This window comes from Dipodomys merriami, unplaced genomic scaffold (assembly GCF_024711535.1).
Source record: "Dipodomys merriami isolate MVZ:Mamm:240054 unplaced genomic scaffold, mDipMer1.0.p SCAF_35, whole genome shotgun sequence".
Taxonomy (NCBI): domain Eukaryota; kingdom Metazoa; phylum Chordata; class Mammalia; order Rodentia; family Heteromyidae; genus Dipodomys; species Dipodomys merriami.
Genome location: NW_027205048.1, coordinates 13,965,663 through 14,249,346, shown reverse-complemented (window position 1 = coordinate 14,249,346; position 283,684 = coordinate 13,965,663). Strand labels below are relative to the sequence as shown.

Sequence of the window (283,684 nt, the reverse complement as noted above, 5' to 3'; positions counted from 1 at the left end):
CCATGTAAAACAAAAAGTAAGCATGGGATTTTATCTGGGAATAAGAAAGTCAGGCTTCAGGAAAGTTAGCAGCCAATTATGCCATCTTTTTATTGACTCCAAAGCTGAGGAAGTTGAGTGTGGTGTGACAAGACTCAGGGAACCAGGAATGATTCCAGGACTCACTCGATGGGGATATATTTGAAATAATTCATGCAGGCTATGACCCACCATTTTTGAAGTCTTATTATACAAACACTACAAAAGAAAAAAGAAAAACCTATGAGATATGAGTAAAGTGAAAGGAAAAAAATTACCTCTATCATCATGACCCAGAGAGAACACAGTTAATGTTTCCCTCAATACTCTTCCACATTGCTATCAAAACAATCCTACATAACCTTGCCCCCGTAAGAATCATACCTCACACACCATTCGGATATCCGTGCCTCTCCACTTGACATCTAGAAAGTATCTCTCCATGTCAAGAAGCCTTTTATGGCTTCTACTTCAGTCTTTTTAATAACTGCAGAGACCATTTCTTCTGGGAAATGTACCAAAATGGGAATGACCACTTGACTATCATTAGCATCAATGTCATTCATTCCTTTTGCCATATCTTCATGAGTAATTCTGGCTACTCAGGAGGATCATGGTTCAAAGCCAGCCAGGTACTCAAGTTTATGAGACTCTTGTCTCCAATTAACCAGCAAATAGCCAGAAGTAGAGCTATGGTAGAGTGCTAGCCTTGAGTGACTACAGCTGAGAGACAGTGCAGCTCTGAGTTCAAGCCCCAGTACCAGCATACACAGAAAAATACTGTATACTACAGCCTGCACTCTGGGTAATGACTGGCACTCAAAAGACCATCTCCTGGTGGATGTTCCAAGGACTTGCTTCTAGGAGTGCCCTGCTCAACTGTCTGGGGACCAGATAGCACGAGTGAACAGCTGCGCTGTACTCCAAGTCCTGCTTTATTTAGAATATCACAAAAACCATAATAATCCTTCAGACTTCCTATCTGGCAGAATTCAGTTTTACTGTGGGAAAGGATGAATCTTGCAAAAGAGTAAGTATCTTTTAGTAACTAAAAGCTACAGTCTAGGAAAATCAGGTCTAGCCTTCTTATTTTTGTATTATTTAGTCACTAATTAGTACCAGGCACAGTGGCTCAAGCCTGCAATCATAACTACTTGGGAGGCTGAGATTGGCAGATCAGATGATTAGAGGCCAAACAGGGCAGAAACCGAAAAGTTCTTGCGATTCCATCACCATCAATGGTTGGGTATAGTAGTGCACCTTTGTCATCCCAGTGACAAAGGGAAACACAAATAAGAGGAGTAAAGTCCAGGGAGGCCCTGGCATAGAGTGACAGAAGTGGCTCAAATGGTAGAGTGCTTGCCTAGCAAGCATGAGGCTAAGATTAAAGTGTGCTAGTAGACAAACAGCAGCTAGTGTTACTGCCTGTGTCTGGAATTGTGAAATATGTATAATAAATATTTGGGAACAATACTTATTTTCACATTTTGATCCTACTCCAGAAAATCCAATTAAAATGTGTAACTGAACACATTAAGTGGCTCAGTTCACACGTATAATCTGAGCTACTTAGGAGGCTGAGATCTGAGGATTAAAGTTTAGAAGCCGCCTGAGTACAGGTGCATACACACAGAGAAGAGAGAGAGAGGGGAGAAAGAGCAGTCTCTCCAAATAACTGGAAAATTAAAATCCTGCTTACAGACACTTTGAATTTTGGAAGAAGCACATGACTCAACGGCAGTGGCTCTCCAGATATCATCACGGGGAGTAGGTCCTCTCTCTAAAGTGAGCCCACATATCCCAAGATGCTCTTGGGATAGCCAGCAGACATCCCAGTAGTCACAGGGCGACCCAGGCGAGGCACATTTCTTGTAGAACAGGTCCTCGTGGGGACCTTCCCGAGAGCCAGCTTCATACTTGAGGGATTATCTAGGTAACTTGCCACTCAATGTGCTCTCCTTGAAATCGGAAATACTTTACCAACTTCTCAGGAAACCAGTTGACACATAAAGACTGTAGGGATTCGATATGTTTTTTGGTGCCAGCCCCAGGACTTGAATTCAGGGCCTGAATACTACCCTTGAGCTTTTTTTTGCTCAAGGTTAGCACTCTACCAATTGAGCCACAAATCCATTTCCAACTTTTTGATGGTTAATTGGAGATCTGAGTCTTACAGACTTACTGCCTGGGCTGGCTTCAAACCACAATCCTCAGATCTCAGCCAGGATATTGTGTGACAAGGATTACAGGGGTGAGCTTGGATATGAGTTTTAACATTCTTTAAAACCCCTCATCTGTTATGAAATGCCAGAAGGAGTCCAATGAAGCAAGACTTTGTCAAACACTGAAACAGACATTAAAACAATGGTATCATGATTAAATAAGTTTTATTGTCACATTTAACTGCTTTGTCAGATATACACTGTAGATTTCAATATGGCATAAAAATAATATTTTCCTGAATGTCAAAATCTGAACAGAGGAGATGGCAATGGCACTTAAAACAAAATTAAGTTCACACTGGTGCTGAAGCTGCTAGTAGGTAGCGGATAAAAATTACGAATACATTTGCAGATACCATGATCTGCAACATTTCAAATCAAATGGCAGTGGTGTAAGGCAGACAGAACCTGATGGTTACCACACAGACCCACAGCGTGCACACCCGAGGAATAGCAGTCTCCATCACTGCTGATTCTGTTGAGAGCTGGCTTCACAAGTAAACATCCCTCCCAGAAGACGAAGCTACTTTTTGGAGCCAGATTTTAAGCCTCTCTAATGATTTCCTTCTTCTTACAGGCTTCGACTAGTCTAGAACAGTTAAGCCTCATGTATGAACTCCATGTGTGACCTTCTCATAATACATTGGATCTTGCCATATCCAAACCAGGAGCTCAACAGACTCATGAATGTCTTAGTGGTTTCACACATTCTGGGCCAAAGTAGAAAACAAGCAGTAATTAAGTAAAAATGTAAGTTCATCCCAACTGTCTCTATACATTCTGTAATAATCTCCCAAATGACAACGTAAAAAAAAAAAAGTATGGTTATTGAGATTTAAAACAACCTTTATTCATCAAGATTCCCAAAGTTTATTTAAATTCCTTTCCTCCACAAATAAAACTAACACTAGGGTTTGTCAGATGATCTAAGTGAGTTCTATCCCTCACGTGTGAGCTCAGCTAACGCCATCATGTCTGGAATCTGTTTGTCTGGCACACGCCCCTCTGGTTTCCACTCTGTGTCTCTCCTAAGTCTCCAGAGACCACAGTATGCTAGTGTAACAGGCCAGTTGCTGTCACCCACCGAAAGAAAATTAACTTATTTATGATATACTTATTTTGGTGATTACTTACTCGTAGTTAGTATTTCTATATGTCTTTTAAAAGGCAACCATTTTAAGTGACAATACATATCAGGCTAGTAGAAAAAAGTTGAAACAAAGCCCTCCCTTCTGATCTTACAATCATGCAGACAAGAGAAGGTATGTCTGATTTGTTCCAATCAGGCTTCTTGGAATTAATAAAATTTCTTTTCTGGCAAAGATTAATTTGGCTCATCATAGAAAGAAGTTCTTTGAAAGCTGCTGCTAAACTTGTTTCCCATTGAAAAAGTAAATTTCAAGGCATGATAGTGCAAGAGGTAAGTTTTTGATTTATAGAACATTTATAGACTAATTGTGCTTAGTCTCTAATTTCCGATTTAAAGAACAGAAACTATACTGATAAGTTTCACTTCACCTAAATTTACCAGTACATCCGTGAATTGCACCAGAATTAGGACAATTTGATTATCTTAATGATTCTGTCATGAAACCTGCACACTGCATCTGGAGCTGAGGACCAGGGACGGAGTCTCCTTCAAGTTCTGTGCACAAGGACTTTCCCTTTGGGAGCCATGATCTGAGAAAGCAGTTCTCCTCCCAGACTGAGTTCTCAACAGACTCTCTCCATAAGCCATTAAGAAACACATTACCTAGCAGTTTCTTTTGTTTAGTTAAATCTGGGAGGTCTGAACGTTCCTGGGGTCCTCATCAGGATGTGTCACGGGTCTTGAATCCTTCGGATGTGAGTATTCACTATTAGAGGGCTCTGTAGGGTCAATCAAATTTTCATAATCACTGTCATCTGTCTCATCACTGTCTCCAGCTGCTCTTTGGGAAGGAAGATCTGTTCCACTTCCAGGATACTTCAGTCTGGCACTGGTGGAAACATAATTGGAAGAACCCACAGCTTGAGGTCTTGGCATGAAGACACTCCTTTCCATTGGAGACTGGCTCAGAGTACTTTCTTGATTGTTTGGGTGAAAATCAGAGTAGGGGGGAGGAGGATCAGAGGGTTCTGCATCTGCAAGTGTACTTCTGCCTTCAGCTGTAAACCCAGAATAGGGCATCCGGGGACTGAACACTGGCTCCAAGCTTTCAGCAGGCATCTGTCTGCTTAACATTGCCTGCTGCAGTCCTGGGTGAAACAGGAAGAACACTGTAACAACTTCAATATTTTCATAGATTTGCATCTTAGTGCGTCACACAGTCAACCTGAACATTCTAGAAAAATGCAGCAAGGCTATAAAATTGTTACCATTATTTTAACTTCATAACACATTATAGTTTTTTCAAAGTATTACCTGATACATTAATTCTCAAGCACAATACAGCCTTCTGTAACCCTGGCCCTATCATTGCTGCATAATTTCCATTAAATATGCAGACATCACAGTTCAGAAAAGCTAAAATAATCTGACTAGAAGTAGGGCCCAGAGTATAGAACACACATCACTCCAGATCCTGAAATAAGCACTACCATGTCATGTGAACTTGGGCTTTTCCTGAGCCTCACATCAAGTAGTATTTTCCTTTAGAGCTCCCATTAAGCATGCACTTAGGAACTTTCTTTTCCTTGAAAGATCAAAAGCTGCCAGAAGCCAGTGGTTCACACCTGTAATCTTACTACTCAGGAGGCTGAAATCTAAGGATCAAAGCAAGCCAGGGCAGGAAAGTCTGTGAGAATCTTATCACCAATTAAACCGCAGAAAACCCTGGCACTGTGGCTCAAAGTGGACAGCACCCAGACCCTGAGTTCAAACCACCCAACCAAAACAAAACAAAAGCTCAAAAGCTCTGTGTTAGGTGGCACTGTGGCTCAAGTGGTACAGCACTTGCTTTGAGCTGAAGAAACAGCACCCAGGACCAGAGCTTAAGACCCACGACCAACCAAAAAAAAAAAAAAATTAGTAAATTCTGGTTGCATATATTAATGTACCACCATAACTTATTCTGAATACTATTCTATTATTGATTCAACTATTCTAAGTTCATCTAAAATTTGTCCTTTTTTGTGTGTGTTGTTTTTTGAGGCCATGTCTTACTATGTATCACAAGTTGATTTTGAGCTCACAGTCCACCTGACTCAGTCTCATGAGCACTAGTATGACATCATGCCCAGAACATTTCTAATTATTTCTATAAAAATCAACATTTTCCTGGAAACATAAATAACCTTTTAACTGGATTATATATGTCCTTGTTAAATTAGAAGTTAGTTCACAAAATTGTCTTTTACACTTGATATTATTTGACATACATTTTATAAATTGTATGTATAAATGTTAAATCTGTTACTATATTGGAATTATTAGATTCTCAGACCTAACTTTCATTTTAGCATCCCTAGGCTTAATGATATACGTTTATGCATAACAACCAAAAATCTGACAAAGAAGTCTACATCATGCTGGGCGCTGGTGGCTAAAACCTGTAATCGTAGATACACAGGAGGCTAAGATCTGAGGATCATGGTTCAAAGCCAGCCTGGGCAGAAAAGTCCATGAGACTCTTATCTCCAATTAACTACCAGAAAACCAGAAGTGGCACTGTGGCTCAAGTGGCAGAGCATTTGCCTTGAGCTGAAGAGCTCAGGGACAGTGCCCAGGCCCAGAGTTCAAGCCCCACGACCAACAAAAAAAAAGGGGGGTAGGGGGGAACTGGGAATGTGTTTAGTGGTAGAGTGCTTGTGTAGCATGCATGAAGCCCTGGGTTAGATTCCTCAGTATCATATACACAGAAAAAGCCAGAAGTAGTGTTGTGGCTCAAGTGGTAGAGAGCTAGCCTTAAGCAAAAAGAAACTCAGGGACAGTGCCCAGGCCCTGAATTCAAGCCCCAGGACAGGCAAAAAAAAAGAAAAGAAAAGAAAAGAAAGAAATATACTCACTACCTTATGTATGTAAATGTAACCCCTCTGTACATTATCTTGACAATAAAATTAAATTTAAAAAAAAGTCTGCATCACAACCCTGATGTAAATCTAATACAACTGTTAAGAAATTTTAGAAGCTTTTGCTTTGTTTCAGTGCCAGTACTAGGACTCGAACTCAGGCCCTCGTGCCTTTACTTGGCTTCTTCACATATGGCTGGTGCTTTACCCCTTCAGCCATACCTCTTAGTTCAGCTTTTTTGCTATTAGAGAAAGTCATAGAGACTTTTCTGCTGAGGCTAACTTTAAACTGTGATCCTCAGATCTCAGCCTCCTGAGGAACTATGATTATAGGAGTAAGCTACTACTGCCTGGCTTTTTCTGTAGCTAGAACATAAGGCACAGTTCATACAGGTAAGGCATGTCAGGGTTTGCTTAGTCATAATCATCAGACCTACTGGATTTATTTGAACGTGTGTGTGTGTGTGTGTGTGTGTGTGTGTGTGTGTGTGTGTGTGTGTGTGTGTGTGTGTGTGTGTGTGTGTGTGTGTGTGTGTGTGTGTGTGTGTGTGTGTGTGTGTGTGTGTGTGTGTGTGTGTGTGTGTGTGTGTGTGTGTGTGTGTGTGTGTGTGTGTGTGTGTGTGTGTGTGTGGCTTGAACACTGTCCTTCAGCTCAAGGCAAGTGCTCTGCCACTTGAGCCACAGCGCCACTACCTGTTCTAACTTCTGTGTCAACTTTTCTTTTTTTTTTTCTTTTTTTTTTTGGGGGGGGGTCCGGTTGTAGGGCCTGAACTCTGGGCTTGGGCGCTGTACCTCAGCTCTTCAGCTCAAGGCTAGCGCTCTACCACTTGAGCCACAGAGCCACTTCTGACTTTCTTTTTGCTTATGTGGTACTGGGGAATCGAACCCAGGGCCTCATGCATGCAAGACAAGTGCTCTACCACTGAGCCACCTTCCCAGCCCTGTGTCAGCTTTTCTATCCTCACTTTTTCTTCCAGTTTTTAAGAGACCTGAAGGCTACTGCAAAAATAGCCCTTCCCACACTAGGAAATGGAAAGACCTTCCATGCTCTTGGATAGGCAGACTTAATATAGTGAAAATGGCAATACTGCCAAAATTAATATACAAGTTCAATGCAATTCCTATTAAAATCCCAATGACGTACATCTCTGAAATACAGAATACAGTCCAAAAATTCATATGGAACAACGAAAGACCTAGAATAGCCAAAACAATTCTAGGAAAAACAACATGGGAGGGATCTCGATGCCGAACTTCAAACTCTACTATAGAGCCATAATAACAAAGACAGCATGGTACTGGCACAAAAACAGACTCGAAGGCCAATGGAATAGAAGATCCAGAAATAAAACCACATGCCTAAAAATCAGCTGATATTTGACAAAGGAGCCAAAGACATACAGTGGAAGAAACACAGCCTCTTCAACCACTGGTGCTGGGAAAACTGGGCGTCCACATGCAGAAAACTAAAAGTGGACCCCAAATGGCGCTGTGCCTCAAGTGGTAGAGTGCTAGCCTTGAACTGAAGAGCTGAGGGACAGCACCCAGGCCCAGAGTTCAAGCCCCACACTGGCAAAAAAAAAAAAAAAAAAAAAATCCACATGAACTTAAAAAAAAAAATCCAAACAAAAATGGGCTGGGATGCAGCTCAGTGGGTTCGATCCCCAGTACCAAAAAAGACAAAACAAATACAGTTAAAAAAAAAAAATAAAAGTGGACCCCAGCCTATCACCATGCACCAACATCAACTCAAAATGGATTAAAGACCTTAACATCAAACCTGAATCTCTGAAACTACTGCAGGACAGAGTAGGAGAGACACTTGAACTTATAGGTACAGAAAGAAACTTCCTGAACAGAGTCCCAGGGTCACAACAAATTGGAGAGAGACTTGACAAATGGGACTACCTTAAAATAAAAAGTTTCTGCACAGCTAAAGCTATACCAACCAAGCTAGAAAGACAACCAACTAATTGGGAAAAAGTATTTACCAGCAGTATATCAGACAAGGGGTTAATATCCAGTATATACAGGGAACTCAAGAAACTAATCCCTCCCAAATCCAACAAACCAATTACTAAATGGGCAAGGGCACTAAAGAGAGACTTCTCAGAAGAAGAGATAAAAATGGCAAAGAAGCACATGAGGAAATGTTCACCATTCCTGGTTGTGAAGGAAATGCAAATAAAGACAACCCTGAGATACCACCTTTCCCCAGTCAAAACGGCCCACATCCTCAAGTCAGCCAACGACAAATGCTGGAGGGGATGTGGAGAAAGAGGAACCCTATTATACTGCTGGTGGGAATGTACACTTGTACGACCACTTTGGAAAGCAGTCTGGAGGGTCCTCACAAAGTTAAATATTGACCTCCTTTATGACCCAGTCATACCACTTCTAGGCATCTATCCTGAACAACAGGAACCAGTATACAAGGACACATGCACCTCCATGTTTATTATAGCACTGTTCACAATAGCCACGATATGGAAACGACCCAGATGTCCCGCCACAGATGAATGGATCCAAAAATTGTGGTATCTATACACAATGGAATATTATGCAGCCATTAGAAAGGACAAAATAATGGCACTTGCAGGGAAATGGATGGAACTAGAAGAAATCATGTTGAGCAAGGTAAGCCAAGAGCAAAGAGACAAACGACACATGGTCTCCCTGATTAGTGGATGTTAAATCCAAAATGTTAGGTGATACAACAAAATTAACAGGACTTAATAAACAAAGGACTTCCACTCATCTGGTCAAATCACTACTAAATAACGCCATGCTGCTGATCACATGTATGGTATATATGTGCACACCGGAGGGGAACCAGGAGGACACAAAACTAGAGGAAACCAGGGAAAAACATACAACAGCGGGACCCATCAGCTGTACTGGACATTGACCAAAATGAACTAAGCAATTCAATGGCAGCGATGGGAGGGAGGGAACAAGTAGAAAGAGGGAACAGCTGATGCTATGCAAAACAAAAGAAATGTTCATATCACCCAATGTGGAAGAAATAACTGCATCGCAAAGCTCATAGAACTCATAAACGTTATAGACCGTGAGAGACAATTTGCTCCATGAAAGTTAGAATGTGTTTGTGACTTTAACTAAGCATCACTTCACAATACTGTGAAATTTGGGAAATTATGTAACTACTTAATCACAGTAAAAAATTTGAAGAAAAAAAAATAGCCCTTCTCCTTAGGAAGAGCTCAGTGACAAGGGAATGTCTTTCCTTAAACAAGTTAACTTGGGGGGCTGGGAAGGTGGCTCAGTGGTAGAGTGCTTGCCTTGCGTGCATGAGGCCCTGGGTTCGATTCCTCAGTACCACATAAGCAAAAAGAAAAAAAGCCGGATGTGGTGCTGTGGCTCAAGTGGTAGAGCGCTAGCCTTGAGCTGAAGAGCTCAGGGACAGCGCCCAGGCCCAGAGTTCAGGCCCCACGACCAGACCCAAAAAACAAAAACAAAAACAAACAAGTTAACTTGGTGCTTGCTGAATGGAACTCATGCCACTTAATGTCTAATTGGATACTTAAAATAAGACATTTCAGGGCTGTGATGTAGCTCAGTAGCAAAGCAGGTACAACACTCTGGGTTCCATCCCCAGTACCAAAAAAAAGTCATTTCCCTGATACTAATGATAAAATTACTAAGAAACATACTTCTTTCTTGTTCTTTTTCATTTTTCTTCTGAGTGACTTGTCTTCTTAATTTATTCACTTCTGCCTGGCAAGATTCAACAACTCGCTCACTCTTTTCAACATCTGCACACACTGCCTGAGGAGGGAAAACATAAAAAGAAAGGTTAGTTTCATTCAAGCCTAAGGCACTTTAGAAACTCATTCTTTTTTTGGGGGGGTGGGGGAGGGTCCGGTTGTGGGGCCTGAACTCTGGGCCTGGGCGCTGTCCCTTAGCTCTTCAGCTCAAAGCTAATGCTCTACCACTTGAGCCACAGCACCACTTCCAGCTTTTTTCTTTTTGCTTATGTGGTATTGAGGAATTGAACCAAGGGCCTCAGGTCTGCAAGGCAAGCGCTCTACCACTGAGCCACCTTTCCAGACCCATAAATTCATTCTTATTACAAACTTAGAAAAAGACCAGATGATTAAATCAAGTTCAAAACAGACACATGAGATAGAAAGGACCAAGGAACTAGGATTGTTTTCTTGAGACAGGGTCTTGATATGCTGCCAAGACTGGCCTTAAGCTTAAAATGCTCCTGCCTCAGCCTCTTGCGGGCAAGGATTATAGGCATGTGCCACTGGAGCCCAGTGGCACACCACCTTACCTGGGTCCAGATTGTTCCTATCCATTGATTTCCTTTCTTAATCCTTGTACAATTCAGCTTATAAATTCTTTTTTTTTTTTTTTGTTGGTCATGGGGCTTGAACTCTGGGGCCTGGGCACTGTCCCTGAGCTCTTCAGCGCAAGGCTAGCGCTCTACCACTTGAGCCACAGTGCCACTTCCAGCTTTTTTCTACTTATATGGTGCTGAGGAAAAGAACCCAGGGCTTCATGCATGTGAGACAAGCACTCTACCACTGAGCCGACTTCCCAGCTTACAAATTCTTAAGAATAAGAGATACAATCTTGGGCTGAGAAGTTGGCTCAGTGGTAGAGTGCTTGCCTAGCGTACATGAGGCCCTCGGTTCGATTCCTCAGCATCATATAAGCTGGAAGTGGTGCTGTGGCTCAAGTGGTAGGAGGCTAGCCTTGAGCTGAAGAGCTGAGAGACAGAGCCCGGGCCCAGAATTCAAGCCCCACGATCGACCAAAAAAAAAAAAAAAATACAATCTTTTCCCTTGATTCATCTTTTTTTTTTGGTATATGTACCAGTCCTGGGGCTTGAACTCAGGGCCTAGGCATGTCCCTGAACTTTTTTGCTCAAATCTAATACTCTACCACTTGAGCCACAGCTCTACTTCTGGCTTTTTTGGTACTTAATTGAGATAAGAATCTCCTGCCTCGGCTGGCTTCAAACCATAATCCTCAGATCTCAGCCTCTTGAGTTGCTAGGATTACAGGCATGAGCCACTGAAGCCCAGCTAATTCTTCTTTTTTTTTTTGCCAGTCCTGGGGCTTGAACTCAGGACCTGAGCACTGTCCCTGAGCTTCTTTTACTCAAGGCTAGTACTCTACCACTTGAGTCATGGCGCCACTTCTGACCTTTTCTGTTTTTGTTGTACTAGGCAAACACTATCATGAAGCCACATTCCCAGCTCTAATTCACCATTTTTATTGAAGTGAAAAGGAAATTTTTTGCTACTAATGTAGCTTACAAACGAAGAGTAAAAGACAGCAATGAGATGCTTTCAACATTTATTTATAACCAACAAAGTAAAAAAAAGAGATAAGACAGATTTATTTAACAGGAAAATAATAATGAGGGAAAGCTAGAAAAGAGAATAATACATTCCAAAGTCAAGGTTTAATAAAAGGTAACTATTTGAAGTTGCATCAATATAATTCAATCATTAATAATCACTATGAGATATCAGTATTTTCAGAGCTGGCCTTCTTTAATCAACAAGGAAATGTCTAATAGTCACTGTGAAGTTCTTTTGGCCTGTGCTGACAGTTTGAAAGGGCATGGACATGAATTCAGGACAAAAGCTGTTTTCTACTGCACATTCTTCCCATAGCAGAAATACCAGAAACTTTCAGAAAGTAAGCTCGCACCAGTGAGCATGTAGAGTTCCAGATACAGTGAGTGGTAAGGGAAAGCCTAATTTGGAGAGGCACTGGAAACTGCCACTGTATGCTCTCTCCTTGTGCCCCAGGACTGCACTCAATCTTCCCCCTCTTTCCAATGCTGCCTTCATTCCTTACTTTATTCTTTGGAGACTTCTTCTAACAAAAATGCTTTTTCTAGCCTTAGGAGAGATTCTAACAAGCCACTGTCCTTCTTGCCCTGAAAGGCAAGTTCAAAGACTGTTTTGTGCTTAGGGTTTACCAGCAAGAACACATGATGATGAAAAGAATGTGGGAAAGTACTGTTAGTATCTAGCTCAGCATCTGGATCACTGAGGATGATTCCATAAATATTTGTTGTGTGGATGACTAAGAATGAACAGGCTCCACTGCAATCCTTCCACTTGAAAGAGGCAGGCCAAAAGCAAAGTAAGTGGTCTCAAAAGGAGGCAGAACTGAATTGAGCTATGAGCGCTTTTTTTTTGGGTCCGGTCATGGGGCCTGAACTCTGGGCCTGGGCACTGTCCCTCAGCTCTTCAGCTCAAGGCTAGCACTCTACCACTTGAGCCACAGCGCCACTTCCGGCTTTTTTCTTTTTGCTTATGTGGTGCTGAGGAATCGAACCCAAGGCCTCAGGCATGCAAGGCAAGCGCTCTACCACTGAGCCACCTTCCCAGCCCCTACGAGCGGCTTTTGATACTGTCTCTTCTTAGAATATGACTGATATTGATAGTTGTGTTCTGAACAGCTTTCTTTAAACTCAACATACATTTTCCTAGAAAGAGTGCTATTGTAACTGGGGGCCTAACTGCTTTAATAAACAATATTAAAATGTAGTTCAGAGGCTTCTGTGGACTAGCCCACCTGCTCTATAGATCTGACATTACTTCAGGAAGCACATCTGATGGACCACAGTTCAGATGTCAATTGGGAAATGATAAAAAATTAAAGCAATATACATACAATGACAACTAATAAATCAGTTACCTGTACTTTTTCCTGAAGTGCATTATAAACCTGATAAATAGCCCTGATGTCTTTCATTACTCCATCCTTGTCAAAAAAGTCAGTACTAGAAGACAGAAAAACAGATGTCAAAATTATTAAAACTGTCATGAACCAGAGAGACATTTTTCCTACCACTTCTATCATTAATCTGCAAATTAAATTGTGATTCTAAAATGCTCTTCCTACTAGAATTACAGCAGAGGAATTTAAAAAAAAAACCACATTAGCAAGGCAGTTTTAAGTACTAATTAGAAAATATACATCTTAGCCAGGTGTCAGTTGCTCATGCCTGTAATCCTAAATGAGATCTGAGGATCACGGTTCAAAGCCAGACTGGGCAGAAAAATCCATGAGACTCTTATCTCTAATAAACCACTAGAAAACCAGAAGTGGCACTGTGGTTCAAGAGGTAAAGCACTAACCTTGAGCTGAAGAGCTCAGGGACAGTGCCCACGCCCCAGAGTTCAAGCCCCACAACCACAAAAGAAAAAACAAAACAAAAAACAAAAACATATATATATATATATATGTCTCCCCCCCCCACCCCCCCAGACCCCCTCCAGTCAGTTGTGGAGCTTGAACTCAGCATCTGGGCTCTGTCCCTGAACTCTTTTGTTCAAGGCTAGTGCTCTACCACTTTAAGCCAGTGTCAGTACCAGTTTTCTGGTGGTTAATTGGAGATAAAAGTCTCAAGAACTTTTCCGCCTAGGTTGTATTTGTACCTCGATCCTCAGATCTCAACCTCCTGGATAGTGAGGATTACAGGCATGAGCCACTGGTGCCTGGCTTACAACTAACTATACATCTTTTTTTTTTTTTTTGGTTCCAGTCGTGGGGCCTGAACTCTGGGCCTGGGCGCTGTCCCTGAGCTCTTCAGCTCAAGGCTAGCGCTCTACCACTTGAGCCACAGCGCCACTTCTGGCCTTTTTCTTTTTGCTTATGTGGGGCTGAGGAATCAAACCCAGGGCTTCAGGCATGCAAGGCAAGTGCTCTACCACTGAGCCATCTTCCCAGCCCCTAACTATACATCTTTTAATGACTATGTTTTTTTAACTCTTAGAACCTTAGAAATACACATAGTCTTTCCCAACCTTTGTTTTGCCACCAAAAATATTTGTGGCAAATGATAAAAATACAGTAAACTATTTTTTAGTAAGAATAAAATTTTGTTTATGGTAATGACAATAGTCTAGAAAATTACCTTACTGTATTTTTCAATTCCCATCTTAACAAATTTGATTTCATTTATTTCCATAAACTTATCAATGATTTATTAATAAAGGAAATACTAGACAGGTGTTGGTGGCTCATGCCTGTCTATAATCCTAGCTACTCAGGAGGCAGACATCTTAGGATCGTGGTTCAAAGCCAGCCCAGGAAAGAAAGTCCATGAGACTCTTATCTCCAATAAACGACCAGAAAACTGGAAGTGGCGCTGTGGCTCAAGTGCTAGAGCACTTGCTTTGAGCTGAAGTGCTTAGAGACAGCACCCAGGCCCAGAGTTCAAGCCCCACAACCCACAAAAATAAATAAATAAATAAATAAATAAAAATAAAAAAAATACTGTCTGCAAGAGAAAGAAAAAAGCTCTCATTTTACCTTTCAACTTACCCATGCTCTTTAATAACTTTGGCATAACTCTGAGAAGTATTTGGCACTGAAGACACTTTGTATTCTTGCTGGCTAGTATTGCCTAGATTGGGAATAGCAAGTGATATCCTTTGATTATACCTAAGAGGAAAGTAGAAAAAGAAATAATGAAAAAAGAATCACTTTTTTTTTCTCTTTTAAAAAAACATATGGGAGGTGGGCTCCTGTGGCTCATGCCCGTAATCCTACTCAGGAGGCTGAGATCTGAGGACTATGGTTCAAAGCCAGCCTGGGCAGGAACATCCATGAAACTTTTTTGTTTGTTTGTTTGTTTGTTTTTTTGGGTCAGGTCATGGGGCCTGAACTCTGGGCCTGGGCACTGTCCCTCAGCTCTTCAGCTCAAGGCTAGCGCTCTACCACTTGAGCCACAACGCCACTTCCGGCTTTTTTCTTTTTACTTATGTGGTGCTGAGGAATCAAACCCAGGGCCTCATGCATGCAAGGCAAGCGCTCTACCACTGAGTCACCTTCCCAGCCCCTCCCCCTTTTTTTTTTGCATCCATGAAACTCTTATCTCCAATTAACTACCAGAAAACCAGAAGTGGTGCTGTGACTCAAGTGGTAGAGTACTTGCCTTGAGCTTAAGAGCTCAGGGACAGCGCCTAGGCCCAGAGCTCAAGCCCCACGACCTACAAAAAATAAAAACAAAAAAACAAAAACAAAAAACAACCATATGGGTCTTGCTATGTTGTTATACTGAAGGTGACCCTGTGAGCTCAAATTATCCTCCTATCTTATCTTCCTAAGTGCTGGGATTATAGGTATATACTGCCATCACCTTCTCTAAAAGTTTTACTTTAAGAATGGGGCTTGGCATAGTGGAGTGCAGTTGCAGAGTGGCTAATAAAGACTCCTTGCCCTGTTTTTTTTTAAAAAAAGAATGGAGCGTGGCCCAGCCACTAGTGGCCCAGCCACTAGTGGCCCACACTTGTAATCCTACTCAGAAGGCTGAGATCTGAGGATCCAAGTTCAAAGCCAGCCTGGGCAGGAAAGTCTGTGAGAATCTCATCTCCAATCAAGTACCAAAAAAAGAAAGAAGAAAGCTTTCAGTGGAGGTTTGGCTCAAATGCAGATCAGTAGACTTGCGCAAAAAAGCCAAAAAGGTCCTGAGTTCAAGCGAGGCGAGGCTGGACTTGAACCACAATAAAATCAGGTTCCCAAGTTTAAAAATAGTTATTTATTAATGATTATTTTCACTGATACTGACTGATTTCATTAAACTGAGTTTCCAAAGACAATATGACCCACCTAATCATGTTTTTTCACTTTAACAAGTTCACAATGCAAAACCCTCATTAACCAGCAGGTGGAATCAATTTTACAGTTTTGTCTTTGAAACTGTTGTTCTAACATCCTGATCAGACCTCTAAAGCAATACATCTACATTGCTATAATAGATCAAGAAGAAGTAAATGGTGGTTCCTACCTGTTCACTCCCATATGAATTTATGCATAGTATCATGTCTTACTAATGCTTATTAATCTAAAAACAGTTTAATTTATATAAATACTTGACAAGGAAAATACCTTCTCTTAACTATTCAGAGAGCAACAAAAGCATTTCTTTATAGATACTATAAATACACGACAATGCACAAACATTTTCAAAGCTATAAATCTCAATTACTTGTGCAAACTTCTTTCTCTTTATGAGACAGATGGAAAGATTTTCTTTACCTGCGATTTGGTCTAAAGAGAACATACTCTAAAGCATGAGTGGAATTGTTGGCAGTGGAGATGAAGCTGAAGAGGAGGAAGACGAGGTCGGGCACACCGAGGATGCGAGTGAGCTGCTTGTGGATAACCTGTTCTCTGTATGACATCTGCTGTTGAGTATTTCGTCGGAATCTATACCATCCAATAACTTTCTGTAGCAAAACAGAAGAAAAGTATTAGAAGTTGCATGAAATCCTACAAATTTAATTCTGAATGTATCCACACAAACACTGTACACAAATACTCATAGTAGCTTTACATGAGATAGCCTCAAACGGAAAGCAAGCAACTGTCCATCAGCAAGTGAACAGGTAAACAAATTGTGATGTACCTATATACTGGAGTACTACTCAATAATAAAAAGGAACAAATGACTGGTATATACAATATGGATGAATCTCGAATTATGAATGAAATTAATTCCGAATGAAAGAAGCCAGACACAAGGGTCTATCTACGTAAAACTCTGGAAAATGAAAATTCATCTACATTGAGATGGAGCAATTCCATGGCTGCGAGGGCCAGGTGAGGAAGTGGAATGAGAAAAATACATAGGAAACTTCTGCCACTGAATGGTATGTTCATTATTGCCTTACAGTGATGGTTTCATGGATGTGTACACATACCAAACTGATCACTGTATACACTAAATATGTGTATTTTATCATATGACAACTATATTCCATAGCCTATTTTTAATAGCCATTTTGACAAACTATAACATATCTAAACCGGCTAAGTGAATTAACATATAGAAAGTATACTTCTCATAATGTGACTTGCTGAACATCTTGAAAACAGATGACATGAGGCATCTGGAAGTCTTGCCAGAATGCCTTCCTGGGTCTCTCTCATATCTGTAGAGCCAGGAATCTGAATTTAAGATAAATTCTTTGAGTTTTCTTTTGCGTTTGAAAATTTGAAAGCCTGTTGTAGAAACAGCTTAATTTTTAAATTAGAAACACCATCTCCATAAACCTTGCTTCTTTGAAATAAATACTAAGTAAAAATCTTGAGTTTTTGTTTTTGTGCCAAGACTGGGGCTTGAACTAAGTTTTGCATTCACACAATTGTGTTCCATCACTTGAGCCATGCCTCCCAGTCAAAAAAATCCTGTTTTTAAGGTAAAAGTGAGCCAGGCATGATGGTGTATGCCTATAACCCCAGCCCTGGATTGACTGAGGACGGAGGAGGATTGCAAGGTCAGGTCAGTCTACACTAGCAAATTCATGGCCAGTCTCAACAAACCTGTTACAAACAAACACACACAGGAAGGGAGTTTAAAACTGTCAACATTATTTTAAAATAGTAAATTTAAAATATATTCTGGCACCTTCAAGTAGAAAGGAAGTAAATTAACAGTCACTGAATACTTGTGCCAAACTTTCCATTCTTTCTTTCTTTCTTTCTTTTTTCTTTTAGCACTTTTTTTTTTTTTTGGTCAGTTGTGGGGCTTGAACTCTGGGCTTGGGCACTGTCCCTGCACTCTTCAGCTCAAGGCCAGTGCTCTACTGCTTGAGCCACAGCACCACTTCATCTTTCTTTTTTCTTTTTGCCAGTCCTGGGGCTTGAACTCAGGGCCTGGGCACTGACCCTCAGCTTTTTTTGCTCACAGCTGGCACTCTACCACTTGAACCACAGCGCTACTTCTGGCTTTTTTTGTTATGTAGTACTAAGGAATCAAACCCAGGGCACCATGCATACTAGGCAAGCACTCTACCACTAAGCCAATCAGTGTACAATCTTATGAGACCTGTCCTTTTACTTTTCAATTTTATTATTAAGTAGTTGTACAAAAAGATTACAAGTCCAAGCCGGGCGCTGGTGGCTCACGCCTTTAATCCTAGCTACTCAGGAGGCTGAGATCTGAGGATCGCGGCTCAAAGCCAGCCCGGGCAAGAAAGACCGTGAGACTCCTATCTCCAATAAAACCACCAGAAAACCGGAAGTGGCGCTGTAGCTCAAGTGGTAGAGCGCTCGCCTTGAGCTGAAGAGCTAAGGGACAACGCCCAGGCCCCAGAGTTCAAGCCCCACGACCGACAAAAAAAAAAAAAGATTACAAGTCCATAAGCCATGAATCTTGATCAATATAAGACCTGTATTGTCCAAAGTCAGGTGACTGAACAACAGCCACAGTGTAGAACTTGGCTACCTGTCTCTTTCCATGGTACGACACTAACTTCAAAATTCCATGTTTCATGAAGAACAGTGAAAAGTAGTCTTTCTTTATCATGGGGCTTGAACTCTAGGCCTGGGTGCTGTCCTGAGCTCTTCAGCTCAAGGCAAGCACTCTACTACTTGAGTCACAGCGCCACTTCCGGTTTTCTAGTGGTTTGTTGGAGATAAAGAGTCTCATGGATTTTCTTGCCTGGGCTGGCTTTGAACCACGATCCTCAGATATCAGCCTCCTGAGTAGCTAGGATTTTGGGCATGAGCCACTGGCGCCCAGCTGAAATGTAGTTTTTATTTTGGGTTAAAAAAATTTTGTGAGTCAAGCAGAAAAGGTCAGATAAGTTGATGTTAGGGAAATGAACCCTAAGATATGTATTCAAATGTTTTTTTCTTTCATGCGATTATTTCTAACACATTTATAATATTATTTCTTTGTTCCATTGTATGTCCCTCCCCACCCCATAACCCCTGCTTTCACTGTATTTGATGTTTGTGGAGGGGAAGGGAAAAAACAAATCGTTTAAATAGGGAGACAGGTGGACCCATTGCAACAATGAGACCTACAAGTCGTTATGTTGAAAATGAACTTTACAAATTTGGTGGTGGTGGGGGGGGGAGGGTTAGGTGGGGGGGGGGAGGGGAGGATGGGATGGGAAAGGGAAACAAAGGAGGAGGCTACAATGTTTGATAAGAAATGTACTCATTATCTTGCCCATGTAAAAATTTGTGCCATTTCTGGAGCTTGAACTCGGTGCCTTTTGCTCTCACTTGTAATTTTTGTTCATAAGTCTGGCGCTCTATCACTTGGGTCACACCTCTACTTTGTTAATTGAAGGTAAGAGTTTCTCAGATTTGTTTGCATAGGCTGGCTTTCAACTGAGATCCTTAGATCTCAGCCTCCTGAGTAGCTAGGATTACAAGTGTAAACTATTGGTACCTAGTTTAAAAGTAGTTCCGTATCCAGCAAAAAATAGAGGGCTGGGAAGGTGGCTCAGTGGTAGAATGTTTGCTTTGCATGCATGAGGCCCTGGGTTCAATTCCTCAGTACCACATAAGCAGAAAAAGTCAGGAGTAGTGCTGTGGCTCAAGTGGTAGAGTGTTAGCCTTGAGCTGAAGAGCTGAGGGACAGTGCCCAGGCCCAGAGTTCAGGCCCCATGACCAACAAAAAAAAAAAAAAAAGATAAAGAAACTATCCATTAGTGAGAGCTCTCAGTGTATGTGAACATGACATCTTTATTCTAAGATTGGATCCTTTGTGCTAAATACTGGAACTACCCCTGCAGGCCTGGGTCACACCTCACACTCTATCTCCAAAAGACTTGAATAGCACTTGGCAGATAACTTGTTTTCACAAAATATTCATTGACTAGCAGAATCTTACAAATGGTGACAGGCTAAGTAACAGTGCTTTTCAGTTATGCCAAGTCCAACTGTTTTCAATCATTTGTCTTTTCTACTTTATGTCAACTATCAACTGATAATGATTTGACATTTGTCTATATTTATAAACAGATTCTCCCTTCAATCTGAAAACTGAAGGGTGAGATGCCAAGTCAATTCATATTGGTGGTGTCTACAATTCTACCTTTTAGAACTAAAAGAGAAGCTAGTCACAAATTACTGGGGAACTAGCTCACTGGTGTTGAAAAGCATATTTCAGATAGCTATGTCTGGAGCACCATGAGGCATTCTAAGTAAGGTGGCCTCTTTTTTTTTTTTTGGTCCGGTTGTGAGGCCTGAACTCTGGGCCTGGGCGCTGTCCCTCAGCTTTCAGCTCAAGGCTAGCGCTCTACCACTTGAGCCACAGCGCCACTTCCGGCTTTTTTCTTTTTGCTTATGTGGTGCTGAGGAATCGAACCCAGGGCCTCATGCATGCAAGGCAAGCGCTCTACCACTGAGCCACCTTCCCAGACCCAGGTGGCCTCTTTTTTGTGGCACCTCCTGTACAGGCAGCTGCGTGAAAATGAAGCTGAGTATCTCCTTCCTGTCCTCTGGCTGTTAGGAACTCACTGAAGTGAATAGTGAGCGTGAATTTCCTACTCTTTATAAGAAGCATATGGTCACAGAAGTTGCTGTTGACACTCTAAAGTAGGAATGACAAACAAGGCTTTCCTATGAAGCAGAGTATCTTGACTTGTTTACTTGTTGCTGAGAAAAGGGCATGTTAAAGACCAAAGAGAACTGGAGAGAAAATGTACATCTGAGGTTGCACTGAAAATGTCTATCTGAGACAATTTGCTCCAGGAAAGTTAGAATGAACTTGTGACTTTAAATGAGCATCATTATTCCACAATACTGTGAAATTCCGGAAATTATGTAATCAATCACAATCAAAAAAAAAAAAAAAAAGAACCTCAGGGAAGGTAGGGAGGGAAGGGATGGTAGGGGGAAAACAATGGAGGGGGTAACAATGTTCAAGAGGAAGTGTACTCATTACCTCACTCATGTAACTGTAACCCTCTGTATAGTATCTTTACAATAAAAAAAAAAAAGAAAATGTCTACCTGAGCATTCTCAACTAGAAATTAGTTAACAAAAAAGAGGGAGATAGGGATATTCCTGGACCAATAAGATACTATGCCTCTTTGTCTGGAGTACAAAAGAGCTAGCACAATATGCAAACCTTTCAATCTCTCTAAAGAAGATGTCAGCCAATTTGTTGCCAAAAAGCCAATGAACAAAGAAGGCAAGAAACCCAGGCCCATGCTCCCAAGACCCAGCATCTTGTTACTCCATGTGTCCTGAAGTATAAACACTGGCATGTTGCTCTGAACAAACAACATGCTGAGACCACAGAATATGCTCAACTTTTGGCCAAGAGGATGAAGAGAAAGCCAAAGAAAATCTCAAGAAACAGATTGCCAAGAGATGAAGGCTCCTCTCTGAGCTTCGCTTCTAAGTCTGAGTTCAATCAAAACTAAGAATCTCTGCAGTCTTCACTCCCATTTCCTGTGTGGGAAGCAGGAAATGCTAATCCATTCTTCCATTTCTCCCTACTTAATCCTGTTATACTAGAATAAACCATTAGCAAAATTTAATAAAGAATACTTTGCTGGGCACTGGTGGCTCACACCACTGTAATCCTAGCTACTTAGGAAGCTGAGATAAGAGGATCACGGTTCATAGCCAGCCCAGGCAGGAAAGTCTGTTAGACTCTTATCTTCAATAAACCACCAGAAAACCAGAAGTGGCGTTGAGGATCAAGTGGTAAAGCACTTGCCTCGAGCTGAAGAGCTGAGGGACAGTGCCCAGGCCCAGAGTTCAAGCCCCACACTGACCAAAAAAAAAAAAAGAATACTTTAAGAGTAACAAATAAATGATCACACCTAAAAAAAGAATCATGGACAACCTCCTCTAAACTGTATCCTCCATAAACTGCTTGTTTACGCTTCATTACCAATTTCTCCCATAGACTTTCTTCTCTATTCTTAACATTCATTTACATTTCCTGGAGCCAAAATAATCATGCTAATCCTGGGATCTTTTGGGCCTTATGAAGATACTAAGAGGAGTACTAAATTTATTTTCTGTTGAAAAGTAGATACTTTCAGAAAACAGAAATCTTGCTGGGCGCTGGTGGCTCACGCCTGTAATCCTAGCTACTCAGGAGGCTGAGATCTGAGGATCACGGTTCAAAGCCAGCTCGGGCAGGAAAGACCGTGAGACTCCTATCTCCAATAAACCACCAGAAAACCGGAAGTGGCACTATAGCTCAAGTGGTCTAGAGCGCTTGCCTTGAGCTGAAGAGCTGAGGGACAGTGCCCAGGCCCAGAGTTCAAGCCCCACGACCGACAAAAAAAAAAAACAAAAAAAACAAAAAACAGAAATCTTCCTTTGGCCTTGGGTGGTCTTAGCCTAAAATTTGAGGCCTGGAGAAACTATAAATACAACATGAATTCTGCTAGAGTAGTAATTCTCTGACCACTCTGTACCTAAGCTTTTCCTAACAAAAACATAGCCTCTATCTCAACTTTTATTTTTCCAGACTAGGATATGAACTCAAGGCCTCATACTTGGTTAGCAGTGCTCTTGAGTCACTTGAGGCAGGCCTCCACCCTGGCTTTTTCCTTGTTATTTTGGGGATGGAGTCTCACAGACTCTTCTGCCCAGGTTAGCCTTGACCCACAATCTTCCAGTGTCATATTGCTGAACAGCTAAGATTACAGGTATGAGCCACTGGGGCCTGACTCAATCCTAACATCTTAAGTATATCTTTGTAGGTAGTACAGCTTTTGAGGAAAAAGTATAATTTTGTGCCTTTCTTGAGGGGGGAGGGGATCCAAACTAGAATAAACTAGAGCTGGGATTACAGGCATGTACCACCATGCCTAGCTTACTTATTTTTATTTATTTTTTTAAAATTTATTTATTTTTTCTTTTGGTCAGTGGTGGGGCTTGAACTATGGGCCTGGGCACTGTCCCTCAGCTCTTCAGCTCATGGCTAGCACTCTACCACTTGAGCTACAGCGCCACTTCCCATTTTCTGATGGTTTATTGGAGATAGGAGTCTCACAGTCTTTCCTGCCCGGGCTGGCTTTGAACTGTGATCCTCAGATCTCAGCCTCCTGAGTAGCTAGGATTACAGGTGTGAGCCACCAGTGCCCGGCTCTTATTTATTTTTAGTGTCTACAGTTTTGAAACCTATTAAAAAAATACACACAACTTTCTGGTCCTTTCAATATGTACTTTAATATGTAATGAGTACTCTAGAAAACTGTGCTATACTAAGAGGCTCAATGGAACAAAGTTCAGTTTTATAAAGCCATTTGGAATGAAGTTCAGTTTTATAAAGCCGTTATCATTAAAAGCTCACAATCTAAACTGAAAACAAATGAGGAAGTAAGTTGTTACTTGAGAGATGAGGGATGGACTGCTGAGAGATACCAGAATGTTTGCTCCCATGCAAATCACTGAAAATGAGAGCAGAGCTCACAATGCCCTTTCCCATTTGAGCACATACCCTGGATGGATCAGCAGACAGAGCTTCCTAAGCTTGCTGCCACACATGAAGCCACTCTGCCTTTTTTCCACCCCATCCTTACAGACTTCCTATTCTTTCTTTTATGTTGCTTTCTTCCTTTACATGAGCCTACTCTACTCAGCAGTGGTACTAAGAAAGACACTAGGAAGGCTGTAATTACACTTGGCTTGACAAGTTGAGAATTTTTTTTTAAGTGATGCCTCAAGAGTCAATCTATTGTCTTAAGGCAAAAAAAGAGAAAAAACCCTGTTCATGATATAATAGAGTTTTTGTTTTGTTTTGTCTTGTTACAGGTACCAGGGTTGAACCTGCTTGGGTTACTTGCTCATAGCTGACACTCTACCACTTGGGCCATGCCTCTAGACTGGATTTTTGTTGGTTATTTAGAGACAGAGTCTTGAAGACTTTTCTACTTTGGCTGGCTTTGAAGTCTAATCCTCCAGATCTCAGCCTCCTGAATAGCTAGAATTATAGGCCTGAGCCATTGGTGCCCAACAGTAAATTGAAGCTTTCAGACAATAAATAACAAAACTTGGATCATTTCAATTTTATTCAGATTTGTTTACCATATGTAATAGAAAATCATATGCATGTGTTGATAAGAATAGGAGTAACAGGGGCTAGGAATGTGGCTTAGTGGTAGAGTGCTTGCCTAGTATGCATGAAACCCTGGGTTTGATTCCTCAGTACCACATAAACAGAAAAAGTCGGAAGCAGCGCTGTAGCTCAAGTGACAGAGAACTAACTAGCAAAAGAAGCTCAGGCACAGTGCCCAGGCCCTGAGTTCAAGCCCCAAGGGAAAAAAAAAGAATAGGAATAACATATCTAATGATGTTTGATTGAAATTGACATTTTTGAGAAATATTTTTCCTGATTATAAATTAATGAACATTAAACATTTACAAAATTATTTTAAATTACAAGTAGAAAAAAAACATACCATCCACAGTTCACTGAACTGCCGTTATCTTTCCAGATTATAGTTCACTTTTTATTTCCTATTTTAACATAATGGGATAATTCTATAAATATCTAATTTTTTTTTCTGGTAAAAGAGTATCAACAGGGCTGGGAAAGTGGCTCAGTGGTACAGTGCTTGCCTTGCATACATGAGGCCTTGGATTCGATTCCTCGGCACCACATAAGCAGAAAAAAAAAGGCCGGAAGTGGCACTGTGGCTCAAGTGGTAGAGCACTCGCCTTGAGCTGAAGAGCTGAGGGACAGTGCCCAGGCCCAGAGTTCAGGCCCCACGACCGAACCCCAAAAAAAAAGAGTATCAACATTATCTCATATCTGTAACTTACCTTTAAAATCTAAGTAATAGAAGTCTTACATATTAGCATAAAGTATCATTATTCCATTTTATAATTGTTCCATTTTACATTCCTTTCTGTTTTTGAGTGCTTAGATGAAGAACTATTTTTTTTATTGTGAAAATACAGTTACAATTACATGGGCAAGATAATGAGTACATTTCTTATCAAGCATTGTAGCCTCCTCCTTTGTTTCTCCTTCCCATCCCTTCCCATCCTCCCCCAACCCCCCCCCCCCAAGAACTATTTTCAAATTAGATGGAGTAATAAATAAAACATACCTTTCTCCGATCTTTCAGAATCCTGTCCAAACTCTCTTCATTAACTTTGTTTGCATAGTCATAAAAACTGTTTTTTTAGAGAAGAAAAAAATTCTTGTCAAAATTCCATAGTACAGTGACCTGTACCTGCTTAGCTATATGTACCCATGGGGTATTTAACCCTAATAAAGATGTAATGGCTTGTCTTCAAAGGCATATAAAGAGAAATCAGTCTTAATGCTTTCTTGGTATGAAGTTCTCTTTTGTATCAAACAGTTGAGATCACTATAATCAAATGGTGTTACTTCCTCAGGAGGGAGGTTCTGACAGCAAGTGATTACACATGTGTAGTTTCTAATGGCTGCTACATCTTTGTTTCTAAGCATCAAAAATAACATCATTTTCTGAGAAATGAAGGGAGATGAATATCTGCTGAATGTTTAATGAGACACTCAGCTGCATGCTTTCTCATGCAATCACATCCTTCTTGCATCAGTGATGAGAGGTATGAGTTTAGCCCAACAATCAGGAAGTTTTATTCCATTTTTTACAGATAAAGATAGCAATGTTAACTGACTTGCCCCAAGCTGAAGAGCTAGCACAAAAGGGCTGGGATTTGAAGCCAGGTCTGGTTAGCTTCAAACAATGCATTCACTTCCCAAACAGACCAATGCAATGAGCTCAGATATACTTTCCTGTCTCTGGTGACTGTCCTAGGAATGCCATCCTCCTCTTACTACCGTAAGTGCAGGCCCTAAAGGCAGGAAAGAGTTCAAAAAATCACTGACTCAGGCACCAAGAGATACTAGGTCCAGCCCAAATTCTGCTTTTTCCTGTAAAATGTGGGGCAAGTCACTTTATCTGTTCTCCATTTCCTTTTTTGCAAAATAAGGAGTTTGGAGTAGACACCTGATCTCTAAGGTTTTTTTTGTTGTTGTTTTTTTAACTCTAGGAATTATGAATATCTGAATTAAACTCAATCAAATCCTGTCCTTGCTCTGGTACTGACAGTTTTATGGAATTCCTTAGCAGGGGGAGGCCAAGCACATCCAGTGGAGCTACACCAGGCCTAGAGCAGATTCTTTCAGGGGTGAGACAGAGGCAGTGTGTAGAATAAAACTCCGCCCATTTCATGGCTCTGACATCTGACATTCTTTTCAAATGACCAATAGTTGCTCCTCTGCTATTGGTCTTATTATAGCTTCCCCATTCCACTTTCAGTTATGTGTAAATCTAAACTAGGTGGGGTTCTTGGCTACTTTCAGGCTTTGTTTACTGGTAGCCAGCTGGCATGATGACAGTCCTCTATAATAGTCTAAGAGTAGAGGTGTATGTGAAGAGTAGACATGGTAAGAGTCAGGGGTGCTGGGGTATCAGAGCCTGGGTGTTTAGAGTGAGAGCTTCAGGGTTCAAACAGCAAAAAGAGGTAGGCCAAAGGGGTTGGTGGGGTGAAGGAATGATCAAGAACACTGAATGGTGTTTATGTGGGCATACTGGAAGCACACTGGCATGCCTTCTGGGGAGGCAGAAGTAGGGCCTAGGGGAGTTTTATGCAGCACACAGGGGAAAGCATTCCAGCCATCAGATGGTAGGGTTTGAGGCTTAGAAAGATGACAGAGCCTAGGTGGTGGTTTTGGAGAAGTGTGGGGACTGGGAGATACTGGACTCCTCTGTCCTATCTTTTCCCTCCAGATCTATTTCTATTGTTTGCTTTCTCCCTCTGAATGTTGTCTTCTCATTTCTTTCTGTCTGTTGTTTAGTTGGTCATATAATGAAACTGGTGTATATTAGCTTAAACAGTAAGCACAAAGGTAAGTCATATGTACCCCTTCCTTACTTAAAAAAATTCTTTGAAGGGCTGGGAAGGTGGCTCAGTGGTAGAGTGCTTGCTTTGCATGCATGAGGCCCTGGGTTCGATTCCTCAGCACCACATAAGCAGAAAAAGCCAGAAGTGGCACTGTGGCTCAAGCAGTAGAGTGCTAACCTTGAGCGGAAGAGCTGAGGGACAGCGTCCAGGCCCAGAGTTCAGGCCCCACACCGACAAAAAAAAAAAAAAAGTTGAAGAGATGTTTTTTCTTCTTCTTTTCAGCCAATCCTGGGGCTAAAACTCTGGGCCTGAGCTTTTGTAATAAAGGCTAGCACTCTATCACTTGAACACAGCTCTACTTGGCTTTCTGTGGTTAACTGGAGATGAGTCTCTTGGACTCTCTTGCCCAGAATGCTTTGAATCATCATCCTCAGATCTCAGCCTCCTGAGTAGTTTAGTATTATATGCATAAACCACTGGTTTCTGGATGAAATAGTTTGGCTAGGATGCCCTGGCTAGTCTCAAACTCTTGGGCTTAAGTGGTTCTCCTGCTTCAGCCTTCTGAGTAGCCACAACTACCACAGGCATAAGCCACTGTAGCTGTCTCCTTTACTTACATGTGAGAGTTGACTACTGACCTCTTTTTTTTTTTCTTTTTCTTTTTTTTTTTTTTTTGTCGGTCGTGGGGCTTGAACTCTGGGCCTGGGCGCTGTCCCTCAGCTCTTCACCTCAAGGCGAGCGCTCTACCACTTGAGCTACTGGTGGTTTATTGGAGATAGGAGTCTCAACGGTGGTTTTCTGGTGGTTTATTGGAGATAGGAGTCTCACGGTCTTTCCTGCCCGGGCTGGCTTTGAGCCGCGATCCTCAGATCTCAGCCTCCTGAGTAGCTAGGATTACAGGCATGAGCCACCAGCGCCTGGCTTTTTTTTTTCTTTTTTTCTGATGCTGGTCCAGGGGCTTGAACTTAAGAGCCTAGGCACTGATCCTGGGCTTTTTGCTTTTTGCTCAAGGCTAGAGTTCTAACACTTGGGTCACAGCTCCACTTCTGGGTTTTCTTTTTGGCAGTTAATTGGAGATAAGTGTGTCACAGACTTTCCTGCCCAGGCTGGCTCTGCAATTCTCAAATCTCAGCCTAGAGTGGGTATGATTATAGGCATGAGCCACCATTGCCTGGCTCCACTGAACATTTTTAATTTCTCACTTCTTATGTAATATGTCAAAAAGTCACAAAAAAATAACACTTCTTAAAGTATTTTTATCTGTATGTCATCTTAACTTTGTTCTATATGTACAAAGCTTTTGATAGGAGGTGAAGAAGTCTCCCATTCTAAATCACTGAAGCCATGATTTATACATTTCCCATCCCCTTTCCTAATCTAACATAGTACTTCACACATAGCTAGAGTTAAATGAATAAGAATTTTGGGTTCCTTCAATTATTACTGTAATTTTATAGTCATAATCTGCTACAGGCCTAAATTCACTAGCTTTGCTTTTTTTTTTTTTTTTTTTAATTTTGTTTCTTGCCAGTCCTGGGGCTTGAACTCAAGGCCTGGGCACTGTCCCTGAGCTCTTTTTGCTCAAGATTAGTACTCTACTAATTGAGCCACAGCACCACTTCTGGCTTTTTCTGTTTATGTGTTACTGAGGAATCGAACTCAGGGCTTCATGCATGCTAGGCAAGCACTCTACCACTAAGCCACATTCCCAGCCCCCAATTCACTAGTTTTTAATCAATCCTTTTAATAAGAACTGAAAGCATGTAGCTTACCTAAAAAGTTTTGAACAAGGCTGATGGTTATGGATTTCTGTAAAAAGAAAGGAAAACACTTCAGTTAATCATGTGAGACACAGACAACCATAAAATAGCTTAGGATTATTTTTTTTTTTGGTCAGTCTTGGGGCTTGAACTCTGGGCCTGGGCGCTGTCCCTAAGCTCTCTTCAGCTCAAGGCTAACACTCTACCACTTGAGCCACAGTGCCACTTCTGGCTTTTTCTGTTTATGTTGTGCTGAGGAATCAAACCTAGGGCCTCATGCATTTGAGGCAAGCACTACACCACTGAGCTACCTGCCCAGCCCAGATTTTTTTTTTTTTTTTGATTGGTCATGGGTCTTGAACTCTGGGCCTGGGCACTGTCCCTCAGCTCTTCAGCTCCAGGCTAGCACACTCTACCACTTGAGCCACAGCACCACTTCCGGCTTTTTTCTTTTTTCTTATGTGGTGCTGAGGAATTGAACCCAGGGCCTCTGGCATGCAAGGCAAGTGCTCTACCACTGAGTTACCTTTCCACTCCCAGATTTTTTGTTTTTAAACAAAATCTTTGATAATGAAGACAGTCTTCCATCAAACCAGAAGCAAAGGCAGTATGGTGTGCCTGCTCAACAGTTACACCAGGGACACAAGATAGAACAAGCAGACTGGAGAACAAGAGTTCTGCTCTGTTTGCCCATGTGTGATGGGCACACAGTTGAAGGTCTTTCAGGAACATGCAGCTATTGTGTGTCTTATTCAATCTTACCAATTTCAGCAACTCATCACAGGAAAAAGTAAACACTGATTGGAAGTATTTAATCAAGTGGCATAAAAGCTATAAGGGTGCTGGTGGCTCATGCCTGTAATCCTAGCTACACAGGAGGTTGTGATCTGAGGATGGTGGTTCAAAGCCAACGCAGGCAGGAAAGTACATGAGACTCTTATCCCCAATTAACCACCAGAAAATTGGAAGTGGGGCTGTGGCTCAAAGTGGTAAGCACTAACGTTGAGCAAAAGACCTCAGGGTCAGTGCTTGGTACCCAGGCTCTGAGTTCAGGCCCCATGTCTGAAAAAAATACCCAAAAAGTTGTAAATACAACTTAGGGAGAAAAGGGTCGGGCTGGGATGTAGCTCAGTGGCAAAGCGCTTGCCTAGCAAGTGCAACGTCCTGGGTTCGATCCCCAGTACCAAAAAAAAAAAAAAAAAAGAAAAGACAAAAAAATACATTTAAAATAAAACCCAAACAAACAAACAAACAAAAAAAAAAAAAGCCGGGCGCTGGTGGCTCACGCCTGTAATCCTAGCTACTCAGGAGGCTGAGATCTGAGGATCGCAGTTCAAAGCCAGCCTGGGCAGGAGAGACCGTGAGACTCCTATCTCCAATAAACCACCAGAAAACCGGAAGTGGCGCTGTAGCTCAAGTTGTAAAGTGCTCGCCTTGAGCTGAAGAGCTGAGGGACAGCGCCCAGGCCTAGAGTTCAAGTCCCACGACCGACAAAAAAAAAAAAAAAAGGGTCTTTTTTTTTTTTTTTTTTTTTTTTGTCAGTCATGGGGCCTGAGCTCTGGGCCTGGGCGCTGCTCCTCAGCTCTTCAGCTCAAGGCTAGCATTCTACCACTTGAACCACAGCGCCACTTCTGGCTTTTTCTGCTTATGTGGTGCTGAGGAATCAAACCCAGGGCCTCATGCACACAAGGCAAGCACTCTACCACTGAGCCACCTTCCCAGCCAGAGAAAAGGGTCTTAAGCACCTACCATTCATAACTAGCTGACAAGTTGGGCCAGATGATTTGAAGGAGAAGGAATTCTTTTTTTTTGTTTGTTTTTTGTTTTTGTCGGTCGTGGGGCTTGAACTCTGGGCCTGGGCGCTGTCCCTCAGCTCTTCAGCTCAAGGCGAGCGCTCTACCACTTGAGCTACAGCGCCACTTCCGGTTTTCTGGTGGTTTTATTGGAGATAGGAGTCTCACGGTCTCTCCTGCCAGGGCTGGCTTTGAACCGCGATCCTCAGATCTCAGCCTCCTGAGTAGCTAGGATTACAGGCGTGAGCCACCAGCGCCCGGCTGAGAAGGAATTCTTTAAGTCTATTAACCCTTGCAAAGATGGTGAATACTGAAGGAGACAGTCATTTATAAGGCAGATCCTAAGAACTTCTGAAATGAACAATTCCTTCAAGTTCATTAGAGGATCTAGGGTTTGAACTGTTTTTATAAAGAAGAGATAAGTTGACCATTCAATTCTATTTATCACATTCTCCTAGGGAGCAACTTATCACCTGCTGTTTAAAAATCCATAGCCTCTGGGCTGGGAATGTGGCTTGGTGGTAGAGTGTTTGCCTACCATGCATGAAACCTTAGGTTCAATTCTTTAGTACCACATAAACAGAAAATCACATAAACATAAACCAGAAGTGGTGGGGTGGCTCAAGAAGTAGAATGCTAGCCTTGAGCAAAAGAAGTTCAGGGACAGTGCCCAGACCTTGAGTTCAAGCCCCAGGACTGGCAAAAAAAAAAAAAAAAAAAAAAAAAAAAAATCCATAGCCTCAGAGTTCCAGGGTGTAGTTTTACGTTAATTAAAACAAAACTACTACAAACTCGGGTACCAGTGATTTACATTATATCACCAACACATACATACATACATAACTTCTATAGGAAAGAAGAATTCATTTGCCTAGCTATAGAGCTGATATAGTGATGAAAGTGAAGACAACTCCAGAAGTATTTCCTTCTTTCGGGGCTAAAAATGACAGGGTACATCATTTTTTTTTTTTTTTTGCCGGTCATGGGGCCTGAACTCTGGGTCTGGGCGCTGTCCCTCAGCTCTTCAGCTCAAGGCTAGTGCTCTACCATTGGAGCCACAGCGCCACTTCCGGCTTTTTCTGTTTATGTGGTGCTGAGGAATCGAACCCAGGGCCTCATGCTTGCAAGGCATGCACTCTACCACTGAGCTACCTTCCCAGCCCAGAGTACATCATTATACGTTACTTCAGAGACAGTCATTAGAATGTGGAAGGTCAGTAGTAAAAATATTACTTATAGCCGGGTGCTGTTGGCTCAGTCCTATAATCCTAGCTACTCAGGAAGCCGAGATCTAAGATGGCAGTTCAAAGCCAGCCCAGACTTCACTGCTCGTGAGACTCATCTCCAATTAACCACCAAAACACTGAAAGTGGGAAAAAATAATTTTTAAAGTGGGAAAAAATAATTTTTAAAAATGTATTCATAAAGAGACAAGGGTGGGCTGCTGTCTCTTTGCATCAGGTGAAAAAAAAGTATACATATTACTTGTACTAAAAAGATTATCCAAACTGGGCACTGGTGTCTCACGCCTGTAATCATAGCTACTCAGGAAGCTGAGATCTGAGGATTATGGTTCAAAGGCAGCCTGGGCAGAAAAGTCCGTGAGACTCTGGTGGCCAATAAACCACTAGAAAACCGGAAGTGGCGCTGTGGCTCAAGAAGTAGAGCACTTGCCTTGAGCTGAAGAGGGCAGGGACATTGCCCAGGCCCAGAGTTCAAGGCCCAATGACTAACAAAAGAAAAAAAAAGATTATCCAGTTCAGGGAAAAGAAAAAACTAATCTCTTTTAAGATTATTTTGTTAGCTGGGTGCTGGTAGCTCACATCCATAATCCTAGCTACTCAGGAGGCTGAGATTTGAGGATTGTAGTTCAAAGCCAGCCTAGGGGAGAAAAAAAAAATTGATGAGATTCTTCCCCCCTCTCCCCACCCGGGTCAGTCGTGGGGTCTGAACTCTGGTTCTGGGCACTGTCCCTCAGCTCTTCAGCTCAAGGCAAGCACTCTACCACTTGAGCCACAGCACCACTTCCAGTTTTCTGGTGGTTAATTGGAGATAAGAGTCTCATGGACTTTCCTTGCCCAGGCTGACTTTGAACCATGATCCTCCTGGGAGAGCTGAGTATTGCCTCTCTTTCCCTCCCTTCATTCTTTCTAGTAATTGTTACTGTTGTCACCTCATTACCTGAGGATACTATTCTCTCCCTACCTACCACGCTTAGAACTAAAAGTGGACAGCTCTAATTTAAATGAGTAGGCACAGATTTTTAAATTAACTTATATTTTAAAAAGAAAAGATGTCTGGCTGGATTCTGGTGGCTCATTCCTGTAATCCTAGCTACTAAGGAGGCTGAGATCTGAGGATCATGGCTCAAAGCCAGCCCCGGCAGGAAAGTCCATGAGACTCTTATCTCCAATAGGTTTATTCCAGAAAACTGGACGTGGCGCTGTGGCTCAAGTGGTAGAGTGTTCGCCTTGAGCTGAAGAGCTCAGGGACAGTGCCCAGGCCTAGAGTTCAAGACCCATGACCAACAACAACAACAACAACAACAACAACAAAAGACATAAATAAATATGGCTGGGGGTGTGGTTCAGTTGTAGAGTACTTACCTCTCACATGTATAAGGCCTTGGGGTTTGATCCCTAGCTCTGCAAAGATAGCTAGATAGCCAACCAGAATAGTCATAAGAAAGAAATACAATTTTGAAAATCAAGATGTAAATAGTAAGTAACTACCCAGATATCCTGTGAAATGAAATTCTCTGATTTAGGATTTTAAAGAGTTATGTAAATCAAAACCACTTCAATATGACCTGAATTAAAGGTGAATTATACTCTATACACAAAACAAATCCTTACTCAGCAGGGCAGAACTGTGTGAGGTCAAAGTTTGGTCTTGACTTTTTTTTTTTGGTCAGTCATGGGGCTTGAACTCTGGGCCTGGGTGCTGTCCCTGTGCTCTTCAGCTTAAAGCAAGTGTTCACCACTTTAAGCCACAGCACCACTTCTGGTTTTCTGGTGGTTAATTGGAGATAAGAGTCTCACAGACTTTCCTGCCCAGGCTAGCTTTGAACACGGAGCCTCAGATCTCAGCCTCCTGAGTAGATAGGATTACAGGTGTGAGCCACTGGCACCCAGCAGGTCTTGACTCTTTTGGAGAACCTTCAGTCATTTATCCCTCAATTCTTTATCCTTGTCCTCCAGTTTATTTACCTGAAGGGTATCAAAACTGATGACTTGGTCACAGTGTGATCTAACCTGCCAGCAGTATTTCAAACCACACACCATTCACTTTCACACATCTTGAGCCTTAGTCACACAGAAATAGGCCAGGTATCATCTATGTTTTATGCCTGATTTGCTCTGCACTTCCCTGAATGTGCAGCCCTCTGGCCCTGCCAAGTCCTTTGCAGTTTCTCCACTAGGTTTTTCTCGCAGCATCAGATATTTAATAAGACTTGTTTCTCTTTTTTTTTTTTTTTTTTGCCGGTTGTGGGGCCTGAACTCTGGGCCTTTGACTGTCCTCAGCATTTCAGCTCAAGGCTAGTGCTCTACCACTTGAGCCACAGCACTACTTCTGGCTTTTTCTGCTTATGTGGAGCTGAGGAATTGAACCCAGAGCCTCATGCACACAAGGCAAGCGCTCTACCATTGAGCCACCTTCCCAGCCCCGAGACTTGTTTCTCTTACAGCACTCATCTTGCACTGTCTGGTGGTATTTCTGTACAGTTGCTTTATTTTTCCCATAGTTTCAAAATGCAGGGATAGATCTGGATACTCCTTTGTTGGCCATGCCTCAGTCATGGAAGTTCTGCAATAGATGTTTGCTACATAAATAAATAAAACACCCTTTGCTTAGTCCTGCATATCAAGATGTGCTATTTGGTATTTTGCTCAAAATGTACCTAAAAGCATCTACATCAATAAACACCCTTTCCTCCTCCCCAGTCACATGCTCCAAAATGACTGACTTTTAGACTCAGAAGGCTGTGTAGATTCAGCAAGCATCTTTGGTATGACCATCTTTGTCAGATCCCTCTAGGAAGAATCGGCACAAGGCATCCATTCATTATAATATAGAGTGATACTAGCAATGATGAGAGCCTAAACTACAAACTTCAGGTTCACTGTGGTTTTGAAGAGACTACCGAATGGTCACATAGTGATTCAGTAAAAATCAGATCAATTACTGGATAGGGACAGCTGCACAGAAGAACCACACATACAGCTATGCACTGACACAAAACATATCACTTATCAGCACAAATAAACTTGTTAGCATCCATTTAATATTTTAGTTAAAATTAATTATGAGCCAAAGAGCAAAATAAATGACAAGTATATATACAAGAAGTATATTTCGGGCTGGGAAGGTGGCTCAGTGGTAGAGCGCTTGCCTTGCATGCTTGAGGCCCTGGGTTCGATTCCTCAGCACCCATAAGCAAAAAAAAAAAAAAAAAAAAAGCCGGAAGTGGTGCTGTGGTTCAAGTGGTAGAGTGCTAGCCTTGAGCTGAAGAGCTGAGGGGCAGCGCCCAGGCCCAGAGTTCAGGCCCACAACTGGACCCAAATTTAAAAAAAAAAAAAAGTATATTTCTATTATCATGGGAGAAGACAAACTGTAAAGTAGATATACGTAATCCTTTTTTTTTTTTTTTTTTTTTTTGGGTCCAGTCGTGGGGCCTGAACTCTGGACCTGGGCGCTGTCCCTCAGCTCTTCAGCTCAAGGCTAGCGCTCTACCACTTGAGCCACAGCACCACGTCCGGCTTTTTTTCTTTTTGCTTATGTGGTGCTGGGGAATCGAAGCCAGGGCCTCATGCATGCAAGGCAAGTACTCTACCACTGAGCCACCTTCCCAGCCCCGATATACGTAATTTTTTACCACTTTGGGGGTGCTTTTTTCCCCCAGAATTCATCATAACTTTGATTTTTTTTTAATGGGCTGTTTTTAATGCAGGGGCTTTTCTTCTCTAGAAATGCAATTCTTAGCAGGAAAAAAATCCACATAAAAACAGAAAACCCTACAAAAAATTTTTAAAAAAGGGCAGCAAAGGGTAGTTTTCACCTGGTGTCTTATTTAAGTTTTTTAAGTTAAGAAAAAGCTGGTGACATATGTGGTTTTGTGCAAAAATAAATGAATGGCAATAGATTTTTAAAAATCTTATTATGGGGCTGGGAAGGTGGCTCAGAGGTAGAGTGCTTGCCTTGCATGCATGAGGCCCTGCGTTAGATTCCTCAGCACCACATAAGCAAAAAGAAAAAAAAAAGCCGGAAGTGGTGCTGTGGCTCAAGTGATAGAGCACTAGCCTTAAGCTGTAGAGCTGAGGGACAGCGCCCAGGCCCAGAGTTCAGGCCCCATAACCGGACCCCCCCCAAAAAAAAAAAATCTAATTATGTACTTCTGTGTAAAAAAAAAAGTCTGTATAACATTTCCCTTAACTATGTATTATTTTACTTGTGAGTTTTTTACTGAATTAATCTGGAATGTATGAGCCCTGGATTTGCTACAGAGTGAGAAGTTATTTTATTATTTTTATTTTCAATTTTGGAAATTCTGCAGAAGCATGCTTGTATGTATATTTCAGAACCTTTTTAAAATGTAAAAGCTGTACATTTCTGGGAAGTTCTGAATTACTTTTGTTTCCTTTTTCCTTCCAGCATTTTGCAGTGAGCATCTTTTATATACAGCAAACAATTTGAAAGAATACAAAAACATGTGAAGTTCATTAAAACTAAAACACTACAGTACAGAGCTGGTACAGTACATTAAGACTTTGATAAAAGAAACAATAATAAAAGGCCTCCATTTAAAATGTCATTCATATATACCTTGTGGATGAGAGCTACATACTTCTACACTTTTTTAGAGGAATAAATTATTGAATTATGAAAAAAAAAAAGAAGTGTATTTCTAAGGTCAATGAGAAATTTACTCACCAATTACTTGCAGAAATTCTGTGTTGCTGATTTGTGAGTCACTGATGCTAAAAGTTTCCTCTTGCCTTACCTCGCCCAGCAAAAAGCCTTCCTAAAAGTAAAAGAAAACAATTGCAGGCTAAATATAAAGATATTTTTACTAAAATTAAGAGGGATTAAGGACATTATTTTATAATAATTTTAAAAACAGCCCAAATAAGCTTAGCATATAAATACTATTTTTAAACCAATAAATAAAGCAATGAGGTATCTCTACTAATTAGAATGTTTGGAGAAAAAAGGATTTCATAAGAAAACAAATATTATTTTAATCCTGTCAAGGCCTTCCTGTTTTGAGTGAATTCATTTCTTAAATCTTATTAAGCTTCATAAGCAATGTCAAAAAAAGCTCAGGAAGCAGAATATCCCAAGGTTGTTTCTTAAAACAGCATGTAATTTATTTCATTCTATTAAAAACCCTACTAAAGGCTGGGAAGGTGGCTCAGTGGTAGAGTGCTTGTATGCATGAGGCTATAGCTCAAGTGGTAGAGCGCTAGCCTTGAGCTGAAGAGCTGAGGGACAGTGCCCAGGCACAGAGTTCAGGCCTCACAACCCACCAAAAAAAAAAAAAAAAACTTACTAATCATGAAAGGATAAAAAAGTCAACACAAGCCGGGCGCTGGTGGCTCACGCCTGTAATCCTAGCTACTCAGGAGGCTGAGATCTGAGGATCGCGGTTCAAAGCCAGCCCGGGCAAGAAAGACCGTGAGACTCCTATCTCCAATAAACCACCAGAAAACCAGAAGTGGCGCTGTAGCTCAAGTGGTAGAGCGCTCGCCTTGAGCTGAAGAGCTGAGGGACAACGCCCAGGCCCAGAGTTCAAGCCCCACGACCGACAAAAAAAAAAAAAAAAAAAGTCAACACAATACAAGTACTCTTAGGCTGGCATAGGGAATGATTTCAGCAAGTCATTCATTCCTCTTTGTAGAAGTCAGGCAGATGTCAGTGGTTCAAGGCTCGAAGCAACCTGTACAGGCAAATCCACTAGATTCTTATCTCCATTTAACCAACAAAAAGCCAGAAGTGAAGGCGTGGTTCAGGTAGCAGAGTACTAGCCATGAGTGAAAAAGCTAAGCCGGAACAATCTCTGATTATAAGCCCTAGAACCAACACACACACACACACACACACACACACACACACACACACACACACACACACACACACACACACACACACACACACACACACACACACACACACACACACACACACACACACACACACACACACACACACACACACACACACACACACACACTTAGACATACAAATGAAGAAGCTGATTTATTACTTGTAACTCTGGAGAATCGCTATCATTAAATCAGTCTGCATTGGCCATTAGAAATGACAAAATAATGACATCTGCAGGGAACTGGATGGAGCTAGAAGAAATCATGTTGAGCAAGGTAAGCCAAGAGCAAAGAGACAAACGGTACATGGTCTCCCTGATAAGTGGATGTTAAATCCAAAATGTTAGGTGATATGACAAAATTAACAGGACTTAAGAAACAAAGAACTTCCACTCATCTGGTCAAACCACTACTAAATAACCCCATGCTGCTGATCACATGTATGGTATATATGTGTACACCGTTATATGTTATAGACCGTGATAAACAATTTGCTCCAGGAAAGTTAGAATGTGTTTATGACTTTAACTGAGCATCACTATCCCACAATACTGTGAAATTTGGGAAATTATGTAATCACTTAAACACAATTAAAAAAAAAAAAACACCAGAAAACTGGAAGCGGCGCTATGGCTCAAGTGGTAGAGCATGAGCCTTAAGCTGAATTGCTCAGGGACAGCTCCCAGGCCTAGAGTTCAAGCTCCATGACTGACAAAAAAAAAGAGAGAAAGATCTTTCATGCAATTGTTTCTAACATATTTATAAGATAATGTCTTTGTTGCTTTGTATGTCCCTCCACCACGGTATAACCCCTGCTTTCACTATATATGATGTTGGTATATGTGGAGGGGAAGGGAAAAAACAAATCGTTAAAACAGGGATATAGGAGGACCCACTGCAACACTGAGATGTACAAGTCATTATGTCGAAAAACGAACTTTACAACTTTGGTTGGGGGTGTGGGGGGAGGATGGGAAGGGATGGGAAGGGGAAACAAAGGAGGAGGCTACAATGCTTGATAAGAAATGTACTCATTAGGGCTGGGAAGGTGGCTCAGTGGTAGAGTGCTTGCCTTGCATGCATGAGGCCCTGGGTTCGATTCCTCAGCACCACATAAGCAGGAAAAAAAAAAAGCCAGAAGTGGCACTGTGGCTCAAGTGGTAGAGTGCTAGCCTTGAGCTGAAGGGCTGAGGGACAGTGCCCAGGCCCAGAGTTCAGGCCTCACGATCAGACCAAAAAAAAAAAGAAATGTACTCATTATCTTGCCCATGTAATTGTAACCCCTCTGTACAGTATTTTCATAATAAAAAAATACGTTTATAAAAAAAATCAGTCTGGCTGTAATGCTGGGACTCCTGAGGAAGAGGAGGAGATCCAGAGCTTCTGGCCCGCCCGAGCGAAGATTAATGAATGTGAAAAGAAAGAAGGAAGACTATGAAAGCCAAAGCAATCTTGTTTTTAGAAGATACGTTCAGTGAAAATTTTAACTGAAGCTAGAAATCTTGGACTTTGAGAGATGGAGAAACCTCTGAAGGAGCAGGAGACCTGAGAGAACATGGAGGTACAGTGGTGCCTATGGAAGGACCAGGCCTCGGTGGACTTTGTCTGAGGATGGACCCTGCCTGGGATGACTGCTTCTGGACATGAGTGGAAATTCATGACAATGGAAGCCAAGTATCAAAGTTAAGCAGAATCCATGGAAGAATCTGTATTCCTGCATCAAGAGGAGAGCTGCCTGACTATCATGAATACCTAATTTGGATTTAGGAGAGAATAAACAAACTTCTGTCAAGCCACTGATTTTTTATTTTTGTTCTGCAAATCACCGTTATTATCATTATTATCTTTTTATTAATTTTGTTTTAGTAGTCAAAACAATATAGCTTTCTAAAATAAAATTCAGTATATCATGAAAAACAAAATCAGTCTGGGGCTGGAAAGGTGGCTCAGTGGTAGAGCGCTTGCCTTGCATGCCTGAGGCCCTGGGTTCGATTCCCCAGCACCACATAAGCAAAAAGAAAAAAGCCGGAAGTGGCACTGTGTCTCAAGTGGTACAGCACTAGCCTTGAGCTGAAGAGCTGAGGGGCAGCACTCAGGCCCGAGTTCAGGCCCCACGACCTGACCCCCCCCAAAAAAATCAGTCTGCATTGTTCAGCAAATTACCTGTTGGAATACTTGCTGCTACTCAGCACAAGCTCGGCTGGATAGGGCACACCCTAATGCCAAAATAATATTCCTGTAGAGAACATACTAGTACTAATCCATCCTGGAATCTCTCCCCCTAGATACTTGCATGGTTGCTAATTGGAGATGGAGATGGAATCTCCAATCTGCCTGGGTTGGCTTAGAACTTCAACCCTCCAGATCTTAGCCTCTTAGGTAACTAGGACTACATATGTGAAGCAACAATACTTGGCTTTCCTTCCCTTATTTATGTCTTTATTCAAATGGTACATCAGAGAGGCTTTGGAAGGCCAACATATGGCAAAGTACATCTTCCGGGTTCTGTCCCCTTCATCTTGCCTTTCTTCTTAGGCTTCTCACTACCATATTACAGAATTATAGAAATAGATAGATGTCTACACCAGCTAAAATGTATGCTCAGAAAAGGTACTTTGTGCTTGTTTATTGCTGTATCTCTGTACCTAGCCCAGTACCACACACCCAACCAGATACTCAACAAACACTGGCTGAATAAATTTGCTGAAATAATGTTTTTCTATAAGATATTTCTCATTTCTAGGTTGATCCATCAAACCAGTTATAGAAACTTCCTAGTTTAAAAGATTTTCAGGGGGCTGGAAGGTGGCTCAGTGGTAGAGCGCTTGCCTTGCATGCATGAGGCCCTGGGTTCGATTCCTCAGCACCACATAAGCAAAAAGAAAAAAGCCGGAAGTGGCACTGTGGCTCAAGTGGTAGAGCGCTAGCCTTGAGCTGAAGAGCTGAGGGACAGCGCCCAGGCCCAGAGTTCAGGCCCCCATGACCGGACCCAAAAAAAGGAAAAGATTTTCAGTTAGAAGTATCAATCTATGAGGGGTGAGTGAAGACAGATGTTTTAAAACTTCACTCTTCTAAATTTGATTTGGGAAGGGGGAATGTCCTAAAACCCCCAATTATCACATTCAAAGCATGTCCCAAAATTGAGTAATATAGATTTCCTTTACAATAAAATTCTCTCAGACGCCAAAAAGTGTCTATGACAATCAGTTTGAGAAGCACCAATAAACTTGTCTTTTAAAAAAAGCTTTGTGGGCTGGGAAGGTGGCTCAGTGGTAGAGTGCTTGCGTTGCATGCCTAAGGCCCTGGGTTCGATTTCTCAGCACCACATAAACAAAAAGAAAAAAGCCAGAAGTGGCACTGTGGCTCAAGTGGTAGAGCGCTTGCCTTGAGCTGAGGAGCTGAGGGACATCGGCCAGGCCCAGAGTTCAGGCCTCATGACCGGACCCAAAAAAAAAAAAAAAGATTATGTTGTTTATTTGAAATTAAAATTTAATTCATCATTCACTATTTTCCTAGTAACCATAACAGACTTAAGTATGAGGTGAGATATCTCATCAGTGCAAATAATAATAAAAATAATAATAAAACCACTCTGAAGTATGTTTATCTACTGGTCTGAATTACCAAAGTCTGTTATTTTATAGGAGTAGGCAACCTACAGTGTGAGGCTAAATCCTGTCCAATGCCACTAATGTACAGCTTGCAAGATAAGTAAAATTTCTACATTTTTAAATGGCTGGAAAAAATAAAAATAGGAATAATACCTCATGAACTGTTAAAATTTGCATAAAGTTCAAATTTCAGAGTCTATAAGTAAACAATAGAACTCAGTCACCTTCATTCATATATTGTCTACCATACAGCTGTTTGCTCCATACAATAGCAGGGTTGAGTAGTTCCAACAGGGACCACAAGGCTTCCAAACCTTACACATTGTTACTATCTTTTACTACTTAGCCCTTTGCAGAAAGTTTGCTAGCCTTGTCTACAGACTGTGTAGTTTTATATTAATCTCTTGCCTAGTATAAACATGTATGTATTATAAAAATTAATTCTTGGTTTTTCAACTTTAAAAGAGAAATTAAGCCAGGTTGTGGTGGCTCACACTTATATTCCTAGCTACTCAGAAGGCTGAGATCTGAGGATCATGATTCAAAGCTAGTCCAGGCAGACAAATCCTAAAGACTCTTATATCCAATTAACTAACAAAAAGCCAGAAGTGGAGGTGTGGCTAAATGGTAGAGCACCAGAATTGAACAGAGAAGTGGGCGGAGTTCAAGCCCCAGTACCAGCACAAAAATAAACAAAGAAACAAATCAAGAATTATGTATCCAACATCCATAATTGTTACAAGGTTAATATAAACAGGCATGGTTATATAAAACACAATTGCAAGCTATAGGGATTGGGGGAAATTTCCATGAATTTAGCATTATGCCTAGAACATGAGACATTAAAGGCATAGCTCTTAAGTTAATAATAATCTAAACAAACCAGGCACCGATGGCTCACACCTGTAATCCTAGCTATTCAGGAGGCTGAGATCTGAGGATAGCAATTCAAAGGCCAGCCTGGCCAGGAAAGACATCTCCAATTAACCACCAGAAAACTGGAAATGGAGCTGTGCCTCTAAGTGTCTGTAGAGGGCTAGCTTTGAGCAAAAAGAGCTCAGGGATGACGCTAGGATCTGAGTCCAAGCCCTAGGGCAGACAAATAATAATATTAACAATAATATCATCAGCCAAATAATATGGCTATCATCATCATCGCTCGATGATGATGATAAATAATATGGTCATCTTACCACAGTTTGTAAGAAAACAATTCACTTTTCAACAGGTAGGTTCTTATTCTTACCATAGTCCTGCCCTAAACATAAACTATGATACGAAGGTTTTGCACCTAATACAAAGTGAAAAAGTATCACTGAACCCATATTCAGTAGTCTATGGACAGGAGGAGTATCACAAACCATCTACATTAATAAATGGCTGGCTACAATACCGAAGCCCAGAGTTGCCTTTGGGAAAAAACCTACACTGTATACATTCCTAGCAATTTCTACCATCAACACTGAAGGGATGAAAAGCATTACAACCATTAAATTTGCTAATGAAATCACTCGTGAAATCAGTTATCAATTAATGGAAGCTAAGACTGCTGACATCAAACTCAATTCAGTTCTCCCTTCTGCAGCCTAATTTTGCTTTGTAATGACAATCACACACACGTGCACACGCACACTTATTTAATGAACACGAATCATTCCCTATTAGCATCACTTAAAATAATCTTGCAATTTGAAAGCACCCTGTAGCGATGCCCACCAAATTCAGGACCGCCTTCTCCACTTCCATAAGGAATTTCCAACCAAACGCCAGTGACATGAAAAGGCAATTCGTAAAATGAAAGATCCTGAAACAGCTTTTCTTCTTCCCCTGGGAGTTCCAAAGCCTAAGCGTTTCTCCTTGGTACGCAGAGCTGTCACTTCCCTATTTCACCTAGACCTTAGAACATTCTCTGAGGAACTAAATATGCAACTTCCTCAAGGAAACGCAAACGGACCCTGCACCTCACACACCTATTTACATTCTCATTTTCCATCAGGGCGAAGAACACACTAGTATGCACAGTGACAGCCTGGTTTCCCCCACCGCACGCCAGGACAACGGGCGAGGCCGGCGGGCGGGGCTGGTGCTTCCACTACACTCAAAGCCCGGCCCCTCGGCCCCGTCCGGACCCCGGGCGGGCGCCCCTCGAAGGTCCGGAAGCCTGACTCTCAGGGAGGGGCCGGCGCTGTTTCCGCCGGGCGACCACTGACACTGCCGGGGGCCGGGCGGGGCAGGCTGGCTGCTCCCGGAGCAGCGAGCCCGGGACAGCCGGCGGCGGAAGACGCCGAGAGGCCCACCGGGGACCCGGGAGCCGGCCGGGGGCGGGAGCCGCCGGGGTCACCGGCTCGTCGGGCCCGCCCCGAGCCCGGGGGCAGAGCAGCGAGCTGTCCCGGGCTGGCCGCGGACGCTGGTCCAAAGTGGAGGCTGAAGGCCTCTACGGCCGCGGCAGGGGGCCCGGCACCTACGTGGTCTGCGTTGCTGTTGGCGCTGTGGAAACACACAGCGCTGAAGGTGTAGCCCGAAATGGAAGCCGCCATGATGGAAAGCTCCAATTCCCCCATCATGCCCCGCGCGGGACGCACGGCCTTCCGGCCGCCCCGCCGCCGGGCATTGTGGGAAATGGAGTCCGCGGACGGAAGGAGGCGGGGCTGTGTCCAGAGCCCCGGGCGGGCTGGGGCCTGGGTCCGCTCCGCGGCGCTCCCCCCTCCTCCCTCTCCCTCCCATCCCGGGCCCGCACAGCCTTGGGCTTCCTACCGCCTAGTCCCTCCCCGCACAGTCTGAGACCACAACTTCTTTCTACATGTTTTGATCCTCCCCAGCTTGTCCCTTTGGGGAACGGAACGGTTAGAGTTAAAGGCCGCACACTTAGGAGGTTTTGAGTCCCAGGTCTTGTGTGGAGGCGGGGAGGATAGGAAATGCCGCTCCTTTATCCATTTCTCCCTACTACTTCATCATGTAATTCTAAAGTAAGTCATTGCTAAAACTTAAAAAAAAAAAAAAAAAAAAGCAAGCTAGCGTTTGCCAAGGACCATGGAGAGGAGGTTGGCTGGAGCTCTGGTGGTGGAATTGCAGTCAGCTGCTTCCTCCACGGTGTGGCTGTTCCTTGCCTTCCCCAGCAGACGTCCACCTGAGTGCACTCCCTAATCAGCGTCCTCCAAGCTCAGTCTCAGACTCAGCCTCTGCTTGTCTGGCACACAATTTTTGACGACCTCAGATTTTTATTTAGTGCCACCTTTGGTCACTCAAACCAAAATCACCACCCTCCTCCACACTCTTAATATTACTTCCTTGCTTTACTTTCCCTCCGTCACCATCTGCATCATCTCTGTTTTATTCATTTATCCTGTCTATTGGCTTTTTTTCCGGAATTTTTGCAAGTCTGATTTGCTTACCAATGTATCTCCATCATCTGGAAAAATGCCAGGCATGTAGACATTGCCCAATACATAGTTGGGGAGAAAATGTTGTATGAAAAGGTAGGAGAGTCCCAGGAAAGATGGCATTGTCCATCAACAGGTTGCTGTAGGGGAATGGAGACAGAAGAAACTGATAAAACATGTAAGCTTGGAGCCAAGCGCCAGTGGCTCACGCCTGTAATCCTAGCTACTCAGGAGGCTGATATCTGAGGATCACGGTTCAAAGCCAGCTCAAGCAGAAAAGTCCGTGAGACTCTGATCTCCAATAAAGCACTAGAAAACTGGAAGTGGTGCTGTGGCTCAAGAGGTAGAGGGCTCACCTTGAGCTGAAGAGCACAGGGACAGCGCCCAAGCCCAGAGTTCAAGCCCCACGACTGACAAAAAAAACAAACATGTAAGCTTGGTAATAAGGAAATATCTTGGCTATCCAGTCAAAAAACAGTTGGAGACACAGAAGATAAAGAAGAAAAAGTGAGCAGATGTTTTGGCAACCTTGGAGGAAGGGAGTAAGAGGATGGGGAGAGAGCAATAGCTGTAGTGAGATTATAAACTTCAGGTAAAGAGAACCAGGATGAATTTTTTAGGATTTAGTAGTGTGTGTTTCATGCCCTCATAATTGCTCTTAACTGACTTCCCCATGCAAACCTTCAGCAACACATTGTAATGATAGATCATGTCTGGGCTGGGATGTAGCTCAGTGGCAAAGCGCTTGCCTAGCAAGTGCAACGTCCTGGGTTCGATTCCCAGTACCAAAAAAGAAAAGACAAAAAAAAAAAAAAAAGAATAAGAATGATAGAATCACATCTTACATGTAGTGGTTACTTGAAGGTCTTAAAGATTTCTTGATTTCCATTCTCAGCTCCAGCACTTACGATGTGATCTTGGACAACCTTTCAGTGCTGTGGTTTGGGTATCTGAAATATCCTGTGGCTGTCTTTAGGAGTAACTGAGAAAATAGGTTGGAAGTGTTCAAAACAGTTCCTAATGTGTTAAGCACATCAGATGATGGCCTGCTGATAATTAGCTGTCCTTTCAATTGTTATGAAGTATTTTGAAAGATGAGGAATGCATAGGCATTGATAAGAAAAGATTTCCAAATATATCAGTACTGTATTGTTAAATAAAGATGCTAAAAGCCAAGTATGTTAGTGCAAACCTGTAATCACAGATATTTGAGAGGTAAAAGTTGTAGGAGCACTAGTTTGAGGGTTTTGGAGCATTTTGGATTTGCAATTTTTGGATTAGGGATGGTCAATCTGTAATAAAAATGGTAGCTAAGGGCTGGGAAGTTGGCTCAATGGTAGAGCGCTTGCCTTGCATGCCTGAGGCCCTGGGTTCAATTCCTCAGCACCACATAAGAAAAAAGAAAAAAGCTGGAAGTGGTGCTGGGCTCAAGTGGTAGAGCGCTAGCCTTGAGCTGAAGAGCTGAGGGACAGCACCAAGGCCCAGAGTTCAGGTCTCATGACTGGACCCCCCCCCAAAAAAATGGTAGCTAACATTTCCTGAACCCTTTCATTCTCCATTCTAAGCTCTCTATACGTACAATAAATGAACTTAGGAAAGTTGTCAATGACAACTGACAGTAGATTAATTTAGAACCCACAAGCTGGATACTGATGGCTCATGACTGTAATCCTAGCCACTTAGGAGACTGAGATCTGAGGATTGTGGTTCAAAGCTAGATTAGGTGGTAAGGTCCATGAGACTATTATTTTCTATTAACCACCCAAAAGCTGGAAGTGGAGCTGTGGCTCAAGTGGTAGAGCATTAGCTTTGAGTGAAAAAGCCAAGGGATGGGCTGGGAAGATGGCCCAGTGGTAGAGCACTTGCCTTGCATGCCTGAGGCCCTGGGTTCAATTCCTCAGCACCACATAAGCAAAAAGAAAAAGCCGGAAGTGGCGCTGTGGCTCAAGTGGTAGAGAGCTAGCCTTGAGCTGAAGAGCTGAGGGACAGCGCCCAGGCCCAGAGTTCAGGCCCCACGACCAGACCCCCCAAAAAAAAAGAAGAAAAAGAAAAAGCCAAGGGACAACCCCCAGCCCAACAGTGATGCTAACTACTGCAAAGTCAAGAAAAGGAAAACCATGTATTTGACCCTGGAATTTGACAGTTGAGAAGTGCTTGAGAACTCTTGAAATTATACTTTCAGAACAGTTGTGGATCAACATGATGCCAATCAACAGGGATCGGAAAACAAAGGTGACAGGCAAGCTCCAGTGCAGTAAGTTTCCCTCCTGCCTCATTGTAAATGAATTGGTTAGGAGGAACTGTGTTCTGGGGCATACACTGCTTTTCTCTGCAATTTGCTTCAAAGAGCTTCTCCTTTCCTTACCAAGAATCTGTTGCCCTGGGTGATCTGAGGTGGTGGGCCACAGCCTTCAGAACTAAGCAGAGTAATCATGCCTGGAGCCAGGCAAGGAACTCTGTATAAACCATGGTTTTTTCCAAGGCTCCATACCAATAACTGTTTATAGCTTTCATCACACACAGCAAAAACCTCTTAAGTGCTGGCACAACACCAGGCAAAGATGGGCGTACCTTTCATGGGTGCTTCTTAATTAGAACCTAAAAGTTTTTTAAGACCCACTCAGTCACATTCAAGCTTTCTTTCTCTACCATCTAGAGAAGATCAAAACAACCATTCATCGAGGGCAGCACTAATTGGCTGTGGTATCCGGTAGTTTTATTGCTCTGTAATAAAGTTACTTACGCTCTTTCTTGAGTTCTTTAATCACTATGCACATGGATTTCCATCTGCCTTTTACTTTATTCTATCACCAGTGGTTTCCTGACGGTCTTGGAACACCATGTATAGGAGGAGATGTACATTCGGTTCTAATCAGGATTTCTGTGAGCTGGAAGGCAACTGTTGGTGCTGATGTCCTCTAGAGACTTGTAATTGGGCTTCTGTGTGGAGTCAACAGAAATGAAGCCTAGGAAACAGCTGTTGATTGGAAGGCAGCCATACTAGGTACATGTAAGATCCTTGCCTAGGACATTGGATCACAAATACTTCATTGCTACTATAGAAAATACCCTAAAGCTGGGTGTGGGTGGATCATACCTGTAATCTTAGCTACTCAAGAAGCTGAGATCTGAAGAATAGTGTTTGAAGCCAGCCAGGAAAAAAAGTCAGTGAGACCTACCTCCAATTCATCACAGAAAAAGCCAGAGGGGGAGGGGGGAGGCGGGGAAGGGAAGTGAAGGGTAAACAAAGGAGGAGGCTGCAATGCTTGGTAAGAAATGTATGCATTATCCTGCCCATGTAATTGTTGCCCCTCTGTACAGTATGTTCTCAAATAAAATAAAATACAATTAAAAAAAAAAAAAAAAAAAAAAAAGAAAAAGCCAGAAGTGGCACTGTGGTTCAAGTGATAGAGTGTTAGACTTGAGTAAAAAGGAGCTCAGACAGTCTCCAAGTCCAGAGTTTGAACTCCAGGACTGCCAAAAAAAAAAAAAAAAGAAAGAATGAAAAAAAGAAAAAGAAAAAAGAAAAGGAAAAGCCAGAAGTGGTGCTTTGGCTTAAAAGGTAGGGTACTAGCCTTGAGCAAAAGAAACTCAGGCCCTGAGTTCAAGCCCCATGACTGGCACCCTCACCACCCCCCCCCCCCAAAAAAAAAAAGTACCTCAGACTCTTGGCTCCTAAGATGTCTTGCATCATGCTATAGAACTACCAAAGTCAGACCAAGGGGCAAATGTCAGCTGCAGACACTACCCAGCTATCCTGTCACTGTGTCAGTCTTTCTGTCACAACATACTGATTTCTATGGCTAAGGTACGCTGTGTGTGCGTGTACACGTGTGTTGACAGGGTTTCATTTTCCTGAACATAGATAGGCTCCTCCGTCCGTGGTGCTATGTCAAATCAGAAGTGCTCAGATGCGTTTTTCTAGGTCGGTCCTGCCACGGGCTGTCAATCTAAGCTGATCTGCCCGCCAGGTAGAGCGGACAGGTGAGGACCTCCGCGTTGTGTGCCGGCGGCCTTGGCTTAGGCCATCTGTTTTCCGACATGCAATACTGTGGACTGTCACTTAACAACCGCAGTCCCCAAACAGGATCGTGCGGAGAGGAGTCAGAGACCTTGACGTTGGCGCGGGGCGGGAGGCCGACCCCGCACCGCACCGGAGGACATCCCCACCGCGGGTTCCAGCCCGCAGCCGGCCTGGTCTCGATCTCAGCCTGGAGCAGTGGAGAGGGGCCTCCCGACGCCTAGAGGAGCCCGGCCTGCAGTCCGCTCTAGCCCCGCCCCGTCTCTATGGCGGCCCCCGCGGTCCCTCAGAGCGCCGAGCGAGATGAGCGCGGACGCGGACGGCGGCGGCGTTGTGGCCGCCGCGAGGTCCCGACGGGACAGTCCCGTCGAGGGTGGCTTCGTCCCATCGGCGCTGGGGACCCGGGAGCAGTGAGTGTGGCGCGGGGGAGCGCCGGGGAGCGCACCGGGAGGGCGGCCCGGGCCTGGGCCCGAGACTGGGGGCGTGGCGGGAGGAAGGCCGGGGGCCGCTGCGGGGTCAGTGCGGGGTGTGCGCGGGAGGAACCGCTGGAGCCACCCGGTAACCGGCTTCCCCGGGGAGAGGGGGGAGGGCCGGGCTCCTAAGCTCGTGGGAGGCCTTGCGTGTGAGTCTTGAACCTGACCCGGCTGGGGAATGGGAGAGCGGCCGAGCTCGCGGATACGAGTCGGGGCTACGGTGGGAGGCCGAGGGAGAGCTTTGGGGTCCGGGAACTGGGAAAGCTGCGGCCTGGGGGCGACCTGCGGCGGACGATGGGGGCGTATGGGAGTGAAAAAAAAGTGATCTGACCCGAAACATGCATTACTCTCGGAAATAAATTAGACTTGGATACATGAGTGGGGAGAAGGACCAGGATGTTTTGGAGGGGTGATAGGAAGAGGGTTCTAGAAAGAGGAACTAGGAAAGCAGATGACGGCGGGGAGACTAACATCATCAGGAGGAAACTGAAGCAGAGGGCTAGAATACTGGGGGAGACAGAGAGACAGCATTGTGTTTGGCACTCAAGTCTGTTTTTACCTCCTCATCCCTCCCTCCCCCCAGATACTGGGGATTGGACCCCGGGGCCTTTTGCTTGCTAGGCAAACACTCCTTTTACTTGAGATATTCCCCTCACCCCCTAGAACTTTCGTTTATTTGTTAGCTGTAAAGGGGATTGAACAGGGCTTTGTGCTAGGTAAGGGCTTTTACTGTTGGTTTTTGAGATACTGTCTCATTAACTTTGCCAGGCTGACTCCAACTAGCTGGCTGTCCTCTTTGCCTTCTGCCCCTGAGTATCTGGATTATAGCTGTGTACCATCAGAGTTTATGCTTCAAGTCAGTTTTATCTTTGGTGGTCTTGTGAGCAATACTTTGTCTTCACATAAGATCCAATAAAGACTAAACTACTTTGTGCTTGTACAGTCAAGTTTGTTACTCATTTATTTACCTATTTTTGTGCTGGTGCTGAGGCTTCAACTCACTTTTTTTTTTTTTAATCGGTCATGGGGCTTGAACTCTGGGCCTGTGTGCTGTCCCTCAGCTCTTCATCTCAAGACTAGCGTTCTACCACTTGAGCTACAGCACCACTTCTCAACTCACATTTTAATTAGACCAATGTACAGCTTAAATATCTCCATTCCTTTTTCTTTGTAATTTTTTTTCCCCTTGGTCATGGGGCTTGAACTCAGGGCCTGAGCTCTGTCCCTGAGCTCTTTCACTCAAGGCTAGCCCTCTATCACTTTGAGGCATGACTCCATTTCTGGTTTTCTGGTGGTTTATTGAAGATAAGAGTCTCATGGACTTTCCTACCAGGGGCTGGCTTCCAACTGTGATCCTCAGATCTCAGCTTCCTGAGTAGCTAGCTAGGATTACAGGTGTGAGCTACTGGCACCTGGCTCTTTGTAATATTTTAAGAACAGAAATGCTTTAGGAGTATAGTATAAATTGAAATTGACGTCTAGAGATCATTGAAGTTTTTTTTTTTTTTTTTTTTTTTGTGCTCGTCTTGGTTACTAGACTACCATTTGAGCATTAGCTCCACTTCTGGCTTTTTAATGGTTATAATTGAAGATGAGTGTTAAGGACTTTTCCTGCCTGGGCTGGCTTCGAACCATGATTCTCAGATCTCAGACTCCTGAATAGATAGGATTACAATGTAAGCCACTGACACCTGGTTTACAAACAGGTTTTGAACTGGGCTTTGGGACTTAGACATCCTTGGACAGTTGTCTCTTTTGTGTTCTTTTAAAGCTAACATTTATGTAGCTTTTTTGGGGGGGAGGTCTGGTCATGGGGCCTGAACTCTGGGTCTGGGCACTGTCCCTCAGCTCTTCAGCTTAAGGCTAGCGCTCTACCACTTGAGCCACAGCACCACTTCCAGTTTTTTTCTTTTTGCTTATGTGGTGCTGAGGAATCGAACCCAGAGCCTCAGGCATGCAAGGCAAGCGCTCTACCACTGAGCCATCTTCCCAGCCCCTATGTAGCATTTTTTTTAATGTATCATATAATCTAGGTATTTTGCATGCAAAAACTTACTCTTTATTCTTTTAACCTAAGGATATTAAGAGATTGACCTTTATGTACTTATTGGTAACATTAAGAATGTTTTAAATAGCTCTGTAATGTATTGGAAACATCCCTTAGATTCAGTTAAATTCTAGAATCTTGCTTTGCTTTTCCATTTTTTACATAGTTGGGATGCTGTCTATGAGAAAGAACTTCAAATGTTCCAAGAATATGGAGATACAGGAGAAATCTGGTAAGTTAGAGATATGTATGTATGCATATATATGAGGTGGGGAGGGAGGAAAGGGAGAGTATGTGAGCAAGAAGTATTTGCATTTATACCAAAGTAAGCCTACCTAAGACTTGGGAACTCTGTGCTGAGTGTAGCTTAACTGGGTAGATTAGATTTAAAGTCTCTCTCTCCCTCCCTCTCCACACCCCCCCTTTCCCTTTCTCTCTTTCTTGGAGATAATATTCTCATGGGCTTTCCTGTCTGGGCTGGCTTCAACCCTTGATCCTCAGATCTAAGCCTCCGAGTAGCTAGGATTATAATCATGAGCCACCAGTTCCCAGCTTTTTAATGACCCAGATTTCATTTGATCAGAATTTTAGGAAATTACCTTTTTTTTTTTTTCTTTTTGCTGGTCACGGGACCTGAACTCAGGGCCTGGGTGCTGTCCTTCAGCTCTTCAGCTCAAGGCTAGCACTCTACCATTTGAGCCACAGTGCCACTTAACGGCTTTTTCTGCTTATGTGGTGCTGAGGAATCGAACCCAGGGCCTCATGCATGCAAGGCAAGCGCTCTACCACTGAGCTACCTTCCCAGCCCCCAAAATTACCTTTTTCTATTACCATTTTTCAGTAGGCAATAACATTTTTTTTCCCCTGGTCGTAGGGCTTGAACTTTGGGCCTGGGCTCTTCAGCTCAAGGAGAGTGCTCTACCACTTGAGCCACAGTGCCACTTCTGGTGATTTATTGGAGATGAGAGTCTCATGGACTTTCCTGCCCTGGCTGGCTTTGAAATGTGATCCTCAGTTCTCAGCCTCCTGAGTAGCTAGGATTGCAGGTGTGAGCCCCCAGCGCCTGGCATGGAAGTAAAATTTTGAATCATCAGGATGTACTAATGTTCAGGACAACATGAACGTTTCAAAAATTAATGCTGAAATTTTCAAAAGTTAATGGTGATATTCAGAAATATTGGCAAATAACACACTTATCTGTTTTGTTCTATATTTGGAGGTGCTTTTGCCTAAATGATAATAGAGGCAAAACTTAAACAGTCACAGATACTATTACTTTCAAGAAAGACTTAATTGGGCATATGTTATAAACAGCTAAAGTGGAATGTAGTTATAACTTTTGCTCTATATCTGTCATTTGTATATCTGTCATTTGTAACTAATTCTGTTTCTGACAGGTTTGGGGAAGAGAGTATAAATCGACTAATAAGGTGGATACAGAAGCACAAGATCCCATTGGATGCTTCAGTACTTGATATCGGAACTGGAAATGGTGTTTTCCTGGTTGAACTTGTTGGTACTTTTAGTATTCACACGTTTGAGCCAAGTTTTAGAGTGAAAGTTTTAAAAGTTTTGCAATGCAGGGTACTAAACATCTAATTCTAAAGTAGTAAAGCAGTTATATCACTTACTTTGAGTAGTCGTGATACAAAAGTGAGGCTGAATGAATTGTAAGGAATGCATGCTGCCATTCATAATCTTGAAGGGTAAAAATCCTGACTATTGAGATCCTAGAAGTGAAAAATCCTTAGTTGTAAAATCCCTAAAAACAAATACTCAATTTAAAAAAATCTTTGAACTCCAAATCCTGAAAACTGCAATTTTTTTTTTTTTGTCAGTCGTGGGGCTTGAACTCTGGGCCTGGGCGCTGTCCCTCAGCTCTTCAGCTCAAGGGGAGCACTCTACCACTTGAGCTACAGTGCACTTCCGGTTTTCTGGTGGTTTATTGGAGATAGGAGTCTCACAGTCTCTCCTGCCTGGGCTGGCTTTGAACCGCGATCCTCAGATCTCAGCCTCCTGAGTAGCTAGGATTACAGGTGTGAGCCACCAGCGCCCGGCAAAACTGCAATTTTTGTAGGTAAAAAAAACTAAATATATGGAGTTGAAAACTAAATTCTGGGGATTAGTATGTATGTTTTCTGTTGTAGTTGCATCATGTTCAGTGGAATGAAGACAGACTGGTGATTTAGCATTACTTTGAGTGTCTGTGAGGTTGTTTCCAGAGGAGATTAATGTCGAGTCTAGAATAGGTGGGAAAAAAATCCACCTCAGTATGGGCGGGCACCATTTAGCAGGATGGGAGCTTACAGAAAACAAATTGCAAAGGGAAATTGATCTCTTTCTGAAGTCTGGGTCAGAGCTTTCTTTCTTTCCCCTCTTCCCTTTCCCCTTCCCTTTCCTCCATTACTTTCTTTTTTTTTTGGGTCCAGTCGTGGGGCCTGAACTCTGGGCCTGGGCGCTGTCCCTCAGCTCTTCAGCTCAAGGCTAGCACTCTACCACTTGAGCCACAGCGCCATTTTTTGTTTTTGCTTATGTGGTGCTGAGGAATCGAACCCAGGGCCTCAGGCATGCAAGACAAGCACTCTACCACTGAGCCACCCACCTTCCCAGCCCCATCCTCCATTACTTTCATAGATAGGGTCTTGCTGTGTGGCCTAGGCTGGCCTGGAACTTAGTATATGGCCCCGGTTGGCTTTAAACTCAATCCTCTTGTCCTTTTCCCAAGTGCTGGAATCATAGGTGTACGCCACTATGCTTGGTCTAAGGCAGTTTTCTTCTGAGTAGACATCTGAATTCTGGTAGTTGGACTCCAGTCTTACACTTCTGGCCCATAGGTCCTCAGACTTTCAGCCTTGGATTGAGAATCATGCTAATAGTTCACTGGTTCTGAGGTCTGTGGGTTTGGTCTGAGCTAGTATACTAGCATACTGAGGTCTCCAGTGTGTAGACAACTTGTTGTCCAGCTTCTTAGTTACCATGGATATGTGACCCAATTTCCTCAACTAGTCTTTTATATCTATCTCTATATATATCTCCTTGGTTTTGTTTCTGGAAGATAGACTAACACAAGTTTCATATATACAGAAATTGTTGTTGGTCTTGGGGCTTAAAACTCTGGCCTGGGTGCCATCCCTTGAGCTCTTGAGCTCTTTAAAAGCTCAAGGCTAGGGCTGGGAAGGTGGCTCAGTGGTAGAGCACTTGCCTTGAATGCCTGAGGCCCAGGGTTCAATTCCTCAGCACCACATAAGCAAAGAGAAAAAAGCCGGAAGTGGCGCTGTGGCTTAAGTGGTAGAGCGTGAGCCTTGAGCTGAAGAGCTGAGGGACAGCGCCCAGGCCCAGAGTTCAGGCCCCACGACCGGACCAAAAAAGAAAACAAAACAAAACAAAAAAAAGCTCAAGGCTAGCATTGTACCACTTGAGCCACAGTGCCACTTCCGGCTTTTTCTGTTTATATGGTGCTGACGGATCTAACCCAGGGCCTCATGCATGCTAGGCAGGTACTCTACCACTAAACCACCTTTCCAGCCCCAGAATATTCCTTTATGTATGTATTCCTTATATGGCCATGGAAGAAATATGTGAAATTGTTCCCTTGCACAAAGGCTGAGTACTCTGCTCATAATTGTTTTTTTTTTTTTGGTCCTGGGGCTTGAACTCTGGGCCTGGGCACTGTCCCTCAGCTCTTCAGCTTAAGATGAGCGCTCTACCGCTTGAGCCACAGCGCCACTTTTGGTTTTCTAGTGGTTTATTGGAGATAAGAGTCCTCACAGACTATTCCTGCCCGGGTTGGCAGGAATACACAATCCTCAGATCTCAGCCTCCTGAGTGAGTAGCTAGGATTACAGGTGTGAGTCACTGGCGCCCAGCTAAATTATTTCTAAAAATTACTTTTTGAGATTTTGTTCTCTCAAGATTTTATTCTTTAGAGATTTTGATCTTTTTGAGTTTCAGCATTCAAGAGTATTGTGTTCGGATTACATCTTTGGAGATTATGGTTCAAACTCTAAATGAGAAGCCAAGGGAATCTGAGTCTTATTGTTTTTTCTGGCTTTGGTCTTAACCTTGAGTAAGCCACTTATTTATTTTTTTTCTGGGCTTCACTTTTTCCCAAGGGTTCTGGCTAGTAATTTCTATTGGTTTCTTCTATCTGAAAACTCTAGAAATGTGTATGGGATGTGTGTGTGTGTAATTTTTATTGGTTTCTTCTATCTGAAAACTCTAGACATGTATATATGTGTGTGTGTGTGTGTGTGTGTGTGTGTATATGTATGTATGCGTACGTGTGCGCACATATATATGTATATATAAATGTATTATATATATAATGTATGTAAACAGTTGTAAGTGGGGCTCATGTACCTTATCTCAGGTGAATATATAGTATGAAAAGAGCATTTTGCCTGGGCACTGGTGGCTCACGTCTGTAATCCAAGCTACTCAGGAAACAGATCTGAGGATAGCAGTTCAAAGCCACCCTGGGCAGGAAAGTCCATGAGACTCTTTTTTTTTTTTTTTTTTTTTTGTGGGTCATGGGGCTTGAACTCTGGGGCTGAGCGCTGTCCCTCAGCTCTTCAGTTAAAGGCTAGTGCTCTACCACTTGAGCTACAGTGCCACTGCTGGTTTTCTGGTGTTTTATTGGCGATAAGAGTTTCACGGACTTTCTTGCCCAGACTGGCTTTGAACCTGACTTGCCCAGACTGGCTTTGAACCATGATCCTCAGATCTCAGCCTTCTGAGTAGCTAGGATTACAGGCATGAGCCAAAGTGCCCAGCTCCATGGGATTTTTTTTTTTTTTTTGGGGTCCAGTTGTGGGGCCTGAACTCTGGGCCTGGGCGCTGTCCCTCAGCTCTTCAGCTCAAGGCTAGTGCTCTACCACTTGAGCCACAGCTCCACTTCCGGCTTTTTTCTTTTTTCTTATGTGGTACTGAGGAATCAAACCCAGGGCCTCATGCATTGCAAGGCAAGCGCTCTTCCACTGAGCCACCTTGCCAGCCCCTCCATGGGACTCTTTATCTTCAATTAATCCCCAGAAAACCAGAAGTAGCTCTGAGGCTCAAGTGGTAGAGTGCTTGTCTTGAACTGAAGAGCTCAAGGACAGCGCCCATACCCAGAGTTCAAGCCCCACAACCAACAAAAAAAAAGAAAAAAAGAAAAAAGATATTTTGTCCATAGATCTGTCCTTTAGTGTGCTCATTTCTATGGAGATATATAATATAGACTCATTCTAGATGAAATATACAATATAAGTTTCATCCTAGATGGTTTGACTAACATACACATAAGAGTGAAATGTATTGAGTGACTATCATATGCTAAATAAGTCTTGTGCTGGTCACTGGAAACATGAAAGTTTAGGTATCGCTTGAATTATTCACAGTGTAATGGAAGATGGGTTGACATGTAGACAGTTTCACTGCAGCTTGATGAATATAATGGATATACAGAGTAAGTGTGTGTGTGTGTGTGTGTGTGTGTGTGTGTGTGTGTGTGTGAGTGTGTGAGAGAGATACATATGCATATGTGTATATGTGCTCGTACTAGGGTTTGGTACACAGCTGGTGCTCTACCACTTGAGCCATGCCTTTACTTCAGCTTTTTTTTTTGCCAGTCCTGGGGCTTGAACTCAGGGACTGGGCACTGTTCCTGAGCTGGTTTTGCTCAAGGCTAGCACTCTACCACTTTGAGCCACAGCACCACTTCTGGCCTTTCTGTGTATGTGGTACTGAGTAATTGAACCTACCCCTAAGCCACATTCCCAGTCCACTGCCAGCTTTTTTCTGGTGAATTGGATATAAGAGTCTTAGATTTGTCTGCATTGGCTGGTATCAAACCATGATCCTTAAATCGCAGTGTTGTATGTAGCTAGGATTACAGGTGTGAGTTACTGGTGCCTGATGGAAGGATCAGATGTGAAAAAGAGGGAGGGAAGGGACTTTGAGGAGTTAATATCCATGTTGGGTGGATAAGTGTGTGGTAAGTGTGGGTGGGGTATAAAGAGGGAGTGTCTCAGGTAATGGAAACTGTCTAAATATGTGCAGACAGAAGCACCATATGCTGTCCTGGATCTGTAAACAATTAGGCAAACTGGAAGCTAAAGCATGTGTGGGGCATGGACAGAGTTGAGAATTAAAGGTAGCTGTGAAGATTCTTCTGGGTTTTATTTTTTTATGGTGTTGGGATTAGAACTCAGGGTCTTAAAACATCCCAAGCAAGCACTTTACCATTCAGCTCTACCTTCAGTCTTCTTTTGAGCTTTCGTAGCTTATTTGTAGAAGCTAATAGTTCATCTTTTGAGACTAAAAGTTTACGGATTCTTTTAGCTTTGTGCATCTGTGTTGTGTGTTCTATGGTTGATGGTAGTTTTAATTCTTTTTCAATCTTTTATAACTTTTTTAAAGTTTTTATTATGAAAATACCATACAGAGGAGTTACAATTACATGGGCAAGATAATGAGTACATTTTTTTTTTTCTGCTTATGTGGTGCTGAGGAATCGAACCTAGGGCCTCATGCATGCAAGGCAAGCGCTCTACCACTGAGCCACCTTTCAAGCTCCAATGAGTACATTTCTTAACAAGCATTGTTGCCTCCTCCTTTGTTTCCTCTTTCTATCCCTTCCCATATTATAACTTTTTTACTCTTTTGTCCTTATTACCCTGACTGGGACTGTCAGTGTAATGTCAAAAAGAGGTGATGGGAGCTGGGAAGGTGGCTCAGTGGTAGTGCTTGTCTTGGGTTTGATTCCTCAGCATAAGGTCTTGGGTTTGATTCCTCAGCACCACATAAGTAGAAAAAGCTGGAAGTGGCCCTGTGGCTCAAATGGTAAAGTGCTGGGACAGCGCCCAGGCCCAGACTGGCAAAAAAAAAAAAAAAAAGTGATGATAGAAGGCATCCTTGTCTGTTTTCCCTTTTTTCAGAGAACACTTTATTTCACTTTTTTGGGGGTGGGGTGGGGGGGGACTGTGGGGTTGGTGGGATGCGGGGTGGGGTGGGGGAAGAGCAGTTGTTCTGGGGTTGAACTCTGCCTCAGAGTGCCTTTCGATTACTCAACTGTCAGCATGCCACCTGAGTCACACCTCCAGTCCAGCTATTTTCTGGTTATTTTGAAGATGGAGTCTTGTGGACTTTTCTGCCTGGGCTGGCCTGGAACTTCCATCTCGCAGCCTTTCGAGTAGCTAGGCTTACAGGAGTAAGCCACTGGTGCCTGGTATTGAGTGTATTCTTGAAACAGATCTACTAGATTCAGTTTAGCTGTGAGTTTTTCTTTCTTGTACTTGTCAGATTTTGGTGTCAGGTTATGCTGGTGTTGTTACATAGACTTCTATGTTTTGAAAATGTTTTAAGATTCATGCTATTTATTATTAAAAAAATCTTTTTTGGTTGGTCATGGAGCTTGAACTCAGCCTGGGCACTGTTGCTCAGCTCTTCAGCTCAAGGCTCCCATTCTACCACTTGAACCACAGCTCCATTTCCGGCTTTTTCTGCTGAGGAATCAAATCCAGGACCTTATGAGTGCAAGGCAAGCACTCTACCACTGAGCCACCTTCCCAGCTCCTACATTGGTGACTTTCTAGATTCACTTTTATAGTATAATTTAATGTTTTAATATGTTTTCTGACTCTTAGATTGTAAGTAGGAAGTTAGAACTAGAATGTAGTTCAGCAAACTATGATATATGACTCAAATCTGGACTCCAGTAAATATTTATGGAACATAGCCATGTCCGGTCGTTTACATAATGTCTATGGTTGCTTAAGTGCTGCTATGGTGGAGCTAAGTAGTTGTAATACAGACCATATGGCTGGCAAAATCTTAAGTATTCATTGTTTCTTTATGGGAACAGTTTGCTGCTTCTTGATTTAGAGATTTTTAAGTTCACTTTTTTGGGGGCTAGACAAACTTGGTGGTAGTGTTCATTTTCATATATAACGTAGTGTTTGGCTGTCTCCCTTTCTGTTATGTAAATAATCCTCAATCTTTGCTTATATTTAGTACATTTTCGTTATATTAACTTGGTGTGGTGTGTGTGTGTGTGTGTGTGTGTGTGTGTGTGTGTGTGTGTGTGTGTGTGTGTGTGTGTGTGTGTGTGTGTGTGTGTGTGTGTGTGTGTGTGTGTGTGTGTGTGTGTGTGTGTGTGTGTGTGTGTGTGTGTGTGTGTGTGTGTGTGTGTGTGTGTGTGTGTGTGTTGGGGTTTGAACTTCGGACCTTAATGTTATTTGGTTTTCTTGCTTATAGTTGGCTTCTAGAACTTAAGCCATGTCCCCAGCCTGGCATTTTGCTGGTTAATTGGAGTCTTATAGCCTTTTCTCTCCAGGCTAGCTTTAAATTTTGATCCTTCAAGTGTCAACTTCCTGAGTAGATAGTATTCCAATCCTGAGCTACCAGCACCTGACTTTTACTTTTTATTTTTTTTTTGGTTCTTGTTTGTTTTTGAGGCAGTCTCATCTTTTCCCCCCAAAGTGACCTCAAATTCAAAATCCTCTGGCCTCTGCTGCCCCAGGTTCTAGAATATCAGATATATAGCACCATACTTGGCCTCTGACTTTTATTAAAAAAAATAGTTTTGTCTAATTTATCTAGCTTTGCCTTGAGTTTTTAATTAATTGGTTATTTGTGTGATAATACTTGTGTTTGAATTCACACTCTCATACTATCATATTCTGGCTTGACTTTTTTGTTGTTTTTGTGGTGGTTGGTTATAGGGATTGAACTCAGGGCCTCGGCACTTTCCATTGAGCTCTTTTGCTCAAGGCTAGTGCTCTACCACTTTGAGCCACAGCTCTACTTCTAGTTTTCTGTTGGTTAATTGGAGGTCAGAGGTCTTTACTGCCTGGGCTGGCTTGGAACTGTACAGATCCTCAGATCACAGCCTCCTGAGTAGGTAGGATTACAGGCATGAACCACCAGTGCCCATCTTGCTTGGCTTTTTTGTTCAAGGCTGGTGCTCTGCCACTTGAGCCACATCTCCACTTCTAGCTTCTTACTGGCTAATTGGAGATAAGAATCTCATGGACTTGGGCTGGGAAGGTGGCTCAGTGGTAGAGTGCTTACCTTGCATGCACAAGACCCTGGGTTTGATTCCTTAGTACTACATAAGCAAAAAAAGCCAGAAGTGGCGTTGTGGCTCAGATGGTCAAGCGCTAACCTTGAGCTGAAGAGCTGAGGGACAGTGCCCAGGCCCAGAGTTCATGCCCCATGACTGACAAAATTAAAAAAAAAAAAAAAAAAAAGAATCTCATGGACTTTTCTGCCTAGCTAGTTTTGAACCTCAATTCTCAAATTTCAGCTTCCGAGTAGCTGGATTATAAGGCATGAGCCAGCAGTGCCCAGCCAACCTTTTAAATTTTATTATTGCATTTTCCAGTTCTATTATTGTTTGCTTCATTGTTAAAGTTTACAACTGAGCCAGATTCCTGCAATTGGTCATAATTTCAGTTGTTTTAAATCTGTTTCTAATCATTCTTTTTGGGGATCTGTTTCTAATGTCAGTTTCTTCTCTTGGTTTTTGATCATTTTTTTCCCTCCTCTTGAATACCTAGTTTTCATGTTTGGCCAGAGATTGAATAGAAAAAACTTTGAATATAATTTGAGGCTAAGGTAGGGAGGTTTTTGGTTCCAGACCAACCTGGACATGAAAGTCTGTGCAACTGCATCTCTACTAAGAGAAGCTGTAAATGGTAGTGAGTACCTGTGATCCTAATAAGGATGGGAAGTACAAATGAGAAGTTAGACCCTATCTTAATAATAACCAGTGAGAAACAAGAATGGAGGCAAAGCTTTAAATGATAGAGTGCTCACTAGCCAAACACAGCATGAAGCTCTTAGTTCAAACCCAAGTACTGTCTTTAAAAAAGAAAATCTCACAGGGTACCTGTAATCCTAACTGCTCAGGTGGCTGAGATCTGACTATCACAGTTCAGAGCTAGCCTGGGCAGGAAAGTCTATGAGAAAGTCTATGAGACTCTTATCTCCAATAAACCACCAGAAAACTGGAAATGGCTCTGTGACTTAAGTGTAGAGTGAGTGCTATTCTTTTTGTTGTTGTTGTTGTTTATAACCTTTTTTGTCTGTGAATAGTATATAAGGATGTAGGGTTTTTTTATTTTTATTTTTATTTATTTTTTTATTTTTTTGGGTCCAGTCATAGGGCCAGAACTCTGGGCCTGGGCGCTGTCCCTCAGCTCTTCAGCTCAAGGCTAGCACTCTACCACTTGAGCCACAGTGCCACTTCCGGCTTTTTTTTTTCTGCTTATGTGGTGCTGAGGAATCGAACCCAGGGCCTCATGCATGCAAGGCAAGCGCTCTACCACTGAGCCACCTTCTCAACCCTGAGTGAGTGCTATTCTTGAGGTGAAGAGCTCAGGGACAGTGCCCAGACCCAGAGTTCAAGCCCCATGACTGACAAAAAAAAAAACCAAATCTCAGAGTAGAAGACATGGAGAGCTAAAAGGATAGGAAATTTGTGTTAGAAAAGGAGAATATTAGCCTCTAGATAAAAATAAAAATGAAGCTAGGCATGGTAGTGCATACTTATAATTCTACCGTTCAGTAGGCTGAGGTCTTCTAAGGCTGAAGATTGTGAGTTCGAGGCCAGCCTGGGCTGGATAGTCAGACCTTCTCTCAAAAACCAGACTGAAGCTGGGCGCTGGTGGCTCACACCTGTAATCCTAGCTACTCAGGAGGCTGAGATCTGAGGATCTCGATTCAAAGCTAGCCCGGGCAGGAAAGACCATGAGACTCCTATCTCCAATAAACCATTAGAAAAAACCGCAAGTGGCACTGTAGCTCAAGTGGTAGAGTGCTTGCCTTGAGCTGAAGAGTTGAGGGATAGCGCCCAGGCCCAGAGTTCAAGCCCCACAACCGACAAAAAAAAAAAAAAAAACAAAAAAAACAAAAAAAACAAAAAACAACAAAAAAACAGACTGAAATCAGCAAGTGCCCTTTGGGGAAAATAACTTGTATTTATGTTCCTAAAGTTTAACTTAGGATTCCATTACTTAGGGTTGAAACTCCCTGAGGATCTTAGAACCTCACAGTGTGGCCAAACCTATGGGATGTATGAGATATAATTACAACTGAAGGAAAAGTTTAAAATTAAGCACTTAGCGCATATGCATTTAATGCATTCCATTTATTTGTATATCTTAATTAGATAAAATTTATGTTAAATTTATGTGTGAATTGAGGTATATTAGCATCAGAAATTAGCATTCAGTTTTTGCCTTAGGGCTGCTTCATACATATTATAATCTTTGGGAAAGTGAATTTCCTTTTGAAAAAGAAATCAAATATTATGGAAGCAATTGAATTGTCATATAAAGTTAAACTTTTGGCTCTTATTTAATATTTTTAATAAAATTTAAACATTGTACATAACTGGATATTATGTCATTTGATCCTTGACAAAATTAAAAAAAAACTTGTAGTAATGGAATATTGTACTAATGTAAACATTATATTAAAACTTTCAAACTAAAATATAAAATTATTTCTCTTTCTAGGCAAAACTTGGTTTCTGTAATATTACTGGAATTGATTACTCTCCTTCTGCAATTCAGCTTTCTAGAAGTATTATAGAGAAAGAAGGGTTACCTAACATTAAATTGAAGGTAACTATATATTACTTTTATTTATTTATTTATTTATTTAATTTTATTTTTTTGGGGGTCCCGTAGTGGGGCCTGAACTCTGGGCCTGGGCACTGTCCCTCAGCTCTTCAGCTCAAGGCTAGTACTCTACCATTTGAGCCACAGTGCCACTTCCGGCTTTTTTCTTTTTGCTTATGTGGTGCTGAGGAATCGAACCCAGGGCCTCAGGCATGCAAGGCAAGCGCTCTACCACTGAGCCACCTTCCCAGCCCTATATATTACTTTTAATTATTTATTTGCTCATTCATTTGCTTAGTGCTGTTCCTGGCATTTGAACTCAGGGATTGGGCATTATTCCTGAGCTTTTTTGCTCAAGGTTAGTGCTCTCCCACTTGCACCACAGCTCCATTTCTGGCTTTTTTTGGTGCTTAGTTGGAGATAGTCTCGTGGGCTTTCCTGCCCCAACTGGCTTCAAACTGTGATCTTCGGATCTCAGCCTTATGAGTAGCTAGGAATATAGGCATGAGCTACTGGCACCTGGAGATAATTTTATTTATAATGAAAGTTATAAAGTTTTATTTTTTTCGAAAGTATATTAAATGCTGATGTCTTTTTTTTTTCTTTTTTGCCTGTCTTGGGGCTTGAACTCAGGGCCTGGGCACTGTCCCTCAGCTTCTTTTGCTCATGGATAGCACTATGTCACTTGAGCCATAGTTCCAATTCTAGCTTTTTGGTAACTAGTTGGAGATAAGAGTGTCACAGACTTTTCTGCCCAGCTGGTTTTGAACTGTGATTCTGAGATCTCAGTCTCCTGAGAAGCTAGGATTAACGGTGTGAGCTACTGGTGACTGGCAGTATTTTTTATGCCTTAGTTTTCTTTTGCTGTGAATGAGTGATACAGATCAAGTAACTTGCACATATTTTATAAAATTGAAGCAGGGACTGGAAATGTGGCTTAGTGGTAGAGTGCTTGCTTAGCATGCATGTAGCCCTAAGCTCAGGGACAGTGCCCAGACCCTGAGTTCAAGCCCCGGGATTGGCAATAAATAAATAAATAAATAAACAAACTGAGGCAGCACACTGTTTGACATACTTAAATTGTATCAGGTTACTGAAAATAGGATGAAGTTATATGAATAGAAACCTCTAAAGTACATGATTTTTACCAGGCTGAGTGATCACACGTAAGTATTCATTTGATTTTCTAAGCTTCATTCTGTTCATTAGTGGCTTTGTAAGTGTCCAGTCAAAACAGAAAAGCTTTGTGATGGTCTATGGTTTCTTTAGGTTATATAAGTAAGAATATGAGCTTAAAGTCTTAATTTCATTGATCTGAGTTCCAGATAATTTTTGTCATGTTGGTAAATATGTCAAATATTTTACTTTTTGGGAGAAACACTTGTGCCATAATGTGTTGGCATTTTTGGGTAGTATTCCTTGCAGTGGTTTGTTTCCAAATATGTTGAGATTTATAATGTCCAGGAAACACTTGTCAACCCCTCTTACTAATCTTGGTTTTAATGATCTTGGAATGAAGCTCATAAAAGTTAGCTATAAAGTTGAAAATATGTTTATTATATGTAAAATGCCATCATAATCAGTAGTCCTCATGCCCCTTTATAAAGTGCTTGTAATGGGGCTTAAACTCAGTGTTTGGCGCTGTCCTTTAGCTTTTTCCCTCAAGGCTAGTGCTCTACCATTTGAACCACATCTCCTCTTCCTACTTTTTGATATAATTGGAAATATGTGTCTCAAGGACTTTCCTGCCCAGGCTCACTTTGTACCTCAAGTTCTCCGAGCTCAGCTTCCTGAGTAGCTGGGATTTCAGGCATGAGCCACCAGTGACCAGCTATAGGTCACTATCCATATAGCCTTTTATCCCTTGTAACTTAAGTTCTATTGTGTTAATTGATCTAACATAGATATGGTTTTTTTAATATAGGTAGAAGACTTTTTGAATCTTTCCACAAAGCTATCTGGATTTCATATTTGTATTGACAAAGGGACTTTTGATGCCATAAGCCTTAATCCTGACAGTGCAGCTGAGAAGAGGAAGCAGTATGTGAAATCTCTCTCTGGGGTGTTGAAAGTAAAAGGCTTCTTTCTAATAACCTCTTGTAATTGGACCAAGGAAGAATTGCTGGATGAATTCTGCGAAGGTAAGTGGCTACATGGTGTTTAAATATATACTTACCTTAAGTTTCTTACTTTTAAATAGGAGTTTTCCCCTGTGTTTTATATTGCTATTTGTGGGAATTGCCTGCTTTTCTTTCGTTAATGATCTAGGTAATAACTTTTAACTATATATGCAAAGCACAGAGAAATAACTTTGGTTGAGATCCAGAGGCCTTTAAACATTTTTTTTCCAGAAATTTTGGCAGTTAAGTACTAAAATTTATGGGCCTATAAAATCAAGTTCTTTAAGCAATACAATATTTTATTTAAGCTGTACAATCTATTTAGAGAGTCAAAAAGCATATGTATTGTGCTTTTGACTTCACTGTATTGATTTTCTGGCAAATCTGTAATAATGCAAATGGAATTAAAAAAATCTTACATGAGATGGCTTTTTCTTTGCTTTTGCAATGCTGGAGTTTGATGTGATGAGAGTTTTAATTTTCTAGATAATTCATATGTCTTGTTCTAGTGGTCATTAAGATGTTAGAATTTGTTTATTGCTTCTTTTCTTTCCTTCCTTCCTTTCTTTCTTTCTTTCTTTCTTTCTTTCTTTCTTTCTTTCTTTCTTTCTTTCTTTCTTTCTTTCTTTCTTTCTTCTCTCTTTCTTTTTTCTCTTTCTTTTTTTTTTTTTTTTTGTTTTTTTTGGGTCTGGTCGTGGGGCCTGAACTCTGGGCCTGGGCACTGTCCCTCAGCTCTTCAGCTCAAGGCTAGTGCTCTATCACTTGAGCCACAGCGCCACTTCCGGCTTTTTTCTTTTTGCTTATGTGGTGCTGAGGAATCGAACCCAGGGCTTCATGCATGCAAGGCAAGCACTCTACCACTGAGCCACCTTCCCAGCCCTCTTTTTTCTCTTTCTTTTTCTCTTTCTTTCTCTCTTTTTTCTCTCTTTCTTTCTCTTTCTTTCTTTCTTTTTTTCTTTCTGTCTGTCTGTCTGTCTGTCTGTCTGTCTGTCATGCGGCTTGAACTCTGGGCCTGGGTACTCTCCCTCAGCTCTTCAGCTCAAGGTGAGCACTCTGTGACTTGAACCACAGCACCACTTGTGGTTTCTGAGTGGTTTACTGGAGATAAGAGTCTCATGGACTTTCCTGCCTGGGCTGGCTTTGAACCTTGATCCTCAGATCTCAGCCTCCTGAGTAGCTAGGATTACAGGCGAGAGCCACCAGCGCCTGGTTGAGTTTGTTATGTCATTAGTGTATCTGGTATAATTATTTCTAAGATTGAATAGAAACAAAATGTGGGGAATTGGTAGAAATTCTTTGTACTAATGCTTTTAAAAAAAAATATATTTTGATGCTGGTACTGAGGCTTGAACTCAGGACTTTGGACCTTTTGAACCACAATTCTAGATCACAGCTTCCTGAGAAGCTGTGAGGCATGAGCCAGCAGCTCCCTGCAATTTACTAATTCTTGAGGAAATATTTTCTTTTTTTTTTCACAGTTTTGATGACATGGCAAATGAAACTATTGCTAGATCTACTAGTTGGGATCTTATAAAGAATGTAAATCTATAATCTATACATAGACCACTTTGAGTTCCTTTTTTTTTTTTTTTTTTTTGGCCAGTCATGGTGCCTGAACTCTGTCTAGGCCTGGGCACTGTCCCTCACCTCTTCAGCTCAAGGCTAGTACTCTACCACTCCAGCCATAGCATCACTTCTGGCTTTTTCTGCTTATGTGGTGCTGAGGAATCGAACCCAAGGCCTCATGCATGCAAAGCAAGCATTCTACCACTGAGCCACCTTCCCAGCCCCCACTTTGAATTCTATTGCAGACTGTTTCTTGTCGAGGTGTGTGCGTGCGCGTGCGCGTGTGTGTGCGTGTGTGTGTGTGTGTGTGTGTGTGCCCGTGCACGTGCACACATGTGCACTCCTGTTGTGCTGGTACTGGGGCTTGAACTCGTCCAGGGTAGTCTCAGCTTTTTTGCTTAACGTTGGTGCTCTTACCCCTTGAGCCACATTTCCACTTGCGACTTTTCATTGGTGATAGGACTGGCTTTGAATCACAGTTCTTAAATCTCAGCCTCTTGAGTAGCTAGGATTACAGGTGTGAGCCAGTAGTACTCAGGCAAGTTGTTTTAAGAAATATTTTATCCGTTTATTTATACAGTGCACAGGCATTTCTGGGGAAATATTTTGAGAACTTTTATGTATTCCTTTTGAGGTTAGCATTTTTTTTTTTTTTTTTTTTTGTCGGTCGTGGGTCTTGAGCTCTGGGCCTGGGCGCTGTCCCTCAGCTCTTCAGCTCAAGGCGAGCGCTCTACCACTTGAGCTACAGCGCCACTTCCGGTTTTCTGGTGATTTATTGGAGATAGGAGTCTCACGGTCTTTCCTGCCCGGGCTGGCTTTGAACCTCGATCCTCAGATCTCAGCCTCCTGAGTAGCTAGGATTACGGGCGTGAGCCACCAGCGCCCGGCTAGAGGTTAGCATTTTTTAAAAATAGCAATGGGAATAATTTTCAGGATACAGTAAATGATATGGTACTAAATATTTGATTAAATTTTGAACCTCACTTGTCATAAGCTAATGGGAAATCAATTACCTCAAGAGAGTAGTTTACTACTAACTTTTATTTATGACCATAGTGCATACACTTTATCACAAGTTTTGTTTTCTTCTTGGTATTAAGGGACTAGGCAGGAAGAACACTTAAACACATTTCCTTTTATGTGCATTCAATGGCTTGCTAAGGTTTTATAATGTAGAACATGACGTGTTTGATGCTGGGAATGTGAGCTTGTAATTCATTACCATTCTCCCTGGAAAACAAGAATTTTACGTGATTTATTGTGTTTTATGCCATTAGTTTTATTATCTTCCATGTTTGTTTAGTTTGTTTCCTTCAGAACTGTTGAGGCTCCATATCAATAATCTTTCCCTCTTCCTGGATCTTAGCAGTTTTAATAAATGCTCAGAGCCACACTGTGTTGGGCAAATTTCTTTCTTGGTTTTTAAATACAGGTGTTCTCTTTTACTCCTGGAACTAGCAGACAAAAACATATTTGTCTGTCCTTGATAATGAGGAACAGACTTTAGCCTAGTATAATGTGGTTAAAATATGTTGTGTCTGAGAACTATTGAGTAAACTCTCTATATGCTGTTTTAGAACTAGAGATTTAAACAAGCAAAATGTTATAGCAGGAAATCTTCAGGAATAATTACACCATTGGAGACATTTTTCAAGCATAAGTCTCCTAGAAAATGGTGTTTGTAGTTGTAGGACAGTTAGCAGAGTACCTTGTAGGCAGGGCCCAAGGGCTTCATTACCAGCTACTTAGATGTTGGCCTGGAGTGAGGCTTCTCTCACTGGTCCTTTAAGGGTTTCTGCTTTTCCTTAATTGACTTAGTTGAAATGTAAATATTTATAGAACTATAGAAATGAATCTTTACTGGAGAGGCATGGCTTAGGTGGTATAGTGCCTGCCTAGCAAACACAAAGCTTTGAGTTCAAAACCCAATACTCAAAGAAGAAAGGTACCTTGTATTCCTTTTGATCTTTGGATAGCCCTGTCCATGCAGTGTAAACATATTGTGTTGTTAGTTCCTTCAGTGAAACTAATGTGGATCAGTTGTCACATATTAGGGTATTTGAATCTGATGTTGAGGGACTTGATTCTATTATAACTACTGAATTAAAACTAAATTTTTTGGGTCCAGTCGTGGGGCCTGAACTCTGGGCCTGGGCGCTATCCCTCAGCTCTTCAGCTCAAGGCTAGCTCTCTACCACTTGAGCCACAGCGCCACGTCTGGCTTTTTTTTTTTCTCTGCTTATGTGCTGCTGAGGAATCGAACCCAGGGCCTCATGCATGCAAGGCAAGTGCCCTACCACAGAGCCACCTTCCCAGCCCTGAATTAAAACTATTGTACTGCAAAAGACACCCTGATACTCATCACTTCAGTATACCTTCCAGTTCAGATTTTCTTGTGTTATATTCTGAAACATACTATAATTTCTGTAGGGCTAGGTTTGGGGAGTTAAAGAAGGCCCTGAAAAATTAATACGGCTCTATTTTTCCTTGGAAATTTTAATTAAAAGGATATATATTAATTGTACAAGTTGTTTTGTGTGTGTGTGTGTGTGTGTGTACGTGTCTTTTTGCCGGTCATGGGGCCTGAACTCTGGGCCTGGGCCCTGTCCCTCAGCTCTTCAGCTCAAGGCTAGTGCTCTACCACTCGAGCCGGAATGACACTTCTGGCTTTTTCTGCTTATGTGGTGACGAGGAATCGAACCCAGGGATACAAGCGAGCACTCTACCACTGAGCCACCTTCCCAGCCCCATGTACGAGGGGTTTAATTGTGACATTTCCATACATGCAATGTCTAGCACATTCACTTTCATCTCTTATTGTTCCTTCCTTAAAACAATTTCAACAAATGTCATTGTTCTAGAAAACATTTTTACTTTAAGCATATGTAATATTTTGCAAACCAAATATGAGTCTGTACCTCATGTACTCAACACATAGCAGAGCTGCATTTTCCCACATTAAAATATATCACGCTGGACTGCAGGTGTGACTCAAATGGTAGAGCACTAGCCATGAGCAAAGAAGATGAGTCAGAATTTGAGGTCCTGAGTTCAAGCCCTGGCAAAAAAAAACTGTAAATATTTTTAGACTGGAGGTGTGGCTCAAGGGATGGAGCACCAGCTGTGAGTGAAAATACGTCATGCCATTTAGACTGAGTGTGGTGGCACAAGTTTGTACAAGTTTGTTGTTGCAGCAGTCACGGGGCTGTGGCAGGGAAGTACATGTGAGTTTCAAGGCTAGTGTGACCTACCTAGTGAGACCCTTTCTCAAAAAAAAGTATGTGTGGGGCTAGGAAGTGGCTCAGTGGTAGAGCGCTTGTCTTTCATGCATGAGGCCCTGGGTTTGATTCCTCTGCACCACATAAGCAAAAAGAAAAAAGCTGGAAGTAGCGCTGTGGCTCAAGTGGTAGAGCGCTAGCCTTCCCCTGAAGAGCTGAGGGACAGTGCCCAGGCCCAGAGTTCAGGCCCCACGACTGGACCAAAAAAAAAAAAGTATGTATGTATGGTTATATATATGTATATAGTACCCAATATGTCATATAAAATATATCTCATATTAAAAATACTATAGCATGCTATTTAAAGACTTCTACTTTGGAAAAGTTTTCCTTTGATATTATGTAACCTAGACTGGCCTCAAACTAACAGTCCTGCTCAGAGGCCTCCTGAGTGTTAGTATTACAGGATTCTCTTTTTTTTTTTTTTTGGCCTGAGTGTTGTTCCTGAGCTCTTTGGGTCAAGGCTAGTACTCTACCACTTTGAGCCATGGCTCCACTTCTAGTTTTCTGGTGGGTAACTGAAGAGTTTCATGGAGCCGAGTGCTGGTGGCTCACACTACTCAGAAGGCTGAGATCTGAGGATCATAGTTTGAAGCCAGCTCAGGCAGAAAGTTTGTGAGACTTATCTCCAATAAACTACTCAGAAAAGACCAGAAGTGGTTTGTTTTCATGGACTTCCATGCCCAGGCTGGCTTTGAACCATGATTCTCACATCTCAGTCTCCTAAGAAGCTAGGATTACAAGTGTGAGCCACCATTGCTTGGCTGGCTTATCAGTTCTTAAAAAGAATTTTAACATTTAGTTATTAAAATTTGGTTAAGTTTGATAATGTGAATTAGAATGTATGATGAAACAAAGTATAAAAGTCCAATTGAGCCGGGCGCTGGTGGCTCACGCCTGTAATCCTAGCTATGCAGGAGACCCAATTTTGAGGATTGGGGTTTGAAACCAGCTCAGGCAGGAAAGTCTGTGAGATTCCAAATAAGCACACCCCCCCCCCCAAAAAAAAAGCTGCAACTGGAGCTGTGGCTCAAGTGATAAAGTATTATTACCTTGAACAAACAAGCCCAAGGACAAGGACAGCACCCAAGCCCCAGGACTGGCACGAAAACCACACTATACTGCTTTGAAAGTTACTTCTTTTTTTCCCAAGATATTTGGTAGTTGAGTTTGTATCTAGATCATTGTTATGCATTTTTTTCTAAAACAGTGTTATATAACCCTAAGATTTTACTGTTGAACTGGGCACCAGTGGCTCACGCCTGTCATCCTAGCTACTTAGGAGACTGAGATCTGAGAATCGCAGTTCAAAGCCAGCCCAGGCAGGAAAGTCTGTGAGACTCTATAATCTCCACTTAACTACCAGAAAACAGGAAGTGGTGCTGTGGCTCAAGTGGTAGAGTGCTCCCCTTGAGCTGAAGAGCTGAGGGACAGCACCCAGGCCCAGAGTTCAAGCCCCACGACAGACCAAAAAAAAAAGAAAAGAAAAGATTTTACTGTTAACCACTTTAATCTGTACTTTCACAATGCTGGGTAACCATGCATACCATTCATCTGAAGAACTTTTTACTCTTCTGTAAGTTCATGGTGTGGTACATCATAAGAACAGCACACATTGTAGCTCTTCCTTGTATACTGATAGAGGAAAAACCTCTTTCTGCAATTTGTTTTTGGTACTGTAGACCTTTGTTCATTTCAGTGTATTTTGGGTGAGTTGGAAAATTCCAACATGAAGTTCAATCATCATTTAGAGTTTGAAAACACATAGTTTTCAGAGTACAGAGTTAATAAGACTTACCATTACTGGGATTCAATCCCTAATAAGCATATTTTAATTTTTTTCCTGACAGGATTTGAACTTTTTGAAGAGCTGCCAACACCCACTTTCAGCTTTGGAGGTAGATCTGGAAACAGTGTAACATCATTAGTTTTACAAAAAACTTGAGACTTCCTTGGACAAATTCAGAAATCTTTTTAAAAGAAGCGACACAACAAAACATCCTGTCACAGAAAATACAAGTTGAAATAAATGCTTAGTAAGTATGCAGGATATACATGTTGGAATACCTATAATGGAAAAAGAAATGACGTAAAAAAAAATCATGAGCATGTGAGTGACTTGGCATTTAAAGACTGACCAAGATTAATTATGTATATTCTTTTGTATTTGAGATGCAGATATTTTTATTTTTAGCTTAGTATAATGTCCTGTAATTGCTGACCAGTTAAAAGCTTTAAAGTAGTAAACAAATTTACAAAAAGCATGTATTCTTAATTTTCGTGCCTTGATTAAAATTGAATAGTATGTGGCTGTTTATGAAGATTTGATCAAACTATTCCTGGGCCAGAATAATCAAAACAACTTTCTTAGTATTTTGCTGGACTGTGAAATGTAATAAGAAATAGTATTTTGAGTTGAGAGGTGGTTACTTTTAACATGATTATTTGTGCATCAGAGGCTCAAAGGCTAGTATCTGAGAGTTGCAGTTTGGAGCCAGTCAAGGCAGACAAATCTGAGAAATGCTTGCCTACAATTAACTAGCTAAAAGTCAAAAGTGGAGGTGTGGTAGAACAATAGTCGTGAGCAAAAAAGCTGAAGCTCTGGGTTTAAGCCAAACAAAAAACCCCACCTGGACAAAGTTCCCTAGTCTTCATGTGTATAATTAAATAAAATTAGGGAAATCGATCAATTGATCAAGAAATATTGACTGTATTTTGCAGTTGATGGTCTTCTACCCATAGGGTTAAATGGGCAGAAGGCGAAAAGACAACTAAGGGATATTGTTATATGCTCGTTTGCCTTATGAGCTGTGTTAGTTTATTAAGTCATTCAATCCTTCTCATTGAGTACTTTTGTTTCTACATTTAAGAAAACTGAAACCAAGAGAAGCAAACTTATTTCTACAAGGTCAAAATATCCAGTGCTGTTTTTTCTAGCCTTGTCTGCCTCCCAGGTGCCAAATCTGTACTTTTATAGGACACTGGGGCAACTGAATCTACTATATAGTTAGTGGTCTTCAATTAGTGAAGTTAGGCACTTACTTCAGGGGCTCTCCAAGCTCTTGTTAGTGTTGATCACTAATGGCTTACAGTGCTAATCTGTATTAGTCAGGCAGCCGAGTCTAATGCTATCCTTCAGTATTTTTTCCCATTTCCCTGCCTATCTTCTACCAAGAACTGAAAGAGGGTGTCAGTTATATAAGCCCTCAATGATACAAAGATGGATATTCTGGTTAGGGGCTCATGTAGCTGGAGAGAATATTTATATATTGCTTTGAAATATAAACTATATTTATACTTAGTGCTACTTTGTACTTGAAGTATTGTTTTGAGAGTATTTGTATTTTGATCATTATTCAAGTTTTTAAAAAGTTATGTAACTATTGATGGTTTTCAGCTTTGTGGGCTTACTAGATTACAAAACAAAATTTTGTTTATTTAGTGAGTGTCCTCCAGTACTGAATAAGTCTAGCATTACATTCCTTTTTTCTTTTCTGAGGGTGGTGTGGGTTGATTCTTTTAGATCAATCCTAACTGTTAAGGCTACCACTTGCCTTGTACAAGGCAGCTAAAGACATTTCTGTGCATTTTGAACAAAAATAACAAGTTTAGAAAATCTTTTTATTTTTTGCCGGGGCTTGAACTCAGGCTTCAGTGCTATTCTGAGCTTCTTTTGCTCAAGGCTAGCACTCTACCACCTGAGGCACAGTGTGACATTTCTGGCTTTTTCCATTATGTAGTACTGTGGAGTCGAACCCAGGGCTTCATGCATGCTAGGCGATCATTCTACTAAGCCACATTCCCAGCCAAGGAAACCTTTTTTTTGTTGTTGTTGTTGGTCATGGGCCTGGGTGCTGTCTCTCAGCTCTTCAGCTCAAGGCCATCACTCTACCACTTGAGCCACAGTGCCACTTCCAACTTTTTCTGCTTATATGGTGCTGAGGAATTGAACCCAGGGCCTCATGCATGCAAGGCAAGCGCTCTTACCACTGAGCCACCTTCCCAGCCTGAGAAAATCTTGTAATGTATAAAAAGTGAGGAATTGGGCTGGGAAGGTGGTTCAGGTGGTAGAGTGCTAGCCTTGAGCAAAAGAAGCTCAGGGACAGTGCCCAGGCTCTGAGTTCATTCAAGCCCAGGACTGGCCAAAAAAAAGGGGAGGGGAGGAATTGCTTTAAAATGTAGGCAGTTTAAATGTCAAAAATTGTTAGTTTTATGAGACATAGGACTTATTTCTATTCTTTATTTACATAGTTTGTTTAGATTTTTTTAAAATTTTTTTGTCTTTTCTTTTTTAGTAGTGGAGATCAAACCCAGGACATTGCACTTGTTAGGCAAATGCTTTGCCACTGAGTTACATCCCAGCCCTATTTACATAATTTAAACTCAGGGTCTCATATTTGAGACATGGTATCTTAAACTATAGAATCATATAATTTTATAATTTATTAAGGTAATCTGGTCTTTGCTGAATTTTTTCACATTTGGTATCAAATATAATAGTAGATAAATACTCTTGGAATTTTGAGTGAGCTGGGTGCCGGTGGCTCACTCCTGTAATCCTAGCTACTCAGGAGGCTGAGATCTGAGGATCACGGTTCAAAGCCAGCCCGGGCAAGAAAGTCTATGAGACTCTTATCTCCAATAAACCACTAGAAAACCAGAAGTGGCACTGTGACTCAAGCGGTAGAGTGCTCACCTTGAGCTGATGAGCGCAGGGACAGCACCCAGGCCGAGTTCAAGCCCCATGACCAACTAAAAAAAAAAGAATCATATAATTTTATAATTTATTAAGGCAATCTGGTCTTTGCTGAATTTTTTCACAGTTGGTATCAAATATAATAGTAGATAAATACTCCTGGAATTTTGAGTGAGCTGGGTGCTGGTGCCTCATGCCTGTAATCCTAGCTACTTAGAAGGCTGATATCTGAGGATCACAGTTTGAAGCTAGTGTGGGCAGGAAAGTCTATGAGATTCTCATCTCCAATAAAGGACTCAGAAAAGGCCAGAAATGGTGCTGTGGCTCAAGTGGTAGTAGAGTGTTAGCTTTGAGCAGAAGTAGCTCAGGCACAATACTCAGACCCTGAGTGCAAGCCCTAGGACTGGCAAAAAAAAATTTTTTTTTGAGTAGTTAGATATATATTATTTGATTTTCAAGTTTTTAAATTTATTTAGTCACAATGGGAATGGAACCCAGGGGCTCAACCACATCCCTAGTCCAATATGTTACCTTAAAGCATCAGTATAATAAAATATGCTTTTTGTATGAGTATATTGGGGCATTGAGTTTGACAGAAAATTGGAGTGAGTTTTTGTTGAAAGAACACTACATGGGATGTGTTTCTTTTATTTTTATTTATTCTTTTTCTCTTTTGAAATATGGAGCTAGTAAAAGGGAATTGTCATTCTTCTTATAATTTTAATACTACTATGTTAGCTTCTTAAGGATTGAATTAACAACCAATGGAAGATCCAAAAATTCTAACAAACTAATATTTTCAAAGAATAGCAGGCTGACAGAAACAAAAACAGGTAATTAAATGTCTCTAAGTTAATGAAGTAAGCTATAAGTCCATCATTTCTGTTTAGTATTTTAAAAATCGTGCAAATATGTAACAGCATAATTACACAGTTACAAAAAGGAGCAGTGAGTTATGTAGTAACTGATGTTTTCTGTGGATAAGTAGTTGGAATTGTCATTTTATTTAATCAAAAGACATTTATTTTGAGGAAACTTGTTTGAAATGCAAACGAGATTTCTCTGTGGAGCCAGTACAGAATTGTTCCTTTTCACCATGATGTTATTGCTGCATAACAGGCCACTTCTGTGTGTAGGAAGTGCGTCTGCAAGTCCAAAGGGAGTTGAGGCCTGATTGGGCGGGCTCTACCAATTAATAAATAGAAAGTGTTCAGAACATTTTGTTTTAAGCCAGGTGCACAGTTAAGAGTTACTTTTCGGGACTACAATTTATGTATATGAGAGTCAAACCTGACACTGCTCTTGGCAGCTTGACTGAAGCCATTTTTAAAATATGTACAAACTGTCTTGCATTCTCCACCCCCAATTACAGCAGCAAAGAACTTGCCTTTCTTCATTTGTGATGGGCATGCAGTCTTGTTTATTCTGAGCGAATAATATGCTTTGACTTACTATTTTTTATATTCCTGTTACACTGTAATGGAGTACTGCGTGTTGACCTCAATTCCTATTCATCTAGGGTATAGTAGAAACCTTATTTTTTTTTTTAAGGATCCTACATTAGTAATTGAGTTTTTGTATAGCCTTGAAATAATTTTTCTTAAGCAAGTATACAAAGAAATTGAATATGCCTGCTTAATGTTACGACTGTGTTTTTTTTAAAGTAATTTTATTTTACAGATTGTTATTTATATATGTGTGTGTCTGTCTCTCTGGGGCCTGCCTACATTAAAAAACTGTACAAATGGAACAATCAGTTTGTCTCCAAGAGAGGGAACTGGGATTTGATTTCCTGGTTTTGCCTCTCTGAGCTAGAGTCTCTATGCTGCAGAGAAAACCCTCTGCTTTGAAAGCAAGGGACCAAGTGTCTTGTGTTCCACAGTAGTAACCTCTTCAGCTAATTGTAGGCGGGCGTGGATGGGCTCTGAAAGCAGTCTTGTCCGGTATGTTTTACTGGAAAAGCTCTGCTGTGATCTAGAGTGTGATTGTGGCAAGTGAGGTGCATACTAAGTTTAAAGACAATTGCACAGTGGACAAAAATGAGAAAATTCTTTATCATTTCTTTTGGCTAGGCAGGAAACAGAGATGTCCTTAGATGGAGGGGGTGTGCAAGAGCATGTTTTATTAACACATTTAATGGAAGAAAATTAATGCTAATTTATTCTTCATACACACCATGCAATTTGTTAGAAAAGTGGAAGAATAGTTTGAAATTCTTTGGTCAATTGATGAATTCCTATGTTAGGAGCATAGAAATGAAACTCAACATTAAGCAGACAAATACCCAAGCCCACAGGCTACATAAATGCTGAATAAAACCAGCTCTACAATGGAACTCTGAAAAGCAACGGGTAAGAAGCCTAATGAATGATTGAATATGACCTTAGCAAAATCCCTGGAGTGTTGTTGAAAGATCATTCATTTCCAGCTTAGATGTCAAGATGGGCTCCACTAACCAGAATAAAAAGAGCTTGAGTTGGTACTGAGTTTTAAAAACCTTTATAACACAGTGCATTAGACTGAGCATAAAAAGGGCTTCTCTAGCTGAATTTTGAGCTGTTAATATGTGGACCTATAGTTTAGGCTCAGGGAAACCAAATGAAAAAGAGGAATAATTTCTCAGACACGAATGTGTCAATATGCTGCTTTTATGGAAGGGAACTTCATATACTGGGATGTATAGGCTGGCAGAATGTACGTTTCTCACCATTGTGAGAAAACTTATATCCAAGCCATCAATTGTACCTTAACCTATTTGCAAATTACTTGGCCTAGCATATTAGACGAAGCTATAAAAAAAATCCAAATGTACATTTTTGTAATTTTGTGAAGAAACACTTTTCTCATTTTCCTAAAGAGATGTTAAACTCTTTCATGTTATATTTTTCCTTTTTTTTTTTTTTTTTTTGGTTGGTTGCTTAGCTTGAACTCAGCCTGGGCGCTGTCCCTCAGTTCTTCGGCTCAATGTGAGCACTCTATCACTTGAGCCACAGTGCCACTTCCTCATGTTATATTTTTATTAACAAATGATGAGTGGTCTTTATTTTTTTATGCATGCCTGCTGGAAGCTTTCTAAGAAAAGAGAGTCTTGTCTCCATTTTCCCAATGACAAACATTTACACATGAGCCAGCAGTTAACATAATCCGGATAATATCAGTGTAATTTAGAAGGAAATAATAGAAATACTGTGGTTGACCAGCAGGATTATGAACTGTATTGCTCGCCATTGATGTAGATAAAGCATAGTGTCAGGGATGGTAGCAGAATACAACCATCACTGTCTTTCCTAAGCTGTTGCCTGCTGACTGCTTCACAGAGGAAGGACTGGGGAGGAAGAGGCTAAATATGGAGGAGTGTGGGTACTGCTGTTCACATTTGCCTCCTCACCCCTCTGCTAATATGAAAATGTCAGGCCTTTTGTTCCCATCTAATTTTAGTACATCCTGGTGAAAAAAAAATGATAAGATGATTTCCAGCCATGGGACTTTGACGGGCGGGGTACAGAGAGGAAGAGTAGAGGAAAGAGCAGTTTATACCCCATATCCGTCTGCCTTTCTCTGACAGCATCTAGCTCCTGCTGTTGATTTTGGTAATGAAATAAATTCAGATGCACTGAAGCAGTGATAATTAGGTTTTCCTTCCACGTCCTCAATTGAAGCCTAGTTGGAGACTTAAGTGGGGAGAATCATAATATGGTATTTAATAAAACATACAAGTCTGAATTGAAGAGCTGTGTGCAGGTTTGGAAGAAAAGCCTGAAGTTGTGAGTGGAAAACTTAAATGTTGTGTTATTTCTAACTAGAATGTTTGAGATCTATTTATGTTTCAGTGAAACAGTTTTTATATGTTGTTTTGAATGAGTAAATATTGGTTGATTTTCTTTTTTCTTTCAGTTGTGGAGCTTGAACTCTGGGCCTGGGCGCTGTCCCTGAGCTCTTCAGCTCAAAGCTAGTGCTCTTCCCCTGGAGCCACAAGCACCACTTCCTTTTTTTTTTTTTAGAAGAGTGAAACAGTCAAGTTGGAGCTGCTTATCCTCAGCAGGCCTAGAAGAAAAACTGGTCTGTAAGGAGAGCCAGTGGGGTCAAATAGTTGATAATTTAGTCTGTTTAAGAGATAGGGTAGAGGGCTGGGAAAGTAGCTCAGTGGTAGAGCGCTTGCCTTGCATGCGTGGAGCCCTGGGTTTGATTCCTCAGCACCACATAAGCAAAAAGAAAAAAGCCGGAAGTGGCGCTGTGGCTCAAGTGATAGAGCGCTAGCCTTGAGTTGAAGAGCTGAGGGACAGCGCCCAGGCCCAGAGTTTAGGCCCCACAACCAGACCCTCCCCCCCCAAAAAAAACAAAAAAGAGATAGGGTAGAATTCCATTCAGTGCAAATTGTTTTGTTCTTACTTAATCAAGGAGTAATTAATTAGATTAAGCTAAAAGGGCAGCTCCAAGTACTTGATCTCACTTTGAGGTAACCTGTTTCCCAGAGATTTGTTCACTCAGGAAACTAGGTTTTCTATTTAAATTTCTGTATGATGAAGATGAAGATGCTATATGTAAACAGATGAGATGTGTGTGTGTGTGTGTGTGTGTGTGTGTGCATGTACGTGTACGTGTACGTGTACGTGTGTGTGCCAATATTGAGGCTTGAACTCATGGCTTGGTAGCTGTACCTGAGCTATTGTGCTCGAGGGTAGTTAGAGCACTACCACTTGAGCCACAGCTCTACTTCAGGCTTTTGGAGATAAGAGTTTCTTGGAGGGCTGGGAAGGTGGCTCAGTGGTAGAGCGCTTGCCTTGCATGCATGAGGCCCTGGGTTCGATTCCTCAGCACCACATGAGGAGAAAAGGCCGGAAGTGGCACTGTGGCTCAAGTGGTAGAGTGCTAGCCTTGAGCTGAATTGCTGAGGGACAGTGCCCAGGTCCAGAGTTCAGGCACCATGACCTGAAATTCCCTGCCCAGGTTGGCTTTGAACCATGAGCCTTAGATCTCAGCCCTCCGGAGTAGCTAGGATAAAGAGAGATTATTTTAAAGTCCATTTGACTAATGATTTATAACGAGTGAAATAGATTATTTTCTTCATTCCCTTCACTTTATAATTACAGATAATATGTAGTTTTTTATTTTTTATTATTTTTATTTTGTTATTTGCCAGTTCTGGGGCTTGAACTCAGGGCCTGGGTACTGTCCCAGCCTCGTTGTGCTCAATGCTAGCTCTCTGCCACTTCCAGCCTTTTCTGTGTCTGTGGTATTGAGGAATTGAACCCAGGGCTTTATGTATGCGAGGCAAGCACACTACCACTGAGCCACCTTCCCAGCCCCTAACATGTAGTTTTAAAAGAACCATCAAGTGATCTGGGAGTGTAGTTTAGAGGTTGATTACTTGCCTGGTATGCATGAGGCACAGAATTTGATCCGCAGGCCTAGAAAAACAAAAGAGAAGGCAAAAACTGGAGTTTAAGGACAAATACCAAAGACATGGTGTGTGTGTGTGTGTGTGTGTGTGTGTGTGTGTGTACGCACGTGTGTTAGTATACCAGTACTGGGACTTGAACTCAGTTTCAGCCACAGCCCCACTTCTGGCTTTTTGGTAATTTTAGATCTAGACTTTTCTTGTGTGTGCTGGTTTCAAACCAGAATCCTCAGATTTTAGCTTTCTTTTTTTCTTTTTTTTTGGGGGTCCTGTTGTGGGGACTGAACTCTGGGCCTGGGTGCTGTCCCTCAGCTCTTGAGCTCAAGGCTAGCACTCTACCACTTGAGCCACAGCGCCACTTCCGGCTTTTTTCTTTTTGCTTCTGTGGTGCTGAGGAATTGAACCCAGGGCCTCATGCATGCAAGGCAAGTGCTCTACCACTGAGCCACCTTCTCAGCCCCAGATTTTAGCTTTCTGAGTAACTAGGATTCCACACTTGCATTTAAATTTTTTTTGGGGGGGGAGTCAGTCGTGGGGCCTTTATTTTGGGCCTGAGTGTTGTTACTCAGCTCTTCAGCTCAAGGCTAATGCTCTACCATTTAAGCCACAGCTCCACTTCTGGCTTTTTCTGCTTCTGTGATGCTGAGGAATCGAACACAGGGCCTCATGCATTCAAGGCAAGCATCTACCACTGAGCCACCTTCCCAGACCCAATATATATATATATTTTTTTAGATGAAGCCGGGCTCTGGTGGCTCAAGCCTATTATCCTAGCTACTCAGGAGGCTGAGATCTGAGGATTGTAGTTCATAGCCAGCCTGGGCAGGAAAATCCATGAGACTCTTTTTTTTTTTGGTTCCGGTTGTGGGGCCTGAACTCTGGGCCTGAGCGCTGTCCCTCAGCTCTTCAGCTCAAGGCTAGGGCTCTACCACTTGAGCCTCAGCACAACTTCCGACTTTTTGCTTTTTGCTTATGTGGTGCTGAGGAATCGAACCCAGGACCTCAGGCATGCAAGGCAAGCGCTCTACCACTGAGCCAACTTCCCAGCCCATCCATGAGACTCTTATCTCCAATTAACCACCAGAAAACTGGAAGTGGCGCTGTGGCTCAAGTGGTAATGTGCTTGCCTTCAGATGAAGAGCTCAGGGCCAACGCCCAGGCCCAGAGTTCAAGCCCCACGTCAATAAATAAATAAATAAATAAATAAATAAAATTATAGTTTGGCTAGGTGCTGGTAGCTCATGCCTGAAATTCTAGTTACTAAAGAGGCTGAGAGGTTTGAAGCCAGCCTAGGTAAGAAAGTCAGTGCTCTTACCTTTATTTAACCACCAAAAAAAGCTAGAAGTGGAGTTGTAACTCAAGTGGTAGAGCACTAGCCTTGAACAAAAAAAGCTCAGTGACATTGTCCAGGCCCTGAGTTCAAGTGCCAGGTCTGGCACAAAACAAAAGAGTCCCAAACTTTGCAGGGCACCAGTGGCTCACGCCTATAATCCTAGCTACTCAGGAGGCTGAGATCTGAGGATCGAGGTTCAAAGCCAGCCCAGGCAGGAAAGTCTGTGAGACTCTTATCTCCAATAAACCACTAGAAAACTGGAAGTGGCGCTGTGGCTCAAGTGGTAGAGCACTCACCTTGAGCTGAAGAGTGCAGGGACAGTCCCCAGGCCCAGAGTTCAAACCCCATGATCTACCAAAAAACAAACAAAAAACAAACTTAGTTTTTTTTGGGAAAAAGTCATTTTCCTTTTTTGGATTTTAGTTTTCCTGTATAAATTAAGGGCATTGAATAGGTGATTTTCTTTTTCTTTTCTTTTCTTTATTTTTTTGGGTCTGGTCGTTGGGCCTGAACTCTGGGCCTAGGCGCTGTCCCTCAGCTCTCAGCTCAAGGCTAGCATTCTACCACTTGAGCCACAGCACCACTTCCGGCTTTTTTCTTTTTGCTTATGTGGTGCTGAGGAATCGAACCCAGGGCCTCAGGCATGCAAGGCAAGCGCTTTACCACTGAGCCACCTTCCCAGCCCTGAATAGGTGATTTTATTTAAAATATTTTTTTTTTTCTTTTGCAGCTTAGGTTGTCATAATATATTTATTTAGATTAGGTGGGTAAAACTATATTTTTAACAGTTCTGGGGGCTAAAGTTCCAAAATGGTTCTAGCAAGTTATGCTTCATCCAGAAACTTTCTCCCTTAGCTTGTAGGTGGCTGCTCTTTCCCTGTGTGTTCACATGATCTCTTTGTGCTTGGTAGGGGAAGAAGATCAGGACAGAGGAGGAAGGAAGGGAGTGGGAGAAGATAGGGGAGAGAGTGGAGAGAAGGGGAGGGACAAGAGTGTACAAACTCTCTTGGGGCCTCCTTTTATATAAGGGCACTAATTCCATATGGAAGACCTTTTTTTTTTTTTTTTAAATAAAATTTATTGGGTCCGGTTGTGGGGCCTGAACTCTGGGCCTAGGTGCTGTCCCTCAGCTCTTTAGCTCAAGGCTACCACTTGAGCCACAGCGCCACTTCCGGCTTTTTTTCTTTTGCTGAAGAATTGAACCCAGGGCCTCATGCATGTAAAGCAAGCGCTCTACCACTGAGCCACCTTCCCAGCACGAAAGACCTTTTGTAAGCTCATCTGAGCTAATTACTTCACAAAGGCTCTCCTAAATACCATCACATTGAGAGCTATAGCTTAGATATATAATTTTGGGAGGAAATCAACATTGAGTTCATAATCCCTGAAATCAATTTGAAATTTAATGAAAAAACCCTACAAAGTAGATTTCTAGTATAAATGGGGACATCACATACTCTATTTGCTAAACATCAGTTGTAACTTGATGTCTCCTCAACTAAGGTATGTGTATATGAAAAAAGTGTGTACATGTAATACAATATTAAAGGCAATCAGATGAGCGTCTTTCAATCTAAAGGAAACATTGTGAATGCTTTTTTAAACTTTAGATTTGAATGATTAGCAATAATTAGTTCTCATATACATTGGATAATCCAATTTGTATTTATTTGACCATGAAGATGAGTTCTCCAATAAACTCAGAAATTTGTACCTTCTTGTTTATACATAAAAAGATTTAAGATTAAGACAGGTAAGGAAAATGGTGGTAACTGAAGCATCTCCCTGATGTGGTGGTGGTTCTTTGCCCAAACCCAAACATGTACAGCTGCCACTCCTAATTGACCCAGTCTTACTCTAAAGCTGGGCAAGAGAACATGAAAGGACCTTGAAGTCATATGCTACCTGAGGTTGGCCTGCTTGTAGATTATTTTGTATGGCTCATAATGATGTTACAAATATTCAAATGGCCCTTAGCAGCAAAAGGTTCTCTACCCCTGCTCTGAAGTCTAGAAATTGCTCGAATGTCATTTGTGGGTCTGCCTTTTTGTACCCTCTTCCTTGGTGGGCTATTACTGATTGTCTTGTAACTGCTTATCCTCCAATAAGACCCAAATAGGTGCAGGTTGCTTGCAAAGTACCCAAGTATTACAGATACTTGGTTCAGCTGTTTCCCTTGCATGCATTTCTTAGAAGCACCTTGCTAGTAGTGGAGAGAGAATCTGTGGTACAGACTCTACTTAATGGGGTTATGAATATTAAGTGAGAAAATAAATGTCTTAAAGCAGTTTAACATGATTTCTAATGCCAAATATTCTTTCCTCCAAAAACCCTTTTTCCCCTTGGAGCTAATAGGTTGGCTTGTTCAGGATTTTACCCACAGTGCCACTAAATTAATGCATTCAATTCCATTGGAGAGTATTTAACAGATATACTGCTCAGGAGGTGAAGAAATTCTCAGGCCAATATACAGGGCAAATATATATGTTCTTTTCATATTGCTCCTACGAGTGGCTCTATATATTGGAATCAGAGACTTAATTTTTTCCCGATTTTTTTTTTTTTTTTGCCTTGCTGGAACTTGAACTCAGGGTTTGGGTGCTGTTCTTGAGCTTTTATGTACAACGTTAGCACTTTATCACTTGAGCCACAGCTCCACTTCCAGCTTTTTGATGGTTGATTGGAAATAAGAATCTCATGGACTTTATTACTCAGACTGGCTTCCAACCTCTGTCCTCAGGTCTCAGTCTAGGATTAAAGTGTGTGAGGAGCTAGGATTCAAGGTGTGAGCTTGAGCCACCAGTGCTCAGCTTCCTGCTGTTATTTTAAATCCAAAAGATTCAGTCTTCAGATTGAGCATTTAAGTTCTGTGAAGTCACAAACCATACCTCGTTTTCTTCTTACCTACTGAAAGTGAAATTTTCAGTTTTAGTGGAATAGGTAGGATAGAATAGTTGTAAGCATATCATTGGAGATGAATTAAAAATAGCTTTTTTTTTTTCTTGAGGTAATGACTTATATGGCAGAAACTCAACAGAAAATTAAAGTCTGTGCTTGAAATTAAGTAATATGTGAATTCTTCTAAAGCATAACTCACTTAAAAAGCAGTTGAAATGGCTTTCATTTGAAGATGACAACAGACACATTTAATTTAGTTTGGGTGTACAACTGGAATCTTTTCTAGATTTAATGAAACATACAGCAATGTGAAAATGTTGGCACTTCGTTTTAGCTGTAGTTTTTGTGGAGGAGGCTTTAACTCCAAACTGTGTTATAGGTGACTACTGTGTTTGTGATAATGGAGTTCACTTCCCTAGAGATAGCACATCAGGCATGATGCTTTTGAACCTCAGTGTTAGAGTAATAAAATCGGTTTGATGAGTCTTCAAATGTTATTAACTGAATGTAGATAGTGAAAAGACTTTATTGCGTGTTATTCTTTTGACCGTGCCTAAATCTTTCAAGATTTTCATGTATTTTGTGCAACAAGAGTAGCCGCTACTAACTTTGAAAAAAAACAACAAACAAGGTGATATCCAACTGAAAGAAGTTTTCACTGTCACACTGTCCTTTTTAGCTCACTTTGCCCAGAGCTGACTTGCAAGTGTGACATTTGTTGTTCTCGGCACCTGCCAACTTGGAAGCCAGGGTTTTTGCTCAGGACGCAAGCTTACAACCCACACTCTGATGCACAATGCCATCCCAGCTGGCATGCTTTCCTACCTCAGTGGTGCTAGACATTCAGTTACAAAGCTGTGTGGCTTCACATGCGCTGATTTCAATAGTCATTCCTCTCAAGCTGCTTCCAGCTTTTAAGTTAAGGGAGTGAGATTGGTATCATTAAATTCACTACTTGCTGTGGTTATTTTTCAGTGGAAAAAATTGTCTTATTCTCTGATCAAAAGTAATTTTTCTTCAAGAACCAAGTACTTCTTTAAAAAGATTAAAATGCCATCTATGTGTCCTTATATATTCATAATTCTTGCCAAAGCTACAACTCATTTTCATCAGTGGATAAAAAGAATAGACAGGAAAAAACAGAATTAGTGTTTCTAAGCATGTTAGTTGTTATTTGACATAAATGTGGGAAACATTTACAGAACTTACTTTTCCTGCATATGAAAATTGCCCCCATGTTAGCTTCAGCTTTTTGGTGTCTAGCTCTAGCCAGAAGCCTTCCATATTTTTCCAAAGAAGTATATTCTGCCTACTTGCTTTCTGTAGCCAATCTCTTTGAAACACTTCAGGTGGATTTGGTGATGTCTGTCTTCTCATACTCTATTATGAGCAATTTTAAAAGGTTTTGCTGGAAAAAAAAGGTCTTTTCAGATGTAGAGAGAACAGTGTGAAATGTGAATGACTGGCTTTTTAATACCACAGTTGTGACAAAGAGGCAATGGCTTTTAGAAGCTGAATAAAGGGGTTAATACACATGCATCTGCATACTGCTGTTGGGCCCAGTGTATTAACACATTTGACATTTGTTTAGTTCACTTCGTTGGCCTGAAAAAAGTAGCACGTCATTCTCTCAACCCAGTTTATAATTCGTAAGTGGTGCACTCTTAACAGCCATAGGTACAGAGAGCATTGGATGGAAGAAAGTGAACTACATTTACTGGCTTTGCTCAAACTTCCAGAGTAGCTCTTTGTTATTCACATTTAATCTGTCTCCAAAGGCATAAAAAATAGGCACTGTCTCAGACACTCCTTGGTACATATCAAAACCCAACCTTTACCCTTCTCTGCATAAATGTGCTTAGGTGAATACTTTTATTAGCTTGTTGATACAAGTTATAGTTGGTTACACCCTTTCTTAAAAAAATACACCCTTATTGTCTCCTGTTGTTTAAGAGATTCATGCTTGGCATGGGGAGGTCTAACAGTGGATACTGTTTAAACCTCCCAGGCAGTGTTGAATGGATCCATGAAGCATACCATGCACACAAGCAGTCGTTGGGATGGGGGTGGGGGGGTGGGGGAGAGGCCAAGAGAGCCCGGATTGCTATGCTTTCTCCTAGGCCTCATGTTGGTCTTGCAGTAGGAGTATGTAAGTAATCCTTATATTTCTGGGCTGTCCCATGGCCTAATCAGGTTAGTGTTTGTCAAAGATAATGAAAAAGTTACAAGTGATCATTTCTAGATTTGTTGATTTATTCTAAAATTGGCCTAGGAATTTGAGTTTAGGTGTCTGGTTGTGCTCTAAATCTGGTTCTGATTTGGTTGATTGCTTAGGATTGAACAAAGGTAGACAGTTTAGTTTCCCTTCCCTTCCCCCAGTTGTTGCTTTTACCTAGTTTAAATTCAGAATGACTGGGTTTATATCTACTTTTCTAAATTGAGCAAAACTTTAATAAAACCACCTTTTGGGGAGTTTTTTTTTTTTTTTTTTTTTTTTAAATAAAAAGCCAGTCTTGCATCATGTAGGAAGGGCCTCCAGTGTGGAAGACTTGGTGGCCCAGGCCTTACGGTATGGATTTTTAGCCTTCAAAGGTTCAAAAGTAGAAAATGAGGATCTGAATTTAAAAAAAAAAAAAGAAAGAAAATGAGGATCTGTTCAGTGGCTAGCACAGCTCCTTAAGTAGGAATTTTAGTTCTAGACACTGTCAAGAAAGCCTCAAAACCAGAAAAACAGGCTGCTTTCGATTGGAAAGGAGGTGTTACAGCTAAGGAGCTGCCCATAACCCCCATCTTTGGAATTTGGTGAGACTAAAATCGTCCTGGAAGCAACAAGAATAATGGTTGCAGTAATTGTTTCCAGGCTTAGGACCCCTGCATCTTGTTTTTTAAGTTGACCTGTAAGTTGACCCGATGAACTAGTAATTGCAGAAATAAACTGAGTGTTTGCCAGCAGGAGTCACTCTAGGCCTCCTAATAAAAAGTTAGTAAATTAAACTATATCCTTGAAGCTCTCAAGAGGCTGAGGTTATAGATGCTGTGATATGATGGCTTTAGGGAAATGCTGGGACTTTTTTGTTAAATGTAATGGCTTTCTCAGGTTTCCCCCTGCGCCTTCCCCTTTTGTTCTTTCTTCTAAAATTGGCCCCTAATAGTGTGCATGTATATGAAACAGGGTCTCCATATGCAGCCCAGCTGGCCTCATGATCCTCCTGCCTCAGCCTCAAGACAGCTGGGATTATAGGCATGCCCGAACACACTGGCTTCCTTAATGTGTTTTTTAAATGTAATGTATATGAATGGAAGGATATCAGTATCTTAGTATTCTGGATATTAGCCCATTTTGGCTTCCTTAGAATGAACTGATTATATCTACATCATTTTTTTTAATGAATAGACTCACGGTGTTTCTACTGATTGATGTCCAATCCTGATCTTGCAGCAGAAATCTCTAGAGTGAGCAGGAGTTAGTGTGAAATGAGATGTTAGCCGTGCTTTTCTGAAAAGAATGGCTCTAGTGTGATGACAAACTGAAATATTTCAGCACTAGCCATGAAATATAATAGTTTCCCAAGCACACACAAACTGAACAAGTTAATTGTTCATTGATGTTTGATACAGGGATTGAAACATTGGATTAAAACCAATTAAATGTTCCTAGAAGCAACAGAAAAAAGTTTCCTGATTTATGAATAGGACCATTCAAATGGTGCAGACACAATCCATGTCAAGTAATGAGGTGTTTTGTTTTTTAGGCAAAGCAGAACACAAAACAGGCATGGAGCGTTCTTTTTTAAAACCTTTGAAAACAAAAAAAGTCTCCTTTGGATAGAAGATCAATAAAGCCGGGTGCATCAGCGGGGGGGGGGGGGGGCCGGCCCTGCGGGGAAGGCGGTCCCCTCCCCCAGGTGAGCCGCCCGCCGCTGCGTCCGCGCCTCCACCGGGCCGCATTCCTGAACTTGGGTCAACATCCTCGGCCACCGCGGGAAGCGCGCTCGGCCCCTGCTTAGCAACGCGAGCCGCCCTCCGCCGGGTCCGCGGGTCGGGACGTGGCGTCGGCGGCGCACATTCCTTTATTCCGAGGTCGCCCCGCGTTAGGAAACTGGCGCCCCCTTCTCCCCGAGTGACCCCGCGGCCGCCAGGTCCTCGCCGCGACGCCCCGCACGCCGGGAACGCGGGTTTCGGTGAAACCTCCGCCCGGCAACCCGGAAGCGGGGCTGTGCACCCACGCGGCCCGGGCGGGGGGCGGGGGCGGCCCGGGGGGTCTTGGCCTGGGGGTCGGGGCGAGGAGCGGGGCGGGGGTGGGAGCCTGCAGCCGCGGCGGCTCAGGCCCGGGGCCCCTTCCCGCATGCAGGGGCCCCGCCGGCGCGAGCTCGGAGCGGCGCGCGGCTCGGCCGCAGGACGCCCTGGGCCCCGCCGGCGGCGCGCCGCGCCCCCTCCCCGCCCCTCGGCGGCTGCGCGCTCCGCTCCCTCCGCCGCCGCCGCGTCCGCCGCCGCCGCCGCTGCCGCCGCGCGGCTCCTGCACGCCGCCGCCGAGCGCCCGGGCCCCGACGCCGCGCAGCCGGCTGACTTCACGCAGTCGCGGTCGGGCGGCCCCGCGGCGGCGGCGGACGCGGGCGGCCCGGCGGGGCCGGTTAAAGGGACGAGTTGCGAACAGTTCAGGAAGTGACAAGTCGATTTCCTCCTCGCCCGAGCCGCTCGGTACAAAGCGCTCGGCGCCGGCCGGAGAGCGCGCGCGCGGCGGACGACTCGGCGAGCGCCGGCGGTGACGGCGCGGGGCCCGCGCCCGGAGCGCCCCGCCGCGCACAGTAAGCGACCCGGGGCCCCGCCGAGGTCTCCGCGAGGGCGCCGGGCGCCAGCTGCGGGGAGCCGGGCTCGCCTCCCACCCCGATCGCTGGTTCCCCCCTTCTTCCCCCTCCTCGTTTCGCGTTCGCGTGGGGTCGGGTGCTTTCGGCCGGCCGGAGTCGCCCGAAGCCGGCGTGAGACTTGTCAGTGCGCGCCGGGGCGGGGGACCCTCCCCGCCCTCCGCTGCGGGGAGTCTGCCCCAGCACCCCCCCCCCCCGGGCCAGGCCGACCGGAGACCGCTGCGTCCCGGAGTCCCCGCGCAGCGTCCCAACTTGAGCTGTTCGTGGCAGCGGCGGAGGCGCCGAGCCCCGGGAGCCGGCCGGCCCCGCGAGCCCCTAAGTTCCGCACCGTTTGCAGACAACTCTTTTGTTCGAGGAAGTTTGAACCCACTACCCCCGGGATGCGGGCGCGCCGCGGCGACCCCCACGGGCGCGGGAGGGGGTGAGGGGCGCCCGGGCCCGGGAGGGGGCGGCCGCGGGCCGGGCCTGCGGGAGGGGGCCGCCGCGCCGGCGCGGCTCCTGCACATGGCGAGGCGGCCAGGAGGGCCGTCCGGCACTGGCACCCCGGCCCGCTCGCGTTTTTTTACCGGTCCTGGACTCGCAACCCCCTGGGGGTCGGATTCCCGCCCGCGGGGGTGGGGGGTGTCTCTCGGTAGGGCGGGGGCGAGCGGGGCGAGGACACCCCGAATCCAGGGAGAGTCTGCGGTTTGCGTTCCCATGCCCTCCACGCCCCCGCCCCGCATTCGCCTCTTCTCTCGGACTTGGGAAACAATGCTGGAGATGCGGGTGGGCGCCGGAGCCGCGGCGCGCGGCGCGGGCTGGCACGCCGGGGCCCCTCGCCACCCGACCCCCGGTGCCAGACGCCCTCCCTCTGACCGCCGGGGTTCATTAACACGTACTGTACTTAGTACCGCGGCGAACAAAGAAAGGCTCTTCGCAGCCTTTGATGAATGGGATTCTGCCTCCTATAGGCCACACTCCGAGTCTTCGCACGGTGCAATCAGGACTCGGAGGTGTTGGGCCAAGGGGCCCCCCGTGGCCGGTGGCATTCGGGTCCTGGCTCCTACGCTCGCCCTTGCACGGGCTGGTTGCAAAGGGAGCCAGGCTGACGGTTGGTTCCACGGGAACGAATGTTTGTTGAGTTGTTGGATGGTGGAGGGGGGAAAGGGACTGTTTTCTGTTGACTATGCTACGCGAGTTGGAATGGCATTGTTTATTGGCCCGGGAAGCCAGGCGAAGCGTCTTGTGCCGCTTCAACATATTAGCAGACTTCCAAATGACATGTGAGCATATGCACTCCCAGCAGCCCCCACCGGCTGCAGGGGGGATCCTTCCTCGCTCCAGATCCTGGGCGCCAGATTTAGAAGAGGCCACCTGGTTCGAGGGCTTGGGAAAGGACTGGAGGCAGCCCACCCATGAAACTTACTCTGCCTGCCCTGGGGCCAGGTTTTAGTTTCATTTTAATTGATCCACTTAAACAGAAATTGATCTCAGTTACGGTTTGGGGACTGAATTGCAGGTCTCGAAGTTTCTCTTTTCCTCCTTAGCTGTGGACTGGATAGGTAGAAAGGGCTCCCGGCTATGGGTGATAGGACCCTGTTATTGGGAGAAGGATGGGTCCGGCCTTCTGGAGGGGTGGCTGTGCCTGCCTGGGCTGGCACAGGCTCTGTGGACTGTCACCTGTGCTGGGGCATGGTGAGGGAATGGTGGTGGGTCTTGCTCTCAGGTTCCTGTTGCAGGCTAGACCATGTAGAGGAACACCTGTGTTTTTCTCTCAACTGTTTATTCAGAGAGCAAGGTAATTTTAAGATCAGGTCAAACAATTTTTGCCCCACGACTTCCTGTCTCCCCCACACACCCCAAGGTGTGTGATTTCGATGTGTGACCATTTTAACATCAGGATGAGGTATTACATAAAAGCTTGCAGAAGTGGACCAACACGTTCCAGCCCTGGCAGATGTAGTAGGACCTTTCACTGTTCTGATTAATCATGTTTCGAATCACTCTATCCTTTCTGTGTTCACACTAGGGCAGCTGGCTCATTGTATCATTTTAGAAGTTTTGAAACTCCTTTGGAAGAGTTCTAAGATTTTTGCTGTCCTCATGGTGACTGCACTTAACTGTTGGTGTACAGGGAATCCTGGTGTTATTTCCTGGGCTCTTGGTCTTTCTCTTGGCTACCCCAGCTATCCTCTGGACTTCCCCTTTTCATCGTGCTGTGGAAGCCTCGTGGGCTGGATGTCCTTTAAGTGGGTCTGGTGAGCAGGCGCCTGACCCATGAAGGAAGCACAGGAAAGGCCAGCCTGCTCTCCTCCCTTTCAGGCGGCTGGAGAGGGTGAGCCTTGCCTAAATACGGGAGCTGGCAGCAGGGAGCGCTGCAGAGCTCTTTAAAAAAAAAAAAAAAAGCATGTTCTTGTCACTTCCCTCCTCCCCCCACTTCATCCTTGCACACTGCCCAGTGGGCTCACCTTCCCATTGTTCAGGTGAAGTTTTATCCTGGCATTGACTTTCTGGAGTTAAATCAAGCACTGAATGGAAACTTTCTTGTTCTTTCCAGTAGGAAAAAAAAAAAAGACTGAAATAAGGAAATACTCAGGTCAGCACAGCCCCCATCATTACCACCAGCATGCCCACCTTGTGATGTGTAATAAACCTGCAGGCATAATTTGTTATGGAATATGCCGATAATACAAGCTTCAGTTTTAGATGGAAACCAGATGTAGAGGGACTTTCTAATTGATCCAGCAACTTGGGGGGTGCAGGGTGGGGGGAGGGAGAACTTTAAGAGATGAGCAAACCTCAAAGGTGGTTTGCTTTGGTTTTAAGTTATGAGGAGAACCCCAGTCTCCACTGTTCCTGAGCTTTTGGCCTCTGAGCTTCTGCTTTGCCGCAGCTGTCCTTTCTGTCAGACTCCTCCTCTCTTGAAAGAACAGGTTTGTTGCCAGTGTAGAGCACATGGCTGGGTCCGGCTGGGCTCAGTGCAGCTTGGCTCTGTGGGCTCACTCCTCCTCGCCTTGTCCAGCTGCTGCCCTGGCCTCCACCCCAAGGCAGGGCCTGGTGGAGAGGAGCTGCTTACAGTTGCTTAATAAATACACTTTTTCAAAAACCATTGATTCCCCTCCTCTGATTCATCTTTCTTTCCTGCTTCCCTCGTGACATCAAGAAACTTCTTTCTCTACCACAGTGACACCCTTGTCGCTTTCCAGGTTGTGGACAGCACTAGAATGGCGGACCCTTTAACAGCAGTTAATTTGCATGCTGGGATGCTGGGATATGAGCTTTGGAAACAAACCTAGAGGCTTAGATATGCTGATGTGCTCTGAGACTTGCTTAGAAAATTTCTGTTGGTTAATGACCATACTACTGAAAAGTATGTTCAAAGGCAATTTACCATTTCCTAGGGTTCTTCTGATGGTAAAGTTAATTTTTCCTGCATAACAACATTGTTTTAAGGTAACTTCTTTGATGCTTAATCCAGATCTCTTGTGTATCTGGTTTTGGGGTCAGGATTTGGGCTTTTGTGCGGTTTGGGTTGTGGTTTTGGTGATGTCTGTCTTCACTTTAAGGAACCTGGGTCATCAGGGGCCTGGAGTCTTGTCTAAGAAAGTTCTCTGAAGTTCTAAGCCATGGTTGCTGTGGTGGCTTGGGATGTGAGGGTTCTTTGGGGTGGGGTGGGGGTGGGGCTTGGCTGCCTGGTTGGAGGGGGTAAGGGGGTGTGTCTGAGAGCTGAGAGCAAGAATATGTTATGGGTTTTCTTCCCCCCCCCCCAGAAGGGAATGGAGATGCTTGAGCTTTTCTGAAAAATTGATATGTCCTTGGCTTTTTTGGGGGGGAGGGGTGTTGGTAAATGCAGGTTGACTAAGAGGGGAAATACTGATGGGTGGATCTGAAAGCAGCCTCCGAATGAGAAAATAAAAACACGTTTGAAGGGCTCTGGAAGATTTTGCATTTCAAAGGGTCTACCGCGTAGACTTTCACATCACGTCAGGGGTTACAGAGAAGTGTGACAGGCACCCCGCTTCTTTAACCCTTCTCCCTCTGCCTGCGGTGGCGCTGCTGGGGAAGCGTGTCTGTCTGCCTTTGGCATGGCGGATGGGGGCGGTTTGTCCAGAGCCTCCGGGAGGGAACATGGAAACCAGAATACCTCAGAGGCATCTTCTAGCCTTGGGAGGAAAGGACTTTTTCCACGGTACCCTCTCAGGAGGGCAAAAGCAAATCAATTCAGTAAACAGCCCATTTGACCCCAGAAGGCAGCCAGTGGCAGGCTAACTCCTGACTCCTCCACTTGTACACAAAGAAACACACTGTGTCCGCCCCCCTTCCCCCCACTGGTGTGGTGTGGTTCCCAAGGGTGCAGCCCAGTGTGTGCAGGCTGTTCCAAACTGATTAGCAGCACCCCGACTTTGCATGCACTTGAATTCTCCACGCTAGCTGAAGTAACAGTGGGAGACTCTGAGACTCAGAGAGGCCAGGTATCTGGTCCAAGGTTGCACAGCTGGAAGGCAGAGGGGAGAGTAGCACTTTCTGGGTCTGTCTGGCCCTAGAGCCTGCCTGCTTTCCATACACTAGCCTCTTGATCTGTTCGAGTGTGGGAAGATAGAGGCACTAGGTTCTGTTTTATCTCAAAGCATAAATTTTGTTTAGTCTTGTTAACACTGCAGGGAAACTTAGAAATTTTTAACGGCCTTTTCTCCCTGCCTCTCCCTTCCCTGTGGGGTTTTTTTTTTTTTTTTTTTGAGTGATTCAATTCTGCGTCTTCTGCAGGACCAAATGGAGTCTCTTAACTGAGGAGACTGAGATGTTTTGCTTCATCCTTACAAAAGACAGATTCACAAGAAAATATAATTATTCCCAGTGACCTTCTGGGGAGAAACAGGAAGTAAACCTGGCAGCTTGCTAGAAGCATCCCCATTTACTCAGATTCTGTTTTTCATTCACGAGATTGTTGAGAGGGTTTCCAGCATTGTGTGTGTGTGTGTGTGTGTGTGTGTGTGTGTGTGTGTGTGTGTATACATTTGTAATCTTGTTGTCTGAAAGTAAATTATGTTGGGTGCTTGCCACCTCAGGTTTGTGCAATATCACATTCTGTTTACATGCTCAGAGTGATCAAATAGCTAAACACAATTGTACAGCTTTTAGTGGGGGAAAACTTGGTGCCCCTCAGCCAGGGCTGGGCAGAGGCCCTATATTCTGTCTCAGAAAGGTAGTGGTTTGCAGGGTTTTCCTGTAGCAGGAGCCAGGCTGCCCATCGAGGCCTGCCTGCCCCTCTCTTCTTTCTTTTCTATCCCTAAAGAGTTTCTGGGGGAGAACTGGCTTTCTGGAAGATAGATAAGTGGATCTTAATCCTGGCTACAGTTAACATTACCTGGAGAGGTTTAACGATAATTCTGTCGCCCAGGGTTATCTAAGACCATTATTACATCACAAGCTCAGAACGGGGAGGGCCAGCACTGGTACTTTCAGTGTTCCTGAGTTGATTCTTTTATCCATACAGGACTGAGGGCTGAGGGCCGAACAGCCCCCACAGTACCTCGCTTTCCTTGGCAGGGGATTAGGGCCTTTCTATGTAGGAGTGGAATTTTCCATTGTTGCCATCTTGACTGAAGAAGGACCTGAAAGGTACCCGGTCCTGGGCGGGATGCCTGCTGTGACGTCATCTAGACCGTCCTGTGTTTTTCTGCTGGGCTAGAGCATGGGCACCCGCACTGCCCGTCTGCTCAGCATGGCCTTGAGCCACCTTCTCTGCCATTGGAGAGGGCAGGTGCTGCCCAGGCTGTGTTTTTAGGGGCATGGGGGGTACTCATGCAGGTACCTCCTCTGCACCAGCTTGTCTGTTCCCTTCTCCCCATGGCTCTCCTGGTGAGAGGAGGGGGAGGAGGAAGGTGCGGTTTGGGTTCAGGACCCATCTTGGTGAGTCTTCCCACATGACCAGACTTTTTCATTGGGGTTTGCAAATGAGCATCAAACTCCGGCCACCTGGCTGAACTCGCCGCTCAGAACTGTCCTCCCACAAACATGCTTGAGATTACGTTTCACAGAGTTGGCCAGGGCCCTGCTGATATTAAAGCCCCAGAGCAGAGATCCGACTCCCAAGGGATGATAGGACTCAATCAAGGCTACGTGCCAGTGCTCAGAGGTGTGGCCTGCATCTCCTGAGTCCCTGCATACCGCATTCTCTACTTGGTCCTGGTTCTGTCTGCAGGTCAGTCTGCTCCCCTAGCAGGGGAACTGATTCATCTTGTAGTCTTTTAGCCGAGGGACACACGCTCAGTCATTCTTGACCTTCCTGCCCTGCCCTGCCCCTACCCCTCCCCTCCCCTCTTCTCCCCTCCTCTCCCCTCCTCTCCCCCCCTCTGTCTGTCAGTCTTTTTGTAGTGCTGGGATTTGAACAAAAACCCTTGTGCTTGCCCTGGGTCTTTTTTGCCCTGGTTCTGCCCTGTACTGTAATTCTGCATGATGAAAAGGATGTGCCACTACACTCAGTTTTTGTGTTTAGATGGGGTCTCTAACTTTTTGCCTGGGTTGGCCTCAAGCCATATAGACCTATTTTGTTGCTGAAGGCATTGCTACTCGAGGAATCAACTGTCCTACCTAGGGAGAGTGTTGTTGGTACTCGACCTCGCCCCATATCCTTCCCACCACACTCTGCGCAAAGGCCGCAGGCTTTCTGCTGCAAGTGATAAATGCCATCCCATGGTTGCTGTCTGATGACAGCTGCCTGGGGGCCATGCTGCCACCTCCAGAGGGGCTTGGGTAGCCGTGTGGCAGGACTGCTGGGTAGGACTTTGATCTCCTTGAGTCCTGGAGCCCTGCACGAAAGAGGGGGCTTGTGTGGGTTCTCGGTGCTGCATTTTCCCTGTCCAACTCCTTGCATAGAGGCCACCCTCCTAGGCTGCCCCCTGACCGAAGCCTCAGGTGCTCTGCCTGACAAAGCCCAGCCCCAGAGGCCTGGCTGCGGCTGGAATTCCCCCTTGCTCTGGCATTCAAGTTGGCCAGGGGCCTGGGAGTGGAGGGTGTTTCATCTACTGCCCTGGAGCAGTTTCTCTGCATGTTTGGAGGTGGAAAGATGATGTCCTCTGCAGCCAGCTACCTCTGTGCCCAGGCGAGGAGAAGGGGCCTGTCTCCTGGGAAGTAGAGGCAGCAGATTCTGTGGTTTGAAGTCTAGAGAGGGCAGAATGTGGGGGAGATCCCCTCTGCTGTGGCACCTGGGGCTGGGTCCTGGGAATCACCCTCCCGCAAGATCTGTCTTGTGGTCTGGTGATGACTGGGGTGGAGGAGGGATCACACTGCCTACTTGTACCTTGCTGGGCTGTTTCCAGTGTCCTCAGGACAATCAGGTGAGAGAGCCTGTGTAAAAAGCCCCCCTCCCCCAAGACAAGGTACCATGTGTGTGTGGGGGAATATGAGAAAATAGATGCCCAGCAGGCAGAGGTCTTTGCCATGAAGTCCAGGGCAGGCTGCATGCTAGCAGCCTTCTCACAAGTGCCTGGAGAACTGATTGTGTCATGGAAGAATTTGGACTGGAAGAGGGGGTAAAACCCAGGTCTGGATCATTTCTAGCAAAGACTGCACTTGCCCAAGCATGAGAATCTCTGGGTTCAAATCCCAGGCCTTTTGTTTGCTTACCTGGTATCTTTGAGCAAGCAGCTGTCCTCATCTTGCTCATCTGGAACCTGACCAAGCTGATAACACTCAACCCATGTGTCCAGGGCTCTGGGTGACCCAGGGTGGGGCCATTTAGAGCCCAGTGGACATGAGTGGCATGCTGTCAATAGGTGAAAGACACAGGATAGAGCAGAGGGAACTTACACTTGGGCTGAGCTCAGCTGGATGGGTCAGAAGGGAAAGGCAGGCTCTGCACACTCAGCATTCCCTTTCTTAGAGGGCCTCCATTTTCTCAGGAGGAAGGGATGACAGTACGTGTGAGAATTTAGTTTGCAGCCTATCCTTTCACAATAGTTAAGACTGATGAAATCTCTTAAGCTTTCTCTTCAGGAAACAAAATCTCTGTTTACCAAAAGAGATTTAGTCTGGTTGTAGAAAATTAAATACATGTATAGGTTAAGATGTGGTCTCAGAATCTGGCTCTGCCCTGCCCAACAGCATTAGTGAATGAATTCTGTGGAAACCTCATGTGGACTGAGGCTGAGGGGTCGGTCCATTTTCTACCTGACAGACTTTCTTCAGTCTTCTTACCTGATGGCTTTCATTCGCCCTTTCTCAAGTGGGGTGTGTGTGTGTGGGGGGCTCTGACAACTGCCAGTGGTCAGCGTCCGCTTAGTGCCGGTGGGGCAGTTACAGCTGGAACAATCCCCCAGTTCCAACTAGGGTGTGATTCTAGACACTTCCAGTCCCCCCACCCCCACCCCTGTGTGACCATAGTTTATCTAAAGAGCAAGGAACCCTTGACCTAAGGACTGGGGGAGGGACTTTCCCGTGCTCCATGGGCCCATCTGTTCACGACCGTCCATCCTGACACCTCTGCCCCCTGTGTCTTGTGAGTGTTATACCATGAGCCCTCAGCTCACCATCCCATGGGGCAGACAGAGTGGACAGACTTGACAGGTACGGTTTCCTTCTGGGCCATGGGACGCTGGGGTGCAGACCCCTTGGCATGGAAAGACCCACTGTCATTTGTTGGACCTTCGTCCACTCTTCAGGGACCCCAAGGTGGTTGTGCTTGGCTAGTCTTGACACAGACCCTGGTGAAGCTGTGTGACTGAGGGCTGATTCGAGAGGCAGCAGAGGCACTTGGCCTACCTGTGGTCTCCAGTGCAGGCCTGGAACTCATTGGTCAAGCCAGGTGTCTCTTCTGACCCTCATCAGTGGAGGGCAGAGAACATGTCTTCCATGGTGGAAGTCTCCAGGCCCAGTTCATTTCATCAGAGTCTAGTACATATCTACTATGTGTCAGTCCATTAGGCCCTGAGAACTCACACATGAGTAAACTGAATCCCTGTTTTACAGGACTCAGGCTTGCATTATGACTCATCACACCGTAGTTTTTACGAAGGTATTACGAAGTACTGGACACAGAGCAATAAATGTAGTAGAGACACTGGCACAAAGTCTAGGAAAGTATATAAGATGAAACGAGGAAGGCAGGAAGGCTTTCTGGAGGAGTTGACGTCTGACCTGAGTCTTAAGATTGAGGGAGTGAGCAGAAATGGAGAGCAGTGTATTCAAAAGCACAGGAGGTATTCAGCCCCTCTGGCTACTTATGAGAGGAGTATAGATAGGAGAGATAAACTGATCAAGGTCAGGGGGCCAGTCCAGCACAGGGTGGAGGAGTCAGGACTTTACCCTGAAGGGCCGGGAAGGAAAGTAGTGGACCTGTGCAGCGGTGTGCTGATGCCAGCGGGACTGAAGGCCTGGCATTAGGGAGTGGCAGTGCAGAGCAGGGTAGGTGCAGACAAGTTGGAGGCCACTGTGTGATCTGGGAGAGGTATGAGATATGCCAGCAGCATGGCCAGAGTGACGGGGTCCTGTATGTTTTAGTCAGTTATAGTTTGGTGGGGCACCTGGGCTTTCCAGGCACTTTGTGCATCTGCGCCTGCGCTGGGGTTAAGGAAGTCAACACACACACAGCATTTGGGCCTGGCATGAGTTGAAGCAGTCTGATTCATTGTCAGATTACTTTTTTTTTTTCCTCTTGTAAGTGGGGGAAAACCCACATCTAACCATGTTGGTGTGATTGGAAAGGGCCTTGGGCGCCCCTTGGGCTCTGTTGCAGCGTGTTCTTGAACGTGGGGGCGTTGCTGACACAGGCACAGGGTCACCTGACTGCTGGCGGCCAGCACCCAGGAGCCTTGCCGCCCTCAGATGCCAGTTCAGATTCCAGGCCCAGTTAACTGTGTGGCATGTGACTCGAGCCGGGAGGAGAAGGAAGGAAAGTATGGACCTGAGAGGAGGCAGGCCTGCAGCCAGCAGCCTCTCTTGGCTTTCTGGGGTGTCTTTCCAAGCCCGTAGCTTTTGCTCATCAGCATTGACTTCCGAGGAGGGAAATACGTAAGTAAACTGCAAATGGTCTCAAGTTGGTTGTAGTGAGTCTCCCTTGTCTGCAGAGCTCCCCAGGACGCTAGAATGCCTTTACCTAGCAGAAAGAAAAGGAAAAGACAGATTGGGCCTGGCTGAGCCGGAACTGGCCAAAAGGTGAGCTACAACCTGTAGTGAAAGGGCGACATGGCCAGAAATAGGAGCTGAGACTGTGGGTCAGACGCCCAGGCTGCCGAGTGTGTGGTAGGCCACAGATGAATGGGTTGTAACTTGCCTTGGGTGGGGGTGGGGGGGGAAACACACACACTTTAGAAAAGTTTTATTTTATTTTATTTTATTTTAAATAGCATGTGTGAGGTTTGGGCATGTCCTTGTGGGTTGCAGAAAAGACTTCAGGAAATCACTGGTATGTGTCATGATCCGGGGACAGCAAAGCCCCCTTCCTTCTGCATAAAGCATAGCCGGCAGGTGCCTGTTCTCCTCCCTTCCTGCTCAGCCCTGACCTGGTGTACAGAGGCTGGCCTGGCCCTTCCCCTGCACTTGGGAGCTGATCCTGTCCAGTTTCCAGGGTGGGGTCTGGGGAAGTCCAGCTCAGCAGGCAGTGAGTGACATGGCCAGGCTTCAGGGGCGTGTGGAGACAGAGGGCCTAGCACTCAGCCTCAGTTTGGGGCCAGGAAGAGAGCTGGAGTGCAGCTATTGCTCCCTGGGAGACTGTGGCCTGTCTCCTATTTGGCTTTTCAGGTTTTGGCCTAGCCCCCTTGCTGTGACATCACCATGGAGAAGAGGGCAGTTCCCGTGTGTCCTCTTCTCTGACCTTGGCAGACCTGACTGAGCAGAGGCAAGAGGAGACCTGGGTTTTTTTCTGCCTGCCTGGGAGCTGGGGCTCAGTGCTGAGCAGAGTAAGGGGTAAGCCCTCCGTTCAGGGTGGAGCTGGCTGCTCATGTGGAATAGAAACCCACAAAAGCGTCTGTCTGTGGCCCCAGCACCAAAAGATGGAGGCAGTGGTTTCCAGCTTGGAGGTAATTCAAGTTAAGTGAATCCAGACAGTTCTGGAGGGTGCCATCCTGTATGAGGGTTGTCCCCTTGGGGAGGGTTCTCTGGCTGCTGGTGACATGGAATCCAGACAAGAACTTGGGAATGTGGTATCCTACAGATCTTAAGAAGTTGTTGGCCAGTGTTTGCTTTTTTTTTTGCCAGTGCTGGGGCTTGAACTCAAGGCCTGGGCATTGTCCCTGAGCTACTTTTGCTCAAGGCTAGCACTTGACCACTTGAGCCACAGCACCACATCCAGCTTTTTCTGTTTATGTGGTACTGAGGAATTGAACTCAGGGCCTCATGCATGCTAGGCAAGCACTCTACCACTTAAGCTACATTCCCAGCCCTGTCTACCTAATCTTTCTTTTTGTTGTTGTTGTTGGTCATGGGGTTTGAACTTTGGGCTTGGGCATTGTCCCTGAGGTCTTCGGCTCAAGGCAAGTGTTCTACCACTTGAGTCACAGTGTCACTTCTGGTTTTCTGGTAGTTAGTTGGAGATAAGAGTCTCATGGACTTTCCTTATCCAGGCTGGCTTTGAACCATGATCCTCAGAACTCAGACTCCTTAGTAGCTAAGATTACAGGTGTGAGCCACTGGTGCCCAGCTGACCTAATGTTTCTTTCTTTCTTTTTTTAAGATTTTTTTTGGGTCCGGTCGTGGCGCCTGAATTCTAGGCCTGGGCGCTGTCCCTCAGCTCTTCAGCTCAAGGGTAGCGCTCTACCACTTGAGCCACAGCGCCACTTCCGGCTTTTTCTTTTTGCTTATGTGGTGCTGAGGAATCGAACCTAGGGCCTCAGGCATGCAAGGCAAGTGCTCTACCACTGAGCCACCTTCCCAGCCCCCTAATGTTTCTTTCTTACTTTCTTTCTTGGTCTTTTTTGTTGTTGTTGTTGGTCGTGGGGCCTGAACTCTGGGCCTGGGCGCTGTCCCTCAGCTCTTCAGCTCAAGGCTAGTGCTCTACCACTTGAGCCACAGAGCCACTTCAGCTTTTTCTGCTTGTATGGTGCTGAGGAATCGAACCCAGGGCCTCATGCATGGAAGAAAGGCACTCTACCACTGAGCCACCTTCCCAGCCCCTGACCTAATGTTTCTCAATGGCCTTTCCTCTCATCCTTCTCCCTACCCCTCCTCCCCTCATGCTAGCACTCTACCACTTTGAGCCACAGCACCACTTCCGTTTTTCTGGTGGTTCATTAGAGATAAGTCATACAGACTTTCCTGCCCAGGCTGGCTTTGAACTGCGATCCTTAGATCTCAGCCTCATGTGTACGTAGGATTATGGGCATGAGCCACAGGGACCTGGCTTTAATGACTTCTTTTACTGAAGGAATCCTTTATGCTACAGGGCAGCACAAGTGAGTACAGACAGTTGGGCACAGTTGGGTAGGGCTGCTGTGGAAAAAGCTGAGAAGAGGAGAGAGCAGGGCATGGAAACAAGGACTTGGAGCTCTAGGCCTGCTTCCCCTAGTTCTGCCTCTGTTTGCACTTGATTGCCCCTTCACTTCTCCGAGCTGAGTTCTCCTCAGCTATACACTGGGAATAATAGTGTCTGTAGCAGAGGAGCAGCGCATAGGACAGTACAAGTCATTCCACATTCATTGATTCCACAAAGGCTTTTCTTTTTGCAGTACTGGAAATTGAACCCAGGACTCTTGTACTTGCTAAGCAAGCGCTCCACCCCAGTGCTCACATAGACTTTTTGACAGTCGCTCACTGTGTGCTGGTACTGCACTAAGTGTGTTACATACAGTCTTGTCATTTCATTCTTACAGCCATACTATGAAGCGAATAGTACTGCTGCTCCTTTTTTGTGTGTATATGGTGGTAGGACTGGAAATCAGGGCCTTGTACATGTCTAGCCACAACTCTGCTGAGAGACTCTGCTCTGCCAGCCCTTATTAAGGTTTAGTGAGCAAGGTCACCGAGCAGGGGGACTGGTCTGTACTCTGTCAGGCATTGTCAAACTACAGCCTGAGGACCAAATCTGGACCACAATTTGCTTTTATAAATTAATGTTGGAACACACAGCATCTCTGGCTGCCTTACTGCTGTGCCAGCAGATACCTCATAGATGGTATTTACTACCTGGCCCTTTACAGGAAAAAAAATGTCCTGACTCTTCCTCTAGGAGGTAACTCTGCGCTCTAGACTGTGCTGTTCAGTATGGTCACCTGGAGCGGTTTATGTTTAAACTAGTAAGTTCAGAGGAAAGTAGAAATTCAGTTCTCCAGGGCTGGGAATGTGGCTTAGTATAGAGTGCTTGCCTAGCATGCATGAAGCCCTGGATTCCATTCCTCAGTACCACATACACAGAAAAAGCCAGAAGTGGTGCTGTAGCTCAAGTGGTGGAGTGCTAGCCTTGAGCAAAAGAAGCTCAGGGGCAGTGCCTAGGCCCTGAGTTTAAGCCCCAGGACTGGCATATAAAAAAGAAAAGGAAAAAGAAAAAAGAAATTCAGTTGTCCAGGGGCCCAGCTGCCTCTGTAGCACAGGCAGGACAATGCAGAGACAGACCTAGTCTTCATGGAAGCATGTGCAGTGCACCGGACCATTGTCTCCCAGTGTGCCGGGAATCCAAAGGCGAGGGACACAAAAGTAAGGAGGAGGCCTAAATGCAGAAGGTCCCCAGAGCTTCCCAGCCTAATGACACAGAATTGGGAACTATACATTGCCTCTGAGGTGACAGAAACTTTATCTGTCAGGACCCAGGGAACCTGAGTCCCCTCCCCTCATCCTCTCTGTGACCCACTAACAGGCCTCAGTCCTGCTGCCTGTGACCCTTGCTCCTCCCTCAAGCTCTGAGCTTCCTGTCCTCTGCACCTCTGCCACACCAGCCCCCAACGTGTTAACTGCTATGCCTTGCAGAAGTCTACAGAAATTCCCTTTCCCGTGTCCCCTGTTCAGGTTGGGCTCGCTGCAGGGCCATCTGGACCCGATGGGTCCTACCACGTTCCTGCTGTGTTGGCACGGAGAGATTTTGGATCTGTCTCCGTGGCCATGTTTTCTGTGGGCAGCAGACGAGGAACCAACTGCTCTATGCCTTCAAAGGTGTGGCTCCTGAGTCCTGTGAGGAAGGAAGATGAGTTCCAGGCCCCTCAGCTGGCTGATGGCACCTGTCTTTCTCATTAAGCTGCTGTTAGCGGCATACACCAGTGCTGTAGGACCTGGGAGCAGGGCTGAACGGTGGCTGTTGTCTTAGGTGGCCCCAAATGTGCCCCACTAGGAACCTGGGAAGCTGCGGAGTGAGAGTCATTTTGAGGAAGTGTAAAAGCAAATATGGAGAGCATGCATTCCAGTCACTGGAGCCAGTGCTACCTGCACACCTGTGCATGCCAATGGACTGAGTGTGGGCAGACAGAGCTGCTGGCTGCTTGCTATGGGGCGGGTTGTGGTCCGGTCTGGCTGCGAGGGTGTCTCAGAGTTAGGCTGTGTTGTTAGGAGGCCACTGTGTATGAGTGAACCCCTCCAAGAAGATGGCCAGTCCCTTTATCAGAGGATAAAACATTTATAAAATGCAAAAATAGATGCTGGGAGGACTTTGCAGGACCTTAGGTCATAGTGAAAACAGGCACCAGCCAGATAGGCCTGGTGAAGTCAGTCCTACCAGTTTGGTGGAAGAAGTGCCCGGTCAGGAGGAAGGAGGAAATTGAAGTTAGAGGACAGTACATGGGACCATTTGGTTGTCCCCCTTTCATCCTTTTGCAGTGGAGGGTGAGGTGGTGGCAGATCAGGCTGTTCCTGGAATACTCACTGCTATCTCAGTACTCAGAGGCTAATTGTGCCCCCGCCCCCCAACTAATAAGTATACAATGGAAATTATCTGGCTTTTCACTTGGAGAGTTGCCATTTATTGAGCACTTACTAGTACCAACCAAACTTGGTATATATTTTCTCATCAAATTGCCTTACAATGGTTTTGGGGTCATTACCCTCGCATTTCAAGGAAGGAACTGCACTTGAGTTATGTCCCTGAGAGTGGGGGCCATGGTGGTCTGGGGCCTGGTGTGGAACCAAAGCTCTCCTCTCCTATCAGCCATTCACCAAATGGCTTTTGGAAGAGAAATCCTTTGCTCTTCTGGCTGGCCTCCCCATCACATTTTTATTGTGGCCTGTGGGCAGAGAAGTAGGTTTCTCTCTGTGGGGTGAATTTAAGAAAGCCAACTGCCTCGAACTTTCCCTTTGAGTGTGTTGTTATGGTACAAGAAGTCTTCGTTTGTCTTGGGCTGTTTTGAAATAAAAGGCACGAAACTCCCCTCTTGTTTCTGTATCTTGCACGGAAGTCATCAAAACAGAATCCTCTGTTCTGTGCTGAAGTGGAAGGAGGGAGCAGCTGCTCTGCTTACCGAGACCAGGCCAGAGCCAGGCGCCGGGAAAGGGGTCAGGGAGCCAGGGCTGGCTGTCCCGGCTACTTGTCTGCTGAGTTTAGTTGCATTCATTTGAAATATTTGGTGTGCACTCTTCTTTCCCCATCCCATCTTGTGGGAGGCGCCGATGGAATTTCCCCTCCCCTCCATGTCATGTCACAATGTTACAGCTCAGGACGAATGTCTGCAGTCTGTTGGGGGACGAGTGTCCCTTAGGGTGGAGAGCTTCATATTTCTGCTTCAACATATGTGGAGCTTGAGCTCTCTATCACTTGTAGGCCTTGTTAACTCACAGTCAGGAGCTGTTCAGGTAGGCAAACACACCTGAGGACTGCCGAGACAAAGCAAGGCCTTGACTCTTAACCAAGATGAAAACTTGTGCTATTTGGGTGTTCTCAGAACTCTCAGTAGGTCACATTATGTAGACCAGAGTTTGTACACTGGTGGCTCTGGGGACCAGTTGTAGTCCCAGACATTATTTGTTTGGTCCAATGATGCTTTACCAATGACTGGATTTCTTGACAAAATTTAAGGGTTGGCATGAAGTCTAGCTTTTGTTTTGTTTTGTTTTGTTTTTTAACAAAACAGACTTTTTTTGGTGCCATATACTCAGGTGCTAGGACTAGAAATCAGGGCCTAAGCTTACTAAGCTGGTGCTCAAACACATGAGAAAGTTTCTAGCCCACCTTTTTGTTGGGTAATTAGATGGGGTCTCACAGACCTGATTAGGCTGGCTTTGAATCATGATCCTCCAGGTCTTACTCTCTTGACAAGCTAAGATTATAGGCATGAGCCACCAGTGCCTGGCTAAGCTACACACAACACATATAACACACACACACCACACACCCACATACACACAAGCGTGCGCGTGCACACACACACATCCTGAGGGCCAGTGGCTCACGCCGTTGGCTCATCCTAGCTACTTAGGAGGCTAAGATCTGAGGATTGCAGTCCAAAGCCAGCTTGGTCAGGAAAGTCTGTGAGACTCTATTTCCAATTAACCGCCAGGAAACTGGAAGTGGCTCAAATGGTAGAGCACTAGCCTTGAGCTGAAGAGCTTAGGGACAGCACCCAGGCCCAGAGTTCAAGCCCTATGACTGACAAAAAAAAAAAATAGAGTATGTGTTATATATACATATGTATGTATATATACACATATGTATACACATTTATACACTATATATATATATATACACATACATATTTATAATATATATAGACACACACACACACACATATATATACTTATTTTTGTCAGTCATGGGGCTTGAACTCAGGGCCTGGCTGCTGTCACTGAGCTTTATTGCCCAAGGCTAGCACTCTACCACTTTGAACTGCAGTTCCACTTCCAGTTTTTTAGTGGCTAATTGGAGATAAGAATCTCAGGGATTTTCTTGCCCAGGCTGGCTTTGAACTGAGATCCTCAGATCTCAGCCTGCTGAGTAGCTAGGATTGTAGACATGAGCCACCAGTCCCCAGCTAAGCAAGATTTTTGAAATACAGTGGTTTGATGTAGCCAAAGCTGTCCACCATGGGCTGGGCATGATCATGCCATTACAGCTTCTCATTTATATTCCCAATCTAAGCTCTCAGGACTGGTCAAGCTGTTCGGAGAACAGATTCAACATTTTCTTGTCTCTACTTAGTTTGGTGCAAGAAGAGCCAGGGTGAATGGCAAAAGTGCTCAAAACAATAATCCTGCTAGTTCTTGTACTCACAAGGAAACTCAGGCACGCTAGCTCAGAGAAGTCAAAGTGCTCCCTCAGTAACTCTAATGGAATGTTCAGACATGTTCCTTAAGACTCCAGCCAGTCAGTCCAGCTCCTTTCTGGCCCCAGCTTTGTTCCAGGTTGGGCTGTGAGGCCAGGTGACTCCAGGGTTCTTTCTCTCTCTCTCTCTCCCCCAAAGTTACTCAGTGCTTTCTCCATTTTAATCTTGGTCTGAAAATCCCTCTCTCCATGAATTTTAACAGATGTTGCAGGATTCTCTTGTGAAAATAAAAGATAAAATCTTTAAAATTTTCTGGACAGTCTCACAGCCATGAATTGGTAAATAACTTTGCTGATGCTCAAGAACAATTGTTCAGGGTAAATTAAAGCACTTCTCTGAGTTTTTTTTTTTTTTTTTTGTTGGTCGTGGGGCTTGAACTCTGGGCCTGGGCACTATCCCTCAGCTCTTCAGCTCAAGGCTAGCACTCTACCACTTGAGCCACAGCATCACTTCCAGTTTTCTGAGTGGTTTATTAGAGGAGTTTCCTGCCCAAGTTGGCTTTGAACTGCCATCCTCAGATCTCAGCCTCCTGAGTAGCTAGGATCACAGGTGTGAGCCACCAGCGCCTGCTCTTTTTTTTTTTTTTTTTTGTCAGTTGTGGAGCCTGAACTCTGGGCCTGGGTGCTGTCCCTCAGCTCTTCAGCTCAAGGCTAGCACTTTACTACTAAAGCCACAGTGTCACTTCTGGCTTTTTCTGCTTATGTGATGCTGAGGAATTGAACCCAGGGCCTCATACATGCAAGGCAAGCGCTCTACCACTGAGCCACCCAGCTCCACAGCTCTACTTCTTTGGTGGTTAATTGTAGATAGGAATCTCACAGACTTTCCTACCTGGGCTTGCTTTGAACCATCATCCTTAGATCTCAACCTTTCTGAGTAGCTAGGATTACAGGTGTGAGCTGCTGTAGTTCCGGGCTAAGAATCACATTTTTTTTCTCTTCAAATACTTGTAGATATTCTAGTAGCAAGTGCCACTTTAATTAATCATTTCTGCTCAACCTTGTGTTTTCTTCTTCCTGAGGGAAATACTCTCTCTACAATCTGTTTGTGTGTGTGTGTGTGTGTGTGTGTGTGTGTGTGTGTGTGTGTGTGTGTGTGTGTGTGTGTGTGTGTATGTGTGTGTTACTAGGATTTGAACTCAGGGCTTTATGTCTTGCTTACGCCACTCCTTAAGCTATACCTCCAGGAAAGTCCTTTTCTGTCCTTTTTTTGGGGGGGAGGGACAGCCTCTGAACTTGTTTGCTTGGCTTGGCTGACACTCTGCCATTTGAGCTGCCTCCAATCCAGTGTGTGTGTGTGTGTGTGTGTGTGTGTGTGTGTGCGCGCGCGTGTGCGTGTGCGTGTGCGTGTGTGTGTGTGTGTGTGTGGAGAGAGAGAGGCAGAGAGAGAGAGAGAGAGTGTGATGGGGCTTAAACTCAAGGTGTGTGTGTGTGTGTGTGTGTGTGTGTGTGTGGAGAGAGAGGCAGAGAGAGAGAGAGAGAGAGAGAGAGAGAGAGAGAGAGAGAGAGAGAGAGAGAGAGAGAGAGAGAGAGAGAGAGTGTGATGGGGCTTAAACTCAAGGCCTATTTGCAGTCCCTGAGCTTTTGTGCTCTGGGCTAGTGTTCTACTACTTTGAGCCACAGTGCCATTTCTGACTGTTAGTAGTTAACTGGAGATAAGGAGTCTCATGGACTTTCCTGCCCAGGCTAACTTCGAACTGTAATCCTTAGACCTCAGCCTCAGAAATGGACCACAGACACCTAGCTTCAGTCAAGCCTTCTGGTGGTTAGTTTGAAGGTGGAGTCTCACAGCTTTTCTGTCCAGGCTGACTTTGAACCTTTTTTCCTTAGCTGGCAACCTCCTGAGAAGTTAGGTTTTACAGGCATGAGCCGCCAGAGCTCTGGCTGTTTTGAGGTAGAGTCTTGGTTTATCCCTAGGCATGCCTGAACATGGTCTTCCTTTGGAGCTTCATGCTGTGCTTCCTGTCATAGCTGGGATGACACAGGAGCAGCACCACAACTGCCTTTTTCTGTTGGACTTTTTGCCTGGACTGGCTTGAACTGTGATCCTCCTAATCTTTGCCTCCCAAGTAGCTGGGATTACAGGAGTGAGCCACTGACACCTGGCCCTGCAAACATTTTTTTCTTCTGATTGTCACCTTTCTTATATCACATGGTAACCTTTGGACTTCTTAGTGTCATTCTAGATGTTTTACTGATTTTGAGCCATGTGGACCATGGGTCACATTGCCTGAGAGCCCTTCCTGCAGCAGAAACACGGTATCCTTACCTGCTTCTCATCCTGCACCTTCAAGATGGCCCAGCCTCTGAGTCTGCTAGGCTGAGGCTCTGGAAAAGAGGCTTAGAGGCCCTGATGATGCCCCTGTTCATCTTGAGTGCACTTTGGAGACTGTTGGGAAACTCCTTAAGGAGGAGGATTAGGCCATTTTAGGCTCACCTCGGGCCTTGTCTAGAGGCCCCCCATGGCTTTTGTGCTGGTTTCCTCTTTACATTGCTTTCCCACTTGCTAGGATCCTGGTTTTTGCAGTCTGAGGACCAGGTTGTTTAAAAAATGATTTTTTGTTTAATACTAAAATGAGAATACATTAGCCAGATGCCAGGGGCTCATGCCTGTAATCCTAGCTACTCAGGAGGCTGAGATCTGAAGATCACGGTTCAAAGCCAGCCCGGGCAGGAAAGTCCGTGAGATTCCTATCTCCAATAAGCTACTAGAAAACCAGAAATGGTGCTGTAGAGCACTTGCCTAGAGCTGAAGAGTGCAGGGACAGCACCCAGGCCCAGAGTTCAAGCTCCGTGACCAACAGAAAGAGAGAGAGAGAGAGAGAGAGAGAGAGAGAGAGAGAGAGAGAGAGAGAGAGAGAGAGAGAGAGAGAGAAAGAGAATACATTAGCTATATAAGGTGTACTCAGAGCTTCTGACTCAGAAGTCCTAGGTGGGGACTGGAGGTCCTGGGTGCTGCCGTGGTCTGGTGACCACACTTTGGTCCCACATTGAAGAAGCAGGTGATAAACATACGTTTTTGCCCATGAGGCATATGGCTGAGCCCGGCCTGTGGAGCACTCAGCGCCCATTTTAACGAGTTTGACCTTGTCTTTGATTGCCACACTGAGTAAGGTTCATTTAGAGCTTGGTGTCTTACTTTCTTGGAAGCTTGACAGACTCCCATTCTGCTAGTTGGAGATGTGTTATTTCCCACCTGCATCTAGTTCTTTCCCTCACCGCCACCACTGACCATCCCTGCCTCTCTCTCCTCTCCTGATCTGGTCCCCAGATATCCTCAGGAGAGGTCAGAGTTTGTTGTTGTTGTTTTCGTTTTTTTTTGGTCCGGTTGTGGGGCCTGAACTCTGGGCCTGGACACTGTCCCTCAGCTCCTCAGCTCAAGGCTAGCGCTCTACCACTTGAGCCACAGCGCCACTTCTGTTTTTTTTTCTTTTTTGCTTATGTGGTGCTGAGGAATCGAACCCAGGGCCTCATGCATGCAAGGCAAGCGCTCTACCACTGAGCCTGAGAGGTCAAAGTTTTGAGCCTTGATTTCCCATGTAGATTTACTTCAGTTGTTGTCACCAAAGGAAAGCCAAGGCTGGGCTGAGTGGACAGAACTGTGACTACTCTGGGGTCCCCTTGCTTTCTGAGGTGATCCCCAGTCTAGCTATTGACTGCTGTCAGCCCCAGGTGGGGTTCCCTTGGACTCCAGAGTATATACTATTACGTTTATACGTCCCACGTATAGTAGGGCCCAGGATACCAACAGTGCTCTGAATCAACTGCCTCATCCCTTCTCTTACCTGGCAACAGGGGGGCCTGGCCTAGCCTTCTGGAAGTGAAGGAGAACTTGTGATGGCTGGGGAAACTGAGGCCCAGAGCCAGGAAGTGCTGTGCCTTGGGGTCTATGCTGGATCTCAGGTGGGGTAGTGGTGGTTAGCTACTTGTCACGAATGGTTCCCTCTCACTTTCGGTCATTAGTTTTCTGGAGTGAGTGTGAAATCACTGCTGGCCCGTGTCCTTGGCTTGACATGAACTAGCGGTCGCCATCTTTGCCTGGCTTTGTAGTTTCCTCTCAGTTTTGTTGTGTAAAGGGAGTGTTTCCCCCTGCTCTTCACAACCAGGAGACATTACGTCAGTCCTGGTTTGAGCTGGGTATCCCTGCTGTTGCTCTGACCCCTGCCTGTGGCACCAGTGCCCCCCTCCCCCTGCCACTAGTCCCAGCACACTGTGGCACACTGGCCTTTGTGTTTTCATAGCCGTGACAGCATGTGGGGCACACGTGCCCTGCACATGCCTCCACCACATGTTTGTAACTGTGGAGTCCGAGATGGTCACGACTTTCTCATAGTGGGCCCCGGGCGGCCACTCCCCTCCCCAAGGGACAGCACAATGACTGTATTGTCTGTCAGTATGCAGGGGCAGCTGCCTGGCTCAGGCCGGGGCTGTGCGAGCACTTGGAGGTAGACATAGCCACTCCGCAGCTTCGTTCCTGCCTTGTACCATTTTAGGAAAGGGAGAGGTTTGGGGCACTGTCAGGGCCCCCTGGGTGCCACCTGACTTGGTTCAGCCTGTGCCCTTCATAGCTCAGCTCACTTATCTGGCGTCTTACAGGCCAGGCCTGGCAGCTACAGTGGGATTGGAGCGAGTGGTAGGCAGGTAGGAGGCCATCCTCTGTGGCAGACCCCATTCTTCTGGGCCTGTGTGAAGTGCTGGTATTGGCCAGACTCTCTGTGTTTGGGCATCATGGGGTCTTTCCCCACTAGAACCAGGAGTGAGCCCTCAACTCCTAACTCCTCCACAGCCTCTAGCTTCCTTCTAGAATCCTCTGACCCCAGCTGTAGATGTTAATACTCATAGCATCTCTTCCAGGAAGTCCCAGTGCCTTGTGATAGCCCTGTCTGAACACTCAGTGTTAGTGTGAACATGACTCTTCCCTCCTTCCCTCCCTCCCTTGGTCCCGGGCACAGCCAGCCCAGTGAGGGTTGGGTTTGGGGCAGGACTATGATACCTGGAGGAAGTGAGGATGGAAGAAACACAGCAAGGTACCAAGGAGCTACCTGTTAATTCAAGCGCACAAGAAAACCCTTATTGCAAACATCTGTTCTAAAGAGCACACAGCATCACATGTACATTGGATTTTTCTGGGACATCTCTACCTTTGGCCATCATCTTCACTCACTGTGGGGCGCCCTTGGGCAGTGGCCAGGGCTGTGTAGGCTAGTCTTGAACACACTGCTTGTGACAGACTACAAATGTGTGTTTTTTGTACGGGCCAGTACCTACATGTGGCACAAAAAGGAATTCTTGAAGAAGTCTCTTCTTTTATCTATGTTCCTGTCCCCTCCCCCATTCCCAGAAGCTTCTGCGTTGTTAGTACGATGAGTACCCACTTTTTCCCAAATGGGACCTTACAATACTCAACACTTTGGGTCTTCTCCTTTTTTCTTGGCGCTGTTCTGGAAGGTGGTTTTCTGTTGGGTCATGGTGACTTCTTGTCACCTTCTGGAAAGCTGCATTTTATCAACTTGGTGAAAGTGTCATCCTTCATCCTCCTCTCTGTTAGGCAAAGAGGGGGTTTCTCATCATGGCCTCACCCGCTTGGCCCCCTGCACACAGATGGGCTGCGTATAGGAGGTGCCTGTGGTCCCTGGGGACAGTAGTAGAGGGTACTAGGACATGGATAAATTATGTTTGGGGCTCATCTTGAGCTCTTTGTGGAAGTTGGAAGCCATCTTATTCCTTAGCTGCCTTTCATCATGGCTCCTCTGCAGTAGCAGGCCCAAGCCCCAGTGTGGGTTCTCAGAGTGAGGCTCACCCAGGGGTGTGGTGGCTATTGCTATACATACCTGTGTGGACTCTGACCCTTGGGTCACACCCAGCATCAGGCCTGGGCAGCCTGGCTAAGCAGCCTGCAGTATGGCTTTGCCAACCTGACCTATAGGGCTCTGGTGTATGCAGGGAGCCACTGCGGGCCACTTGCAAGGCCAGTCAGTGTTCTGTTAGCTTGTTAAAATAAGTGGAGCGAGCATGGGTCTGCCAGATAGGCAAGGTAAGTGAGGGAGGGGAATAGGAAGGCCTTGCATACACTTGAAATTTCTGTGCAAGCTGAGTTATGTGACACTATTTGATTTATTTGTTTTTCTTTCTTTTTTAGTTTACAGGGGGGTTGCAATGCCCAGATCACACAGTATACCCACAGTGCATCTTGATCGGTGTCCCCCTTCCATCGTTCTCGCCCATCTTTCCCAACCCTGCATGCTCTTTTTGTTTTGTTTTGTTTTGGGTGTTTTTCTGGTGCCAGTCCTAGGGCTTGAACTCAAGGTCTGGGTATTCTTCCTGAGCTTTTGTGCTCATGGCTAACACTCTACCACTTGAGTCCCAGCTCCACTTCTAGCTTTTTTGTAGTTACTTGGAGATAAGAGTCTCACAGACTGTTGCTTGGGCTGGCTTTGAATACTCAGATCTCAGTCTCCCGAGTAGCTAGGATTGTAGGCATGGGCCACCAGGAATCTGAGCCTGCATGCTATTTTTAAACATGCATGCTTCCTCATGCTTTATTTTGCTCCTACGTCAGTCATTCATTGTTTTTGTCTCCTTGGGAAAGGGAACTGTGGCTTTGGAATGTTTGTGTCTTCTACCTGCCATGATCTGAGCAGGCATCGTCATCAGTAAGCATAGCTGAGTGGATGGAAGTGGAGGAATGAGTGTGTTGCTGGCTCAGTGAATGAGCTTTCTTTTTTACTTTTATTTTTGTTTTTGGTGTTGGTCCTGGGGCTTGAATTCAGGGCCTGGGAACTGTCCCTGAGCTTCTTTTGTCAAAGTTAGCGCTCTACTGCTCTTAGCTTTTTTTGGTGGGGATGGGGTTGGCGGGGGTGGCTTATTGGGGATAAGAGTCTCACGGACTTTCCTACCTGAGCTGGCTTTGAACTATGATCCTCAGATCTTAGCCTCCTGATTAGCTAGGATTACAGCCATGTGCCACTGGCTGAATGAACTTTCTAAGAGCAAGGAAGTCTGCACTCAAACCCCATTCAGATGATGCCACTAGGGGTTGATGAGGATAATATCACAGTTACAGCAGCAGCTGGCCTGCTGGTCAGTTTATCAGGCACTTTGAGGTTATGGGAAAAACTATCATTTTTGTTCTTCTGGGACATAGGCTGTTTCTGAAGAAGATGATGTACTCATCTTTGGGGACTGGGTTAACTCCCAAGGTCCTTAAGAAACTTACCCATGGCTGGACAGAGACTGGCCTCTGAGGCTGAAAGAGTGCACATGGCTTCCCAGGGTACCTTGCTTCCAAGACCAGTAACTCTGATTGGCTGGTTTTTTCTTTACCCTCCATCTACTACCGCCACTCCCAGGATTATGACCTTGCTTCATAGGAAGTCTGGCTGTCATACCCAGAGTGCTTAGAAGGAAGTGGAAAATACATTGCCAGTGAGGTTCATTTCCCTCCTGCCCTTCTTCCCTGATGAAAACAAAAGCAGCTCAGGACTCCTTGAATAGTTACCCCCCAAATTTCATACATGAATTCTGTGGCCTACTGAAAGTAATTTAGTGCTGAATGACTAGATTTAGCTTGGAATTAAGACTTAGTTAACTCCTTAGCTGAGTCTCTTCTGAAGAGCCAAGACACTGGTGTTGTTTTGGTCTTCCAGGTAGCTCCTCCACACATAGAGCCCCTTCCTCTGTGGTACAGTAGCTGACGATGGGACTCGTGTTCCTGGAGTCCATCCTGCCTCTCCTGGGGACCAGATCGGGGCCTTAGGCAATTGACCTGAGAGGTGCTGTGAGCTTGGCTATACTTGTCCTAAAACAGACATGTATGGCAACTCTTCAGCATTCTTTTTTTTTTCTTTCATTTTTTGGGTCTGGTTGTGGGGCCTGAACTCTGGGCCTGGGCGCTGTCCCTCAGCTCTTCAGCGCAAGGCTAGCGCTCTACCACTTGAGCCATAGCACCACTTCCGGCTTTTTTGTTTTTGCTTATGTGGTGCTGAGGAATCGAACCCAGGGCTTTATGCATGCAAGGCAAGCGCTCTACCACTGAGCCACCTTCTCAGTCCTCTTCAACATTCTTTTAGCAGATGACAGTGTTCTTGAATGTGAATGTGGGTCAAGCTTGCAGTGTTGGAGGGTAGAGGGAGGAAGACAGAAGGCTTCAAGTTTGGTTGATTAGCCTGTCTAAATAGCCTCTGTAGGACAGATTGGGAGATATGACTCAGTCAGACCTGGAGTTGGGAGTTCTGAAGTGGGAGCTGAGAGCGAGATGTGACTTCTAAATGGGTGACAGGTGGAGACTTGGTGGCCCTTTGTTTGTAATGGTTCCTATGGAGCTGGTTGGTTCCCTCCCACACCACCTCCAGTGTTCCACTTCATACTGGACAGGTGTGGGAAGGGGGCATTAGTTCCCTCTGATAAGAAGAGACCATTTTTTCCCTTTTCCCCTGATACCAGCTGTGTCCGGAGCCATCTGTGGTTCAGATCACCCTCCCTCCAGCAACTGCTGTGGTTCTGGAGCACTGGGAGGAAGGCAGTGTGTCTTGGACAACGTGACCTGCAGGAGAGAGCCTGTCCCAGTGGAGTGGCCCCACAAGTCATATACATACCTAAAGGAAGAAGAGATGGGGTCTCTGGGAGGTGGGCAATAAAGGTGTCACAATGGGTCAAGGGCTAACTTCTTGGCCACCTGAGGAACTTCTTGAGTTCAGAATAGAGCTGGCTTTACTGAAAGATGCCAAGATACTCCTATGTGCTTATGGACCTAGCTTGGAAAATGCATTTGTATATATTCCCTCCTCAGTTCATGGAGTGATGAGGTGGGACTGGCCCTGCTGTACTGCCTTACCCCTACCCCTTCCCTGAGAAGATCCGGAAGGTCTCCTGCTTCAGCCCAGAAAGTCATATCCAAGCCACTGTGGCAAAAAGGGAGAATCTGGCCTTTGCTGTGATCTGGCTTCCTGGGGCTTTGAACACAGCAGGCCGGCTTTGAGGAGGACCAGCACAGCACACAGCCTACTATAGTAGTTGTTCTAGGACAGGTTTGGGGTTCCTCTGTGCGTAGGAGGCACACTGAGGTGCCAAGAGGCATAATGACCTAGTTAAAGCCACATGACAGGTATGTGGTTGCACTTGGACGCTCACATCTCCCCTCTGGCAGCTGAGAAAGGGAAGTGAGTGGAGGGTGGGTGCCGCTGGTCAGTGCATTGACTGCGAGAACACACGCGCCTGAGATTCATTCTGTTCATAGGCCATGCAGCCTCTTGTTTGGGCTTCTCCGTTTTTAGTTTTGTTTTCAATATTCCCAAACCTCATCTCTTACTTTTAAGAGCTGGTGAAGTTCGCTACGTTTGTAAGTAGGTCTGGCTGAAGGAAGAGGTCATGGTTGTCTTAGGCTAAGTGGCTTAGGGACTCAGTAGATTATCCTTGGGGCCTCTTGCTGCCCTCTCACATACTCTGGTTCTCTGCCCACCCTTTCCCTCACCCCGCTTCTGAGGAGAAGGCAGCATCTAGCTTCACATCCTCAGTAAGTATTAGCTCACCCATCTCCTGTCCCCCATTTCCTTCCTTTTGAGTTTGTTCAGCAAATTCTCATCTGCAGCAAGGTCTTCTTTTCGAGTGTGTGGTGGACTAAAGACATGAATGGTGGCAGGAATTATTGAGTGCTTATAGGAAACTTGTCTTACATGAACTGTGGCAGGAATTACTGAGTGCTGATAGGAAACTTGTCTTTTGGTTGTTTCTCATTGGCAGATGGGCCCTTGACAAGCCAGGCATCCAATTGGTCTCAGATTTAAGAACAAGATAGATCCTCTTGTCCCCATCTCTGATAATGTCATTCCTTTACCTCCCCTCAAATGTTCTTTGCTTAAAAAGGCAGAAAAGCAGGGCTGGGAAGGTGGCTCACTGGTAGAGCGCTTGCCTTGCATGCCTGAGGCCCTGGGTTCGATTCCTCAGCACCACATAAGCAAAAAGAAAAAAGCTGGAAGTGGCGCTGTGGCTCAAGTGGTAGAGTGCTAGTAGTCTTGAGCTGAAGAGCTGAGGGAGAGTACCCAGGGCCAGAGTTCAGGCCCCAGGACCAGACACCCCCCCCCAAAAAAAAAAAAAAAAAAAAGGCAGAAAAGCCCTGCCCTACTGGTAGAGAGCCTTTGGAAAGCTCTGGAGAACACAGTCCCAGATTGCTTTAGCAGCTCATTTTACTGTTGTGTTTTGTTGTCTGCCCCCATTAAGACACACCCATTAGGGACTCTGAGCCCTGTTTTTCATCCGAGGGCACAGATGAGATTCCTCTCTAACCATGTATAGTGCTGGTAGTCTTCCTCCAAATGCGGGCCTCTCGTGGCCTTTCACTATCTGCAGAAAACTAGGCCAAGGAACATATGCGCATCAGTTATAGAAGGAAGCACCTGCAAATACTTGCTGCCTTATTCTGGAGCAAGGGACAGGGAGGGGCGAGTGTATTCTCTAAAGACTGCATGTGTTTTATTCTTGCAGCAAGCAACTCTCTCTCCGTTAAGTACTTATTCTGCTAAGAATCATACTTATCTAGGGGTTTCTGTACTTCTAGACACATTTTTCTAGTGCCCTAACCTTACAGGACATGACTTCCTGGGGTTCATTGTACTTGAGGTCAGCAGAAGGATTGTGTCTTATATGTGACAATGGAAGTAAATGAGCTTAGCACAGTTAGCAGCTTGCCCAGGGTCATGCAGCTCAGCCAGGACTGGCTGGATGTGCAGCGTCCAGAGTGGAGGCCATCACTCTCCCCAGTTTTGCTTCTGCCCGAGCAGATAGTCACGATGAGTTCCTGCTAGGGCCAGGCTCAGTGCCCAGGCTAGAGGCATACTGAAGCACATCCTCACCTAGGCTGCACAGGGGAGATGGGTTGGGATGGGTGTAAGTTCTGGAAGGCTGATGTCTGGCCTGGCACTGCTCGGGATGAGCTGTATTCCAGAGGTGGTGCGTTGCAAACTGAGATTCTCACAAAGCACATCATGGTTCCAGGAATAGAAAAGTCTAGTGCCTGAGACAGAGCCTTTGGAGTTCTGCTGACTTAGGTTGAGTCTTTGTGGCTTGTTCACAACTGGGTGACTTTGGTCTTGGCTTCAGTTTTCTTCCCTGGAAAATAGAGTAAGTACAGTGCCCTTCTGTAGGGATACTGTGAAGATGCAGTAAATCCAGGGCCTGGCACACTTCCTGTGCTGATCCCTTCTGAGGGGAAAGGTTGGCGTGTGTGTGTGTGTGTGTGTGTGTGTGTGTGTGTGTGTGTGTGTGTGTGTGTGTGTGTGTGTGTGCATGTGTGCATGCATGTGTGTTTCCCTCAAGGCAGGTGCTCTAGTACTTGAGCCACACCTCTAGGCAGGTTAATTGGAGATAAGCATGGACTTTTTTTTGCCCAAGCTGGTTTTGAAACTTGATCCTCAGATTTCAGCCTCCTGAGTAGCTAGGATTGAACTGGTGAGCCACTGGCATCTGGTTCTGAAAGTTAGACTCTTTGTCACTGTATTTCTGCAAGTAGAGACCAAGAACTAGGAAAATGTGGGCTGGGAAGGTGGTTCAGAGGTAGAGTGCTTGCCTTGTGTGTATGAGGCCCTGGGTTTGATTCCTCAGCACCACATAAGCAGAAAAAGCTGGAAGTGGCGCTGTGGCTCAAGTGGTAGAGTGCTAGCCTTGAGCTGAAGAGCTGAGGAATAGCCCCCAGGCCCAGAGTTCAGGACCCATGACCTACTAAAAAAAAAAAAAGCTAGTGTGTGTGTGTGTGTGTGTGTGTGTGTGTGTGTGTGTGTGTGTGTGTGTGTGTGTGTGTGTGTGTGTGTGTGTGTGTGTGTGTGTGTGTGTGACAAAGAGAGAGAAAGAGAGAGAGTGAGAGAGTAAGTGCTTTTTCCTCTAAATGCTGCCTCTATTATAGAGTCATCCATAAGACCATGACATTTGGTATTGTGTCCTTAATGTTAGTTATTGAGTAAAGAGCTTCACTTGTCTCTGTTTTTCTGTCTTTTATCAATGGCTTTTCAGTCGTTCCCAGGACCCAGGGCTGAGGGAGTTGGTTGACATGTCCACGGTAGTGGGAGACACATTCTCAGAACTGGTTCCAGTGTCAGGTCAGAGTGGGAAAGTAGAGCTCTGGATCAGTTCCTAAGTGGTTTTTCACTGTTACCCTTCAGACACACATGGCTTCGTTACACAAGGGAAGGACATCTCCAGGCCTGCAGGGTGGGAAGGGTTTGATTTGTCACAGAATCTGGCAGAAGACAATGTTTCCCGTGGAGAGTTGTACTTCCCCAAATGTTCATAAATTTGCTTGTAAGTCCTGCATGCAGATGAGTGTGGCATGGAAGTTTAAAAGTGCATAGAGCCTTCATGACAGCCTTGTGGGCTGGCCACTCCCCTTCCACTTCCTCTGCCTGATGGGACGGAGGAGGAAATGCAAGCTCTGACAGCAGGGACTTGCTACCAGAAAAATCACTCAGTATCCAAGTTCGTGTGTAGGTTTTGGTCAGAGTCTTGTTTCTATAAAACTGACATAACAAGTGGTACAGACAGGATAAAGGCATCGACGGAAGGAAGGCTTGGTTGTCCCAATCATTTCCAGTGCGGTCAGTTTTCTTTTACAGGGAGAGATCTTCCGAATGCACCATGGAAGCCGCCTGCAGATGCTTCTGGAAGTGTAGCATTTGCAGAACTTCCTTATGGTGTTCACACTCGTAGCACCCATTCCTCCTCTGACATGGAAGGCCCAGTGGAGCTCTTCCCCTTCTCCAGAAGCCCAGAGCTGCAGACCACAGGGTTATTTCACAGTCCTGTTCGTGGTGTGCAAACTGTGAAGGCTCACTGAAGATTGCAGAACAAAAAAAGCAAGAGCATTTCATGTTTAGGAAGGGCTGGTGAGAGAGAGCAGAGCTGTCCCTGTGTGGTCAGGAGCTTCCTGGGGAGGCAGGCGTGCATGTCCTACCAGCCCTGCCATGCTAGATAGGATGCTGGCAAATGGTTTAATTTTTTTGGAGTCACAGTCTTCCCATCTAGGAAGTGGGCTACTCACAGAAGGTGAGAGTTAAGAAAGCCCAGCCTGAGGTTGATGTTCTGGGAGATGAGGTTGGAGGGCTGTGTCTGGACGTGCAGCTGAGGAAGGCCCCGTGAGCTGGTGGTGAGCTGTGTGGGGTGCTGCGGCGCTGACCCCTGGGGCTCTTGGGCTGTAGGCCTTGCTTTGGGTATAGTGCTGAGGAGCTTGAGTCGTTCTTTTGTTGTTTGACAGCCTCCTGCTATGTAGCCCAGGCTGTGTTTGTGCTTGCGTTCCTCCTGCCTTAGCCTCCTGAGGGCTACGTTTACAGACATGTACCAACACACCCGGCTTATAGCTGTTCTTGTGAGAAGAGCCCTTGGGGGTGCGCAGGCGCCTCTGCCACCACGTTGGCAGCCAGGGAGCAGGGGAGAGTCTGCAGGTGATCGCTGTGTCCCCATGTTTGTTGAGGTGCCGACTAAGGGGCGACTTTCCCAGATGCTGGGTAGCCAGGTGGTGTCAGGTGGTGTCTGGAGTCCTAGTGGAGGCCTTTATCAACACTGCCCAGGGAGTCACAGCAGAGGTGAGTGCGCTGGGCATTGCCAATGGAGGATTTGAGTCCAGAGTAAGGAACTGCACTGGCGATGCTGGGACCATGTCCAAAGGCAAGGCTTGCTGCCCACAATTGTACTTCATGCAGAGGGGACCGGAAGCCACCAACATCTGTGTCCTTCCCTGGCTTCCCTGTGGCAAACTTTCTTTCTTTCTTTCTTTCTTTTTTTGTCGGCCGTGGGGCTTGAACTCTGGGCCTGGGCGCTGTCCCTCAGCTCTTCAGCTCAAGGCGAGCGCTCTACCACTTGAGCTACAGTGCCACTTCCGGTTTTCTGGTGGTTTATTGGAGATAGGAGTCTCACGGTCTCTCCTGCCCGGGCTGGCTTTGAACTGCGATCCTCAGATCTCAGCCTCCTGAGTAGCTAGGATTACAGGTGTGAGCCACCAGCGCCCGGCTCTTTCTTTCTTTCTTTCTTTCTTTCTTTCTTTCTTTCTTTCTTTCTTTCTTTCTTTCTTTCTTTCTTTCTTTCTTTCTTTCTTTCTTTCTTTCTTTCTTTCTTTCCCCCCCTCTCGCTCTCTCTCTCTTTGTCGGTGGTGGGCCTAGGTGCTGTTTCTCAGCTCTTCAGCTCAAGATTAGCGTTCTACCATTTGAGATACAGTGCCACTTCTGTTTTTTTCTGCTTTTGTGATGCTGAGGAATCAAACCCAGGGCCTCATGCATGCAAGGCAAGCACTCTACCACCGAGCCACCTTCCCAGCCCCAACTCTTTCATTTTCTTACATTACAATCACAGTGCCCAGGGCAAAAATGTTACTGTTCCTACTTGACAGATGAGGACACCAAAGCAGATAACTTCAGTGAAGGCCATGGCTGCCAAACCCCACAGCCTCTGCTCCTTTTCCATGCTGTCTTCCCAGTGCAGGTGGCAGGAATTTGATTTTTTGTTTTGTTACATTTTCTTTTGTCTCCAGTGCCATTTACTCTTTTGGTTATTTAGTTCTATGGGTTTTGACAAATGCACACATCAAATGGGGTTTATTTAATTTTTTTTTAACATTGAGACCACTTTACATTCATGTACTGTGAGAAATAGTACAGAGAAATCTGGGGTATTATGTTTTACAACTGTAGTGACGACATCAGAAGCAGGAAATGAACAAACAGGGGAACAGTCAAGCTTCAGACCATTCTAACCACACCCCATCCCAAACCCGGCCAACCTCTGTTCTCCGATTCTGTTACTCTGTCATTTCAAGAATACAATGCACACAGAATCGTACAACCGTTCGCCTTTGAGTTGGTTTCTTTTCTACTCAGCAGAATTGTTTGGAGATTTTTTCCCCCCGAGTCCTGGTGTATATTAGAGTTCATTCCTTTTATGGCTGAGCAGTGTTCTTTAGAACAGGAGCCAGGGTGCATTTAACCATTCACTCAGTGAAGCACATCTGGGTTTTCCTGGTTTGGGCTGTTACAGATAAAGCAATTGTGTGAAGGTCTTTTGTGTGAACCTATGTACGTGTTCATTTCTCTGGGATAAATGCTCAGGAATGTGAAGGCTGGACCACGTGATAGTTGTCCGAGTGGGTGTTTGAGGGTGCATTTGGGATGGAGAAGTGGGCACTGATGGGAAGCACAGGCCTGGGGCCTGTCTCACCAGGGTTCAAGACCTAGAAGATCCTAGACTCTGGTGAATTGCTGTGTATGTGGCTATAAAATGAGAACTGTCAGATCTGCCTTGTTGCTACAGAGTAGCTGCTTAGTGATTTTATAAAGAAGAGAGGTTTATTTAGCTTCTGGTTCTGGACTTTGAGGACATGGTGCCAGCAACAGGCAAGCTCTGGAGAAGGCCACACAGCAGATGAGCCACACGGTGGGACAGAAAGCTGGAGTGGTTGGGTGTGTTGGCCAGGCTTGTGAGACGGAGAGCAGTACCCTGTGAGGTCTCATTCCCCCCACCTAACTCCACACTGTCAGGGCCCTACCACCTGTGAACAGCCCGCACTGGGGACCAGGCTTCCCACACCGGAACCCTTGGGAGACAAGCCACACCCAAACCACAGCAGTGCTCAGTGATAGAAGCCATCCTTTTCGTGTAGGTGCAGAGAGAACCCAGTAGGCAAGTCAGGGTCCGTACCCAACCAGTGTCCGTTGGCTTCCCCCAGTTACTGGCCCTTTCAGGACCATACCTAGTTCCTCTCTGAGAAGATGCTGGCCTGGTTATTAGATTTATCTGTGTCGCTGGGTGGGTACCTGCACTCCTCAGTGAAGCTGGTCCAGACCTCTGCCGTGGATCCCAGGGAAATCCAGGCTCTGCTGGTCAGAGAATGTGTGGGGATTCAGATGTGGCTGTGATTTACCCAGTTCCAGACTTGTGTATTGGGTGCTTATTCTGTGCAAGGCACTGTGCTTGGTGGTGTAAAGGTGCAGAAAAAGTTGATTGAAGCGGCCTCGGAACTCCAGTGTCTGTTCTGTTGCCCCCACGTCCTCTGTGCAGTCTCCTCCCAGTGAATGCTGTTCCCCGCTGTCAAGTTGGGATTTTTTTAAAAAGTCCACATGCAGTTCCCTCGCACAGCTACACTGTTGTTTAACCACCCAGGTTGTCCCCACTCTAGCGGCCGTGCCATACGCGTTGGGCCCCGTGCCTCCAGCACCCCCTTCCTCTGCCTTCAGTGTGAGTAGTGCCTACTTCACAGCCTTTTTGCCAGTTCCCCGAGAGAGCACGACTGCTGGGTGCCACACCTCCCCCTTCCTCTGGGGCCCGTGATCACCCAGGAGCTCAGGGTGCTGTTGTGCATGTCTGTTACCCCTCGTGCCGCTTCGGCAGCCCTTTGTAGAGGCTGCTGTGGAGCTGGAGCTGGTGTGAGCCAGGAGGCCCCATCACTCCTTCAGCCCGGCTTCCGGCTTTGTGCAGCGCTGTGACTGGAGGGGCTGATGTGTTTCCATGGCAATAGACTTCCACAGCATCGCTCTTACCGGCCTCCTACTGTTTCACCAGAGGGAAGGGCCATCATACAGCCAGACCTTTTTGATGGAATTTAAACAAATTTGAGAGGAAGACTGCCTGGGTGTCCATTGCTGAGGAAAGGATCTGGGCTCACTGCTCTCCCCCCACCCCCCGCCCTCCCCAACAGCAGTAGCCACTGTTGACAGCACTTCTCAGAGGAGAGGCACCAAGCAGGAGGTGTGGCTTCTGCTTCCTAGGCTACTACAACCTGATGAGGCAGGCAGGATCGTCTCTATTTACTGAGAGGAGCTGAGGCACAGAGATAAAGCACTTGGCAACGTTTGAGGGGGACAGTGTATTTCAAGAGGAACTCAGGTGTGCTTGACTGTAGATCTGAGCTTGAAACTACGGAACCTGACTGCCTCCTTAGAGAAGGGAGGGGAGGAGGCGTTACTTCTCAGATGTGGTGCCAGTGGCTGGCTGCCCTAGAACTGAGTTGAGGCTTACACCCAGAAAGACGGTGGCCTCTATGCCTCCCTCGCTAAGATGGAAGGGCCCCTTTGAGGGCTGAGTGCAAGCTCCCCTCCCGGCCTGCCCCTGACCAGGGCCTGCTACTTGTCCAGTCCCTGGAGGAGTGGACTGAGTTGACCGCACTTAGTTAGCACGTGCCGGTTGTAGGTTGATGAGCTGTTAAGACCTGTCAGGTGTAGGTGTCTTGGTGTTACCGGGGACTCTGGCCCCCTGTGCCTCCCTTCCCCAACAGTCAGGCTTTGGAAATGGATTGATTTCCCTCCTCCCCTTCCCTGAGTTTGCACTTTGGATGAACCTTGTTTTCGAAGAACAGTAGAAGGTAATTTTCTCGTGCTTGCCAGCTGGCCTGTAATTGAGCAATTTCAATAACACCCACTGTAAAGTCTAATCGAAGTAAACAGGAAAATATGATTTACAATCTGGATGGCAAGTAAATACCAGGGTGTAATTAATTTTTACACAGAACAGAAGATTCTAAAGCATTTTCCGACGCTGAATTGTTTGTTTTTAATTTCAGATTAGGGGCTACCTTTCTATTTGTTTATTGCCATTACTGGTATGATTTTTGTTTTCTGATGGTGCTCTTTGGATCTCTTGTATTATGTGCATTTGGAGGTTTAACCACAGAAGGGTGGGGAGAAGAGGGATGGAGTATCGGAGTAATTTTAAGGGATGATCTTTTAAACCTCTGCTGAAGCCTGCTCCCTTTTTTGCCTCTGCTTAGTGGGAAATCATGGTGGTCAGGCGGACTGTTGAGCAGCTGTGCACAACAGCAATCTCTGCTAGAAGGTTACTGGGGAAGAGACCTCCAGTGTTGAAAATAGGTTGATGTCAAATGTGGCACGGCCACATAATGCATGCCTCTAGGTAGACATCTCTGATTCTTCAGTTGCCTCTTCCCCTCTGCTTCCCCTTACTGAGGAGTGAACTCAGCGTGTGCTTGCTCGGTCTATTTGCTTTATCACTTGAGCCATGCCTCCAGCCCAGCTTTCTGCTGATTACAATAGAGAGTAAACCTCACAGACCTCTGTCCTGGTCACCTTCTACAGCTCAGCCTTGTGAATGACTAGCATTTACAGGGGGAGCCTCTGGTGCCCAGCTTCCAATCACTTTTTTTTTTTTTTTAATAAATCAATAAACACCTTTATTACATGAGCTAAGGATGTAAGGATGGTAGAAAACTTTATTTGCCTTTCGGGGCCTCCACTCACTTTTGTTCCTGTGTGGAGAAGGAGAACCTGCGTGTGTCCTGACTGGGCCCCTGTCAGCTGCCAGTGGCTGTGGAGGGCTGACCGTTCGGGTTTGGACATGGGATGGGGTGAGGTGTGTTTTTACCCTCAGCCCATGTGAACTTGTCCTGGTGTGTGTTCAAAGTACACTGAAAGTTAGGTTGGTGGTAAGATGTCACACATCCTGAGCATGCTAGATTGCTAGCTACCCAAACTCAAGACCTTTCAGGGGGTTACATGAGCGGACCCCCATGTACTGTTGTACCCATTGGCTTTGGGGTGCTCCGAGGCTGGGGGGGAGGGGTTGCTCTTAGAGGGTTATCTGAGCCTCGGTGGCCTCCCAGAATGTACCTCCTTTAGTTCCCAGTGGGTCCCCGGTTCCACTCTCTTCTTCCCTGGTCCTGAACTTGTTGCCTGTCTTTTGTCTTACCAGGTAGTTGACCACACTTGGCCATTTCCCAGAAGAGCCTCATCCTGAGAGTGAGTGACTGATGGGGAGCTGTTTCTACTGACAACATTCCCTGGGGGTGCCCAGGTGTCACCACGGCCCAGGGCTGTCCTCCTGAAGATGGCTCGTGCCTACCCTGGGATGCAGCCCAGTGCCTGAGGTCCTTACCATGGTGATGATCCTAAGGAGAAGCCTCGCCAACCAGGGAGCCGACTCCATAGCATGTAGGACCTTCAGCCCTGAACTGGTGAGCCCCTAGCAGCCTTCATCCCTTTGACCTTCTTCGAGGCCTGGTGTACAGGTGGGCTGTGGACAGGGCATCCACCTTGAGATCAGAGTGGCCAAGAGTGGAGCTCTGGGAGATGATCCAGTCTGGGTCATGGTGCATGGGAGCATGGGCCCTGGACATTTACTCACAAGAGGAAGCAGTGAGCTGCTCAAGAGAGCCGGGGAGAAAGGCGGCTGCGTGCTAGATAATGCCAAGTGTGCTTCAGCTGCCCTGCTGGGCTCTGCTCCACATTCCTTTTGCCTCCACCCAGCAAGGGGAGGCAGTTTCCACAAGTGGGTAAGGCTGGAGTGAGGGCCAAGATAGCAAAGATAGCCTCCAAAGAGAAGTGCAGAGAGAGGAGAGAGTTGCGGTAGTTAGAATGTGAAGAGTGAGAGATGAGGGAGAAAGAAGGCGCAGCCTGCTGGCAGGTGGCGGGCCATGGTGGCCGCTACCCTGGGGCCACCCTCCGATCAAGTCGTGGTGAGGATGGGGCAGGGAGGCAGCTATGGTTCATAGCATGAGCAAAACCACCTCCAACCCAGCCCTCTTCCCAACCCCAGCTATCCAAAGTGAGCCTCCCCTGCAGGGAGCAGCGGCTGCCTTGGCCACACTCTTAGGACTTGCCAGATGGGCTTACCTGCAGGAGTCTGCATCTTCCCTGGTTATCACTGGGCTAGCCCAGGGTCTGTTATCCAGTCTCACAAGGCACTCTTCATGGCCACTTAGGAGAAGCCACACACGGCCCCTCCAGGGGCTGCCTTTCTTGGTCTCGCGTTAGTGAGGACCACACTGATAAACTGCTGAGGTCTGACCCCGGTAAGTGCTTGGGAAAGCCACCAAGGCCTTTACATTCCACACACCTGCACCTAGTACCTAGGCCTGCTGGGAGAGGGCTGGAGGAGTTCAGGAACCAGCATGACTCCGAGCTGGCTTTGCCTTTCTCTGCCTGGAATGATTTGCATTTAGTGACCCTTCAAGACCCCATTAGCACTAAGTCACAGCCGAAGCCCAGTAAAATCCAGTGCATCTGAGAAGGCTGGCTGGGCTGGAGCATGTCAGGGCAGAACTCACAGAGCAGGGCACTAGATGTGGTTTCAGATGCATAAAAGTGGCTCAGAAACCATTCACTTTACAAATGTGTATTGGAGACCAGAACAGGACACTCCCTCTGGTCCCTCCTTGCCCAGCAACCCTACCTCCTGGCTTGTGTACAGGCCTCTTCTTCCAGGTTGGAATCTGGACCCTGGTCTCTGTGGCTCCTCCCTGTATGTATCTCAGCATTGCAGGGGCCGAGTGGAGAGCAGATGCCCAGTAGAAAGCAGGCACCAAGGTGTCTGATTGATGGCAACTTTGGAGCTGACGTGGCCAGCCAGGTCTTCTGCCACCGCTGCTTCCTTTCCATTTTGTGTTCAGTGTTTATCTGCAATGTGGTCTCTTCTCACCACCTCCACTGCCTCCATCCTGCTGGCTTTCACATAGAAATGGCAATGGGTTCCCTGCTTTTGCTTCCCCCAGAAGCCAGAGGGGAATACAGCGAGATCTGTCTACTCGCTCAGAACCTTCCACTACTACTTCTTCTTTTTTGTTTTTTTTTGGTGGGTCGTGGGGGCTGAACTCTGGACCTGGGTGCTGTGCTTCAGTTCTTCAACTCAAGGCTAGCACTCTACCACTTGAGCCACAGCGCCACTTCCAGCTTTTTCTGCTGATGTGGTGCTGAGGAATCGAACTCAGGGCCTCATGCATGCAAGGCAAGCACTCTACCACCACTGAGCCACCTTTCCACCCCTCCTTCCACTAGCTTCTTGCCTTGTGCCAAATAAACATGAAAGCCATCGCTAGGAAGCACCGAGACTCATGTACCTTGTCTACCATGGCCTCTTGCTGTTCTTCCTGCTCCCTCTGTTCAAGCACACTGCTGCAGGGCCTTTGCATTTCTTCTACAGCCCTGCACACTCTCCCCTTAACAGAACTGTCTCCTTCCTTTCTTTTTTTTCCTTCCCTCTCTGGTCCAAAATTGAATCTTGTTCCCTCCACCCACTGCCTCACCCTCTACCTCCTCCATATATACCTTCTGTCTCTTTCATCTGTTCTCTCTCATAGGCTCTTAGCACTGATTTACCAGTTGACCTGTTGGTCTTGAGAATTGAATGACTCCCCCACGCTAGGCTGGGAGTTTCGTGAAAGCAGAGCATTTGCTTTCACTTGTTGCCAAAAGCCTGGAACCTGGGCCTAGTGCCTCATAGGTGCTGAATAATATCTGTAGAGTCACTGAGTACACAGGTGCTACCGTCCAGTGGCTTCTGAGTATGTCATTGTTTAGGTACTTCTCTGACTGCCACTCAGTTCACAGCTGGGAGGTGGGCAGACATGAGTTGAATCTCTCTGGGAGTGTGTGTGTGTGTGTGTGTGTGTGTGTGTGTGTGTGTGTGTGTGTGTGTGTGTGTGTGTGTGTGTGTGTGTGTGTGTGTGTGTGTGTGTGTGTGTGTGTGTGTGTGTGTGTGTGTGTGTGTGTGTGTGTGTGTGTGTGTGTGGCGACTTTCTTTTCCTGGGGAAATAGGAAGAACACATGTGGAGTAGCTCTAGCCAGGAGTAACCTCAGGGCGAGGGGCCAGTAGAGGGCCGGAGGGAGGCGCCCTGCCTGGGACCAGCTGTGCTCAGCTAGCTCAGCACTGTGGGGCTGGTGTGCTCTCCCGCACAGGGTGAGACTGGCTGCTTCCCAGGCACAGGGGCCTGAGGTCAGCTGAGCTGCTCTTGCAGAGACATGGTCTGAGTTCCTGCCAGGGGGAGCATGACCTCAGCCCTAGCCGGGGAGGGAAGCCGTGTCTTCTTAGGAAAGGGGAGAAGCAGAAGCCAGGAGAGCTTGGGCTCCCGGGAGGGAATCTGCTGCCTGTAATCTCCCCTGTAAGGCCAGGCTCTCTGCTCTCTCCTACACTCCCTCCCTTTGTGGAAGAGTGTCCTCCTTTCTGCCTTTTGTCATTGGCCAGTTGGGACCCAAAACCACCTGGTGCGGTGGGTGGGCCATCTGTCTCCTCCTTCCCTGACTCCAGATGGCAGGTCGGCTGGGCCGGCCCCTTTGGAGTGGACCTTCTTGTCTGTGGACTGTTGACAAGCCACACAGGGACTACCAGCTGCATTCTGGGCCAGACCTAGCACTGCTTGCATGGGGCAAATGGAAACACAGTGTGGGAGTATCATGGGAGGGTTCTGAGTTCAGGGCCTCCTGCACCCTGCTCCTCCCCTATCCCAACAACCATCTCTTTCCCTCAGCCAGACAGGAGACTGCGGCTCCAAGAGCTCAGGCGGGGCACACAGAGTACAGACTGGAGGTCTAGCGGACTGCTCCACCCAGCACCTTCCCACCAGGCCCAGCCCTAGCTCTGGAGGCTTGGCCATCTCAGTGCTCCTCCTTCCTCAGGGAGAGTTCCTGTGAATGACCCAAGAAAGGCCTCAGATAACAGTCCTGGGAGGATCTCTGTGAGGCAGAACCCGGGGCGTAAGGCTGCCCGATGCTGAGCAGCAGCAGAGGTGCAGAGAATGCTGTTGGGGTCAGTCATGGCGCACCCTGGTAACATTGGCTTCACGTTGACAACAGGAAAGGCAGAAAGCAGTTTCTCTTATTGCTAGTCAGATCAAGAAGAAAGCAGAAGTAAGGGTTACGATTAGGATGTAATTAGCAATATAATTCTGGAGAGGCCAGGAATGGCGTAAGTCAGGTCACTTTGGGATTCCCTAGGACTAAGGCCTCCCTCACCCTTGGCCACTCCTACTCCCAGGAGAGAAGATCTCCTGGTATGTGGGCCTGCCGGACGAGGAGAGCCCAAAGCTGCTGCATTAGGGCCTGTGAGACGCGAGATGGCCTCTGTCCCAGGCGTGCCTGTAATGGCTCCTTTATTCTCCTTTTTAAGAAACTAAATGCTGCTGACAATATAACTGACCCTACATACTCTCAACGAAGGTGTAGGAAAAAGTAAAAGAACTGAGAAGCATCCATTCTCTAGGCGTAGAGGCCTGTCTGCTTGGGAGCAATGGCTAGCGGGTACAGGCTGTGCCCGTAGCTCTGGCTAGCTTGTTCACATCGCAGCCATGATGGTGTGGGCTTCCCTTCCCCACTCTGCCTGGTTGCTTTCCTCTGCCGAGCGAGCTCTTCCTTTTCATGTTCTAACATTAGCTGCTGCTTCTGGAAGGAAGCCCAGACATTTGACCCTGGAGCCCTGCGCTCCCCCAGCTTCTTCCCATGCGCCCACGCATAAGCCAGTGGCCCATTCTCTCGTTTCCAGAGTGACCACCCCTCTTGGCCAGGCCTGGCCTTCTGTCAGTCCTCTCTGGACCAGAGGGGACTGACAACAGGTTGCTCCCAGGCAGAGGGTGGTGCGTGGCTCCTGGCTGTCTGACTTGCCCCAGCAACCCCCAGTTGTTTCCACAAAGGCTGATCAGATAGGTGGAGGAGGCTCTTCCTCCTGCACTTGTCAGATTGGTATGCCAGGGTGAAGGTGCTTGTCCACTCTGAAGAGTCGTGGCTATGTGAGGCCTTGTGCCCAGCCACCTAGTCACTTCACATGCCTGCACAGGCTGAGTTGGCAGGTCTGTTTCACAGCTCCATCCCTGGAAGGCCACAGGCTGGCTGGAGTTAGAACTACACAGAGTCCAAGGAGTGCTGATGCATTTTACACTGGATAGGAAGACATCCCAGGGCTCCTCAGGCGGAGGTACCCCAAAGCCAGGGCTGCCAGATCCACCAGCATCCTTCACCGCTGCCCCCAAGGGTGCTGCTTCCTGCTTGGGTCTGGGCCTCCTTCCTTTCTCAATTGACATCTTACTGCTTCTCAGGCATGAGTGCCTGTTGCCCCCAAAAGGTGGAGAACCCTTTGTTCTGCTATGGGCCACTTGAGTGTTTATAACATTTGTGGATCATATGCAATTATCAATATAGGCAGACAGTGTGTGTCTGCAGTCTTGATGTCTTGGGCAGCTTCAGGGCTGAAAGTTCCACCAGGGCGCTGCTGTCCTTGGTGTGTGGGGGCCCTGCTGTGGTGGAGGGTCGGAAGACTTAGAAATGAAAGATAGCTGCAGGAATGGGACACACTGATGGGAATGTTATCCCATTCTTGGTAGACTGGGACTAGAAAGATTCTGTCAGCTTGGAGTCAGCAGGAGGTCCTGGGTGCTACTTTGTTCTTGTGAAGTGGGTTCTGGGAAAACCCTGCCAATGGTCAGGAGAAGCTTGGACCTCATTCTCTGGGAAAATGTTGTATACAAGATGTTCTGGCCTGGTCATAGTCAGCTTCACTGCACAGATAGCTCAGAAAGCAAGAGAGGGCCTCAGTCCCACCTTGAATTCTGGCATGAAACTGTCCAACATTCCTCATTGTAAGCAACAAGGACTACCTCTGGCCAACTCGCCGAGAGCTTTGGGCCCAGAAAAGAGTGGGTTGATCATGCCCAGGAAGGGCTAGAGCCTGGGAGGTCCTGGAAAGCAGGTGCTCAGAGCAGGCTGAAGGCTTTCTTTGGTGGATTGGCTCTGAACCCCTGGCCCACAGCCTCGGTCATGCTGTGAGTGGAACAAAAAGGGTATCCCGCTGACGGGCAGAAGGTGACTCTGCTTCCTGCTTTTGTGTGTAAAGCCCAAACCCTCTTCTGTGGCTCCTGCTTGCAAGTGGAGCATAGGTTACACCAGCTGTCCTGATCTCTTCTGCTTGCTGGCCCTGGTGTGGACTTCAGAGAGGACACAGCTCAGTGCCTTCCCTATCTGGCCCACACAGGGTGAGGGGGTTGAACTTTACCTGTATGTACTATCTTGAATACCAGGAGCTTGTCTCCTATGGCAGGCCAGGCACCTGGCAGAGGACAAGCCCCGTTTCTCCCTCTGAACACTTCCCCTAGAACAAGGGGCCTGCCTGGTTTCTCAGACTGTGCAGTTGGCTGTGTGGGTGACATGGTCCCATTGGCAAGCTCCTGTGTATTTGTCACCCGCTCTCTATTGGGTGACTGTGGTGTGGTTTTCACCTGTGCATCCTGCAGTGTTAACCGTACTGGCTGGAAGGAAGGCAGTTGCTGCTGTCTTTTACTCTTCCTAGATATTCCCATGGGTGGCTGTAGAGTAAGCCATTACACTGCTTGGAATCTAAGAGACTAAGCTGTTTGATAGTATAAGGATTGTTTTAAACCAAAGAGATGCCCAGTGCCTTCTGGTCCATCGGGTGTTCCCAGAAAGATAGCCCTGACTTGCATTCCCACTCAGCACATTCTTCCTGGCCTGTTTTCTTCAGCCCTATTTTCTCTGTGTAATGATTTGTCTGTGTGACTATGATCTCCACAAAGTGGAAGTCCTCCTTCACCTCTGTGTCTCCATGCTGGTCAAAATGGACCCTTAATAGTCCCATCGGATAAATGCACTGCCGACCAAGTACAAAGGTTCCCAGATGGGGCAGACAGGGATGGGGTGAGGAGCTGGTGCCAGGCGCTTGCCACCCTCTTATCTGGGCGGGCCAGGTGTTCCTAGTCAGTCCCACCCACCTTCCAGGACTTAAAAGAGCCAGGGCCTGGGCTCCTACCCACTTCTCAGCCCTGAAGACTGGCCTGTTCCTGTCATGGGGTAGGGCGGGAGTGCTTTTCAAGCTGCAGTCTTGTGTGGTAGGCTGCTTTGTCTGGGGTTGAGATCGCTTACTGTCTCATGCTCAGCCTTAATACAGCCTACCTATGAACAGCTGCCATTTACCAAGCAGGAGGAATGCTTGAGGCAGACTTTCCTGGGTTCCTGAGTGCCTCCCTCCTCACAAGCTGGCAGAACAGGCCTTTACCTGGACACCAGCTTGCACAAGGAACCCCCAGAATATTCCACACCCAGCTTGCTCTGTAGCCATGGGGCAAGTGCCTAGGTCTTGGGCTCTTGTAGGCTTGCTTGGCCATGGTGGCAGTGGCCATGGTGTTCAGATGAGGCTAAGGTGGGCTGAAGGGAAGATGGAGAATGCTGACAGTGGAAAGGGAAGCTGTGTGGCAGTATGGCGCTCAGACCGGAAGCCATAGCTCTCAGATTGAGGCTCAGTGTAACCAGTGAGCTTTTGCTTCAGTTCAGAGGGGATGAGTGGAGCAGCTGTGGAGGCCAGGCCAGTGCTTCCAGATGAAAAGTGCTGTCCTGCATCTCCCAGCCAGGGATTGGCAGTGGGAGAGGACCCCCTGCCCTTCGCTGCTCAGCCTCTCCCCAGTTTGTCCAACTATTCCCAGCACCATCTCCTGTGCTCACCCCCCTCCCCCCCACCAACCTGAGTGGAGAAAGCCTCTCATGGCAGAAGCCACAGGCTTTCTGTGTGTTCTTCAACCCCTTTCATCTAACAGGTCCATAACTCTCCGGAGACTTGGAAAAAAGAATCCAGGCCTGATCCTGCACAGATAGTGTCTCTTGGGATATTTTCTTCTCCCTTCCCCAACCCACACTGGCAAAGGGCAATTCCTCCTTAATTGTGACTTTAACAAGAGATGAGTGCAGAGTCATGTGCAAACGTGCTTCTGATGACTTGAAGAGTGAATAGCTTTTCTGGTTGTTTTCAGCACACGCCAAAGAAGATGAGTCAAGGACCTACCCTTTTCTCTTGTGGAATTATGGGTGAGTAGCCCTGCTGCGTGGGTCGTTTTCCTCTAGTCCTTCCAGCCAGGTGAGAAGCCCAGAGCAAACCTGTCTGCACCCAGGTTTCAAAAGAGCACCCGACTCTTACGTGTGTTCTGTTTTGGTCCCCAGCAGTTCCCAAGTGGACCAGGGGGCTGGTGGGACAGGTGAATGAAAGGACAGAAAAATGCCATGTCCCGCTCTTAACCTTGAGCCTTCTGTCTGATTATTAAAATGTTTCGTGATGATTTTTTAATTCAGAATGTGTACCATAAGTATAGGAAATTTTAAAAAGTCTCTCATAGTTTCAATTCCCAGTGACACCTACTCCTGAAAATCCCGTGTATATTTGTTTTTTGCATTGAACATATGATTATATAAACTGCATTTGTTGGCTTTTTCACTTGGTAGTTCCCACAGCATGACAGTGATTCATTCCATGCATGCTAATCGTCTGTAGTACCAACTTGTGCAGCTTATCAAAATGTCTTGAAGGGTGGAACTTTTGTTTTTTTTTTTTTTTTTTTTTTGTCGGTCGTGGGGCTTGAACTCTGGGCCTGAGCGCTGTCCCTCAGCTCTTCAGCTCAAGGCGAGCGCTCTACCACTTGAGCTACAGCGCCACTTCCGGTTTTCTGGTGGTTTATTGGAGATAGGAGTCTCACGGTCTCTCCTGCCCGGGCTGGCTTTGAACCGCGATCCTCAGATCTCAGCCTCCTGAGTAGCTAGGATTACAGGCGTGAGCCACCAGCGCCCGGCTGGGGTGGAACTTTTGTCGTCATTGGGTTGATTGTTGAATTTGTTGTTATAGTTAACAGTAATTTTCAGTGTCTGAGTCTTTGTCTCTTGGACTGTTGCTTCAGATTGTTCCCAGGTGGGGAACACAGAGGTCAGAGGCCCTCGACCGCATTAAGGGTCTTGGTTCGTATTGCTGATATGCCTCCTAGAAAGGTGCCTGCATCCCGTTTCTGTACTTGGGACAATTGCTCTTTCTTTTGGGGCAGTAATAAGCGTGCTGCTGATGTGGATTTCTTGGTAGTCATGATACGGTACAGGGTCTCCTTCAGCTGTCTAAGGCTCTTTAGGATGTCCTGCCACATGGGTTTTGACATCTGCAAAGAGTCAGAATCAGGCTTTTAGACAATTGGGTTTTCAGATTCAGTCTTTGTGGGGCTTGTGACATCATCCTTGCCTTCTTTTCTTTGCCCTTTCACTGTGTGTCCAGTGGCTTCTTTTCCTTCTTTAAACAAATTTTTTTTTATTGTACAGATACTGCACAGAGAGGTTACAGTTACATGAGTAAGGTAATGAGTACATTTCCTGTCGAGTATTGTTACCCCTTCCTTTGTTTTTCCCTACCTGCCCAACTCCTCCCTCCCCTGTTTTCCTTCTTTTGAGGTTCTTCTTGTAGATGAGACCACAGGTGTGGAGGGCACTGGGTCTGTGTTGGGTGCTGTGCTGGCGGGCACAGCTGTGTTGGGCTCCTTGTTCGCAGCTTCAGGGTCAGGCAGGTACTCGTTCTTGTAGGGGAAACTGAGGCCCAATAAACTGACACTCTCCCTAAGGTACCTTGGGAGGCAGAATTGGCTCAGATGGGGAGAAGATCTTTTGCTTCCTTCACAGTCCTCTCTGATGTTATGGCCACCATTTTCTTCCAGGCAGAGGAAGTGAGAGGAGAAGATTGCTGGGCCTTGCTTTCCCTAAAATGTGACACCTGTCTCCACGTAATTAATTGTATGCCTCCTTGATGGTTCGGAGCCTCACAACCCCCATCCCCCTGCACAGGGCCTAGAAACCTGCTGCCTGGTCTGAACACTGGGACGGTGCAGAGCTGAGCTACCTTCCTTAGCATGCTGAGAAAGAGGAGGGGCTCTGTGCACACCCACCCCACCCCAGATTGCAGTTCCAGCAGAGCAGACCAGGAGCCGGGCATGAGGATGGTGGCCTGGATGTCCAGGCTGCTCCTCCATTGTGCTTCCCTGGTGTTTCTGCTGTGTGAGCTGCAATAAGGCGGACCATCGAGGGGATGTGATGGCAGCGTTGGGGCTCCCATAGTCATGCTGAGCTGCTAACTTTCCTGGGCCATTGTGATGGCACCCACCCTGTCGGCTCCTGAGGACTGTACAACCTGTTGTGAACAGAGCTCTCTAGTTCACACAGTTAAAAGGCACTTCAGCCCCTGCTGGGGAACTCGCTCCCCATACATGCACCTTAGTGTAGGTGAGTCTTTCCCTGTGCAGGCGGTGGCCCTGGGGAGGGAGACATGCAGCCACAAGCTCAGTTTGCCCAGGATGGTCTGACTGAGACTGCGAGACCCAGCATCCTGCTTCCTACCAGCAAGGCCCAGGGCGTCTGGGAGGTACTGAGCACATCTCCAGACTCCGGTTTACAGAGTGGCCCTTTTGGAAGTCCTCTCTCCCTGTCCCAGTACCTCCCACTGACTCTTCTCTCCCACAGGCTCTGTCGGTCAGGGCTGAGGCCCTGCCAGCCAGGGGACCAGGTGGTGACTCAGTGGCATGTTTGGGCCCTGCTCCGCCTCTCTCCCCCACACGCCTCATCTTTTTACAGCCCAGTCTCCTCGGTTCAGGAGAACCCTTTCCTATGTGACAGCATGTGTCACCCAGCTACTTCAGGGACTTGTTTTAGAAACAGTAACTGTGAATCTAGTGCCAGGTACTGAGCACAGGACAGAGTGAATGGGACCCTGGCCTCCCCACAAGTAGCTTTCTGCCTGGTGGGGAAAATGACAAGAAATTCCCTGTGGCCTGGGCCATCTGCCAAGATGGAGATGGCTGAAAGGACACGTTTCCCATCTTCTGTGCTTGTCATCTCCTCTAACAAAGCATAGGTGTTGTGAGGACACAGAGATGCAGTACCCCATAGGTTTCTCTTGCCTCCATCCCTTCCGTACACCTGCTCAGGCAGGAGTGGCAGCTGTCAGAGGCCTCTCTGAGTTCAGTGGAGTTGGTGCAGGATCACATTACCGTCCCAGCCCATTGAGTGTGTGAATGGAGGTTTCATGGCCTCACCTTGCACTGCTGACACAAACTGGGAGTGCACCCCAGGCAGTGAGATTTCATCTTGGGTGTGCCTCCCTTTCAATAGCAGGGAAGAGAACACCCCAAGGGGCCGGCCAGACTTTTCAAGAGAGTTTTGGGCCCTTCCAGCACTGGACAATGCTGAGCAGAGATAAAGTGCCAAATTATTATAATCACCAGCCCCCAGCCTGTCTCCTGCAGATAAAGGGCTCAGTGCTGGCCTTGATCAGTGGAATTCTCCCATGAGAGCTGGGGGCAGTTGGCCCTGTGGCTCAGGGTTTTTCCCTCCTAACTCCAGGCAAGGGTCCTAGCTGGAAGCCAGCGTGAGTTCATGTTTCATAAATGTCCCGAAGAAAATCCTGGCAAGTGTCTTAGAGGTGGGAGTACAGGGGTGAGTTCTGCTGCTGCTGTGTGGAACACCAGCCTTCCAGTTGGCAGAAACTCCTCTGCACCCACTTAGATAAAATGGACTCATTACAATATAATCCAGGGCTCCCAACAGTTTTTAAAAAGTATGCTTTGCAGTTGATTAAAGTGGGGTCCCAGGCTCCTTTTCTATCCTTGACCCCCACACCCTGGTTTGGAAACTTGATACAAAGAAGTGTTTTTGTACCTTTCCAATTTTGAGGAGAGAACAAAGCGAGGGTGAAATGTGGCTGGGAGAAAGTGGGCAGAGGAGAGCCCGGCCCAGGGCCCTCATTAGGCTCCCGCTGGCCTTGTCACTGCTCCTTCTATCGGAGCCACACCTGCCCTCTCAGTTTCCTTTCTCATCTCCCAGGTCACCCCCAGCCCATCTTCTCTGCTCAAGCAGAATTTCCGCAGCAAACAGCTGTCTGGGGAAGAGCCATCTATGAGCGAGAATTGTGTTCTTGTCACAGGAAGCAAGGGTCAGGTGGCAGCTCTGTGGTACAGCCCATCCTCTGGTCAGCTAGCCAGGCAGGGCTCCACCCCCTGTTCCTGGTGTGACTCCCTGTGGGCCAGGAAGGGGCTACACGCAAAGCCTAACATGGAAGTAGTCCCTGATGCTCTGCCACGTACTCTAGGAGGTGCTGGTGCAGGGTCATTCGGGTACCAGTTTAGTCTTCCTTGGTGTAGCAGGGCAAGTGGGGTGAGAACAGGCTTCATTCACCATCCTCGGTTAATTGCAGTCATTAAATGAGTTCTGTGTCATGGGGACAATGGATACCACACGTTCCATTTTCCCCACCGTTCAGGCAGAGAGAAGACCTGGAAATCACTTAAAGCTGCAAGAAAGCAAGGGCCATACCAATTATTTAAAAAAGGCCACTAGGAAAAGTCTTGTAAATACTAGCCCATGGACAGAGAACAAAACAATTCATATGCTAAAAAAAAATCGCATGGAAACCCATAATTACTTTAGGAGTTATGGTAATAAATTATTTATTAATGTAAATTATTTCACAGGCAAAGAACATAGAGGAAACTTGAGCGGAAGGATTATACATTATGTATAAAAAGGAATTGTAAAAACATAGCAGCCCACCTTATGCCACTCTAGTTCAGGTTTGTCAGCATTTTAATTATAAACCCTTACGCTGAGGGTTTAATTACTTGGCTGTTAAAGTCTCTATGCACATAAAAGGGTTGTTCTCCGGGGCCCTCTCGGGGTAGATTTCCATAGAGAAACCAGGTGGCTGTATTAAGCTGTGGGAGATTGAGAGATTTCACTTGGAGATTCTGGGAGCTTTTGGTCTTTTAACTTGGCCACTGTCACCAGAAATGTCTGTTGTGGTCACACCTAGTGTGAAGAAGCTGGCATTCGTGGCCTAAATAAATGTTTTCCATGTCTTAGAAAAATGAATCGAATGAATGAAACAGAATGACAGTGAGCACTAAGAAAATCAGAGCTGTACAGGCCGTTTTGTTCTCAGCCCTGCTGTCTGCCAACGATGGCCATTCTGAACCACACTCATTTGGCCCAAGGTGTCTCTCCTAGAGGAACCTGCTTATTAACTTGCTAGCCTGAGATTGGTTGCATTACAAACAATTGTAGCTGTATATACTTGTATGAGCATGTGTAGGATTTAAAACCATATGGTCTTAAATCGACATTATTGTGGTCATGTGTGATTTTTATATTGCTAAGATATAGTACAAGATTTGTCGGCATAGAGTGCTTTCAGTCACTCACTGGTTTCAGGAGCAGTGTTCAGAATGGAAGCAGGAATGGAGTTTTCAGTGACAGGTGGAAGGAAGGGAGCCTGCTGGACCCCTTCTGGAGGCGGGGCCGACCTGGGCAGGCACAGGCTGTGAAGGTGCCAGAGGACAGGAATGCCCACTGTACACAGTCTTTGGTAGGCCTTTCATTGAAAGACAGTCAAGCTAGGAGACAGCCTGGCCCAACTCCAAAGCATGGCAGTGGGCTTACAGGTTAGGTTTAAGTCAGGGCTGTCCCTCTTGCTGATGGAATATTCATAGGGGACATGGGAACTGCCTCCAAGCGCTCTTTCTGGACAACCCATGATTATGTTAGACACAATTGCATTTTTCCTCTTCACCAAGAAGCCCAGAAGTTAATGACCAGTTAATAGGCATCTATTGCCAATTTCCTGAAGAACTGTCCCCACTGCCAGTCCCTAGGCTGGTCATCCAGCCTTGCTATGTGCAGGATTTTAGAGGACTGCCCGCTCACACACTCCAGACACAACCACTTCAGGAAGGGATCTGAGAAGATGGACCAATCTGACCTTCCCTCCCTTCACAGCTTTTGCTCCCATAGCAAATACTAACTTTTTTCTCCCTCCTCTACATTTGTCAGTGCTCCTTGGGTGGGGGAGGTAGGGGAATCAGAGATTAAAGCTAAAAGGGCTGTCACTGTTCACTTTGTAGAGATGGAAGAAACTGAGGTCTGTGCTCTTTTGTTAGTTTTAAACCTTGGCAATCCCACCAGGCCTCTCTTTTTTTAAAAGCAAAGACTTCTCAGAAGTGGGGGCAGCTGTCCTGGGCCATCTCCTCCCTGCTGGTGAGGAGAGGGCCCTGTTGGCCACTTGCCACCAGCTTTGTCCGTGTCCCACAGACTGCCTCAGACCCGGCCTTATGAAGCGTCATCTCCAGCCAGCCAAACCCCTTGTCCCTTGGAGGCTGTGTGAGGAACTTGTTGGCTTGTGTCACTCTCTAAACCACATACAGTCACAATTTTGTCATCCTTTGCAGCTGGAGGCAAGCGCCAGAGGCTGAGGCCTAGGTAGGGAGGCCTAAGGTTCTTTCCCCCTTGACACAGCTCTGAGTTGTCTCAAGAGGAGCCTGTGGGACAGGGGCTTTGAGCTCCATTAAAGAATAGATGAGGACCGGGAAGGTGACTTAGTGGTAGAGTGCTTGCTGCCTAGCATGCCTGAAGCCCTGGGTTTGATTACTGTACTACATACATAGAAAAAGCCAGAAGTGGCACTGTGGCTCAAGTGGTAGAGTGGTAGCCTTGAACAAAAGAAGCTCAGGGACAGTGCCCAGGCCCTGAGTTCAAGCCCCAGGACTAGCCAAAAAAAAAAAAAAAAAGTACAGATGACACCATTGTGGGGAGCTTGTCAAGAAGAATTTAGCAAAGATCTTCCTGTAAGAGTTGAGCAAAGCTATTTCCAAAAGATACCTCTGTTCTCTGAGTTTCCCATAGGAAAAGATAGGGTTGGTGAGCTTCCACCCAAAGCAAGCAGCCTTGAGGCCAAGATAGCACACCCATGGCCCGGGGCAGGGGAGAGGAACTCACTGTCAGCACTGTAAGACGTGAGAAACGCTGGAGTGAGTCAGTTTGGCTTGCTCCCTGGGTGACAAGACTGTTGAAGCTTGTGTCTTTGGACACAAGAAACGTACCCTATTCCAGAAACTGCACTCTTATGATTCTACCACTTTAAGAGAGCCTCTGAAACACAGTGTTGAAATCTCCATGGACATGAAACTCTTCCATCTTTTGAACATAAGAAGGCTTCCAGTCCCCCAAGAATCTAGGCCTCTGGAGATTTCCCCCAAGTCTAAGGACAGAAATGGAAACAAGAACACTTGAGGTCAAACGCTATTCATGTTCCTCTGCTTGTTTTTTTTTCTTCGAGCTCTGTGCACACAGTGGCCTCGTTCTCTCCTTAGTCAGAGGATGGCAGGACCAGGTTTTGTAAGTAAACGTGAGGAACTGAGTCTTTACCTACACACACCTGGTATTTAGTCACGGCTTTGGAAGAGGCCCCGACTCCTTTGTAAGGAGTTCCTTTGTAAGGGAGCTGGGCTTCACTCTTCCATTGGTAGGCAGTGTGTTCTTCACTCTTCCATTGGTAGGCAGTGTGTTAAGTTGCACACCATGGCCTTGCTCCTGGGTAAGCTTGAGACTTGTGATGGTAGGTGTGGCATGTCATGGAGAAGCTTTGGATGCTCCCAAAAGTTGAAGCAACTGGGATGACCTCAGGTGTGCCCGTGCTCAGGTGCCAGCAAGCTGCACTCTGGTTAGGGCTGGGGGAAGACTTCTGTTCAGAAGTAGATGCCCTCATAGGTCTCTGCCAGTGGCTCTCATCAGGGCCGGCTGTGCCCCTGAGAAGGAAGCCCCTCCATGGCCTGTGAAACCCTGACTAATAAGGACTCAAAAGGCCAAGTGATCCTTCTCCATTGTTCACTTTTTTTTTTTTTTTTGGCCAGTCCTGGGGCTTGAACTCAGGGTCTGGGCACTGTCCCTGAACTTCTGTGCTCAAGGCTAGCACTCTACCACTTGAGCCACAGTGCCACTTCTGGCCTTTTCTGTTTACGTGGCACTGAGGAATTGAACCCAGGGCTTCATGCATGCCAGGCAAGCACTCTACAGCTGAGCCACAGTCCCAGGCCCTGTCTACTTTTTTTTTAAATTTTATTTTACTTTATTGTAAAGATGCTGTACAGAGGGGTTACAGTTACATGAGTAAGGTAATGAGTACACTTCTTGTCAAACATTGTTACCCCCTCCTTTGTTTTTCTCCTACTACTATCCCTTCCCTCTCCTACCTCCCCCTTTCTCCTCCCCCCTTTTTATTATTATTATAAACTATTTATTTTTTTTAATTTTTATTTTCTGTGAACATACTGTACAGAGGGGTTACAATTACATGGGCAAGATAATGAGTACATTTCTTATCAAGCATTGCAGCCTCCTCCTTTGTTTACCCTTCATATCCCTTCCCAGCCTCCCCCGGTCCCCCCCCACATCCCCCCCCCCCCGTTTTTTTGTTGGTCACGGGGCTTGAACTCTGGAGCTGAGGGACAGCTGAGGGAACCTGAGCGCTGTCCCTCAGCTCTTCAGCTTAAGGCTAGTGCTCTACCACTTGAGCCATAGTGCCACTTCCGGATTTCTGGTGGTTTATTGGAGATAAGAGTCTCACAGAGGGTCTGGGAAGGTGGCTCAGTGGTAGAGCGCTTGCCTTGCATGCATGAGGCCCTGGGTTTGATTCCTCAGCACCACATAAGCAAAAAAAAAAAAGCCGGAAGTGGTGCTGTGGCTCAAGTGGTAGAGTGCTAGCTTTGAGCTGAAGAGCTGAGGGACAGCGCCCAGGCCCAGAGTTCAGGCCCCACGACCGGACCCCCCCCCAAAAAAAAAGTCTCACAGACTTTCCTTCCGGGGCTGGCTTTGAACCACAATCCTCAGATCTCAGTCTCCTGAGTAGGATTACAGGCGTGAGCCACCGGCGCCCAGCTCCTGTCTGCTACTTATGTTTGGCTCATGTCAAAGCCCAACAGTCTCCTTACCCTCCACAGCCAGTTCTCAGCGATGTTTTATATTCATATCTGTAGAGACCAGAATTGTCGTCTCACCAGAAGCTTCTCAATGTGGCTGGGCATTCTGAGCAAACCTGTCATTCTGACAGGCCCTGTACAGCCTGTGGCCCACAGCAATGATGCTCGGCCCCTTTGGGACCTGGAGTGATGATTAAAATGCTGATTCCTGCTCCCGAGAAGTTCTTATTATTTATGAGGTCAGAGTCAGGGCCACAGACAGGGCCAAGAACTCGGCTTTTGAGTACCCTGTCCCCGGTGGTCCTGCAGGTAGTCCAGAAATCTCATTTTGGGAAATCCTAGTGCAGCAAGTACAGATCCCCTTTCTAGCCTGAGTGTACAAGAGTGGTACCCAGTGCTGAAGACCAAACCTCAAAAGCAGGCACGTTTCCAGTACTGCCACATTGCACTTATCATGGTGATGGTTAGTATTTCTGAGAGCCTGCTGCAAGCCCTCCACTGCTCCGCTGCTTTCTTCTCTCAGCAGTTCTGAGAGCATAAGGAGCCTGCAGAGCTGAATTGGAACCCAGGGACACGCCCTTTCTACCACGTCAAGTGACCGGGCTCATGGACTCCCCAGGGCCATGGCCTTTGTCACTTTTGGAAGAGTTATAGTTGTTTGTGCAGAAGTGATATTGAATGGCGGGGTGGGGGCTCCTGGTATCCTCTTCCCAGAGCCCTTCCAAGGCCTTTGTGCAGTGTGACGTCGGGCCCTAACTCGTGGGGCAGTTTGCCACTAAAAATTAGCTTCTATTCCTGTTGCTTTTGTCTGGTGACCCGACCCAACAAATTGCTTTCTGTTCCCTGCGTGAAGCGGGGAAGCACAAGGGCTAAACATAGCGCTGATTGTTTTTACTTTCTTATATTGTACTTCTGAGTGATAAAGATAGGAACAATCGCAATTTTTATCTGCACTGCAGACAGGACCAGTGGCCACCTGGCTGGTGTTGATACACAGTAGCTTGTGCTTTGCATTCTCAAAGTGTGTCAGACATAACTCTGCCAACCAGGAGTAAACTACTTGCTTCAAATGCAGCATTCTATGGCCTGGATGGTTCAGGGAGTTCAAGCTACAAGCTGCCTGGCTAAAGAGGGGTCACCTGTGCCAAGGACGAATGGCAAGTAAGGACAAATGAACACCACAGCCCCGTTTGCAACCTGTGCTAGTATTTTATCGTCTGCTCCCTCCCTGCTGTGTGCTGAGTTCCGTGTTGGAGTATGCTCCAGAGCCATGGCCTAGTGGAAGTAGATGTGTAAGCGATAATTAAGGGTCAGTTAACATATGCACCACGTGATTGCAACCCTTGAACTTGCATTTTTTCTGCCTCAGCATCACAAATGCTGAGACTACAGGCATGTGGCACCATGTTTGACTTGAATCAGGGGTTTTCAAGGGTGGTTTTGGTTCTTTGTGATTCTTGCCTGATTTCTGGTCATAGGAAGTTGGGTGCCTGAGTGTGGCTGGGGTAATAGCAGGGGGATGGACCTAGGTGCCAGTTTATATCTTTTCCAAGAGGCAGAGGGCAACTGCCAAGAGGCCACAGAACAGTTGACAAGGGTTTCAAACACGTCCCCTAGAGACAGGAAGGAGGTGTGACTAGAGCAGAACGCTGAGAGTGGAGAAGCACTGAGATTCCGGATGGCCACAGAAAGTGGAGCTGCCAGACAAGGAAGATGAGGTGTTTGTGTCCTTCTGGCTCCCAGTTCCTCTTCTCATAACTTCCCCGCAGAGCGGGAGAATTCCAGGCTAGGGAAACAGCAGTGGGACAGCAAGTCGTCTCCTGTGAGGATGGAGCCACCTCTTCTAGTGTCATTGGTTTCTTGGCCCTGGCTGAGACCCGTCTGCTCCGTGCCACAGACTCCAGCCAGGGCTTCTGGGCCTTGCTGCACTGCGGTGGGGGTATCTCTGGTTCCTCCCTCAGTCCAGCACATTACTGGTCCTGTGGTGCCTTTGTGCCTTGCCCCAGAAGGGAAGCTGCCGGCTGGCTACTTCCTGCAAAGCCAAGGAGGCAACCCAAAGGAGGATGAAGGCTAGACCCGGGCCTCGCCTGGCTCACTTCCTCAGCTCAGTCATTGCTCAGCCCTGTGGCTCAGTAGTCACAGACCTCCCCGCTTTGCCAGTTCATCTGTCCTCATGGAAAATGAAGAGACTAGAAAAATAAGAACAGGAAGATACAATGAGCCAGCTACCTGCCAGTCCACAGTGACATGGTTTCTTCACATGTAACAGTACATGTGCTACTAACGAGGAATCACGTACTTCTTTCCATAGTAGCACTCCACAGTACTGAATGGTATTGAATTTGCTGTTTCACATGTCCTGTTATTTCTTGACAATTTACTCAACCGCTCTCCTACTCAGGGATTGGGATAGTTCAGCTGTTACTTTTACCATCTTGACAAATACCATCATATATAAATGGCCACTCTTTTCTTAGGTAGGTTTCCTTCTTCTCTACCAGATAGTCATGACTTGTTCCATGTCAGTTTGTATCTCTTCTAGCACTGCTTTATTGTTGTCTTTAGCTGTGCTCTGACTTGCTGATAATGTCAAGTAGTTTAGAAGATTGTGACTACTCACAGGGGATGCTTCCCAATGAACACAACTCACAAAAAGATGCTTTTTTTGTCTTTTTATTTATTTATTTTTTTTGCCAGTCCTGGGACTAGAGCTTCTTTTGCTCAAGGCTAATGCTCTACCACTTGAGTCACAGCACCACTTCTGGCTTTTTCTATGCATGTGGTACTAAGGAATGAAACCCAGGGCTTCATGCACTCTACCACTAAGCCACATTTCCAGCTCTCCTTTTTTGTAATGTTTATCTTTGCAAAGAACTTATCAAATACAGGAACACGTGTCTAGAAGGGACAGGTCAGGGCCAGGAAGATTCTAGGATGAGGAAAATTAGGTATTTTGTTCTTAACTGGCCTTCGTGGGCTTACAGATAATACTTCCTGCATTTGAAGCCTTTTAGGCTATGTCCCCTGTGCCCCCTGGTTAGGGTTCCAGTTCCTCAGCTTGTCGCTTGTCCTCAGCAGGGTACTCAAGAAATAGGAGTTTCATTTTCATCACTGATCTGGCTCCCTGCCCCCACCCCCGCCCCACAGTCTGCATTTTTAACCACCTCGACTCACTCAGCAGCTGGTGGTTATGATGTAGTCCAGAGCAGGTCTCTTGGTGGCCTTTGAGAAGTGGCCCCTACCATGGAGCCGGCTACCTCTTCCTTCCTGACTGGAGTATGTGGCACAGCTTTCTGACCTGTAGCACTTGTTTCCTGATTCTAAAGCCCATGCCAGACTCCCCTGTGGTTCCCTTTAGCACTATAGTATATTAGAGAATGGCCTTGGGCCCAGACCAGGCTGGTTTCATTGTGGTTATGTTAGCTGTACAGCCCTGGACCAGTTACCCAACTCCCTCCAAGTCTCAGTCTCCCCTCTGGGCCATGATGGTCCTGCACGTAGGGTACTGTATGGATTGCGGGACCCAGAGAATGCTCAGTGAGTGAGCAGCAGAGGTGTTTAAAGACTTGCTAAATATAATTTCAGGTTTACTGCTGTCCTCCTCCTAACTTCCCAACCCAAGCCACTTCTATGCACACAGCTTAGGAATATGTACAGGTCAGAAAATATAGCATGCTAACGTGTTGATTCTTGAGAGCGTTCTGTGATTATTTACTTTTGCACTGTAACTTAAATATAAGAGCTCTGCCAAGTTTATCTCTGCATCTCCTAAAATTCCCAGAATGGTATCTGATTCCATAGCAGAGAATCAACAAATAGTTCTTGAATATTTTAGTAAGCTAAAAGTTCAAGGGAAAATTCAGCATTTCATAGTGGGGGTCGCTTATTTATTCGTGCATTCAAGTTCAGACCTGAATGTGTAAGTTTAAATTGTACCCTTAAGTCTGCAGCCCAAGACTTGTTCTTATGGATTTTAATTATTTTAAATATCCTCAGTTTTAGCAAGCAGTCAAATGAAACTAGGCATGGTGGCACATGCCTATAATCCTCACTACTCAGGAGGTGGAGATTTGGAGGATTACTTTTGAGGCCCTCCTGAAGCAAAAAGCTAGACCTCATTGCAACCAACAAGCGAAGTATAGTGGTATGTATCTATGACCCCAGCTACTGGGAGACATAGATAGTAGAAATGCAGTTGGAGATGGGTACTGGACAAAGAAAAAGACTTTGACACACACACACACACACACACACACACACACACACACACACACACACACACACACACACACACACACACACACACACACACACACACACACACACACACACACACACACACACACACACACACACACACACACACACACACACACACACACACACACACACACACCCCCAAGAAACTAAAAATACTGTAAGTGTTCAAATCCTAGTACTATACCAGGAAAACAAAGCAAAACAGGTGAACACAAAGTACTGTAATTAGCAACTGTTGCTCATATTGTCGAACATTGGTGGTGGGGACATATGTCCATGAATATGCAATTTGTATTATCAGCAAATGTTTTAAAGGTGGTGTTGAGATATGTAGTACCTGCCCCATTTTGACCATGGTCATCTGATGTGTCAGAAGCTCACCTGTGTATGGTCTGCCGGCACTGAGTCCTGTCCACAAAGCATCAGGGAACTGAGCAAGGACATAGCAAATGTGTGGCTGTCTGCCACTTGCAGGGAAGATGTGAGAGAGATTTTGGGTGGAAAATGTTGCTCTGTGTTTTTCCAGGAGGCATTGCTGTCTGTTGGGAAGAAAACCAAATCAGAAATGACAGGGATGTATGCAAATCCCCGGCCTCACTCTGCTTCAAGCTCAGCATGTTGGAAGTCACTCACTTCCATTCTCCGAGCCTCAGTTTCTCTTCTGTGAAATGGGATTGAACTGGGTAGTTTTTAGCCTTTTGAACTCCAAAGATTCCTTGTGGCTCATAGGCTGTTGGTATAGAAGTAGAGGACTGTTGAGAGCGCCTCTAAAGTCTGATTTCCTATTTGTTATTTATCCACCAGAAAATGACAGATGGCGAGAGCTGGACAGGAAATGTCCTCTTCAGATTGACCAGCCGAGCACCAGCATCTGGGAATGCCTGCCTGAAAAGTGTCAGGACAGCTCCCTGTGGCACCGGGAGGCAGTGACTGCTTGTGCAGTGACCAGCCTGATCAAAGACCTCAGCATCAGCGACCACAATGGGAATCCCTCAGCACCCCCCAGCAAGCGCCAGTGCCGGTCACTGTCCTTCTCCGATGAGATGTCCAGCTGCCGGACGTCTTGGCGGCCCTTGGGGTCCAAAGTCTGGACTCCTGTGGAGAAGAGACGGTGCTACAGCGGGGGCAGCGTCCAGCGCTACTCCAGTGGTGCCAGCACCATGCAGAGGAGCTCCAGCTTCAGCCTCCCTGCCCGGGCCAATGGGCTCTCCTCGCCGTGCCACCAGGCTGGGCTGCACCGCTTTGGGGGACCGTCCTGCCAAGGGCCACTGGGCTCAGCCCCCTGTGGCCAGGGGGGTGACAACTGGATCCCAGAACCGCACCCTGTGGGAGGGGGCCGGCTAGACCTGCAGCGGTCCCTCTCCTGCACGCACGAGCAGTTTTCCTTCGCAGAATACTGTCCACCCTCAGCCAACAGCACACCTGCCTCAACGCCAGAGCTGGCGAGACGCTCCAGTGGGCTCGCCCGTAGCCGTTCCCAGCCATGTGTCCTTAATGATAAGAAGGTCGGCGTGAAACGGCGGCGCCCTGACGAAGTCCAGGAGCAGAGGCCTTCCCTAGACCTTGCCAAGATGGCACAGGTAAGTATCCAGTGGCCTGGAGGGTGTGCTGGGGTCTCTGTTGTTCCTGGTCCATTCAGCTAAGTATATGGTGTTCATTCCAGAAGCTCCCAGGAGTGGCTTCATTTCCTTGTTTTAAGAATCCTATTCAAGGCTGACCACATGGTCAAGTGCTTGTCTAGCATGTTTGAGGTTCTAAGCTCGAACCCCAGTACTAACAAAGATTCTAGAATCCTGTTTAAAGAAAAATGATTTCAAGGGTTTTCTGTTTTATGCTGGTCCTGGGGCTTGAATTCTGGGTCTGAGCGCTGTTCCTGAGCCTCTTTTTGCTCAAGGGTAGTGCTCCTACCACTTTAGCCACAGCTCTATTGCCTTTTTCTGTGATTAATCGGCGATCAGAGTTGCAGACGTTCCTGCCCCGGCTGGATTTGAACCTTAATCCTCAGATTTCAGTCTCCTGAGTAGCTAGGATTACAAGCATGAGCCACTGGCACCCCAGCCTCAAATTGCTGGATCAAAAATATCTGTTTCACTGGGCACCAGTGGCTCACACCTGTAATCCTAGCTACTCAGGAGGCTGAGATCTGAGGATCCAGGTTCAAAGCCAGCCTGGGCAGGGGAGTCCGTGAGACTCTTCAATAAACCACCAGAAAAACCGGAAGTGGTGCTGTGGCTCAAGTGGAAGGAATGGTAGCCTTGAGCTGAAGAGCTCAGGGACAGCACCCAGGCCCAGAGTTCAAGCCCCATGACCAACCTTTAAAAAAAAAAAATCTAGCTGGGCACCGGTGGCTCACACCTGTAATCCTAGCTACTCAGGAGGCTGAGATCTGAGGATGGCGGTTCAAAGCCAGCCTGGGTAGGAAAGCCCGAGAGACTCTTATCTCCAATAAATCACTAGAAAGCTGGAAGTGGCGCTGTGGCTGAAGTGGTAGAGTGCGCTTGCTTTGAGCTGAAGAGTGCAGGGACAGCACCCAAGCCCAGAGTTCAAGCCCCACAACTGAACCAAAAAAAAAAAAAAAAGTGTTTCTCTATTGAAAACATGTTTTTTTCCCTGTGGAGCATAGTGTTGGTGGTACTGGACAGACAGATGGGAGAGGCAGGCATGGATGGGCAGTGATGGGCTCTTCACCGGAGGCCTTTCTTCAGGACCCACTGTGCGCCCATTTTGAGACACTGACAGTCACAGTCACTTGGGTTGTGCTCATCCATAGGTCAGGGCCACAGGCACTAACTAATGTTAAGAGAGCATGTTGGAGAGAGAAGCTTATTCATTGATTATACTGTTGAAAATGTTAAACCTCCAAACAGCTGTGATCAGTACCCTCTGTGACTGCCAGCGTTCACCACAAGAAGAGCCTCTGGCATATGCCTGTGTCCTGTGGACTTCATCCTCTGTCTTGGAGCCCTGCCTAGGGCCAATACTGATGTTAGGTATTGGTCTACAAGAGATGAACACCATCATCAGGACAGTCTCTGAGTCTGAGGACTGGCTACATTTGATTCTTGCCAGGGAGTCCCAAGAATACAAATGTGGTGGTGAGGCCCAGGGTGTAGGGCTGCTCTGGTGACATCAGAGTGGGTGAGTGGGCCTTGTGCCCATCTGGGAGTCTCTCAGTTACTTAGTGCTGTAGTACACCCATGATTTTTCTAGTCTTTGGGGATAGATATTGGTTGTTGCTTGGTTTGGGGAGATGGATACCTGCTTGCTGGAGAGGGGTGGTCTCAGAAGGATTGGCTGCGTTCTTCAGACCATGGGCACGTCCTGGGCAGGCAGGCTCATGCTGTCTGCTCTGCTGCAGATGGGCACAGCTATCACACTTCAAGGCCGCAGGCTGTTATCTTAGCTAGGCCTCTTCCTGCATGGGGAATGGAAACTATTTCTGTCCATGGAGCTTTCTCCTGTCTCTGTAGTTCCCTTTCAGCCTAGGGGGTCTCCCGTAAATGTGGAGGCACAGGTGTCTCCAGGTTAGGAGATGCCTGGCCCTGGAGTCCAGACTTTTGGGTTCTAGTGCGGGCAGCTGGAGCTGCTGGTGATGTGTTGTACCTCCCCGTGGCCAGGGTTCCACTGGAGGAGGAACCTAGAGAAGAAGTGTGGGGCCCAGAACCTGCCTGCTTCTTACCGTCTCTCTCCACCCTGGGTGTGTCCCTTTCTCCCTGTGTCACAGACATTTCTGACTTGAGTGCCTTGACAGTGATTAAACACATGCCTTGGGCACCAAGAGACAGCTTTTTCTTTCAGATGAATTTAAATAAAAAGTCTGGAAAGGTGATCACTCTGAATGACTTCTGAAGGAAACTCAGAACCCTGAGTTCTGAGTGCAGTACATAGTCTCAGCTAGCTTTATAATACTGAGCCTATTTTATTAGCTAATAAGCTAGTGAGGTAGTAAAAACAACTAGCACATGTTATTATATTTTACTAGCCACAATCTGGAATAACACCACTGGCATCGCTGGAGACATTTTCCGGCCTCAGTTGGGTAGAAACTGTTTAAAAATATATTACTCGGTGGGTCCATGCCCAGATGTATAGATTGCTTCATTTGCTCCAGGCAGGCATCCAAGATCCAGGAAGGCCTGCTACAGCCTGAGGAGGCTGCCCTGGTTCAGCTTGTCTGCTTTTGGCCTCCTGCTCAGCTTCGAGCCTTAGGTGGCACAGAATCCAGGAAAAGTAGAGAGAGTCTCTGGGAAGCATGTGTAACTAATGGCCTGGGGCCAGAGCCCTGAGGATAGAGCTATGGACCCCTGAGCCATCTCCAGTGGGGTATCCAACCCTGCCAGCTCACTCTGCCTGGGGTTGTGGACTCTGCCCACAGTGGCACCTCCACTGGATGATTTCTAGCTTGAGGAGGGGCAGGCCAATGGCCCTAGAACTCCTTATGTGATCATGAGAAGCCCTGGACTTGGCTGGTCAGTGTAGCGGCCTGAGCCTGGGTTCACAACCATAGCCCTGTTGCTAGTGGTATAGTGTCCAGTCCACTGCTGGAGGGATGGCTGAGGCCAGACTAACTGCCCACACAAGGACCTTCGCTTTCTGTGCTGTGGCTTGAGTCATTTGTAATACCAGAAAGCCTGCGGGGTCTATGCAGACCTATGCCTATGAGAGAAAGGCTTGTAGGTGGCTCAGTATCTGTGGAAGGAAAGGTTTGGTGCGGGCCCTTGCTCCTTTTAGCTGGCTCACAAACGGTTTGCTGGGCCTTTGATCTTGCTGTGTGCTCAACTTGTGTGTTCCTGTGAAAGAGTCCTTTTGCCTGTGGCTTCTGGAACCAGACACATGAACACTTCAGATTAAAGGTGCAAAGTATCTTTTCAGTTAGACTTTTGGAACAGCTAGGTATTCTGATAAACCCTGGCTGACTGGGCTGCAGAGCAGATCTTGAGGGTATGGGAGCATGCAGGGGCTCTCCCCCTGTCCTTATAGTAGCCAGTGGGCTGGTGGGGATCAGAGCCCTTCCAGCCAGCAGAAGAGGTGCTAGAGCGAGACCTGAGAAAGTCAGATGGCCGGGGAAAGCAGAGATTTCTGAGATCCTGGTTCTGTTCTTGTCTGCACTGCAGCTGAGTTTAGCAGGAGCAAGTGGCTGGGCATAGACATGGCTTAGGCTCAAGTTTGACTTGGCTTGTCCATTTCATCTTCTCGTAGAGAAACTGGGATTCTGCTGGTTGCTTGGCCCACCAGGGTCCTTTGGACATATTTCATTTTGGGTTTGCGTTTATAATGGAACATGGACAAACAAAAAGGCCTCTAGGAGAGGGAGACTGGAACCTTAGGGAAATTGCTAAGTAGCTCTGTGTAGCAAATACCACAATTAGGCCAACATAGGACTGTGGGAGAAATAACATGTGTGTATAATATATTTATGTATGTATGCATCTGTACATGTGTTTATCTGTGTGGGTATGTATCTGTGTCTGTGTGCACACACACACACACTCACTGGCTGGCACAGGATGAATGCAGAGAGCATGGGCTCTGGGGCGGATGGGCAAGTGTGGGTCTGTTGTGAGCAACTTGAAGCAAAAGGGAGGGTTGGAGGGTGGGTGTTTCCTGGAGACACCCCTCACACTAAGCACTCCTTTCTTCTTGTTCTTCTTGCCTCCTGTGCTATCCTGTCTGTCTGTCTGTCTGTCTGTTCTTGCCATTTACTGCTACTTGTTTGTTCATCTTCTTGCCTTCTCCTCCAACTTTTGGAAACAAAGGAGGCCCAGGTCTGCCTGCAGCTCAGCCCTTCCTGCTGCAAACTCATGTTGAAAGTCCAGGGTTATGAAATGGTGACAGATCTGGATTTGCCCCCATCACAGAAAGTTGGCTGTATGTGCATTCCTGTCTTGCCTTTGTTACCCTTGAAACCAGGACGGAAAGACCTGTGGGAGCCCTACAGCACCCTTGTGGGCACAGCCGTTGTTAGCCAGCAGCAGAGGCCCGTGGCTCACTCAGGAGTGAGGATGAGACGAGGGTGGGGGTAAAAATGGCTTTCAGATGGTCTTTGCTCATGTTTCTTAAAGCTCCAGTGTCAAGATTGTGGGCAGGAGCTCCCGATGGGGCTGTAGTTTTTTATTTTATTTATTTTATTATGGGGCGGGGGGGCTGTAGTTGACTTGGCCACGTGGAGAGAAGTGAGGAGTGGCCCAGAGAGGGAAATGTGCCTATCCTCCTGGTTCCTGCTATGACCCCTTGGATCCATAGAGTGAGGGGCTTGAAGGCAGCCCAGCAAGTCAGTGTTTCCCCGTCGGCCTGATTCAGTCTTGCCCATCTTCTCTCCAGTAATTTCCTCCTGTGGTGGCCTTCAGAGTCCCAGATGCTTGGGGTGTCTCTGAGGCTGCGGCCTCCCTGTAGTACGGTGACTGTGTGCCATTGAGGGCAGGGCTGGTCTGAACATAGGAGCTGCTTATCCACAGGGTTGCACTGACATTAACGATTGCTCATTAAGGCCTGGTTTGACCACCATGTCTTGCTTGTTTCTCAAGCCTCGTGTAACGATTTAGACATGGATCATCTATGAGCAGAAAACACAAAACTAAGACTACTTATTGAAGCCGGGTGCTGGAGGCTCTCACTGTATACCTAGCTACTCAGGAGGCTGAGATCTGTGGATCGCGGTTTGAAGCCTACCTGGCCAGGAAAGTCCATGAGACTCTATCTTTAATTAACCACCAGAAAACCAGAAGTGGCCTGTGACTCAAAGTTGCAGAGCACTAGCCTCGAGTGAAAAAGCTCAGGGACGGTGCCTAGGCCCTGAGTTCAAGCCTCCTGATTGACAAAGATTACTCCTTGAATGCTATCCCTTGGGTGTCCCAGTCCCTGCCATATTTTTAACCCCAACCTGGTCCGCTTAAGAGCAACAAATTATATTTTTCAACTGTGATTCAAACAGAAGCAAGGCATTCATAGGGAGAGGTCATATGCTGAACCAGGTTTGATTGATTGATAGCAGCTGCCCACACATTGTATCCGGCCCTTCTTCCCCCTCCCTGAAGAGGCCTCAGAATCAACCAGCAGCAGCTGTTGTGTTAGCAGATGTTTGAGGGACCTGTGAAAGCTGGCCAGGGCAGTTTGGAGAAGGAAAAAAGCAAGGGGTAGAAACAAGATGCCACACATACTTCGGGCTCTACGAAGAGCAGGAAAGCGCGTCAAGCAGGGCCACTGGGCTTCACCGGCTGAGGAGCAGTCAAAGCCATTAGCAGGATTATGGCAGATTCTCAGAACTTGTTGCTCTTTGCTGGACTGGGGCATCCTTGGGTGAAGTTTCCACTGGCCAACGTCTGCTCTGTGCCCTGTGTGTTAGTGGGACCACCCTTAACAAGGAACAATGGCCTTAGTTTCTATGTGGAGTTGGCGCTTCATACTACTGGCTGTGTGATCTGTCCAGGAAGCCCCTGGCAGCTGCAGACCAGCTGTGCCATTCTCTGACAAGTCCCCAGGCTGTAGGCCTGATTGACCTGAGCCTCCATGGCCTTCTTTTGTCCAGGCTGCCCAGTGGCCAGCATTTCACCTGTTTGTACTCTCAGCCTCCTTTCCTAGCATGCTAGGAAATGGTGCTGAGGGCAAGAAGAGGAATTCAGAGATGGATCACCCTTTACCACACTGAGTACAGACAAGGTGTGAAGATCCGCTCAGGGAGGGAGGCACAGAAAGCCCTAGAATTCCAGTTGGAATAGAAGAAATGCTAAATAAAAGTAAAGGCAAAATCTTCTGTAGGCACATGGGGAGTATTTGGACTAGAAGCCACCCCAAGATGGCTCCTGAGACTGGGCTCTCCAGGTGTAGTAAATGCTGAGCCATAGCAGTTAGTGTGCCTCCTTCCCCTGCTTTCGGCGGGCAGGCCTTGCAAATCAGCTGTGGCAGTAATGTTCAGGTGGACTCAGTGGGGGCCATCTTGGCAGCCACTGCTAACTGATGGGTGATTGGTTACATCTGCCTTCTCTGCTTTGGCAGTATCCCCTCACTTTAGGGCGAGGCCTCTAGTGTGTGGGGAGTATCGGTGACTTGCCCTACAAAGGAGAGCCTGGGCCTCTAGATACCCAGGTTCACTGCTTCTGCTGTTAGGCTTGGGCCTGGGTGAGGCTGGGGCCAGGTGAGCAACGGTGGGGTGTAGTGTGGTGGTGTGAGGTTGGAGCTTTGGAGTTAGGCAGGCCAGGGCTCAGCCCCCATCCTGCCACTTCCGGTCTTTGGGCAGTCACTTGGCTTTAAGCCTGGGTGTCTGTGTCTGTAAAATGGGGAGCATGGGAGGACCGATGTAGTAGGGGCCTGGCACACAGCCTGCAGCCTCCTCCCATGCTCACATGATGCCCTGGCTGTCCTCTGCACTCACTGCTGGTGGTGGGTGAGCCAGGATCCCGCCACCTGTGGAGCACGCTGGGACCTGGCCTTCCTTTTCTCTCAGAGATAGGTGTGTCAGTGCCCCATACAACCAAGTGAGGGTTCTGTTCTTGGAGGAACCCCCTCCTCAGCCCTTGTTGCCACCCTCGAGCTGCATTGGCAGTCGGGCCCAATGTTAACACAATAGCTTTGATCTTCCAGGGAAGAGAAAAATAAGACTTCAGCTGGGGATATGCCAGGGAGGCAGCTTTTCTTGCCACCTGGTGATTTTCCATGCTTCCGTTGAGAGCCATTGTGAGCAGGGAGCTTGGGGCGATGTGAGATGATGATGCTCCCTGGCTCTCAGGGGCAGGTGCCTCTTCACACGAGGCCGTGCCAGGATGAGAGCCCCTGCAGCACCCTGGGCATGCTTAGAACGCCCTTGCCAGTCCCACTTGGTGCTGGCAAGGAGGCCTGGGAGACCCTGGGGGCCTGGCTTTGGGAGACCACAGCCTGTGCGCAGGAGGAAAACAGAACTTTCCCAGCCAAGCATCAGCCCGTCTCAGGACAGCTCCAGCCCTGCCATGGCGTGTGGGAAGTGTAGGAAAGGCCCAGGGGTCATTCCTCTCACCGCTGATCAGCTCAATTCCAAGAATCCTCCAAGCCCTTACAGTGCAAGGTGAGGAATCTCTGTGGCCTGCGCTCACATCTGCGCTCACAGCCATCTCCTTCTGACCACTTCCTCTCCGTGCTCTGAATGCAGCTCTCAGTGTGGCAGCTGACGTTTAACACTCTGCCCCTGTGTATGTGGTCCTAGGCCCTATGTGCTATTTACAAGTATGCTCATTTAGTGTGAGGAGAGAAGACATTGCTATCTACGTAATGAAAGGAAGATGGAGGCACAGAGAGGCTGTGTAACGCCCAGGATGAGAACTGAGCTGCCCTAGAGGCAGGGCTCCAGCAGAGGTCCCAGACTCCCACCCACTCTGTCCCCTCATTGTCTCTGCCCATGCTCTCTGCTTTTCCTTCAGCAGTCTGGAAACAACATAAGGGTTTCCCTAAAGTTTAGAGGATTAAGGAAGGCTGGATCTGGAGGTGGGATTCCTAAGCCTGGCCTTTCAAGGCCTAGGACATTCATTCGCCTGTTGCCCAAGCCTCAGGCCAATGCCTCTCCATCTCCAGAGCACCAAAGAAGCCTTGGGGTTGACTGGTGCTGAGCTGGGTACAGTCTCATAATTGTTTGGGGAAACTGTCCTAATCCGTAATGTTGTGTGTTTCCAAGGCATGGGTGGTTAAATGTGTTCTTTCTTCCTGTTTGATGTTTGATAGTGGCAAGATAAAAGGCCAGGAACCCAGTGTCCTGTTCACATACTGTGGGTGTGGTTACCTCTGGACTCGGTAAGCGTTTGCAGGACATGAGGCTGCTGAGGTCTTTCTGAAATGCATTGGAATCGCAGCTATGAGGGAAACCAGCCAGGGGCAGAAACAGCAGCCACAGTGGGTGGCCAAGGCAAGCCTCAGAGCAGGACTCTTGGCTGAGTCTATAGGATGTGTTGGAGCCCACCATGGGAAAAGGAGAGCATCCAGGCAGAAGCATACGGCCAGAAGTCAGTGTCAGGAAGATGCTGGAAGGAGCCCACGTGGTTGGAGCAGAGTGGGCCAGGAGCCTGGCACACCTCCTCACTAGATCTTCATAGTTGGGCTTGTATTCCAAGTGCAGGGTAGAAGCATTTGAGGACTTGACAAAGCACCTACAAAGCTCCTATAGGTTCTGATGAGCAGTATGGATGGAGGGTTCTAGAGGAGGCAGGGAGTCTAGCCAGGAGGGCTATTGATTGCTAAACCAGGGGTAGGCAGTGTACATGCTGGTGCATGTTAAGGTGGGACCAACAGGATGGGCTATAAAGGGTTAATCTTGTTGCCCACTATAACATAGGGTGGGGCAGAGTGAGCAACCTTAACTCCCTTTCCTAACCGGGTTCCCTGAGGGCACAGGGGTCGTTGACTGCAAGACTCTCCTTCCCTGATGTGCAGAACTTGATCTCACCTCCTTAGAAATAAGGCTGAGTGCTCACCATGACGTGCTCTGCACTTCCAGATCACCATGGAACTGTCTCAGCCCTCAGTAGCTCAGTGGCTGGCCAGCAGGCTGCTTTTCCCCTCTACTGATGCTTCTCTGTCCTTATCCCCCTTAGGGGAACCCTATTTCCATCTTGGGGCTGGAGGAAAACTTGGTGGGTGAGGGTCAGAGGAGAATTCTATATAGTTTTGGACAGTTGTCAGGCTGGCTCTCATCTGGTCAATTTACAGCTGCTTGGAGCAGCATCTCCAGAAAACACAGGGACTTTGATGGCCTCTCTGATCTCTGATTAAAGTCCAGTAATCCTCAGTGGGCCTGGAAGGGACTCCTGACACACCCTAGTAGGAGTTTGGCGTTCCTTGTCTTGTTTCTGCAGTCTTACCAGGGACATCAGGATGATGACTCCTTTGAAGTATCTCTAAGCCTTGGATGAGCATGGGGCCTGCAGGGCTTGTGAGAGCCCAGAGAGAACCAGAGCAGGGCACAGAGCTGCCCTGAGATGAAGTGTGATTGATGACTGAGCCAGGCCCAGAGCTGAGCCGGGCTGTGCAGGCTGCTGGCCTACATGGGTGCTCCATGGCATCAAGCCTTAGGTTGGCCTGTTTTACCTTTTGTGTCATAGCCCTCTGTCGTCCCAAGCATTGTGGCAACAGCATTCCCCTGTTGATGGGAGCTGATTCATCTAGAACATTCTGTGGTTTCAGCCAATGCTGTATTGCCACCCATTTTTGCAGCTTCAAGTTGAGAGCTGAGAAACATAAATGGCCACATAGAAGAGCAAATCTTTTGCTGCAGTCCCTGCGGCTGCAAGAGCCTGGCTTGACTAGACTCTAGTGTTAATTGCCTATTTATGGCCAAAAGATTAACAATGCCTCCTTTGAAAGCTAGAGTGGTACTCTTGGAGAATTCCTTTTGGGGAGGGGGAAGGAGTGGCTTTTTTTTTTTTTCAATCTTTCAGAAAATAAAAGCAATCATTGGTTCCAAAATAATGACACACCACAAGCTTAATTTGTGGTTGTGTGTGTCACCGAAGGGCATCAGGCACTCAGCCCCGTCCCCGGTTACATGCCCAGTCACAGTTGCTATTCATGGAGTGGGTGGGGGAACAGCTGTCCCCTGCTCCAAGCTCTGTGCCCCAGGACCATCCAGGGCCTGGCTGGAGCCAGCCGCACCTCCATATTGCGTTTTAGGGAGTCAGTGAGAATGAAGCTAGGGAGGCTTCCAAAGAACTAAAAGCTAAGAAGAGAATGTGCATGGTGAAGCAACTGCAGAAAGCTAGGGGCTGCAGAACAGAAGCCAGCTTCCTGAGGTGTGCCAGCCTGCAGCCTGCAGGCCTCAGGGGTGGGCATTGCCCCAGGAGAAGAGAGGGCAGTGAGGTCCCTGTGAGTGTGCGGGAGAAACAGCTGCTGAGAACCGAGCTCTCCCTGGGTCTCAGCGTAGCTGGGTGATAGTGATGACACAGGAAATGGACAGGAGAGGCAAGCCCTTCCCCCTCCTGTGCGCAGGCTCCTTGAACATGACTGCAGGTTGCCCAAGTCCTCCTGTAGGCCCACAGCGTTTGCTTCTCTTGTCAGGTCCTCACCTGCCTCTGCTGGGGGTGCTGAGGATGTCTCTGCAGGACAGGAAGGGGTGGATGATGTGTAAGCAAATGGCAGGCGAGGCCATCTTTCAAGAAGATCTGATAGACTGGTGAGGTTGGGGTTGCCTAGCAGGAGGAAAGGAGATTGAGGTGGCCAGCTTTAGACTAGAGGGACAGAGGTGATAGTTGTACACATCCAGAGGAGAGATGAGGTCTGCCATGTCCAGAAAGTGAGGTAGCACCCTGTGTCTAGTGGGCATCAGACGCTGCCAGGCTGGTGTGGCTGAGGGTCCTGAGCTGGAGATGCAAAGGCACATAGGATCAGCAGGGCCCTGGAGAAGAGAGGGCTTTTGTCCAGACTCCCAGATTTGAATATCAATCAGCTGGAGCCAGGCTCTGATGGGGATGCCTGTATCAGCCACCTGACCTCACTGCTGCGGTTATTTTCAACTGTGGAGACTTGACCTCAGATGCTCCAGGAAGCAGTGGCACAGAGGTCACGGCAGGAAGACATGTGAGGGTGAAACCACATGGGGGGAAGCACTGGAGCAGGGCCCCGGCTAGGGGGCGGGGTGAGGGAACCAGTCAGGTGCCTCCTGCAGGGACCTCTTGGGGTGAGGAGCGCCACTTCTGCATGCTGGCTGCTGCATGCTGGCCTTCCAGGCTGCCTCCTGGTCCTCCTCTCACACCTGTATTCACGTCCGCCTAGGCCTGGCTGTGGAAAGTCAGCTTCCTTCCAGCTCTTCCCCTGAGGGCCAGCTTGGGCCCCACCTTGGGCATGTGGTTCTGTCACTTTTCTTGGGAGGGACACTTCTCAGTCTAGCTTTCAGGGAAGAAAGTAGACTGTCAGAGGTGTTTTTGTTTGCTTGTTTACATGTTTACATGGCCTGACAGTGGCCCCAGGTAGCTCACTGCCCCTCCCTGTGCCTGTGTCCTCTTCCTCATGGATGGAGGCCACACGGCCTGGAGCGTGACAGGGTCTTGAGGGCAGGTTGCCAGCACTCTTCCTTGGATACTTGTGATCTTGAGCAGGATCATCCTTTCCATCCTTTTCCATCTGGAGCATCGATAGAGATTTCACTGTCATTAACTTGCGGTGCCATCACAAAGGGGATCAGGGCTGTTCCATCAGGGAGCCAGATACAAACAGGCTTGCCTGCTCCCCCCATCTGGGGCTGATCTAGGTCAGAAGGGATGAGGAGGTCATGTCTCTGCAGGACTCTGCCATTGAGCTTCCTGTACCCGCTGCAGCCTCAATCCACCTGAAATTCCTGGTGTGTGGCCAGGGCAGCTGGGAGCTGGGAGGTGGCAGCAAATGAGGGGGATAGGAAGGCTGGGGGCGGGGTCTCAGAGACCATAGCGGGATCTTGAGGGGATGGGTCAGGCAGTGACCATCCCCTAACTGAGCCGGCTGAGCCAGGTTCTTGTGAAGCTCACCAGCTCCAAGTACAGCTATGAGTACGAGCCTAGAAGAGCCAGGAGCAGGGATGGCCCACCACAGAATGTGACGATGGAAGAAGCTTCCAAGAGGTATCCTGTCTTTAACACTTTGCACCCACCCAGCCAGTTTTCTGGCTCCAGTTTGCCCCTTCTGCAGGCATGACTTACAAGAATATCTGGCTCATAGCGTCTTTTGCCTGGGAGGCTTCAGAATAATGGCCCACGGGAATTTTCTGGGTCCTCAGATTTCAAGCAGCTACAGATTTCAACAACCCTGAAGTTAGCATGAATTGATTGAGCGCCAGCTATGTACAAAGGGCCTGGGTTAAGGGCTCCGGGAAGACCAGATGTGTAGGACCCATCCTTAGCTGCACAGCACTTGGAGCTGCAGAGGGCATGTTGGAGACAGCTGTGTCTAGAAGCCACCTGTGAGCTGAATCAGAGTAAGAGGAGGGATTGTGTTCTTGAGGGACCTGGACTCTGTTCTGACTTCATTCTCTTTGTTCAGTCTATCAAGCATCTTGCAGCGCAGGCGTTCACTTCCACAATTCCCCAGTAGAAATGCAGGTGTGGCCTCTTGGAGGTCACAGTACCGGTGTTGTCCCTTAGACATGTGGAGAGGGCTGTGTGACTGGTGCTCAGAGCTCTGCGCTCTGCACAGTGGCCTTTGCTGAGATGAAATAAGTTGATAAAAGCCGGCCATGGCTTAGCATTTAGTCCAGCACTGTTCATGGACAGCCAGGGCTGGTTTGGGTACAAATCCAGGGATTTGTACCTCATTCTGGCTGCAGGCAACTTTGGGGAGGGAAGGCTGTGCCCGTGTGTTGGGTGCCCTCGGTGGAGAAGGGAGCTACGGAGGAGCCATGCAGAGAGCTGGTGGCTTTGAATTACCTGGACCTAAAGGATTTTGAGGGATTCCTGGCCTATCCTACAGGTCCACAGGACAAGAAGGCTGCTAAGTGCAGTTACCCTGAACCCTCTGTCTGGCCTCATGCACTGCGGAGATAGAGCAGGTCCTTCACTGTGGCTCAGTTTCTTGTGGGGAATCGGGAAGAGTTTATTGGTTAGCACATGAAAGGGCATGGCAGGGCCGGTACATAGAATGCATTTCTACGCCATTTCCTGGAACCCAGGACTCTCCCATTCCACTGGGGGTTGTGGCCACAGAGAAAGTCCAGATGCCTGATCTTGGGTACAGCAAGGTCTGGCCTTCTGCCAGTCTTTTTCAGGAGACTTTCTGTGTTGAGGTGGCAGCTGACTGACTCTGTGCCACGTGCCTGAGTTCCATCCTCTGAACGGCTTCCTGAGACTTTTGAAGACTTGAGGGCTTTGTTGTCCTGATAAAAAGGCAACACATGATGGTTCTGGGCATGTTGCCCATTCTTCTGCTCTCCTGGCCCAGTATGCCATGCTCCCCACCTCCAATTGTCTAGTTTCCTAGAGGAAAAAGCATGCCAGGGTGGTCCACACGCTGTGCCAGGCATCCTTTGGTGGCTCTGCCTGCCCTCTGACTCCAGGCACCTAGCACTGGTAAGATGGGACAAATATTCTTTCCTGTGATGGGGTCAGTTTTGAAGCCCTGCTAAGGGCTGTAGCCCTGAAGGACAACACAGAGCCCCGAGCTACCTTGTGGGGCTCTGGGAAGTGGCACAAGGCGCTGTTAAGAATTGTGTTCAGTTTGCTGGCATTGGACAGCCCGAGGGTTTACTTCAAAGGGGAGGAGAGTCCATGGATTCATTTTGACCCCTTTCTAAAATGGAGAGGGGCACCCACCCACCACATCAGTGTTTTGGGCGGTGGAGAGCTGAGTGTGTGAGCTCCTCCACGCCCAGACTGTGGGGACTGTTTGTGCTGTGGTTGGAAACTCTTGTGGCCTCTGTTTCCTGATGCCTGTTGGCATTTTTGTGCTTTGCAGTGTCCATGTAGGCAGAGAAGCTAGGACAGAGATAGGGACTTTGGGATCTTGGCCCAAGGATCCTGGGTTGGTAGAAGGAGGTAAGTTTGATCTTTCCCTTATGTCTTAACATCCTCAGAAACCTTAGAGCACCCACTATCTCTAGTCTCCAGAGGATCTTGGAGGGGTAGGTGTGGGGGGACTGTGCATTGCTGGTAGGCCCCTGGGAGACAGTGTTGTAGGGAAAACTAAGGCCCACAGTGAACCCTTGTTAAAGACCTGAAAATCACCATGGGCAACTTCACCCCTGTCTTCCGTCTCCCTCAATGAGTCCCTAGCCCAACATGGCCTCCTGCCCCAGACCTGCCACGAGGGAACCTGTATTTAACAAGATCACCAGGTGGTTCATGTGCTCTCGTGCTGTTGGGTCTGGGATGGAGAAGGTGACCCCATGGTCTGAGGCATCCCCTTGTAGATGACTGGTGCAGCTAGGGATGAGTGGTTGTCCTGAAGCTGAACCTGTATCTGATCATCACTCTGTGCCAACTTTTCCCTGCCTTGTGGTTTGGGTCACCTGCTGCCTGGTCAGCTTCTTGTCACTGTCCTTTCTTTTAGGAACAGGGACGGTATGGTTTGTCTCAGGAATCTTTCTCTAGAACCAAGCGCCTCCTTTGGCCACACCCTGCCGCTGCTCCTGAAACTTTGGTCAGTATGCCGACAACCACATTTCTGACTCCTGTCTTGATCCGCATGTAAATAATACTGACGGTTCTTGTCACATGCGCTTGGCTGCGCTTGGTGGGCAGCCCTGAGGCTGTGGAAGGGGGGGACATAGCTGGCCTGACCCCTTCCTGATTCCGTTTCATGAGAAAACAGCACAGAGCTGACCTTCTGTCTGATTGCACCCACAGCTTCACTGCTGGGTTAGCCCAGAGTAAGAATGTAGGTGGAGACCAGCCCTGTCATCATTTGGGGTCTCCCTCACCATGAAATTCAGAGGCAAGGACAAGAGGGAACAAGGTTAGGTTTTTGAGCCTTGCCCCTCTATGTGCAAGCACTCAGACCTTCTCTGGTTCCTGTGACCCCTTTTTGCCCCCTGGGGCTTATTTGGGGTCAGTGTTGCCCATGCGTGATGACTAGTAGTATCAGAGGAGAAGCCCTGATCTGTGTGAAGAACATGGGGTTGGTTTTCCCTGGGTTCTGGAAGGCCTGTGTCTATCTGGTTCTCAGGAGCCAGTCGTGTTCTACATACCTATTGAATACTTGATTGAATGATGAATGAATGGACTAATGAACTGAAGCAAAGGTTCTTTTTCGATGGGCAAATCAAATGCATTGATGATAAACAAGGGCAACACTCCATATTGGGCACAGAGCAGCAGGCCTGGCACTGCTTGTGCCTTGGCACGGCACCATCATTACAACCCCAGACAGTGGTCATTTTCTGTACCTGTTTCATAGAAGAGATGAAAGTTCAGAGTCACAGGCCAGTGTCCAAGGCCTATGCTTTTTTTTTTTGTCAGTCCCAGGGCTCGAACTCTGGACCTGGGTGCTGTCCCGGAGACTCTTTTTCTCAAAGCTACTACTCTACCACTTGAGCCACAGCTTCACTTCCTATTTTCTGGTTGTTAATTGGAAATAAAGAGTCTCATGGGCTTTCCTGCTCTGGCTGGCTTCGAGTAGTGATTCTTAGACCTCAGCCTCCTGAGTAGCTAGAATTATGGGTATGAGCCACTGATGCTCAGCCCAAGGTCTGTGCTCTTTGTACTCTGTATCACAGGGCCTCTACATATCTGCAGGTGCCAGGCCCATCCAGTCTCAGGTGTCTGAACAGTGGTTTAGGGCCAGCAGAAGCTGGGGTCCTGGAGCTGCGAGGATGGGCTGGGCCTTTCCTGATAAACATGTGGGACTCACTGTGAAGAGAGATAAGCAGCCAGGCTCAGGGATCTCTAGGGACACAACCCAAGGAGTCCAGACTAGCCCCTGCGGCACTAGCTGTCAGAGCCATCTAGACAGTCTGAGGCGACAGTTGTAATCATTCTGGAAGAAGTGGGCAGAAATTGGTTTAGTGCTGAAATCTAAGACTTGAGTTTGGTGCAGTGACAGAGTGGTGGAGCCCAGTGCCTCCTGAAGGGGCGGGTAATGCGGGGTGGTGTGGGATAAATGAAGGGCTGCTCTTGTCCACACTTGGATGTGTCCTATTGCTACAGCCTGGAAGCCCAAAGGACACTACATGGTACAGGGGTGGGGCCCTGAGGCTGCCCAGAGCCTGCCAGTGGGAGAAGCACAGGGCTAGTTTGGTCCTTGTCCCAGGACTGGAAAATACCACAAGCCTTTCTGGAAGGCTGGTTGCAGACAGGTTAGATTTGGCTTTGTCTCTTCCTGTTCAGCATAAGGTGGGACCAAAGGGAGCTGAGCTTCTCTCCTCCTGGGCCACTTGAGCCTGTGTAGGTAGGGCTAAAAGGACAACTATCATTTCTGAGCCAGGAACTGGGGGTGGGGGTGGGAGGGAAACAGTACCTCACAGGTTATGAGTCCCAGTGTCCAAGGGGCTCTTTAGGGGAAATGTGATACCGCCCCCTGTAATGTTCTAAATAGTGCTCTGCAGATAGACGCTGGGACCACTTGGGGTGTTCTAAGAAACTCAGAGCCTGGCCTTTGTCATCTAGGAGTGTGACAGCTGTCACCTCAAGCTATCTAGATCAGGAGTTGGCAAGCTACTGGTCATAGACCAGGTTCTCTGCTGTCTGTGTCAGTAAAGTTTTATTAGCACAGCCATACTTCTTGGTGCCAATGTTGACTCTGGCCTCCTTGTCGCTATCACAGCAGGTCCGCAGCATGATAGCAGAAACCAGATGGCTTGCAGAGCCTAAGTATTTACTGTCTGGTGCCTGATCTAGATGGCTCTGTGCCTTGGTTTCCCTATTTGGAAAGGAAGTGGATTTGCTTAAAAATTCTCACCAAAGCTGGTCCTTGAAAGGGTCGGGAACTATTATCTTGGTGGTCAGGAATGTGGTGATGATGTGAGATGGCCCACCCAGTTGTCTTAGGCTCTGCTACGCCCAGCTCTGGCTCCTCTGGGGGCCCTTCCTGTGTTCCTCAAATGGCAAATAACACTGGTAAGTGGTGAGGCGGGCAAGAGGTGGAGCTGCAGAAAAGCAGTGTCCCCTGCTTGTACGCCTTGGCTGTCAGGGCACTTTGCATGGGAATGAGCTCTATATCCTACCTGTCTCAGTGCCCAAAGGTATGGCTTTGTAAAAATGAGAAACGTGGTCCCACGATTGCCTTGCTCTGGATGCGTTTGCTGGGCTGCTTGTCCAGTGCCCTGGGCTGTCCTCAGGTCACTGCCTTGCTAGGGAAAGCATAGGCCAGAGAGAGTGTTGCTCATTCCCCTTGCTTTTACCCTCCCCCTTTCTCTTATCCATGGAAGATTTTTGGTGGGGTTTTGATGTTTATTATGGTGGAACCAAACCAAAACCCAACCCCACACAGCCAGGGCAGCTCTGGTATTCTCATCACCCAACAAGCCCCTAGAAAGTTTTCCCTGGCTGGGGACCCAGAAGTGTCCCTGCTGACCAGATGTATTCTGGTCCCTATGGAAGGGGGCGGGGCAGACAGTCAGCTGGGAAGTTGCTAGAGGAGATCAAATTTGTGGTACCAGAACTTGGCCCTGGGAGGTGGTTTTACAGCAGTTTTGTAAAAATGAAGGTGGGGCTGGCTGGCTCCAACGTTTAAAAGCCTCACTTGGCCTGGCTTTTATCCTGTGCCCCACCTCTAGCTCAGTTCACTGAGGCTGCCCAGGTCTGAGACCATCTTTGTCTGAGCAATCCTCAGGAGCAGCCAAGAGCTGGAAGGCTGCTGAGGAGCTGGGGCATCTTTGGGGACCAGGAATGTGGCTGGAAAGTTCTTAGTTGCATCGGTACAAGCCCTGTTTTTCAGCTGGTGTGGAGGCGAAATCCGCCACGAGCAATAGTAAAGCTGTGGCCCTGGCAGCATATCCTCCATACTCTCCCTGGTCCCCAGAGGTGGGGGGAGCAAGGGAGAGAGAGTAACTCAGACTCCAGAGTATAGGCACAGGGAGTCACAATTTTCCAAAGGAAACTTTATTTCCAGGGCCATTTGCGTTCCACGAGTCTCATAAACATAGACTGAACGCTCTGTTTCAGATGTTGGAGCTGTGTATCACCTTGCCCCCTCCCCAGATGGAGCTGGGGCACAAGCAATCAGCTGGAATGAAGCATGTGCCAGAGTTTCCCAGGAACACTTTATGAGTGTCATAAAGTGCTCACTGTGTGACCAGCCCTGCTCGAATACTATACATGTACTGGCCCTTTAATTCTCGTGCCACCCTATGTAACAAATAGTGTTATTGTGATGCCAGGACCCAGAAGCACAGAGGCTTGATGAAATGACTTTTCCGTGGCCACAACCCCAGTCACAGGCAGGTATGGGGCTGTGTATACTGAGCCTGTGCAGCCTAGTCTCTGGAGGATCAGGTTGAGGACTGGAAGATGGGCAGGTAGGGAGTATGGGGGAGATGAGGAGTTTGGTTCTGGTGCCCCCTCCCCCCCCAGTGCTAGGCTATGGCCCTTCAGCTTGCCAGGTTGCTCGGATGAAGGGCAGATAAGTTTGCCAAAATACCAAAGCCACTGTCAAGACTGTGGCCCACATTTGTTGCCATGCTACAGGCCTGGCATATGACCAGGCACAAGAGGGGAGCCGCTTGATATCTCCTCTGGAATTCATGGCCTGGGACCCTGCCCAGGTGACCAGCTTCTGGTCCTGGAAGTTTGCTGGTAGCATGGTGTGCATATCTTAGGATTTGGGCAGACCTCCACCTTTGCCAGCAGTACCCCATCCCCAAACATACCAGCATTTTCTTCTGTTTGATACCTTGCGAAGCCCATCCCCAGGCTCGCCCGGTCTGCTGGGCAGGCTGAGAACTGCCCTGCGTGGGAGAGAAGCCTCGATCATGACCCAGATGCTGCCTGGGTGTCCACCTAGTCCTGTGCTCTTCAGCGTTTGTATCCTAAAAGCTGCTTTCAGTGGCCTAGTAGCAGAAGGACAAAGAGAAAGGACCCTGTCTGGCTTCTGGGAGGCTGGGAGCGAGGCCTGTGGACCAGAGAGTACCAGCTGTCGGGCAGCAGTGGGATTTGAACAAGTCACTAAATAAATATCGCTGAGCCTCTGTTTGCTCATCTGTAAAATGGAACTAAGTAAGATGTCTGTCTCACCCTCAGGACTCACTTATGACAAGTGCCCACTTCAAAGTGAATGCTTTTTGTTTGTTTTGTCGGTTGGGCCTGAACTCTGGGCCTAGGTGCTGTCCCTCAGCTCTTCAGCTCAAGGCCACTTGAGCCACAGCACCACTTCCCATAGTGAATTCTAACACTCTAGTACACTAGAATTACTTGAGTAGTTTCCAAGTTAGGTGTAGTAGGGTAGACCTCCCTCGGAGGACCTGGGCAAAAAAAGAGTCACTTGAGCCCACTAATTCAAGTCCAACCTAAGCTATATAGTAAGACCTTGTCTTTAAAAAAAAAAAAAAAACATATTCATTACTTATTGTTTGTCCTGACTATAAAATAAATGCTTCGTGTAAAAAAAGCATAAAGTTCAAAAGGCAAAAAAATCCAAACAACCTTATAATTAAAAAATATGAAAGCACAATAGGAAATCCCTGTGAAGTCCACTTATATCTTTGTATGTTGGTGTAGATCTTTGCAGGATTTTTTTTTTTTTTTTTTTTTTTGCTAGTCCTGGGGCTTGAACTCAGGGCCTGGGCATTGTCCCTGAGCTTCTTTTGCTCAAGGCTAGCACTCTACCACTGAAGCCACTTCTGGGTTTTTCTGCATATGTGGTACTGAGGAATTGAACCCAGGGCTTCATGCGTGCTAGGCAAGCACTCTACCATTAAGCCACATTCCCAGCCTCTTCCAGTTACTTTTCTAAACCATGATACTGAATGGAGACATAACATCCTCAGTAGATGCCAGGGATCTACTGTCCACAGGTTCAAGTACAGATTATAAACAGTGCACATATACCATGTGTGGAGCAATGACCAGAAATGGTTTGTTCCTCTGAAAGGAGGAAATGAAAGAATCACTAATTAAACAAACAAACAACAACCATGAATTTAGCACTGTTTTCTCACTCTCATAGTTAAAAATCTTCTTGGCCCTGTGCAAAAAGAATTGGATTCTAAAAGGTTCTGCATGCCAGGCTATAGGAGTGATGCTCTTGTATTCTCAGTTTGTAATAATGCTATTTCCCCTCTTAACACCAACTCCATCAGTGCAGGAAACGTGTCACATCTCATTTAATCAACCCTGCTGTCATTGGGAAAGGGCAAGTTGTCTGGCCACGCCCAACACAGGTTGGCCAGATGTTTGCAGCTCATCCGTGAGCTCCTGGTCCCATACTAGGGCTCTACAGGACCGATGGGGCAGTGGCTGCTGCTGTCATGGTTTTGTTCTCATTGTACAATCTGCACGTGAGTTTAGGCAGCTGCACTGACCATGTCAGTTCCTCAGAGCTAGCCTCTCAGGAATGCCCCTGATGCCTGAGCAAGCCCAGTGCCCAGCCTCCTCCTCTGGCAGGGCTCCTGGGGCTATCACCCAATAGTCATTTGGGACATGAGGGCTGGGGGGGCCTGCTCTGCTTCCATGCTGCCCCACATAGCTGGAGCATGTTTTTATGTGACTAAGCCCAGATGCACCTGCATTTTATGTCTTGTCTCCAGGGTCTTAACAGTTAGTCCACTGGGCAGAATCAAGACTTCCCCCTAAATTTTCTTTCATCTATGAAGAACTTAATCTTCTCACTTTCTGTTGAGCCCAGCATACCTTTCTGGGGGCCTACTATGTGTGGGACAGGAAAAATGGAAGCAACTTCTCTTCCATGGATCTATCCTAGGGGCCTTTCTGTTTGGTACATACCCACTGGGTGAGGCCACTGTTCTTGGCATTGAGAATACAGTGTGGAGCAGGAGGCTGAGGGCCTCTGGAAGCTTCTGTAGAAGTATGCAGAGACTATAAGCAGGAGCAAAGGCAGTCATATCAGACTCATCTTATTGTATGATCAGGTCATATCAGACAGAGTGAGCTCTGGGAAGACAAGGAAGATGGGTAATGGGGTTGAGGACAGAGAAGCAGAAAACTTCCCGCTGGCCAGGATGTCCAGCAGAAAGCAGGAGCTGGTTGTCCTCTTATGCTGAGTGAACCCTTCCAGAGTCTGCAGGCTTGTGCTTGGTTCAGCTATTAAAAGCTCCCCAGTATTCTGAGGGCCCATTATCTGGGGTGGCAAAGCCACTGAAGGGGAATGTCTTCTAGACTCCCAAGCCTGCAGCTCTTCCTATCTGTTAACAGCCCATGAGCCCTGCTGCTGCCTGGCAAAATTCCTGGGACAAAGTACTTTCGTGTGTACAGGTGAAGAGAGCTCAGGTTCAGGAGCCCATGGTTTTCCTGCTGAATCCGCAAGGGCTGTAGCTTTCAGGGCCCTCATCACGCCAGTGGGTCTTGATGCCAGACTTGATGTAGAAGCCTTGAGCCTCCCAATGGGCTCTCTGCCATCTAGAGGGATGTCCTCATGGCAGTGTCCTGGGGTTCGTGTGGGGGAAATGACTGTCCTGACATCATAGACAGCCCTCCCAGTCCAGTCGGGAATGTCTGGTACGGCAGTGAAGTTATCAGTGGGCCCCTAGATTGGGCCTGGGAAGGGGGCAGCATGTCCATGTCCTCATCACCTGACTAGGGACTTCCCAGAAGCCTGTGGTCCAGGTGCATCTGAAACTCCCATTGCTAGGGTACTGGCTTGGGCCTGGTGATCCGATCGTTCTTGACTGTTTGCAGAGTAATCATCATGCTGGTCCCACCCAATTTCCTTTTATTTTTTATTGTTTTTTTTCTTTTTTCTTTTTTGGTCGGTCATGGGGTCTGAACCCTGGGCCCCAGTGCTGTCCCTCAGCTCTTCAGCTCAAGGCTAGCACTCTACCACTTGAGCCACAGAGCCACTTCTGGCTTTTTCTGCTTCTGTGGTGCTGAGGAATCAAACCCAGGGCTTCATGCATGCAAGGCAAGCACTCTACCACTGACCCATGTTCCCAGCCCCCTAACTTGCTTGAAAAAGAAGGCAGTGCCCTACTGCTAACCTACCCCACCATGCTCCTCAGACCAAATATGAAAAGGGCAGCAGAGTCAGCCGGCCCCTCTTCCCCCTGATCTCAGGCTGCCTCACAAAACCAGAGGTTTGGGCCAGGGGAGCAGTAAGTCAAGAGACCTCAGGGAAGCCAGGGCTACAAATGTAAGTCCCCATTCTACCCTGTTTGTTCCCCGAGTTTTACCATTCACCCAGCTTTTTGAACGTGACCTCTGTAGTGCTGGGTCAGCTCCTCCTGGCTGCCAGCTCTGGAGCACCCACTCCACGTGTCCTGCCTCCCGAGGGTGGGGCGGGAGGGGAACGGCAGCTATGAATCAGAGGTGGGATCTCCCTGCAGTAATTGTGTGCTGTTTGTTCTACTGTAAGTGGAAAATCAGACCTCATCACCTGCCACCGTCCTCACGCTGCCGACCTTTGGGGACCCAGAAATCCCTCCCCAGGAGCTCTTCTTCCTCCCCATCAGCCCCAGCACGAAAACGATTAGAAGTATCTCTTTCCCAGAGCTCGGGTTCTAGTACAGTCTACTTTCAGTCCTGATAGGACAACAGAATGTCATTGCTCAGAGCCAAGGTTGGGTGGGAGGGCCAGAGCTGGGCTTGGGATCTTTCATGGTCTTTCTAGGTACCATATTGTTACATAAAAATAACAGCACGTCATCTAGTCCGCGACATGCACTTTTCTCAATGGATGCTTTATAATTACTTCCTTTGGGACTGATCTGAGCCTTTTTCTTAAGGATAGCACCTGAGCCATATTTCTTCCAAATAAGGGAATAGATTCTTCTCATAACATGTGGCCATAGCCTTCCCTGCCACTGGACAGCAGAGCAAACTCAGAGTGGGGTCTCGATGTTTGGAGGCGTGAGTTGGGTCCGAGTTGTCTGATGGGAGGCAGGGATGCGCTGAGCACGCTGGAACCCAAATGTTGTGAGCACCCCTGTGGTGGTGTGGATCTGCCGAGGAAAAGAGGGGGAATGTTGGGGTTTTCTAGCCTCACAGCAGTTGCTGGGCTCAGGCAGGGATAAACTCAGTCAAATCTTGGATCTGAGTGGGAGAGAGGGCCGGACACACAGAGCCGTGAAGGACGGTACCACCTTCCGAGGACTGCTCAGACAGGCCAGAGAGTGCAGATCACCTACCACGCCTGGCCACACTGGGCAGTAGATGATGATGACGTCACCATCATCCCCAACAGCATCACCACCCTATCACCCCTGCCACCATCACATAGCGTCCGCCATTGCCATCCTCTAGAATGGAGTCTCCCTGAGGCACCTGGCAGGCTGAGTCTCGGGGCTGGCTCTCCACCTCAGGGTGACAGTTTTCCTCTCAGGTGCCCATCAACCTGGGCTTCTGTCTCCTCGCTAAGGCCTTGGTCACTGTTGGCCTTCTCCAACTGGTAGAAAGTTCTTCCTTCATGGGAAGGGGCTGTCTCCTTAGCACTTAGCACTCTAAAGAGTGGGGCAGAGCATACAGTACGGTAAAATTATGCTGTACGTAAATTATATTACTAAGAATAAAGTACTCTGCTCCCATTAGGGAGAAAAGTTGTCTGGTAGATAATTATGTCATCTGTACCTGTCTCCACATCATCTTGTTACCACTTTAGCTCCTAGTGCTATAAATATCCTAATAGGTGACTGGAGATCTGCAGACACAAGGAGGGGAAGGAAGGAACTTGGGATAGATAGGGCCTGAGGCTCACTGCTAGCTGTTTGTTGTTCTCTGGTTGTAGGATTCTGGACAGGTTACTTCTCTGAGCCTCAGTTTTCTTATCTGCAAAATGGGATTAACAGTGCCTGGGGATGTAGACATGGCATGGCCCGGCCCGTGGGGCCTATGGGCATTTGGTGAATGAAGGCCATGCTTCCCAGGGCATCTCAGGGAGGGCGATCTCAACTTGTAACTCCTCTGCTGCAGTGTGTGAAGGTGACCGAAGCTCACCCCAGAAGGCCAAATGGGACTGGCGTTATCCACATCCGGGCTGTCCTGGGATCTGGGCAATACCTTGTGGCACATGATGGAAATCTGCTGGCAGAAGTGGCTGCTGACTCATGGAGAGGAAGTGGGCCAGGATTGTGCACTGGTTCCCACCAGTGTGCCTGTGCTGGCACACGGGCCTGTAGCAGCCCTCACCCCAGTCCCGGCCTGCTCCACCTCAGCCCGTCCCAAGCACGGAGGCCTCTGCTGAGACAACAGTGTTTTACTAGTAAATACCAGAGCTGGTTTTCTTATTGTGGTTTGGAGGCTAAAGAAGTACATGCAGAAGGCCCTAAGCTGGAGCCTAGGGTCTCCGTTCAAAAAGACTTGTCTTTATGTATCTGGGGAAGCTGAGGTCCAGAGAGCTCTTTGCCCACGGTCTCTTAGTGGGCTCGTGTATGCCGGGACACCAGCAAACCTGCCCTTCTTCCTTGGCACCCTCCTAGCCTGCCTTCCGTTGTTTCTTCAGGTTGGGAGGCTCTGTTCATCTCTCCCACTGGTTCCATCCTGTCTTCTCCACCCTCCCTGAGGCTTATTGGGCCTACGCTTTCCTCCGGCCTCCAGTGACGCTGATACATTCCTCGCTCTTTGGGCCCAGGCAGCTTCCCACACCCGCTAATCCCAGCTGGGCCCCTTAGCCAACTGCACAGGAGCCCTGAGCAGACAGGGCAGGTGGGCCGGGTCCAGGCTCGCTTCTGAGCCTCAGTGCCCCTTACAAAACAAAGAAGAGCTGTCAAGGCTTGTGGTTGGCCTGCACGCAGTGCATGGCTGTTGCAAGAGGAAGGCTCAGCCCTGGGCACTGCTGGTGTCTTCCTGTTGCTGTCATTTCCAAGGCCGCACAGTTGAAGGCTCTAGGTCTCACACTGTCCCACACTGTCCTACAAGGCAGTGAGACCATCACGGCCATCTTACAGATGAGGTGGCGGCTCCTAGGGCAAGGAGATGAGTGATGATTGTGGCAGGTGGTGGCAGTCATCCCGTCCCATCCCCCAGGCTTGTCCTCCAGGCTCCATGGGCATGGGAGTCTGGCAGTGGCCAATGCCCATCTGTCCCTCTCCATCTCAGAGGTGTGCTGCCGCCAGCTTGGCTCTTCGCCACGTCCTCGGCGAGGTCTCTGCTCAGGGTTCCTGGAACAGAGTCTCTGTGTGCTTTGTTCCCTCCCGAGGCTGGTGTCCCCGGTGCTGCTGGAGGGAGGTTGCTTGAGGAAGAGGCCAGCAGACTTTCAGCATCGGAGGGAGTGGTGGGAGAAGGCCAGGCCTCGGCCTGCTACAGGGCAAGTTCTGAGGGCATTTCCTGTTGACACTGCCCTTACCCACACCCAGTTCCTTTCCCTTCCCTGTCTCCACCCTTGTGCCCCTACTGGCTGGTAGCTTCCTGCAGCGGCTGCCTTGCTCAGTGTTCGCCCTCCTTGCTGTCCTAGGCATTGGAAAGGACAATCTCCACGCAATGCCAGCTCCTGAGTGCTGAAGCTCCTCATTGCGCGTCTCTCTGGTGACGTTGCTGACATTTTCCTTGGCTTATCTCAGGCAAATGTCTCTTGGGTGTACACTCAGCCTGTCAGCGAGGTGCTGGGGTGAGCCAGAGGCAGCTCAGGACCCAAGGGGTGAGCTGGAAATAGTATAGGCCCTCTCTGCCCTCTGCTTCCTCCTTTGCCTTCCTCTCTGAGGCTCAGCTTCCATGTCTGCATGATGGTGGTGAGGTTCCTTCCTCTTCCCGGTTGTTAGAAGGACTGAACTGTGCCTCTGAAAAAGGTCCAGCACAGCGGCTCCTCAGTAAATTGTGTCTCCTTCCTCTCCCTGCCTGAGGACCTCAGTTGCTTGTACTTGATTTGAAGCTTCTAAATGTACAAATCTGCATTCAGTCTTGAGTCCTGAAACCCTGAAGCATGAGATGTGGCATGGGGAGGAGAGAGCACTGAGGCTGGGGCTCCGGGCAGGCTCCTTCCAGACGGGGAGATTTGCAGTACCCCCCGCTAGCCATCATTCAAGTTACCCAGGCCCAAATTCTCCGCTTATAAAATGACAAGTTGAATCCCTCGGGGAAAGGGTCCAAATAAAATGAGATAGTATTTCCAGAGTGCCTGGCAGAGTGCCCGGCACAGGCTGGGTGCCCAGCATGCGCTGGCCCTGGTCCCTTGCTCTCAGTCCTCCCCTGGTGGGCACTGCTTGCCAACCTTCCTACCTGACTGCTCCTTCGAGGGGTGGCAGGTCTCCTGCTCTGGGCTCCCGTGGCCTGGCACAGGCCTCCCCCAGGTAGATGGTGCGTGGTGATGCCTCTGCTTGGAGGTTGAGAGATCACTCTGTCACAAGAGTTCCCAGGCCCCCAGGGATTCCATAGATGAGGCCTTAGAAAGACCTAGAAAGGGGGCTGGGAAGGCGGCTCAGTAGTACAGTGCTTGTCTTGCGTGCATGAGGCCCTAGGTTCGATTATACAGCACCACATAAACAGCAAAAGCTGCAAGTGGCACTGTGGCTCAAGTCGTAGAGTGCTAGCTGAAGAGCTGAGGGACAGCGCCCAGGCCCAGAGTTCAGGCCCCACAACCGACAAAAAAAAAAAAAAAACAACTAGAAAATATGATGCCCATGTGTCCAGACTTTGACTTTGTACAGGCACCATTGCAACAGGAAGAAACACCAGCATTTTCCCCAGAATCCCTGTACATCCATCCTGCTGCTTCCAGTTTCCTTACAAGAAATCAAACAAATCCTACCAGTATTCAGGTTCAGACCATGAAGGATGTCAGAGTTGGTCTGATGAGTTCCAACAGCCAGAGGAGACGGGGGAAGAGCAGCAGAAACCAGCCGCGGCCCCTGGGCTGGAGGGCAGGGGTACTGTGTGCTCTGTGCATCCTGCTTTGCTGCATACCTCCAAGCATGTCTTGAATCTTCAGCTCTCGGCTTCACAGTCCAGAGACCCAAGGATGGGTGCAAAGAGGAGCTGAAAGCAGACAGTTCTGCCTGGTGATGGAGAGCCTCAGGTGGGCAGACAAACCACCAGAAACAGTTCCATTTGTTTCCTCGATGTATTGCTCCTGTCAGACATTAAAGGCCTCCGGAAGATGGTTTTGGCCATTGCAGAGCCAGAGCAAATATAGTTAAATCTGTGTAGGAGCCACAATGGGAACATTTAAGAAAAATAATGTATAAGTTAATTGTACCAAGGGGCTTCATTGTGGAAGTTTCAGCATTCATATAACATACTTTAAGGCAGTAGCAAGTGCTGAAAAGAAAGTTGCCCTTCCAAATAGGAATGGAGGAGCAATGCTGTCACCTTAACCAGGGTGGAGTTTCCCAACCCCTACTCTGTTGACATTTGAGGGGTTTTGTGGGGGGAAGGGGGAGGAGGTCTGTCCTGAATTGTACGAACCCTGCCCTCACCTACTAGCTGCCCACTGTGCCATCCCTCCTCGCATCAGAACTGGTGGTGGTCACCTGGAAGCAGCATTGCCAGAGCTGACATGGGCTGGAATGAAAGGCCTTGGCCACCTTGGTGGCTGTGGTCATGAAGGGACTGCCACCTGCCCAGTTTCAGACAGGGAAACTGATCCTCTGAATCAAATGATAGAAAAGGAGGAGGCACCTGTTCTCTGCATGGCTTGAATGCCATGCCAGGTGGTTTTCAGCTCAAGACAGAAGACTCTGCAGGAGAGGCTGCCCTGTGCTGAGGCTTTTTATCATCTTTGAACCCATACTTCTGTCCTCTTCATCCCTGGGCACACGTTCCCCGGAGACAAGAAGGATGGTGACATTTTCCAATGGCTTCTTGGATAGACCACTTTTGCATGGCCCACGGTGAGGCCAGGATCTCCCTGAGCCTCTCCCATGACACCAAACAAGCTGGCATTTTGCCAGACAGCCGCCAGCAGTGTGCATGGCTGCTTTTCATAAGAAAAGGTGCCTAAGTCCCATGGTCAAAGCACCAAGCCTTCTTACCTATTAATTAGGATTGCAGGATGCTTGCAGTGATCTTCGTGACTGCCTGCCCCAAAGCCTGCTCGATCGCCATCACGTGTCTGCCTTCAGAGCCAACTGTTGCCTGCTGTTCCTATTCCCGGGGGAAGACTATCTGGGGGAGTGGGGCTTAATCTCTCTGCCACCAACTTGGACCCGCCTTCATGCCTCAAGCCTATCTCAAGAACCAAGACTTCACATCTCAGCTAGGACTGAGGGAGCACTTGGTTAGAGTCAGTGTTACTTTCATCACTGCTCTCAATTTTCCATTAAAAAAAAAAAAAAATTAGAAGAAAAGAACAAGCTAGACCAACCATGTCTGCTATTCCCTTGCAGAACAGTAGAACAGATATAAGATCTGACCACAGGATAGAAGTGAGGCCTCCAGGAAGGTGGTCCTTTCCCACCGATGGCTCAGACACCCTGGGACCCTCTCCCTAAGGCTGAGCCTGGTCCTTCCTGTGCTGCTCCCCCATGCTAGGTGGCTGCCGTTGCTGGCTCCTGTTGCTTGTGGGCCTAGCCTCTGCCCTGCCAGCAACAACTGGTCTCACCTCCATTCCCTGTTACTGGGAGGGCCGGCCGTGAGGTGGTGCCGGGTCTGTCCTGTCACAGAGGGAGGGATCAACACACCATCTGCTTCGATCTGTACCCCCCCCCCGCCGCCCCCCCACTCCTGCCTGCCCCCAGGAGGCTGTGGATGAAAAGCTGGCCTTCTTGGCCCTTCTTTGCCTCCCTCCTGTTCCCATGCACTGCTGCCCAGGTGCCACCACCCCCTCAGGTCAAGCTCAGAGCCCCACCCACAGCCAAATGGGAAATCTCCATCCCCCTGCCCCAGAGAGGTCATCTCCCTGGCCTGCCTCTGTGCAGGAACCTTTGAGCAGTGCGATTTCCAGCCATTCCTGCTGCGAAGACCGTGCGCTTAGCAACTCGGATACCCTGTTCATTTGGGGAGGGCTGCCGAATGCCAGACAGGTCAGCCGGAATTAACGAGCGCTTTGCTGAGAGAACAGAGTTGCCACCCACATCTTCGTCCATGTCTGGGCTAGGAACTATTCTGGAATTTTAAAGGGAAGGGAGGAGGGGGTAATGAGCACGCCCCAAGTCCCGTTCCTGGGGCCTGTCATTTGCCTTTGAAGACCCCAGGCTCTCTGGTTTGCTGGCAGAGCATTTGCAGAAGTGTTAGGTTAGTGGTTATAATCCTAACTGCTAGTGAGGCCTGGGAGTGTGTGCGCCTGCGCTGGCCAGCCGATTGGTGAGCTAGCTTTCCTCCTGGCCATATTTCCACTTGTTGAAACAGGCTCAGAGGGGCTGTGACCACACTCTGCAGAAGCAGCTGGACAGTGTCCGGGCCTGACCGTGGCTGTAGTAATCACTGGCTGGCTGGCAAGGACCGCAGCCGGTCCATTCCTATCCCCGTCGCCCGCCAGATCTAGAGGGAACACTAGGCTATTCCAAAGACCCGAGGGTCGGCCTTTTCTGGGGTTCGATATCCAGGTTGGGCCCTACTCCCTTCATGTGTCCTCCAAGCACGTACAACTGTGACTCAACTTCTGAGCTTTTGGCCTCCAGTCTCCAAGAGCAGCCTGGGAGGGAACCAGCTTTTAATTAGCTTGGAGCAGGGATGCCAGCTCTAAGGCTCAGGCGTCTTTGGAACCCGCTGCCGGTGGACACAATGTAGCCGTAGGATGAAAAGGAGAAAGAGAAAGGCCCTGGGGCTCAGGGGTTTTAATTGGCACAGTTCTCCCCAGCCTCTGCCTGCCACCCGCCACCCCCCACCCCCCGCCCTCCCCGGGTTCTGCCCAGTGGTGAGCAATGGGGCCTTTCACTGCTTCAGGCTTTGGAGGGAGCTAGTGTATATTCTCGAAGGCTCACTAAGACGGGGGAGGGGTGCAGTCACCTTAGCGGACTGTGAAGTGTCCGCCACTTGCGAGAAGTGAATACCAGGGACCGCTGGAGCCCCACAAAGCTTCCTGGGCTTCAAACCCATGGCCCTGCTTATTGCAGAGAGAAAAGATTTTTCTGAAGCTGGGATTCCTCACCTCTCTCTGCCACCCCCCCCCCCCCACCACTGTATGTTTGTCTCTTGCTTTCGGCTGGGTAAGTAGGATTCTTGGTTCTGAGGCTCTGTGTGAACCCGAGCACTGTAGTAGCTGACGCTGCTCTCAAGAGACAGAGAATTGGCTTCATTTCTTGTTGGCCATCAAGGAAGGGACTTTTTGTTTGTGTTTTGTGTGTCTTTTTCACTCTCTGTCTTTTTCTAAGAGCCTCTCAAGCTAGCAATGAGGGAAAAAAGACACATAGGAGCCATTCCACTTAGACAGGTCCACATCCCTCCCTGAATGGAATGCAGTTTTCTTGTTTCTATGAAACCACGGAGACCTCACTTTGAAGGGGACAATGTCGGAGACTAATGAGACAAGGGTGAAGCACAGGCAGTCAGCCTGTCAGAGGCATGCATTATATTGAAGGGGTTCCTCTGGAGCCACCCCACCCTTGCAAACAACTGTGGTGGAAATGCTTGGTGCATACTTAGTTTTGCAATGAGAACCAGTCTTCAGTGCAGAGACAGAGAAGTCACCTTTGTCCTCTTGAGACTGATATTTTAAAAGTGTCTGTGAGTATAAACTACCTCTGTTCATGTGTCTGTGGGGAGCACTGGCCCCCAGGGATTTACAGTTCCTTGTTCACACGGGGGACATGTCTGCTGGAGGACACTAGCCTGTCTGGCTGCGGTTGTGTGGTTGCGTAGGATGCCCGCAGGCCAGCCTGAGCACCCTCTGCCCCGCCGCCAACTCACAGGCGGTGGTCCTACAGGAGGGTGGTGCCATCCTCATGAAGGGTGGCATCTGGACTGGGCCAGCCTGCCTGTCTGTCAAGGCAGCAGAGGATCTTTGCCCCATCAGCCCACCCTCAGAACTGGCCTGCTTTTGCCGCAGTTGGCCAGGGGAGTGCTGGCATGGGACAAGGCCGTCGCCCGTGGGTTTATCCACACATGCGGCTTGGATTTTGTCCTCTGTCTGGGGCTGGAGCTTTGTTAAGATTCCCCTGGTCTGCTTGCAGGACAGATTGCTGAGTAAGCTGCACCCGGCAGGCCAGTGATCTCACGGGTTTGCAGCAACACTGAACACTGTGTGCCTTGGCCTGTCCGCTGTAGTGCTGAGGGCTGCAGGCCTCGGGACCTGCCTGCCAGCCAGGCTTCTTACAGCAGCCTCCACCCCACCACCAGCAGCAGCTTAGTTTTCAGGGACACTGGAGCACAGCCCACTTGGTTCTGGAGGAGGTTTCAGGCTGCCCGTCTTCCAGATGATGACCTTGGCAGGCTCTCCAGCTTCTCAAGGTCTCCCTTTCCTCGTCCACAGACTGGGAATGCTCACCCTTGCCCCTGGGGGTCCTGGAGGAACTGTTGAACATTGGTATGTTCCACCCAGCATGGCAGGGGTCTCTGCTTCCTGGGAGTGCTAGTGTTAATACTTCTCACTATGCTGCTCCTCTTTGTAGGGTCTGTGGTGTGTTCTCTTAAGGCACGGTGGTAGCTCCTGACTCTCTGAGCCTCACCCTCTCAGTGAACATGGTCCCAGGCCAATGACACAGTATCTGGCAACTCTCTTTTGCAGTAGTCCTTGCAGGTGGTGAGGGCAGTACTTCGCCACAGATTCTGTGCTTTCTTGCAGATTATCAGACATTCTCAAAAGAGAGAAGTAGCCTAATTTCCTGACTTATGGGCTCAACCAGTGACAGATTGGTGTTGGCCCAGAGTTCTCCCAGCCTTCCAGGGTGGGTACCTCCTGCCCTTGCTGGTCCGATAGGATTTGCCTACCTATTTGCCCCAGGAGAGCCACAAGACTGAGTCTAACTGGTCCCAAATTGTCATTGGTCATTGTAGGAAGCGCAGCATTTTAGGTGATTCTAAGATGGTGGGTGGAAAGGTGTGTGTGTGTGTGTGTGTGTGTGTGTGTGTGTGTGTGTGTGTGTGTGTGTGTGTGTGTGTGTGTGTGTGTGTGTGTGTGTGTGTGTGTGTGTGTGTGTGTGTGTGTGTTCATTTGTGTATACATGATTTGAGGGCAGGAAGGGGATGAGGGTCAGACTAGGCCCCTACGGAAGCCGCGTGGACTCAGCGACTTGAAGGTGTTGCTCTCAGTGCCTCTCTCTATCTCAGAGTCCTGCCTCCTGTCAGATTCTTTGCTGGTCCTGGTGGAGCATGCAGATCACAATGCCAGGCCCCCATTCTGCCCAGGAATTCTGCCCCAGGGCCTCCCTCTCAGAGCATCAGATTGGATTGGAGAAAGGGTCTTGGTGTTTGACAGAGCAGGCCACCCCAGGAAGGTTGCCTCACACACCACCCCAAGGCTAAGCAAGTGTTTTGTTTGTTTCTAGGGAAAGCTTCAGGAAAGGCAGTCTTTCAACAGGTCCTCAAAGCTCAGGCGCCAGGGGCCAACAGGGATGCACACACAGTGTCCCTGCCTCTCACCTTCTGGCTCCGTGTGGGGTCAGCTGAGCCTAGAGAAGCAGAATGTGTCTGGGTCCTGCTATACCCACGCCACTCACACGGCCACAGCCCTTTCCCTGCCTGGCATGCTGGACATGCCAGCCAAGCCCAGCTGGCTGCTGCCCTCAGTCACCCCACAGCACCTCCTGTCCCCAGCACACCTGGGATTGTACTCCAGAGACTGACACCTCTGGCCGGGCGAGGGGCCTTACTGGCTTCTGCCTGTAACTGCTCTTCCTGGCTGGGCACCAGCAAGGGTGACTTCCACCCATCTGACACAGACTGCTCTGGTCTCATTGCAGCCTCATGAGAGCAACTAGGGTAGTTTTCCTTCCCCATTTTACAGACAGGAAAGAGAAACCTCGGGTCAGAGGCGGTTCCACCCCCACATGGATTTGTTTTTCCAGTGCTGGGGATGGAACCTAGGGCCTCACAGGGGCTAGGCTAGGCACATGCTCCGTCACTGAGCTGCACCCCTGGCCCCTGGGAGGTCATTTCAAACCATTCATCTGTCCAGTGACCTTGTCCTGTTTTTCCAGGCATCGGCGTCTACCCAGCATAGACTGACTGACCCATTGCCGAGGCACTGAGGCAGGTGGGGCCAGAAACCTCCAGGACTTTGCTGGCCTGCCTGCAGTGCAGGGGCTCCAGGATGGAGGGGTAGGGGTCACTCTGCTGGGAATGGAGACTCCAGCAAAGTGTTTGAGCTGGTCTGGGAAATGTTAATGGTTATGGAAGCTGAAGGGAGGGAGGAGAAAGAGAAGAGCGGGGCGAAGGGGAGAGAGAGAGAGAGAGAGAGAGAGAGAGAGAGAGAGAGAGAGAGAGAGAGAGAGAGAGAGAGAGAGAGAGAGAGAGAGAGAGAGATATCTTGGCCCCAGGAGAGCACTCTTATGGGAGGAGCTGCAGTGAGACTCACACAGCAGGCTGAGCTTTTGGCCTTGGAGTGAGACATTTGCTGCTTGTCTCAGAAGGCTTAGAGAAAGGTGCTGGATCAGGTTTGGGACACATGGCTCTGAGAAGCCCATAGGACATCTGCAGGGAATCCCCTTTGGGTCTGGGACCCCTGTGGTATTAGCCACACAGGACTTGGTGCTAGGCCTCCAATCGCATCCCAGCTGGTCTCTGTGCCGCAGCCTCTCAGGGTGGGTGGGGACACCTAGGGTTCCTGCCCACGGCTCTCATTATAGAGAGATGGGCTCAGGGCAGGCAGGACTTTCCCAGGACACAGCTGAGCCAAGCCAGGCCAGAGACAGGAGCCTGTTGCCCTTAGAGCAGGTTTGGTAGCCTCCCACCATCTTGCAGCTTCCGGGAAGCAGCATCGGTGACCCTTGGGGCCAGTCCCTGAGACGGAAGATAGATGGAAGCCTAGAGAGGTGTAAGGTTTGCCTAAGGCTCCAGACATTTATGATTCAGCCCTTCGTGTGGTTATGGAAGCATACTGCTGACAGGGACTTGAGACCTGTGACAAGCTCTGGGGACCTGGGGCTGTCTGCTGGGAGGGGAGGTGTTCCAGCCAGTAGGTTTTTGTTTGCTCGTTTTTTAAATAGCATTCTCCTCCTGATTTATACTCTGTGTGTGTGTGTGTGTGTGTGTGTGTGTGTGTGTGTTCGCGCACATGCGCACATACCAATTCTGGGCTTAAAATTGGGGCCTTTGGTGCTATTCCTTATTTGTTTTTTAGCTCAAGGCTGGTATTCTACCACTTGATCCACAGCACCACTTCCAGTCTTTTGCTGGTTAATTGGAGATCAGAGTCTCCTCACATCTCAGCCTCTTGAGAAGCGAGAATTATGGTGTGAGCCACCAGCGCCCGGTAATTTATACTTCCCTGTGTGGTGGAAGTACTCCGGTGGCGGACCGAGCCCAGGTGACAAGGACCCTCCTCTTTTTCCCCACTGGTGCCAGTCCTCTCTGTGAGGGAGGAGGTACAGCCCCCCGTGTCCTTCTGTGGCGCGGGAAGGGTGGCCAGCTGCCAACGGAGGCCTTTGAGCCACCGCAGCAGCAAGTGCTTCTGGGATTCCCATCCCGGTTCTGTGAAGGCTGCTGCACCTGGGCGAGGTCTGTGTAGCTCTGGCCCCGGGAGGATGGGCCCCGCCTCCTGTTTTTTATTGTCTGTTGTGTCTTGCTCTCCCTGCCCCACTGATGGTCCCTGAACTCTCCGCTCGGCTGTGCCCCACAGATGCACCATTCCTTTTGGACTGTCTCTTCTGTGTGGTGCCTTTTCTCCAGCAGTATTGCTGGGTCACAGGGATCATGAGCCTGTCATCTTGGAGGATATAGCCAGCTTCACAGCATGAGAGCTGCAGTTTAGATGTTCTGTTTCCTGCCCCTCTTCCAGTGAGGCTGGTCAGTCAGTCATTAGTTTATTGACAACTCAGTAGATTAAAGAAAAAAGGTTTCTCTGGGTCATGTCTTTTTAAAATATTGAGCTATTGGTCTTATTTTGTTGATAGTATATTAAGGAGATTGATTTTGCCTGCAGTAAAACTTGGAAATATTTACTCCTTGTTTGTTCTTTGTGCCCTGTCTCTTAGCATTCTGTGTGTGTGTCTGTGCGTGTGTGCACGCACGAGTACACGGACACGCACGTACACGCACCCATTTTGGGGCTTGAACTCAGGTCCTGGGTACTGTCCCTAAGCTTTAGTGTTTGGGCTGGTGCTCTACCACTGAGCCACAGCTCAGCTTTTGGTGGTTAAGTGGAGATGAGTCTTGAGGCCTTTCTTGTTTGGGCTGACTTCAAACTGTTATCCTCAGATCTGTCTCCTGAGTAGTAGGATTCACAGGCATGAGCCACTAGCACTTAGCTTTAAGCTTTATTGAATGCAGTGGTTAATTTTCATTGTCAATTTGATGGGATTGAGAGATGCCTATAGGGTTGGTAAAGCTCACCTGTGGGTGTGACTATGAGGGTGTTTTCAGAGATAGCTCAGAGCTCTGACCTAATCAATGTTTCATTCCTGGATGGATTCCTAATATGAAGGTATGTTGGGGAGGTAATGAAAAGTAAGTTGGGGGTCTAGTTGCAAGAAGTAGGGTCTGGACCTGTTTTTTCCTCCTCTTCCTCCTCCTCCCTTTCCTCTTCAATTTTTATTATTATAAAGGTGATGTACAGAGGGGTTACAGTTATTTTTCTTGTCAGTACTGGGGCTTGAGCTCAGGGCCTGGGCAAAAAGCTAAGGCCTTTTTGCTCAAGGCTGATGTTCTGCCACTTGAGCCATGTTTCTACTTTCCTGCTTTTTGCTGGTTGATTGGAGATGAGAGTCTTATAGACTTTTCTGCCCAAGTGGCCACTGAACCATGGTCTTCAGGTCTCATGAGTATCTAGGAATGGAGGTGTGAGCCACCAGTGGGGCCATATCCTGCCCTACCTTCTTCCTGTATTCTCTTGTGTGTGCTTTCTGCCCACATGTTGGGAGCCTTGCTGCCCCGCCATGCCTTCCCTACCACGGTGGACTGAAACTTCTGAAACGGAGCCAAAACAAATCTTCCCTCCGTTGAGTCATTCTCTAAGGTCACAGCAACACAACAGTAGCTAATACTTTGAGTTATACTTCACATACCACAGAACTCATGAGTTTAAAGTGTTCAGTTGAGTCATTTGTAGTGTAATTGACAGCTATTACCACAATCAGTTTTAGAGCATTTTTATCACCCCCAAAGCAAACATTCTTCAACCTCCAGCAACCACAGATCTGCTTTCTGTCTGAAGATTTTTCTGCACATTACATATGGGTGGAACCGCACCGCTTTTGGCTTTTTGTAAGTGCCTGTCTTCTTTGCTTCATGTCAAGCTTCCAGGGTCAGCCATGCTGCAGATGTCAGTACCACGTGCCTTTCCATACCACCATCATTCTCTGTTAGATGGATTTAGCTATTTGCCAGATGGTAGACTTTTGGGTTGTTTCTACAGTTTGGCTATTATGAGCAGTAGTGCTGTGAACATTGTGTACAAGGTTCTATGTGGACATATACTTCCTTTTCTCTCAGCCACATACCTGGAGCTGAGCTCTGGAATCATCGTAACTCTGTTTTGTGTCCTGAGAAACTGTTGACTGCTCGCCACAGTGCCAGCACCATTTATGTCTTCCCTTACTTTCAGCAGCTGTTAAAAGACATCTATGTGTCTTTTAAAATAACGCTCTGAATGTTGAGTTTTAGAAAGGGTTTCCTATGCTCAAGATAATAGGGGAATTCTCCTTTGTTTCCTTAAAATATTTTTAGGATTTTATATTGTGGACTTTGGTCTATGTGGGGTTTTTCTTATATATGGCCTTGTGTATGTGTGTGTGTGTGTGTGTGTGTATGTGTGTGTGTGTGTATGTGTGTGTGTGTGTGTGTGTGTGTGTGTGTGACTACCTTTTTGTCACCATGCTGTGTATTGAAAATTCCATCTTCTCTCTGCTTTGAGGGTCCACTCTGTCATATATGAACTGGAGCCATTTTGGAACATTTTCTTCTGTTTCCTTGGTCTCCATGTGTGCACATGTACTTACTATATACTCTAATTACTGAGGCTGTATAGAGAGTGTATTATATGGTATGGACTAGTCTGGTAAGGTTGACCTTTATTGGTCTTTCAGAGCTTTCCTAATTAATTTCATATGTTTATTCTATTAAAATGGAAATAGTTAAGCCAGGTGCTAGTGGCTCATGCCTACAATCCTACCTACTCAGAAGCTGAGATCTTTGAATCACAGTTCAATGCCAGCCCAGGCAGGAAAGTCTATGAGACTCTTTATCTAAATATTACCACTAGAAATCCTGAAATGGCACTGTGGCGCTAAGTGGTAGAAGCACTAGCCTTGAGCAAAAGAGCTCAAGGACAGTGCCTAGGCCTTGAGTTCAAACCCCATGGCTGACCCCCCCCCCCCCCCGCCAAAAAAAAATAGCCGGACATGGTGACACAGGCACTAAAATCCCAGCACTGGAGGCTGAAGTAGAAGAGCAGCAGGTACAAGGTCAGCCTGGTCTGTATAGCAAGATCCAATCTCTAAATAAAGACAATAAACAAAAACATACACAAAACCAAAATCAAGCAGCTTGTCTTCAGACCATGGACATGAGAGGTGCTCTTGATATTTTATACTGGGGTCACTTTGGACGTGTGAGTTAATTTAGGGGAGAATTGACTTCTTTTTCGAGTAGAGTCTGTCCATCCACGGTACAGGCCATGGTTCTTTCTATTTGTTCAGCTCCTCTTTGCTTTTCTTTAAGGTTTTCTTTGATCACTTTTATGAGTTCTTATACATTTATTCTGACCTATTTTCTCTTTTGTGTTGCTAACTTGTCATTGTCTTGCTCTTAAAAGGTGGCTTCTTCTATTAGAAACTGGGGTACTTGGGTATCGTGGTTAGCTCCCAGACTCCTTTGCTGTGCTTCACGTGTGCCATCGACGAGGCCTCCCGGCCCAAGCCTGGGGTAGGGTGCGTAGAGCTTAGGAAAGGGCAGTCACCCCCTCCACGGGTGGTCTGATGGCTTAAATTCTCCCAGGAAGTCTGTGGCTTTGTTTGGGTGTCTCTTTATATTAGCGTGTGCAAATAGGGAACTGAATGACCCTCCTGGGTCTCAATGGGTGTGCTCTGTCTGGGATTCCAGTCCAGGCCTGCCCAGCCTTAGCCACTCTGCTTCCTTCCTGAGGGTCTCGTGCCTTTCTGGTCTTGTCTGCTTGTCCACTAGCAGTGCGGTTCGAGGAAAGTCCTTTTTTCCCTTCTGTAAAATGTGGTGGTGATCGTGGCCAGGCTTTGCTAACTTTTCCAAGAAGGCTTCACTTTCGATGGGTTGCCCTCCATTGGAGCGGGATTAAGAATGGAGGGGTGCTGGTGTGCAGCCCCGAGGCCTCAGTGTGAGCAGCCCTATGTGCTGGTCTTAGGCTGGGACACCCAGCTCCAGCGGGGGGGGGGGGGGGGGGGCGGCTGATTGCCAGTCACTGCCTGCCATCCCCTCTGAGCGTTCTGGGCCCACATCTCTGCTCCCAGTGCTGCTGCAGAAGCTTTCCTCACATTCTGCTGGCCCTTGCTGCCCTGAAGCTGTGGGCTCAGGCAGAGTTAGCTTTGGCCCCCTGCCAGGGCCCTATGTGCTTTGGAAAGGCCCCTTGACTTTTGTTAGGCTCACACCAAGCTGCGAGTAAAGTAATTTCACAAGTCCCATCCTGAGTATGTACTGGCTGGAATGCACACCACAGAAACAAAATGTTTGTTCTCCAATTGTGAGAGCCCTGGGAGGCCATTTGGCATTGACTTCGTGCCCTAGGTCTTCAGGCAAGCCATCTGCCATTCAGGAGCCTGGGGCAGAAACAGTGTCAGCCATCCATGGGCTGGGGGGTGGGGCGTGCACTGGCAGAGAGGAACCTCTGGCTAGCTGTCGCTCAGAGGACCTTTAGAGCCGGGCCTGTTCCTATCCACAGTACCCCACGTGCAGGTCTCAGGTGTCCCCACTGTGAGCCAGGCCCAGAGCCAACAATAGGGTGCAGGGTACCTCATGCACACAGGAACGCAAGGCCTGCTCTGTGGAGGGGAGCTCAGGTGATGGTAGAAGGAGCCAGGGAACATTGGGGAGCAGTGCAGGATGAGGGCCACAGCAGCAGAGCCTTGATGAAGGGTAGAGGCCCTGGTCAGTGATCCCTCATGACATCCTGGGGCATCTGCCTTGTCATGTTCTCTTGGGAAGATCGCTCTATTCTGACAGCTGGGTGACTGGTGTCGGCGGAGGCACTAGGGAACTACCCTGTTCTCCTTGGGTCTAGTGCAGGAATGCCTGGAAGGGCCTGCGGGCCCTGGCCTGGGAAGTGGAGACCCAAGTTTTTGGTTACCTATACCTGGGAATGAGCTGTCCCCAAAGATGACAGTGCTAGCCTTTGGTCACTAGAACTAGGACCTCTGGAGTTGCAGGGGCAGGGACGCTGCCCATGGAATGCAGCTAGAAAGGAGCCGTCCCCAGAGGTGAGCTTCACGAGGGTCCAGGCTGGGCACTGCATCTCCCAGAGTGACAACCATAAGCGTATCTGGCTCCTGCCCCCTTGGGGACCTGCCAGATTTGTAGGTGGTATTAGAGATTGCGGTGCATCAATTCTGCTGCCCACCTTGCTTCTTTGTCTGAAGGAAGGGACACATGGCTCTGCCTCAGGAGCCTGACTGGAGCTGAGGCAGACGCTGAGGTCTCTGTGTGTCCTCAATCCTGTGTGGCTCCCGACTGGGTGGTACATGACAGGTGCTTGGGAGCATTTGTCATTGTCAGCATCGCAGACATTTCTGGGGAAGGCGTAGCACAGGAAGGAAGGCAGGGACTTCCCCTGTGATCTGGGACGTGCTTGGGGTATCTGGTCCCCAGTTAGTGGTGGGGCCTGGCCACAGAGGCCTGCCCCGCCCCATCTTCATTTCCTGTTTCTCACCTTCCTGTTTCATGCCTTCCCCATGCAAGTTTTCCAGCCAGCAGTCATTTACTCCTGAGGTCCAGAGGCCGATCAGATGCAGGAAGACGTGAGGCTGAGCACTGCGCACCTGAGCATGGTGCTGTCACTTCTTAAGAATGAGTGCCAGGAGCTGGGTGCTGTCTGTAATCCTAGCTACTTAGGAGGCTGAGATCTGAAGGTCACAATTTGACACCAGACTAGGCAGAAAAATCTCAGGACTCTTAGCTCCAGTTTACTAGCAGAAAGCTGGAAGTGGGGGCATGGTTCAGTTGGTAGAGCACCAAAAAGCTGAGCAAGAGATGAGGTCCTGAGTCCAGTACCGGTGGGCGCACATGTGTGTGCAACACACACACACACACACACACACACACACACAAACTGACAAACACCAACACAGAGCTGGAGAGCAGCTGACCTGCCCAGCACAGGAAAGGGCCAGGCTATAGCAGGTGTGCAGACAAATGGTCCACAGGGTAGGGCCCAACAGAGCCTGGCATTAGACTCCCACTGAGGCAAGGTCATCTGACTGCTCTGGCCTCTGCTTCCTGTAAAAGTGCAGCCTCCATATGAAACTCACATTTACCCAAGATGGGCCCGAGCTAGGCCAACACAGCTCAATGCCTGTGTTAGGTTTTTAAAAAGAGGTAGCCGAGTAAGAACAGCACCATACACGGGGTATTCAGGTAAGGGGTAGGTTTATTCATTGTTCTGGCTGACACCAGGCCATGTTGGCCCTCCACGCGGCTGGGAAAGGCCTGGGAAAGAGCTGGGAAAGAGAGAGCTGGGAAAGAGAAGAGATAGCTGGGAAAGAGGGCGTCTGGGCCTGGGCTAGGCCTTATCTAGGGTATGGGTGGAGAAAGGTGTGGCCACATCAAATTCACATGTGACCTCAGCAGATGCAGATGTGACCTCTTCCAGGTGTTCCAGTTGCCTAGGTAACGCAGGTACTGGGTGGAGATTTTGCTGCGAGGAGGGTGGAGTCTGCTCTCCATCCAGGAGCGGACCTTACAGTCTGGGCCTTTTTTTTTTCTTTTCTTTTCTTTTCTGAGCTAGTTAAAAGGACAACCAGGAAACCGTATGCCTTGCTTTCTTGTTTCTGTGCCAGGCCACAGCCTGGCGTTCTCTCGATACTTGTGTAGTTGTGTTCTCATGCAAGTTCTGCTTGGGGAGGAAATGGCCCTGCTCAGGCAGAGCTCTGGGCCCAGCAGTGTTCGTCCAGATAGCTCCTCGCTGTTTGGTGGGGAAGGCTTGTTAATGCCCATGTTTCTTAGGAGGGTTTGAGATGGCTCCCTAAAATCTGAGACAGATCTATGAAATCAGGTTGAGAGAGAGATGATGTTGAAGGGAGAGGCACCAGCCTGGAAGGCAGGGCGTGCGGGCCATGGGCACTCGTGTGCACAAGGGGCACACCTGTGCTCCTGAGGAGCCAGGTCTGTGGCAGTCAGATACTAAGAGGGACAGCACTTAGAGGACATAGTACTCGAGGCAGCGTCCCCAGCAGCCCTCACTCCTCTCAAATGCAAGGTGCTGGGACTCCTGTCCAGGCCTCAGTCAGCCTCTGCCAGGTCTTGTGTTGCTGTTCTGGAAAGAAAAGTAGCACTGGAGATGTGCCCCAAATGCCTACTTCTGAGGGTGGGGTGAAGTGTGTGAGTCTGGGGGCCTTTCAGCATCTAAGCAGATTCTCCAGGGGAAGTGCCACTGTTTCCCTGCTCCACCCACATTTTGGCCTCTCAGGTGGATCTTCCTGGAGTCCACCTTCTGCTGCTCCCCTAGCTGGCCCAGCCCCCGGAGGAGGAACAGGGCCCCCGGAGGGGATGGGCTTTGGGGGTCTGAGGCTTGGTAGGACCCGTGTTCTGGTGTAGTAACTGCCCAGTGGAGGGAGGCTGACAAATTGCCCTTGGGGGATTTGGTTTTCAGATTGCAAGCCCAGCCGGGCGCCTCCCCCACAGAGAAGGAGGTCTCGGGGAGAAAGGCTGTGCTCCTGGTTGGGAAGCCCTCCCCGTACCAGACTCAGGGGAGGTTGGCTGAGCCAGACCCAGGCTGGGGGAGTGGGAATGGCGGTGGCCTCTGTTGTGGCTGGAACTGAGGTCTGGGTGGACAAGGCTTCCAGCACTCCATCGTTGCCTGGTCAGCAGGCTGCTGTGGCAGACTCTTAGAGTCGAGTCAATGCCTCTGGCCACCAGCCTGAGGCCACAGCAGTTCGCACTGAGCTCTTTAGCTGGGCAGACTTGTGCCCCAGTTGGCAGCCCATCCCGGGCCTAGAGAACAGAAGTTGGGAGGGGGATGTTTTGTACTGGAGCAGCAACGTCACGATGGAACACTTTGAACTTAGCTGCGGTGTGCTTTCCCCAGGTTTCTGCGGCCACCCAGGCTTCCAGGCCCCCCATCGGCCTGTGCAAGTGTTCTCTGTGGGAACCGGCTGAGCTACTGGGATAGCCTGGGCCAAAGCCTGCCTGACAGCGTGGCGGGCAGGTGTCAGTCAGGGGAGGGGTGCACTCTGGCTGCGCCATCTTCACCGCAGGCTGGCTGGGATGGTTCTGGGCAGAGCATCCACTGCGGCTTTGTGGCAGCCACATTCCTCCCTGGCAGGCTGGGCGGGACAGCAGCTGTGGTGGCTCTTTGTTTTCACTGCTAGGAAAAGACTGTTTAGAGTCAACAAACTTTCAAGGTGACACTGACTTTGCCTCTGAGGAACGGAACGGGACGGAAGGGAACGGATGGAGTGACTGGGAACATCAGGTGTAGGGGAGGTGTTCAGAGGCATCCTTGTGAGAAGACCCACCAACCAGACCCTAGCTTTTTGTCCTGTGGTGTAACAAAGTGGGCCACTAATTCCAGACAGCACTCACACCTCATTCCTCTGCTCCATCTTGCCCAGACCTCCTGGCTCCCCGAAAGAAATCCTCACTGCCCTGGACCTAAAACATCAACTAGGCCGGGCGCCGGTGGCTCACGCCTATAATGCTAGCTACTCAGGAGGCTAAGATCTGAGGATCGAGGTTCAAAGCCAGCCTGGGCAGGAAAGTCCATGAGACTCTTATCTCCAATAAACCACCAGAAAATTGGAAGTGGTGCTGTGGCTCATGTGGTAGAGCGCTAGCCTTGAGCTGAAGAGCTGAGGGACAGTGGCCAAGCTGAGTTCAAACCCCACAACTGACAAAACAAACAAACAACTATATAAACTATAGTTGTCCTTAGTTGATAAACAGACTGGTGCGAGTGCCGTGTCTGAAGCTGAGGCGCAGGTGGGGCTGCGTCTGCCTCAGAATCAGCCTGGCTGACCTTGACCTTCAGGTTCCTGACACCCTGCTTCAGGCTGTGGCGGAGGACTGGCTACAGCCTTAGTCTTTTTAGACCACTGCTGCAGCAAGATCTTGGACTGGGTGGGTAATTCAGGAACAACAGAGATTGACTTCTTTTGTTCTGGAGTCTGGGAAGGCCCCATCACCACACCAGTTAGTTGCACGAGTGTCTGCTGAGGGTCTGTTCCTCGCCTGCTTCCAAAGCCCTGGCCTCTTCATACTGCCTCATAAAGCTGAGTGGAGGGGTAGGGGTAGGACTTACAGAAACTGCTGCTGTCTCGTGGGCAGCAGTCAGGACGTTTTCTGGACAGGATGAGTCAGGACAACTCCAGCGGAGCAGGAAGGTGAGCATAGCCCGGAGCGCTGGGCACAGGGGATTTTCAGTTCAAGCACAGCTGAGCGCCCATGTCCTTGTTCACTTTACAGCTTAGGGAACACTGCCACGTGATGAGGCATTGGGCACCTGAACAGACATGGGGACAGCCCAGTGCTGTTGGCATCCAGGCCTTGTCACCCCACACAACCCAGTCACATTCTTATACACCTCATTCTTACACACCTGCTCCGGCCAGGAAACACACTGCTCTGCCTGGGACGCGCAGCGTGGATCTGGCTCCCTGTGCTCATGAGTCCTGGCCTTGCACCTGGCCACCACCTATCCAGGGCAGTGTGGCCCAGGGGGGCTGCCAGGCGGGGCCATCTCCGCTCTTTCTTCCCATTTCCTCTTGAGTGGCTGGGAAGCAGCAGGGCCTCAGAGATACTTCCTTTACAGGCACCTGGGGCCTCCGCCTTGCCAGGCGCCAAGTTTGCATTCAGAATTGCTGATCCTTCTTCCAGGTTTGGCCTGGGAGTGTCCGGGACGGTGGCAGCTGTGTTGCTAGGGTGAGCTCTGGGCCTGCCAGAGTGGCACTGAATCAGTCCCAGCCTGGACGGGCAGGGGCCAGCCGCTGGTGGTGGGCTCTCGGTGGCCTGGACCAGGAGTCATTAGAGGCTTAGCTGCTCTCTTCCGAACCCCAGGGCTGACTGAGCCCCTCGGCACCCGGGCCTTCCCCTTCCTCATGTATTGAGAAGATCTGAGTGAAACAAACCTATCAGAAGACTGTCCCAGGTGGAAAACTCAGGACCAGCCAGTGTGTCCACGGCAGCACAGCTACCTCCGCCAGACAGCCTGCGTTCTCCATCTGTGGAGCCCGTTGGCCATCGTTACCCACGGCAGCACACAAATGCTGTGCCTTGGAAAGGAACAAGGCCTCTAGACAGGCCTGTGCCCCGCCTCAGAGAGGGCTCGCAGCCCCGTGTGCAGGGGTGAGGCCTGCATCCTCTCCCTGCCTCTGTGCAGCCCTCGTCTGGCACCGTCTCTGTTTTCTGGGGGTCCTTTTGGGAATGTTGGACCAGGCTGTGGGTGCTGCTTACTGCCACAGCGTCTGTCCTGTCTGCTGCTGGGCAGAGCTCACGTCTGGGAGAGGCCCTGACTTGGTGCTGAGCCATGAACACTGACGTTTAACTGCACTCAACTTGTGCACCCCGTGCCTCTCGCTCGGGCAGGGAAACCCTCCCATCCATCCCTGCTCTAGAGCTTCAGAGGGCCCTGCAGACAGCCGGGGACGGCCACACACTCAGCTGCCACAGGTCCCCAAAAGGGCCAGAAACAACCCGAGCCTGGCCCCTCCTCCAGCTGACATCCCCCCTCCGCACCCCAGGGCCTGGGGAAGGCCCAGGGCCACCGCTGCCTTTGAGATGCAGTCTCCAGCCGGGCCCAGAATTACGGAGCCCACTTCTGGACGGTTCTGAGCCTCTCCTGGCTGCTCTTCCCTCTACCTGGGCATGGAAACTGGGGGAGGGGATCGGCCCTGTGCGCAGCCTTGAGATGTTCCCACAGACTGAGGCCCCTTCTACGCTCACAGCTGTCAGTGCCGTAGTTTGTGTGTTCTGTTCTGCATTTTACATAAGAACCTACATAAGCATTGAGGAGCCCATCTTAGGACCAGTCCGATTTCGGCAGACAACTGTAGTGAAATGACCTCTTCAAGGCACAGATCCATTACGCTAGATACATTTATATCTAGACTGACCCCTCCCCCCCATGGCATTACAGGTGATGCCATCAGGTGGCTTCCCCTCACCCTCACGTCCAACCCAATCTTGCTTCCAGTCAAGTTAATGGGCGGAAACGTTTGTGTGTGTGTGTGTGTGTGTGTGTGTGTGTGTGTGTGTGTGTGTGTGTGTGTGTGTGTGTGTGTGTGTGTGTCCGTGTGTCCCCGTCCCCACACATGGCTTGAACTTGGGCCCCAAGCTCAGTTTTTTTGTTCATGGTTGGCGCTCTACCACTTGAGCCATCCTTCCAGTCCAACATATTTGCAGGTTAATTGGGGATCGTCTTTTGGCCCTTTCTGCCTGGGCTGGCTTTGAATCATGATCTTCAGATCTCAGCTTCCTGAGCAGCTAGGATTTCAGGCTCCTGGCTTGAACTGTGCATTTCTTTACGGATCATGGCAGCCATGTCTTTGCAGAGCGCCTCTGGAGGAGGACAGTAGTCGTTGGAGGATGTAGTCACTAGTCGGGGTGAGCCCGGGATTTGGTGGTCTGGTCACAGTCAACATACCACGTGCCCACGAGGTGTGGGCTGGCTCTTGGCTGTGTGCGGCCCTGGCTGACCTGTGTGTGTGTCTGTGTCTGTCTGTCCCTCCGCAGAACTGTCAGACCTTCAGCAGCCTCAGCTGTCTGAGCGCCGGCATGGAGGACTGCGCTCCCCAGAGCCCCTTCACCCTGGTCAGCAGTACCCGCTCCTGGACCGCCTTGCTCTCGGCCTCCAGCCCGGGGGGCAGGACCCCCGCCGGGACCCCCGTTCCTGAGCCTCTCCCCTCCTCCTTCGATGACCACCTCGTCTGCCAGGAGGACCTGTCCTGCGAGGAGTCGGATGAGGAGTGCCGGAGGGGGGAGCCGGTCACGGCCTGGCGGGACCATCGGGCCACTGGCAACAGCCTGTACTCCCTGGACGGCGAGCTGGACATTGAGCAGATAGAAAACAACTGAGGGGCCTGGGCCTCACCCAGGGTGGGGGGTGCCGAATCCCTGGGCCCGAAGAAAGCTTTCCGAGGGGTGTCAGGTTCCCCTGGAGGAAGCCCACCCCCTGCAGGGTGAGGCCGCTGCCCTGTGGTGCCCTGGCTCCACGGGGGCGTGCTCGCTCGCTCGGCCAGCTTGCGGTGGGATGCTCAGCTTCCACCCACCATCAAGCATACTGGCCAACAGGTCCCTGGAACTACTGTAGCCCAAGAGCTGCTTTGGTTTGGTCCTTTCTGCCCGTTCCTCGAGGGGGTGGGCAGCCATCCCTGGCAGGGTGGGGCCCACGCCACGTCCCTTGGGTGGGACGTTGGGGGCTGCGCTCGGGGCCAGGGCCTCCGTGGCCTCGCTCAGGTTCACTCCGGGGAGTTGCCCGCCGCGTCCTTTCACTCTGTTTATTCTGTGCCTTCTCTCCCAGGTCTTCTCGCTCCAGGCTTGGGAAGGTTCGGGAGACGCCTCCTGTAGTGACACCAGAACCGTGTGGCCTTAATCCACATGCGGGCCCTGGCAGGGCCCCCCAGGGGGACAAGCCCATGTCCAGACCCTTGGGCTCAGGGGACAGCGGGGTGCTTGTCTGAGGCCGTCCACACTGGGAAGAACTAGGTGGATCTGCCTAATTCTGCTGGCTGAAAAGGCAGACCCGACAGGAAGAGCCTCCCACAGCTGCCATTGGGGGGCTGCCCTGTCCCGAGTGATGAGCGTGGAAAGTTAGCTGAGTGTAGAGATGTCATGACAAAAGAGCGACCTCTTAAAATTGATGTCCTCAGGAGACGACAAGCAGGTGCATGCCCCTAGTCCCTGTGCGCATGTCGGGCCTGGCTGTCTGCTCCGCAGGAGCCTGGGATGGGCTCTGAGAGCCTCTCTGTAATGCCCGCACACTCTTGTCTGCTCATGGGCACTGTGGCTCTCCTCAAGGCACCCCTCCCCTCCAGAGTCTCACTCCTTGACTGCATGGGAGTCCCAGACCTCACCACTGCCGGCTCGAGGCCCTTCTGCCCTCCTCACTCCACTCCAGCACAGGGTGCCGAGTGCTCACTCTGCAGGTGCAGCACAGGGATCTGGGTTCTAGGAGTCAAGCTGTAGCACCTTCCTAGACAATAGCAAGTGGGCTGGCTTGTGAGCGAGTGGCTAAAAATAGCTGCGTGCTCTCCTGAGCTCGCGGGCCGATGAGCTAGGCGCTTTGCAGTCCCCGTGCTTGCACAGGTCTGGGACGAGCCTCGTCTCCGCAGGTCAGTCCTCTCCGGGCTTCACCTGTCTCCTAAAGGAAGATCTCAGTTGGCAAACTGCTTAAGCCTTTGTTGTTCCTCCATGAAAGGCAGCAGGGACTCCAGCTCTAGCGTGAGGGCGGCCTCTCCGGAGGCCTCGCCCAGCACCTGAGAGACACGGGCAGCCCGAGCAGGGCACACGGGGACTGGGCCTGGCACAGGACGGGCCCTGCTGTGGAGGAGCCAGCTCGCTGCAGGTGCTGTGGACAGCTGGCATCGAGGTAGCACCGAGCCCCTGCTTGGGGGGCGGGTGGCAGAGGCGGTCTATCCTCAGAACAACGTGGGAAGAGGAGCAGGGGTGTTGAGAGGATGTGCAGAGCATATGACCATGCCCCACGTTCCCAGAAAGCCCTAAACAGGCATTTTCTGCGGAAGGTATAGAAGGCAGGGCCCATCTCCTAGTCCACTCCACGAGGCCGGCCAGGCCACAGTGTGGAGCGCAGCTCCTTAGGACCAGACAAGAGGCACCTGAGTGACCTCTCGTCAGACTCTGTCCATCCCTGCGGCGCACTGCCAGCCCGAGGCTTGCTTACCCCTGCCACCCCCAGCAAACCAGCCCCATGGCCGGCAGGCCAGCCCCAGGGCACTTACAGAGAGAGGTGACCCAGGCCCGGAGCGGGACACGACCTGTCCCACCTCGCCCAGCCTGCCGCAGCAGGTATCAGGAGGCAGCAGGGGGCTCTTCTGCTTGGAGAGACAAATGGCCTCTAATAAAGTTGTGGTTCTTTCGATTGGCTAGAGACCCCATCTAGAGGATGCCCACCATTGCCCCAGCCGTGCCACCAGAGAGGCCTGTCTGTCTGCCTGCGCTGCTCCACTGTGAAAGGAGGTTCACCCAGGAGCGGCAGGCGGGCAGGCTCGCGCGCTCCCTCCCGCAACCAGCATGGTGGCCTCAGCCAGTAGAAGCTGAGGCGCTCCTCACAGCCTGGGGAAGAAGGGGCTCCTGTCCCGTGGCTTCCCCTCCCATCCAAAGGCCCTGGGCTGACAGGAGCTGATGTCTGCTGGGCGCCCAGCAGCACCGTTTACATGACCCACACCCTCTTGCCTTACTCAGGCCGTGGAGGCTGGAGCGCGGAGCCCCGGGGAGGCTGGCCCGCGAGGCCCCGGAGCTTGCCATGACCGCTGCGTACACGTTTTCACGTTCAGAAAGCCTTACAGCAAAATGTTTGTAACAAGAACGTCTTTTTTTAAATTTGTATGTTGAAAGAAAATGTTAGGAAAGGAAACGTCTTCATTAAAAAGGGAAACGATCTCCAATTTCCAGATGGGTCTCCCAGGGGAAGGGGGGATTTTCCATGGTCTGGCGTCGCCAAGGCACTTTCCGGGGCCCGGCCTGCCTGAGTGAGCTCCCAGCGGCTAGAAGGCACCCCTGGATCCTGCACCCGGCTTCCACCAAGGATAAAGGCACAGGTACTCTGGGGCCACGGAGGTGGTCACCCAAAGGCGTTAGCCCCCTGGGACAGAGCACTGGCTTGTGCCAGGGCTCAGAGGGTCGTGCCCAGGTGTGCGCAGTGACGCGGTGCCTAGACACCCCTTCACTGCCAGTTCAGCCCTTCCCGCTGCCTCAGTCGGTCCCCGAAAGCCATGCCCAGAGAAGAGGAAGGTGTCTTCAAGTGGCAGAAGTGGAGCTCTTATAGCCTAGGTAGATAGTCTGACCTCTAGCGTAGTCTCGGCATGTGTGGTCAGCATGCAGGGGTGTGGGCCGTGTCTGGGATGGGCAGAGGTGCACGGGCTGTATGGGGTTGTGCATCCCGCCCTCACCGGGCACTGTGGAGACTGCTGAGCTGCAGAAATCATGGCGCCGGGGCCGGCTGGCCCCAGGTCCCCACTGTAGCAAAGCAGTCTGCACAACGGGGTGCTAGATGTGACCCCCCCCCCCGCCGCCCGACCTCCCTGCAGACCAGGACTGTCTTGCACTAGAGCCCCTCTAGTCTCAGGAATTTGCTTGTTACTTTTACTGTGTAAATAAAGCTTCCTGGTTCAATGCCCAGCTGCCTGGGAACTGCTGTGTGGCTTTGTTGGGGTGTGGTGAGCTGGGAGGGCCACAGGCGGCGCCCTCTGTCCCTAAGTCCCTACAGTGTCACCGAGAGGCTCCAGTGCAGGGCGGCTCTGAGAGCAGCGAGGCATCCCCACAGCCACCTCTGCGTCTCAGGGAACCTTCCAGAGGCGGGCCATGCGGCCTGCCAGTGTGTGTGCATCAGGGGTGAAGGGCCAGCAGGGGGAGGCACTTCCCCCTGAGATGACTGAGGTAAGAGCAGTGGAGGCGGCCGGCGCCACATGCCCCTCACGGTGGCTCACGTGGCAATGCACGTTATCTCTTGCCACCAGCCTCAGTGGCTCGGAGGCAGCCCCGATGTGGCCCTTTATAGTTTGCCCCCAAAGCCCTTAGCCTCCCCTCCCCACGAGACAGGATCCCTGACTCTCCAGTCTCACACTGGCCCTGTTCAAGCTGAGCTCGGGCCAGCAATGGCTGCTCAGCCCTTGGCCCCCGCATCTTCTCCCAGGGCTGAGCTTCTGCACCCAGATGAACTGACACACATGCTGGTCCCAGGCAGGCGCCTGGCTCACAGGGCAGCAGCTCTACTCTGCCCTGGTATTGGACTGCCACCCACCTCCCTTCTGCGTGCCTCAAGCTGTACATCTGACACAGGACCCCACGGGTGGCCCTGATGGGTGCCATGCCCTGAGCAGGGTCTTCATTGTGCACAGGAAACGTCTGGGCACAGCAGCCCCATCTGGTGTGTGTGGAGGGCCCAGAGGAAATGCCTTCGCCTGGAAGGTGGGCAGACAGCGGCTTCTGGTTTCTTTGCATTCTTCTGCTAGGTTTCCTAGTCATGCGTGGTACTTTACAGGCTAACCAAAACTCACACCAAATCTCAAGGGGGAAGAGGGTAGTGTGGTATCTGCAAGGGCAAGCTACAACTCTGGGTGGGGGAATGGCGTGTTCTCTACCGAGATGAGGCCGGGGTGGGGGGTGGGGGGCAGCAACTTGAATAAGGCTCAGCCTTTCTAGAGAGACCAGGCTCTTCCCTCCCCGCGCTGCCCACTCCTGCCAGCTACTGCAGCCCCGAACCTGCACATCCCACCCCTCTCCTAAGAGGCCACGAGCTGCAGCGGGGCCGCCTTCAGAAGCAGGCCATCTGTGTGTTGCCTTCCCCAGTGCCAGTGTCTAGCCCAGCCACGGCCTCTAATCTTGACAAAAAGCCTTGGCTACAATTTCCTCCTAATCCTGACGGCGTGGAGGTCTGCCTGCCTGGCAGGAACACTCGGGTGTCTGGGTCCAGCGCTTTAGCACCGTCCGCCTTTGTTTAGTGGAAATCCTATTAAGGAGAACCCTGACTTCTTTTTTATAAGTGGTCTCTAACGATTTGTCAGTGGCTTCTGGGTTGATTGGAGGAGAAACAGAGCAATCAAGCTGTCCGTTCAGCTCATTGGTTCTGACACCTGAAACTTGGGCGAGGTGTGAACTGGGTCCCAGGGGCCTTTGTGTGTGGGGGGGTGCTACCAGCTCGGTGTAGAAAGCAGCCCTCACTGCCAGGCCTCAACAGAGTGCTCGAGTCCCCTCAAAGGTTCAAGTGTTGAGGGTGATGGGGGCGGGAAGGAGGGGGGCCTAGTGGGAGGTCCTTAGGTCAGAAGGATTGTGGGAATGCAGTTTCTCTGCCTTCCTGCCTCACTTTGAGTCCTCCATCTCTTCTAGCTCTTGCGTGTTCTCTTCCTGCAAGGATGCCATGAGGTGAGGCTGGCCAGGGCTATGCCCTCGGGCCTCTCAAACTGAGCTCAACCTCTTCTCTGTATGAGCTCAGCCTGCCTCGGGTATTTTGTTGTAATAATGAAAAATGAACGCAGGAAGGCAGTTTTCCAGGGCTGTCTGAGGTGAGCCCTGGGGCAGCCATCTACTCTTGGCCTCAGTTCCCTCACCGTCTAAATAGGTCAGAATAGGTTTCACGGCTCCTGTACCCTAGTGTTCAGTGGCTCCTGCTCATGGCAGGGCCAGGGCCAGCGCCCGGACCCTGCTCAGGGCCTCCCCTCCCATTCCCAACCGGAGGGGCCCTTCCCAGCAGTCAGAGGCTGCCACTCAAGATTGCGTTTATTCGGTCATTCGTTTCTCCAGCACACAGCCCACGGTGCATTCAAATCTGTTCTGGCTCCAGAGTGCCCCGTGTGCCTGCAGCCTTGGCTGCAGGGGCGCACTCTTGTTCGGGGTGCCTGCCCAGCCTGTGTCTGCAGTGTGACATATGGGACAGGAAAGGGAGGGTGGCATGGTTTCAGGGCGGGGGGCAGGGGCAAGTGAGAATCAGCTACTCTGCCGCTGGGCATGGCGGAGGGGACAGACAGTCCTGGTGAGGTGCGCTCAGCAGGACCCTGGCTTTTCCGCTGGATGCAGAGTTGGGGAAGAGGCCGTGGGCTCATATGCTGTGCCTTACTGCCCTGACACATGCGTGTGCAAATGGTTAGTGAGTGAATTTAGGAGTTCAGGGAGGACATCCCCAGAGGCAGTTTCAGCGTAGGTCCAGAGGGTTTTCATTCTCTGGAGACAGGGGGATGAACTTCCACCTGGGAGGCTGGGAGGGGGGTTCCACAGAGGAGGCTGAGGAAGAGTTTCCACAGAGGGAGGCTAAGGAAGGGTCAGACTCTGGCCTGGGGCAGCCCAGAGCCACGGTCACCGGCCCGTGCCTGGCGGCGGCGGGCAGCGGAAGGCCGGACCCCCGACGCTGTCACTTGTCGGCGTGCTGCAGCAGCAGCTCCACAGCCTGGGCCAGGTTGTCCACGTACCCATCCGCCTTCACTTCTGGATGGTGCTCATCGCTGGGCCTGCACAACAGGGCTGGGGGTTAGCTTACTCTTCCACAGACAGGAGTTCCTTCGCTTCTGCTTCAGAGGTTGAGGAGGGCCTGGTGACAGGTGGCTTCGTGGCGGGGGTGTGGCAGGGATCCAGGGACCAGGATCCTCACACCTGACAGAATGAGTCATCCCAGAGAACCGCCGGAAGCCCTCCATGAGGCTGCACCTCCTCACCGTCCCTTCTCCGGGATGCGCCAGAGGGTCTCCACCCCGCTTTAAAGGAAAAAGCACGCTTCCCCTTGATGGCCACCAGTGGGGAAGCCCCGTGCAGAGGCCAGACCCTCAGCATGGCCTTCCGTGTTGGGCCGCCCAACCACATCCTCCATGTCGGGTAGGAGTGTGCGCACATGCGCACACGCGTACTTTTAAAGCAGGGTGGGGACCCTCTGTGTAAGGCGACTGGTGGGACAGACGTATGCTTTCGTGGGCTTTTCATCAGTGGCCATAGGCCTGTTGTGATCATTTTGCACGTGTGGTCCACGAAGGAGATCACAAATATCCAAATGATCCTTGGCAGAAAATAGGTGCCCTACCCCTGCCAGGTTTCCACTCGGGCCTAGAGGCCACCGCCTGGTCGGGAAAGGACTGCGCCAGACCATTGAGACCCCTGGGTCGGCGGGGAGGACAGCCCTGGGCCAGCCTCCGTGGGCTGCAGGGCCCCCGTCACCCAGAGCAGGGCCTCCCAGCGTGCGCAGGACAAAAGTGCACCCACACCTTCCCAACAGATGTGCTGGGAGGTTCGCAGCAGCGCTAGGGATCACCAAAAGAGCAAACCCTTGAGGAGGTCCCTGGGGAGAAGGCCAGGCCACACCTCGTTCCTCCAGTGACAAGCCAGCAGCCGCCGAAAGATGACGCCATCCCCGTGAGACCCGGTGCGGTGCAGTGGGGGCGGGTGGGAGACACGCAAAGAGGCGACTCCACAGGGGAGGGGCACAGAACAGAATGTTCTAGACTGTGGCCTGAGTAGGAGGTGGAGGTGGAAGCAGGTAAGTGCCCACACTGTTTGCTTTAACGGTCTCTTCTCTCTTTGGCCTTGGGAATTTACTGAAGGATCTACATCTGATGCCCACAGTTCAAGGGGTGCCCGCCCCCCAGTACTGCACCTCCCCCCTGCACCCCACCCGCCTGCCACGTGGCCTCCAGGCTGACAAGCTGCTCTTGCTGCAGCCTCTCCTATTTTTAAAGCATTGCGAAAGAGAAGAACGTGCCAGAAAGACCAAGTGCGGTCCACAGAACTGCAAGTGACTATCTGGGCCCCCACAGGAAGGCCCAGGCCCAGGGTCCTGACCGCTCCATCCTGCACCTGGGGGTCGGCTCTTCCAGGGGCCCAGGGCATTGTGGGCCCTGGCAGGGGTGGAGCGTGGCTCCTCACAGACCAGAGGAGAAACTGAGCGCGCAGCACCTGCCGGAGCTTTCCCGTCCGCCACCCGCCTCGCTGTCCCCTGGGCCAGTGCCGACCGCCTCGGAGCTGGAGCTGCCCGGGGACTTGTGCTGCTCTGAGAGGGGCCCCGGAAAGAGGGGCGCCCATTGCGCACCCCGCCAGCCTGCACTGTGCACGCCGGCATAGGTGCCCACATGGCCTGTGCCAGGCGTGGCCGTGGTGCCCGGGCACTGAGCGGGGACTCCAGCAGGGAGCACGGGTCCCCGAGGAAGACCTGCCTGCTCCCTTCCGGTCCCCACTTTCCTTCTCCAACAGGGAAGTCCACATGCTTGTCCTCCCAGCAGACATAGCTCTGCTGACCCGTCCCCCAAGTCCCCAGGGCGCCCCTCCACCCACATCTCCACCCACTGCGCATGGGTGAAGTGGACCCCGGGAGGGGGGACAGCTCCTGCCCTCCGACTCCCGCAGCCCCAGCTGCCAGGGCTTTGGCGTGTGAGTCACATATGGCCGCCGTGGCTGTGGCTGGCAGAGCCGGGAGGGTGCGCGTGGACTTGTCCCAGGCCCCCGGCCCTGAAGCAGCCGCCCCATCCAGCAGAGAGCCGGACAGGAGCGGACGCCATCCTCGCGGCTGCGCCGGGAGACCTGTGGGCCTCAAGGTGTCACCTGACAGATGCAGAACTGGAGGGGACCCGGCAGGGGGCGCTGTGGCAGCGGGGTCGGCCCGCCGCGAGCTGGCCCTGGCGGGGCACGGGGGCGGGGGATAGGGCAGAAGCCAGACCTGGACAGAACACAGTGACAAACATCGGGACAATGAGACAAAACTGGAGCAAAGAGAGAGACCTAGACACCCATGCAGGGGGAGAGAACGGAGCCCAAGGGCCAGGGCTGCCGTTGGGTGGCCAGGCCGAGGGCAGCCTCTCCGCTCTGTGGCACCTCCAGGTGGCCCCTCTCCCCGGGTGCTGCGGGCCCCGTGGAGCTTAGCCTGTGCCAGCCTCCAGCTTCACACGTCCCTCACTCCCAGCACCTCCACGCCAGTGTCCACACTGCCTGCTAATGCTCTGGAAACCTGCCCCAGCAGCAAACTCCTACGCATCCCTCAAGGCCCCACACACGTCCCTATCTCTGACTCTGTGCTTCACTCTACAGGGCAAGTTGCTCTCTGAGCATGCAGAACTTGCTCCCTGCCCCACAAGCACCCAGGAAGTGTTCACCCCGTGAATGAACAAAGCCCTCCACAAGGCAGGGCTCCGCCTGTCATTAGCCATTCCTCCCCTCACACCCTGGAGCCAAATGCAGGGGATAACTGAGCAAGAGGCCTGAACAAGGGCACTCTGTGCACGCTTGCGGCCCGGGCAGCTTCACAGGGATAGTCTTTGTGCAAAGGAAAATGGCGCCAGGAGCCTAGCAAGGGTCGTCTCCCGTGGGCTGGTGTCCCCCCCCCCCAGCTGTGGAGGGGAATGGGTGCGGCCTCTCGCAGAGGAGCTCCGGGTCAGGCTCCTGTGGGTAGGGCGGGCCGCAGGAGCCCAAGACTGCACTCAAGGAGGGACACTTGTCCTTGAGGCCAGCTCCCGGGCTGCCCAGGAACGTGAGCTGGGAGCTGGCACGGGAGGGCCGCGCTGGCAGAGCGGGTGAGGACAGGGTGGCGGGTCACGGGTCGGAGGCGGCGAGGCTGGCACAGGGCATCTCTGCATTGTGCAGAGTCGAAGACCCCGGGGGCCAGACACAAGCGTTCACTTCTTTCTGCAAATGCCAGGAGGATGTGGCTGGAGACTTGCCTCCTCGCACCCACAATCTGCTGTTCTTGCTGCCAAAGGGGGCACCTGCGGCTGGGCGCAAGCCCACGGAGCCTCCTACGGTCCACTCGCTGGCCCAGCCCTGGGGGCTCAGGCCCACAATCCTAGCCGCTAAGGCAGAAAGGACCATGAGACATTGATCTTCAATTAACTAGCAAAAAGGTGAACGTGGAGCTGTGGCTCAAGTGGTAGAATGCCAGCTTGGAGTGAAAAAGCCAAGTGAGAGCGTAATCCCCATGTGGACACAAAAATAAAAGGAGAAAGGAAAGGAAGGGAAGGGAGGGTGGGAGAAAAGGGTAGAAAAGGATAAGAAGGAAGGAAGGAAGGAAGAGAAAGAAGAAAGAGCCGGGCGCTGGAGGCTCCCGCCTGTCGTCCCAGCCACTCAGGAGGCTGAGAGCTGAGGATCGCAGTTGGAAGCCAGCCCAGGCAGGAAAGGCATCGAGACTCTTGTCTCCAATTAATCAGCAGAAAACTGAAAGTGGAACTTTGTCTCAAAGTGGTGGAGCACTAGCCTTGAGCAAAAAAGCTTAGGGACAGCACCCAGGCCCTGAGTGCAAGCCCCACGATGGCCAGAAAAAAAAAAAAAAAAGCATGAAAGAAAAGAACAAAGGAAAGGAGAGCAGATCCTGCGCGAGAGCTCCGGGGAGACCCCCCCACCCAGGCCTGGGGATGGGCACCCTGGCCATGCACAGACGGCAGGCCCCGAGCAAGCTGGGGACCCCAGCCCCAGCCCACCCTCCTGCTGCTCCCACCGGGGGCGGGACCCCGGCACTGGGCCAGCCCCCCTTTCCCCAGTGCAGATGAGGCAGCTGAGATAACCCCAGAGGTAGCCAGTGGGGTGCCAGCTCCACACCCCGTATTTACCTCGCACCTTCCCTCGCGCCAGGGGCTCCCCCAAAAGCTGACCCAGACACCTCATTAATCCCAGGCAAGACAAATCACCTCATAAATCATCAGAGCGGCCTGGGGAGGCTGCCAGCCCTCGGGCCCTTGCCCCACACTGGGCCGATTGTGCCCACAGGGACCCCTTCCAGCCGCCCGGCTCCTGGCAGCCGCTACGCCCTGCGCGATTCCTAGATGGAATCTTGCTTTCTCCTGTTTTCATTCCCGTCCAGGAGCCGGGCTGTTCTTAGCAGCATTTACCAAGTGTCGCTTTGACTCTGGCAAACCTAGGAAGCCATACACTATGGCAGACAAGCTTCCAGAGCGGCCTGGGCCTGGCAGTGCTGGCTCTCAGGGCCTGATGCCCCCCCCTTGGGGGTGTGGGGTGTGCATGTGTGAGAGAGCGCGATAGGGTAGGTAGTCAGGATTCAGTGACTCGGGGGGGGGGGGTACTGGAGAAATGGGCGACTGAGGCCCACAGGAAGGAGCCTGGCGGCCAGGCGCAGTGGCTCATGCCTGTCATCCCAGCTACTCAGGAGGCTGACATCTGAGAATTGTGATTCAAAGCCAGCCTGGGCAGGAAAATCCATCAGACTCTTATCTCCAAGTAGTCACCAGAAAACCAGAAGCGGTGCTGGGGCTCAAAGTTGTAGAGCGCTGGCCTTGAGAGAGAGAGCTCAGGGACAGCGCCCGGGCCCTGTGATCCAGCTGGCGCTGGAGCCCATTGTGCGCAGGGGTGCACTGGGGAAGGCCTCGGGCGCAGGGCTGTGGCATTCACTGGCATCGAGGGCCCAGGTAGTGAGGTAGGACGCTTCCTGGTCCCCTGTCTGGGTGGAGGGGGCTGTGGCAGTGCCCAGCAGGAAACCAAGTTCCAAATGGGGCCCTGGAATGGCTGTCCCCTGGTGGCCGAGAGACATTAGCCATCACCAATGCCACAATGAGATGCCAGCTCAGACTCCTGGCTCAGGCAAGGGTCTCGGGGCTCTGCCCCTCCCTCTCTTCCTTTATCCCTCTCCTCCTCCCTTTCTCTCTTCCTCCTTCCTTCAAGGCCAACTCCAACTTGGGGGGGGGGGTCAGTAGCTGCATCAAGACATCAAGCCACACATTCAGAACATCCCAGGCACTGAGAGCATGTAACTAGACCCCCCGCCCCCCCGCCCAAAGCAGCAGCGCCTGCGTGGAGGCCCAGCGCTTCCCAGGACACAGTCCCATCCTGAAATGCAACCCAGACTCCCCGCACTCCACATGCAGCAGCAAAGCAGGGACGAAACAGAGAGGGAGAGGGAGAGGGAGAGGGAGAGGGGGAGAGTACCAGGGAGAGGAGAGCCACGGGAGAGGTAGACTGTCCTGTGAATGAATGCATGGGCTGTTCGCATTATTCCCTGGAAAGAATGATGGATGAGACCCCTGCAAAGCCAGCCACTCGCACATCTATTTTGCTAAGGGGGGGTGGGGGTGGTGAGGTGGGATGGAGAGAACTTTCCTGAAAGGACTTGGCTTTCAAGCATGAAGTTAAACAACTCCACTTGGCAGGCAGACAGCGCCTGCGCTTGCCAGGCTGAAGAAGGTGGGTGCAGCGTGGTCATAATGCACCCATTCACCGCCCACCGCCAGGGCGGGCAGCGCCCAGCCACGGCCGCGGGGCCAGGGCACCAGCAACCCCCAGCGGCAGGTCCCCACTGAGGCACGGAGGCAGCGGCCAGCTCAAGGATGGACGGAAAAGGTCCAGCTCCAAGCCGAGGACGCAGTGCGGAGGGAGCGGCCAAGGGCTCCAGGAGGAAATCTCCATCAGTAGCTGGGGGTCAGGGGTCCCCCAGCTCCCGGATTGTCCTGCTGAGCCTGGTCCGCGTTCCCACGCAAATGCGTGGCCTCGCTTCTTCCTCCCACGTGGCCAGGACCCGGACCTCACCACGGGCTGTGGGGCCGGTCACCTTGTTAAAGTCATGTTCTTAAAGTGCTGTTGCCTTCAGGGCTGCTAAGTCCTGGGACGGCGGACACCGCCCAGCCCGCAGAGGACAGCTTTGTAAATGAAGTGGATAAAAACGTAGGGCCTGTGGTGCGTGATCTAGGGGTACAGAGATCCTCTGCATTAGGCACCAAACAGAGATGTAAGCTCTGGATGCAAAAGGGCCTGACACTTAAGTGTACAACATCTGTCCCCAAGCTTGTCTGTAACCTTGCAATGGCAGGAACAACGTCTGCAAGGGTCTGGACGAGACTGGCCAGTGGGTCGGCCCTGCCTCTCCCCCAGTTTATGAGGGCACTGCGGAGTTCCGGTCAGCTGCTGCTGAGGGGGGGGACAGTTATTTATAATCAAGTTATAAATAATAAGCTTATAAATAACGGGCTTACCAGCGCTGGTGGCTCACACCTGTAATCCTAGCTACTTAGGAGGCTGAGATCTGAGGATCGTGATTCAAAGCCAGCCCAGGCAGGAAAGACCATGAGACGCCTATCTCCAATAAACCACCAGAAAACCAGAAGTGGCGCTGTGGCTCAAGTGGTAAAGCGCTAGCCTTGAGCTGAAGAGCTCAGGGACAGGGCCCAGGCCCAGAGTTCAAGCCCCATGACCGACAAAAAATAAAAATAAATAAATAACGGGCTTTGCTGGCAACATGGCCAGTTCCAAAAACAAAGGGCTGCTAGACACACAGCAGTGGGGACACCTAGTCCCCGAAGACGGTGGGCAACGTCCTTCCCCAGTGCCGGCCCTCCCTCCACAGCAGATGAGAGGTGGGACGAGGCGACCCTGGGGTGGGACCTGGTGGGACCCTTCCCCCCCTTCAGAGTCAGCTTCCAGAGCGCCGTCCCCTGGGTGTGGTGGCTGCGAACTCGCTGGCACACCACCGTCGTGTGGAGAGCTGGGGAATCCGCTCTGTAGCCGAGGGCGAGGTGCCCGAGGGGTTCACCTGCAGCCCCTCGGGGCCAGGTTGGGAGAACAATGGCCACCTGGGCGCGCTGAGAGCCAGCTCTGAGGTGGCCCAGGGCCACTGTGCTGCGGATGGTCACCCACACCCAGGGGCACTGCCGGCTGGGGGCAGAACCGGGGTAGGGAGCAGAGGTGCCAGGCTTGCTGGCTGCGCTCCTGCTCCCCGTCCGGGGTCCCCTCATTCTTAGCGGACTTGGCTGGGGCCATGGGCGCCTCCTGGGCACCCCGGCGGGCGGCACTGCTCACGCAGCGGGACTTCTCTCCCGCTCCTCTTCCTCTTCTGCAACCCACCCAGGAATTCCTGTCTCATCCCCGGGGACCCTGGGAGCCCCAGCCATGCAGCCACGCCACAGCGACAGACGCGGCCGGAGAAGGGCCTGCGGAGGAAATTAGCTCATGTCTACGTTCTCCGAGCCAGCTGCCCCCCCAGAGGGCGTCCTGAGGCCACGTTTTCCTCATTAGAACACGGACGAAGCAGGCTGCTGCTGCGCGCTGCCGCGGCGCTCGCTGACAGCAGGGCGAGGCGGACTGCGGCTCTGCCCAAACCCACGCTCGCCGTCAGGCCCACCCAGCCTCGTGTGGGCTTCACGCCACAGAAACCAGCGAGCCGGCGGCTGGGCTCAAGGCACAGGCTTGAACTCGCTGGTCCCAAGCCCCCCTAGGGGTTAAAAACCATCTGGTAACAGAGCAAGACAGTGACAATAATACTAACCACTATAAAAGCAGTGTGAGAGACCTTTTATTTGTAAATTAGCATCTAAACTACGTTTTGTAGTTTTGTATTAACTTTAGTAACAGCAGGACAGGGCTGACAGAGGAGTGGGTTCCGCTCTCCCGATGGCCTCCCTGCCGGCCTCCCCTGCCGGCCTCCCCTGCCGGCCTCCCCTGCTGGCCTCCCTGCCGGCCTCCCTGCCGGCCTCCCTGCCTGCCCGAGGTCTCAGGGAGCCCGCCTTTCCTCCAAGGTGCAGCTCAAGTCTCATCTCTGCCCTGAAGCCTCCCAGGCCTTCGCGGGCCCCGCACGGTGGCACCCGCTCTGTCCTCCGTGTGCCTCTGGGAGAGGCTCTGGGTGGGGCCACCTCACTCCCCACCTGTGCTCAGTCGAGGGAGGAAAAGGCCTAGAGGCTTGCCTCAGGCTTCTAGTCCACTGACAGCCCCAGGGGATGGATTTGCACCATTGACCTTCCCTCTCCTTCCCAGACGTCACCCAGACAGAAAATGAGACCGCAGGGCCCTCTGCACAACATCTGGACAGCTTGGGGGGCGGGCAGGAGGGAGGGGCAGTCCCTCAGGACTCAGCAGCTGCAGTGCTTGGGACCTTCAGCACAGTGGCCATCTTGCCAAAGAAGAGTTGACTCCAAATGTTGCCTTAAAATATCAAACAGATGCCGGGTGCTAGTAGCTAGCTACTAGGAGGCTAACATCACACACACACACACACACACACACACACACACACACACACACACACACACACACACAGAGATGGGCAAAAAAATCTGAATAATTTGTCTAAAGGGGACATAAAGATGTCCAATAAACGTAAGAAAGATGCAGGGCGCCAGTATTCATCTCCAAGACCCACACAGAGGCCACTCAGCCACTTACCAGGCTCACTAGAAGGAAAAAGTCCGCTGATGAGGACATGGGGAGACTACAGCTCCCACAATCCACCGAGCGCTGTGTGAAGTGCTATCGCCGCTCTGGGAAGCCGGGCGGCAGTTCTTCATGACACCACATGACCTAGGATCCCACTCCCGAAAACATGTGTCCTCAGGAGAACTCATACATAAATGCTTGTAACAGCATTACTCAGAAGAGCTAGTGGCAGAAACAACCCACATGCCTATTAACAGAGGGATAAACAACTGTAGTACATTCAAGAAGGAACAAAGCACTAACATACACCACAACATGGTTAGACCTAAAAAACATTATCCTAGCTGGGCACTGGTGGCTCACGCCTGTAAATCCTAACTACTCAGGAGGCTGGGTTCCAGAGGACTGAGGTTCAAAGCTACCCTGGTAGACAAATTGAGAGACTCTATCTCCAACTAACTAGCAAAATGCCAGGCTCGTGGTGTGGTTCATGTGGTAGAGTGCCAGGAGTGAGCAAGAAAGCCAAGTAAGAGCATGAGGCCCCACATTCAAGCCCCATATCAGTAACAAAAAGAAAAAGAAAATATGCTAAAGGGTAGAAGTTAGACACGAGAGTATACACTGCTACAACCTCATCCATAAAATGCCCAGAATAGGAAAACCTATAGAGACAGAAAGTAGATTATTAGTTGCTTTGGGCTAGAAAGATAAGAAAGTAGCTAAAAGAGCCAAGACATCTTTTTGAGGTAATAAAAACACTCTAAAGTTAGGGGCTAGCAAGGTGGCTCAGTGGTAGAGTGCTTGCCTTGCATGCCTGAGGCCCTGGGTTCGATTCCTCAGCACTACGTAATGGTAGAGCACTAGCCTTGAGCTGAAGAACTGAGGGACAGAGCCCAGGCCCAAAGTTCAGGCCCCACGACTGGCAAAAAAACAAACAAAAAAGCCACTCTAAAATTAATTGATGGAAAGGGTTTGTGTGTACACAAATATATGCCCCAACTCTGTGGATTACATGGAATGTGAATTATTTATCTATAAGTTTTTTTTTAACAAACATTTAGTGGGAACCGATAAAGCAAATACTGATCAACTGACAAAGCTGGCAGGACAGAGGGCATTCCACATCCATGGGGAAAGGTGGACTATGAAAGGTGCTGTCACGCCTGGTCATCCACAGGGAAGCAAATTAAATCCCTGCCTCACACCACACACACGCCAAATTCACAAGAGCAACACTTTAAAACCTCTTAAGGAGGGGCTGGGAAGGTGGCTCAGTGGTAGAGCGCTTGCCTTGCATGCATGAGGCCCTGGTTCGATTCCTCAGCACCACATGAGGAGAAAAGGCCGGAAGTGGCGCTGTGGCTCAAGTGGTAGAGCGCTAGCCTTGAGCTGAAGAGCTGAGGGACAGGGCCCAGGCCCAGAGTTCAGGCCCCATAACCGGACCCCCCCCCCAAAAAAATAAATAAAACCTCTGAAGGAGAATGTAGAGGAATATTTCTTATAACCTGGAGAGTGAAAGAATTCTTAAAGGTAGAAAAGTTACCAGCCATAATAAAATGACTAGCAAATCTGCTTCTATTTTAATATAAAATGCTTGCAAAGTGGAAAGATGACCACAGGTTGGTAGTACAACTTATACCAGCTAGAAATGACCAAGGACAGGCCTAGAATGAGTAGCCAGGTAACAAGCAGTCCACAGTGCTACACAAAGGACAGGAATAGTTTTTTCACAAAAAGGAGCTTTGAGAGGCTGGGAAGGTGGCTCAGTGGTAGAGCGCTTGCCTTGCATGCATGAGGCCCTGGGTTCGATTCCTCAGCACCATATAAGCAGGAGAAAATAAAAAGGCCAGAAGTGGCACTGTGGCTCCAGTGGTAGAGGGTTAGTCTTGAGCTGAAGAGCTGAGGGACAGCGCCCAAGCTGAGTTCACGCCCCATAACCACCACCACCACCACCACCGCCAAGGAGCTTTGAGCCAGGTGCCAGTAGCTCACTGCTGTAACCCTAGCTACTCAAGGGGCTGAGATCTGAGGGTCACAGTTTAAAGCAAGCCCAGGAAGGAAAGTTATGAGACTCTCATCTCCAATTAACCAGTGAAAGGCCAGGAAAGAAGCTGTTGCTCAAGTGGTAAAGCACCAGCCTTGAGAGAAAAAGCTAAAAGACAATCCCAAGGCCTTAAGTTCAAGTCCTAGGAGGAGCACACAAAATATAAATAAATAAATGAATGGTTTTATAACAAAGGAGGCTCAAGTGGTCACCACACATTTGAGCAAGTGCTCAACTACACTAACATAGAAGACGCAGGTTATGCTAAAATGAGGTGTCGTTCCACACATCTGACTACAAAAGAACTGGCCCAGCTGTAGGGAAATGGGCCTCCTGGCCGCTGCGCTCCGGTGTGGTCAGAGGAGCTTTCCAGACCATGAGAGGGACAGCGCTTTACTGGGGGCAGCTCCACGGCTTCTGCCCTGGGCCAGCAGGATGTCCCCAGGAGTGACAGACAGGAGCCACTGAAGTCCCCACAGAAACAAGAGACCTGCCAGCCCGGCTTGAATGTCTGTGCATGGACGGTCTCTCCAAGGGGGACAAGGTTCCCTGGCAAGTTCGAGCACGTTTGTACAAGGTGATGCGACCAACTCTGCCCCTCCCCCCCACTCCCCCACTGTAGGGTTGATATGCATGGAAAGGTCGGGAACCACCCTCATGTCCATTGGCAGGAGCCTGGGCTATACATCGTGGGACCGGCACACGGAGGCGCTGCAGTGGGCCTCTGGTGCCCTCCAGGCCTCGCTCAAACGCTGGCAATGAGGCGCCAGGCACCCCATGAGTGGGCGCGATGTGTGGCGCACCCCGTGTGCACCATGTCCAGTGAACACAGCGGAGGGAAGGAAACTGGACAGCGCTCAGCACCCACCTTCCCAGACGCTGCCAGCGCCCCCTGCAGGCAGGGGCGACGCGGATCGCCAGTGCAGGGAGCAAGCTGCCCCTGGCAAAAGACCTCCAAAAGCCCGGCCCCCCAGCCAGCCCCAGAGGGAAGGTGGAGGCCCGGCTCCTGTGCCCAGCCGCAGCGCTGACACTGCAGGTGCTGCGGACACTTGTCTTCCGGAGACTCCAGCGCTCAGCACCGTGCTGGGCACAGGGGCTGGGAGCCAGGGTCGGCCCCTCATTCCCCAGCCTGACTCACCCGCAGAAGCCCGTGTCTACCAGGAGCCGCCCCAGTCAAGGCCTCCGGAATGTTGGAGTGCCCAGCGGGGCCAGGCACTTTCTAAACCCAGAACCGAAGTGTGGTGGTGTCACCAGCGACGTCCCCTGCGGACGCCAGGCTGCCTGGGCACTGCCCCTGCCCCAGTGAGAGCATCTTCCAGTCAGATGCTGCGCCTGGGCCCTTCTAGTCTGTGGCACTGTGCTGCCTGGCACAGGGGTACGTGTTTATAAGTAGCGCAGCACAGATTCAGATGTGTGCTTCCTGAGGCCTGCCTGCCCTCCCTCCCTCCCTCCTCACCCCTTCCTCTCCTTCCCTCCCCACTGTCTTACAGTATCACTTTCTGTCTGACCCCCTGTGTCCATTCCGCCCGTCCTCCTCTGTGCAAGTCCAGGCCCACATACCCCTGCGGTGTGGGCAGCCCGCTGGATGAGCACACAAAAACACGGGTGGGTCTGTGTCCAAGCGGTGCTCCACTCTCCTGGGAAGTGGGGTGCACAGAGCAGTCCCCAGCTTTCCTTTGGCCTGGGGACCAGAGCTGGTGACAGGACAGGTCTGGAAGGCTTCTGGAAGGTGACCGCTGGTGGGAGCTGGCCTCCGGTCTCGGGGCCTCCATGCTGCGGATGCTCTGGCACGGGCTCTGGTTCTCTACCGGGGGCACCACACCCTGGCACTGATGGGGATGAGTGGGTGGCCTGTGGACCTTGGAGGAGCAGCTGAGCAAAACCCAAATGGCTTACTGGAGTCCGGGTGGCATGCTCCCCCTCCCTCCCCAGCACGGCCCTGCGGTCTCTCGGGAGCTCAGAGCCCAGGGCTGACCTCACACCCAGGCTGAGAGGAGCGAGCCTCGGCTGGACCAGGGCCGTGGCAGCCGGAGGGACATTCTGAGCAAATGTCTAAGTGGGGGAGAGGCCAGGGAGGCGAGGTGTGGGCACGTGTGCGCGCACACTCGTGTGCATGCTTACGTGAGAACAGGGTGTGGGGGACCTGGCACTGCTTCCTGTGGGAGGAGACGGGACCCCACGGAGACGTTTTGAGGGGAGGAAGTCAGGGCCAGGCCGGCCACCTGGGTCACCTGGAGGGGGACCCCTACCGGGCCTGCTCGCCTGCCCCAGGGCCCTAGACACCCCAGGGCCCCCATGGCTGGAGGCAGGTCCTGTGGGGAGTCCAGTGACGGTTTATGGAGCGAATTAACTTTTCCTCTGGGCCGATAAAAGCGCAGGGCGGGCTCCTTCTAGGGGACATCTTGCTGGAAGACAAGGTTCGCTGGGGGACAAGCCCGTGTGTGGGCTGGCATGGGGGGCACTTGGCCCCCAGGAGCCTTGTCTCAGTTCAGGAGACACAGCTCTGGCTGGCTGTGCTGGTCAGGAGTAAGGGGCCAGACACCCCCCGCCCGCAAGAGACCCTCTGTCCAGCAGGCATGGCCCCCATCTGGCCTCCACTTCCTGGCCTCTTCCCAAGGCTGCTGAGGGTGGGGGCTGACTGTGGACTCCGTGTTATGCTTTAGCTGCGCAAGGCTCTGTAACAGGCCCTACTATGGGGCTTGGAGAGATTAAGCAAAGCAGCCTGATGCCTGGCAGCAGTCACACACTGGTCAGTTCGGGGCTGCCCCTGCTTTGTCTCCTTGGCAGGCTGCTGGGGGGAGGGGCGGGGAGTCAGGGCTGGACACTGGCAGGTGGACTTGGTGTGGTCTGGGGTTTAGAAGCGCACCTGGGTACGGGCCGGCAGGGAAGAGGCGGGGTCTGGGGGGAGGAAGGGCCAGAGCGGAGGGGGGAGGGGGTGTCATACAAGTCCCAGGACAGGCCCTCCACTGGTGCCCTGGCCTCGGCACAGCGCTCACCCTCCGCCTGTTCCCGACCCCTGTGCAAGAAGGACATTGTGTGTGTGCGTGTGCAGTGAGACTAGAGGCTCCCCACCCCCGCGGGCCTGCGGATCTGGGGCGAGGTGCAGATCGGGGGCCCGGGATACAGATGTGAGGGGTTCTGCAGGCAGGACCCGGGCTCAGGGGTTATCTGGCCCTCTGCTCCCCGCTGGTCCCAGTCCTCACACAGCGCGGAATGGGGGAGGCAGGCCTGCGGGGACATGCGGTGGAGGCCTGGCCCGCCGCTGCCCCCCCCGACCCCCCCCTGTACTGCCTCCCCGCGCACACTAGCTCTTTATGTTCTGCTGCCTTTCTTTAAACGTGTTTCTGGGAAAGCTACCTTTGCACCCGTGCTGCCAGGCGGTTTTTTATGATTTTTTCCGTACTTGTGCATGCCACTGGGCGGGAAACACGCGGCATGGAGTCCCCTCAGCGGCTAATCATCACACTGGTGACTGAGAAAACTAGGCCTGAGGTTCCAGACAAGGCGGAGGTGGTCCCTCAGGACAGCACATGCTCCTTCAGTCCGGCCTTTGCTCCCTGAGCCACATCCTAGGGCGGAGTCCGGAGCGCTCCGCACGCGAAGGCCCTGGCCCTGCCGGCCACGCACCTCACCAGCCCAGCGCCCACGCCTGCCCGCAAGCCTGCCTGCTGCCTGGGCCTGTTTCATTCGCTCTTGTGTTCATCTGCATGCACGGGCCTCTGGGACTCGGGGTACGGAGGGCACGGACCCCCTGGGGACACAGGTGGAACAGGGGATGGGGCATGGGCATGGGAGTGGGGCGAAGGAGTCACATGCCCAGAGCTAGCCGAAGACTGCCTCCCTTCTAAGGAGGCTAAGGTACCACAAAAGGAGCCCCCAGGATGCCCGGGTGCCCCCTGCAGCCCTGGGGAGAGGCCAGGAAGTGGCTGAGGGAAGTCTCTAGAAAGTCAGGGCTGGCCACATCCTCAGCAAGGCCTGCCCCCTCTACACAGAACAGTGGGGGGAGGGGGGTTCCATGGGAAGGCCCCCAGGACCATGCCAAAGCCCTGACCAACGCTTGGTGTGAAGACACACTGTGCCTGGCTACATCTGATGTGCCCTTGTGTTCAGCCATGGTTGGGCATTATTGATGGGAGTCTATCAGAGCTGTGGGGCCCTGGTCAGCAAAGCTCAGAAATATGCCACTCTAGCTGGGCACTGGTGGCTCATGCCTCTAGTTCTTGGTACTCGGGAGGCTGAGATCTGAGGGTTGAGGTTTGAAGCCAGCCTGGTCATCTCCAATGACCCACCAGAAAACCAGAAGTGGCGCTGTGGCTCAAAGTGGTAAAGCGCTAGCCTTGAGTGAAAAAGCTCAGGGGCAGCGCCCAGGCCCTGAGTTCAAGCCCCCACAACCCCTGTTACAGGTGTCCACGAGGGGTGTCCACTATAGACTTCCTGTTTTTCTCTTCATAAACGCTTCATACTTGGGGGGTGAGCAGATGCTGTAAGGCTACTCAAGTATTTCATTTCTGCAAATTAAATGTCCCAAGGGCTCTATGATGAAGCTGCAGGGTCTGAGATGGGTAGGACGGGCGGGTGGCGGGAAGGCAGGAGGCAACAGTCAGACAGGTGGCTGGGTTTAGCGCTCTATGCGGGAGAGGTCCCTGGAAACGGGAGAGGCTGCAGGCCCAGCCCAAGTCCAGGACACCCAACACACAGGCTGAGCCCCACAGGGAGACTGAGGGAGCGGAACACCCCGCTGGCTGTGAGGGGCCCCAGGTGAAGGGGAGAGTGGGGGGTCCTGTGCAGCTCAAGACCCCAGCCTGCCCCCACTCCAAGCTGTCCTGCTGGCCCCACACATCCCCAGGGCCATCCTGGGCGCCCAGGGAGGGCTACTGCCTTTCAGGGCCGACACCCTCAGGACGTTGGTGTCCCTGGGAACCTGGCGGCCCCTGTGCTGTAGCTTGAGCGCCCAGCACTTGTGCACACGGACCACCTGGAGGAGGTGAAGCCAGGCTGTGCAGGAAGGCCTGGGGACCCAAGCTCCCTGGCTGAGGATGGGCCCCGCACTTGGTCTGGGGGCACCTGCTGCAGGTGCTTCTGCTCCCCCAGCTCAGCGGAGCGGCCCCTCCGTGCTGCTGCTAGTGTGCTCCCCACGTGCCGAGGAGCCAGATGACAAGCACAACTTCCTGCTCTGTGCGTCTCAGCTGCCCGCCTGTCGCGCTTCACATGTATGCGTGCAGACAACGCATGCTGTGGGGAGCGGCCAGTGTTGGGCCTCCTGTCCCCCTAGGCTGGGAAGGGCGTGGCCACACACACGGTTCCCACCGACTGGGTGCCAGGGCCTAAGCCGGGCATGCTCACCGGGGGAGACACAGAGCAGCTCGGGGCTCCGGAGTCCCAGGCACCTGGAGGCTGTGAAGATGGCTCTGAACTTCCCAGGCACCTCAGGCCGGCCGGGTCTGAGGGAACCCGTCACAGTCCGGGGTGAGGCGTGGTGGAGGGGTGCTGTCAGCCTTTGCAACGGAGCCTCACTTCCCTCGTCTGCACAACAGCTGTGCTGGCCCAGGACCTGGAGCTCAAGATGCCAAGCGCTCACTCTGGGGACAGGGCTCAGGGATCAGCGGGGCAGGGGCAGCGGGGCCCCGGGGCCCTCTGTGGGAGGGTAATCGGCCTCCCTTGCTAAGCCAAAGGATGGGCCCAGCGGGAACGCACATGCCCGAAAGGCACAAGTCCCTTAGTTTAAGGCAGCACTGCTAAAAACCAAACGAGCAACACTGAAAAAACGTAAGGCGTAAGCTCCCCGCTCCCAGTGGTCCTGCAACCCTACCTCAGGAGACTTATGTTTCCACAAGTAATCAAAGAGGTAGATAAAAATACGTCATAGGGAAATTCAGGCAAAAGCTGGTGCGTTGTTAACAGAACATGTACCAATGCTGGTTCCCTGGTTGGGAGCAAGACACTACAGCACACAGACGCGAGCCGCAAGCTGACAACGCGGCAGCGGAATGCTCGCTGCCTCCTTAACTTTTCTGTCAATGTGACGTTACTCCAAAACAAAGGCTTCGCCGAGTGTGGTGGCACATGCCTGCGATTCCAGCAGTGAGGAAGCCGAGGAAGAAGGACCATGGGGCCAGGGTGAAAAATGAACAAATGCTTCAGACCCACTGGAGAAATACACAAAGCACAAAAGGCTGGTGCATGGTTTGAGAGGTATAGCACACGCCTAGCAAGCATGAGGCTTTAAGTTCAAAGCCCAGTACACACACACACACACACACACACACACACACACACACACACACACACACACGCATGCACGCACGCACGCATACAGTGGGCAAATACAGTCATAATGTTCAATGTACACAGGCGAAAAATGGAGGCAGGTAACTTGAGGGGCCAGATGGGGTTGGGAGAAGTGGAAGAGAACAATGGAGGAGTGGTATTGATCAAGACGCACTGCACTCATAAACTGAGTTGTTGAGTTGAAAACCTCTTTGTACCACTAAAGACAATAAAAAGATATTCACCATGCTGTCCACTGACAGATACAGATGTTACACTCCATAAACACTTAAACGTGGATAAGACTTGTTTGCAAGTTAGGACACTCATTCACTCAACACCGTGGCTCCCTGGTCTTGGGGGCCTCGCCCTGTGATTGAGCAGGTGCCAGCCAGCTGGCCGCTCCAGACCGCTTGCAAGGGCAGACAGGCCAGCCTGGTCCTTGCGATTCCCCCAGGAATCTCAAGCCGAGCCTCTCAGCATCGTGTGTGTGTGTGTGTGTGTGTGTGTGTGTGTGTGTGTGTGTGTGTGTGTATGTGTGTGTGTGTGTGTGTGTGTGTGTGTGTGTGTGTCACATGAGATGTGGGCATTCCCGGGCACGGGCACAGCCCCCCCCCCCAGTCCTGTTTGCCTTTTCCTTTGACTTGGAAGCAATGGCTCTCCCAGCTCTGCCCTCAGACCTTCCACCACCGAGGTGAACGCAGCCGGGACAGCAGGGCAGTAGGCCCTGTGGCCTGCGCTGCAGTTCCCAGGGGCAGACTGGCCTGCAGGCCATCCCTCCGGGGCGGACCTGCAACATGGCTGTGTTGAGGCCCCCGAGAAGGCTTCAGTCTTCCACGGGAGAGAAAACCACATTCTGCAAGCCTCTAGGCCGCTCGGCTATCTCCTGTGCAGAGCCCTGGGGAGAGGACAGGCGCACTTCAGGTGGAGCCCGCCCACAGGAGGGTGCTGACCCACCCATACACGTGTGAGGAGAGCGCAGATTTGAGGGCCATCAGGTCCGCTTGGAACAGGGCACCCTGCGCCCTCCCCCGTCCCGGCTGTTGGCCCTGCCCGGGACAGCTGCTCTCCTCCAGTGGACGCCCACTGGAGGCTGCCCGGGCTCTAGAGGGAGGGCTGAGCACAGACTCATGGCAGATGAACCCAGCCTGGGCTCCCGGGTCCCCGGCTCCTGCTGCCACTTCATTAATCTGCGCCTCGGAGCAGTGGAAAGGTCGCCAGCAGCAGGACTGTTGTGTACACAAATACTGAGCCAGGGGAGCGGTGTATGGTGACCGGCGGGAGGCCGGACACAGGGTGACCGCTCACAGGCTCTTGCCGCACTGGCTGCTTTCCATGGTGCCAGCTACCACCGGCTATGGCGGAACAGAACTGGGAAGAGATTGGCACAACCGATTCCTACAAACGGTGCCAGGCCAGCCCTGTACCACTCACCCACACGCAGCTTGGGGCAGGCAGGGCTGAGCTTGGGAGGGAAAGTGGGCAGAAGCTACAGCGAAGCACCCCACCCCACCACCTTCCAGCTCAGTGACCCCCAGGGGACAAGGGTGCTCCATGCGCCCAACGGTGCAAGACAGCCCTGCAGAGCACGGGTCAGCCAGCGATGATAACCAGGCTCCTAGCAGCAGAGGTAAGCCAAGAATCTGGAGGGTGAATAACGCCACAGGCAGCCTCCAGGGCCTGGCCCCTCAGGGTGAGAGGAGAAGGTGCAGCCAGGAAGCCAGGCCCGGCTGGGAACCATGGGGCCCAGCCACACCTGTCCCTGGCCTCTCCCAGAGAGACGCACGCACCGCAGGGCATGGCAACTGCCCACAACAAACACGGTGCAGCCGCCAAGCGGGCAGGACAAGCCTGGCCCCTCACCCAGGCCCTCTGAGGGCGGCAGGGGGCGCTCTCAGCCCCGTGCCTGGGTTTCTGCTGCTCCGGGATGAGGAAAGTGAGGGAAGTCCCTCTACTCCTTTGCTCCTGCAGTGCCACCCCTCCCCCTCCCCTGCTGAAATCTGATCCAGGGACTCAAGCTGGCAGCCACCTTCTCAGCTCTGACCCGGCCTCCTCAGCTGTCTCCCAATGACCTTGGGCAAGGCCAAAATGCCCTCCCTGTGCCCTCAGGGGTCTGGCTTCTTCCTGCCCAGACCTGGACGTGCCAACAAGCGATGCCGGAAAGGACCTTGAGATTCTTGGATGACAGCGGCCGTGCAACAGACTGGGTGGGGGCTGTTTTTCCTGCTTAGCCACGGAGCACTGGGCCTACTCATTTTTGTTTCTTTTCATTTTTGACATAGGGTCAAACTGTGAAGCCCAGGCTGTCCTGGAACTTGCTATGTAGCCCAGGGTGATCTTAAACTTGTGATCCTCTGTCTCAACCTTCTGAGTGTGGCGATTACAAGTGTGTGCTACTGTGCTACTGCGTCCTTCCCAACACTGTCCCTGAAGGACACGGGGCCAGGCAGAAAACTCCGGCTGGAGAGCTATTAGCTTTAAAAGGTGGAAGCTGGTCGGGCCTCGGGCTGGGGCCTGGGACCCACAGTTCAGTGAGGGTGGGAGCCCGCTGCTCTGGAGGGGTGGCCATCCTGGAGGCCCGCCCAGACGCCCAAGCACTGTCAGGGCTGCGTGAGCACCTGGGGCACAGAAGCGTTCAGGGTCTGGATGAGCTCAGCGAGCTCAAACACACCCACCTCAGAGGGGCCCACCCAGCTGTGAGACACCCCTCGGGATGCTCTCTGCTCCTCTTTGCTCTTCAGGTCCCTCTTCCTGCCAGCCTGGGGTATGGACCCCGTGCTCCGTGCAGTCACTAAGGCCTCTGTCTGAGGCAGGGTCCAGTCACACCTGTTTGTTCAGAAATTTCTGGCTGGAACACCAAGGGCCACTGGGCTCTCAAGACCTACAGTTCGTTTGTGCCGGTGCTGGGCCTTGAACTCAGGGCTTCGTGTTCTCTTCTGGCTTTTGTGGTCAAGGGTGACACCCCACTACTTTGAACCACACCTCCATGTCTGGCTTTTGGCTGGTTCATTGGAGATAAAAGTCTCATGAACTCTTCTGCCCCGGCTGACTGAATCAGGACCCTCAGATCTCAGCCTCCTAAATGGCTTGGCGTACAGCTGCCCAGGGAGTCTAGTCTTCACTGGTAACTTTTTCACTTCCAGCCTTCGGTCCCTGTCGGTCTCACCAACAGGCTGAGCGAGACCGCTGAGCTGTGAGTGCACATGCTTTCCCAAGCGCCTCTCGCAGAGTGCGGGCGGGCGCCGCGTGCCGAGGGCGGCGCGTTAGCAGCTGGGGGGAAAGCTGCCTCAGCTCTAGATTTGCTTGCTGAGACCCGGGCACCTGGACTGCGAGGGTAAAACAAAATGGCCAGGAGACCGTAAGTGGGTGCTGGGCCTGCCTGCCACCCCCGCAAGTCCTCTGGAAGGCTGCGCTTCTGTCTGGATGTAGCACACGCATGCGCGCGAGAGAGCCTGGCTCCAGAGGCACCTGGGCACGGAGGCTCCCGGGACCACGTGGTGGGCTGTGCGGGGCAAAGTGGGCCAGTGCCCTCCGCGAGTGGCTCAGGCATCAACGAGGGGCCCTTTTCAACAACGTAACTAAGGCAAAAAGGGCTGGTGGTGTGGCTCAAGTGATGGTACATCTGCTGGGTCACTGCAAGGCCTGGAGTTCAACCCCCCAAAATAACACCCCCCACATGATGAGGAAAGATCGAACAGGTGAAATGCAGCTACTCAGGGGAGCCCAGCAGCGCAGGACTGCGGTCCCCGGCAACGGTGACCCCAGCGAGGCCACTCTGACCTCTGTGGGACCCCTGCTCGTCCTGGGTGGGAGGGGGGGCAGTGGGCACGGCCCAGGTGCAGCCAAGCAGGCTGGGGGGAGCTCATTTGCTCCCACACTTGAGCAGGACTTTAGACTTCTCCCATTCAGGGCTTTTTCCTCTTTCTCCCAAACGTGCCTTTGTCACATTGATATCTGTAAGAACAGGACTCGGCTTCCCACAGCTGGCCCCTTCAGCTGGGTTCCACCTGGGGTGGGGTAACGGTAGGCATTGACTCCTCCCTGTGGAGGGACCCCCAGGGCCCCGGATGAGAATACAGGAGCTCAGTATCAGTGCTGAAGTTCCAGCCACAGGGATGGCCAGAGATCACAAGGGTTTTGTAAAGGTTAATGACGGTCGCCTTAATTAGCGCCAAACCCACTGGTCTATGGATTATATTAGGTTTATAAGTGTAATTACCCTACCAGGCATAAGGATTACAGACACAGCATATAAATTAGCAAAGGGCAATCCGGAGTGTTTAGGGTCGGGCGGGTGACATGCTGGCTCTTTAGAGCCACACCCTGCGGCTGAGCCCTGGGGGTCATGGGGAATTTGGAGGGAATAGGGAGGGGCGTGTACCTCTGTTAGTGTAGGCCAGCTGGTCATTCCCTGGTCCCTGGGTCCCCAACTATCATGGGCCTTCCACAGCCACATTCTGCCACCAGCAGCATTCCGTGTCACCCAGCCTCCTCCTCACCACATTGCAACTACACTTTACCTAAAAACCGATACCAAAAGTATCTTGGGCGAAGAGCCAGACGGAGGGGGATGGGCAGACCCTCCTCCATCAGCTCCTGCGGTGTGAGGCACGAAGACGACCCTGGGCACCCAAGCCCGCGTGCGCGCCTGCACACATCCACCCATACGTGCACACGCCCACACCCAGTCCCTGTCCCAGGGCCTCTGGGCCAGGTCAGTGGGGGGGGGGGGCAGGCTCCAATGATGAGCTCTAGTCTGAGAAGGGCCGGCCTGGGAACATCAGAACTGTCGGAGCCCAAGGTGGGCCCCCGGCAGGTCCCAGGTCAAAGGCAGATGCCTGAGTCTGGTGCTCCGCAGTACAGACCTCTGAGTCTCAGCCCCGCTGGTCTCCAGGAATGGAAACTCACGGTAGTCGCAGGGGTGCCTCTACCCAAGGCGGCCATCAGCCTGGCCTCCCAGCGGAGGTCTGGTGGCCAGGCTGTCAGCCTGCCGTCTGCGATGGCCCTGAGACGCCCATACCTCCAGGCCTGACACAGCCGCTCTACTTGCCACAGGCGCCTCTATCTGCCCCTTGCCTCATGGGGCAGGACCCCCAGCTGCCTGCCCTGCGCCCCCATCCACGCGTGCTGTCAGAGGAAGGGACAGGTGAGAATCACTGGCCTTGGCTCTGCACCTCCCACCCTGGACGTGGGTTAATGGAATCCATGCACCCACAGGTCAGGCGAGAAAGCGCCTTTCCCCGGAGGGCAGTGAGAATCGGGATGAATGGACGTGGGTGTGCGGTGTGCGTGGGGGACAGGTCTCCCCGGACGCCAGGGCACAGGGCAGAGTTCGGGGAAGGGAAGGGCACGGATACCAGATCTGGAAGGCTGGGGGCTTTCTGGGATGACTCAGGCCAGCACCTCTCATTTCTCCAACTCACCTAAATTCCCCCAGAAAGAGGCCCTGAATAGCCCCTGCTCCTGTCTCTGGTCCCGTGAGACCTGGGTAGAAATAAGTCAATCCTGCTAACTTTTCATTAGAGACCTTCACACAATCCCTTGAGACCCTACCTGAAGGAAGCGCGCCCTTCCTCTGCCACCTCCTGCCACCAGGGGGCGCCAAGGAGCCGAGCTGGTTAGCAGCTCTGGCTTCAACCCGAGCTGGGCCAGAACCACGGGAGGCTTTCCTACTCTACACCATGGGGTGGAGGAAAGCACGGACCCCGCCCCCCCCCCAGGACCTTAAGCCAATCGAGGCTCTGAGCTACAGAGGGTCTGTGACACTTGGTTCTCCAAGCCTGCCCGTGGGCTGGGTGGCAGTATCCCTGTCCAGGGATACTCACAATGGGCAAGATGAGCCCAGCAGGCTTTTGTTTTGTACTTTTCTTCAATGCTGGGAATCGAACCTAGGGCCTCACATATGCTAGACAAGCCCTCTGCCTCTGAGCTGCTTTCTACAAGATGGGCTACTCATAGGCAGGCCTTCTATCCTTGGCTAGCCTCTCTAATGAACAGATTGAGGCTGTGGGGGGTGGGGTGTCCCCATGGCCTGGGGGGTGGGGTGGGGGCCTTCTCTTTAGATGCCATCTCTTGGCAGGGGTGGAGGGCATCAGGAAGCTTCTGGATCATGGTGTGCACAGAAGGCTCTGGACCTGGCAGTGAGGCCAAGGAGACACCACTCAGCCTTCCAGGGGCTGATGTAGCCCCTCCCTGTTGTACAATTGGCTCCAGGCTGAGTCTGCACGCTGCCTGCTCTCTAAGCCCGATTCATGCTGCCACCTGGAGCCTCCAGCCCCGGGGCTACCACACAGGGCCCCAGCACACTCAGCATCTTACTGGGCACCCTGGATACCAGGGCACCTCAAGGCAATGGGGTCCCAGGACCTCACATGGAAGCCAGGAGGCCTGGAACTGGCAGGGAAACTGAGTCAGAATAACAGAGCAGGAGCTGCAAGCAGGAGCTGTAGAGTTACTTGGAGTCCAGGGCCTGTTAGGTTGTTACTGCCTAGAACCAATGCTCAAATTCTATACTTAAATCCCAGAGGCAACTATATTTACCTTAGGATTGTTGTATAAAAAGAGAAAAAAAATGCTCGCACATTTCCTGGCACATTGTGAGGAGCAGATTCTTCTAGAAAGATGGCTATGTTATTACTAGAGCCACCTGGTAGAGACAGCGCCACAGTCCCTGTGCCAGCCCCTGGCTGGGCACTGTCCCTCCCCTCAGCGGCCTATAGCCTGCCAAGAGCCATTGTTTAAACCCGCCCTCCCATCCACACCTCCCGGGCCTCGGTGGCGGCGGCTGGGATTTCTTTTAAATAGTTCAGGTTCTCAGAGGTCTTCTGACAACTGGGGGCCCATCTGGCTTCTTGCCTTTAAGGGTCTCTTCCAAGAGATATCCCCCATTCCCTCAAGCCCTGTAGCCCCTGGCCCTGTATGCCCCTGGGCATACAGCTCACGGACCCCCTCAAGGAGATTCTACTTTGGGATGCAGAGTAGGGGTGGTGTCCACCTGCTCACTGCAGGTATGGGGGGCTCTCCCGGGCCTGCAGGAGCCAGGACACAGGCCCAGCCCCGATCTGCCCCAGTGAGAGCCGTCTGGGTTGGCCTCTGAGGGACCGAGTTTATTTTAAACTATTTCACATGGAAACACTGAAGCTTCCTCTTCGCTGGAGGCTTCCAAGTTAAGTTAACCCCTTCTTCTCCCAGCTTCTGTCCTGCCAGAACTAAACAAGGACTGCCTTCTCCACACTGCCTAGATCCTGCCAGGCCTCCAGAAACTGTTTCCCTGGGAGCCACAAGGCCCCTGGGTGGAACATTCTGGAACAAGCCAAAAGACAGGCCCACGCTCATTTGACTGTGGTGTGGCTGGAGCTGGAGGGGGTGGGGGGAGGAGGCAGCAGTCCCCACCCCAGCCTGCTGGCCTGTCTCCCCCTCTGTAACCGGGCAGATCACTGCTTCCTGAATCTCCCCCTTCCTCCCATCCCCCACCCCACAGCCATCTTTCCAGGAACTGGGAAGAGACAAAAGAGCTGCTCTCGAGGAATTAGGGGCCCAGGTCCAGAAGTCTCACCATTGTCTTCTCAGTTCCCACGGGATGAGGCACCTGCGCACGGAGTATTTTCTCCCGAGTCAAGACCAGGAGAGATCTGAACTAGCAGACACCGGGATGGAGGTGATTGGTGCTCATTGTGGGCTCACTTCATCTGTAACCCACCCGGCCTTGAGAGCTCTGACCAGCCAGCTGCCCCTGTCCTGCCCAGTACGAGTCAGATATGGGAGACTAAAAACTAAGGGGAAAGTCAGATCCCAAAGTTAGACCCAGGCCGGTCCAGCACTGGGGATATGGCGATGTGGCTGTGAGTGCTTGTGGGCGCCCCCTGGAGTCTGACCTGTGTGCCCACCACAGTACTGGGGCAGCCAGCTGCTCCCTGGACCTGGTGCACAGCACCCTCTAGTGGGGCGAGCAGGAGGCAGCATGAGGGAAAGGAAAGTGGTCTAGAGATCCCACAAGAGGCAGCCAAGCCCAGCTGGAGATGCAGGCCAACGAGGGGAGAGGAGACCGCAGGGAACTGTGCAGAAGGGAGAGGGAAGGTTGATGAGTCCTGGAGGAGCCGACCCCGCTCGGCACTGCCCTCCACATCAGAGGTGTACTCTCAGATGGCCCGGCCAGGCTGGCTGGTGTGGGCTAGCCTTCTGCCAGGTGAGCCTGGACTCAGCCGCCTGGATCACCCCTGTGCAGCTGGAGGACACCGGGGGCACACTGCCAACCATCCCCCGCCCTTGGACGGGTGCCTGGGGCTGTCATCCACTTGTCCCACAGGGGCAGCTGGGGTCCTTCACCAAAATGAAGCCCCATCCTCACGTAGCCCCGGAGGGTGTAGCAGACACCCCTCCTTCCTCCCAAAGCCACAGAAATGAGTCCTCTGTCCCGAGAGTGGAGCCCCACCCTGAGCCCCTCAAGTGACCCCCACAGAGGAGGGGGCGAGCGGCTGGGCGGGACTCTCCCCTGCGGGGGGCCTGTGTCCAGTGAGGGGGGGGGCTCGGGCTGCAGCAGGGAGCTGCTGTTTGTCAAGTCACACAGCATGGGGTGCAGACACCCCAGGACCCAGGGACACCCAGAACACCTGGGTCTTCTCCCATCACCAGCAGACACCTGTGCTCCTCGGCTCACCGCTGGAGCCCTGCTCCTCGCCTCAGGAGCAGTGGACAGCCAGGACCAGAGGAGCAGGTGGGTGGCAGCGTGGGTAGACTCAGCCCTGTAGCTAGAGCGGCCCAATGCTTATGGCCCTGCCTGTCGGGGCTCGTCTGCTGTGTCTGCAAATGGGAGGTGACTTAAGGTCTCCTCTGGGACTTGGGAATCCATCTCCCCACCTTTCAGTGGCGATCAGGGCCAGGGCTAGCATGGGACCCGAGGGGCACCGCACACAGCGGCCAGCAGGTGTCAGCACAGAGGCTGACTCTGAGCCTTTACTTAGTTCCATGGGGGGGGGGGGGGGAGGAAGGGGTTTCCCCAGCAGGAGGCCCGCCAGCCTCTGGGGTGGGCTCCAGGGGTGGAGACTTGCACCTGTCCAGGCAGCCCGTTCTATTTGGGGCAACTCTGACACATCTCTGTGGGCACATTCTCATTCGAGGTGAAGCAAGGTCCTGTCTGGAACTTTACAGACAGGGAGCAAATGAACGGGCAGAAACTGACGGCTGGGGCTGGAGCTCTGTCTGCCTCTGGATGGTAAAACATGACACAGGCCCTTGCACACAACGTGCACCTGTGGGAAGAGGCAGAATCCAGGGAGGGTCCCAGTGGGCATGCGTCAAAAGCATGCTCCACTGCTGACTGACAGGGAGCCCTCAGCACCCCTGCTGCCTTCTACCTGCACGCCACCAGCCCATCCTTCTCCCTGCCACCACAGGGCTGGGCCACTGTTAAGTGCTCAGGAGATATATGTGATGGGGACAGTAGGGTCTGCTGTGGCTTGAACGACCCCTGCAAAACCCACGGTGAAACTTCTTGCCACAAGTTGACAGTATTGAGAGGTGGAACCCAAGCCTGGCATGGGTGGCTCACGCCTGTAATCCTAGCTACTCAGGAGGCTGAGATCTGAGGGTCACAATTTGAAGCCAGTTCAGGCAGGCAAATCTGTAAGACTCTCATTAACTCCAATTAACTTCTATAAGGCCAAAAGTGGAGCTATGGCTCGAGTGAAAAAGCTAAGGGACAGGGGCTGCGAAGGTGGCTCAGTGGTAGAGTGCTTGCCTTGCATGCATGAGGCCCTGGGTTCGATTCCTCATCACCACATAAACAGATAAGGCCAGAAATGGTGCTGTGGCTCAAGTGGTAGAGCGCTAGCCTTGAGCTGAAGAGCTGAGGGACAGCGCCCAGGTCTTGAGTTCAAGCCCCATGACTGATCCAAAAAAGAAAAAAAAAAGCTAAGGAACAGCACTCAGGTCCTGAGTTCAAGCCCTAGTGCGCGCGCGCATGCGCGTGCGCGTGCGCACACACACACACACACACACACACACACACACACACACACACACACACACACACACACACACACACTTGAGATTCTGCCCTCAAGGGTGTGGTGGTACGTCCCAGTGGCTCGGCCATTTGCCAACTGGGTGAACCTGGATGAGAATTCTACTATCTTTGGGCCTCAGTTTCCCTGTGTGGGTCCCTCTTTCACTCTCTTCCCCACAGGGGTGCGCCATGCACAGCCCCGCAGCTCCCAGGGCTTTAGAAACTTCCAGTCCCCACTCGAGTCTGTCCCATGCGGTGACACCCTTGTTCTCGGGGGTGCTGGAAAAGAGCAGCAGTAAGGACAGATTTGGGGGTGCACCCTGCCCCTGAGGCTCGCCCCAGCATCATGGGCCATGTTCCCAGCCGTGGCGCAGCAGCGGGGCTCAGGCCTGGGAGGGCTGGGGGAAGGGGAATCCCACAGAGCCTCAAAGCCAAGGTTCATGTTGGGGCAGAGAACATTCCAGGCAGGTGGCCAGCCCAGGCCCCGCAGCCCCTGGTGCGGCATCGCCTTTCTTCTTGGCAGGCGGCCCGGCCGGAGTGCCCCGCTGTGCCCAGCATTCCCGCCCTGCCGGCAGACACCACCACAATGCAGCCTTCCGAGCTGTCACCTGTTTCGGCCCCAGGAGACCCTCAGGTGGGGACATGGGGGTCAAACGAGCCACCCTGAGGCCTGCCAGGGTCGGAGACCCCAGAGCCAGGCCTTGTGTGAGTCCAGCTCTTAGGGAGCTGAGCTCGGGGTGCTGTGGGGGGGGGAAAAGGGGGGGCGAGGCCGGGAGTGAGGGGCTGCGTGGCCCACGAGCCCAGGCTCCCACGGCGAGGTGGGTCCTCCCCACGCTCCGTGAGATGCTCCCCGGGGGCATGCTCAGGGTGCCGCAGCCAGGCCGAGGAGGGGCCGAGGGCACAGGTGACAGCACTGCCCGGGCAGAGGTCTCCGAGGCTCCTCCCGCCCCTCGCTGGTGCAGGGCGGAGCGGGAGAAGAGCAGCGGGCCTACAGCGCACACTTGGATGTTAGTTGAGTGACTCATGGAATGTTCCAGCAAGGCTGATGGGATGGGAGGCTCAGCTGACCCTCCCCACGGCCCCATCTAACCTCTCCACAGCGCCTCACCTGGGCCCCCCAGCTCTCAGGGCTGGAAGGCCTGCACAGATCCTCCCTGGTGGGCCAAGCTCCAGGCCTCATGGTCTCATGCTGAAGCCACCTCCCCAGCTCTCTCTGGGACCCCTTGGCTAGCTAGACACCAACAACCTGCAGCCTCCCCCAGCGGCCCCAAAGGTGTCTCCGTGGGGGGCGAAGCCCCGCCCCACTGCTTGTCCAGACTTGAAAACCTTGCCCTCCTTGTCCTGGATCTTGGTTAGGGACCAAGTACAACCATGAGATCAGGTACCAGGAAGTGCCACTGTCGTAATTCCATAGTAATTCACCATACCAGCCAATCAGAGGGCAGGAATGCTCACCTCACCAACCAATAAGAAGGCAGAAACACTCAGCTGCTGAGGGGGCACTCACAGCTCCATTCTGAGGAGGCCGGGGTGGGCGGGCAGGGGGAGGCTCTGTCCTGGGCCCCACTAAACCTCCCGCACCCACAGGCCCCACTGACCACGGCACCTCTGTGCCCTGAGGCCATCCCAGCCTCCCAGGATCCTCGGAGCTCCTAACGAGGCCCAAGTCCAGGTAGCCTGGCCTTCCAGGTACAGACAAGGCCGAGACCTCCCCGGCAAGGCTGTTAGCTGGGAAGAGCAGGGTCCCCCTACAGAATGGCTAAGTGGTGACCGGGACATGAGCGACACAGGGACTGGTCCCACCATGGTAAGAGTGACCTCTCTGGTGTCCCACCATCAAGGTGAACCGTTGAACCTGCCACCCATGATCCAGCAATGCTACGGGCACGCCTGCCCCCAAGACCACAGCCCAGGAAGACCAGCCCGGCTGGGACCCTCCCAAATGTCCCCTGCAAGGGATGAGGAGAGGCACAACCAGGCCAGGAAGAACACCGGAAGGGCCGGGCACCAGTGGCCCACGCCTGTCTGCAATCAGGAGGCGGCAATATAGAGGACCGTGGCTCGAAGTCAGCCCAAGCAGAAAAGTCCATGAGACCCCATCTCCAAAATAACTGGCAAAAAGCTAGGCTGGAGGTGTGGTACAAGCGGTAGAATATCAGCCAGAACAAGCAGACCTGGGTTCAAACCCTCATATCAGAAAAAAGACAGAAAAGAACAAGAGCAGCAGCAGGAGGGTGAGCTGCTGCAGACGATGCTGGCCACGCAGATCGCGGCGCAGCCCAGCAGCGACCGGTCCCGAGGAGGAGCTCCGATCACACCAGGGGCTCACAGGGCTGGCCGCGGGCTGCCAGTGTCCTGCTTCCCAACTGGGGGCATCTGTCTCATTAGTCATTAAGCTATATGTTCAGACTTTACTGACATCATAATTTTAACGGCTAATCGTATGCTATACAATTCTGCCACAATAACGAGAACATGGCAGAAAGCAGACTAGTGCTGGGGGAAGGGAGAACTTCAGTATTGATGACGGCAGGGTTTCTTTTGGTGACAGTGTTACAAGATGGATTGTGATAAAGGCTATATTTCTAAACAAACACACATACACACACACACACACACACACACTCCACTGAATTCACACCTGTAATCCTAGCTACTCAAGAGGCTGAGATCTGAAGATCATGGTCTGATGCTGGTCTAGGCAGGAATAAGGATAAGACTTTATCTCCAATTAGCCACCAACAAAACCAGAAGTGGAGGTGTGGCTCAGGTGGTACAGTACCAATCTTGAACAGAAAGGCAAAGCCTGAGTTCAAGCCCCAGTACAAGCAATAGAAAAACAGGGACAGAGGCAGGGCCTGGCCATGCTGGCGACTGCTCCTACTCCACAGGGGGCGGGGAGCTCTCCCGCAGGGCCACGCACCCCTCCTTGTTCTTGCACAGCCCTGACATAAGGCTGGACTGGCAGATCTGCCTGTGACATACCTGACCATGGGGTCAGCGCTGCCAGTGGAGAAAAGCAGCGGCCAGGTGCCCACTGGGAGGCAGCCTCGCTCCGGCGCAGGCCCTCCAAACCTGACAGGGTGGGGGGTCACGGGGTCCCCACCAGCCAGTGTGGGGAAGCAGCTACCCGGCCTTCGGTACCATGGCTGACAGCATGCCCAGAGTACCCCGTGTGTCAGGAGCAGAGCAGGTGGGAAGAACACCAGGCCCTTACCTGGGCTATCAAACCACGGTATGCATTTCTCTCATCTGCATTTCTCTGTCCACAGCTCCAAGGCCACCTGTGGGCAGGGTGATGTATCATGACACCTGTCCCACCCATTGCTCTCCCCACTTGAAGAGGGGGTCTCCAATGTAGCCAGGCGCCCACTGGCTTGGCCAGCCACACATCACAGGGAGCTCTATACGGAACTTCCCCAAACCAACCCCGCCCCCGGCACCGCCAGGCTCGGCACACTGCCCCTCTGGCGGCCAGCCTGCGAGTGGCAGGCCCCTCTGTGCGTCGAGGGTGCCATCTGCAGGGAGACGGGGGAAGTGCAAGGGCAGCACTATACCAGCCACAGGGGCCAGCGGTTTTCAAATAGCTCCATTCACAGACAAGTACCATCAACAGGCAAATCAACATAAAACACTGATGTTTTCACCCAGCAGCCACTATAGTATGTCACTACTGAGCTAGGAAACAATCTTGTTCTTGCTCGGTCTGCCACTCATCCCTCCATCATGTTCCAGCTGTATTTCAAGCTCCGGGGCCACCTGCAGCTCGTGGCTCCTAGGTTCTGCCCAGTGCTCCCACCCTTCGACCCCCGGGCATGGCTCTGTCCTGATCTTTCCGTCCCTCTGTCTGCAGGTTGATGAAGGAGGTAGATCTCTACCTATACATGAAAAAAATCAAGAGGGGCCAGGCTCCACCCTCTCAAACCAAGGCGAGGTGACAGTTCCTAGGAGCCAGACAGGCAGCCCTGGTCATCAGCTGAGGGCTGGTTGAGTGCCAGGCACGTACAGCATGCCATTGGTCATGCCATAAAAGTGTGCAAGAAAAAGGAACACACACACACACACACACACACACACACACACACACACACACACACACACACACACACACACACACACACACACACACACACACACACACACACACACACACACACACACACACACACACACCCCAAGCGGGTTTATGTATACCTGGAAGGATCTGGCAAACTGTGGATGGCTATCTCTCCAGGGGTAAACCACCTGTGGATATTTAAACCTTCTTTGATTCACTAGTGTGTGCGGTGCTGGGGCTCGAGCCCAGGCGCTGTGCGCGGCAGGCTGGTGCTCTGCCACTAGGCTGTGCCCTTGCTCCGTGTACACTTTTAAATGGCAGGCAGGTACCTGGAACTTGGTGGTGGGGAGTGCGCACAGCGCCCCCTGCGCCCCCTCCTCCTTTGTGGGCCTCCCTCCAGTGAAGGGACCATCTGCAGGGCCTGGGCAGCCCCTGGCTCCAGCCTGCAATGAGGCAGATGCACTCTGCACAGGGCTGTCTGGCTTGGTTGGGCCAGAAAGACCCCAACTGAGGGCAGAGTTAATAAAGAAAGACAGCGTGGTTTCTCCCAACAATCCCGAAGCCGCCTGTGTCCCAAGTGGTATTCCTCAGCTTCACCTTAAAAAAAAACTTTTTTTTTTTTTGTTGGCCATGGGGCTTGAACTCTGGGCCTGGGTGCTGTCCCTCAGCTCTTCAGCTCAAGGCGAGTGCTCTACCGCTTGAGCCACAGCACCACTTCTGGTTTTCTGAGTGGTCTATTGGAGACAGGCCAGACACAAAAGCTGCCGGTGTTGGAGGCCCGGCCTCCAGAAGAGCACGGGAGGCATCACCTCCACCTCCTGCACAACACCCGTGCGGGGTTTCTATCTGAGCGGCAGGCGGACCCCGCCACGCCCGGCTGGGCCGGGAGGCTGGGCATGGGGTAGCCTCTCTCCCTCATGCCCTTGGCCACACCTGAGCACTGGAACCCGGGACTCCTTGAGGGAAGAGAGAAGGTGTGTGTTCCAGGTGTGTGATCCTCCCCTGGGAGGATCGGGGAAGGAGCTGGGCGGAGACTTCCAGAAGCACAGCTTTCCTCACCGCCTTGCGTTCACACGCGCTCCTCACCCAGGAGACACCTCACAGCTGGCGCGTGGGGTCCCCGTGTCTTACCCACATCTCTCCAGCATCGCCAGCACTGTCCTTTCCCTGAATGGCCACACGTGTGGCCACACTCTGGTGTCTACGGCACTGTCAAGGACAGTGACCCAGACCTGGTCACCACTGGGCATCTCCACGTGCTCCCGGTGCCAGCGCCCAGCTGCCGGCGGCCAGCTCAGACCCAGGAGGACCCAGCACGAGAAAGCATGCTTTTCCTGAGAGCCCATCACAGAACGGGGCTGACAGTCACCTGCCATTTCTCCGCTCCTCACAGACGAGAGGCGAAAGGACAAAGAGTGAGGAGCTGAGGCCACCCACTACACCTCTGCCTCAGCGAAGCCTCCGACACCACTGAGGGAGGGGACAGACGCAGCCCACCTGCATGGTGGTGGGGGGCGCAGGGGCACCTGGAACAGAGCCTTTATTTCTGCACCTCATACCTACCAGGATCTGTTTCCACAGCCAGAGCCTGCTCAGAAGGTTCCCTGGGCAAGCTAGCAGCCGGTGGCTCACGCCTGTAATCCCAGCTACTCAGAAGGCTCGGATCTGAGGATGAGGCTCAAAACCAGCCAGGCAGACAAATCTGAGAGTCTTTATCTCCAGTTAAATAGTGAGTTTTTGTTTTGTTTTGTTTTGTTTCCAGTCTAGGCTTGAACTCAGGCCCTGGGCACTGACCCTGAACTTTCTGCTCAAGGCTAGCACTCTACCACTTGAGCCACAGCAGCACTTCCAGCTCTTTCTGGGTATGTGGTACTCAGGAATCAAACCTAGGGCTTCACACATGCTAGGCCAGCACTGTACCATGAAGCCACATTCCCAGCCCCAAAAAAAGTGTTTTTGTTTTTTTTTTAAAGCCAGAAGTGGAAGTGTGGCTCAAGTGACCATCCATACAATGCCCATCCATGAGGAAAGAAAAGCCCGCTAAAGCCCTCTTTGTTTGCAGAGCAAAATGAGATGGTTGAGCCCAGGAAGCTAGAGGAGAGGAAGGTGAGGGGACGGTGAGGCGCTCACCTGAATTTCCCCGTTCGCACCTGCAGAGCTCTCATCCCACACCGCTGCGCACCGCCGACGTCGCCCACAATATCGTCCCCGATCATGATGGCCTGTCACGGGAGTGAAATACACCCCGATGTGATGTCAGGAGAATTTTATTCCTGTGCTCCTTCATCTTTTTTGACATAATAAACTGCTTGATTTGATGTTTAAAACCACCATTGTACAAATTAAACAAGATAATATTGTCACCGTATCGATTAAAAGTCAACGCACCTTGAATATATCTCCTGCTGCCCCCACGGGCCGTGGCTCTGAACGGTATATATTTGTGCAATTTGAAATCAATCAGCAGGTGCCAAAGTGATTTGGTGCCCCAAGGATGTGCGGGGCTGCTGACGCTCAGCCTCTGCGCGGTACCAACTGTGTTCTCCCTGGACCCTAAGATCTGAGAACAGGCAGCCAGCCCTCAGCTCCCTGGGAACTAAGTAAATCCCTGGCGAATCTTTCTAGCCTATGGCTTGGATGCTTTCAACAGTAAAAGTACTGCCGATTGCCAGGTGCTGGTGGCTCATACCTGTCATCCTAGCTACTCAGAAGGCTGAGATCTGAGGATCGCAGTTCAAAGCCAGCCCAGGCAGAAAGTCTGTGAGACTTTTATCTCCAATCAATGACCAAAGAGTCAGAAGTGGAGCTATGCCTAGAAGTGGTAGGGCCCTAGCCCTGCACAAAAGCCCAGGCCCCAAGTTCAATCCCCATGACTGATAAAAATTAAAAACAAAAAACACTGCATACAGACTATCAAATACAAAATATAACAACAAAAATGGTGCATGCGCGCATGAGCACGTGTGCGCGCGGGCACACACACACACACACACACACACACACACACACACACAGAGGAAACTTCATATGCAGCCTCTGGGACAGACTTTTCCATTGAAACAAGCCTCAACCCCAGTGTTGCTGTATTTAGAGGCAGAGCCTCTAGCTCACGCCTGTAATCCAAGCTACTAAGGAGGCTGAAAGCTGAGGATCATGCAGAAAAATCAGCGAGACTCTTACCTCCAATTAATCAGCAAAAAGCTGCAAGTTGAGCTGTGGTTCAGGTAGTAGAGAGCCAGCCTTGAGCAAAAGCTAAGTGCCAAGTGAGAGTTTGCGACCCTGTGTTCAAGCCCCAGCACTGGCATTAAAAAAGGCCCCAGGAGGCCACAGAGCCTCCAGAGCCTTGGAAGGGAAGGGACACCACGGCTGCCCCACGGGCACCGAGGCAAGGCCACGTGAGGACACAGCAGGAGGGCGGGACATGGTGTGGGTGTGTCCCCGGAGGGCTGGCCTTGAACTGCAATCCTCCTCCTTAGGCCTCCTACCTAGCTGAGATCACAGCATAAGCTCTAGTGTCTGGCCATATACATATATATATATACACACATACATAATACACACACACTTGTTTTTTCTTTTAGCAGTCCTGGGCTTGATTCAGGGCTTGGGTGCTGACTCTGAGCTTCTTTTTGCTCAAGGCTAGTGCTCAAACCACTTGAGCCATAGCTTCATTTCTGGCTTTTTTTTTTTTTTTTTTTTTTAGCAGTTTAGTAGAAATAAGTCTCACAGACTCTCCTGCCCAGGCTGGCTTCAAACTGAAGTCCTCAGATCTCAGACTCCTGAGCAGCTAAAATTACAGGCATGAGCTACCAGCACCTGACAAATACATTTATTTTTATTTTTATTTTTTTTGTTGTTTTTTGGTCTGGTTGTGGGGCCTGAACTCTGGGCCTGGGCGCTGTCCCTCAGCTCTTCAGCTCAAGGCTAGCACTCTACCATTTGAGCCACAGCGCCACTTCTGGCTTTTTTCTTATGTGGTGCTGAGGAATCGAACCCAGGGCCTCAGGCATGCAAGGCAAACTCTACCACTGAGCCACCTTCCCAGCCCTACATTTATTTTTAAAGAAAAAGAAAAAACTAACAAAAAACCCCAAGTTCTCTCATTCCCACACAGGAGAATCAGAGTAAACCCTCTGAAACATTTCTAGAAGGTTTTGCCAATGGAAGGACTGCTCGGACGGAGATGAACCGTGTGAGCCAGGAATGGCCCTGGGAGGAAGGAGGCCCGGGCTAGGCCGGGTCTCCTGATACTTGAGGTCCCCTGACTCCACCAGGATGCCCTGGGGTCCGGTGCTAGGCAGGGTCAGCGGTGAACAAACTAACACACAAGCACATCGAGAGCGGATCCGATGGCGCCGAGCCTTCAGAGTGAGGGAGCCGGGCTGTGCGCAGCCCCGTGGGCTCGGGCCCTGCCTGTGCCTGTGCCTGGCCGGGGGAGGGGGGGAGGGCTGTGGGAGGCAGGACGGATGGACAGAGCTCAAGTTTCACATCAGCCAGGACAGCCAGGCTGGAATCCCAGCTCTGCTGTGTGCCGGCTATGTGACTGTGGGCAAGCTCCACTTCAATCTGCAAAATGGGTGTCACTGGTGTGGCGGCCAAACAGAACTGTGTGAGCTTACACATCTGGCCGGGGCCTGGAGAGCTAAGCATTCTCAAAGAAAGGAAAATTAATTAACATATTTATTTTATTTATTTTTGTGGGATGTGGGGCTTGAACTCAGGGCCTAGCGCTGTGCCTGAGCTCTTTTGCTCCAGGCTAGCTGTCTATCACTTGGAGCCACAGCACCACTCCTGGTTTTTTTGGTGGTTAATTGAAGATAAGAGTGGCATCGGCCTTTCTGCCCAGGCTGGCTTCAAACTACACGATCCTCAGATCTCAGCCTCCTGAGTAGCTAGGATTACAGGTGTGAGCCACCAGTGCCTGGCAATAGATGGCTTTTGTTGTTGTTGTTTTGTCAGTCATGGGGCTTGAACTCAGGACCTGGGCACTATCCCTGAGCTCTTCTTGCTATAAAGCACTGAGTACCTCTTACCTCCAACTCCCCTCCAGTTTTCTCTGCCTTTCCCTCCACCTCCTTCTTAGAGGGTCTGATGGACACTCTAGGTGGAACCCATGTCTTCATGTGGTCACATTACATAGAATTATGTAGTAAGGAGCCACAGTATGGTCTTTTTTTTTTTTTTTTTTTTGGTCATGGGGCTTGAACTCTGGGCCTGAGCATTGTCCCTCAGCTCTTCAGCTCAAGGCTAGCACTCTACCACTTGAGCCACAGCGCCACTTCCGGTTTTGTGGTGGTTTCTTGGAGATAAGAGTTTCATGGACTTTCCTGCCCGGGCTGGCTTTGAACCATAATCCTCAGATCTCAGCCTCCTGAGTGGCTAGGATTACAGGCGTGAGCCACTGGCACCCAGCCACACTATGTTCTTTGAACAGACTTTTACCATGTAAAAAAGAAGTCAATTTGAAAAAAAAAAAAACACTTGGGCCAGGCACCAGTAGTTGGTGCCTGTAACCTAGCTACTCAGGAGGCTGAGCGCTGAGGGCTGTGGACAGAAAAGTCCATGAGACTCTTATTTAAATCTCCAATTAACCAGCAAAACGTTAGAAGGAGAAGTATGATTCAAGTGGTAGAGACGGCTGTGAGCAAATAAGCTAAGGGCAGCATCCAGGCTGAGCTCAAGACGGCAAGGACCCAGCTGTGGTGAAAGCTGGAATATTTCTGACAGTGAAGTGTTGGGGAGCACTGAGAACGAACAAGGGGGTTCATGTGTGTGCTGAACTTCACACAGCTGATCCCCAACACGGGCCAGCACGGGGCGTCCTGCAGCTGGACGGGCCCCGGCCACCTGGCATCACAGCGGGCCAGGCCTCAGGCACCAGGCCAGATGACCCTCACTGGACTCTGCCTCACTCTCCTAGAGGAGCTGCTGAGACTATCAATAGCCACAGCATCCACCTCAGAGCCCAGTGGCTCCTGGCCCCTCAGGCTTCTGGGTCCTGGGACACGGATGGCCCTCCACCCGCTCCCTGGAAGGAGAGCTGCCATTGAGGATTTGGGCTCCGTGCGCTGAAGCAATGCCTGCGTCTGGGCAGAGCCCCGGGCACCTATGAGGGAGGCAGCGAGCAGAGGCCAGAGCTGCCCTGGGCAGCGGTGCTTGTCCGCGCCAGCTTGTGGTCTCCGCGTACTGAACCTGGGGACCCTGGGGAGTTGGCAGATTTACTATCGGTGAAGGGCAATAATCACGCCAGGAGGAGCAATTATCGCCAAATCATTTAGGATTTAAAAATCACTGGCAAGAAGATGGAGGTCAGGAGGTGCGCTGTCATGGGAAATAAAACACTCCACCTGTCAGGCCCGGTTTCACTTCCTTTCTGAAGGGGGGAGTCACAGAGCCAAGAGGTTGGACATGCACAGAGCCTGGATATCCAGATAGCCGCGGGACGCCACCATGGGCCCCTGGTTCTAAGGCAGATCCACTGCTCCCCTTAGATGCAGCCTGCATGCTGCGTCTCTCTGCTCCCAGCTTGGTACAGGACACAGCCCAATGGTGCAATGCCTTGGCAGGCAAACATTTCAGAGCCTGGCAGCCCAGGACTCTGCTGGCAGTGTGCAGGGCTGGGTAGGGATGGAGGCCCAGCTCAGCCTCTGACCTGCAGCCCCGAGGAGTACAATCCCACGTGGCATCAGACCACGAGCTCCCCGAGAAACTCAGAAGTGGTTCAACATTTCCTCCATGGTCAGGTACATTCCGTCACAAGGAACGGTGGTGACACAGCCAAATGCAAGGAACATTATTTTCCAAGCAACAAAAACCAACAGCGTGAGTTAGGATGAGGGGCCACAAGTCCCCTCACAAACTACTAGGCAGGAAGGCAAACTGACGAACGGTCTGAAGTTGAATGTACAACATGACCATGCCAACAGGGTGCGTGGCAAAGCAGACAGGTACAGGAGGGTAGCACGCAAAGGTGTTGGATATACAAGCAGGAGTTTGGAAACCACCTAGCATCCGACAGTAGGGCATGGTAAAGAACATAATGAGCATCCATCTGGTGGACTACGATGCAGTCACAAAAATTACTCAGAAAAAGCACCAAGAAAGTTATTCACAACAGAATAATGAAGGGAAAAATCAAGGGTACAGTCATTCATGTTTACAATCCCAGTTATTCAGAAGCAGAGATCAGAAGGATCACAATTTGAGGTCAGATCAGGCAAGAGAGTTCATGAGACTCTTTATTTTCAATTAACCACCAAAAAGCCAGAAGTAGAGCTGTGGCTTAAGAGGTAGAGCACCAGCTTTGAGTGAAAAACTAAGGGACAGCGCTCAGGATCTGAGTCAAGCCCTATGCTGGAACACACATTTAAAAAAAATGTTTGGGGCTGGGAAGGTGGCTCAGTGGTAGAGCGCTTGCCTTGCATGTATGAGGCCCTGGGTTCGATTCCTCAGCACCACATAAGCAAAAAGAAAAAAAGCCGGAAGTGGCACTGTGGCTCAAGTGGTAGAGCGCTAGCCTTGAGCTGAAGAGCTGAGGGACAGCACCCAGGCCCAGAGTTCAGGCCCCATGACCGGACCAAAAAAATAAATAAAAAAATAAAATAAAATAAAAAAATGTTTTCAAGAGCATGTTATACTATGAAAGGAGACAAGAAGACCTGAGATTTACTTTAAATTATGACAGGAACTAGGCATGGTAGCATATGTCTGTAATCCTAGTGCTTCAGAGTCCAAGGAAGGAAAACTTTTGAGACTAAAATAAAAAACAAAACAAAACACCAACAACAAAAAAGGTGCCCTGTTTTCTTTGCAGCACTGGATTTGAACCCAGGGCCTCAGGCCATGTTAGATAGGAGCTCTACCATTCAGCCACATTCTAGCACTTTTTGCACTGCTTGCCTTTGAGATAAAGAGTCTTGCATCCTGCCTGGGCACACATTTGGGACTGTGGTCCTCTATTTTCCACTTCTCACTATAGCTGGGACGCAAGTGTGCGCCTCCAAGCCCAGCATCTTCAATTGAGTCTTATGGACTTTTCTTCCTGAGTCGGCCTGGAACTATGATCCTCTCTATCTCAGCCTCTTCACATAGCTACTCTGGGTACGAAGCGGGTACTGTAAACTTTTTACCTGGGCTGGCCTCAAACTGTAATCTTCCCAATACTAGTCTCCCAAGTAGCTAGGATTATAGGCATGAGGCAATGGTGTCTGACTAAAAAAAATTTAAGAGAAAGTAAACAGTTTATATGTGAAAAAATCTAGTCAGCACAAAACAGACACCTGCACACCCATATTTACTGTAGCAGTACTCATGATGGGCAAGCTAGGAAATCAGCAGCTGAATGGACAAAGTAAATGCAGGGTCTACACACAATGGAGTATTAGTCAGCCATAAAGAAGACTAATATGATGTCACTTTCAGGAAATGAATGGAACTGGAGAACATTATGTTACGTGAAATAAGCCAGATTCATGTTTTCCCTCATATGTAGCATCTAGATTTTAATAAAAAGACAGAAGAGGAAAAAAAAGACTGTTTGAGAAGAGGAGGCGGGCTGGGAGAGGGTGACGGAGGCAGGTGAGTGACTAGACCTGGTGTTCATGTGTGAAAACAGCATGGTGAGCCTGGGCACGTTGTACAACTAATCCAGGCTAAGAAGAAAAGAAAGGGAAGCGTGCGGGCAGCGTGTGGCTGGCGACACTGGCAGCTTACCGCCTCACCTCGCACTTGCGCGTAGTTGACATCCGTGCAAGAGAAGAAGTTGGGTCTTCTTACCTGGTGGGCTTCCACGCCCATTGCCTGCAGGGCGGAGTTGAAGAACTCAGGGGACGGCTTCCCTACCACCTCGGCCTCCACACCACAGGCATACTGGAGACAGGACAGCACAGGTGTGAGGCTGAGGACACGCGTGTGTCCCAGTGTGTCCCCCAGGGCCAAGGGAGCATGTGAACACAGCTCACCCGCAAGGGCACCCCCACTCCTCGGGGACTCTGATACTCCTCTTTCTCTCTGACTCTCCCCCCCCCTCCCTCCTTTTCCCTCCCTCTCTGTCTGAACTGGTCCCGGGGCTTGAACTCAGGGCCTGGGCACAATCTCTGAGCTTTTTTTGCCCAAGACTAGTGCTTTACCACTTGAGCTAGAGCTCTACTCCTGGCTCTCTCGTGGTCAACTGGATTGGAGATAAGAGTCTCATGGACTTTCCTGCCAGGGCTGGCTTTGAACCCTGATCCTTAGATCTCAGGCTCCTGAGTAGCTAGGATGACAGGTGTGAGCCATGAGCACCCAGCTGCTTCTGTTCTCTTGTCCCTGTCTGATTTTTTTTTTTTTTCCAGTGCACCTCCAGCCCTGTCATGGCGCTCCTGCAAGGCCAAGGGCTCCTCCTGCCCTGCTGGCCATCCTTCCCACAGGTGCTGCGGGAGGGGAGGAGGTTGCATGGCCCTGAGGCTGACCTGATCTGAGAGGGGGCAGCTAATGGGACGGGGTCAGAGCAGACTCTGGAGCCTTGTAAGCGGAAGGGGAGGGTGGGAAGGAAGCCAGGGAAGTCTCTGAGGGAGTCCAGCTCAACTGGCTGCAGAGGACCAGGGTCCAGGCGGCAGCCATGAGTCAGGAGGTGGCAGAGAGCAGGCTGGGAGTGGGAAGGGAAGGCAGCGTGGGGACATGGAGACAGACTGCGTGGCTGGAAGCCCCTGTGGGAACACCTTCTTTAAAGCAGGAAAGACCACGCGTACATGAAGCCCACCCTCCTCTCCACAAAGCCTGGGAGCATCTTCCGGGGCAGCCCTGGAGAGGGCGTGGCGCCAGTACCTCGAGCGCCTTCATGTAGGCTCCGACGTCCAGCATCAGGCCAGAGGTCTCCTTGTAGTAGCGCCTGCAAGAGAGCCGAAGGAGGAGGTGAGCCGAGGGAGGAGGAGAGCAGGTCAGCATGGACGCATACTCAGTGACGCGGAGGCCTCGGCAGAGCCCGGGGCCAGCAGCTCGGCACACCACGGGTCATTCAGTCTCAGTGACCCTCGGGCCATCTGGGGACCCTGATGCGATGATCAGCCAGGTCCCCAGGGGACAGACGACCCAGGTGCTCACACACAGAAACACAAGTGGCCTGTGTCTGAGACGGGCCCCCAGAGGCCATGGTGAACCCCCAATGGCTAATCATTAACCCTTGAAGAACCACCTGAAGAAGAAAATGCCACTCGTCCGCAGCACCCTGCTGAGGTCAGGCGAGGCCGCTCACAGAGCTGGATGCTTCCACGAACAGACAAGACCCTCTGCCTTCCGGAGGCAACGCGCAGGCCCGGCCGGCTCCGCCCCACGTTGGAACTGGGCCTCAAGGCACCTCCCTGACACATGGCGGACCAGACCTGGGGCTCCGAGCAAAGCCATTTGGGGACGGAGGAGATGTGAGTCAGCCATGCTGCTCCTGAAGCGAGTCCTGCAGGACTCGCTGATGGCCAAGAGGAACAAAGGGATTGAGGTCTGCCACCTGCCATGTCAGGGTCCCCTCTGTCCTGGTCCACAGAGTTAGGGGCCTTCACTAAGCCCAGGTCCAGAGCCCAGAGACCGGAGAGGTGGCACACCTCAGATCCGGATCCTTACTTCGCTTTCCAGCAGTGGCTGTGGCTGCCCAAGTGGAGGCGCGGACCCTGGCCTGCCATCTGTCAGTCACCCGGGGTCCATGTGCCCCGGCTGTGGGCATCTCCTGTCTAGTGACCCCAGCCCACAGGCCTATAGTGGTGCCTTGTTTCTCTTCCTAAATCCAGAATTCAGACATTCATCTTGCATTTTATATAGCCTCAAAAAAATGTTTCCACCCATTACTCAGGAGGCTGAGGCGGAGGCCTTGAGTTTGAGACTAGCCTAGCCTACCTCGCAAGAACTTATCTTAGAAGGAAAAAAGGAGCACAGGGTAGAGGGGGGGCACTGGTGGCTCAGGCCTATAATCGCAGTAGACAGCCCGGGGACTGAGAGACAGAGAGGACTCAAAGGGGAGCCCTGAGGTGGGAGGAAGTTACCTCACCAAGAGGAAGGGGAGGGAGCAGGCCTGGGGCCATCTTGGGATCTGCTCTGCTGGGGGCCAAGTGAGCCCTCTCAGCCCCACCCTCTATCCCCTGCTCATGGGATAGGAAGTTTGGGGGCTATAGGGGGCCAGAAAGGTTAGAGCCAGGAAGGGCCTCTAAAGAAAGAGCACGGCAAAGTGGGTGGGCAGAGGACAGAGGGGAGGGCAGAGGGCACCCAGCATGGGGGACGTTCACCCCAAAGCAAGTGGACACCTCCAAATCCAAACCAGCTGCTGTAACAGGTGCAGCTGTTGGGAGCTGGGGATTCAGGGGGCTTCTGGGTCCCTGGGCTGATCGGGGACCAGCTGGAGGGGCACAGGGCTGGAATCAGCCTCTCTCCTTAGCAAAGCCCTTGAAGAGATTCCAGGGCACAGCTCTGCTGGCTTCCTCTAAACCCATAGGACTTTCTTTGGGCACCAGTGGTTCACCCCTGTAATCCTAGCTACTCAGGAGGCTGAGATCTGAGGATCCTGATTCAAAGCTGGACTGGGCTAAATAGTCCTTGAGAGTCTTATCTACAATTAATGAGCAAAAATGTAGAAGTGGATTTGTGGCTCAAGCTGTAGAAGGCCAGCCTTGAGCAAAAACACTAAGGGACAAGCCATGAGTTCAAGCCCCAGTACGAGCATAAAACAAACAGATAACTTGGACTTTCTTGCACCTGGATCTAGTCCCGGATTATGTGACTTACACTATGCAACTCCAACCTTGCCCTTGTTAGGGTCATTTTCAAAGTCCAATGTCAAAATCAGCCCTGTAGTTCTTTCTTTAACTGGGTTGGGGTTGGCTGAAAAGGACGCAGGGTTTTTAGTCACTGGGAACACAAAAGGCTATCCAAGCTGACCACTGGTCTGGACCACTGTTCAGAAGTACAGCAGAGGCCGGATTGACTTCTCGGCTTCCTGCACACACAGTCCCAGCAGCCTGGCCAGGCCCCACGGGCGCCCCCATAAAGGAGGCCCTATGGACACGGGGAGAGTGGGCAGTCAGATCGGATTTTCTGCTTCATTCTCCTGCTGTTTCCCACCCTCCAGCAGAGCCTCCCTGCAAAATGACCACTTGACCTTTCGCAGAAGAGCCATTAACCTTCCATAGTCTGTCTCATAAACAGCTTAATTTTGTGATGGCGGCATGACAGAAGAAATTACAAAGCCAATTCCCACCCTGGGTCCAAACAGATGCCAAATGTAAATCACTCCAGGGGGTGCTCGGGCCTCCCCGCCCGCAGGCCACCCCAGCGGAGCCCCAGCCGAGCCTGGCACCTGACAGCAGCTCCTCGGGGCCCTTGGGCTGCCCTCAGCAACTGTGACCCCTCTAAAAGCTGCTGGCTCTGACACGCCCACCCTGAGCCCAAGACAGAAGCCCAGTGTCCAGAGCCCCAGCCATCTTGTACTGCCCCGAGTCTGACTCTGGGCCACCGAGGGCCACACGCCGAGCGCAAGGCCTCCGTCTTCCTTCCTCCCAACAGCACACCTATGTCACGACGACCCATACCAGATGGTTAATTTTATGCCCATTTCTTTGGGCCATGGTGGTTAGAGAGGAGATCAAATATGATTCTGCTTATTTCTGTGAAGATGGCTTTTGGATGGAATTGATATTCAAATCACTGGAGTCTGGGTAAAATAGATTTTACCCAGTCCATGGAAGGAGCTTGCAGAGCAAACTGATCTCCTGGGAGCAAGAAGAGTCCTCCAACGGAGGGCCCGGGGCCCCGGCGGCGGCTCTGCCCAGACCCTCAGGCTGCTCCCTCCGCTGCAGATGCTGTGCACTAGCTCTCGTGCTTCCTCTCCCTCTCCTTCTCTCCCCGCCTTCTCCTTTACATCCCTATTTGAAGAGCTCTGATTAGTACAGCACCTTTTGCATTTCTAGGGTAAGCATCTTACAAACACAAGAAATTTTCAGTCTCTAAAAATACATACATGTCTGTCCTCTCTCCGCCCCCTAATCCTCCTGACTCAGCCTTCCCTCTCTCCTATGCTCACCCCACTTTATTGACATCCAGTCCTAGCTGCAGTCACGACAGTGTTGACACAACACTATGGTTTGGTTTTGTTTTTTAAAAGGAGACAAAAGAAGGTTAAAGACTGTGCCCAGAGGCTCGGCCATCATCCCAGCTATGCAGATGTAAGTAAGAGGATCTTGGTCAACAAACAAAAGCATGAGATCCCATCTGAAAAATAACTAAAGCAAAAAAAAGGACAGGCACGTGGCTCACGGTGGCAGACACCTGCCTAGTAAAGGCCAGGCCCCAAATGCAAACCTCAGTCCTGCCAAAGAAAAAGAAAAACAAAACACATCAAAGCCTGGCCACACCACCTGAAATCAGTATCTGGAGCTGTGCCTGGGCACTGTTACCTGCTTTAGACTTTGGGCACTCAATATTTGGCCTGAGAACTTCAGGGCCTACATCTGCATGGACGTCCCTAGCCTCTCTGAGCCCAAGGTCTGCTTGCTCAAACCAGTTCCTGCAGCTTCCTAAAAAGTTATGTAGAGAAGGAAGGAGGGGAAGGAGGGAAGGAGGGAAGGAGGGAGGGAGGAAAGGAGGAAGGAAGTGAAGATGGAGAAGGTCACCCATGCCACGTCCTTGTCTGTGTCCTCTATTTGGGTCAAGGACCACAGCCACTGTCCAGAGCTGCCTGGAACCACTCACCCTTTTCCTAGGGATATGAGCACCGGGGTTTCCAGCTCCATGAGCACTTGGAAGGCCTTGTTCATGTTCTGATAAGAAAAGCCTTCGCCAGCATCCGCAATCACAACACAGTTAGGGTTGGATGTGTCGATATGATCAAATTCTGAGCGGACTCCTGAAAGGGGGTGAGAGAGAAAGAGAGAGACACGGAGAGAGAGAGAGAGAGAAATAGAGAGAGAGAGAGAGTGAGAGAGGGAGAGAGAGAGAGATTAATCTAGAGACAACAAAACTGATTCACAGCTCCAACCAGGGGTACTTTCTGCATGTCAGGTCTGCCCTTTTATTCTTCTTTCTCTCTCTTCTCTCTCTTTTTCTCTCTATCCTTCCTCCCTTCCTCTTTCCTTCCCTCCCTCCCTTCCTTTCTGCAGGTACTAGGACTTGAACTCAGGACCAGGGACCTGTACCTGAACTTTTCCCCTCAAGGTTGGTGCTCTTATCATTTGAGCCACATCTTTCTGACTTTTTGTTGGTTAACTGGAGATAAGAATATCATGGATTTTCCTGACTACACTAGCTTCAAATCATGATCCTCAGATCTCAGCCTCTAGAGTAGTTAGGATTACAGGAGTGAACCAGCAACTAACATTTTTCTTTTTGTTTTCTCAGTCATGGGGCTTGAGCTCAGGCCTGAGTGCTGTCCCTGAACTCTTTTACTCAAGGCTAGTGGCTCTACCACTTTAAGCCACAGTGCCACTTCTGGTTTTCTGGTGGTTAATTGGAGCTGAGTCTCATGGCCTTTCCTCCCCAGACTGGCTTTGAACAGTGATCCTCAGATCTTACCCTCCTGAGTAGCTAGGAATATAGGCGTGAGCCACAGGCGCCTAGCTAGCTTTTCTGAACGGGAACTACCACAAGAAGTGGACAAGGAAGGGTGGTATTCTCCACGCCTACACATAGGAACTTAGTAGTAAAAGGCTGGATCCACTCCTAGGTCTCGCCCCTCAGTTCTGCAGCTCAAAATGCAGGCAGGAAATGCAGAGCCTTAGAAGGAAGCCTGGAAATATGCCTGTGGTAGAGCCACAGTTGGAGGGGGCAGGCTCTGGCAGGAGGAGAAAGCAGGCCGCCTGCAGCGCTGAGGCGTGGTTTGCTGGCCTCCAACACAATTCAGGAGAATGCACACACACGTCCGGAGGAGGCTGCCCCCCACCCCCGCAAGCCCGTGTGAAAAGGGCCTCTCTACTTTTCCCTCTCCCATTTCAGTTAACACAGGGAAAGTTGCAAAGATGAACCGAGTCACTGATTTTATGTCATCTTTTCTAGAAAAAAAATGTTCTTTTTTTTTTTTTTTTCCTCAGTATTGTAAGTTGACTGCCTTGATTCAAAAAATTGAAGTAGCTGCATACTGATGGCTTAAGCCTGTCATCCTAGCTACTCAGGAGGCTGGTTCAAAACCAGCCTGGGGAGGAAAGACCGTGAGACTCTTACCTCTAATAAACTATTCAGAAAAAGCCAGAAGTAGGGCTCTGGCTCTAGTGGTAGAGTACTGGCCTTGAGCAAAAGAAGCTCAAGGACATCCTGAGTTCAAGCCCCAGAACTGGCAAAATAATAATAATGAAGAAGAAGAAGTAGCAGCAGCAGCATAATAAAAACTTGAAGTAGCCAGATGCCAGTGGCTTATGCTTGTAATCTTAGCTACTTAGAAGGCTGAGATCTAAAAATTGTGGTTTGAAACCAGCCCAGCCAGGAAAGTCTGTGAGAGTCTTTTTTTTTTGGGGGGGGGGTCTGGTCATGGGGCCTGAACTCTGGGCCTGGGCACTGTCCCTCAGCTCTTCAGCTCAAGGCTAGTGCGCTACCACTTGAGCCATAGCACCACTTCTGGCTTTTTAATTTTTTTCTGCTTATGTGGTGCTGAGGAATTGAACCCAGGGCCTCATGCATGCAAGGCAAGTGCTCCACCACTAAGCCACCTTCCCAGCCCCCTCTGTGAGAGTCTTATTTCCAATTAACCACTAAAAGCTGGAAGTAGAGTTGGAACTCAAATGGTAGAATGCTAGCCTTGAGTGAAAAAAGCTAAGGGACAGAACCCAGGCCCTGAGTTCAACCAGCAGGCACACACACACACACACACACACACACACACACACACACACACACAATTGATGTAGCCACAGTGATGCTACTTCCTGCCCACCAGAATGCCAAGAGCGAAAAGAACAAACATCACCTAGTGCTGGTGAGGACAGAAAAGTGTCTAATAGCCCAAGCCCCTGGAAAAGGGGGGGGGCTGTTTCTTATAAAACTAAACATGCCCTACCATATGACCCATCAATTCTGCTCCTAGGTATGTGCCCTAAAGAACTGAACAGGATTGTTTACTGCAGACTTATTCATGATGGCCTAAAACTAGGGAACTCCAGGACCCACCATGGTTAAACATACTGTACTACATTCATTCTCTGTAATCCCCCCGCAACAGGAAGAACACCGCAGACACACGCAATAATACAGTGTCTAGCTGGGCATGGTAGCTCAAGCTTGTAATCCCAGCTACTCAGGAAGCAGCAGGTAGGAGGATCAAAGTCCAAGGTCAGCTCTGGGCAAAAACATAAACCCTTATCTGAAATATAACTAAGAAAACAAAGAAGGGCTGTGAGTGTGGCTCAAGTGGTAGAGCATCTGCCTACCAAACACAAGGCCCTGAGTTCAAGCCCCAATACTGGCAAAAAAAAAAAAAAATTATTTAACTCCAGTGTGAAGACACAGGTAAGACTCAGTTCATCACAGGGGCAGGGCATCGGCCTTCTCTCCATCCTCACAGGCTCTGCTGGTTGCCTGTTTGGGCCCTTGAATAAAACCATTCCCGGGCCTCCATGCTACACCAGGTCTAGCAAGCCTTTTCTGGTTGTTGGGAAGGGAAATTCTTTCTAAAGACACTGGCAGAAATCCTAGCCCACAGAGAAAGGACTTTGAGAAACAAGATGTTAAAAGGCTGGGCACGTTGCCCTTGACTGGTACCAGGACTGAGTCCCGCCTTGGACCTTACATATGAGTGCCCTGCTCCTCTGCTGGTTCTCCTCAGCCTTACCTCGGCCCAGCAGTTTGTGCAACAGAAACATCAGGTGCAGAGAAGGAAGGAAGAGAGCTCGGTGGACATCCAGAGCAGTGTCCTGAACTCCAAAGCTCTGCTAAATAACATCTCGAGACTACTGCTCCTTCAGCTTTGTTCCCAGGCACCAGTGGCTCATGCCTGTAATCATGGCTACTCAGGAGGCTGAGATTGAGGATCTCAGAGGAGGAAAGCCCATCAGACTTTTACCTTCAATTAACCAGCAAAAAAGCAGAAATACAACTGTGGTAGAGTATCAGCTTTGAGCAAAAAGAAAAGGACAGCACCCAGCCCAGGTGCTGAGGCTGTGAGTTCAAGTGCCAGGACCAGCACACACATAAAAATGATAAAAAAAAAAAAAACATTAAAAAAAATCTTCCCCCTAAGGGTAGAAGAGCTCTTGTCTTGAATTCAGGCGTTCAGATAAAATCTGGACTCACCCCTTGTCCCTTCAGCCACTTACAATCTGAAGAGTGGGGCTAAGGTCACAAATGAAGCCCAGCCCTCAATCCAGCCTTTCCATTCCTTCTTCTGTCTTTTACGAGGAACTAGAATTTGTCCTCCAGGGACACCCTGGCCCCCTTGGTTCAGCCTCGATCAAGACATACTGTCTTGGGCTTCCCTACCAGGGCCATCCGCGGCAGCCTCCTATGACTGGTCAAGGCTACGGGATGGATGGGGCTGGGCTCTCCCCCATCCCACCCCCGCCAGCGGGCAGTGCCATGACCTCTCTGCCCCGCAGGCCCTCGAGTGTCTTGGCAGAAGCCAGGTGTTCACCCAAGTGTCCTTTCAGGTGAGAGCCGAGGCCCTCTCCCCATCCCCGCCCTGGGAAGGTGCCCAGCCTACCGTCGTGGATGAGCAGGTGCGGCCGAAGGCCTCGCTCCTTCAGGATCTGGCAGGTGGCCGGTGCCGGGGCGGTCACCTCCGCCTCGGAGATGTCAAATCCCAGCCGCCGAAGCACCGCCACCAGCTCCGCCCGCGACTTCTGTGACTCGTTGGTACAGAATCTCACCTTCAGCCTGGACTGCTTCAGTCTGGAGTGGGAAACGCAGGGAGCGTGGTCAGAGCACGAGCGTGGCCTCCAGGGCAGGCCAGGCCTGCGGGTCCTGAGGTGGCCTGACTATTACAGGTGTGTTCACACTGAGCGTCCATGGCTGGTGCACACACGTTCTTAGGGGACCCCGGGCCACACCCACCCCCTTCCTATCCACCCTCACGAGGCTGAAACACCTGGGACTCCCACGTTCCCCTCTCTCAGCCAGTGCCTCTTCCTCTGGCTGGGCCACACTGTCTCTCCACCTGCACCAAGCGTCCCCTCCCCTCCACTGGCCATCCTGTTTGGCCTGGAGGCATGGTTCAAATGGTAGCGTGTGTCGGCCTTAAAGCAAAAAAGCTAAGCGAGAGCAGGAGGCCGTGAGTTCAGCCTCAGTACCAGCACAAAACAAAACAAGAAGCTCTAGCAAAATTAGCTAACTGTGTGGCTCACCCAGTGTTCTCACGGAGGAGAGGAAGCTCCCGCCCCAGGGCCAGAGGCCCCACAGAAGCTTGCAGGCCACCGCCAAGCAGGTGTGCAAGCCCCACCCTTTCAGGTAAATGGGAGGTGGAACTAGAAGATGAGGCTGCAGTGGAAGACAAAAGGCCGGAATAAGAGAGGTACCCACCCATGGCTGAGTGCTGACTCTAGAGTTTTTGCTCAAGGCTGGCACTGTACTACTTGAGCCACACCTCCATTCCCAGATTGTTGCTGGCTAACTGGAGACAAGAGTCTCATGGACTTTTCCTGCCCAGGCTGGTTTCAAACGAGGATCCTCAGATTTCAGTGTCTGAGTAGCTAGGACTACAGGCGTAGCCACCAGTGTCCGACCATGACACACTTTTTCTTTCCCCATAACATCAGCACCTCCAATGTCCAATGTCCATATCTGATTATGGTCCTCCCTTGTCCAAATGCCCCATAAGTTCAGGAATGGGGTCTGTTTGGTCCACCAGGGCTTGGCACACACAGGCCCGTGACAAACGTTTGCTGAATAAACAACTAATGGAAGAGTCTAAATGACCTCATCTGTGGTTTCCCAGAAGCAGTCTGGATCATGTAGCTCCCTCTCTTGAGCCCTTACAGAGCCTCTAGGTCCTTCTGGCCCTGGAGTTGCCAGGTTAAATTTAGGAAGGAATCAAAGATTCTCTGACAGCAGAGTGAATGCAGACAGAGCTGCTGCCCATGTCTTCTCCAGCCCAGGTGATTCATTCCTTTCTTATTATTTATCTTTCCTAATCAGAGGTTTATGAATGATCAATTATACTTAGTGGTTAATTGCCCTTCATAAAGATAGCTTTTTTATTTTTAAATTAGCCAGTTAATATATTGTAACTAATAGCATCACCTTGTATGGAACGGACAGATCTTCATTGATTGGCACCTGGAATGTGTGATTCACACCCAAGTTAATGGAGCAGTTGAGTGAAGAAGTGCAGGGGGTCCCAGGGGACTAATTACTGCTAATGAGCGACGCTGTGACCTTCCCAGAACAGTGAGCAATTGGTGGGACAGCGAGATGGCAGAGCCTCACATCTGTCACTCCAAACACACCTTCAGATGCAAGCGGGAATAAGCCACACAACTCACTTGGTGACACTGGTGGCGGTCTCCCTCGAGACCCCCAACAGAAGTTTGTCTAAAATAGACTCCTCCCAAATCAGAGTGTTGGGGATGAGCCCTGCCCCTGGGCAGGATGGTGGGGTGCCCTTTCTCAGGCCGTTCCTAAGGGTCGCCAGTCATGTCCCTTTTTGATGTGCCACCCCCAAGCAGGCTCTGAATTCTTCCCTTCTTAAAATTCTTGTGTTGGTGTGAACTCAGGGCCTTATGCCTTCACTTGTTTTTCCCTTCTCAGGGCTAGCACTTTACCACGGAAGCCACAGCTCCACTTCCAGCTTTTTTTTTTTTTTTTTTCTGGTTCATTAGAGATAAAGAGTCCCATGGACTTTTCTGACCAGGCTGGTTTTGAGCCACAATCCTCAGATCTCAGCCTCCTGAGAAGCTAGGGTTCCAGGCGTGAGCCATTGGCAGCTGGCGGTCAGTTTAATACTTTAAGTGAATGAGCATAATAAAAGTAATCACCAATATTTCTAATAATCAGCCTGGGTACCTGGAACTTTAGGCAGCGCCTCCAACACTAGAGGGCCACTGCCTTAACACTATACCCCTGCTCTCAAGTGCCATCACTAAGTTCCAGCTGTCTGGTGAAGGAGACTGTGAGGAGAACCAGCATTCTCGCTGAAGAGACACAAAGATGGAGGCTCGAGGGCAGAGGCCTGACTGGGCCATAGAGGGTTAAGCTCAAAGCCCTCTGTTGTCTGCAGAGAAGCATGCAGGCCCTTGAGGGGTGGGCAAAAGCCCCAGAATTCTCAAATAGGATCCTGTGCCCTGCTCAGCACCGAGCCTGCCCAGCTGGCTGTCTGAAGCAGGGGAGAGGCACCCATGGCCACACTGGAACATGTACCAGAGCGATAAATATGGAGATGGGGGGGGCCAGTGTGAGACCCCGTTATGGGCTGATGTACATCTCACCAAGTCCATATGTGGTTGTGGTTGGACAATTTTGTATGTGTGTGTGTGCACACATGCCTGCTGGTACTTGGGTTTGAACTCAAGAGCCTCACATTCTCATTTGGCTTTTTTGCTCTAAGTTGGTCTTCCACTTCAACCACAGCTCCATTTTTGGCTTTGTGTTGGCTAAGTGGAGATAAGGGTCTCTCAGATTACTCTTCCCCAGGCTGGCTTCACACTGCAGTCCTCACATCTCAGCCTCCTGAGTAGCTAGGATGACAGGTGTACCCCCCTAGTACCTGGTAGCAATTTCCTTTTATGAGATTAAACAGAGTCAAGAGGCAGAAGCTCGGATATGATAGGACTTTGTCCTCATTAGAGAATGCCTGAGCCAGAGCCAGTGGCTCACGCCTGCAATGCTACCTACTCAGAAGGCTGAGCTCTGAGGGTCATGGTTCAAAGCCAGCCTGGGCAGGAAAGTTCCTAAGACTCTTATCTCCAATTAATCACAGGAAAAAAAGCCAGAAGTGGCACTGTGGCTCAAGTGGTAGAGAGCTAGCCTTGAGCAAAAGGAGCTTAGGGACAGTGCCCAGGTCCAGAGTTCAAGCCCCAGGACCAGAGGAGGCGGAGGAAGAAAAAGAGGAGGAGGAGGGGGATGAGGAAGAGGGGGAGGAAGAAGAGGGGGAGGAAGAGAAGGAGGAGGAGGAGGTGGCGCTGCCTGAGGGTGCTGATTTGTGCTCCCTCTCCTCCCCTTTACCCCTGTCCCCATCTTTTTCTGATCTGACTCTTGTCTCTCTGTGCATGTGGGCCCTATACAAACACACAGAAAGATGGCAGCTGTCTGCCAGCCAAGAAGAGGCCCTCACCAGGCACTGACCATGCCGACTTCTTGGCCTTGGTCCCCCAGCCTCTAGGGCTGAGAGACAGAACTGTGAGTTACCTAAGCCACAGTCAGTGGTGTCCTAGTATGGCAAGTGGATGAGCAAACCTTCACCTCTTAGGCTAGGACGCAAGCATTCCAGACCATCAGGGAGGCTACGCCCAAAGCGTTTCAAAAGCGCTGCAGAGGGCCCATGGAGAGGCGCACCCTTCAGGATGGGCTGTGTTGTCCCTACCCCACCACCCAGGGTCCTTGAAGGAAGGGGGTCTCGGGCAGGGCCTAGCAACCCAGTCACCCCCTCTGAAGCCAGCGTGTGGCCTCGCACACTGACCCTTCTCGAGGCCCCCCACTTTCTGCAGTCCCACTGGATCTTTGAACTGACCTTTACCTCGTCCCTCAGGCCAGGACGCGCCTCTGAGTGACAGCGTCGCCTGGTGCAATTACTGTGCATCAGATGAGCCGGTCCCTTACAAATCACCTCGGACTTTACACATCTGCTGGCTGTCGGCATCTGCCAGGGGCGCTCACCCGAAAATAATGAAAACCCTCTCATTACTGTTCTGAGGCAAGTGAGTGCTGGGACAATTATTGGACAGCAGAGTGACCTTGGGATGGCTCCCAGCCCGTCCGCTCTGGCTTCCCAAGGGCTGGCAAGTGGGAGAGCTGGGGCTCCCAGGGAGTCTGGGCGCGGCCAGGAGGCTGCCAAGGAAGGGGCTGGAGACATCTTACCACAGGGTCCCCTTGCCTTCCCCTAGCCCTAGCACCTGTCAGCTTTATCTGACCCAGAGTCCCCTCAGCACCGAGTCACTGAACTGACTTTCTCTGTCCCTGAAAGCTTTCCCATGTGTCCCTCCACGTGAAAGGCTGCCCCTGCCCGGACCAAGGCAGAGCCCCCCTCACCAGCCTGGCTCTGGGGGTGGGGGTCACCTGGACCTCCTTCCTTTTACTCCTCTACCAGCTCTGGGCTCCTAGAGGCCAACTGTGACTTCCCCAGTACCCCCTTCACCCCCCACTTAGGCCCCAGGATCAGGCACCTTAGGAGGAGAGGGACCAGAGGAGTCCTAGGGGCATCTGCACATGACCGGCCCCCATCCCTGGAGACCAGAGCCTCAGTTTACCAACACAAGCACCTGTGTGGGGACGTGAACAGTGGGAGGGGAGCAGCAGGCCTAGAGGCCTAGGGGTCTAGAGGGCAAAAGAGGTGAGGGGAAGCCAGGCGCTGGTGGCTCACGCCTGTAATCCTAGCTACTCAGGAGGCTGAGATCTGAGGATCGCGGTTCAAAGCCAGCCCGGGCAGGAGAGACCGTGAGACTCCTATCTCCAATAAACCACCAGAAGACCGGAAGTGGCGCTGTGGCTCAAGTGGTAGAGCGCTCGCCTTGAGCTGAAGAGCTGAGGGACAGCGCCCAGGCCCAGAGTTCAAGCCCCACGGCCGACAAAAAAAAAAAAAAAAAAAAAAAAAAAAGAGGTGAGGGGAAGAGGGGCTACAGAAAGTGCTGGCAGGGCCACTACCCTGGGGCCAGTGCCCTCGGTGCATTCAGAGGGCTAACGGGGTGCCGCCTGGCCCCCAAAGTGAATGAATCTCAGATCTACGAAATGGCAGTTCAAGAGCTCACTGGGTCCAACACTGGCAAGGTTACTGCACGGAGATCACCCGGGTGCTGCCAAGAATCCTGCCCCAAACATATCTGATATGATACCCAGATGATACTCAGCATGGCGGGTGCTTAACAGAGCGAAGCACTGAATGAATCCGAATCCCGGGTGTGATGGGCTTGCCTGGGAGGAGAGAAGTCTGAGTCCCCCTCCCTCACCAGGGCGAGCTTCCGGTGGGAGTCACGGCTCACTCCTCGCTGGTTCTGCCATGGGAGCGGGGCACAAGCTCTGTGCCTGCGTCTGCAGGGAGGGGAAAGGATGTGAACGGCATCTCCGGGTCATGGTGAAGGGAAGCGTGGGCCGCAGGCCCCAGGGCCTTGAGAGGTTTTGAACAGCAGGCTTCTTTGGCAGCGCTGCCATCACCGCTGGTCACTGCTAACTCTGAGATCTTGCGTTTGTTGCCCTTTAGAAACAGCAATGAAGACTGGAAATACATTTGGAGCCAGGTGCCAGTGGCTCACACCGGTATTCCTAGCTAGTCAGGCTGAGACAGGAGGGTAGCAGTGCAAAGTCAGCAGAAGTAGGCAGAAAAGCCCACAAGACTCCATCTTCCAAAAATAACCAGCAAAAATCAGCTGGAGGTGTGGCTCAAGTGGCATACTAGTGGAACAAGCTGGGGTCAGGAGCTACTTGTGCCAGGAACAGCCATAGGGCTTTGCCGGAGTAGTCGGGCTATCTTCCCGGCTGTCACCTGACACACACCATTGGTGGCTGGGTGTCCACCGCCAGCCTCTTGGGGTCCTTGAGTACCAGGCCTGGCCTAAAGTGGGCCAGTAGAGGTACCTGGCTTCTGGCTCTCAAGGCTGCATGCCAGAGAAATAATCAAGGCTGGCATGGAGAGAAACTATGAACCCCTCACCACTCACCCTGGGGCCCTGAACAGCAAAAGGCACAGGTCATGGCCTTGGCCATGAACTCAGCCGGGGCTCATCCTCCTTCCCACTAGGCAGATGGCCAGCTGTGGCCCTATCCGGTCCCTCCGCAAGCTGCAGCGACAGCACTGGGCAGCAGCACACCCCTGCATGGTCAGAGTCCAAGGTCTGGGCAGAGGGAACAGCAGGGGCCGGTGACCAGGGCCTGGCTGAGCCTCTTAATCCAGGCCAGCAGTCTGGTATACTCAGTGGGACAGTAATGAGGTTCAGCTGACTTGGACAGGCACCTAGCCAGCACCCTGCTGGTCCACGTGAGCCTTCCCCATGCTGGTACCAACTCACCTGCCTGCACAACCCCCTTCCAGAGTGTTCCCAGGCTGTGCCTGAACCACTGAGCTGAGATCTCACAGACACAAGAGGCTGTAGCATTCATTTCACAGTGCCTGGGAGAGGATCTGGAGACTGTCTGACCAACGAGGCTCACTTCATAGAGGGAAAGACTGAGGCCTAGAGACACTCAGGGGCCTGAAGCCTGCTGGAGGCTAATAGATAAACTTCCTGCTCACTAGCTGGTAGTCGGTCCTCCTGACTGCACAGGTCAGGCTGCCCAGTACCAGGCATCCCGAGGACAAGGGGGGAACTGGAGAAGGGAGCACATGTGAAGCTTCTCACCTGATCCTCTCCAAGCCCAAGCCCAGGGTCCAAGCTACCAGACAGGGCTGTCATGGAAAACCATATTTAAAGAGAGACATTTAGTTGGGTGTCAGTAATTCTAGCTACTCAGGAGACTAAAATCTGAGGGTCAAGGTTCAAAGCCAGCCTGGTAAAGAAAATCCATGAGACTCTCATCTCCAATTAACCAGAAAAAAAAGCCAGAAGTGGAGGTGTGACTCAAGTAGTAGATTGCCAGCCTTGAGTGGAAAAGCTAAGGGGCAGTGCCCAGGCCCTGAGCTCAGGGCCCAGTAGTAGCACACACACAAAAGATGCCTATGGAAGGCATCTGACACACGTCAAATGACCAGTGGAAGGCACTGGAGACTACAGTGTTCACATGACAACCACATCTCTGAGAAACTCTGTGCAGGTGGCCCTTCCAGACAGGTTCTATCTGTTGGAAGCTAACTGCTACAAGAAACAGTGGAAAAAAATAAAACTCAGAGGGCACCAGGGCACCTAGAGGTCAGCTAGGGAGAGAAGAGAGTGGGGCAGCCTGGCCGTGTATGACCCAGACACGGGTACAGAGGAAGCCCTAACAAAAGCTACTGTAGCCACCTGCTTGGCTTTTATCCACATGTTCACACCGAGCCGCTGGGACAATCTGAGAGGTGGGTTCGTGTTCCCGCTCACAGAAGGGACCCAGATTAATGCACCTGGGCAGAGTCAGGGTGAGGGGACTTTTCTGGTGGCCTCTTTTGTTATGTGAACCTGCAGAGAGTTCTATAATGGGAAGATGCTGCTTTGGGGGAGAGGGGGCAAACCAGTCCCTCTTCAACACTTTCTGATCCTTTGGCAACGAAATGCTCCTTTAGCTTCTACATATGGAGTAAGTAAAATAGAAGCAAATATTTCATAATTCTCATGTGACACTGGCATTCTAGCAGGGCACCAAGGCACAAGAAGACTGGGGAGCCAGGTGCTGTGGGCTCCAGCTGTGATCTTAATGACTTGGGAGGCAGAGATTAGGATAATCACAGGTGAGGCCAGCTCAGGCGCCTGCTTGTCACCCCAGCTATGCAGAAAGTATAAATAGGAGAATCATGGTCCAGGCTGGCCCCAGCATGAAGTCCAGACCCTATGCAAAAAATAATTAAAGTAGGGCTGGGAAGGTGGCTCAGTGGTAGAGTGCTTGCCTTGCATATGTGAGGCCCTGGGTTCAATTCCTCAGCGCCACATAAGCACCGGAAGTGGTTCTGTGGCTCAAGTGGTAGAGCGCTAGCCTTGAGCTGAAGAGCTGAGGGCCAGCACCCAGGCCCAGAGTTCAGACCCATGAGTGACAAAATAAATAAATAAATAAATAAAGCACAAAGGGCTGGAGCATGGCTCAACTGGCAAAGTACCTACCTAGCAAGCACAAGACTCTTTCAAGTTCAAAACCTAGTACTGCCCCCTTAAAAATGCTAAAGAACTGAACTTGAGGCCACCTGCCAACTATGGGGCCTACTTGGATTGGAAAACAAGTTGACCGTAGTTCTAAGGTGACAGCTAAAGCTTGGTGACTTGTAAGAGGTGGCACCCCCTAGTGAAGACTGGCCCCCACTCCACTTCTGGGAGTTTGACCATATGTTCCACCTCTTCAAGCCTTAGACTCCTCCTACACACTGGATGGCACCTGGCCGGCCCCCGGCAATGTGAGACATCACCCACACCACACTGGGCCATCTGGGCATGGCTCTGCCAACACAGCCTCTGGATATCCTTGGGGGCTAGGGGTGGGTTTGACTCCATTTGTGACCTCCAGGGGTACCTGTGCCGGACTCAGGGGAATCTGATAACACTGTTCCAGGATGCCCTCCTGGGCTGTTCTGAGTTCCGGTGGTGACCCCCGCTGACCTGGTATGAGAAAGCAGGCACAGATCTTATGCCTGAGGCAAAGCTGTGCTCAGCCCCCATCTGAGGACCCTCCACTCCCCACCTCCTCCTTCCCCCCCACTGGCAGGTCATGGGGGCTGTTGTGTTTGCTGTATTTTGTCTTATCAAAAATGGAGTGATAACCCAGCATAGCACTGCATGCCCATAGACTCAGGCAGGAGGTTCCTTTGAGGCTAGAAGTTCAAGTATCACTACGTTCTGGGAAACACAGTGAAATCTCTATCTTAAAAAAATGAGCAAAAAATAATAACCAAAGTCAAACATTTGCATTTGATATATATTATCCATAGCTTTTTCACTTGGTATAGACAACATCCACATCATATAAACCAATGGCAACATCAAACAGAGCTCTTTCATCCTTGTTCACAGCTGTAAGATTCTGCTGTTTAGACAAGCCACAGCTTATGTACTCAGCCCTTTTGACACACACAGATAATTCTCAGCACCCATTTAAGCTAATCACACTGAAACAATACTGTGCAATCCATCATGGTCATCAACAGCATCATCATCATCATCATCATCATCATCATCATCATCAACATCATCATCAACATCATCATCATCAGTCATAGTAGTAGTGTATGTGTGGTGCGTGTGTGTGTATGTGTGTGTGTACATGTGTGTTCCAGTACTAGGACTTGAACTCAGGGCCTGGGAGTTATCTCTGAACTTTTACACTCAAGAATGCTGGCACTCTACCACTTGAGCCACACCTCCACTTCCAGCTTTTTTCTGGCTAATTGGAAATAACAGTCTCTTGAATTTTCTTGCCTGAGATAGCTTCAAACCCCAGTCTTCAGATCTCAACCTCCTGGGTAGCTAAGATTACAATTTAAGCCACCAGAACCTGGCAACCCCATCATTCTTCAAAACATGTTTATGCTTTTCATCAGTTGATCACATATTAAACATGACAGGTCTAAATAGAGAAAATACAAACAACTCAAACACTGCTCTTTTGTTCTTGTTTTCAGTTGTGGGGGAAGTTCTCCCCCAAGTCTCATTGGGATAAACGCTCAGGTGTCTAGAGGGAGTTTGTGGGGGGAGGGATCCAGGTCTTTGTACTTTCAGAGAACACAGAGGACAGAAGCTGGAGGACCCTAGGGGTCACTCTGGGGCAATGTCTGGGATAAGGCCTATGACGAAGGACTTGAACTTTTCTCTGTGTTCAGGTGCTTGTGACAACATTTACAAGGCAGCCTTCGATCTTGTGAAACTCCCATGTTGACATTACAACATGAAAGCCGGAATCCGCTCCCCCAGCTCTGAAGACAACGGGGTCCACCTGTCAGGAGAGGGCACACAAGGGACAGTATACGTTCTCCACACACAGCCCTCGGCCAAGGTCTGGGCAGAGCCAGGACAGCTCCCATTGACGTAAGCAAACTCAAATAAGCTCTGTCTCTGTGGGGGACATCTCTGTGGGGTCCCTTCTGCGGGGTCCGCTGGCTGGCAGGACCCAGGAGCTGGGCTGGATGGAGACAGTGGAATGAAGCTTGTCCAGCCCTCAGCCCGCACGACTGCTACTCTGGGGTCTTCCTTAAGGAAGACACTACCAGGGCAACAGAGCACTGAGGAGCACTAAGGAGCAGGGCCAGCCAGACTTCAGACAAAGCTCTGGTCTCCCGGCTCCAAGATGGGCTGGAGGCATCTGTGTTTTCATAGGGTCTCCAAGGCTTCCAGTCACTGGGACTGAGAGCTGGTCTGGCTCAGAGCATGGGGGGGAGGGGGAGGGAAGAGGGGTCCTGAGTGGGAATTGCTTTATGAGGCTATGCTGAGGTGAGGCCAGGCCTGTTTCCTTCCGCCAGCAAGCCATGGGGCACCCTGGGAGGGGCCAGCAGATGTGCTTTAGTGGCTAAGACAGGATGCAGTAAATGTCCACCACCTTTCACATGCAGATGCCCCCAGGCCATCTTGAGGGCCAGCCCCAAAGCCTGAGCCTCTGTGCTGCAGCCCCTGCTGAGCCTGGCCAGCCTCTGAATGGCTCCCCTCTGGGAGCCCAATCCGCCCAGGAATAGACTCAATAAAGGTCTGTTGGGGGGTCAAGGGGGGGGGAACAGGCTGGTTACCTATGTCCACACAAGGCCTATAGCAGCTCTAGCAAGCAGAGGAGCAGGCAGCCTTGGGCCTGGACAAGCATGGATCTCCTACAACTCCCATGTCCCTGGGAAGATCTTGGCCTGGGATCTGCAGGACCTGAGCAGTAGAGATCAGCATCCCTGGGTTTCCATTTCTGGCAGGCTCGGGCTCTCTCCTTCCACCTGAGCCCAAACCAGGCAGGAGCTATTCACTGCCCCTGTTCCACTGTCACAAATCCCCAGTGCCTACAACAGAGTTGGTGGGGTACTGGAAGTGTTCAATGCACATTTGTTTGTGTGTGAGAAGACAATGAGTGGAATCATCTGGAATAAGGCTTGGCCCTTTCTCCACTTCTGCCAGGGCCAGAAATAGAGCCTCAGCCCTCACCTAGAGAAACACTCAGGAAAAGTCTCCACCCATGGATTCTGTCACTATGAATGATCTTGTTTTTAAAAGTTGAGCATGTTTGTGTACCAAAGGCTCACATCTGTAATCCCAGCTACTCAAAAAGGCTGAGATCTGTGGATTGAGGTTCAAAGCCAGCCTGGGCAGGAAAGTCCATGAGACTCATATCCAATTAACTACCAAAAACTGGAAGTGGAGCTGTGGCTCAAATGATAGAGCACTAACCTGAAGCAAAAAAGCTCAGGGGTAGTGCCCAGGCCCTAAGTTCAAGCTCCAATACTGGCACTTGCACACATGCGCAAGCACATGTACACACACACACACACACACACACACACACACACACAGCTGAGCATGTTTTTCTGTGTACTTTCTATTCCCTAATAAAAGAGGACTCTTTCAAGATCTCTGAGGAAAGGGGGGGGCAGTGGACCAATGGACCACCTCCCTCCTAGGTCTGCAGGATAAAGATGCTGCCAGGGAGGCAGAGCTGAGAAGCCATGAAGCCTCATTTTCCCCGCAGAACCCCATTCTTCCTCTTTATTTGTGCCTCTGTAGCAGATGGTCTCACCCTGGGGACTTGCAGTGAGCCCTGAAGGGCTTCAAAGGAGGCTGGAGGGAACTGTGGAAAGCTGAGCTGCTGGAGCTGCCAACGCCACCCAGCCACCTGGATGCCCAGCACCGTGTACCTTGGCATGGCCACCACAAAGGATTCTGTGAGAACCCAGGACTAGTTCTACCACCATAAAGGGAAAGTCCCCACAGTAAGTTCCAGAGGCAGGTGTATTATGCCAGAGGGGAAGGTCTGCTGGCCTAGGCCTCTGACACTTCACTTTAGACAGCTGTAATGGACAGGCTGTTCTGAGCCTGAGCAGGAAGGCTCAACCCTATGGAAGCCAAGCCTGCATGGAGCTGAAGAGAGAAAGTAGATGCTGACCATGGTCAGCAGTGTGGGTGCTGGGCTCTATGGGTGCTAGCTACTCTGAGGCTATTCAGTGACAACTCCGCCAGGAAGCCTGTGTGGCTGGGAGCCAGTGGGAGTGACCCCAGAGGTCACTTGAGAGGCCCCTGTGGACAAGGTATCAGTGGGGAAATCACCAGGTATCACCTGGTCCTGAAACAGGGACACCAGAGTCTCTCACAGAAACCAGCACATCATTTCTCTGGCGTCTAACAGCTCAAGAACATTTCCCAAATAGGGAATTACATTCCCAGAATGACAGGCACCATGTCCCATGCTACTGGTTCAATATAATCCATTTGTTCCTTCCCCCTTGCCCCATATGTCTCTGTAAGCACATGTGAGTGTCTATCTGTGCATGTGTTTATATTTCTCTCTGTGTATGTTTCTCTCTGTTATTTCTCTCTCCTCCCCGTCCCCCCCTGCAGAAGGCCCTTCTGCCTCTTCTACCCAGAAGACACTTCTATCCTCTTCTCACTAACAGTTTCTTCTTCCTGGTGGCTCAGGGCAATGCCTTCTCCTTGGAACTCTTCCTCTAGCCCAGGCCACTCACCCCATCAGATTACTCAGTGCCCTATCTTTACTTGCCTTATACCAATATGTCAGGTTACTTGTGTGCAGAATACTGTCCACCTCAGTTCCAGACATGGACACACCCCCACCCCCACCAAGCCCTAACTGCCTAGGTCACAGCTCTGGCTTCCTGCTCCCTCACACAAGAATACTTCACTGAAAACACACAGCCCAGTGCCCTCTTCTCCAGTCCCACAGGGCCTCACACTGTGCCCTCTAGGTGACAGAGCCGGTCTAAAGCTTTGGGGTTAGTGGAAATGAATTTAGAGGCCAGGAAGGCAATTAGACATGGACTTCTGCCAACAATGACCGCCCATCCCAAGACCAGGGCATCTTCTAGAACCTGGCTACCTTTTATAGGTGCTCCCAAAGGCCAGGCCTCCCTTTTCTGAGTTCTCAGCCTCTCTGCCATCCCTCTCTGCACTATAGAGCAGTCTGGGTCCTTACCATCACACACACAGGGGGGCGGGGAGCTCTGAGAAAGACCAAGGAGCTCCCTTACCTGCCACCTGTAAGTCAGGAAACTGAACTCCAATGAGGCCAGGCCACAAAAGCAGGATTCCCAGCCAGGCCACGTGCAGGGCAATGAGCCCTTCCCGACTGCCCACACACACCATTCTGCAGGACTCGCTGGGAAAACCAAGGGCAATGACAAAGCCCGGGCCCAGAGGGGCCCACCGTGGGAGTGTCCTGCGCTGGCAAGGCTGGGCGAGCCAGGAGCCCTCCCCTGCATCTGAACCAACGAAGATCACCAGAATTAGACTGCACGCCACCTAGCAATTAAGGATTACTGCAACATGTGGCCACATAAGCATTAAGGAGCTATTTATGTTTTCCTCACTAGGCTTGGGGGGACTATTTCGCTCTTACAGTGCACCCCAACGCCGACTAGACACAGTTCGACTGCTAAGCAGCGCAGGTACCCGATTGGTTCTCCGGCATCACGCCGGGTGGGGCGGGGCCAGCCAGGGAGGGCGGGGCCAGCTCGGGGGTGGGAGGGACCCGCTCGGGGCGGGCGTGGTCGAGTCGGGAAGACGGGAGGGGCGGGGCCACCGGGCCCTCGGTCCCGCCCCCCTCGGCACGTCGGCTGTGCTAGCTAAACCGAGAGCTCGCTCCGTCCCGCCTGCGGCCTACTCACCTCGCCACCGCCTCCACCGAGCCAGCGATCGGCGTGCCGCCATCCGCGCCGCTGTCGTATAGCACGCCCGAGATGTCGAGCAGCACCCCGCGCACGCCGGCCAGCCGTTCGGCCCACGCGGCCATCGCGTTCACAGCTCGCCTAGGACTCAGCGGTCCCTACCGGCTGAGCGCCCGCGGCCGTGCCTGCCGCGCAAGGCCTCCTGGGAAATGTAGTCCGGCGCGCGGGCCCCGCGGGCCGGGCGCAAACCCGGAAAGACCCTGCGCTGCCTTCGCCACTGCCGAACCTCGGTTCCCCGGCACGGCGCGGATGTGGGTGGACGGAGCCAACCGCCGGGGAAGAGCTGGCAGCTGTACATCTCAGAGCCGGTGTCGCTCCCATGCCAGCGGGCGCCGCTGGGGAGGCGAGCCCGCCAACGCCCGCGGCCGCGCCAGGTCCGAGGAGGAAGCCCGCGGATGGGGCTGTAACGGGCAGCGGGGTAAACGCGGTGCCGGCGGACAGGAGGCCGGGTAACAGCAGTGACCGCGCTCAGACGGCGCCTGCGCGCACACACACACACACACACACACTCATACACACTCACGCACTCACACGGCAGACACGGAGGCCGGGTTACAGCAGTGACCGCGCTCAGACGGCACCTGCACACACATACTCACACTCACACACACACACACGGCAGACACGGAGGCCGGGTAACACCAGTGACCGCGCTCCGACCACGCGCGCACACTCACGCACTCACACACACACACACACACACGGCAGACACGGAGGCCGGGTAACACCAGTGACCGCGCTCCGACCGTGACTGCGCACACACACACACACACACACTCACACACGGCAGACATGGAGGCCGGGTAACAGTGACCGCGCTCAGACCTCGCGCACACACACACACACACACACACACACACACACACACACACGGCAGACACGGAGGCCGGGTAACAGCAGTGACCGTGCTCAGACCTCGCGCGCACACACACACACACACACACACACACGGCAGACACGGAGGCCGGGTAACACCAGTGACCATGCTCAGACCGCGCCTGCGCACACTCACACACACACACACGGCAGACACGGAGGCCGGGTAACAGTGACCGTGCTCAGACCGCGCGCGCACACACACACACACACACACACACACACACACACACACGGCAGACAAGGAGGCCGGGTATCACCAGTGACCGTGCTCAGACCGCGCCTGCGCACACACACACACACACACACACACGGCAGACATGGAGGCCGGGTAACAGCAGTGACCGCGCTAAGACTGCGCGCGTACTCACACGCGCACACACACATGGCAGACACGGAAGCCGGGTAACAGCAGTGACCGCGCTCAGACCATGCGCGCGCACACACACACACGGTCATGTGCGGACCGACAACGCTCAGACCACACACACACACACACACACACACACGGCAGACACGGAGGCTGGGTAACAGCAGTGACAACACTCAGACCCCGTGCGCACACTCACACACACACAAGTGACAACGCTCAGGCCGCACACACACACACACACACAAGGTCATGTGCAGACCAACAACGCTCAGACCACACACACACACACACGGCTGGGTAACAGCAGTAACAACGCTCAGACCACATACACACTCACACACGGCAGACACTGAGGCCGGGTAACAGCAGTGACAGCGCTCAGACCATGCACGCACACACACTCATACACACGCACACACATACACACGCACACACACTCATACACACGCACACACACTCATACACACGCATACACACGCACACACACAGCAGTGACAATGCTCAGGCCGTACACACACACACAGTGACAACGCTCAAGCCATACACACACACACACACACACACACACACACACGGCAGACATGGAGGCCGGGTAACAGCAGTGACAACACTCAGGTCGCACACACACACACACACACACACGGCAGACATGGAGGCCGGGTAACAGCAGTGACAACACTCAGGTCGCACACACACACACACACACACGGCAGACATGGAGGCCGGGTAACAGCAGTGACAACACTCAGGTCGCACACACACACACACACACACACACACACACACACGGCAGACACAGAGGCCAGGTAACAGCAGTGACAATGCTTAGATCCCCCCCCCCACACACGGCCGAGTAACATCAATGACAACGTTCAGACCGCACACACACGCACACACACACACACACGGCCTGGTAACAGCAGTGACAACGCTCAGACTGCACACACACGGTCGTGTGTGGACCGACAACACTCAGACCACACACACACACACAATGGGACCCGGCTGTGAAGATCGCAGCAATGACACCGTCATGGGGCCCAGGAGAGTTTTTGGATGGATCATGGATAGGCTTCAGGGTGATATTTCCAAATATAAAAGGAACTTTGGCCATAGTCACTTCCCATTGCCGGCTCTGTGTGCCTTCCTTCTTCTGATCGTTCATTATTTTGATAATAAACACTGGCATAAAAGGGGAGATTCCTTGACAGTCCCCCTGAAATAATTAAAGAATTACACTGAAACAAGAACATTTGATTTCTGGTACGACCTAGCTTTGAATGTTTGCTTTTCTCTGTCCTGGGGATTGATCTCAAGTCCTCGTGCCAGTTTGATACTATTTTGGGTGACCTGAGTGGGCCCAAGTAATTACAACTGTCTATTAGAAAGAGAGGGAGCGAATTGGCAGAGTTTAGATAGACAGGTAGACAGATAGACAATCTGGAAGTGTTATACTGCTACTCTTCAGGGACTACCAGCCAAAAATAAAACAACAAAAACCCCAGATGGCGACTAGAATCTGAAAAAGAAATAGATTCTCCTCAGAGCCTCTACAAGAAAAACAGCTCTGCTGACAGCTTGGTTCAGGACTTCTGATTTCCAGAACTACATAAAATAATAAAATCTAAGCTTGGCGCTGGTGGCTCATGCCTGTAATCCTAGCTACTCAGGAGGCTGAGATCTGAGGATCATGGTTCAAAGCCAGCTCAGGCAGGAAAGTCCATAAGACTCTTATCTCCAATAAACTACCAGAAAACCAGAAGTGGCACTGTGGCTCAAGTGGTAGAGCACTTACCTTGAGTTGAAGAGCTGAGGGACAGCACCTAGGCTCAGAGTTCAAGCCCCACGACTGAAGAAGCAAAATAACATTTGTACTATCTGTACAGTAGCCATAGAGAAGAATACAGGGTTCAGGACCCTCACCTGAAAAAGTACGTGTTGGTTCAGGGTATGGGCCTTCAAGTATGGGCCACTGACGGATGAACCCTGATATAAAAACCCAAGGTCTTTTCTCTAGATAAAATGAGAAAAGGGCAGTGACGACATCAGGCTCACTTCTGGCTGCATTTAAACAACAACCCAGCTCTAACTGTCCAACCAGATAGTTACTTTTCCTCATGTCCAGAAGCCATAAGGAAAGCAGTCTGGGCAGAAGCAGGCTGCTCTCATCTTTCTGCCCCAAAGCCCACCCAGTAGATTCTCAAGCCTCCTCCTGCAGCCCAAGTATTGCCTTTGCATTTCAGGCAGGAAGGTTAGGAAGGAGGAAAAGAAAAGCTTCCTTATCTCCAGGCACCAGTGGCTCATGCCTGTAATCCTAGCTACTCAGAAGGCTGAGATCTGAGGATCGCGGTTCAAAGCCAGCACAGGCAGGAAAGTCTGTGAAACTCTTTGTAAGGTCCGTTCCAGGATGGCGAGCAGACTCCACCTTCCTCACAGCAACGTCTCCACCCAATACCTGCATTACCTAGGCAACTGGCACACCTGGAAGAGGTCACATCTGAATTTGATGTGGCCACACCTTTCTCCGCCCATACCCTAGATAAGGCCTAGCCCAGGCTTAGACGCCCTCTTTCCCATCTCTTTCCCAGCTATCTCTTTCCCATCTCTTTTCTCTTGCCCAGCTCTCTTTCCCGGGTCTTTTGCCAGTGGAGTGCCAACCTTGCCTGCTCCCAGCAGGTCTACTGAATAAACCTACCCCTTACCTAAATACCACAGGCATGGTGCTGTTCTTACTCGGGTACCTCTTTTTAAAAACCTAACATAAATGGGGCTGTGACTCAGATAAAGGGCTTAATGTCAGGATAGGTGGGATTCCTCTCTGTTTTTTTTCTTTTTTTCTTTTTGTTTGTTTGTTTTTCCCTTTTTGCTCTGAGGAATACCCACAGTTCTGACAGCCTTTTGCGAACCGGTCTGTCTGCTGAGGACACAGCGCATCAATACCATTGCTGGCTTTCACATCCACGTCCACACCACTCCTCTACTCTGGTGAGTGAAACTACTCTCTACGGCTCTCTGTCGCCCAGTCTGTCCACATGTGGCGCCACTCCAGAGAGCTCCTACGACCTTTAGCTGAAAGGCTGGTCACCTCTGAAGCCGAGGATGCTAGGTTTTGGGGGCTTGGCCATTTCTCTCGAGAGGGCTCTGGGGGAAGTCGGGACGCCGCTTCTGCCTGGTCAGCTCTCCTTCACTCACCAGACTGACTCTCCTACACATTTAATGGGGTGCTGCGAGTCAGTTTTTATGCCATTCTCAGTTTTAGACAGTTTTTGCCTCTGCAATGGTACATGGGCAGAAGTCTGTTTACTTTTAGGCTCTCTTTGCTCTCTCTGCTAATCATGTCCAACTTTCTCTCCTTTTTTTCTACAACTTTTTGGCTTGTGCCCTGAAGAGTGCAATGCAGGCTGGTCCCAGGGACCCCCCTCTAGGTTCCCTCTCAAAGGCTAGCCAATGTAGGCTTGATCTATTTGTTCAGGGTTTCTTTGTATTTTTTCAGAAATTTGCCATCTTGGCCACCTGGTGGGTTAAGGGTTTGGCCCCATCTGACCCTTAACCTTCCACCAAGCTTACTACTCCATCTGGTCTAAGGTGCCTTGCTAACAAGTTGCTCTTTTCACAGGCCCTGGTAACTGAGGCCTAACCATCTGATGCACTTTGTTAGCAAAGATGTCTAAACGTTGTCAAAATTTTAGATTTTGAGTTTTGCCTTTTTTGTTTTGTGTTGTGTATTCTGGTACTGACTACATGACTCTAAAATATTGGGCATATCTATGCTAAGATTCTCACATCCAATGAGTTTTGTCATTTTAGAACATTTGTTGGCAATTCTTGATAAGAACCAGGTAAACTCTACTTATTCTACTTGATCTCCTTGTTGCTTTACTTGGAAATAATAAAGGGCTTTAATGGCAAAGATTGCAGTTCAAAGCCAGCCCAGGCCGAAAAATCCCTAAGACTCCATCTCCCAACTAACCTGCAAAGAGCCAGGCTGGAAGCATGGCTCAAGACTCTTATCTCGCCTTGAGCTGAAGAGCTAAGGGACAACGCCCAGGCCCAGAGTTCAAGCCCCATGACCGACAAAAAAAAAAAAAAAAAGACTCTTATCTCTAACCAGCAAACACTGCAAGTGGTACTATAACTCAAAGTGGTTCAGTGCTGGCCTTGAGTAGAAGTGCTCAGGGACAGTTCCCAGGCCTTGAGTTCAATCCTCCTTGAATACCAACTGGGACAAGCCATCCCAGCAACGAGCACCTAGACTCAGCCAGTCTAGGGAACAAGGGAACATGGAGAGGAGTAAGAGGAGATGTCACATCAGCTACTTTGTGCCTGCCCTTTCAAAATTAACCAGAGCCAGGAGATCAGTAGAAGAAGCCTGCCCATCCAATGTCTTTACCTGTCTATTAACAACAGGAATTTATATTTTTGCCTTTGTTACCTGACTTCTCCTCTACCTAGTCGCCAGATGTCAGAAGTAGCTAGGGACATTTCTACCAACATTTTCAGCCCCAAGTCCTTCCTCTTGCCATTTATTTGCTCTAGTATTTTTCAGCCCCTCAATGCCTCATGAGACTTCTCCAGACTTCATCTAAGGACTCATGCCACCAAGGGACAGCTGCTGCTCACTGCCTTCTCTGGGAGGGGACCAAATTCCAGCCTTTATCCCTAATATCAGTGCCCCTTGTCAGCAGGAAGTAGCCAGAGAGAATCGGAGCCCTATTTCATGATTATTAAAAGGCTGGAATGTAAGGTCAGCTCCTGGATGGCTAGCAGACTCCACCCTCCTCACAGCAAAGTCTCCGCCCAGTACCTGCATTACCTAGGCAACTGGGACACCTGGAAGAGGTCACATCTGCATCCGCTGAGGTCATATCTGAATTTGATGTGGCCACACCATTCTCTGCCCATACCCTAGATAAGGCCTAACCCAGGCCCAGATGCCCTATTTTCTAGCTCTTTTCTCTCTTTTCTAGTTCTTTTCTAGCTCTTTCTCTCTTTTTCCCAGCTCTGTCTTTCCCAGCTCTCTTTCCCAGGCCTTTCCCCACCACGTGGAGGACCAAGATGGCCTGGTGCCAACTGGAATGATGAATAAACCTACTCCTTACCTGAATACCATGTGCGTGGTGCTGTTCTTACTCGGCTACCTCTTTTTAAAAATCTAACACTCTTATCTTCAATAAAAATCACCAGAAAACTGGAAGTGGCTCTGTAGCTCAAGTGGTAGAGTGCTAGCCTTGAGCTGAAGAGCTGAGGGATAGCACTTAGGCCTAGAGTTCAAGCCCCATGACCGACAAAAAGAAAGAAAGAAAGAAAGAAAAGCTTCCTTATATCCCAAAGATCCCTTGCTTGTCCCTTCTGGGCCAGATCTCTCTGAGTGGCACATTGAAACTGCCATTTGGAGGGATACACACTCCCTCCCCACAGCTTTGGGCATGTTACATTACATTTCCAATGCTAAACCTACAATCATATCTGAATTTCAGTTCAACTGTGATTCCATCAATCCTTATTACTATAGCTGGAATATGTGTAGCCCTTTCACATTTACTTGTATCAACCGTGACTCTGGTTGCCAGTGGCAAAATCCAAATTCCAAGGGAGAAAAAGCATAATTAAAGTTTGTACTCAAGGCCTCAACCTTGCTAGGCAGGCACTCTACCAGGTGAGTCAGATTCCCAGATCTTTTTGTTACATTTCAGGTCCCAGAGCCTGGGATCTAGGATCTTCCACCTCTACCTTCCACATAAGTGGATCACAAGATACATATGGTACCACACCTGGTCCCCTGGCTTAAATTACTAAGAATTCACTGGCCCACACAACCTGACATTCTAACAGTCGACTTCAGGTTTGGCTGCTTAACCACTCTAGGGGAATCGAGTTCCAGGCAAGCCGGGGAAGTCCCAGCGCCACTTCAGCTATGTGGTATCAATTACCTGGAAACAGACCAGGCTCAGCATGAGCATGGACTGCGCTGGTTGCACAGGCAGAGCAGTGGTGTGCAAAGCCCAGACAACACAACACCTCTCTATCTACCAGCGCCTCAGAAATAACCATTCTGAGTTAAGCTCATGGTTCTGCTCCGATGGTTTTCCTGCACAAAGAATAGTTGCCCAGCGTGGATGTCCTGCTTAATAGCAGATGATTACTCCACAGAGGCATGGCTCTGCCCCAAGTCAGGTTCGTCATGAATCCATCTGTATCTAAATACTTCTTTTGGAATTACAGGTGTGAGCCATCAATGCCTGGCTGTGCTGTCTCTTAAGGTATAGGTTTCCAGCCCATATTAATCAATATGGAGCTTTGGGTTTATGTTATTGGACCACTGTTTATTCTATTCAATTCTTTAACCTACTAGACACCAGGGTGTTAATGGGCACAAAGACAAATGATCAGTGGCCAGTGGCTTTAAGACAGGCTGAGGACTGAGTAGTCTGTGACTAATTTAACTCTAATAAAATCTGGGAGGAGAGCAGGGAGGGGGGTGGGAAGAATATAGGCAATTTACAAAATCAAAGGGAATGCTGAACAACCAGACTTTGGAAAGTACAGGAACCATCAGCTCCAGGACTGAAAGATAAAAGACAGTTTCCTTTCAGCACCACTGCCAGAATGAAGTCGCTCCCAACCCATGTCATAGTGCTTCACATGGCAAGTTCTGCTGGTCCCATAGGCTCTTGTCTCGTGGCTAGGGGAGTCTGGGAGCTCTGATTGGTAGTGCTACCATCGCCATGTAAGAGATGGTGGCCCCTTGAGGGTCAGAGAAAAAAACCAAAGTACTGACATAAGAAAAGGAAGGGTGGGGGATCAGGTGTGGGGGGGTGTGATGGAGTCATGTCCAGGTAACATGGAGGGAGGGAGGGAGTCCCGATGGGGTAAATCAGAGAAGCTTTTTAGAAGGAGTAACACTTCAACAGAAGAGAGCTGAATATTGGCAGAAATGTAGGGGTCAAGGAACCCTACTGCACTGTTGATGGGAATGTAAATTAATACAACCCCTCTGGACAGCAGTCTGGAGTTCCTCAAAAAACTACACATAGATCTTCCCTACTACCCAACCATACTACTCCTGGGCATACTACCCAGAACATCACAAGCCAGGACACTTGCACATCCATGTCCATTGCTTCACTACGTGCAATAGCTAAGTTGCAATAGATAAGTGGATTAAAAAAAAAAAAAACATGGCCAGGTGCTGGTGACTCACGCCTATAATCCTAGCTACTCAGGAGGCTGAGCTCTGAAGATCACAGTTCAAAGCCAGCTCAGGCAGGAAAGTCTGTGAGACTCTTATCTCCAACAAACCACCAGAAAACCAGAAGTTGTGCTATGGTTTAAGTGGTAGAGCACTCGCCTTGAGCTGAAGAGCTGAGGGACAGCTCCCAGGCCCAGAGTTTAAGCCCCACAACCAACCCGTCCCCCCCCCCAAAATGTGGTACCTATACACAATGGAATTTTACATGGCCATTGGAAAGAATAATATGTCATTTTCAGGGAAATGGATGGACCTAGAACAAATCATGTGAAGTGAGGTAAGCCAAGCTCAGAGACAAATGTTTTCTCTCATATGTGGAAATCAGATCTAAAATACACAGGAAATTTTATGCATGTCTCTAATGAGACCAAGGGAAGACACTCTTAGGAGGAACAGAAAGGCACAATAGCTATGTGCATCTGATCATACAAAATAATATTTTTCTAGATGAACTTCAGGAAATGGAAACAAGAAGTTTTTTCACTTTGGCTGTTTTTGTTTTCTTTTGTCTTGTCTGGCTGTCTTTGGGAGTGTAGGAGAGGCACAGAAGTGGAGGAACACAGGGTAAACAAATGCAGCAATGGTACTCACTGGACACTATGTTGAACATGAACTACACAACTTGTGGGTGGGGTGGCACTGAAAAACAGAGAGAGAGCAAGGAAAGGGGTGACATTGTCCCAAAGGAAATGCACTCTTTGCTTGACCTATGTAACTGTAACCCTTCTGATTTTAGCAGTTTCAAATTTAAAAAGACCAAGAAAAAAGAGCTGAAAATGAGGAGTTTCCCAGACGGTGTGGGGTGAAGACAGCATTGTCAGGTGGCACAAGCATACAGTTCGTGAGGGTGAGTTTCACTCTGAGCAAGGATGAGAATGTCATCCCAGGGAGGGAGGATTAGCAGTAGAGGCTGAAAGACTCAGGGAACCCAGAAGGGAACAGCCAGGCTCAGGAAGAAAGGAGCTGAGGCTGCTTGTGCTTGCCTGTCTACTTGTACACCCTACCTTTTACTTCTGTTGAATTTTCAACTTCCCTGCTGCTGGGTGCCAGTGGTTCATGCCTGTAATCCTAGTTACTCTAGAGACTGAACTCTGAGAATCATGGATTGAAGTCAGCCCAGGCAGGAGAGTCCATGAGACTCTTTTTTTTTGTTGGGGGGGGGGGGGTCTGGTCGTGGGGCCTGAACTCTGGGCCTGGGCGCTGTCCCTCAGCCCTTCAGCTCAAGGCTAGCGCTCTACCACTTGAGCCACAGCACCACTTCCGGCTTTTTTCTTTTGCTTATGTGGTGCTGAGGAATCAAACCCAGGGCCTCATGCATGCAAGGCAAGTGCTCTACCACTGAGCCACCTTCCCAGCCCTCCATGAGATCTTATCTTCAGTTAACCGCTAAAAAGTCCAGAAGTAGAGCTGTAGCTCAAGTGATAGAGTGCTAGCTTTGAGCGAAAAGCCTAAAGGACAGCGCCTAGACCCTGAGTCCAAACCCTGGTCCCAGTTAAAGAACTTTCCCAAGACCTTCCCAGGGCATTTACTCTCCATCTTGTGAATGACAGAGCCATGGGAATGCCACGGATGCTCCGTGGACAGTGGATTAGAGAAGTCACTTCACATGTGCATAGCCAACACCATGAACTTCAGATCTAACATCTGTTTCAGAGAGATTTCCAACATTTTGAATTGATGGCTAATATTCAAAATTGTGCATATGTCAATAAGAATCAGACTTCTGGTTTCTGGTGGACAATATGAAGATCTGGTGTTGTCAACTGACGTTCCTACAAGGCCCTGTCTACTGTGTGGCACAGCAACATCCTCTGGCCTGGCAGGGGCCTTGCCCAGTTGGGTTCTCTCCCTTAGACTAGCCTGGCCCTCTGAAGGCTGAGGTTGGCACCGCTAAGAGGGGCACGTAGACTGTAGAGACTGTGAGAGTGCAGGGAGAGAAGACTCAGAAGATGACGACAAAGGCATGAAATCTGGGTGCAGATTTGAGACCAGAGGGCTTTGACCGCTACTTAAAAATATATCATACTGGTCTTTATTTTACTCCAAGGTGGGAGGTTTATCAGCCTTCAAATAAGAGCCAGCCTGGAGTGGAAAGAAACTAAGCAAGAGCTTGAAGCCCTGGGTTCAAGTTCATGTTCAACATGGCATGCACTACACACTGGCAGAGAGGAACCCAGATGGTATCTGTGTCTCGGTTCTTTCTGGACCTGTGATCACAATTCCCTCCTATGGTCTCAGCTTGGCTTTCCTCCCTTATTCCTTTTCTCCAAAATACACATCTCCCACTCTCTAGATTCCCAGTGTAATATGGCAATTCCCTCCCCTCCACTCCTCACCAAGGACATGCAGTTGAAATCTCTTCTCTTCTCTCCCCCCCTCTTCCCTCCTTCTCTCTCTTTCCCTCTCCCTCTCCTTCCCTCTCCCTCTCTCCCTCTTTCCCTCCCCCCCCTCAAAGTTTTTTTGGGTACTGGTACTCAGGCTTGAATTAGGGCCTTGTGCTCTCCCTTAGATTTTTTTTTCCTGGTCCTGGGCCTTGAACTCAAGGCCTGGTCACTGTCCCTGAGTTTCTTTGTGCTCAAGGCTTACAATCTACTTACTTGAACCACTATACCACTTCTGGATTTTTCTGAGTAGTTAATTGGAGATAAGCGGCTCATAGACTGTCTTCAAACCATGATCCTCAAATCTCAGCTTCTTGAATAGCTAGGATTACAGGCATGAGCTACTGATGCCCAGCTCCCTTAGCTTTTATGCTCAAGGCTGGTGCTCGACCACTTGAGCTCACATCTTCAGTTCCAGCTTTTTTTTTTTTGGGGGGGGGGGTCTGGTCGTGGAGCCTGAAATCTGTGCCTGGGCACTGTCCTTCAGCTCTTCAGCTCAAGGCTAACATCCTACCACTTGAGCCACAGCGCCACTTCTGGCTTTTTTCTTTTTTCTTATGTGGTGTTGAGGAATCGAACCCAGGGCTTCAGGCATGCAAGGCAAGCGCTCTACCACTGAGCCATCTTCCCAGCCCCTCCAGCTTTTTTTTTTTTCTGGTTAATTGGGGGTGGAAGTCTTATGGCTTTTCCTGCCCAAGTTGGGTTTGACCTGTTATCCTCAGATTGTAGCCTCTTAAGTAGCTAGGATTTCAGGCGTGAGCCACCAGCATCACATTTATAAAGCTGTCTCTTTGGCATATGTCTTACCCCCTCTCCCCCAGTGGGCAGGCCCACACTGAGGGGTGTTACCTAGAGTGCTATAATTGTGTTTAATTCCAGAAACATAAGATTTTATCTAAGGTGCTTAAGGTGGTTTGTAATATTGCCTTCCCTCCCTTTGCATAAAGGCCCAGTCTCTCCATTGTTAATACCATTCACAGCCCAGACAGCAGCTCCCCAAAGCTATGCTTGAATTACTCGGTGTGCACTAACCAGGGAAGCCTGGCACCATCGATGTGCATCAGTGCCTCCGGGATAGCCTTTGCCTTCTCCTCCAGATACTATCTAAACTGTGAAATTCATTAAATAGCCCCAGAAATGGATCAGGTTATTTAACACAACATCCCTAATGGTGCAATAGCTCTGCTGTCCACGCTGATAGCGAACATTGTCTTGAGTAGTGTTATCAGCCCAGGACACCCGCTATGAATATTGATCCTGGGCTTGTTACAGCCATCACTTACCATCAGGACAGGTCAGGGTTGGAACCCACCTAGCATCAAAGCAATTTAAAGACAGCACTCAGGCGGAATGCTAATACCCATGCTGGAAAAAAAAAAAAAAATCAAATCAACTCCATGCAAGGGGAAGATGGCTGGCTGGATGTGGACATATGCACTAAATAGGAGCAAGCCAGTATAAACACATGTCTACATAAAGCAAGTAGCTTGAAAACAAATTTCCTTAAGCTTTCTTATGTGATTTCCTCTTAAGCTGACGATCATATCCTGGCTACTCAGAAGGCTGAATCTGGGGATCACAGTTTGAAGCCAAGTCTATGAGACTTATCTCCAATTAATCGAGCAGTTGGATGTGGAACTGTGGCTCAAGTGGTAGGTACAGCCACAAATTTGAGTGAAAAAGCCAAGTAAGAGTACAATGCCCTGAGTTCAAGCCCCAATACTGGTAACATACAAGGAGGGGGGGAAGAAGATGTCATATTTTGTTTGTTTGCTTTAAGTTGATGATTGAGAGCATGCTCTTAGGTCTTTTCTGTCCATGGGCACAGCAGTGTTTCTTCCCTGTCATCTATGGATGAAGGCCAAGCACTGAGCAAGAGTCCACACAGCCTTGTGCTCCATGGAGCACACATACAAGAAATGCTAGAAGCCAGGTGCTGGTGGTTCACGCCTGTAATCCTAGCTACTCAAGAGGCTGAGATCTGAGTATCATGGTTCAAAGCCAGCCCAGGCAGGAAAACTGGAAGTGGCTCTGTGGCTCAAGTGGTAGAATGCTATCCTTTTGCTGAAGAGCTGAGGGACAGCACTGAGGCCCAGAGATCAAGCCCCACGACTGACAAAAAAGAAAAGAAAAGAAATGCTAGGGAAAAAAAAGGCAAGAATTTTTAATTCATTACAAAGAAGTTCTTAAAGATCTCCAGGTTTAAAGAGTATGACCTTGAGAGGGGAGGGTGAAAACAGTCCTAGTACTCAATGTACATATGTGCAAATGGAACCAAATGTGCAAATGGTAACTTGAGGGGATGAGTGGAGTTGGGAGAGATGGGGGAGAGGCAGGGAAGGGGTTACATTGATCAGGATGCATTTGTACGCATAAACTGACATGTTAAGTTGAAACCCCTTTGTGCCACTACTTAAAGAAGATAATAAGAAGAAAAAGTATGGCCTCTATATGTTGTTGACATTCTCTCTCATTGCTCTTTTCCTATAGTTAACAGAGGAAAAGTAACGCATACAAAAGAAAACCTACTCATAAAATGTAAGCAAAAACTTGTAAGGCAATTTATCAAGTGTAAAACAGTGATTCCAGTTGTCCTTGCTATGCCAGAGGCCTTCCTTGTCCCTCGTGAGGGGATATAAGTGACCTCAGGCATGCGAATTCCCCCACCCTGTAAAATACAGGAAAGTAGTAAGAGGAGGATTGGTAGCAATGGGAGGAAACCACACATAGTATTTTCATTCTGGAGCAACCTTATGGAGATCTAGCTTCCTACTGTCCCGAGGAATCTAATCTGTCTGTCTGTCTGTCTATATCTATAGGTGTATATACATGTGTATATATATATATAATACAATGTTATTGTTTGTATCTATATTGAGTGTACTTAGGATATAGATAGATGATTGATAGAGACATCTGTACATAGAGATGCGTGTGGGAAGGAAAATGTAGACGCTTTGAGGTCAATAGTGGAGAGGAAAGAAAAAGGAAGATTTGGGAAGGCTGGGAGCATTCGAGGCCCTCATCTAATCCTAAAGGGGAAAGGGGAAGATTTTTTTCTTCTTCTCCTTTTAAGTAAGTGAGAACTAGGTGAGAAAGAGATGTCTAAACAGAGAAGAACTCTCAGTGTGTATTTTGGAGGGTTCTGACACAGCGCCCTGGCTTCGGGGTGCTGACTCTCCGTTCCAGGGTTGTCTGTTCTCTGGGTTTCCTCCTTTGAAACATTCCTTTGGGCCAGAGATGGTCCGGTGGGTCTGGGTCGGGCAACTTCCTGTCCGGAGCTTTAAAAGCACAATCCATCTTCTCTTTGGGACTGGAGCTGGTTTGAGTGTCGGCAGGGCTTTCAAGTTTGCAGGGAATATGGTGGCTACCTCGGGGAGGGGCCGAAGGTTTGAATGAGAAAAGCTACTGGGAGCCCGGCTCTAAGAACGCCTCTTCAATAACAGATGAGATTAGTAGCTCTCAGCCCTTGAAGAGAAGACTTCTCCTCCCCTTCCTACTTCTTATCTGCCTTAGACAATATTAATTGCTAGGTCATTGTTTGGAAACAGCATGGGGCCGGGAAGAAAGGAGAAGCAGTCTTCTTGGTGGAGGCTCCGGGTGGAGGGGACTGGAGAAAGCCTCAGAAACTACCACGAAGTAAATGCCTACTGCTTTCATGACTGCCAGTGACAAGAAAAAAGTTATATTAGCGCTGGTGTGGTGGCTTTAGCTTTCCCAACAACTACCACCCCAAGAGACCTGGAAGACTCAGATGGGGCCCATCTTAGTCTCCCTTCCCTGATCTTAATGCAAACCAGCCAGCCTCTTTTAACCTTTTCCTTCCTCGGGACAGAGCTCAGAACCCTGGTGAGAATCAAGGCCTGCTGCGTTTCAAGGGCCGGGTCCTGGCAGCTCCCCTCCGCCCGTGTCCCCTGCCCCGAGCCTGCCGCTGGTCTCCCTTGGTTCTCTGTCCCTGCAGAGCTTTTGGGGTAAAAGAGAAAGCCTCCTCTCCGGTGAGAAATACCAAGACAGACGGTAAGAAATAAAACCAACCAATCAAGCAACAAACAAACAAAAATCCAGCCCTGGTCCAGCCTAGACTGTCTTGCGAATTCTCTACCTCTAGACAGACGACTTGCTCTCTTTGAACCTCTTTCAAAGGCGGTGGTGGTCTACGCCAGGCTTCCCACCCCCACCCGCTCCTCACAGGGACTCCCAGATCCGCGAGGGAGATGGCGGAGGCCGCAGCGCTTTGTGCGCGGTGACCCGCAAGGCCGCCAAGGCTTTCCCCTCGGATGCGTTTAGACGACTCTGGAGCGATCGCGGTGGTTCGCGAGATGCGCTCCGCCTCGCCTTGGATGCCCTTGGTCCTGGCCTCCGTGGCATCCCCAAGTGGAAGAAGGCAGGTGTCCCAGGGCGAGGACGCAAACTCAAGCCAGAGGGAGCTGTGTGTGCCCCGAGGATTCCGGGGTGGGGGTGGGGGGCTGGGAGGGGGGAGGGGGGAACCTGGGCCGAGCCAAGTTCTGCAGGTCGGGTGGAAACTCGTGCAATCCGTCGCGCTGTCCCCGCGGGTCAGGCGCGCGCCCCGCCTCGCGGAGCCGCCTCCGGCCCCGGCCAGCGGACCCTGCGCACCCACCCTGCCCGCGGCGAGGGCCCGAGACACCCAGGTGCCAATGGGCGCGCGGCCCCCCGCGACTCGCTTCCCGCCCCGCCCCCAGGTCCCCTCCCCACTTTCCCTCGGCGGAGTCAACTCAGATCCGGGCTGGAGGTCGTCGGGCCGAAAAGCTACCCCGACGCCTGGCGATCCCGGCCCCCGAGCCGCCGGCCCCCGGGGCCCGTGGGCGGCCGGCATGCTGGCGTGGCAGGACGGCGGAGCCCAGGCGGCGCCCTCCCACCACAAGATCTCCTTCTCCGTGCTGGACATCCTGGATCCGCGGAAATTCACGCGCGCCGCGCTGCCGGCGGCGCGCCCGGCTCCTCCCCAGGATACCGGGGAAAGTTTGGCCGCGGCCGCTGCGATGGACGCCAGCCCCGCGGACCCGCTCCGAAAGCACCAGACCCCCGGTAAGCTCCGGAGACGCCCCGAGGACAGCCGAGGCGGCGCGGGTAGCGGTCGGAGGCGCACGGGGGGCGCAGGTGAGGCGCGGCGAGCAGGCGCGGGGGCTGCCGCCGGCGCCGCGCCCCTGCACACCCAGGCGTGCAAATGCCACCAGTCCAAGTGGAAAGCGAACGCCCGGCCTCCCCGGCCCCGGCACCCTCCTCCGACTGGTACTCCACGCCCTCGCCACGGGCTGGAATAGAGGTCGTGCGACCTTGGCGTCGCCTTTAGCATCATCCCCATTTCAGGGGTGAGGAACCGGGTCGGGTGCCCTTCCAAGCCCTGCGGGACACCTGCAGGGGCCGACGCCACCTCGGCCCGCTCGCCCGCTCGCTCCGGGCGACCCAACAATGGACGGGGCGGGGAGGGGGAGGTGGGGCTGGGCTAACTTCGGGTACTCTCTCTTCGGGACCCCGTTTTGACTTAGCCCCAACGTGGACGGGACCCCTGAGGGAGTGTCCAGCACAGTTGGTGGATGGAAGATTACAACAAATCAAACCCAAACCAGGACTCCTGCCTGGGGGTGGGGGTGGGGGTGGAGGCGGGCTCCAGATTCCTTGGAGGGACCTCCGGGGTGGCGGCTCAGGTCTCTGGGGAGGATTGGGAGCCGCATAGCCCCCCCACTTCTCCCCCAAGTCAGCAGGGGTCGTCTGGGGACCCCGGGGGGCCTCTGGCGGCCGAGCTGGGGCCCGGGGTTGCGGATCTGGTAATTGTTCCGAGAGTCTCTGGGAGGGGCCGCCCCCCCCCCCGCCCCATGATCGATATTCTATTACTGGCGCCGGCATATCTCCTGCCCGCAGCTTGCAGGTACCGACTTCAAACCCCTTTCCCTGTCTGATCCTAATATCGTTCGATTAAAACTTACCTTTAATAGATGACATCTATCGATCTGGCCCCGCACAAATCTGAAACTCTATTAACACGGCAGGGGAGAGAAGATGGGAAAGGGGGGCATTTCACTTCAGGGCGGAGGGGGCCGCGGAGTTTAATAACTTCTTTTTTAATTGCTCGGAGTCCCACATCTAAACAGGTTTCTAGGGACTGGGGAGCGCGACGTGAACCGCACTTGACGTCTCGACGTCTTGGTGCACCCCCTGCCCCTTCCCCCTGAACCCCTTCCCCAGGTACCCTTCCCCCTGAACTCCTCCCCCTACACCCCTCCCCCAGGTACCCCTCCCCCTACACCCCTCCCCCAGGTACCTCTCCCCCTACACCCCTTCCCCAGGTACCCCTCCCCACGTACCTCGCCTCCATCTCCCCCCCCCCACCTCCCCTCACAGCCCGGTTGCCCAGTAACGTCGCCATCCGCTCTTGCTGCGGGCCGCCAGGCATTCACCGCATCCTTCTTAGGCCGCCCGCGTGGCGGTAGATTGGTTCGGGGCAGGAGGACTCCGTACCCCAGACTCTGCACGCGCGTTCGCGCGTGGCCCGGGGGACGGGGTGTTGAAGCGCGGAGCCCGATGGAGCCGCTGAGTGGGGTTGGCAGGCAGGCTGCCCGGTTCTGGGGAGGACGAGAAGATCCCGGGATCCAGACCCACGTCTTGTCACATCCCCCCTTCTTCTTCTCGCAGACGCCGTGGGCCGTGGCGCGGGCCCCGCGTCCCCGCTGGAGGGCTCTGAGGCCGAAGACCTGGAGGACGCGGCCGGGCCGGCGCGGCGAGCAGAGCGGGCGGAGCGCGTGCAGCCGGGCCCCGCGGGCTCCCCCGAGGCGCCGGCGGCGGTGGCGGAGCGCGGCGCGGGCGGCCTCCCCGCCTCCCCGGGCTCCCCGGGCTCCCCGGGCTCCCCGCGACCCCGGCGCCGGCGCGCCGAGCCCAGCGGGGCCAAGCCGCGGCGCGCGCGCACCGCCTTCACCTACGAGCAGCTGGTGGCCCTGGAGAACAAATTCCGGGCCACGCGCTACCTGTCGGTGTGCGAGCGCCTGAACCTGGCGCTATCGCTCAGCCTCACCGAGACGCAAGTCAAGATCTGGTTCCAGAACCGCAGGACCAAGTGGAAGAAGCAGAACCCGGGCGCCGACGGCGCGGCGCAGGCCGGGGGCGGCGCGCCCCAGCCCGGGACGCCCGCGGGCGCGGCGGGGACGTGCGGCGGCGGCGGCGCGGGGAGCAGCCCCGGCCCGCCCGGCCCCGCAGCGCTCCCCTTCCAGACGTTTCCCCCCTACTCCGCGGCCAACGTCCTCTTCCCCGCCGCCTCCTTCCCGCTGAGCGCCGCCGCCGGGCCCCCCTTTGCGCCCTTTCTCGGGGCCTCCTACTTGACCCCCTTCTACGCCCCACACCTATGAACCTGGAGCCCCGGGGACCCTCGCATCGTCCGGATCGAGACTGGCTGGCCTGGTCCCGGGCGCCCCCCTTGCCCCGAGGGGCGCAGGCGCACGAGGGCCACCCCCTCGCGGCCCCCCATCTCTCCCGGCAGCCAGCGACACCGCCAGGGGGCCACCCCGTCCCGCGACCTCGGAAGGGCCCGGGCCGCGTCCTGAGACAAAGCTGCCTCCAATGCTCCACTCCTACGGCTCGCTCTTTGCTCTCCGTTCAAGGGCTTTCTTCTTTTCTTTCTAGGAATAGGGTACTCGGCGCTGGGCTGGAGCGATGCTCACTGCACCAAGTCTAGAGATGGAGTCTCGGTAGATTCCAGCCCATTCTGAGCTGAGGAGCTTCCCCCCTTTACCCCCCCCCCCCCAGCGCTTTCCCTCTTGGTGTGTGTCTGTGTGTCTGTGTGTGTCTGTGTGTCTGTGTCTTTGTCTGTGTGGGTCTGTGTCTGTGTGTCTCTCTGTGTCTGTGTGTGTGTCTGTGTGCACCAGTACTGGGGCTTGAATTCAGGACCTTGCGCCCTCTTGCCTAGCTTTTTCGCTCAAGGCTGACAGCCAGCCATTTGAGCCACATCTCCACTTCTTGCTCTTGGGTGGTTAATTGGAGATAAGAGTCTTACAGACTTCCCTGCCTGAGCCGGCACCCAACCACAGTCCTCAGCTCTCAGCCTCTTGAGCAGCTAGGATTACAGGAATGAGCCACTCGTCCTGGCCCTCTTGATAATTATTGGTTGAAATAGAATGGCTCCTCCCTCTTCCTGAACAAAGCTGGGGAGAACTGGGTGTTTGCTGCAGCTGTGGAATGGACTACTTTTCGCATGAGTAACTGAACTTTTTAGATCTCATTCAAGGTTTGGACATAAGAACCACACTGATAAATACAAAAAACGGTTCATCTTTCTGAGCAGATCAGAAGTTTGTGCCAGGAAGCGTGGCTCAGGGTGGAGTCTAGATTCACCTGCTGGGGACAGCCTGGCTGCACTGCAGGCCTTGAGAACACTTTGGGAAGACCACAACAGTGACCCCCAATTTTTAAGGATAGTAATGAGGGTAGGGAGCAATGATCCAAAGAATCTAGATTAAATCGATGTAGCAAATCGACCTGTTTTTGCACAGTATTTGATGAAAACTTTAGGCCTGGCTCTAGATTTTCCCGATCAGAACCAAATTTGGGTAGAGTTAGCTCCAGAAGCATGTGGACATATATCACAAAGTTTGGGGTTTGTGTGTGTGTGTGTGTGTGTGTGTGTGTGTGTGTGTACTGGCTTGAATGTAGGGCCTTTGTGCTCTTGCTTGGCTTTTTGGTTCAAGTCTCTTGTTCTACCACTTAAGCTACACCTCCGGTTTTTTGTTTTTTTTTTTTTAACCTCAAGGTTAACATTCTACCACTTGAGCCACATCTCAACTATGGCTTCCCTCCCCCTCAACCCCCTAGTTAACTGGAGAAAAGAATTTTTTTTGATTTCTCTACCCAGGTTGGCTTTGAACCACAAATCTTTAGATGTCAGCGCACTGAGTAGATAGGTGGCTTGAGCCATTGAGTATAAATTTAACATTTTTAGGTCATCTTGGATTCTGACTTGTTCCAGTTTCTCCATGATGGTGAATGAGTGAAAGGTTATAAGGGCTGGAAATGAAACAGGATTAAAAGCTACCCAGAGATGGAAAGTTTGAAGGAAGTGGACTCACCCGAGCAGCTTAATACATGTGTTTTCAACTCCTGCTTTGAACATCTGTCTTAAAATCTGGTTCTGGGGGCTGGGAAGGTGGCTCCATGGTAGAGTGCTTGCCTCGCATGCATGAGATCCTGGATTCGATTCCTTAGCACCACATAAGCAGAAAAAGCTGGAAGTGGCACTGTGGCTCAAGTGGTAGAGTGCTAGCCTTGAGCTGAAGAGCTCAGGGACAGCGCCCAGGCCCAGAGTTCAAGACCCATGACTGACAAAACAAAATCAGGTTCTGTAGAGATCCCTTACCAGTTTTGTGCAGACTATTCTACCATCAGCGCTCCATGAAATGTGATGATCTGCTGGCTAAGCTCAGAACTCAAATGACCCCAACTCAATGCCATCTATTTTATTCTCATTTGTTTCCCTGCTTTCTTACTTTGATTAGCTATTTGGATACTATGTTCCTGGTTATTTCTTGGTAGCCTATCTCACTGATAATTAATGAGCAGTGTCTTCAAGGTATAAGTACATTGGTAACTCGAAAACACTATATTATAATCTTAAGTTGCCTATGGATGTTTTTCTTTGTTGTGGTACCAGGTATTGAATTTTGGGGTCTTGTGATTGTTTATTTGGCTGGGCCTTTTATTACTTTAGCCATGCCTTCAGCCCTGCTTTTTTCTGGTTATTTTGAAGATGGAATCCAAAGACTTTTCTGCCTGGGCTGGCTTCAAACTGCCATCCTCAGGATGTCAGCCTTCTGAGTAGCTAGGGGTATAGGCTGAGCCACCATGACAGCTCCTGATGATCAGGAATGGTAGAAATTAGAAAATATTCCCTACTTTTCCTAACTTAACTGAAGACTTCATATTCATGTGACTCTAAGCTTTTTTTTTTGGTCATGGTGCTTGAACTCTGAGCCTCGGCTCTGTCCCTGAGCTCTTCAGCTCAAGGCTAGCGCTCTGCCACTTGAGCCACAGTGCCACTTCCAGTTTTCTGGTGGTTTATTGGAGATAAGACTGACGGACTTCCCTGCCCAGGCTGGCTTTGAACCTCCATCCTCAGATCTCAGCCTTCTGAGTAGATAAGATTACAGATGTGAGCCACCAGTGCCCGGCCTGAATCTAAGCTTCGAGAGTAGATATTACTTATGTATGATTTGCTATTTAGATGCCTTTTCTTTTATCTAGATGAATGTTTCCAACCAATGCATTATAGCTCTAAAAGACAATTGGTGCCAGATGAGATTAAAAATGCAGTTACTGTAAATAGAGAATATAATTTTATTCACTTTCCATGTTGGTAATACTTTCTAAAAATAACTGTTGGTTCCTCCAAAGCAACATTCCATGTGCATGACGGGGAAATTCAAAAGCTCGAAGGTAAGATCTGCAGCATAGAGTTTAAAGTTTTTGGTAGTCCTGGGGTTTGAACTCAGGGCCTCTGGCTTACTAGGCAAGCATGCTACCACTTGAACCACACCCCTACCCCCTGAAGGCTTTTGTTATTTTTTTCCCCAATAACATCTTCTGTTTTTGTGTGGGGCTGGTCTGGGACTTCTATTCTTTTAACTGTCCCTCCTGTATTGCTGGGATTACAGACATGCAACACTCTGCCCAGCTCAAAGAGGATGAATTTCTGTGACACGTTGAGAAATATTTCATTCCAGTCCTCTCAGGTACGGTAATCACAGACTTCAGCCGACGAGCAGGAGCAGGGAGGGAGGTGCAGACTCCTGTGTGAACTAGCAACTAGCTTGGTGCTGTGATTCCTAATCCTTCCTTCTCCCATGCACTGTCACAGGAAAATGCTTGAAGCGTGTAACTTTTGACTTCTGCTGTTTTAAAAGCCTGGTGGCTTTCCAACCAAATCCTTAGATTTCATTCTATCGGTGTGTTGGTCTAATAAATTCTTTTTATAATAATTTCTTGTTTAATTATTCACTGGTCTCCACTGGCAAAG

General features: G+C 49.8%; 5 protein-coding genes across 9 annotated transcripts; 3 read left to right on the top strand and 2 right to left on the bottom strand.

Moving 5' to 3' along the window:
* Positions 1-2,388: 2,388 nt before the first annotated feature.
* Positions 2,389-43,671, bottom strand: Abraxas2 (abraxas 2, BRISC complex subunit). Its single transcript, XM_069988261.1, has 9 exons — positions 43,573-43,671; positions 36,325-36,415; positions 28,613-28,649; positions 25,055-25,121; positions 16,269-16,459; positions 14,553-14,672; positions 12,921-13,005; positions 9,905-10,019; positions 2,389-4,478 (listed from the first exon to the last, which is right to left on the bottom strand). The coding sequence occupies exons 1-9, from the start codon at positions 43,669-43,671 to the stop codon at positions 4,015-4,017; spliced, it is 1,269 nt and encodes a 422-aa protein (XP_069844362.1). The 3' UTR covers positions 2,389-4,014.
* Positions 43,672-48,778: 5,107 nt separating this feature from the next.
* Positions 48,779-71,543, top strand: Eef1akmt2 (EEF1A lysine methyltransferase 2). Its single transcript, XM_069988260.1, has 6 exons — positions 48,779-48,918; positions 51,195-51,260; positions 52,426-52,540; positions 62,530-62,637; positions 64,559-64,775; positions 71,449-71,543. Exons 1-6 carry the CDS (start codon positions 48,812-48,814, stop codon positions 71,541-71,543), a joined length of 708 nt encoding a protein of 235 aa, XP_069844361.1. The 5' UTR covers positions 48,779-48,811.
* Positions 71,544-71,547: 4 nt separating this feature from the next.
* Positions 71,548-196,434, top strand: Fam53b (family with sequence similarity 53 member B). Of its 4 annotated transcripts, none has more exons than XM_069988255.1 (5): positions 71,548-71,634; positions 124,604-124,865; positions 132,432-132,486; positions 146,286-147,061; positions 192,809-196,434. In XM_069988255.1, exons 2-5 carry the CDS (start codon positions 124,788-124,790, stop codon positions 193,148-193,150), a joined length of 1,251 nt encoding a protein of 416 aa, XP_069844356.1. In that variant the 5' UTR covers positions 71,548-71,634; positions 124,604-124,787; the 3' UTR covers positions 193,151-196,434. The 4 variants fall into 4 exon arrangements, with proteins under 4 accessions (XP_069844356.1, XP_069844357.1, XP_069844358.1 ...); XM_069988256.1 differs by lacking the exon at positions 71,548-71,634 and adding an exon at positions 88,473-88,728; XM_069988257.1 differs by lacking the exon at positions 71,548-71,634 and adding an exon at positions 94,207-94,383.
* Positions 196,435-198,493: 2,059 nt separating this feature from the next.
* Lhpp (phospholysine phosphohistidine inorganic pyrophosphate phosphatase) lies at positions 198,494-261,987 on the bottom strand. 2 transcript variants are annotated; one of them, XM_069988253.1, is made up of 7 exons: positions 261,732-261,933; positions 247,875-248,062; positions 243,944-244,097; positions 240,041-240,104; positions 239,012-239,104; positions 232,367-232,458; positions 198,494-199,254 (listed from the first exon to the last, which is right to left on the bottom strand). In XM_069988253.1, exons 1-7 carry the CDS (start codon positions 261,854-261,856, stop codon positions 199,158-199,160), a joined length of 813 nt encoding a protein of 270 aa, XP_069844354.1. In that variant the 5' UTR covers positions 261,857-261,933; the 3' UTR covers positions 198,494-199,157. The 2 variants fall into 2 exon arrangements, with proteins under 2 accessions (XP_069844354.1, XP_069844355.1); XM_069988254.1 differs by lacking the exon at positions 198,494-199,254 and adding an exon at positions 207,139-207,634 and having other exon boundaries at positions 261,732-261,987.
* Positions 261,988-277,502: 15,515 nt separating this feature from the next.
* Positions 277,503-280,028, top strand: Nkx1-2 (NK1 homeobox 2). The gene is made up of 2 exons (XM_069987918.1): positions 277,503-277,716; positions 279,322-280,028. The coding sequence occupies exons 1-2, from the start codon at positions 277,503-277,505 to the stop codon at positions 280,026-280,028; spliced, it is 921 nt and encodes a 306-aa protein (XP_069844019.1).
* The last annotated feature ends 3,656 nt before the right edge of the window (positions 280,029-283,684 follow it).

Coding starts and splice junctions, on each gene's coding strand:
- Nkx1-2 (XM_069987918.1), top strand. CDS start 277,503: ATGCTGGCGTGGCAGGACGGCGGAGCCCAGGCGGCGCCCTCCCACCAC. Junction 277,717..279,321: donor CCGAAAGCACCAGACCCCCG/GTAAGCTCCGGA, acceptor TTCTTCTCGCAG/ACGCCGTGGGCCGTGGCGCG.
- Lhpp (XM_069988253.1), bottom strand. CDS start 261,856: ATGGCCGCGTGGGCCGAACGGCTGGCCGGCGTGCGCGGGGTGCTGCTC. Junction 244,098..247,874: donor GCACCTGCTCATCCACGACG/GTAGGCTGGGCA, acceptor ACCCCCTTTCAG/GAGTCCGCTCAGAATTTGAT. Junction 239,105..240,040: donor CCTACATGAAGGCGCTCGAG/GTACTGGCGCCA, acceptor TCCTGTCTCCAG/TATGCCTGTGGTGTGGAGGC.
- Fam53b (XM_069988255.1), top strand. CDS start 124,788: ATGGTGATGATCCTAAGGAGAAGCCTCGCCAACCAGGGAGCCGACTCC. Junction 124,866..132,431: donor GGACCTTCAGCCCTGAACTG/GTGAGCCCCTAG, acceptor GGTTGTTTTCAG/CACACGCCAAAGAAGATGAG. Junction 132,487..146,285: donor TTTCTCTTGTGGAATTATGG/GTGAGTAGCCCT, acceptor TTTATCCACCAG/AAAATGACAGATGGCGAGAG.
- Eef1akmt2 (XM_069988260.1), top strand. CDS start 48,812: ATGAGCGCGGACGCGGACGGCGGCGGCGTTGTGGCCGCCGCGAGGTCC. Junction 52,541..62,529: donor GTGTTTTCCTGGTTGAACTT/GTTGGTACTTTT, acceptor TTCTCTTTCTAG/GCAAAACTTGGTTTCTGTAA. Junction 64,776..71,448: donor GCTGGATGAATTCTGCGAAG/GTAAGTGGCTAC, acceptor TTTTCCTGACAG/GATTTGAACTTTTTGAAGAG.
- Abraxas2 (XM_069988261.1), bottom strand. CDS start 43,671: ATGATGGGGGAATTGGAGCTTTCCATCATGGCGGCTTCCATTTCGGGC. Junction 10,020..12,920: donor CACTTCAGGAAAAAGTACAG/GTAACTGATTTA, acceptor TTCCCTCCTCAG/GCAGTGTGTGCAGATGTTGA. Junction 4,479..9,904: donor TGAAAAAGAACAAGAAAGAA/GTATGTTTCTTA, acceptor TGTTTCACCCAG/GACTGCAGCAGGCAATGTTA.